The sequence below is a fragment of the Lynx rufus genome, unplaced genomic scaffold (assembly GCF_022079265.1).
Source record: "Lynx rufus isolate CCGP_SWC_20201006 ecotype Redwood Valley unplaced genomic scaffold, mLynRuf1.p SCAF_2, whole genome shotgun sequence".
Lineage (NCBI taxonomy): Eukaryota > Metazoa > Chordata > Mammalia > Carnivora > Felidae > Lynx > Lynx rufus.
The window spans coordinates 146,254,623-146,506,166 of NW_025814834.1; the positions used below are offsets into that span (position 1 = coordinate 146,254,623).

The 251,544-nt window shown below is 41.4% G+C and overlaps 2 protein-coding genes and 3 pseudogenes across 5 annotated transcripts; 2 read left to right on the plus strand and 3 right to left on the minus strand.

The window, feature by feature from the left end:
* Nucleotides 1-26,770: 26,770 nt before the first annotated feature.
* ZNF326 (zinc finger protein 326) lies at nt 26,771-63,554 on the minus strand. Of its 4 annotated transcripts, none has more exons than XM_047083628.1 (12): nt 63,420-63,554; nt 60,866-60,910; nt 52,334-52,369; nt 52,127-52,238; nt 49,578-49,983; nt 47,007-47,205; nt 41,359-41,470; nt 35,382-35,529; nt 33,979-34,078; nt 31,435-31,565; nt 29,553-29,648; nt 26,771-27,671 (listed from the first exon to the last, which is right to left on the minus strand). In XM_047083628.1, exons 1-12 carry the CDS (start codon nt 63,433-63,435, stop codon nt 27,306-27,308), a joined length of 1,767 nt encoding a protein of 588 aa, XP_046939584.1. In that variant the 5' UTR covers nt 63,436-63,554; the 3' UTR covers nt 26,771-27,305. The 4 variants fall into 4 exon arrangements, with proteins under 4 accessions (XP_046939584.1, XP_046939585.1, XP_046939586.1 ...); XM_047083629.1 differs by having other exon boundaries at nt 49,578-49,719; nt 63,420-63,553; XM_047083630.1 differs by lacking the exons at nt 49,578-49,983; nt 52,127-52,238 and having other exon boundaries at nt 52,280-52,369; nt 63,420-63,438.
* Nucleotides 63,555-65,772: 2,218 nt separating this feature from the next.
* On the minus strand, nt 65,773-66,154 carry LOC124514613 (thioredoxin-like; annotated as a pseudogene).
* A 7,619-nt stretch (nt 66,155-73,773) lies between these two features.
* On the plus strand, nt 73,774-74,485 carry LOC124514315 (40S ribosomal protein S2-like; annotated as a pseudogene).
* Nucleotides 74,486-100,306: 25,821 nt separating this feature from the next.
* Nucleotides 100,307-100,538, plus strand: LOC124516662 (uncharacterized; annotated as a pseudogene).
* A 20,841-nt stretch (nt 100,539-121,379) lies between these two features.
* On the minus strand, nt 121,380-242,149 carry LRRC8D (leucine rich repeat containing 8 VRAC subunit D). Its single transcript, XM_047086070.1, has 3 exons — nt 241,901-242,149; nt 219,074-219,225; nt 121,380-124,325 (listed from the first exon to the last, which is right to left on the minus strand). The coding sequence occupies exon 3, from the start codon at nt 124,321-124,323 to the stop codon at nt 121,747-121,749; it is 2,577 nt and encodes an 858-aa protein (XP_046942026.1). The 5' UTR covers nt 124,324-124,325; nt 219,074-219,225; nt 241,901-242,149; the 3' UTR covers nt 121,380-121,746.
* Between the last annotated feature and the right edge of the window lie 9,395 nt (nt 242,150-251,544).

Genomic DNA, 251,544 nt, shown 5'->3' on the forward strand with positions numbered 1-251,544 from the left:
ATGGAAACAACCTAAGGGGTCCATCAATGTATAAGTGAAAAAATGTGAAATAAATATATACAATGGAATATTATCCAGCCATAAAAAAAGAAGGTAATTCTTCTATTTGGGACAAGATGGATGGACCTTGAGGGCATTATGCTAAGTGAAATAACTCAAACAAAGACAAATACTGTATGATTTCACTTACTGTGGAATCTAAAACCAAAAAATAAATAAGTAAATAAATAAATAAAAAAAGCTCACAAGTACAGACAGCAGATTCGTGGTTGTCAGAGATGGGGGGGGTGGGTAGGCAAAATATATAAGGGGGTGAAAAATTACAAGCTTCTAGTTATAAAGTAAATAAGTCATGAGAATGTGATTTAAGCACAGTAACTATAGTTGATAATACTATATTGCATATTTGAAAGTTACTAAAAAAGTTTTACTTTTTTACTGACTTTTACAAGTCAGTTCAGCTCTCTTTGTCTTAATTTCCTCATGGATAAAATGAGGTTTTTAAACTACAATTTCCCTAAATCCTTTACAAGTGTATGATTTCAGTTGTATCATATTTTTTTTTAATGTTTACTTATTTTGAGAGAGAGAGAGAGCATCCAAGGGGCATAGAGAGAGAGGGAGGGAGAAAGAATCCCAAGCAGTCTCTGCTCTGTCAGCAGAAAGCCCGATGCAAGGCTCAATCTCAGGAACTGTGAACTGAAATCAAGAGTCGGACACTTAACTGAGCCAACCAGGTGCCCCTCCAATTGTATCAAATTCTTCATTCTGCATTAAAGGGAATAGACATATATTTTTTAATGTTTATTTATTTATTTTTGAGAGAGAGAGAGAGAGCACACAAGCAGGGGAGGGACAGAGAGAGAGGGAGACATAGAGTCTGAAGCAGGCTCCAGGCTCTGTGCTGACAGCTCAGAGCTCAAACTCACAAACCGTGAGATCATGACCTGAGCTGAAGCTGACCACTTAACTGACTGAGCCACCCAGGTGCCCCTAAAATAGACATATATTTAGTGAGAATCCATTTTTTTGTTCCATGAGCATTTACCAAAGCAGTGCACAAAGACAAATAAAGACACATTTCACCATAGGGGGATTCACAAGACAGACCTAAGTGTTGTGAGTAGCACTGGACCTGGGGTTTACCTCAAAAGAATAAAATTTGGGAACCTATTCTGTGAGCATAGGTTCTGTTCCCAAATTTAATTATAATGCATAGTGTACCACTCTTAGTGAAATCAGACAAATACAAATTGGACAACTAGCCTATATTTACCTTGTCCAGAGGTATGAGAATGTAGATATAATGCACAATTATAACAGAAATAGCACCATTCTTCCAAGCATGGAGAGTAGGGATCAAGGAGGATTTATGACATGTTTTTGGACAGGATCAAATAGTCACCCTGTCCTTGGTACTCAACTCCCACATTTAGAGCTTTCTTCCTTTAGCTACAGCATTAAACACCTATTAAAATGCAATTGATCTTGAGAGGGGCTGCAGTCACTTATGTCTTCATATGAATGAGTTTAGTCAGTTCTTTCTCCTAAAAGAAGGAAGAGAAGAAAGCATGAAGACAAAGGTCCACCCTCCAACTAGAGGGGAAAGGCAAGGCAGGAAGATAACTGTAAAAGTGCTCTACTCTTTTCCCATTCGTAACTCATTTAAATAATGTTTAATTAAGTTAGGTGATTATAATTACAAATAAGCAGAGTTAGGAACAAGCATTGGGACCCACTGTAACCACACACCTTACAAGAGAAGCAGGTGCACATGGGAACGCTGGAGAGCAGCCACATGACAGGAGGGTTCAGCCAGCCACGGTCACCAAATGGCATGCGGTTTGGTCAAGAGCTTCCATTGTACTTCACAGCTTGCTTAGGGTTGGGTCTGTCTACCATTATCAAACTGTACCTCTGCTGATTCAGAATTCAGTGGAGCACTAAACCCAAATAAGTAAAAGTCATCATCCTGTTGAGCCACATGCTATGGCAAGTACGTTCACTGTGTGCTAAGTGGTAGGCACTGTCAGTTGCTTTATATATTTATAATCTTCTTTGGTTTGCAGCACAGCACAATCCTATGATGGAGGGGTTGTTATTCCATTCTATTATGAGGAAACTGGGGCATAGACAGGTTAAGTAATTTTCCCGAAGACCGAACAGCTATGAAGAGACAGAACCAGGATTCAAAACCATGTCCGATGACTCCAAAGCCTAAGCTCCTAGTTATTATATTTTGCTGAATTTTGTATGCGTTACTGTGAAATATTGCCAACGACATTTATGGACCGCTCATCTGGTTAAACTGTTGTGGAGCACAAAAGGTCAGACCCTGTGCTGTGCGTGGGGAATACAGACATGAGCACAGTCCTATTCCTGAGGAAATGTGAATCTAGTAAAGAATACAGTCAGATCACCTGGGTTCAAATGCTCACTCTACTTCTAAGTATGTAAACTTCAGGGAAGTTAGTGAATGTCTCTCAACTTCAGATGTCCTGCATGTGAAATAGGATAAGAGCTCCTACCACACAGGGTTGTTGGGCGGAACTATGAGACAAATACATTAATAGCATAGTGCCAAGAAAACACAGTGGACACACAGTAAACATTAGCTAATATGATGTTGCTGATGCCGTGAACAAGCAGGGCTCATAGGAGGTAATCACAAAGCATGCTAACACTGGTCCTTTAAAATTTATGCAGAAGGGACTCTCTAAAATTAATAATAATAATAATAATAAAGGGCACCTGGTTGGCTCAGTCACTCGAGCATCAAGTCTCAATTTCAGTTCAGGTCACGATCCCAGGGTCACGGGTTCAAGCCCACCTTGGGCTTCACACTGAGCATGGAGCCTGCTTGAGATTCTCTCTCTCTCTCTCTCTCTCTCTCTCTCTCTGCCCCTCCCCTGCTTGCACACACTCTCTCTCTCTCAAAAATAAAAATAAAAAACATTTTTTAAAAAATTCTCTTTTTCTCTGGGCGCCTGGGTGGCTCAGTCGGTTAAGCGTCCAACTTCAGCTCAGGTCACAATCTCACGGTCCGTGAGTTCGAGCCCCGCGTCAGGCTCTGGGCTGATGGCTCAGAGCCTGGAGCCTGCTTCCGATTCTATGTCTCCCTCTCTCTCTGCCCCTCACCCGTTCATGCTCTGTCTCTCTCTGTCTCAAAAATAAATAAAACGGTAAAAAAAAAATTTTTTTTTTTTTTAAATTCTCTTTTTCTCTGTTCCTGCCCCCTGTTCACACACTATCTCTCTAAAATAAAAATAAATACAGGGACGCCTGGAAGGCTCAGTCGGTTTAACATCTGACTTCGGCTCAGGTCATGATCTCATGGTTCACAAGTTCGAGCCCCGCGACGGGCTCTGTGCTGACAGCTCAGAGCCTGCAGCCTGTTTCAGATTCTGTGTGTCCCTCTCTCTGCCCCTCCCCCACTCACACTCTGTCTCTGTCTCTCTCAAAAATAAACATTAAAAGAAATTTTTTTTTAAGATTCCTAGGTAATAAAAAGATTACTCAGATCACTTTATGGCATAAAAACAGTCTGAATTCAGAAATCAGAATGTCCAGTCCTTAAAAGTACGAAGCTGGTTTAATGGTAAGTCAGTAAATCGTCTCTGGGAGGGGGTTGCTGAAGACTGACAGTGTTTATAGAAAGACAGGCCTCATCCTCTGCCTCTTCCCAGACCATGTGCCTCCCAGTGCTCAGGATTCCTCCTCTCCCAGCTGTAATCACTAGGTTTCTCACCCTGCCAGAGGCGGTATGGAGGAGAGGTAAAGAGGGACCAGGAAGTTCTTGTTTTGACGGATTCTCTTTGGGGCCAGTTTCTTGCATTTGGAAAATTCTTTGCTTTGGGTGTTTAAAGATGATGCTTTCCAACAATTTCCTGAATTGTTCAAAGCCTCCTCTGCAAAAGACTTTTTTTAGTAATATTTGACTACATTTCTTCCTTTGTCAAAGGTAATGCATTTTACTCCGGCTGGCCACCTTCTTTGTCTCCAGCTGTCCTGGAGGGGAGCCTTCAGGTAGCAATCATGGGGAGGACTGAAAATGACCCGGCTGGTTCAGTCTCTCACATGATTCACCCAGACTCTGGGGGGGCCTCCTTGCTCCCAGGATCAGAGCAGCCGGCTGACCTGTCTTTGCCTTTTGCCATTTCCAGGCAAGACTCAAAAAGGACTCGTGTTTCCCTCACTGCCAGAGACACACTATCTCCATGTAGTCCCTGTGAGCCCCTTCCTTGGCTCAAGTTGAAGGTAGAACCACCCTCCCTGCCCCTCCTGGTAGGGGTGGGGGACTCCCAGCACAACTCTTTCAAAAGAAATTCTCATCAAACCTTTACTGGTCTCTACTCTCTTGATCCTTCAATGTCCACAATGTAAGTGTTTTTTTGGTGGTGGTGGTTTTTGTTCATTTTTTTCGGAATCAGGAAACTCATGGAAATGTCCATCTTTGGATGATATCTCAGATATTTTGTACTTATTGCATCTTGGCGCCTCCATCAAAACTTCCAATTTAAAATTCTGTTACATTATTTTTTGTTATTGTCATCAAAATATAAAGCAACTATCATACAGTAGGGTAATTGCTATAATACAAATAGAAACAAAGTGCCACAGGAAAATAGAGGACAGATAAACAAATCTTATCCAGGATTGGGAGAAGTCAGACATAGAAGGCTTCACGGAGGCAATGACATAGAAGTCCAGCCTTCGGGGACCCACTTCTTCACTTAACGAATTATTTATTGAGTTCCTATTATATTCTAAACAGTATTCTGGGTGCTGGGGATCTATAAGTGACCAACAAAGATCCCTGCTCTCACAGAGCTTATATGCTACCTAGCAGGATAGGAGAACAGACAACAAATGTAATAGATAAACTACCTAACTTGATAAAAAGAAATGAATTCTATGAGGGGAAAAAGAAAAAGTAGGACAGGAAAAAGAAGCTGATGAAACAGAAAAGAGGAAGGACACGCCAAGGGGGAAAACAGTATGAACAAGGGCCTGGAGGTTTCAGGGGCACGACGCAGTCAAAGAACTGAAGACAGTGTGACGTGACCCAGGTATGGAACCACATTGAAAGCATGAATGCCCGCCAGTCCCTGCTTCAGGCTCATCCCCGAACAGCCACTTGGCACTGAGCTGCACGCTGTCCCTATCTTACCCCGGGACCCCATAAACCTTTTGTACTTATTCCCATGGACAATGTCCGACATCTGGAAAGAGAAGTACAAGTTTAAAAACTGGGGATAACAACCCCGTTTTTTAAGAGAAATTTTATTAAAAATCCCATTATGACATTGAAATGAAAAGGTTGTGGTGCCTATTCAACAAAATGATCAGGTACCTCTTCCGTAGCTCACCTGTGCCAGACACAGCAATATACAGGTAGATGTGGTCCTTGTGTGTGTTAACAAAGCAGACCACAGAGAAGCAAGCCTGGGAGCACAGCCCCGGGGCCCAGAGTGACCTGCACGCTGCAGGTCAGCAGTAGGCCCCACTGTACTGTGACCAGCGATGACATCACCTGCTGGAAGACAGCAGAGCAGAGCCCTAGGAACAGAAATGAGAAGCTTCTGTGCCCCTGCTTCACAGTCTAGACAGTAGGTGGAGGCTGGGAGGTAAAATGACAGAGATTGGAAAGCACCAGGAGGGACAGCAGTGGGAAGATAGGTCAAAAGGCAAAGAAGTATGAGTTACCCTTGTAAATGTGGCTTCATTTCCCACCCGTATCCCAAGTCAACCTGACTTGAGGAAACCCAGACAATAGCAGCAACAAGGACTGTGGACTGTACTCACCATGACTATAACTGTAATAGTAAAGGTATCTCAAGAATGCGGCTCTGGCGGGCCTAATTTCTTTTCTTTAAATACCAACGGTAGTCTCCAGGATAGAGTCAGCCCTCACGCTAAAAATCTGCAATTCCAGTCCAACGCCAAGCCTTCTACTGAGATAGAATCAGGCCATCACCAGTAAATAAGTTCTTAACTCCTTTTCTTTAAAAGAAGTTGATACATTCAGCTTGGAGGTACGCTTGCCCAAAGTTAGCCTTCAGATCCGAATGCTGTACCCAAAGACAGAGATTTTGGAATCAAATTATGTTCTCCAACTTTTAAAAAGGGGATATGGTATCGTTAACAAAAAAGATACAAGTTGCGGGAGGGGGTGGGGAGCAACGTTTCTTCTGAGGTTGTGGCCGGAATCTCCTTTGAAAAGTGGGACTCTGCTGCCCCCTGCCTTCCACTATAAAAACTGCAGAAGATAAAACAGGAAATCACTAACTCATTGAAGGACAGTATCTTTTTGTCACACACACACACACACACACACACGTGCATATACCCCCTAAAAACTTAAGGGCTCCAAAAGCATCCTCTGTGATCTCAACCCCATTATTATCTAAACACTGGTCCCCTAGACACAGTGACAAACACATTGAGACCCCGCATGAATCTGCCCGTCTGTGCTCTTCCTGGAATAATCCTCTGACTTCAGCCATCATGTCCATGCTAAAGGGGAATCGCCAACTCTTACCACCCAAGCTTTACTCATACCTGGATATCCAACAATGCCTTCCAACTCCAAATGACCAAAACCAAACGGCATTTTCCCTCACAAACAAGCCGCTACGAGGACTTCCTTCAGTGAGCTTCATTTCTTTTAACGGCACTATTCGCTAGTCACTCAAGTCAAGAACTCGGATTCCTTCTTTGACTCCCCTCTCACTGGCCCCCTGCTGAATCAAATGAATTGCAGGTACTCCACCCCCCCACCCCCTCCCACCACCCCCCCACCCCCTCCCACCACCCCCTTCCCCCCACCCCCCACCCACCCCGCCACCACGTTAACAGCTTCCAAACCCACTGCCTCCACTCCATTGTCAGCCTGGGTTAGGTGCTCATTGGGTCCCGGCTCCTGGAGTGTTTACCCTTCCAACTGCAATCCCCAGCTCACGCCAGCCTTTCCTCACTCCAGTACATCTTAAAATTGCTGGCAGATTTATCTCCCCGAAGTCCTGCTCTGCTCGTGTCACTCCACCGTCTCCCTCTTGCCTCAGAATAAAACCCATAACCCTTTACCCTGGCAGTCAAGACTTTCCACGATCCGTACCATCTGCCGCCAACCGCCGCTACCATGTCCACGCGCCTTACGCTGCAGCCCCATGGACGCACACGCTGCTCCCTGGAGACAGCCGGTGGCTTTCTTCTGCCTTGCTCCTGATACTTCTTCCTTGCCTGCTTTTCCTCCACCACCTCCACTATCCGTAGTTCTTTCCGTCCAAATCATTTGCATCTTTCAAGCCCTAGGTCGAACGCCACTTTTTCCACAAAGCTTTCCCTAATTCCTTCAACCGGAGCAAATCTTTGTCTAAAGTCCAATCATATTCCATCTGTTCCTTTCTTCGTTTCAAATGAGCAAATATGTATAGAGTTCCTCTCGTATAGGAATATACTAGGCCTTTGCACATTGGGGCAAACAAAAAGACACGACCACACCCCCTTGTGTCTTACAGTCTAGTATTTACCACTTGCCATCTTGTGTTCTCTTTCTGAGAACATGAACACATGAGTAAGGCATCAGTGTTTCAGTGTTCCATCTTTTATGCCTCTCTCACACATAGTCTCTAGCAGAGTGCATTGTGTTTGTTATTCAGTAAGTATTTGAATAAGTTAATAAAAGTATTAAATGGTCCTAGATGGCTGAATTTCAGAGTCATTAGTCACTTCCCAAGTTCAAGTAATTGATTAACCCTAAGTTTGAGAGTCTAACAACTTTTATGGATTCCCTGATTTAAAAATTATTCATCGTGTAGGGGTGCCTGGGTGGCTCGGTTGGTTAAGTGCTGACTTCAGCTCAGGTCATTATCTCACGGTTTGTGAGTTCGAGCCCCGCATCGAGCTCTGTGCTGACAGCTCAGAGCCTGGAGCCTGCTTTGGATTCTGTGTCTCCTTCTCTCTCTGCCCCTCCCCCACTTGTGCTCTGTCTCTATCAAAAATAAATAAATGTAAAAAAAATTTTTTTAAATAAAATAAAAATTATTCATCATGTATACCGTACTCCTAACAGATTTAAGTCACAAGCTTTGGAATCAGAGGGAACTAGACATGAACTACAGATCTGCTCTGTCCCTGTTTAGCTGAGTGAACTGGGGTGTGATGGGCCCAGGGGCATTACTTAACCGCTCTGAGCTTCAGCATCCTTATCTGTGGTTGGGTGAGGGTTGAGTACTAGAATAAATGCAAGGCAACTAGCACAATCTCTGATGTGTCCATGGCTGACAAATTGAGGTTATTACTGTTATTTACCACTACTGCTTTCCTCTAAATCAAAGCATAGCAAAACTGTTCCCCAGAGCTTGTTGGAAAACTGACTCAACCATCTTTGCCAACACTTTTCTTCCTTGCCATCTCCCACTACAGACAGCTAGGGATGGCCGTGACCCAGTTCTGGCCAAAGAGAGATAAGCAGAAGCCTGATGGAGAACTTCCAGGAAAATACTGGCTTTCCCAATAACACAGACAGATATGCTCGGGGACTGCCTGCCCCTCCACCCCTTCTTCCTGCCTTAAATGTAGATATATTACTTGGGGCTGTAGCAGCATCTTGAGATGATGAGGGAAGGCCAGAAGAAGCAAGATGCTGACTCAGATGACACTGAGCAGCTGTACCAACATCAGCAGTTAGATCTGACCCCAAAATCCATGGTAGGTAGTGGATTTCCCTGCCCTTTGACTTTGGTCTTGGCCACATGTCTTGCTTTAATCAATGACATGTTTGAGAACATAACAAAAGCAGAAGTTTGAAATATGCTAGCATGATTGGGCTTGCCTTTTTGCACATCTGCTTTTCATCATGAACATGATTCAGGCAGTCACTGATCTAAAGAAAGTGAGAATTTGGAACAGCCCTGATCAAATCTGCAGTTTGATCTCAAACCTTGCCAAGCCCAACTAAGATCATCAGCCCAATCCCAGCAAAACTGCAGGTGCACGATTGAAAAAAAACAAACAAATATACATATATAGCTATATGCCACTGAGATTATGCAGCATTAATATAAAAATGGCCAAAACTGTATCTCCAAAACTCTGTAAGAAACAGGTGCACAAGTTTCCCTGCTTTGGATCTCTCTAAAAAGTAGTTTCCAACTGGAAGCGATTTTGCCCTTAGGCAAACATGTCTAGAGACACTTCTGGTTGTCTTAAATTGGGGAGGGGAATTACTGGCATCTAGTGGGCAGAGGCCAGGGATGCTGCTAAACATCCTACAGTTCACAGAACTGACCCCAACAACAATGAGTTATCCTGTCCAAAATGACAATGATGTCAAAGTTGAGAAATTTTGTCCTAATACAATATGATATAAATAGGAGTATCTGGGTGGCTATCGGTTGAACGGCTGACTTCAGCTCAGGTTCTGATCTCATGGTTTGAGTTCAAGCCCCACATTGGGCTCACTGCTGTCAGTGCAAAGCCTGCTTGGGATCCTCTATCCCCCACCCCTCCCCCACTCATGCTCTCTCTCAACAAATAAACATTAAAAATGAAAAATAATGTTTTTTAAAAATATAAGATAAATAAGGATATTTTTCCCCTTTTGCCACATACCTCTGCTCAGCCATTTATCACATCGATTGATTGATTAATTAGGTCAGTAAGTATTTACTGAGTGCCCACCACCATTCTATGCACCAAGGATCCAGTGCTGAATTAAAAGAAAATATTCCTGTTCTCACAGGGCTTCTATTCTAGTAAAGGAGACCAGTGATAAACAGATAAATACAATGATTTTAGATGGAGTGGGTAGTAAAAGAGTAATACAGCATAGAGAATGACTACGTGGGAAGTCATGTCTGAGAAAGTTGCACTTTAATGTAGCTGAATGATGGAAGAGACCCAGACACACAGCAGTTTGGGAAAAGAACATTCCGGGCACACAGACAGAAGCAAGTATAATGTATGAGAGGAGCAGAAAGAAGGCTGCTCTACCTGTGGCATAACGAGTAAAGTAGGAGATAAGGTCAAAAGATATTTGCAGGATCACATATGGTAGTCTTGGTATGGTACCAACTGTAGACTCAAGTGAAGTTTTTAGAGATGTCATGCAGAGGGGGACGTCAGCGTCTGGCAGAGACCACATGCAGTGCGAGCAAATATTCATGAACACATGTGAGACACTCCTTAGTGCATGTGGAAAGCTGGAGTGGGGAGGGTGGGAAACTTTACAGGAAAACTAAGAATAAGTTAGTGAGCAGATTTGAACTATTTTTGTTACTATGTCCCATCAGCACCTACAGAGACAGCTGACTGATCCTAATCAAATGTAGGGATACATTTGTAACTAGAGGAGAAAGCTATTCAACACTTTTATTTTTCCCCACTCAAAATCTTGTGCTTTCTTGGAATGTTGCCTCTCTAGGCTCCTGGCAGGAGACCAGGAAAAGGTTTGTTAGGAAGACACCCGTTGAAAACCAGCATTGCCTCATTACTTCCTAATGATAATCCCACCACAGTTGACCCCAAATTTCCCCCTCTGGTGTTCTAGAACATGGGAAAAGCTATAAAGCAGAATTTAGGCTCTCTGAATCAGAAGGGGGAGCCCGGCAGCCTACAGGCCATGATCCCACTGTGCCATGTTATCTACAGGAGGTTTCCAGGCCCCACATAATTTTGACCTGAATGAGCAGGTCATTCCTGGATTGTAACTGTCCCTTAACCATCTGTAAGACTCCAAAGGACAAGGATCCTGTTTTGTTCATAACTGTATCCTCAGCTCCTAGTGTCTGGCACATAGTAAGCCCTCAATAAATATTAGGTGAATAAATAATGATTCATGAAAATAAAGTCTCACAGGCTTGGAACAATCAAAGAGATAACACAAAGCAAAATAAAATAGCTAGACATATCTATTTTTTTCTTAAAGGTCTGTCATTTTATAGATATATACTTCCAAGAGAAAAATAACTATAACATCCATTCATCCACCCAGTTCATTTTTTGGGCATCTAACATGTGCCATCCACTGTGCTAGAAGCTGGAGGTAGGAAAAAAAGAGGAAGATACAGACCTTTCTGGAAGCAAAGGCCTATGGCATAGAGTGGAGAAAGAAACACCTACAGCACATTTTACTGGTGAAGAGAGGGGAAAAAAGTCAAGAAAGCCCAGAAATACTTCCTAAAACAGTTGAATCAAAGGCAGCTTTTTTTTTTTTAATCCTAATATTATCAAGCAGATCATTTAGAGTTCAAATTCCACACCCAACTGCTTTTAATATATGTAGACTAGTGGTTTTCAACTGAGGGAGATTTTGCCTCTCAGGGACATTTGCCAATGTCTAGAAACATTCTAGAAGAATTAGGAAGAGCCATGCAAATAAATACACGAGTACAGCTGACCCTTGAACAACACAGGGATTAGGACTGCCAATCCCGGGGCACCTGGGTGGCTCAGTCAGTTGAGCGTCCGACTTCAGCTCAGGTCACGATCTCGCAGTCCGTGAGTTTGAGCCCCGCGTTGGGCTCTGGGCTGATGGCTCAGAGCCTGGAGCCTGCTTCAGATTCTGTGTCTCCCTCTCTCTCTGCCCCTCCCCTGTTCATGCTCTGTCTCTCTCTGTCTCAAAAATAAATAAATGATTAAAAAAAAAAAAAAAGGACTGCCAATCCCCCATGCAGTCAAAACTCTGCATAACTTTTGATGCCCCCCCAAATTAACTGTGATAGCCTATGGCTGACCAGTCAATTAACACAAATTGACACAGTCAACTAACATGTATGTTGTATGTTATATTATATACTGTATTCTTATAGTAAAGTAAGCTACAGAAAAAAAAATGTTGACAAAGTAATAGGGAAAATACATTCACAATACCGTAAAATGTCTGTAAGTGGACCCGCACAATTCAAACCCGTGTTGTTCAAGTTCAGCTGTGTACCATTTAGGCAAGTTTTTTCTAATGCAATTAAAATCATAATAAGAATCATTTAATTGCTGCCTCAATGGTAGGTCAACAAAGTACAAATAGTAATACGATCAATTTTTGTGATGACTATGAATAAAAACCTTAACTCTGATGCACAAAGGTGTATATTAATCAGTCATATTCTTAGCATTACAGATCAGATGCAGGGTCTCAGCAACACACTGCCTCATTAGAATTCCAAATTGAAGAATGGCGTACTTACCTAGGAATTTGGTTTCTTTTATAGTTTTTAGCTCTAGGATAGAAAAGGCTTAGCCCATTCCCTTTCAGTTTAAAATTATAGTCACATGTTCAGCATCCTTTAGCTGGATACGTTTGTTCCCTATAGGAAGTTTATAACTTGTAAAAGGAGTTTTATGCAGAATACAAATTGGGAGTATTACATGACGACCTCTTGAGGACACTGAGTTCTGCAAACAACATCACTTTATCTGACGTAGCAGCTTGGGATTGGTCTATCTGCCCACCCTTGGGCTGTCTGGAATTATAGATCAGGGACATCACTGTCATACCCCAGCTGCTGCAGAAAGCTACTGGAAGAAAGGAGATTTATGAGTATTTTGGTTGTACTGAACCAAGGATACAGGAGCTATACAACAGGGAGCCTGGTGGCTCTAAATTGTAGGCATTATGCAAAAAGAAAATGCAGACTTTGGTGTCAAGGGAGTCCTCCAGGAGCAATAGGACATCTTTGTAAAATCTCTAAAGAATAAATTTAACAGTTATTAAAGAACACCACCCTGTTGTTGCAGACACTGAACTTTATATGACAAGAAGAGATATGAGGGATTTTCAGGAAAACATCTGTCATTTAACAGTGATAGTGACCTCGGCACTGACAAGCAATTCAAATCCCAGTTGAGGAGAGTTATTTACCTCTTTACAATGGCTGAGTTTGGAGCTCTTATATTAGCAGGTTATTTAATATCCTGGTCAGTTAAGCACCTCTGATGCTGAAGGAGAAAGTTGTTTGGGATAACCCTGATTATTAGTTCTGTATATGAGACACTCATGAATTACTTCCCTTCAATTATATTAAATTATCAAGTGATTTTGTTAATTTTGACCAAAGGCCTGTGCAAACCTAAGGAGAAGCGTAGATGTAATCTTCAAAACACATCATGAAAGATCAAAACTATGTTAAAATGAATGTGGGAAAAAAAAAAAAACCCTAAATTTCTGTATTAATTTTGCCATGGACTTACCCAGCCAGTACTTCCACTTCTCTTTTATCTCTACTTAAAAATAAGTAAGCGTGCAGTGATATTTAGGTTAACAATAAGAAAAATAAAACTTCAATGCTGAGAGCTAAGCGCTCCAGACAATGGTAGGTGTTTTACTTATACTCATTCGATTTTTACAACAGTCATGAAGGTAACAAACATTACCTTCATTTTATAGATGAGAAAACAGAAGCTTTTTTTCATTTAAATGTTTTTCCCTGAAATGGACAAATGGACTGAACTAGAAAATGATACAGTGGGGGTAAGGGGAGGGAAACAGCAGGAGAGGAAGATCTATTGAATTCCAGGGCTAATAAGCTGTGTTACACTATGCTGCCACAAGAAATGACATTTTTATTTGTGTCAGACACATGAATATTAAAACCCATCACTTGAAAGAGAAAGCATTAATACTCTAAGTTGATCATTGAGCTCCCCTGGCCCCCATACCCATATATCCAATTGCTTGCTTGATATCACCGTATCAGTGCCCTACAGGCAATGCCAACTAAACATGCCCCCACATTGATTTACCTAAAACCTGACATTCCTGTTTCTCTTACCTCAAGGAACAGTGTCAACAACTACGGAGTTGCAACGAAAAATGGAATAGAAAGAAATACACAAAAACTGCTAATGGTACTATTACTTGGATGGTCGTATTCTAGGTGTTTTTTATTTTATTCTTTATACTTCCCTGGGTTTTTCAGATTCTTCTTAAACATTTACATTATAAACGTGACACACAATTACATCCTTGTTTAAAAATCAAAGGAAAAAAAAACAGAAATAAGCAGTTAAAAAAACACATCACATTCCCAGTGCAACTTCCCTCCTCACATGTAAACACGATGTATCATTTCCCACTTTTCTTCTATGTAAATATATTAGTTTTATTTTTATGCATTTCTCTACAAATATATAGTTTGGAACTTATATAGTTCCTCCAAGTAAAACTCTAATGCATATAACTCTTTTTTTCTTCTGAGCAATATATCTTGATGTCAAAACATACAGATCTCTCTTACTGTTTCCAATGGCCAGAGTATTCGATTGTCGTAACAATCAACCTTTACCACGTTTTATTCATTCCCTTATTGCTGAATATTTAGGTTCCCAATTTCTCATCATTACAAATAATGCTGCAAAGACCATTCTTTTAGATACACTGTTTCAGCATTTCTTAGACACACTCTCCCCACCCCCCCACCCCCATTTTATCATCTCTCAGGCTAGAATGCATCTTACAGTCGATGGCATCTTACCATTGCTATCAGCCAGGTGGTATTTGTTGTGTTAAAAACCCTTCCTGACACCTTCTGGTAAAAGCAAAAAAGTTATTAGCCTCAATACATTTTAGATAAGGTGAAATGTTATCTTGGAACTCAAGCACATTTCAGGCATTTGTGATTTCAGGCAAATGAAGAGCTATTTATAGGTTGGATGGCTGGATCAAATAGTATGTGCATTTTAAATTTTGCTAGTTACTTCCTAATTGCCCTCCAAATAAGATGAAACAGTTTATGCAGCCATCAATCATATGAAAAAGGGACTTTTTTTTTCCACCAATAGTGGCTATTGTTAGGTCTCTGAATGTCTATTAACATAATGGTTGATAAATTGGATCTCTTTATTGATTGACCTAATCTTTGGTCTCTTGTACATATTGCAAACATTTTCTCCCCTTCAACCACTCTTCTTTCAACTTGAGTGTCTTTCACCCTATGGTAGTTTATGTACCATATTTGTCAATATTTTCCCCTATGTCTGCTGGAAGTTGTAACTTACTGAGAAAAAATTGTGTCCAAAATTACAAATAAGTTTCTTAGATTTTAATACATGTGGAGGGGGTTTTACCTTTATCTCTTTAATCCACTTGAAATTTACTTTTGTGCATAGTGTGACTTAGGTAGGTCTTTTCCCAGTGTAACTATTCTGTCTCCAAATCATTCATAGGCTACTTTATCTTTTACCCATGATTCAAAATTATACCCTTATCTGTACTATATCTACATAATATTCACGGTTTCTTCAATGTTTTACTTATCTACTCATATTTGATATATTGTTTTGTTATGCATTTCTAGTAAGAAACATAAGCTAAATTTTCGTTGTTTTTTAAATATTTTTATTTGCATATGAACTTCTCAATCAGTTTAAATGGCATATACTGCTAGTAGCACCCTAATATCCATTATCCCTTTTCCCCAAATAGAACCCCTGCTTTTTAGCTGGAAAGATGGCCACATAGAATACATACAATTCCCTGCCTTCTTGGCAGGTACGTTCCCATGACTGTTGTAAGCAATGGAAATAATGTAGAAACGTAAGTGCCATCTTCTGGTACCTCTTCCTAATGAGAAGTTGTGTCACTTTCTTCTCTTCTTCCTCTCCACTGACTGAAATATAGACAGGAAGACTGGAGATGAGGTGTTTTGAAGATGGTGGACTATACAGGGAGCCTCAGTTTCTGATACCTGGAAGGGTACCACCAACCCTGCATTACTTACCTGAACTTTTATGTGAAAGACTTCAATCCTAAGTGGCTGTTATTATTTTTTAATTTTTTTTTAATTTTTTATTTTTGAGAGGCAGAGAGAGACAGAGCATGAGCAGGGATGGGAGAGAGAGAGGGAGATACAGTATCCAAAGCAGGCTCCAGGCTCTGAGCTGTCAAGCCCAACGCGGGGCTTGAACCCATGAACGAACTGAAGTTGGCTGCTTAAGCGACTGAGCCACCCAGGCACCCCAATTGCTGTTATTTTTAACTTTCTCTTACAGGTGACATTAATTCTAAGTAACAAAATCCTATTGGAATTTTAATTAATTTGATGAATTTTTTGAGGATAATTAACATCTGGACAATGTAAAGTTTTTACAAACAGGAATATAGAATGCTTACTATTTATTCAGGCATTTTATGCCCTTTATTAAAATGTGTAGTTTTCCTCATATAGATCTTATACTTTTCCCATTAAGGTTTATACCTAGATAATAGTTCAGATTTTTATTGCAAATAAGGGTTTTTTTTAACATCTTATTTTATTTTTGAGAAACAGAAAGAGACAGATCGCAAGCAGGGGAGGGGCAGAGAGAGGAGACACAGAATTTGAAGCAGGCTCCAGACTCTGAGCTGTCAGCACAGAGCCCAACACGGGGCTCAAACCCACAAACGCAAGATGATGAGCTGAGCCGCAGTTGGCAGCTCAACCCACTAAGCCACCCAGGCACCCCACAAATAAGGTTTTTCAAAATTACATTTCAAATTGGCCATACTAGTCTATAGAAAGCTACAGGTTTTTATATGTTGACTATTAAATGAAAGTACATTGTTAGTTTTTCAATTAATCCTCTTCAATTAATCCACTATCTCCACATCACATTGCCTGAAATAATGACTGTGTTCTCTCTCCCTGGTATTTCTATTTCTTGTCAGTAAGTGATTGTACAGCCAGTAGGCTTGATCCTGTCTCAAATGTGGATGTTTGATGAAGGCTTCTGTTGATGTCCTCAGCCAAGTTAAAAACTTTTCTATTCCTAGCCTGACAAGATTTAAATCTGGATTGAGCGTTAAATTTCAGGAAATGTTTTTCCAGCATCTGTTGAGATTATGTGACTTCTTCTCGTTTCATCTGCCTTTTTTTTTTTTAAAAAGTTACAATAATAGACTTCCTAATGTATTGAGTTACATTAATAGATGATGCTCTATGCTTTGGATAAACCCTACTTTGCCATGACACATTTTCTTGGATTTAATTTGCTAATGTTTTTTCAATGATTCTATTTTCTCCTAAGTGAGATTGGTCTATAGTTATCTTTGCTGGACATTATGGAATAAGCGTTCTGCCAGTCTCAGAGACCAAATCGAGAGGTATTTCAGATTTCTGTATAATCTGGAAAGGCTTAAAGAAATTCTTCCTTAAAGTTTTGTATGGTTTTGTTTCATTTTAAATGCAAGCATTTGGAGGACCATGTGTTCTGACTAGATTTTATTAATTGATTGCTATCCATAATTTCTAGCTTATTGCACTGTGATAGCAGGACAGAGCCTGTACATAATTTCTTGTGGCCTGCTTCATGGTCATTTCTCACAGTATTTGAAAAGAAGTTCTCTGTAACTATTGAAGTTTCTGAATTATATAGTTCAAAACCTGTGTCCTCAATTTTAAACTCTTCAGTCAGTAATTTCTAAAAGAGCTGTGTTCAAATACCTCATTCTAATTGCAAATTTGTCAGTTTCTCATCAACAGTTTTTCATTATAATTTGAAATCATGTTGTTGTGCATAGTTTTATGAGTTAATTTCTGAATCCTTCCATGTTCTTGATTTTTTTAAAATGTCTTTATTGTGCCCTCTCTCTTAAAATGACAGTTTAGCTCAAGATAGAATTCTAAATTCAAAGTAATTTTCCCACACAACTTTAATGTTTATTTTTGAGAGGGGGGAGGAGCAGAGAAAGAGGGAGACACAGAATCTGAAGCAGGCTCCAGGCTCCGTACTGTCAGCACAGAGCCCAATGCAGGGCCTGAACTCACAAATTGCAAAATCATGACCTGAGCCAAAGTCGGATGCTTAACCAATTGAGCCACCCAGGACCCCATTCCCACACAATTTTAAAAATTAACAGTTGTCTTCTAGCATGCCAACATACAGATGACAAATCTGAGACCAATGTGATCCTTTCCCTTTATAGGTATATTGTTTCTCTTTAGAAATTTTGAGATTGTTCTCATAATCCTAGGATTACACAAATTTAGTCGGAATATGTTTTAAGTGTTCATCTCCTTTTTAATTATTTTTCCTCAGTACTTAGAACTTTTAATACATGGCCAGTCTTTTATCAGAAAAACATTTTTTTCCTATTATTTCTTTTCTTTACTCTTTCTGTTATCGACTTCTGAAACTCCTATACATATACATATATTCAATCATTCAAAAGTATTTACTGAGCATTTCATGCACCTGGTACTGTGATAACATGCAGGATTTTCAATGCTAAACTTCCTACACATATGGCTCCAGACCTCATGAAGTTTCATTTTATCTTTTTTAAACATTTATTTATTTAGAGAGAGACAGCACACATGCAAGTGGAGGAGGGGCAGAGAGAGGGAGAGAGAATCCCAAGCAGGCTCCTTGATGTCAGCACAAAGCCCAGTGTAGAACTTGACCCCAGGAACTGTGACATCATGGCCTGAGCCGAAATCAAGAGTCAGACACTCAACCGTGTGAGACCCACAGGTGCCCCCATGAAATTTCATTTTAAATGGATGGTGTTTATCTGAATCTTCTACATCTCAACTTTTCTCATAATTTCCACCTATTTGACCTATTCTTATATGAGTCTGGAAGTATCCCTCAGCTTAAAATTCTAGCTCAGTAATTTGATTTTCAGCCATGTTTATTCAACTACTTGGCCTAAAATAGATTTTTATTTCAGCAGTTATTTTTTATTTCCAAGATATTTCTTTCTCATAGCAGTTTGCATTTTTTTAAACTAGTGCAATAACCTCTAAAATTTCTTTGGAGAGTATAATGATATGTAACACTGTATCTAAGAATTATATAGAAAACTTATACTTATTGCTATTTTTACATATAATACTAAATTTGCTTTAGTGTGTACTAAAATATTTTAAAGTTTTGTTTTCCCTGAATTGTATCCTCAGGATTATTTCTGCTTATTAAGTATACTACCTATTTTTCATGTTGCTTTCTTCCTTAAACGTCTGTTGCTTCCGTGTTGTCTATTATTGATAAATGAGAAACAAGGGGTCAGCAAACTTTTCTGTAAAGGGCCAGTTAATAGTATTTTAGGCTTTTAAGGCCGTATTAGATGTCTGTCACATATTGTTGTTTCCACAACCCTTTAAAAATGTAAAATCCACACAACAACAGGCAGTAGGAGGCTTACAGATGGTAGTCTGTGAAACTACTAGATTTTTCAGTTTTAATACCTGGAGTTTATTCTCTCAATTTGAGTGAAATACCCTGGCAGATTTTGATTACAAGTAACCTGGCATTTTAATTGTATGAGAGAGGAGGGAGGGGCAGTCAGTAAGAAAATGGGAAATGGACAGCCACCAGGTTTTTCTGTTTGCCTGTTTTCTAAGTATGAGGAACCAGAGCTCTTTGTGGGATCCACAAAACACCTAGGGCACTACCACACTTTGATGGCTGCTGTATATATGCTCTGGGAGTCTACTACATCAGAAGTTACACTCTGATGGGCAAACAGCAAGCTGTGCTATGACTTTATCTTGGAAGAATATCATAGACTAAGACTTCTGAGCCAGGGACTAGCATAACTATTCAAGTCCTTTAATAACATGGCTTACCATGCTACAGCCAGCCACTCTCACAGCTACCTCTAAAACCTGGAGGCACTTCCTTAACTTTCATCTCGATGTGACTGTGCCTCTCTGTTTCACCAAGATCTGGTTCCTTCTTTTATATCTTGTAGAAATGCTTCACAGCAACCTTGTTGTCTTTCCATTGTGGTTATGAATTTACTGTTATTACTTGCATTTTTAATCACTGTCTGTTCTGTAATTTTAATAGAACTTCAGAAGATAATGACTTGATTCCAGTATGCCATTTTAATCTGGACCTCTCCCCAAACTCATAAATTATATTCCTCTAATAACTAAGCAGCTTATAGTTGTTCCCTTACACACTCTTAGTCACCAAGAAAGCCATCTCTTATCACCATCAACTCTGCCTCACCCCTACCTCTAACACAGTCTTTTAAAAAATTTTTTTCTAAGGCAATCCCTATCAAAATAATGCCAGCATTCTTCACAGAGCTAGAACAAACAATCCTAAATTTATATGGAGTCAAAAAAAAAAAAGAAAAAGAAAAAAACCCCGAATAGCTAAAGCAGTCTTAAAAAAGAAAACCAAAGCAGGAGGCATCACAATCCCAGACTTCAAGCTATACTACAAAGCTGTAATCATCAAGACAGTATGGTACTGGCACAAGAACAGGCACTCAGATCAATGGAACAGAATAGAGAACCCAGAAATGGACCCACAAACGTATGGCCAACTAATCTTTGACAAAGCAGGAAAGAATATCCAATGGAATAAAGACAGTCTCTTCAGCAAGTGGTGCTGGGAAAACTGGACAGTGACATGCAGAAGAATGAACCTGGACCATACACAGGTTCTTATACCATACACAAAAATAAACTCAAAATGGATGAAAGACCTAAATGTAAGACAGGAAGCCATCAAAATCCTAAAGGAGAAAGCAGGCAAAAACCTCTTTCACTGCAGCTGCAACAACTTCTTACTCAACACATCTCCGGAGGCAAGGGAAACAAAAGCAAAACTGAACTATTGGGACCTCATCAAAATAAAAAGTCTGCACAGCAAATGAAACAATCGGAAAAACTAAAAGGCAGCCAACGGAATGGGAAAAGATATTTGCAAATGACAGATAAAGGGTTAGTATCTAAAATTATTATAAAGAACTTATCAAACTCAAGACCCAAAAAATCCAGTGAAGAAATGGGCAAAAGACATGAAGACACTTCTTCAAAGAAGACATCCAGATGGCCAACCAACACATGAAAAAATGCTCAACATCTCTCATCATCAGGAAAATACAAATCAAAACCACAATGAGATACCACCTCACACCTGTCAGAATGGCTAACATTAACAACTCAGGAAACAACAGATGCCGAGGATGTGGAGAGAAAGAGGAACCCTCATGCACTGCCAGTGGGAATGCAAACTGATGCAGCCACGCTGGAAAACAGCATGGAGGTTCCTCAAAAAATTAAAAAGAGAGGGGCGACTGGGTGGCTCAGTCGGTTGAGCATCTGACTTCGGCTCAGGTCATGATCTCACAGTGTGTGAGTTCGAGCCCCGCGTTGAGCTCTGTGCTGACAGCTCAGAGCCTGGAGCCTGCTTCGGACTCTGTGTCCCCCTCTCTCCATCCCACCCCTGCTTGTGCTCTGTCTCTTTCAAAAATGAATAAACATAAAAAAAAAATTAAAAATAGAACTACCCTACAACCCACCAACTGCACTACAAGGTATTTATCCAAAGGATACAGGTGAGCTGTTTGGAAGGGGCACTTGCAGCCCAATGTTTATAGCAGCGCTATTGACAATAGTCAAAAGTATGGAAAGAACCCAAATGTCCATCAATGGATGAATGGATAAAGAAGATGTGGTATATATATGTATGTGGTGTGTGTGTGTGTATATATATATATATATATATATATATATATATACACATACATACACAATGGAGTATTTCTCGGCCAATCAAAAGGAATGAAATCTTGCCATGTGCAACAATGTGGATAGAACCAGAGTGTATTATGCTAAGCAAAATTAGTAAGAGAAAGACAAATATCATATGACTCACTCATATAAGGAATTTAAGATACAAAACAGATGAACATAAGGGAAGGAAAGCAAAAATAATATAAAAACAGGGAGGGGGCAAAACATAAGAGACTCTTAAAATACTGAGAACAAACAGGATTGCTGGAGGGGTTGTGGGAGGGGGAATGAGCTAAATGGGTAGGGGGCATTAAGGAATCTACTCCTGAAATCATTGTTGCACTGTATGCTAATTTGGATGTAAATTAAAAAATAAATTTAAAAAATAAATAATAAACATTTGAAAATAATAATTAAAAAAAATTTTTTTTAATTTAAGAAAAATTAGGAAAATCAGATGGGGAAAGGAAGGCAGAAAGAGACTACCATAACTGCTTCTGAGGAGGTCCAAATTGATGGCAGCAGGGACTGAATTAACCACACCCAAGGGTCTGCCCTCCAGCCTTGCAGTCCCCCTTGATTTTATTTGCATATCAAATAGAGAAGTTATCAGGGTAAGGACTATCTACCAAATAAAGTCACATTGTTAATTTATAATATGAACTATTAACTGTCACGTGAGCTAAAATACTTCTGGCCGGCATGACTACTCCATTTTCTGTCCATCAGCAGAACTACAAGGGATTCCAAATGTCAATCAAAAGTTTGTTGGGGGACCTGGGTAGCTCAGTGGGTTAGGCATCTAGCTCTTGATTGCATGGGATCAAGCCCCGAGTTGGGCTCTGTGCTTACCGTGTGGAGACTGCTTAGGATTCTCTCCCACTCTTTCTGCCCCTTCCCCACTTGTGCGCTCACCCATGCTCTCTCAAAATAAACGTTTCTTTTAAAAAGTTTGTCAATGGGGTGCCTGGGTGGCTCAGTCGGTTAAGTGTCTGACTTCGACTCAGGTCATGATCTCCTGGTCTGTGAGTTCGAGTCCCGCCTGGGGCTCTGTGCTGACAGCTCAGAGCCTGCAGCCTGCTTCCAATTCTGTCTCCTTCTCTGCCTCTCCCCCACTAACACTCAGTCTCTCTCTCAAAAATAATTAAACATTAACAAATATTTTTTTTAAAAATAGTTTGTCATTAAAGCCTCTGAAATGTACACTCAAAAATGGTTGAAAGTGGTAAGTTTTAAGTTTTGTGCATTTTAAATACATATAAAGTTTGTATTCACAGTAAGGACAATTTGGTAGGCAAAGTAAATGTCAAATAGTATAAGCCTGATAATAAGATAACCTGATACTATGTATCTCTAAATAAGAACAACCTTGCCAATAAAAAGTGAATTCTCAGATACTTTTTAACATGCATAACCATTATTTGCCTTTGTAGTTCTTTTTTCTGTATGTCCATGATTTTTGGTACACAAATTTCTGCAGATATTTTATTTTTACCTCATTCTTTGGATTAATGCTTTTTTTTAAGATATATTACATAATATACTATTATAAAATATAATACATATATTTGAAAATATAAGTATATTTTATAATAAGCTATAGTATTATGAAATATAAATATAACATCTAGATGTTATAACACAGATTGTATAGTTAAATCTTGGCAATTCTAGGATCCACTGCCTCCTGATGCAGGATCATAAATTCAAATGTTTACAGGCACAGGCAGTTAATGTAAGTAAGTTAAGACTGACATACAAGGTTGGAGAAGCAGGCAAGGTACAAAACATATAGAACCACAGACATCACACTAAAAGGATCTCTGGATGTTACACTGACATGTATAAAAAGCCACTGAAGGATTTCAAGTAGGGGAATGATGCAACAGAGAGCTGCTTGTTATATGGAAAAACTGTTAGTCCTACTATTAGAATTTTTTTTTTCCTACTATTAGAATTTCATGGGGGCACCTGGGTGGCTCAATTGGTTAAGCATCTGACTTTGGCTTCGTTGGTTCGTGAGTTTGAGCCCCGCATCGGGCTGTCTGCTGTCAGCACAAAGCCCGCTTAGGATCCTGTGTCTCCCTCTGCCTTTCCCTTGCTCACTCATTTTCTCTCTCTCTCAAAAATAAAAAAACATTAAAAAAAAAAAAAAAAAGCCTTCACATACTTGTAAGAATTACATAATCCAATGGGAGAAAAAAACAAAAACAAGAACAAGACCCAGTTTTCTCACTCCTAGAGATTTGAAACAGGCCATTCTAATGCTTTTGTAAAATATTATAGAGAGAGGTGCCTGCGTGGCTCAGTCCATTGAGTGCTGGACTCTTGGTTTTGGTTCAGGTCATGATCTCACGGTTCGTGGGGTCAAGCCCCACATTCAGCTCCACCTGACAGCACTGAGCCTGCTTAGGATTCTCTCTCTCCCCCTCCCTGTGCCCCTCCCCCACTTATGCTCTCTCGTTCAAAATAAATTTTTAAAAATGAATTTTTTTAAACAGAAGACAACCGTGGCTGGAGAGAAGAATAGCATGATATAAAGCAGGAATGCTAGGCCAGGCCTGATTGCTATAAGGAGTTTAAATTGCACAGATACAAAAAGAAGCAGGAGACTAGTATTACCTGAATTCTATTTTTAGAAAATTACACTTGTGTGTGGAAAACTGAATCTAGCAGGGCAAGAGTAGAAAGGAGATTAGTTAATAAACTATTTTAATAATCCAGGTAAGAGATGATGGGGACTTGAACTGGGAATGGTAGTAGCAGATGTGGAAGCAGACAGATAAAATTTGGAAGTAGAAAACTCAGACTTTCCAGTAGCCTGGAGGTAGGAGGTGATAAAAAGGGAAGAATATAGGCCAATCCCTAGGCATCTGGCTTAACCAACTGTGTAAATCATATATAAATTTCTTTGGCTATTGTAATTACATGCTTTCTTTTTCTTTAATGTTTATTTTCAGAGAGAGCATGTGCATTCACATGAGTGGGGGAGGGCATCTCACATACTATGAGATCATGACCTGAGCTAAAATCAAGAGTCCAACACTTAAACAACTGAGCCACCCAGGTGCCCCACGTTTTGTTTTTTAATAAACACACAAGTAACACTTGGATAACAGAAGTTGAAAGTTAAAAGATATCATACAAATCCTTATCAGAAAAGTATTGAAAATATAAACTTTAAGGATCACAAAAATTAATCTGCCAGCAAATTAAATTGCCTAACTACAGGGGTGCCTGAGTGGCTCAGTTGGTTAAGGTCCCACTTCAGCTCAGGTCATGATCTTGCGATCCAGGAGTTCGAGCCCCACATTGGGCTCTGTGCTAACAGCTCAGAGCCTGGAGCCTGCTTCAGATTCTGTGTCCCCCCCCCCCCCCCGCCCTCTGCCCTTCTCCCACTCACACTCTGTCTCTGTCTCAAAAATAAACATTAAAAACATTTAAAAAATGAAATAAATTGCCTAACTACAAATTACCTAACAGGATATACATAAATTTGAATTTCTAAATTAAGTACAATTAACAAAATATACTTTATTAATAATACTTTCAAATAAGCTAGTCTGAATGAAGGTTTTTGTATGTTTCCCACAAGTATTGCTACCCACATGGTCTTTCCCTCTTGCTCTACAACATTTATAGGTGACCTGGCTGGCTCAGTAGGTGGAGCAGGCTACTCTTGACCTCAGGGATCGAGCCCTACACTGGGTGTAGAGATTACTTTAAAATCTTTAAAAAACAAATAAAACTGGGGCACCTGGGTAGCTCAGTTGGTTAAGTGTCTAACTGTTGATTTTGGCACAGGTCCTGATGTCGTGGTTTGTGGGATTGAGCCCCGAGTCGGATTCTTCACTGACAGTATGGTATATGCTTGAGATTCTCTCTCCCTTTATGCCCTTCCTGCACACACATGCACACTCTCTAAATAAATATTTTTAAAAATTAATAAAATTAAATTTAAATTAAAATAAAAGAAAACATTTACTTAGAAGTTGTTATACAGATTCTTGTTATTCAGGATTCTTTCCAAATGTTTAAAACCTCAAATTGCTAGGGACATTCTTTTTTTAAAAAAACACCCACTTAGTGCCAAGAGAACCCACTAATTATACCTCAAAGGGATCTGTTCTCTTTTTACCTTACCCTTCCACAAGTACTTTTAAATAAAGTAGAAACTAAATAAATGAGAAACAGAAGGTCGATCAAGTCCTATTATCCTTAAAATTTTAACTCCTGAGCGCAAAAGCTTTCTTAAGCCTATTTAGGTAAACACAGACTCTTAGATAGGATCCCAATTTTCTCCAGTCGTATTTGGCTCTAAATCCCTGTAAATGGATACAAATGACTTAAAGCTTAAAGATAAGCAAATCTAGCCCACAACACAGCCTCCAAAAATGTAATTTTAAAAGTTCTGTTGTATGCAAAAAAGTGAAATTCTACAAATGCCTATATATTCACACACTCAATGCATTAAGATTACTTAATATTCCTATATATTCATCCATTCAATGCCTCAGTATTTTGAGAAGCTATTTTATTTCATTGAGTCCCCCTCCAGAGTAAAGATTCAAAGAAATAAGCACTATTTTTCAGTGACATAGATGGTCATTTGAAAATAGGCCATCTGGGGGCAGCTGGGTGGCTCAGTCGGTTGAGCTTCCAACTTCGGCTCAGGTTATGAGTTCGAGCCCCACGTGGGCTCTGTGCTGACAGCTCAGAGCCTGGAACCTGATTCAGATTCTGTGTCTCCCTCTCTCTTTGCTCCTCCCCTGCCCTCACTCTGTCTCTCAAAATAAATAAACATTAAAAAAAAAAAAAAGTTAAAGAAAATAGACCATCTGTCAGTCTCATCTCTTTTTCAGTATGTAAGCTGAAAGAAGTTTTTTTAAGCTATAAAAAGTTTTTTTTAAAAAGGAGAGAAATATTCAGGAAAGAAATACTTGTTTTTTAGAAAAGTGATTACTTTTGCTTCTTGGTTCTTCAGCTACAAACAGACATGACAAAAGAACTAACACAACTATAAAAAATTATTTGTATTCAAATGTATTTTCAAGATTTCAAGATCTGACATAGGCACAAAGGAAAGAAAGAAATTAAAACAAGTATAAACAAGTCAGTTATGGACTGACCTCAACTTAAAATATGTTAAAAAATATTTTAGTAGTACTTTTAAAATGATGGAAGTAAATTTCTTCAACTCTTCTCAATCATCTCGAAATATCCGTGAGCTAAACTCCTACATTAAGGCAAAATCTCATTTTAAATACTAATTTAATTGATGAATCATTTCATTTAAAATTGCTAATCCAGGGAAAGAGTTTTTGTAAAAAACGTTTTATTGCTACAAAGGGAAACATGGTCACAAAAAGCCTTTAAGCGTATCTTAACGCAAATTACTATTCAATGTCCAATGCAGTAAAAAAATACACAGTCAGAGCACAAAATACTTGCCCAATTTATCTCTTCTAGGGTAAGTATTGAAAACATTAATGCACACTTGAATATATACTCCCAACAGCAGCATTTAAGTTCAAATGATTAGAATAGATATACTAACAATACACATCTGTTATCCTTAACACCAATTAAAGTAATAAAAATTAAGCTTAAAAATTATACAAACAATTTATCTAATCTAAGTTGGTAACTATAAAAACTAAACTAAAATAGTCTCACCCTCATTTTATTAAACAAATGCCAAACATTTAGAAATTATATAAAACAAATCTGAATGTGTGGAATGCATGCAACATGGGTGTTAACTCTCATATTTTAAACTATTAAAATTCTTACCCTTTTCCACATTACGAGAGAAATTTAAAGCTTCTTTTAAATCTGACTAATACCCTCTATTTAATTTTCTTCAGGTTGGTCAACAGGGAAGTCAACAGGCTTTTCCTTTGCTGCTTCTTCCTCTACTTCCTCTCCTTCCCCCACTCCTCCCTCCCCCACTGCTTCTCCCTCCCCGGCTGCCTCTCCTTCCCCCACTGCCTCCTGGTCCCCTGCTTCCTCTGTGTCTCCCACTCCCTCCACTCCTCCTCCTTCTCCCACTTCCTCTGCTTCCTCCACTTCTTCTACTTCCTCTACTTCCCCCACTTCCTCCACTTCCTCCTCCTCCTCCTCCTCCTCTTCAATAGGTTCATCAATCTTTTCTTCCTCCTCCTCATCTCCTATTTGTTGATCTTGAGAATGATCTTGAATTTCAAAAGGATTCTCACCCTAAAAACATGAGGAAAAACAGCTTTTAAAATCAGCATATTCATTTTTGTTACCAGTGCAATTTTTATTTGCTGTAACATCAAAAATAAATACAATCTGAAGCTTTTTAATTTACGACAAATCATGACATATTTGTTCAGTACCTATTTCATACCAAAGTGGATAAATTACTGAAGTCATTTATTTATATTCCATAAACTGGAACGCTTAAAGGCCACATTTTCCTAACCTAATTTCTAAAATCATATGCATATGACAAAAGCAAATATGTGGGTTCTGGTAGAAACAGATAGAGATTTATGTCCTACTTAATTACACCAGGATTCAATGTACTTCTGTGGTAGGATCTCTGAAAACAGGTTAAGAGTGGAAAAGCTTCAGGGCGTCTGGGTGGCTCAGTCGCTTAAGCGTCTGACTTCGGCTCAGGTCATGATCTCACAGTTCATGGGTTCGAGCCCCCACGTCAGGCTCTGTGCTGACAGCTCAGAGCCTGGAACCTGCTTCGGATTCTGTGTCTCCCTCTCTCTCTGCCCCTCCCCTGCTCATGCTCTCTCTCTGTATCAAAAATAAGTAAACATTCAAAAAAATTTTTAAAGAAAAAAGTGGAAAAGCTTTGAAACAGTCACTGTAGGAAGCACATTACATCGGTTGGTAATGCGCAAAATTACTGTGAACTGCAGCGAAAATCTGGCAAACACAGCAATGGTACAATTCCATGATACTTGCAGTGAGACAGTCTAACCACAGAAGGCATAGTGCTGGGAATTGGTAAGTGGTGGAAGAATGAGTGAGGACTTTTGGAATGGCAGCACTGCATTGTTGGAAGGACTGACCATGAGTCTCCAGGCAAGGGGGTGAAGGTAGAAACAGTTGAAGAAATGTGATAAATTGATGAACTGATTATATCTTCATAGGACAAAGATTTAAAAAGATATTGTCAGACTGAGAGCACTTAAAAGTTGAAACAGTTTTTAAGACATGACCAGAGCTGACCGTGGGCAGAGGATGTTCTGGGGAATAACATCAGGGAACACAGCAGACAGGAAAGCTGAACAAAGGGATACCATTGAGTAACGCGACACCAGTGCTTCTTGAATTTTAATATGTTTCTGAATCAACTGGGATCTTGCTCAAATGCAACTCTCCATTTCTAATGAACTCCCAGGAAATACCAATACTGCTGGTCCATGGATCACATTCATAGTAAAAAATTCTAGAAGAGTTCTCCTTAGTTTAGGTACTTTCTACATAATATGCACATGTGGTAAGCTAAGGAAGCCTACTGCTGTCTAGCTCAACCAGTTAACAGAAGCTGGGGAGATAAAAGTTTCTCTAATTTGGAAGTGAAATACAGGGAGCACCTGGGTGACTGAGTCAGTTAAGCGTCTGATTCTTGGTTTCGGCTCAGGTCATGATCTCACAGTTCGTGGATTTGAGCCCCATTATCAGGCTCCACAGCTGGCAACTCGGAGCCTGCTTGGGATGCTCCCTCTCTGCCCCTCCCCCACTCACACCAGCTCTCTCTCTCTCTCAAAATAAAATAAACTTAAGGTCCACAGTAACTACACATGTTAAGACATATCCCTCAAGTCCTCCTTTGTTTAAAAATCAAGAATAAAGCTAACATTATGATCTGCTATCAGACTCCTGAATCTCTCTCAAATGATCCACGGTGAGAAAGAAATGAGAGAGGAATGACTTATTGTTCCCTCTCCCAACAAATCCCAACAATTAGGAAAAACAATGTTTTTACCTATATGCAAGATATTAAGTAAAAGGCTTCCTAATGTTGCACTATATTTAAATATCAGTTACTATGTCACCATTTGATTATAAAGATACTACAATGTAACCTAAAAAGGTTTTGCCCTAAAGTCTTACCTTAACGAAACGTTCATATCGCGCCTTCACTATTGGATTATTTAAAATGCTTGTAGCAGTCAAGACACTCTCTCTTTTTATTTGTTCTTTATAAGCCTATGAAAAATAGAACACAGTGAGGTACCTGAAAACCATGCCATGAAAATATTTCTATAATTAAAACAACATTGTATGCTCAAATTGCTACATTTAAATTATTTCTCTCCTGGCAAATTAAGCTATAAAGCAACAACTACTGTGACCACAATCTAAACCATCCATGATTAACATAATGAAGATTCAATAAGCCAATCAGACTCATTCACTCAGTTACTACATATGACACATCTAGGTCTACTAAACAGTTGCTCTCCTTTCTACTATACATGCACTTTCCCCCACCCTAACTATTCTAACTACTAATTTTCATGCTATCAAAAGAGAAAGAACAATTTTTCATACTGCTAGAATAGTCTTCCTCTGGGCTGTAGTTAGTCTAAGACTGTATTATACAAAGGAGGACAGGTTAATATGAAATGTCTAGTTGCCAGGGCGCCTGGGTGGCTCAGTCAGTTAAGCATCCGACTTCAGCTCAGGTCATGCATGATCTTGTGTTCCATGAGTTCAAGCCCCGCGTCGGGCTCTGAAGCTGACACTTCAGAGCCTGGAGCCTGCTTCAGATTCTGTGTCTTCCTCCCTCTCTGCCCCTCCCCCACTCATGCTCTGTCTCTGTCTCTCAAAAATGAATAAATGTTAAAAAAAAAAAAAATGTCTGGGGGCGCCTGGGTGGCTCAGTCGGTTAAGCGGCCGACTTCGGCTCAGGTCTTGATCTCGTGGTTCGTGAGTTCAAGCCCCGCGTCAGGCTCTGTGCTGACAGCTCAGAGCCTGGAGCCTGTTTTAGATTCTGTGTCTCCCTCTCTCTGACCCTCCCCTGTTCATGCTCTGTCTCTCCCTGTCTCAAAAATAAATAAAACGTTAAAAAAAAAAAATGTCTAGTTGCCAAAAAAGTGTCAAAGGAATGCCAAAAGAGAAGAGAAAGGACGAAGATTTTTAAAAGATTATATGTGCTCAAAGTGACTAACCAAGTCGAAGTTAAATGAAAATCACATCAATATGAATTTAAGACTCAGGTGTGCTCTATTTAAAACTTAAGCCTTTAATATTTGAATTTTTAAGTTTGCTTCTCAAACAAGCTAGTTTCTCACAATATAAACATTTGAAATAAACTGGACTAAATAAAACCAACCAATTTAGAAGCAGAAATATGCCAATTAAAAAGAAAACAGTACATTTTTCCTAGAATATTTTAGTAAATTCTACTCAAAAATGTAACAATAGATAGTAACTGGTAATGCTAGTTTTTTTTTTATTTTTCCCAGCCATCAGAAAAATGTAGGTTATGATTAAATCTTTCCGTTTTGTTCTAAAACACACTCTCTCTCTCATAAAACTGTTTTGAACCAACTTAAAAAAGTGTTAATGAAAAAAACAGTTCAATAGCTATGATTTCCTGAATGCTTACACTATGTGTCAGGCACTATTTTAAGTGTCTTTTCTATTGTAACTAACTTAATCTTTAAACAGTCATGCAAGAGTAGAATGATTATCTATCCCCATTTTACAAGTAAGGAAACTTGGACAAAGAAAAGCTAATTTACTTGCTTAACACATCATGTACTGGACCAGGATTCAACCCAGGACTTCTTGCTCCAGAGCCCAATCTTAACCACCATGCTTAACTTAACTACTAGGCTACACTGCCTCTCTAGTTATCTTTACAGTTTTTCACACATAAGATTAATAGGACTGTATGTAAGCAGGTAGGTGTGAAACAACAGCCTTAAAGGACAATAAAGGATTAATGAACACTTCAATGACTTCATCAAGACAGGTCAAAACTTACCTGCTTCCCTTTGATATGATCAGGAGATTTTAAGTGCTGCTGCACTGAACTATGCAAAGCAGGGATATACACACTGCATGCACTGCAGTGAACAGTCTCCACTTTCATCATGTGATCATCTGCAGTAACACCTACAAAAGAAAGCCAGTTATTAATAAGTAATGATTCATATATTCTTATTTTTGACAAAATGAGTTTTTATTATTTCGTTTCTATGGTTATTCATACCCCCTTCTTCCAAAAAGAAGATCAAGATATGTAGGTTATGTTGAGTTTTTCTACTACGTTTCATAAATCTGCATATATAGATTAAAACTATGGATAACAGATTAAAATTATAAAGTAGAATTACATTATATTTCCTTGCATATTCTACAATCCTGCTCTGAGTCCCAGGGGTCTGTCCCCCAAATATATAATATAAAAGAAGACAAATGTTGATTTTTGTACTAAAAAAAAGAATTTCCATAATAATGAATATGGGTAGGCAAGGATAGGGAAAAAGAGGTCAAAATTGGGATTCACAAAAAACAAAATATATGTTGGACCTTGAAAACTGTGATCAAGATTTATTACAAGTGAAGTTATAATGTACACAAGGGAAAGGTGAGAGAAAATGGCACTTTGTGGGAGTCCCAAGTAATTCAATACAGCCGGGGCACTGAGAATAAAGAAGGGACAAAAGAGACAAAAAGAGCAGGGCCTATATCATGGAGAACTTTGGATGCCAGGCATAGGAATTTGAAGTTTATCCTATAGAGGATGGAGACCCAGTTAAACTTCTTGAAGTACTACAATCAGGTAGTAGACTTAAGAGATAAGACTGAAAGTAAGGGCACTAGTTAGGAAAATAATATAACTGCCAAGAGAACGATAAAGACTTGAACAGATGCAATATTCAAAGAGGTAAAGAAGCAGACTTGGAAGATATTTAAAAGACAGAACCAATAAGATACAATGTTATAGATATAATAAAAGTAAAATTACTTAGGACTAACTTTATACTTGTGGCTTAGATGGTGGGGCTACCTTCCAAGGAAAATGAAAGACCAGTCTTCTGAGTTTTTGTTTTCTTAATGGGGTGGAATAAGCCCAAAGAGCACACAAAATTTTTTTGATACATTCCTTTTGTAAGACTGCTGAAGAGAAAGGCCAATAAGCATCTCAATGTTCAAGAGAAGAGTTCAGAAGATAGATCTGTGTTAGAGACAGAAGTATGTAAGTAATCAACACAGAGGAGATAGTTTAAGCTCTGAGATTAGATGAATCATAAGGAAGGAATATAAAAAGAGAAGATCATGGAACTGAAAACAGAATACTGGGAAATATCAACTTCTAAAAGCTTCACAGAGAGGGGCACCTGGGTGCCTCAGTTGGTTGAGCATCTGATTTTTGATTTCAGCTCAGTTCATGATCTCAGTTCAAGCCAAGACAGACTCGGTGTGAAAAGCACAGAGCCTGCTGGGGATTCTCTCTTCGCCCCTCCGCTGCTTGCTCTCTCTCTCTCTCAAAAATAAATAAATTCTTAAAAAAATAATAAAAATAAAATAGAATAGAATAAAATAAAATAAAATAAAATAAAATAAAATAAAATAAAATAAAATAAAAACACAATAAGAAAAAGAATAAAGAACCTCAGGACAGTGAGATACCACAGAAACCAGGGGTGGAAACAGATTCACAAAAAATAGTGGAAAATGTTAGAGAAGTAAAATAATGATTCAGAAGAACCTACTGAATCACCCTACTGGTATCGGGAATCTCTGTCACAGCAGTTTTGGTAGACCACTGGTAACATAAAGTGGTCTACTGTGGCGAAGTAGTAATGGGTAGTGAAGACACAGATCAGTATGGACTATGTTTTAAAGAAGAATGGTTGTTTAATAGGAAAGCAAGTTTTAGGGGAACTAGTATCTGTTTTTCTTTTCTTTTTTAAAGATGGAGATTTTGGGGGGCACCTGGGTGGCTCAGTCAGTTGAGCGTCTGACTTCAGCTCAGATCATGATCTTGCAGTTGATGAGCCTTGTGTCTGGCTCAGTGCTGACAGCTGGGAGCCTGGAGCCTGCTTCGGACTCTGTGTGTGTCTCTCTCTACCCCACCCCCACTCGTGCTCTGTCTCTGTCTCAAAAATAAAATAAAATATATTTTTTTAAAAGATGTAGTTTTTTTTTTTTTTCTTTTTTAAAGATGAAAGCATAGGCTTCAGGGACAGAATCACGAGGAATAAAAAGACAGAAAAACAGAAGAGTTCACTATTTGAGCAAAAGTCCTTAAGGAGATGAGAAGTGAGAAGACAGAATGTAAGAATTCACTTCCACCTAGAGGAAAAGCTGATTTTTCTTGTAAAACTGAAGTGAGAAACATAATGGTAGGTAGTGATAAATTTGTAAACATGAGAAGAGGAAAAGGAGGTCACCTCTGATGACCTACTCACGGCTACCACATATGACTCGATCACACTAGTGGGCAGCATCTACACTGAAATAGATTATGGTAAGTAAAATATATGTGTTAATTTCTGATACACTTTGTTTAAATACTTACCTTCCATAACATCTTTTTCAATTATTTTAACTACTTCTGTTTGATTATTTGTCTGCTGTTTACGAATAGATGTTTTCTTGAATTTGTTCACCATACATTCCTATAAAACAAAATAGGAAGAAACACAAAAAGTTTTCACTGAGCTTAGCATCAAACTCAGCCTATGGAAGATAACATCTGTTATATAAGAAGTAATATCTGTCCTCAAGGAGTTTATAGTTCAGTTGAAAAAGACTATCATTAAATACAAATACAAATAAATTACTGGGATACTTACAAAAAATATTCACTTTCAAAGTGTATTTTAGGCATAAAGAACAAGAGAAATCAAACAGAGCTGGAAGAGTTAAGAGAGATCTTCTAAGGGCATGTGGTACATTAAAGTCCGAAATGACAGGAACCAGTTAAGGAATGAAATGAACAGAAAGAAATTTCTGTAAAGGTACACAATTCTGCATGGATGGGGAAGAATGAATGATCACTGTATTTCTAACCTCCTAACAATTCCATGTCTTTTGCCCAAAGTAACTATATGTACAATCAGCAGTCCAGCTCTAGCCTCTTCCTTAAACATCCCTGGCCTCAACTATCCTCACCTTTTCCAAACCCCCCTGCCTACACCCTCAATCCTGGCCCTCCGATTTAACTGTGTCATCTGTGTATAAATGAGTGTGTTCTTTCCAATTACTGTGAGTTCACTAAGGGTGGTATCTGTGTCTTCAGTCCTTGCATAACACCTTTTGTTAAATAGTCAAGAAAAACTGTTGAACTAGTGACCACACACTGATAATAGAAAGGACACTAAACAGACATCAGCTCTCTAGCTCTGAATTCAGACTGCCACTTAACTGGAAGAGTCACTACACTGCTCTGAGCATGATCTTTCATGATAAAAAAGAACAGTGATGACGCTCAAATGAAATAATGAATGAAAGTACCCAGCACAACGCTAGGTACACAGCAGACTCTCAACTTATGATAGCTGATTCTGCATCAATAATCAGGTGTTAAAGGAATTCTTTTTCCTGACACCTCTGCCATAAACTACTGTAAAAACATAAAATATTCTCTCAAATTACAAATCTAAAATCTTTACAGAGGAATTCACATCTAGTTTTTAAAAAAAAAAACTCTCTAAGTGACTCTTAAAAACTGAGAACTGAGGGTTGATGGGGTGGGAAGGAGGGTAGGGTAGGTGATGGGCATTGAAGAGGGCATCTTTTGGGATGAGCACTGGGTGTTGTTTGGAAACCAATTTGACAATAAATTTCATATATTAAAAAAAACTCTCTAAGTAAGTAGTCAATTAAATTTTTAGAAACTTGGAAGAGAGGTGGGAAACTGAAAAACTAAGAAATTAAAATACAAATAAAGTGCCTCTTGATTTAAAAACAGCTACTTACATGCAAAAACTCCATAACTACTTTATCAAATTTGGTTTGTTTCTGAATATGATCCAATGTTTCCTGGTGTGAAGAACTTTCCAGATGTAGCTCAATATCTTTTTCTTCAAACGTTCGGAATTTACAAAACGAACATGTGAATGCCATTCTATAAAGAAAAAAAAGTTTTCCTTAAATATTGCCTTATTTACTGAGAGTTCATAAGACCATGCCAATAAAACTAATTTTACCAAAATATATGATTTCCTTTATACCATCTTATGGTTGATCTAAATTTAGCTGAAGTCAGAAAAAACAGTATTTCTTTAAATATTTGGCCAACACTGCTATTATATACCACTTTGCAAATAATGCAATCAGTGGATCTATTTAATCTAGTCCTAAGCTATCCACTTCAAGTTTAGAATTATAAAGCCAAAGCAAACTTCCAAAAATACCAAGTTCTGAAGTTCCACTACTTATCTTTATACTCTGTTCCACTCTCAAGCTTGCAGTCCACCGAGGTAATAACCAACAAAGCCAGGTGAACATCAGACAACCATAATTCACTCCTTTGGAGCTGTTGGGTGACCAAAAACCCTACCTTCTAAGGACCACTTCAGGATGAGTGACAAGACTAGATAAATTTAGAAGCTCAGAAGCCACTCCAATATGAATTTCCCTCTTTTCTCCTATAAAGTGTTCCTATCTTATGTATTCTTTTTATTTCCTTTTCATTGAATTATAACAATAGTTTCTTCATTGGTTTGTCTCTAGTCTCCATTTTCCAATTAATTCTTTTTTTTCTTAATGTTTATTTTTGAGAGAGAGAGAGCGAGTGCACACAAAAGCCAGGGAGGGGCAGACAGACGGAGACACAGAATCTGAAGCAAGCTCCAGGCTCTGAACTGTCAGCACAGAGCCCAATGCGGGGCTCAAACTCACCGACCGTGAGATCATGACCTGAGCTGAAGTCAGATGCTTAACCAACTGAGCCACCCAGGTGCCCCTGTAATTAATTCCTTATATCACTATTATATTAATTTTCCTAGTTAAAACTTTGGGATCTGGAGCCTACTGCTGGGTTTATATCAGAGCCCCCTTGTGAGACACTGGGCAAATTACTTGACTTCTCTGGATCACAGTTTTCTTATCTTAATGCAATGAGAACCCTTATAGAAGTATCATTGAGGATGGAAAAAAAAAAAAAGTATATAAAGCCCTTAGAACAGTTCCCGCCACACAGTAATAATTCAATTAATTAGTCACTTTCTAAAAGAGACAACAGCACTTTACTGGCTTCACTGACTTAAGCATCATAAAACAAAGTCAAAACACTTTTAGCTGCCCTTAAAAAAAGTTTTTAATCTCTCCTATATCTTGTTGGCTTTACCCACTGAATACTTTTATTTTTTTTTAAGTTATTTATTTTGAGAGAGAGCGAGAACACAAGCGAGCACAAGAAAGGAAGGGCAGAGAGAGAGGGAAGGAAAATCCCAAGCAGGCTCCACACTGTCAACACAGAGCCTAAAGTGGGACTCAATCTCACAAACCGTGAGATCATGACCTGAGCCAAAATCAAGAGTCAGATATTTAACCAACTGAGCCACCCAGGTGCCCCCCTACTAAATATTTATAAAGAAAATTTTTTTAAGGTTTATTTACCTTTGAGAGAGATGGAGAGACAGAGGGGCAGACAAAGAGGGACACACAGAATCCGAAGCAGACTCCAGGCTCTGAGCTGCCAGCACAGAGACCGATGCGGGGCTCCAACTCACAAACCAAGAGATCACAACCTAAGCCGAGGTTGGACACTCAACCAACTGGGCCACCCAGGCGCCCCATCCCCCTACTGAATGCTTTTAACAGTATCTGGCACACAGTATGTCTTCATTAAATGTTCAAATTAAATCACACTTGCCAACCCCCACCAGAGCCCTGTTCAATCTACACAGCTTTCCATATCCAGAATATGAATGAAAGGTCCCTGTTTCCTTGCTGTAACCTCGAGCCATGCCCTCTACCAGGGCTGCCTAACAGCTCCTACCATTTATTTTATTTATCCTACCGTTCCCAAGTCAGTTCAAATACTGCCTCCATCCATTTCCCTGATTTTCCTGCACTCCTACTGAGAAGTCACCTCCTGTAAGATCACTTTGTACTTCCCTTCTGGCACTCTTCCCTTTATACTATTGTTTGTTTATAGCTCTCACACCCCTGTCCCCTCCCCCCGGCTCCCTCTACTCTATTATACTGAAAGCATTCAAATATCCAAAAAGAATGTATCGCAAGAATAGTTATTTATTGGGGCGCCTGGGTGGCGCAGTCGGTTAAGCGTCCGACTTCAGCCAGGTCACAATCTCGCGGTCCGTGGGTTCGAGCCCCGCGTCGGGCTCTGGGCGGATGGCTCGGAGCCTGGAGCCTGTTTCTGATTCTGTGTCTCCCTCTCTCTCTGCCCCTCCCCCGTTCATGCTCTGTCTCTCTCTGTCCCCAAAATAAATAAACGTTGAAAAAAAAAAATTTAAAAAAAAAAAGAATATTTATTGTCAGTCTCTTACCTTCCTAACTCAAAGCAAAACTGCTCTGATAAATTATAATAATTTTAGACTATTGTATTCTTATTCTAAAATGACAACTTAATTGAACTGACATACTTTACCTTATATGAGATTTATATTTACAGCTAAATGAAAGTTCAGTTCTTTCATTTTCTCCAATTCACACATGTATATTAACACAGATATATCATATCCAAAGCTTTAGTTTTTTTAAACTTTTTTTAATGTTTATTTTTGACAGAGAGAGGGAGCACATGCGCGTGTGCGCGTGTGCGCATGTGCAGCGGAGGGTCAGAAAGAAGGGAAACAGAGGATCTGAGGCGGGCTGTGCACTGACAGCACAGAAGCCTAATTAATGTGGGGCTCAAACCCACAGCGAGATCAAGACCTGAGCCAAGGTCAGACATTTAACCAACTGAGGCACCCAGGCGCCCCCAAAGCTATAATTTTTAAAGGGGAAAGTATTCAGGGGTAAATAGCAAAATTAATCTCATAATGTAAAATCAGCTTCAGATTCCTATACACTTGAAACAAAGAGTTCATTTCACTGTTTTCACTAATCCCGTCACCCGTCAAAAGAAGGAATTCTATCCACAGTGGCAGGGATACTGTCAAGGAACAAAACTACCTGCCTCTTAACACTAGAACTTCTTTTCATGGGTTAATTCTTAAGAAGCTTAATCCTATTGTTTCTCAGGTGGCAACAAATTAGGAGTAACATATCAGAAAGAGCACAGGAAAAGGTTATTAAAGCTGGACAGAGATTACAGAAGTACAGCTTAAACAAAAGGGGTTTGAACTGCACAGGTGCCTTATACACAGATTTTTTATAGTATAGTTCTGTAAATGTATTTTCTCTTCGTTAGGAAAACCAAGTGGCTCGGTTGGTTAGGCGTCTTGACTCTTGATTCTGGCTCAGGTCATGATCTCACAGTTCTTGAGCTCCAGCCCCAGGTCTGGCTCTACACTGACAGCACAGAGACTGCTTGGGATTCTCTCTCTCTCTCTCTCTCTCTCTCTCTCTCTCTCTGCCCCTTCCCCGCTCACGTGTGCTCTCTCTCTCTCAAAATAAATAAACTTTAAAATATATATATTTTTTCTTTTCCCTAGCTTACTTTATTATAAGAATACAGTATATAATACAAATAACATACAGAATATGTTTATCAACTGTTTAAGTTCTCAGTAAGGCTTCCAGTCATCAGGTGGCTATAAGAAGTGTTGGAGGAATCCAAAGTTACAGATTTGTAACTCTGGAGAATTAGCACCCTGAACCCCCATGTGGTTTATGGGCCAAATGCAATACCTATCTCACTAAAATCAAAGACAGTCTAAGCAAACAAAAAAATCTGGGAATTCAGATGCAACTGAATTTTCTTTTACCACATTTTACATAAATAAAATCAATGTATATGTTAAAACCAAATAGTAACAAAGAATATCCTGTTTAATATGAAAGAAAACGGACAACGTAAACATATCTCCATGGAAAGGTCTGCAGATGCTGCTCTTAAAATATTATTTTCTGAACTAAGATAAAGTTTTAGACATATAGAAAATTCACTTACATGTAATATTTCATTCCCCTCATGCTACACAAATTAACTTTTCAAGAGCAAAACTATGTTCTAAGCAAAACATACACTGAATTTACTTTTTAAATTTTATAATCTTTATTTTCCTAGCATAAGCAGCAATTTCAGAGAAAGATGATGAAAGAAGTATCAAATACTGTCCTTTTGAGAAATTTTCTTAGACGTTTTCATGCACAACTTTACACGTTATATATATTTTTTTTCTATTTTGCCTGCATTTTCTCCATGTTACTACAGGCTTTATAGCCTTCATTTTCTTTTTTTTTTAATTTTTTTAATTTTTTTTTTCAACGTTTATTTATTTTTGGGACAGAGAGAGACAGAGCATGAACGGGGGAGGGGCAGAGAGAGAGGGAGACACAGAAATGGAAACAGGCTCCAGGCTCTGAGCCATCAGCCCAGAGCCTGACGCGGGGCTTGAACTCCCAGACCGCGAGATCGTGACCTGGCTGAAGTCGGATGCTTAACCGACTGCGCCACCCAGGCGCCCCTTATAGCCTTCATTTTCAACAATGGCCTAAGACCCCATAGAGGGATGTGTCAAAATTTACACATACTTGACTACTCTCTGTCACTGATACTTGTTTCATGTCTGGAGCTATTATAAATAATGCTGTAAAGGGCAGCTTTTTAGATTAAACTCTTCTACTTTTACATTATCTTCCTGGAGAGATCATGGACTATAAAAAAATTCAAGACATTTTTAAGGACTGTTAAACTGCTTCCCAGTAGTTAAAACCATATTATTTGGTTACCAGCAATTATAAGTGTATGCTTTGATTGTATCCATGTTAGTAAATCAATGTTTCTTTTCTCCTAATAAAATGCCATGCTATTATTTAAATTCCCAGTTTATCTTACAATGAGTTTCAGCGTTTCCCCTAAAACTATGAACTAGCTATTGTTCCTTCACCCAATCATATATTAGGCATCTTGTTTTTACTTTTTAAAAAATACTGGTTGGGTGATATTTACCTTAGATATTAATCATTCTTGTGTTTATAATATTTTCCAAGTCTGTCTGTTTTCAAGGCGTAAAGTTTTATTGAAACTAATGTGGTCATTATTTCCTTTGTAATTTAATCTACCACTTTTAAGCCTAGAAAAAAGACTTCCGCAGCAATTAAAATATTCTATTTTATTTTCCTGTTATTTTCCATTTTGTAGGTTCTTTAATCCAATGGATTCATCTTCACTGGTGTAAGAAGAGGATCTAAACTATTTTTCTTATTGTTCAGTTGTTCAAGCAACCCCCCCCCCCTTTTAAGCAATTCTCCTTTTGTTTGCAACATTTGTATTATATACTATATTCTTACATATAACACATGTATTTAGAGGTTAATAATCCTATTATACTAATAGCCTTTTTTTAGTGCCACATATTTTTAACTATTACAGCTTTCAAATGTTTCGATTATCTAGAAAAGCTAGTACCTACTCATCTACTCTTCTTTTACAGAATCTTCTTTGGAATCAAGATTGATGACACTTGTTACATTTCTACTATTTAGTTTTTCTATCCAAGAATATCAGTATGTCTCCATGTAGTCAAATCTCAAGACTTTGTGGTTTTCTTCATGTCATGACACGTATTTCTTTTTTAAGAATACTGTATTTCTAGGTATTTTTTATTTTCAAATTACCATTAGGGATGGAACTCTTTTTTCTTATTTTTCTCAGTGTGACTGCACATAAATACCAAGAATTAAAAATATTCCTATATATCTTTGATCAAGCCTTTTCATTTGACCCCATGAATTTTCTCACATTCCAACTGATGTATTTGCATTTCCTAGGAAACTGTTTTTTAATAAGACCAATTTTCAGACTCTACTAAGCACAAACCTGTATCCATCTCCATATTTCTCACTGTTTTTTTCTCTTCTGCGCCTTTGTTTTTCTCGCCGAGCCTCAATACGTCGCTTTTCTTCTTCTTCATTTTTAGGATCAGTTTTTGCTAGGATATCAACAAGAGTCAAAATTAAATATCATTTTTCCATCCTCCCTTTTCAGTTCCCACTTCATAAAGCATTAAACATGCAAGGTATATTTGGTGATCACAATCTAAATTGAACTCACCAGAAAAATCAGTTTGAGATTAACCAGTATTTCTTAAACTTCATTCATTTGAATATCATTACCATGGCTTCAGTGTTTTTTTTTTAAATTTTTTTAATGTTTATTTTTGAGAGAGAGAGAGAAACAGAGACAGAGACAGAGACAGAGCCGAAGCTGGGAGGGGCAGAGAGAGAAAGATGAAGACACAGAATCTGAAGCAGGTTCCAGGCTCTGAGCTGTCAGCACAGAGCCCAACGTGGGGCTTGAACCCAAGAGCCATTAGACCATGACCTGAGCCGAAGTCGGACGCTTAACCGACTGAGCCACCCAGGCACCCCTATGGCTTCAGTGCTTTTAAATAAGTTTCTCATGTTCATGACAAACTGCATAGTAATTACAACTGTAGAAATTAGATCCTTTGAATCACCTAGTGTAGTCACTAATCACTCATACACATCAAAATTACCCAGAGACACTTTTTAAAAATGCACATGCCCTGGTCTACCCCTCTTCCCTAAATCCTTATTTAGGATGGAGTCAGATCATCTGTATGTTTTAAAAGGCTTCTCATATGATTTTGATTCAAAGTTTTGCTTTGGATATTACATTTATTTTTGGAAGGTACTGTTGAGGATGTAGTATTATCATATTACACAGAATCCCCTTTATGAGGACAAAGGGAAGAAATTTTTCATGGTTTTTGGTACCAGGAAAAGGTGTATTTCTTCTGGAAATTTAATTTGCTTTTAATCTGGTGGACTGACAATTAGAGACAGTCACATTTTCCATCTGTACATTGTTAAAAAATTGAGAGGCAAACTGAAAATGAAATTAAGAAAACCATTTCATTCATATTAGCATCAACAAAACTAAATAGGAACAAATTTAACAAAGGAAATGTAAAACTTACACAGTACTTAAAAACTACAAAACAGGGGTCCCCGGCTGACTCAGTTGGAAGAACATGAGACTCTTGATCTCAGAGTTGTGAGTTTGAGCCCCATGTTGTGTGTAGAGATTATATAAATAAGAAGATAGGTAGGTAGACATATAGGATGAATTTACAAAAAAAAAAACAACACCACAAAACATTGTTGAAAAGAGGTTAAAGAAGATGGAAATAAATGGTTCAGAGATTAGAAGACTTAACGTTGTTAAGATGGTTGTACTCCCCAAACTGATCTACAGATTTAATGCAATCCCTCAGAATTCTAACTGATTTCATTACAAACATTGACAAGTTGATTCTAAAGCTCATAAGGAAGGGATCTAAAGTAGTGACAACAATCCTAAAAAGAAAAACAAAATAGAAAGACTCACCCTTCATGATTTCCAAACTTACTACAAAGCTACGATAATCAAGATACTGTGTTACTGGCACAAGGACAGACCTATAGATTAGCAGAACAGAATTGGGAGTCCAGAAATAAACTCATAAAACTTTGGTCAACTGGTTTTTAGCAAGGATGCCAAAATTATTCTGTTGGGAGAGAACAGTCTTTGCAACAAATGGTGCTGGGCAACTGGACAGCCACATGCAAATGCTAAAATACAAGACCCAAATGCAAGAACTATAGCTAGAAAACTCTTCCAAGAAAACATAGGAGTATATCTTTATGACTTTGGAATTTGGCAAGGAATTCTTAGATATACACCCAAAAGAACTGGGCAGCCAAAGAAAAATAGATAAATTAGACTTTATCAAAATTAAAAGCTTTTGTGCTTCCACACCCCTCCTCCCCCAACCTTTCTTTTAATGGAGGAAAGATGAAGAATATGGCAGATCTTACTCTAGACTCTCAATGTCTTCTATAACTTACCTGGACCTAATATTCAGCAAAATAGTGACTGTTGAGAATGAATTTGGGAAAATACAAAGACAGAATTAGATGGTCAGAGTTTAGATTGTCTAAGCAGAATTAGGGACTTAGAAACTATTTCTGGTCTTCCAGAGAACACACATTCCTAGTTATTCAGTATTTTTATCTTAAGGACATGTCTATGTCTAGTTCTTTTTCTCTTAAGTAAATAATGCACTGCACCATCAGCGCAGAGCCTGACGCAGGGCTTGAACTCACAAACCATGAGATCATGACCTGAACCGAAATTAAGAGATGCTTAACCAACTGAGCCACACAGGTGCCCCACATAATATTTATTATTTGAATTTGCTTTTGTTGTCACATGTACAATAAAACAAGGTGTTATTCTGTCATTGAAACTTTTTGAAATTAAATTGTATACTATTTTACCTTGTAAATTTTTACTTTTGATGTGTCATGTCTGTGATTTATATTGTTTATATCTGTCACTGAAGTTGGCATTTCCTGATTTTAAACTTTTATAGAAATATTTTGAAGTAGCTTTGGCAGTTTGACCTCTTGTTTCTAAAGTGCTTTCAGGGGCGACTGGGTGGCTCAGTCGGTTAAGCGTCCGACTTCAGCTCAGGTCACGATCTCACGGTCTGTGAGTTCGAGCCCCGCGTCGGGCTCTGGGCTGATGGCTCAGAGCCTGGAGCCTGTTTCCATTTCTGTGTCTCCCTCTCTCTCTGCCCCTCCCCCGTTCATGCTCTGTCTCTCCCTGTCTCAAAAATAAATAAACGTTAAAAAAAAATTAAAAAAAAAAATAATAAAGTGCTTTCAAAGAGATCATTTTTAATAAATACTAGTTAAGGGGCATCTGGGTGGCTCAGTCAAATGAGCATCTGACCCTTGGTTTTGGCCCAGGGCATGGTCCCAGGGTCGTGGGATCAAGCCGCACATCAGGCTCTGAGCTGAGCATGGAGCCTGCTTGGGGTATTCATTTTTTCTTTCCTTTCTTTTTCCTTCCTTCTTCCTATCTATCGATATTTTTTCCCTCTCTCTCTCTCTGCCTCGCCCTCCCTCTCCCATTGCCCCTCTCCCCCACACACATGCTCTCTCTCACAAGAAAACAACAAAAACTAGGTGAGTAAATGAGCTAAATCCTTTTTTCAACATTGCATATATTATAATTTTCTTAAAGCAAAAGTTTATTAAAATTCATCATCAATGATCAAAACAAACAGAATTAAATCAGAGTACCTACCATAGCCTGACAGTATTTAATTTTATCCTTTTTGTTCTTATTGTCTAAGTTTTAAATTTGTGTTTCATGTAAAGGTTGACTGGGTTTTTTTGTTTTGTTTTTTTTTTTGAAATATGAAATTTATTGTCAAATTGGTTTGCAAACAACACCCAGTGATCATCCCAACAGGTGCCCTCCTCAATGCCCATCACCCACTTTCCCCTCCCTCCCACTCCCCCATCAATAAAGGTTGAATGTTTAAGTCTGTGTTTTTATCTCTATAAGTAAGATAGAGATGGCTAGAATATATAAAGAATATTTTCAACTCAATAAAAAGACAAATAGCCCAACTAATAAGTGAGCAGAATATCTAAACGTGCATTTTTCCAAGAAAGGTATATGAAGAGCCAATAAGCACGAGAAAAAAATGCCCACCCATTACTTATTAGGGAAATGTAAATCAAGACCACAATGAGATACCATTGCATACTACCTGGATGGTTTGAATCAAATAGATAACAAGCCATAGCAAGGATATAGAAAAATCAGAACTCTCATCTACTGCTAGTGGGAATGTAAAATGGTGCAGATGCTTTGGAAAACAGGTAGTTCCTCAAATGATTATACTATATGATCCAGCACTTCTCCTAGATATATATCTAAGAGAAATGAAAACATATGCTCACACAAAAACTTATACACAGATGTTTACAGCACTATTCATAGTCCCCAAAAGGTAGATACAACCCAAATACCCATCAGTGAATGAATAAAGAAAATTTGATTTGTTCATACAGTGGAATATTTCCAGCCATAAAATGGAACGAAGTACTAATACCTGCTGTAACTTGAATGAACCCTGAAAAGATTATGCTAAGTGAAAGAAGCCCATTACAGAAGTCCACATTTTATACAATTTTTTTTTTTCATATGTAAGTTTAGAATACAGGTATCTACAAAGATAGAAAGTAAGTTAGTAGTTGCTCTGGTCTGTGGGGTTTGTTGGGGGTAATGCCTAAAGGGTACCAGGTCTCTGAGAGGAGATGAAAATGTTCGCAAATAGATTAGTGATATTTGCATGTATCTGTGAATACACTAAAAACCAATGATTGGAACACTTTAAATGGATGAATTATAAGGTGTGTGAATTATATCTCAATAAAGCTTTTTTTATTAAAAAAAAAGTTCAGAGTCAAATTACTGTTACTTATCTATGCTGTTTTATTTTATTTTTTAACTTTGTAACATATCTCTACACAAAATCAAGTACACTTGACTAAACTAGATGACAGTCAAGGATGTACCTAAATAAAAGCTAACAAAAGGTCTTCTTCAGACTTCTTTATGAAAACACATAATAGCAAAATAATATATACCAAATATTTTGTCTATTTTTACATGTACACTGAATTACTTTTTGTTTTTTTATATTTATTTTTGCCTTGATGACTGAGAAGTGTTGAGTCTTTCCAAGTAAGGTGAAGTGTAAGTCTTTCTATTTTGTTTCACTTTTTTAGGACTGTTTTCACTATTTTAGATCCCTTGCAACTCCTTATGAGCTTTAGAATCAACTTGTCAATTTTTGCAAAGAAGTCAGGTGGAATTCTAACAGGGATTGTGCTAATAAATCTGTAGATCAGTTTGGGGAATATAACCATCTCAACATTAAATCTTATGATCTTTGAACCATTTATTTAGTTTTTCCATTTATTTAGATCTTCTTAAACTTCTTTCAACAATGTTTTGTAGGTTTTGAATACTGTTTTAAGTTTTATACTACTTTTGCTAAATTTACCTGAGTATTTAGTCTTCTTGATGCTAATATGAATGAAATGGTTTTCTTCATTTCATTTTCAGATTGGCTCTCAATTTTTTAACAATGTACAGATGGAAAATGTGACTGTCTCTAAGAGTCGTCAGTCCACAAAATTAAAAGCAAATTAAATTTCCAGAAGAAACACACCTTTTCCTGGTACCAAGAACCATGAAAAATTTCTTCCCTTTGTCCTCATAAAGGGGATTCTGTATAATGTGAGAATACTACATCCTCAGCAGTACCTTCCAACAACAAATATAACACCCAAGACAAAACTTTGAATCAAAATCATGTGAGAAGCCTTTTAACACATATAGATGATCTGACTCCATCCTAAATAAGGACTCAGGGAAGAGGGGTGGACCAGGGCATGTGCATTTTTAAAAAGTGTCTCTGGGTAATTTTGATGTGTATGAGTGATTAGTGACTACACTAGGTGATTCAATGGATCTAATTTCTACAGTTGAAACTACTATGCAGTTTGTCATATGAACATGAAAAAATTATCTAAAGCATTAAATTTTTTAAAAACTAGAAGTACCATAAGCCATAGCAATTATGTTTTCTCACTTACTGGGTGATTTGCTGAGGCTCATCTTCTCCACAGGCTTTGCTAGCTTGGGTTTCTTGATAAAGGTTCCACCAGGCTTATTAAATGGTTGCATCATTTTTCTCTTTATTCCTCTTGCAGCAGCAACTGTCACATTGGTGGGTTTGTTTTGATAGTCAACAACAATTCCAGGTCTATGAATGCTTCCAAAATCACTCATATGCTGCAAATTTGTGAAATCAAGAAATATTAGCATAATATCTAAAGATAAAGTATGAATTCACACAAATTTTACCTGTTATCTATCTAATAATTTTCACCTGAAAATTACCCAGAACTGAACTAAATTTTACATGTCCGCTCTGAATAAACACATGGAAAACCTTTGTAAATTATTACATGAACTCAAATCCAGTGAATTAGTATTTTTATTTCCAATAAAACAAATATGGATATTTCCTACCTATTTTTTTAATTTTTACAATTCAAAATTGAGATCATAAACAGCAAATGTGCCTGTCAGAATATTACCACTTGTACAACTCTCTGACAACTCCTCTTCAGAGTTCCTAATTGATGTTTTCCCATGAAAAGACCTAAAAAGACATCTTTATTTCACTAAAACCTGGCTTAAAACTAAGATGCATAAAGAAGACCATATATGAAGTTTGAAGTAAAAAAGATCCAGAAATCATTTAGGATTTCTCCCTGTTGAAAAAGGGAATGAGAAGGCGAGATGGAACATTAGTATGAAATAGGAGAGTTAAAGCATAACCATGCATCAACTTCCAGGACACACTTCAGATAAAGAATTACATCTGACGTTCCATTCACATTCTTACCTAGAGAAACATATTCTGACCCAGAAGCCCAAGAAGCAAAAGTTTACAGACGAAGAGTCATGCAACCAAACGACTCTTGTGTCCCTTTCTCTTCTCTTATCGTTAACAAAATCCACTACACCAAGAGGCTACATGTCCATAGAAATTTATTCTGCTAACCTTACTTTTAGAAGATAAAGACTGAGGAGTAATCTGAAGAGAAGGATCCAATGGGAATTGTACAAGTGAAGATTAAAAAAGAAAAGTCCTGTTGGTTCATCTACTTCATTAACAGGAGGAAAGAAAGAAAAGTCCATTCAGACTAGAATGGTGAACACAAAGTACAGGAATACCTGTTTTTCTATTGTGAAAACAAAATTGATATTTGAAGTCTCATTAAGAAAAAAATCATTTGCCTAAAGTAATATACAGCATGAAAAATGTTAAGTGTTTTCCAAATTTTCAAACTGGAATCGATTTTCAATTTCAAAACCCAAAGCCTACTAACCCCAACAATTTTCAATTAACCTATAGTCATTAATTATGGTGGAAGAGCAACGTATCAGTTGCTTACATTTATATATATGCTTAGGAATCCCTATCTAACCTAGTAAACTTGAATAGTTTAGTGTTTCCAGGTAACTTATAGAGTCACATTAGAAATATCTTCATTAATTATCCATTAAAGGTGCAATGCATTTTACATCAGTAAAGGGTAACTGTTATCAATGCAAAATTTCTACACAAAAAGGACAAACTACACTGATGTACCAAAAGCCAATGAAGAGACAAAAACATGTGCCCTACTACATTTTTTATCAGAAGTACTTTCCTCTGCAAAGAGAATATTAAGAGTAACTGACTTAATTAAACCATTTCTTACATTAAGGCAAAAATACAATATCTTTCATATGACCAAACTATATAACTCCACAATCTACATACACTTACTAGTAAAATTTCATGTCAGTCAAGTTACCTAAGAACATAAGTCATTCTCTTTATACTATGTCCTGAAATAAAACACTTGAAGACTGGTATAATTACTCATGTAAGCAATAATTTACAAAAGATTACTTCCTAGGAAGGAGCCAGAGACATATCTGTACAAGTAGGAGCTTATTTCTCAATAGTAAAAACTAGTGACACAAGGGAAAACGAAACACCCAGCAACAGGACATATTGCAAGAGAGTAAGTTAGTAATTATATTGACCACAAATCATTCTACAACCTATTAAACATATCAACTTCTTCACCATGTAAACATAGCTAAGCTACCCTCATCTATTATTACCGACTTTTAGTCCCTTGTGTTATATGTGAAATATGGAGCTCTGAAGAAATTCTATGTGCTAGAGTTAGCAGCAAAGTATAAACATTTTATCATACATTGCACCTTTAACCTACTCAAAAACTCCAAAGGGTTGGTTACCTTTTACAATAATCCAAGAACTGTCCCACCAGCAAAACTGCTAGTGTTTTACAAGGAAAAATGCAACTCCTTTTAACCCCTTTTAGACCAAAACCTAATATCCTCACCTTTTTAATAAAGGGAGATTTGGCAAAACTATGAACAATCATCTCACACTGCCACTTGTTTTCTGAAGTGCTGGAAAAACTTTTACAGGCAACCTAAAAATTATGCTTATGATTCAGCTTTGCTTCAAAATACACTGGGATGAACAGTGTTTATTCTAGTGGAAAACCGTGGTCTTGAAAGGGTTTAAAAGAGTGACTAGTGAAAAGAATCTGAAAAGATTCTGTTGTACTTACTCCTCGGCCTCGGCCTCTGCCTGTTGATGGTCCTCCAAAAGCATCATAGTTTCTGCTTCCAAACGTACTTTCAGGATAAGCAGGCGTTCCTCTCCCCCGAGAGCCTACAGGTGCAGGCTTCATATGGGGTGAAGAAAAACTGCTGTAGGAAGAGTAATTCTCTCTTCCTCTGTCCTCCATAAACCCAGGCCTCAATTTTGAACGGGAGTAAGGTGCTTCCCAGCTAGACCCGCCCTGGTTTCTACCTCCGAAAGAGTCAAGGCTATTCCGGTAGGAGCTCTCAAATCGACCACCATAACTACCTCCGAAGCGGCTTTGTTCGGGTTCATTAAAACCATAGCCAGATCTGTACAGATCTCGCCCACCCAGAGAAGACCTGGAGTCGTAAGACTCATAAGGTCCAAACCTGGAAAAGTTGCACAGTGAGGGAAAAAACAAAAGTAAGCTTACTAATGTTAGACAATTCAAAAGACAAATTATCAGATGACATTTATCAACTAAAATTCATTTATACCATACTGGTTTGCACAGTTCTACTTTTATTCACACCCTGATTAGGGCTGGGCAGTTCAACATGAGACCAGATAGAAAGCTATCTGAGTCAGTTTTTAAATATGAATTGAGTTAAGTAAACCTTAGCTTAAAAATCTGCTTTGTGGCAGCTTTTCTATTTTATTAAAAAGATTTGTCTGTCAGTATTTAAGCCCAGCCCTAGTCTTGGAAAAAGTCATTTGCTAAAAGTTCACAAACTACTCAAAATTTCTTTGAATCCATCCCTAGTACTGGAAAATACCAAATATTTACAATATTTTGGCTTTCAATAGGGACATAAATTGAAGACTATACCAATATAGGCTATTTGTGACACAGAAGAGATCCTTTTTGCACCCCTAATAATCTATGTAACAAAACTGCTTGTGTCTGTAGCAGTCAAAATTTGGAGAATTATCTCTGCTTACAAAATTTGATATCCTGCCCAACTTTGGGTAAGGTCAATAATCAATCCTCAGTCACTTTCTACTTGTAGACTAGCAAATCTAACAAATCTAGAAGAATAAGCACATAAAATAGAACATAAAAGTAAAAGACCACGAACATATATCCTCTGCATATGAATTTTGAAGGCAGATGAGAAAGAGTACATTTTATATCTTCAATTATTTAAAAAATTATTTCCTGGTAGGAAATTAGCACATAAAACTACTCTAAAAAAGGGAGCACACCGTCTCCTCAAGGTTTTAATTGAATCAACAGAAGAAACAAATCATCTTACTTCTCACAAATCCAAAGCATGGATTACAAAAGTTGCTTCATAGCTTACAACATAGTTTTATAAAGGCCCACAATTACACATGAGATAAACGATAACATCTACATAGTTTATCCACATCACATTTACAATGCAATAGGGCAGTAACGGATATATTAAAACAGTTAAATGTGTTACATTACTTCAATTATTTACAGATCACTAAATAGAATGTACTATTTATTTCTGAATCCTGGTAACCGTATAAAAATTATTCCTCTTTCCAGCTCTTTTTAAAACATCTATCACATAAGCAAAATTGTTGTATCTGTTCATTTTCTTGATTTTTCCTCTACTATTAAACCATAGTGGCACACTTGAAGCAGAAAGAAGGAAAGTAAAGCATCATTCAGTCCATCCTTAAGGAATCCGGATCCTTCATTTTATGAAGAAGGAGGATAGTTTCAAATGTTACCTAACTAGTTATACTTAGTAGAAATATCTGTGCCTTAAAAGGTATACGCTCTTTGCCTGAAATGTGGTCAACCCTATGGCCTGAGTAGTTCAACTAGTGTTAAGCTTTACACAGTATGAACAGTAAAATATAAAAACAATCTAAACTCTAGTGCATTAAAATAAGCAAAGGTATAGTATTCATGGCTTTAATACAATGCTCCTAGCTTAGAGCACAAGTGTTTTTGGTCTAAGTAGTATCTGCCAATAAATAACCTAGATATGGACTTAAAGAACATTTTATTATTACAATTTGCTCCTACAACTTACTCTAAAATTAAAAGAACAACTACCTTAAATGTTTCTCAGAAAACTGAATGTTGCTAGACTGGTTCAGTTAAACCCATTCCAGTCAAAGACTGCTTTGCTGCTTTATAGAACACCCCACATCAGAAAAGACACTTTTAAAAATCATAAAGAAAAAGGTTCACAGATAATATTTCCAATAACATTTTTATATCATTTGTTCAGAACATTCTGACTGATGAGGAGTTAAAAGTAAAGGAAGTAAAAAAAAAAAAAAAAAGTTCACTACTAAAAGACAGAAAAGCTTACTCTATTATAGTGAAATGAAAATAGCTACTTGAAGTTTTCCTAAAATAATGTCTGCCAGTAATCCTGAGGTAATTTTTATAACCATTAATTAACACCTCTAAACATTTAAAGTGATTATTCAATACCAAATAGTGAAATTCAAGCATCATAACATGCCTAAGGAATACTTAAATTAAAATATCCAGAATCTTATAGTCATCTAATCATTTGGCCAAGTGATTAAGCAATTTACCTGCTACCCCCACCACCACCACTGTGATTGTCCATGCCATATGACTGGTTTAGGTAGGAGTCCATGGATCTTTGACCCCCATAGGATCCATGGCCATAGTCACGGTCCATCCCTATAAAGAGTTTAAAAAGAAAAAAATTAAATGATGCTCACCTTTACTGGCACTCAAAAGAAGAATTTTTAGATAAATATCCTTGAATGTCAGACCTCCATAAGATCCGGGGCCATAATCACGATCCATTCCTAAAACAGAGTCAGTAACAAAAGGTCAGTAAGATATACTATCCTCTTCAGGAATCTTTGCATAAAACACAAGATATTCCTATCAATGATCTGAGATAATAATTCATCATTAACATTTAAGCTAAACTCACAGTAGACGTGGAAGGAAAAAACCTCACAAATGATAATCTACTGAATAATCAGATTTGCTAATAAAACCTATTTTTCAAAAAAACATTATCAACTAAGAAAGTTCTATATTAGAATTATTTTTAATTTAATCAACATCTATTTGACTAGGGTGCTACTTTAAGGTTCTGTATTAGCTTATTCCATAGTACATAATTAATAATAATTCCTACTCTCAAAAAAAATCATTTATTAATGTCAAGAAGAAAAACTTTGTTCTAAGTATACTTTTTTGCCATCTAGCTGCTCTCAAAAGATCTAAAAACTCAGAAGCGGCCACATTTTCAATTAGCCTAATTTAAATTTGTTCATATACTAACCGAAATAGACATTTTTAAAAAGTAAAAATCATGGAGTACGGGAACAACCTGTGGTATTACACCTATAAATAACAACTCAACAAATATTTAAATCCTCAAATACTCTGAATAGGGAACGAATGTGAATTCTAGCAATACAAAACACACACAAAACAAATTCTAATACATTAAGGGTACTAAGTATGTCTTATTACACTGCAATTCCATCTATATCCCAACCTCTGATGTAAAAAATACAACGAAAGAGGTAATAAAATAAATTTACTATGATTATAAAGATGGTATTTTTAAATCATTTAGAATGTGTCTTATAAAGTCCTTTAAAATCCTTTATTGTCACCCTCCTCAAATTTTATACACTAATAAATACAACAATATACAAAGAGCAAATACCTTAATTTACATTTTTTAAAACACTAAATTTTAATTACAACCACTTAAATATTTCTGGTCCTAATAATAATGACAACAGCAACAACTTCACAAAAATATCACTCAGAATCTTGCGACTTTAAAGCTGGAAGCAACCTAAATGATAAAATTGAATCTTCTTGCTTTATAGATTAGGGAACTACAGTCCAAAGAGATGACATTATTTTCTCAAAGTCCAATATGTATCCACCCTTCTAGCTTTATGCTGTTGCTTCTATGTGAAACACTCCCAGCTAACACCCCAAATATCTGCTTCTTAAAATATTCTCACTTTTAAGGGTGCCTGGGTGGCTCAGTCAGTTAAGTGACCGACTTCGGCTCAGGTTATGATCTCACGGTTTGTGGGTTCGAGCCCAGTGTCGAGCTCTGTGCTAAACACTTGCTCTGAGCCTGGGACCTGCTTCAGATTCTGTGTCTCCTTCTCTCTCTGCCCCTCCCCCGCTTGTGCTCTGTCTCACTCTGTCTCTCAAATATAAATAAATATAATAAAAAACAATTTTTTTTAAATCTTCTCATCTTTTAAAAGTCCATTTCAAATACTAACCCTTTTAAGATCAAATTTAATGATACCATCTCAGTTGATTATCATCTCTTCTAAATACCTAAAAGTCTATAGCTCTTATACAGTGCTTAGGATACTCTGCCTTATGTTCTGCTATTTGTGGCCTCATCCTAAATGTACACTCATCTTGTGGGCAGGGTCTGATTTCTACTAATTTTGTACATGCCCCAGAACCATTGTTCTCAAAGAATAGTCTCTTCACCACTGCGAGTTGCTAGGACCTTTTCAGGGATCCACAAGATCAAACTATTTTCATAAATAACACTGCAACATTATTTGCCTTTTTCACAGTGCTGACATTTGCACTGAAGATGCAAAAGCACTGGTGGGTAAAACTGCAGGTCCCTCACCACAAATCAAGGCAATGGCACCAAAGGATATTAGCAGTCATTGTAGTCCTTAATACTGCACACTTGCAGTAAAAAAATAATAAAAAGAGCCATCTCTACTTAAAAATGTCCTTGATGAAACAGTTAAGAATGATCAATTTTATTAAACCATGACTTTTCAGTACAATTTCTTTCTGGTAGTGTCTGTAGCACAAAAAGCAATTTTGCTGCATACCAAAGTATCACGGTTTTTGCCAGGAAAAGCCATTGTGCAAGTGCTTGGTTGTGAAATGAAATTAGCCACTTTTACAAATACTATTTTTACTAGACAGACTGAGCATTTGGCATGTTCTCAAAAATGAACAAAGTAAAACTGTCACTTAAAGGAAAACAACTAACAGCATTTGCTGCCAATGATAAAACTTGAGCTTTTCAGTGAAATTTAGAATTATATAAAACTTGTAAGTACCAATAAGCATAACAGAACACAATAAGTTTATTAATACATTTTTCATACTAAGACTTCAAATGGGGCGCATTATTTACATTTATAGCTCATCTAAATTCCAACTGTCCACATTCAAGTGTGCGGTCACATGCAGCTCATGGCTACCATATTAGACAACACAATTCTAGATTAATAAAATAGTCATTTATCGTTTTTTTTTTTTTTTTTTTTTTGAGAGAGAGAGAGAGCACAAGTGGGGGAGAAGGGTATTGGGGTGGGGGGAGAATTTTAAGTGGGCTCCACGCTCAGCAGAGAGCCCGATGTCAATTATCTGTCTTTAGAGTTGGTAATTTATTCTTATATTATCTCAGATAGAGGGCAATTTTGAAATTAAAATAAAAATTTCAAAATAAAAAGCCTTCCTCTAAACCTCATATTAAAAAATACTCTTAGAGCTAAGTTCAGTTAGATAAACAAAGCAAAAAGTTTCATATTGTTATTTCTGCGAGTTTCAATTTTGAGCTCGCAGAGGCTGCCTTCAGATACTAAATCTTTTAGTTTTTTATTCTGTGTTTTTATTTCACTATGGGGCCATAAATTACTACTATTTATTGAACACCCACCTTATGCCAGGCACTGTAGAGTACACAAAAATTAAGAAAACTACATAGCAATGATTTTGGCTTATTATTCATAGTATGGTTACTATTCAGTTAATTAAAAAGGAAAAAAGGAAAAGTCTTTATACTGTATGTAATCAGTATGATTATAGGGATATAGATTCTATAAGATGACTGCTTCTGTATAAACAACATTCTTCCAGGTTACCAAATGAACTTAGAAATCACTTTAAAAATAAAACTGGAACAGGGCGCCTGGGTGGTTCAGTCAGTTGAGCCTCCGACTTCAGCTCAGGTCATGATCTCGCGGTCCATGAATTCAATCCCCACGTCAGGCTCTGTGCTGACAGCTCAAAGCCTGGAGTCTGCTTCAGATTCTACGTCTCCCTCTCTCTCTGCACCTCCCCCGCTCGCACTCTGTCTCTCTCTCTCTCTCAAAAATAAACATCAAAATATTTTTTAAATAAATAAATAAAACTAGAAGAACATGTCTTTATTATTATTATAAAATGAAAGTAATTCACTCAAAAACCGACCTCATGTTTTAAATCAAATCTATTCTATTGCTTTAATCACTCTATAAGTTCAACAAATGTTAAAACTCAGTTACAATTAAATCATAAGGAAGGAGCTGAGGAGTAACAGGAAAAAACAACTGACTTATCAAAATAATTAACAAGCTGTGTCACACCAACTCTTGAAATAGGACCTCTGTTCACCACCTCCACACTACTAGCATTTTGATACAGGCCACCAGCATCTCAAATCTACGTTACTACAACAGCCTCCTAACTAGTTTTCCTGCTTTCACTTTTGCTTCCTTTCTGTTTATTCTGAAGAAAACAGCCAGAATAAATCTGTTAAAATGTGAATTTAAATCATGTTCAGGGTACTTGGCTGGCTCAGCTGGAAGAGCATGCCAACTTTCGATCTCAGGGTCGTGAGTTCAAGCCCCACACTGGCTGTGGAGATTACTTAAATAAATAAACTTAAATAAATAAAGTTCAATGCTCAGTAACTTCCAATGGCTTCCCATTTTGCCTGAAGTAAAAGCCAAACCCTTAAATAATCCGTAAGGCCCTATACCAGTGGCTTTGAACCAAGGACAATTTTGCCTTCCAGAGGACATCTGACAATCTCTGAAAGCACTTTTGGTTTTCACAACCAAAGGGCAGGTGCTGTTCACATCTAGTGCACAGAGGCCAAAGATGTCGCTGAACAGTCTACAATGCACAAGACATCCCCCCACAAAGAATTATCTAGTCCAAAATGTCAATACTTGTAGGGCACCTGGGTGGCTCACTTGGTTCAGTGTCTGACTCTTGATTTTGGCTCAGGTCATGATCTCACGGTTTGTGGGACTGAGCCCCACATCAGGCTCTGTGCTGACAGCGTGGAGCCTGCTTGGGATTCTCTCCCTCTTTCTCTGCCCCTTTCCCAGCTCATGCTCGCTCACTCGCTTGCTCTCAAAATAAATAAATAAACATTAAAAAAGAAGGCAACTGCTATATCTGACAAATTCTGCCCTGTATGATTTACCTATCACTTCTTAACTTCATCATCTACCATTCCTCCCGTTATCGCTCCACTCTAGGTATACTAGAGTGTTCCTAGAACACTCAGCTGTTCCTAGAACACAGTATGCACACACCCATTTTTGCACCTGCTGTTCCCTCTGCCTGGAATGCTCTTTCTCTGTATCTGCACTGCTCAATCCCTCCACTCTTTCAGGTCTTTATTTTCTATTGTCTCTTAGATATAAACAAGTTATCTTTGATTTTCAATGCCTCTGGCTACACCTCACCACTCTAACTCTGTCTTAAGACTGCTCAGCAAAAATCATCAGCTCTAGTCAAAACATTCTTAAGTCTCTCTGAAGCACAATGTACTCAGCTGTACCTTTATTCCTGCTTTCGTCTATCTCGAATGCTCTCCTTTTTTTCTCTGCTGTTTATATAAAAAGAGTTATTGTGAGGCAGGAAGGAAACATGGAATCATTGAAAATACAACTTCCTTCCAAGAAATGGTGTGGAGGAAATTTGGTACTTGACATATTTTCCAGTACCTTCTACTTCATTTCAGTCGCTGGAAAAGACAATGCTAACAATGAATTGTATTGTTGGCTTCATTTGGCTTCGTATTTGCTAAAGCCTACAGCATTCTCCCTTTAGATAGCCATGGCTTGCATCTGCACCTTCTCAAATCTGTGCTCAAAGGTCACCTTAGCAAGTCCTTCCCCAACAGACAGACAGACACACACACACACACACACACACCACCACTACCACCACCACGGCCAACATCCTCTGTGGCCTTTTTCTTCTAAGCAATTGTTACCATCTAATATACAATATGTGTTACTTCCTTATCTTGCGTATTCTCCAATTCATCCCACTAGATTGTACTCCCTACAAGGGCAAGAATATTTTCCATTTTGCTCATTGCTATATTGCCAGTTCCTAGAATAGTATCTAATACACAGCAGTCACTCAAGAAATATTTGTTAAATGAATAAAGTCAAATTACATCTCTGAAATTAAGTTCCTCATTTATGAAGTGTAGATAACCTAGACCTCAAAGTGTGTCAAATAATGATCTTTAACCAGCAATGCATTCCAAAGTCATTCACAGCACTTTTTCATCACATGCACAACCAGGGATCCCTTATTTAAAACTAAGATTCAAGAGGACTAGAGTATGACCTAAACAGATAAACTTTGGAAAAGCTCCCCAGGGGAATCTAACAATCACCCTCAGATGAAAACCACTGTTGGAACTAAAATTAAGAGAAAAAATAAAGTTCACAACATTGGTAAAACATTAATCCAAAAGGATATATGCACCCCATGTTCGCTGCAGCTTTATTTATATAATAGGAGAGGTATGGAAACAACTTAAGTGTCCACTAAAGGATGAACGGATAAAAAAGATGGGGTACACATATACGAGGAACAGGACTCAGCCATAAAAAGGAATGAAATCTTGCCATTTGCAACAACATGGATGGACCCTGAGGGCATTATGCTAAGTGAAATAAGTTACAAAGCAAGACAAATACTGTTACATGGAATCTAAACAAAACAAAACAAAACAAAACAAAACAAAACAAAACAAAACAAAACAAAACAGCCAAGCTCATAGATACAGAGAACAGGTTAGTGGTTTCTAGAGGGGAGAGAGTGCAGGTGGGCAAAGGGAATCAAAAGGTACAAAAGTCCAGTTATAAAAAAATAAGTCATGAGGGGAAAAAATAAGTCACAGGATATAATGTATAGCATGATGACTTAACTGTTAAGAGATTAAATCTTAAAAGTTCTCATTATAAGAAAAAAATTTAATTATATATGGTGATGGATGGTAACTAGAATTATTGCAGTAATCATTTTCCCAATGTCTACAGTGAATCATCATGCTGTACCCCTGAAATTAATGTAATGTTGTATGTCAATTATACTTCAATAAAAAATAAAGTGCATCTCTTAAACAAAAAGTCATCACTGTGATAGAAATTGCTAAAGTTCTTTTTGCATCACTGTACATTAAGAAAATAAACTTCTGGCCTGGTATGACTCTACATGTCAAAGTCCTACATTTAGACATTAAATCCAAATCTCTGGTAAACACTACTAGAAATTGAAGCCTTTTATCATTCCAAATGTCTCTCTTTGGTGAACGTATTAGTCCTACTCACTCCAGTTTAAAATCTTGGACTCGTTTTTATTCATCCTTCTCAATTTTCTACTCATTACTAGTCAGTCAGCCTGCAAGTTCTGTTAATTTTCTCTAGAAACATCTTACTATTTTCAAAATTACTACTGTCTTCTCCCAAGTTCAGGATCTTTAAATCCTAACACCTAAATTTATTAAATGGCTTTTTAGCTTATTTTCCAGTTTTTTCTTTTCTTTTCCTTTTTTAAGATTTTATTTTTAAGAAATCTCTACATCCAGCATGGGGCTTGAACTTACAACCCCAAGAGCAAGAGTCACATACTCTTCCAACTGAGCCAGCCAGGCACTCCTAAGTTTCCAGTTTTCAATCTACCTAAATGTGGATACAAATTAAAGTTCCTCTGGTAGTTTTATTATGACATTCTCCTGTTCAAAACTGTGTTCTTCAAGGGCAACTAGCTGGATCAGTTAGTAGAGCATGCAACTCTTGATCCTGGGGTTGTAAGTTTGAGCCCCAGGTTGGGTATAGTGATTACTCAAAAATACATTAAGAAAACAACAACAACAATCACAACAACAACCAGAGGCACGTGGATAGCTCAGTCAGTGAAGCATCCAACTCTTGATTTCAGCTCAGGTCACAATCTCAGTTTGTGAGATCAAGCCCTGCATCCAGCTCTGGGCTGACAATTCAGAGCCTGCTTGGGATTCTCTCTCTCCCTCTCTCTCTCTGCCCTTCTCCTGCTCATGCTCTCTCTCTCAAAATAAATAAACTTTAAAAAAAGGTATTCTTCAGCACTCAATATATACTACTTCCTACACACTGAGCTTTTTTAGCCCACATCAAATACAAAGTTTCTCTAAATTCTTAAAGATGATACACAGAAATTAATTGGACAGCAATTATTCTCATAAAATGGCACATAGTTTTATTTAGTACACTTGCTTCAGTTTTATTTTGTGAATATATTATATTCTGTACACAGCTGAATTTTCCTTTTCTCTGGCCATCAATATGTGTACTTCCACTCTATGGGGGTCCTTTTTTACCTCACTGAATTCTTCCACGTTCTTTTTTGGGTTATCATCCTGTCTGGCAGAACTTTAATAACTATCAAAATAACATCCAACTGTACTCTGCCTACCTCTTATGATTTTATCTAGCTCTATAGTCATAACTCTAACGTCATGCTTAAGTCAATGAACAATCAGGCTTAGGGACTCCTGGGTGGCTCAGTCGGTTGGGTGTCCAACTTCAGCTCAGGTCAAGATATCACAGTTCATGGGTTTGAGTCCCACAATGGGCTCTGTGCTGACAGCTCGGAGCCTGGAGCCTGCTTCATATTCCGTGTCTCCCTCTCTCTCTGCCCCTCCCCTGCTCATGCTCTGTCTCCCTCTCTCAAAAAGTACACATTAAAAAAAACATTTAAAAAAATAAAATAAACAATCAGGCTTCTTCATGTGCTCCTCTAGACAGCTCTTTATATACAAACACATTTAGACACTAAAACAAATGACCTCAAAAACAAGGTCAAAATGTATTACAATAAAAGCGATATAAAACCAAGACAATAATCCACTTAATCTACATTATTCAATACCAAAGCTTCTCAGTCAGCAAAAAGAACTCGACTAGTTTCTTGTAACTCATCACTCGGAATGTAGTCAAGGCCTTTTGGCATAAATTAAAGGAATCATAATTCAAACAAAACAAAAGAGTCAAACTATACTGAATAGCCCTGACTTTTTCTGATTCCCAAATTCCTTAATTAAAAAACTATACATAGTGTGACAACATTAACACTGAGCAGTGATACATTAAGAGACAAAACAATGACTGAAACAAGGTAGAACTGGCTTTTTACATTGTTACTTTATGTGCATGTAGAGAAAATCTGAAATGCATTTCTTTAACATTATTTAAGAGAAAACAAAAGAGGATACTCACCATTAAAGCCCTGATAAGTATTTCTGCAAGCAGAGTGTGTATAATCTATGAAGACACATTTAACAGAAAGAAATTAGTGCAATATTAGCAAAAATCTGAAATTACATACTCATCTATTCAAATCAAACACAATTTCTTAAAATGTCATTAACTCTATTATCTACAAAAATGGAGTGTAAATAATTACAAACATTTAATATGGAAAAACATGTATCTCTCTTCATTATCTCCCCAAGAGGCAAATCATCCAAATTACTAAAATGTAAAAATTCGCTTTAACACCTGATATACAATAATTGCCAAAAAAGGGAATCCACTACTGATTTATACAGGGAAACAAAAGGAAGGCAGATAGATTAAATTATGTATCAAAAATTGCAAAAAGGGCCATGTGAGAACTGATTGTATGTAATATGTAATTGTTTCAAAGTTAATATATTTCTTTTACCTACTCGCTCTCTAAAGTTTTCAAGATCTTATTTGAGAATGCATATACACATACATATATGTTTGCCTTCACTGTATCTATCCAGGATGTGACATCACCAAAAACCATATTGGTAATTTCCGTTAAAACGGATTTGGCAATTAAGTCCTTTAATTAATTTTACTAATAAATACTAAAAGAAAGAAAGCTGATACAGTGATCCCTTGAATGCCACAGAGTCCAGCTACACTGCATAGGATTAGATTCAGATGTATTGTTAGTCAAATTCCACTCCCAAATATAGCAGTAAAGGAGAAAAGGAAGCAAGAGAGAGGAGGAGTGTTTACTCACTGACACTGTTTATAATTTTATTACTAACGCTGGAATTGTAGGCACATGGTGACAATAAAAAGTAAGCAAACTAAGTTTTATTGTTTTTCAACTCTCTACAGAAAATGGATTCCCTTGGGGGGGGGGTGGAACCACTCCCATTGTTCCCTCCCCCCACCTGGGTAGCTTCTGCTGTACCCTGAGTGTTGGTACTATCATCAAACTTTGGTTTGAAACCACAGCAATATATTTTTAACTTTCATTCCCAGCTTCGCTACTTCAAATAAACATAGTTTTAAGGTATCTGTATCAAAATGAGTCAAAGTCCAACCAAAACAAACAAAAACACCAGAGTGTGCTACTCTTAACAGCTGGACTTCCTATTTCAAACTAATTGAAAAGGCTCCACCAAAGCGTTATCCCAGGGGCGCCTGGGTGGCTTAGCTGGTTAAGAGCCCTACTCTTGATTTCCGCTCAGGTCACGATGTCAGGCTTCGTGAGATCAAGCCCCACATCTGGCGCTGCACCGACAGCTTGGGATTTTCTCTCTCTCTCTCTCAAAATAAATAAATAAACTTTTTAAAACATGGGTTCTTTCAGCCCCCTTTCATATACTTAGATTTGGCAGCTTTAATTCTTTTTGGCATGAAATCAAATCAAAGATCAAAAGATCGTTTAGTCAGACTCATGCTGAGATCACAGTACGTTCAATGTTTCATATAATTGTTTCGGTTGGGTGAGGGGCTTACAACTAGTTAGCGAGCCGGTTTTAATTAGACACGTCTGGTTACTCAGGATTAAGACCACTTTAACCACTGAAACCCTTTTCCACGTCTCCCTAACGCTGTCGTTAACCCACTCATTTTATCTTGACACCAATTCCTATAAAAGTTGGGCAAGATTTGAAGACAAGGTGAAAACCAAATTAATTTTACTCTGGGAGCCTGTGAAAATGGTTTCAAGAACTAGCGTGAGAGACAGCTGAAAGGTATTGCTGGAATACGGTTTACTTAAACGTTAAGTCCAACGCAGGCGGCTGGGCACGGAGCTGAATTTGAAGGGCATGTGATGCCGTGCCAGAATTCTAACTTAAGTCCCATCCATACACAATCCAGAGGAAAAAAATGCTTAGGTTCACGCAGCTATTTGAAATTAGGGATTAACGACCAGGTTAATTTTGGTGGATAAACAGCTCAGTTTGCTAACCAGTAATAGCTTAGGTTTCCATTCGGCACAGAGATCTACCTATACTTGTCACTTACGGACGCCCTTTAAACTCGTCTTCAAACTAAGACGAGAAACATCACCGTGAACAAGCCTTTGGAAATTGTATCTGTTAAGAAGCAACCTGGTTGGGGATCTACTACACGGACGAGCTGGGTCGCCGCCCTGTGAGGCGAACGCGACGCGAGGCCGGGGAGGCCCCACCCGCCCCTCTGCCGGAGACCGGGGAGTTGGGAGGCGTCGGGGCAATTTCCACGCACCGGGGCCGGGGCGAGTCCGGAGCGCGAGTCCGGGGCCCGAGACCGGAGGCCGTGGCGCTCTGGGCGCGCCCTTCCCCTCACCGAGGCCGGCACGGAACTCCCAGGTCCCCGGCGGCAGCGGGCGCCGGGCGGGCGCGACAAGGCGCGCGGGTTCCCACACAGGCCGATTCCGGGCACTGGGCCCGCGGCGGGCGGGCGGCCTCCGGGCCCGCAGAACAAAGCCCACACGGCCATCTTGAGACCGTAAACAGACCCCCGGGGCGGCCACCCCGCCTCCCGCCCGCCGTGGCGACCAGCCAGAGGCGCCGCTTACCGTCTTCGAAGTCCATGGCGGAGGCTCGGGGCTCACAGCCTCGGCGACGCTGGGCTGAGCTGTGGCAGGCGGCGAGCGCCCGCGACCCGCGGTTCCACACCACCCGTCCTCGCGACCGACAGCGGCGCTACCGGCCCGGGAGCCGCAGGCCACAGCGAGGCTGAGGGGCGGGGCCGGCCGGCGCTGCCAGCCGCCGCAGCGCGGCCTGCGATTGGCTGGCGCGGGCTGGTGGGCGGGCCCTCGAGTGGGGGCGGGAAGGAGGCCCGCTGTCGCGCTCCCGAGTGCTGACCCTCTGGGAGGGGCTGAGGAGGAAGGAAGGTAGAAAGAGGAGCGTCGAAGACTGACTAGGGTCACGGGAAAGCGAACTGGGTGTTCGGGAAATTCTGGCTGCAGCCCGCCATGTTTGATCCTGGCAAGAGCGAAAGGATCTCGTTGGAATACCTCCCTCCTGCCCAAACTAATAAACCACGTGCCGACCTTTTGCTTTTTATTGGCTGGGGATGACTGTACCGAAAATGTTAACGTGTTTTTGGACTTTTTGCTGTGGAGACGCTGAAGTCCCAGACGATTTTTACTCTGTGAGCAGAGAACAGATTGCAAAATAGGAAATAATTGTGGAAATGATCCAAAACAAGCTATTACCAGTTTCTGAATTTTAAGGTCCAAAATGAAAGTGCTGTAAAAGTTCAAAACCAGGGATGATTTGTGGCAGAAGTCCTCCAGAACCTGACGAATGACCATGCACAAATATCCACACACCTTGGCGTTGTATTATCACTACTTGGGAAGTAGTGTTGAGGAAGTGGGCAAAATTATTCATCCCACAGGTCAATATGGAAAAAGACAACTATTCATTCTGACCTGGAGGAGTTTGAACTCCAGGTTTAATTTTTTTTTTTTCTGTTAGTAGAGGAAATAGTGTCAACAACGAGTTGATCGCAGGATAGGAAACCATGAATCAAAACCATTTGCTCTTCTTTGAGGTCCAACCAGTTTCTGGAACCAGTTCCAAGAAGGCAGCTTGTGGAAATAGGGCTGGGGGAAAAACTCACAGATATACTATGTGTATTACCATAGCCCCAAACCTGGACAGGGCATTGTTTCTTCTTCATCACTTTCCTTCTCCACCCTGATTGATTCACCCATTCTCCACCCTTGTTTTCTTTTTTTCCCCCATCCTATACATGTTTCCTAGTCACCTGAGCTGAACATGTTGAAAACTGAACTCATAATTTCCCTCCCCAAACCTGCTCATCCTCCTTTATTCTTTCATCTCTGTTAGTGGTGTCGTGAGCAACCACCCACTAATCCTAGCCGGAAGCCTGCCGGATTCATCTAGTCAAGGCACAGCCCTCTCCCATTCTCTCACGCCAGTTCATACTGAAGTCTTTCATCTGCTTATTACCTCTTAAAGTTTCTTAAACTTGTTCCCTTCTCTCCATTCCCACCGCACTACCTGCAGTACCTAACTACTCTCATTCTCTCTCTCCCAAACTGTTGCTGTATCTTCCTAAATAATTTCTCTGCCCTTTGGCCTTGATTTCTCAGGCTTCTCCGGGCTGCGGTGTTCTAAACACTAATCCAAACATCTCATCATGCGTCTCTATCATGGATTAGATCAAGGCAAAGCTACGTAACCTAGAGCACGTGCGTCCGGATCTGGCCACTGCCTGACCTGCCATCTTCCTACATTTCTCCTTCCTCCTCTCTCCTACACTCTCTCCCTTTTGTGGATCAGTTTTAAGCCGCTTCCCCAATCATCCCTATGCTTCTTCATGCCACTAAACTTTTACTTATGCTTTTGTCTCTGCTTGTGATACCACCCAGTTAACCCTACCCATTCTCAAAACATAGCTCAGGATTTACTTCCTCTAAGAAACACACCCACATCCCATCCCGGCACCCTAGGCCAGTACTTCTCAAATATTAACGTGTATATGATTCGCCTAGCAATCTCATTAAAACTCACATGCACACTCAGTCAGACTGGGTTGGAGCCAGAGTCTGCATTCCTCACAGGTTTCCAGAAGATGCTGCTGCTGCTGCTGCTGCTGCTGCTGCTGCTGCTGCTGAAACCATACTTGGAGTAGCAAGGCCCTGAGCTAACCTGTTACCGCACTATCTCCCCTGCAGTAAATACTCTGTTTGGCTTTATGTCTACCCACATTCGAAGCCCTTTGAGATTAGAATCAAGACTTCTTTGTATCCTAAGTGCTGAGCACATATATTTGCTAAGTAAAACTGAACTCTCTTGACTTTTTTTTTTTTTAAGGGTAGACTTAATATTTTATTGCCACTTATATAATCAGATGGCAATTGGGTATACACTCTTCATACTTGATCTTTCCTTTTGGTAAATAAAAAAATTTACAAGTTTTCAACAGCCAATGGCTGGTTATGTTTTCAGAAAACATAATTAGATTAATTCATTAATGGTAGCTTCAAGTTTTTCCTTACTAGCTCCAGAAAGTTCACCCACCTTTTGTCCTTTTTTAAAAAACTGGAAGGTTGGCATGCATTTTGACTTCAAGCTCTGAAGCAACATCCCAACAGTCATCCACATCTGCTTCAAGGAACGCCATGTTGGAATACTTGTCAGAGAAGGAATGAAAGAAAGGCTTAATCGTTTTGCAAGGCCCACACCACATGGCTGAAAAGTCAACTACTACAAGTTTTTCCCCTGCACTGTTCAAGGCTTCCTGAAAAGCATACTTGCTCTCAATCTGCTTCACCATTTTGGTGGTTAGGGTCTGACAAGCGGCTGTGAGGACCATGTAAGTGGATCCTAAGTGCTGGACAGAGCTCTCTCTTGACATTTTTAACTTTTTATTTTTCTTGGTATCATGGCAAAGGAGTGGTTTGTAACCCGTGGTACTCAGGCATGAGTGTAAGGAAATACGTATTGGGTCACACACACACACACACACACACGCCCTTCTTTCTCTCCTAAAAGAGAAAATTACCAATCATGGAACTCCTAACTCAAGAAGAAAACTGGCCTCAGCACAAATGCCTGGAGAGCCAGAATACATAGATATCTTCTCCCTTTCCTTCCTCTTTCCCAAGGCAGAAGCAGGTGGCCATACCTAGATACCCCACAATACCTGAGAGGCCTTGCAATACCTGAGAGTCCCTCAAGCCATCCCTTAATTCCTTTACCAAACAAATATTGATTGAGCACCAACTATGTGCCAAACATGGTTTTCTTCCTTCACTGTCATCTCTTTCCAGTCCCCCAGAAACTGGCCAGGCAACCGGGCCTGTTCCCACTTGTTTAGGCTTAGATTTTTACCCTGAGGGGCCAAGGTTTTGTACAAAGTCTTAGACTATTTCATTCTCCATTTATTTTGCAGTAGGTGGCAGGTTAGTAAATGCCAGAACAGCTAAGCCTATTGGAAAACAGAAGAGAATATGTTTTATTAAGTGCAGAGGTTAAAAGGATGATGTGCTGATGCCAAGAGAAGTCTGCAGGGAGAAGGAGGAAATGGGGAGCTACATCTAAGACCTGATCCTGAGGGAGCCGTCAAAGAAGCCCTACCATTGCCCTCCCCAGAACCTGAGAAGAGCGAGGTGCATGGGCTCCCTGAGGACCCAGGGACCTCTGTTCCTCATCTCCTGACCCTCCACATACATACCTTCTGCTCCAACAACACAGGACCATCTGCTGTTCCCCAAACAAGCTGTGTATTTTCACAAGCTTTTGCTCACCCTGTTCTCTCTGCTTCTATTGTGTTTCCTTTCCTCCTCTGCCATTCTTCAAGGTTCAATATTCATGTCGCCTCTTTTTAAACCTCTCCCTAAGCTCTTAGTCAGAATCCCCTTCCCTCTGTGTCACCTTAATAGTGGTTAGCACAGTTGGAATCTTGTTGTAGTAAGTTATTTAGTTGTATTCCTTGTCTAGCTCTTTGTTCATACTCTTTGGGAATGGAGACCCTTCTCTGTACCCCTTTTATATGGCCTATAGGTAGCACAGTGGTGCTGTATGTTAAGGAGGAAAAGCAAAATCACCACTGAAGAAAAGACTGCATCTGACTGAAAGTGAGTGCCCAGAGCTTCCTCTGCACAAAACCACAGCATCCGACAATTATTTTGGAGAATAAGTGACAGTAGGGTTACGAAGGGGAGTTCTGATTTCACAATGCCTTCCCAATTGGCTCCAAATAATTCTTCTTCTCCATGTTCTTTAGGGAATTCATAAATACTTAGAGAGGGAGGTCAAGTACTAAAAATGACTGTCTTAAGGCAGAGCAGCCAAACTTAACATAAGCAAAGGAATTCCTACTGAGGGTTCTGAGGACTTATCAAAGGAGAGCTTGTTACAGAACCACAGCAATAGAAATCGGCTGAAAACAGCTGGTGTTAACAGCACTGAATGGATGTATTTTATACATATGAGAAGATGTCTCTCTCCAATTTTAATTTACAACTTGAAAAAGACACAGGTGTCTCTAAAAGCTAAAAGAAATAGCAATTAAAATAATAATTAGCTTTTATTAAGCCCTATATATTAATAAATGTTCCAAAGAACTTTACATGTATTAACTCCTTTTATCTGCTTAAGAGTCCTATGATGTAGGGGCACCTGGGTGGCTCAGTTGGTTGAGCATCCGACTTTGGTTCAGGTCATGATCTTGAGGCTCGTGGATTTAAGCCTACATCAGACTCTACGCTGACACCTTGGAGCCTGGAGCCTGCTTCAGATTCTGTGTCTCCCTCTCTCTCTGCTCCTCCCCACTTGCACACACATGTTCTCTCTCTCCCACGCATGTGCATGCACATGTTCTCTCTCTCTCCCTCTCTCTCTCTCTCTCTCGAAAATAAATAAACATTTTTTAAATTAAAAAAAAAATCCTATGATGTAGGTAGTACTATTGCCCCTACTTTACTGCTAAGGAAACTGAGACCCATAAAGGTAAAGTTACTTGCCCAAGGACACACTGTTAAAAAAAAAAAAAAAAAAAAGAATAGAGCCAAGATTCAAACCCAAGCAGCCTGGCTCCAGAGCCCATATGTGCATCTCTATCATTCTGAAGTGCCTACTGTGCTCTACTGAGCAGCTCCTGCCTGCCAAGGATTTTGATGGACTCTTTATATGCCTTACGTGTATCCTCACAATAAGATAGGTTATATCATTTCCGCATGAGGTAAATTAAAGAGAAAGTTAGGTTACTTGTCCAAGACTGCACAATGAGAAATTACTGGTTCCATATACATGACAAATATTATATAATCATGGTCTATTGCTGTTTGGAGCCAACCTTGGAGACTCAATATCATCACCAAAGTTCTCAGGTTAAAAAAAAAAAAAAGAAAAAAAAAGGAGAGGGGCGCCTGGGTAGCTCAGTCGGTTGAGCATCCAACTTCGGCTCAGGTCATGATCTCGAGGTCTGTGAGCTCAAGCCCCGCGTCAGGCTCTGTGCTGACAGCTCAAAGCCTCGAGCCTGCTTTGAATTCTGTGTCTCCCTGTCTCTCTGCCCCTCCCCCACTCATGCTCTGTCTGTCTCTCTCTCTGTCAAAAATAAACATTAAAAAAAAAGGAGAGAGATTTTGCCAATCTCCCAATCTTGCATAATTGTACTAATGCAGTCAAAGAGAGTTATGTAGGAAAAGAAGTGATCATGAATGCTTTGGAGATTCCCCACCTCATCCTGTGCTTTTAGGCCTTCCTCAGATTAGAAAAACTCAATTAGTTTCATGTGCATTCCCTTCCCCAAAAAGCAAGGTGAAATTCCAAATGCAGAAGTGCTTTCCTTAGGTATAAATTATATAAAGTATACATTTCTAGAAAATGAGGTTTATTCCCTATTAGGGTCTCAGTTAAACCTCTGAATTATCGCCTCTCATTTCATCTTCTTAATGTGTTTAGTCCATCATAAATTTTAATCTTCTAAGTAAATTGAGAGCAAGCTGTCTGTGACATCTGTCAACCCCACTGATTGCCAGAATTGATTTGGTAGATCTGCCCTGCTGGAAAGGTGTCCCCTTTCTTCCTGGCTCTGCCACATGTGTCTCTCCCAAAGCTGCACACTTCATTGAAGAGGATGGTTTTCCTAGAGAGGGGAGGACAAGGATCCACAAGGAGTCAAGTTCTCCTGTGGGACTATCCAGGCCTTGGATAGTAGGGTCTCTGCCACTAAACAATGCGCCACTTGAAGGTGGAGATCTCATCTTTGTGTCTCCAGCCTGCTAGAACCATGCCTGGCACATGGTAGACTCTAAAGTGTCTGTTGAATGAATAAGAAGGAAACAGACCCATAGTCAGCTTCTGTATCTAAATAGCTTCAATTCTACGTTAGGGAAACAAATGTAAATAAAAATACAAACATACAAAATTCAAACATGCACACATACAATCTAACCCCCATCTTGAGAGTCAACCCAACACATAGAGTTTACAAACAGAAAAAGGGCACAGTCCTAGGAGACCCAGTAGAGGGCACCACACACCAAATATAGTCAAGGTTTGGCTACGGAAATGGAGCACGTGTCTATCTAGTTCCGGCTGGTCTAAGGTGTTGTGAAAGGACACAGAGCAGAAAATATTCCTATGGGCCTGTGCTCTAAAAGTACCTGAATTTCTATTTTGGTTCAATTGTGGATATAAATTTCCCTGTTTGCCTCATTTCAGTAGATTTTGTTTTTAGAGATGATCTTTTAAAGCACGGAACAATGGAAAACACTGTAGTGGTAAATTTGAAAAACAAGATACAAAATTGTATGTGAAATCTGATAATAGCAATACCAATAATTTTTTTAAAAGACAAAGCATAAAGATAAGATGGAAAGAAAAATTGTAAAACATGAACTGTGATTCTTTTTCGTGATGACTTTTTATGTACTCACAGGCATTCATACTTAGTCTTCTATATTCTCCAAATTTCTTTCGCACTTTTATAATGTAATACATATATAATATGTATATATATATACAATATATATGTTATATGTATATATATATACAATATATATGTTATATATATATATATATATATATATTTGATACAAAACAAAATGTAACATGTATTAACAATTAGTTCTCCTTAGCCAAATGTTTTATTTCATTCTCTTTGTAGATATTGTTGGGAACAGAGGAAGGAGCCTCTCTCTATTGGTCATTTAAGTCAGTGGTTCTCAAGTCTGGCTCTACTCTAGAATCATTCAGGCACTTTTAATAAATGCCAGTATTTAGGCTTCACTTTGGAGATTCTTATTTAATGATAAACCTAAAACTGTTACCAGTGCTGATTTTCGAGACACTTGCAAGACAAGGTATTGGAATAAGTTCTCTTCTGTTTCAGTAACTTGTACTTATTGAGAAAATGTCAAGTCTAAAAAAGGAACTTTAGAGATTGAATAACCACACATTAACCAATCGATCCATGTGTGGGAAATGGTGTAACAACTACACTCTGAATTGGGGCTAGTATAGACACTTGTACATCTTACAGCTCTAAAAGCTGGCTTGGTTCCAGTATTCCCCATAACTACCCTGCAGCCCTTGGGAGGTAATTAACTAATGACAGTAAAGGGCTTTTAAACTGAAACATGCTGTATAAATGCTAAACACAGGAAACACACAGAGGATTTCCACTGACTGCCAATACTTTTGAACCAGAGAGTTGATGCATCTTTCAGCCAATTTCCCCTTTGCAACTAAAATCTTCCTAATCCTAAATAAATAAATAAATAAATAAAAATAAAATCTCCCTAATCCTTATTTCAAGGGAAACAAAAGGAGTTTTTTCTTAAATGTCTTTCCCACCAATCAAAGACCTAAGATTACCCCTTTACTTTCTCAGAAGTAAGTGTCTGCCTCAACAAAACGTTGCATGGTAGTGTGGTTTGTGTGAATGGCTGGTTGGATTGGATCACTGAAGGTAGGTTCTACACAAAAGGGGTCATATTAAGTGGTCTAATATGAGTCCTGGCACCACCCTTCACATCATCTTTGTTTTTAAAGCAAAAGATTTGTGCAAATGGTAATAAATGAAATACTATAAAAGGACTTCCGGTGAAAAGCAACAGTATTTCCTCTTCTCCTAGTTTAACTCTGTTCCTCTCTAGAGATGAAAACTCTGGTTTCATCTTGTGGTAGGTTCCCCTCCCTAAGGAGAGAGAAAAAAAAGGGAGAGAAAACTTCAAGGTAACCTGGCTATGCACCTACATGATCCATCCCTCATGACCTTGTAAACTGAGACTGCTTAATCAAACTACATGTTTGTGTGTGTTACCATATATGGGAGACAAAGAAATAGAAAATAGATTTAAAAAACTATGCCATGTGACGTTCAGTGCTCAATTTTTCAAGTACAAACTCAACTGAGCAGTACCGGCAGGAATAAAGTTGCTTCCTGGAAATTAAAAAGCCTCAGTGTCATGACTGTGTAAGAATCCTGCTACAATCTGAGGTGAGATCATTTGGTGTTTCCTTTCACTGCACTCTGTATCTCTCTTCTTAGATTACCAACGTCAGTCAATATCAATTGATTCCACAGTATGAAAATGAGCATGTATCTCATAGTACCCTTCTCTTCCTAATATTTAATGGCAATGACGGTTTTTTATTTCCTCTATTAGAACTAATCACTTATGTTTCCAAATAAGGACTCAAATTGCTATTTCTTTTTAATAGAGTGTCTGTGCATTTCTTCCTCTATAAAATGAAGGCATTGGCCCCTTCCCATTGCTCTACTTCTCTCCCTTTCATTTTCATCAGCAGCCCTGTACCACCAACAGAATTCTTACTGTTTACATTCTTCGCTGCAACCATAAAAAAGTCTTTTCTACTTTGCCTATAGGTTGACTTTAGAAGTTAAAAAGACTATATACTTTTTTCCAAAGAGTACAGTGTGAGTGAGAGAGCAGGTAACTTTACATTAGAGAAAACCTGGCCAACGCAACCTCAGCCAGGTTATCAAGTTCAACAAGAGTGTTAATTCGATATGTCATGTTGATAGCATGTGCCCTTGGTTTGATGTGACAAAATGGCACTTGACCTTTGTGGTCTTCCCTGAAAAACCCATAACCCCAATCTAATCATAAGAAAAACATTAGACAAATCTCAAATGATGGACATTCTAGACCTGTGCTCCTCAAACCTATCAAGGTCTTCAAAAACAAGGAAAGTATGAGAAACTATTACAGCCAAGAGGAGCCAAACGAGACAGGATGACTAAATGTAATGGAAATAGAAGACATTAGGGAAAAACTAAAGAAATCTGATAAAGTATGAACTTTAGTTAATGACAATGTATCAATATTCATTCATTCATTATAGCAAATGGCTAATACTTGCATAAGATGTTAATAATAGTTGATCTGTCTACTGTATTTACATTTTTCTATAAATCAAAAACTTGTTAAAAATAAAGTTTATTAAAATACAAAATAATGGGAGTGCCTGGGTGGCGCAGTCGGTTAAGCGTCCGACTTCAGCCAGGTCACGATCTCGTGGTCCATGAGCTCGAGCCCCGCGTCAGGCTCTGGGCTGATGGCTCAGAGCCTGGAGCCTGCTTCCGATTCTGTGTCTCTCTCTCTCTCTGCCCCTCCCCCGTTCATGCTCTGTCTCTCTCTGTCCCAAAAATAAATAAATGTTGAAAAAAAAAATTTTTTTTAAATAAAATACAAAATAATGGAAACAAGTCAATATGCCACATATACTTTATTATTGATATAGACATTATTCAATATCAATATGCTAGGATGACATTTTCCATGAACCCAGTGTTATAACCCCTGGGTCTCTCAAATGAGGCTATTTCTAGCATCAAGGTCAAATTGATTGCCTTTTCTCTGCACTCTTTTCACTGCTTATATTCATGCCTGAATGTAGTTTGCTTCATGTGTGGTCTGTGACTCTGTTGTTCAGAATTTGCTTTTTCTCAAATTTCTAATTGTCATTTTATCTTGTATATTCTAGCCTGTGGCACTTTCTCCTTAATTCAACCATTAATCCTTCCCTTTCACTTTTTATCTTTCAGACATTTTTTGAAATCTCCACTCCATTGGCTTCCACCCTTTCCCCTCACACACTTTTTTCCCCATGTTTGTTTACTTTTATTCCAGTGGAGTCTTAGCAAGGAGGTTAAGTGCACATAGGCTCATGCTCCTGTCTTGAAAAAGAAGCTTACTTTGCCTTTCATAAGGCAAAGTACGGTTTCATACTCAGTCCTGATGCAGAGTGAGCCAGCTAAGATCCGGCTCAAAGAAAGGAAAGTAGTTTCTTCTCTGAGAAAACACCCAATGGCAGATGTTGCCCGTGCTGTGGAAGGGTCCAGGAGGGCCCTGGGGCCCTGGCTGCAGTGGCTTCCACAGAGGCTTGGGCAGCTGCAGCTGTCACCTTGGTCAAGGCCAGGCCAAAGACAGAGAGTAGAATCTGGTCACCAAGATGGGGTCACCTGATCAAGGACATGAAGATCAAATCCCTGGAAGAGTTCTGTCCCTCTCCTTGCCCATCAAGGAAACTGAGATCATTGACTTTTTCCTCGGGGCATCCCTCAAGGATAAGGTTTTGAAGATTATGCCTGTGCAAAAGCAGATCCATGCTGGCCAGGGGATCAAGTTCAAGGCATTTGTTGCCAACAGAGTTTACAATAGAGATGTTGGTCTGGGTGTTAAGTGCTCCAAGGAGGTAGCCTCTACCATCCATGGAGTCATCATCCTGGCCAAGCTTTCCATCATTTCCACGTAGCAAGGCTACTGGGGGAAACACTCAGCAAGCCCCACAGTGTCCCATGCAAGCTGGCCGGACGCTGTGGCTCTGTGGCGATGTGCCTTATCTCTGCCCCCAGAGGCACTAGCATTGTCTCAGCCAAGAAACTACTGATGACGGGCAGTACTGATGACTGCTACACTTTGGCTGCACTGGGCAACTTCGCCAAGGCCCCTTTTGATGCCATTTCCAAGACCTACAGCTAACTCACCACTGACCTCCAGAAAGAGACCGTGTTCACCCAGTCTCCCTATCAGGATTCACTATCTATAAAGGCCCACACCAGAGTTTCATGGAGAGGACCCAGGCTCCAGTTCTGGCCACCACATGGTTTTATACAAGAAAAATGAAGTGAATTAAAGGCTGTGAAAGAAAGAAAGAAAGAAAGAAAGAAAGAAAGAAAGAAAGAAAGAAAAGAAAGAAAGGGAAAGAGAGGAAGGAAGGAAGGGAAAGAAAGAGAAAGAAAGAAAGAAAAGAAAGAAGGAAAGAAAGAAAGGGAAAGAGAGGAAGGAAGGAAGGAAGGAAGGGAAAGAGAAAGAAAGAAAGAAAGAAAAAGTATATGGAGTAGTACTCTGACCAATATGTAGTCCTTAAGGGGAAACAAGTAGTGCATTTGATCAATCAGTGGCCTTCCTATTACCAGATACTTCTGGAAGCACATTCTAACCAATCAGTCCTCGTACTTGTTTTCAAAGAAACACATGAGTATAGGAAAATGAGTTGTTTATTTTTTTTTATTTTTTTAATGTTTATTTATTTTTGAGAGAGAGAGAGAGTACAAGGAGGGAAGGGGCAGAGAGAGAGAGAGGGACAGAGGATCTGAAGCAGTGTCCGTGTGGACAGCACAGAGCCCAATATGGGGCTCGAATATGCAAACTGCATGATTGTGACCTGAGCCAAAGTCCACCATTTAACCAACTGAGCTACCCAAGTGTCCCAGAAAATGAGACGTTTTAAAAAGAAGGTGACTGGGCACACCTGGGAGGTACAGACAGCTGAATGTTCACCTCCAGCTCAGGTCATGATCTCACAGTTTGTGGGTTCAAGCCCCGCATTGGGCTCTCTGCTGTCAGTGTGGAGCCCGCTTCAGATTCTCTGTCTCCCTCTCTCTCTGCCCCTCCCCTGTGAGCTCTCTCTCCCTCAAAAATAAACTTTTTTTTTTCTAAAGGCAGGTGCCTGGACCTTTTTACACAGACCCCTACAAAAAGCACATGCTGTTTCGCCTTGTCTTGGATGAAGCAAGTGTAAACAGTACCAAAGAATTACAGAAGAGAGTCCTAGCGGTCAAGTCTTAAAAGGCATTTGAAGATCATCTAGCTCTAATCCAAATGTTTGACTTTTCAGATGAGGTCAAGGGGGTACTTCTCCAAGGTCACTTAACTAACAGGTGGAACCAATAAGACTAGAAAATGAGTAAGGTTAACCCAAGGAGCTTTCTGACACACACCTCATGCTGAGTCTTGAAGAGCTGTTTTCCACTTGCTTCTCTACAATTTCCTTCCCTCCAACCACATCCTTTCAGGAACTCTAAAAAGAGGTCTGGAGAGAAGGGCAGGATGGAGTAGGAGGATAAGAGGGCTATAGCTGAGAAGGGGTCTGTCTCATTTTTTTTTTCCAGGGATCTATTTGCCCTGGCTGGGATCGGTGGACAAAATTAGTAACTCTGGGGATTCACCCTTCTTCCTTCTCTCCTTCTCTTACTCCAAACCTGCCTGGGAGAGGTAGAACGCAGATGGCATGGTTTGGCTCTACCTGTTTGACAAAATAAGTGTTCTGGCCCTAGAAATTGATGATGCTCTTACAGAAGGTAGCAATGTCCTATGTACATAGTACACCATTCTCCCAAAAGTTGTTTTACGACCTAAATATTCCCACTGATACGAATCATTAAAGGAAGAAAGGTCATAATTTTATGACATTGAGTTCAGTAATTAATACAAGCAAGACAAAGGCATTTTTCCCCCAGACTGTTTAATTTCTTTATTGTTTTTTGCTTCAGGAAACTGAAGAAGAGAAAAAAAAAATGTTCACAGTACACTTTACTTAATTTCTAAAGCTCAGAGTAACAAGGAAGAGGTCCTACCACATGTCCTACAATTGTCCTCTGTAACCCTACTCAGACATTTCCCCCCAGGACAACCATTAGAATACCTGTGAAGGATATAACTACAGAATCTAATAACAAAGCCACATTCAATCACCAAAAATCATGGTGCTAATGTGCCCATGTGCGATACCATGTTGAAAACGTAGCACCCCTTCCTAGATGTCAGCTCTGTGATGCACGGAGATCTCACCTCTGCATGCCTCCACTAATTCTCATTAATTTTTCTGGAAATGAAGAAGGATAGTTGTGACTCAGCAACTTTTCTTATTTATGAGGGACAACCTTCGTCTCCCTTAGCAACTTCTCTCTAGCCTTCCAGATTCATGTCTTTTGAGCTGTACCTTGCCAGAGAGTGAGAAGGTTCGATAATAGAATTTTCTAATTTTTTTACTTAAGAATATTGGCAAGTGTGGGTTCAGTTTTGTTAATGTTTATCTACTTTTGAGAGAAAGAGAGACAGAGCGTGAGTAGGGGAGGGGCAGAGAGACAGGGAGACACAGAATCTGAAGCAGGCTCCAGGCTCTGAGCTGTCAGCACAGAGCCCAACATGGGGCTTGAACCCAAGAACCGCGAGATCATGACCTGAGCTGAAAGAAGTTGGACGCTCAACAATCTGAGCCACCCAGGCACCCCTGCAAGTGTGCGTTTTAAAAATGAAGTGTCTACATTGAAAAAATGTATTGTGAGGCTGAAATTAAATATTCAAAAATCTCAAAAAGATCCACCCTCAAACCCAACAAATGCCTATTTAAGGATGATAAGACAGCCATATAAAAGCTATTTGAAAACAAAAATATATGGTTGAGATATAATAGCTGGTTATTATAGGTCTATTAATGGTATAAAACATGCTATTTAATATGCGTTAAATATTGGTGTTGAGAAATATGGGGAGGTATGTTGGGAAATCAGAGTACAGATTGGATGGTAAATAATCTTAGGGTGCAACAATTTAGTTACATTGCTAAGTTAACTGTATGATTGACATATAATACATATCTTTTAATGCACCAAAGAAAACTCACAGAATGAGTGAAGTGTGGCTGGCAGTTGAAGCATATAGGCACTTTTATAGCTGGGGTTTGATCCTAGCTCTGCTTTCAGTTCAGTGAACTTGAAAAGTTTCTTTATCTATAAAGCAGAAATAACAATGGCAACCAATTCATAGAGTCATTATTGTAAGGATTAAGTGAAAGAATCCATTTAGCACAGTGCCTGACACATAGTAAGCACTCGATATTTGCTTTTATTATTACTCTTGGCAGACTTTTACAGATTACTCATTTAGGGAAAAAGTATTCTGGTATAAATGATCAGCAGAGATCTGATGTATTCCTTTTTCTCTACATTGCCCAATTAAGTTACTTTAAAAGGGAAAAGAAGCTTAAGATGACATATAAATTTCAGAGTCACTGCATGAGGGTACATATAGATAGCAAATTCTGTTATCCAAGGCAATAAGAAAAAGGGGTGTTTTGATTAATCCAATATTCTAATTAACACACAGTTGACAATTTCCAAGGAATTGAAATATTGTATGCACTCAGAGCAAAAACTACTCTAACCACTATTTAATCTCCCTCTCTCTCTCTCTCTCTCTCTCTCAATCTCTCTTTGATGTTGCAAAAGAATAAATCATGGACTTTATTAAAATTTAAATATTTTGCTCTTTGGAAAACACCATTAGAAAAGAAAAAGGCAAGCCACCGATTGGGAAAAAAATACTTGCAATGCCCACATCTGACAAAGGAGTTGTATCTAGAATAAATAAGAAGTAATAAGCAATAAGAAAATAACCTAATTTTTGCAAATGGGCAACATATTTCAACAGGTGCCTCATAAAGATATACAAATGGCCAAAAGCTTATGAAAAGATGCTCAACACTATTTGTCAGCAGGAAAATACAAATTAAAGTGATGAAGATGATGTGCTATTGTGTATCGAATACAATGGCTCTAATTAGAAAGACTAAGTCAAATATTGAAAAAATACAGAGTAGCTGGAACTTTGCCACACTGCCGGTAGGAATGTAAACAACTCCTTTGGAAAACAGTTTGGCAGTTTCTTATAAAGTTCATACTCAATAGAAACAAAAACATATGTCTACATAATGACTTCTGCACAGATTTTCATAGCAACTTTATTCATAATAGCTACAAATTGGAAACAGTCCACGTTTTCGTCAGCAATTGAATGGATACAGTGTGGCATACCCATACAATGGAATAGTACTTGGCAATACAAAGAAAGGACCTACTGACGCAGTCGATTATGTGGACGAATTTCAAAAACATTATGTCAAGTAGAAGAAGCCAGACTCAAAAAAGCACATACTATATAATTCCAGTTATGTGAAATTATAGAAAATGTAAACTAATCTATAGTGATAGAAAAGAAAACAACAGTTACTTGGGGCCAGGAGGGGGTGACTGTTAATAAGCACGAGGAAATTGTCGAGGTGAGGGAACTGTAGACCTTAAGTGTGGTATCGGTTACATGGGTGTGTACTTTTGTCAGAACTCATGGAACTATATACACTTTTAATGGGTTCAGTTTATTTGTTTAAACAATATTTCAATTAAGTTAATTTTTTAAAAGGAATAATACAGTTAATCTTTTTTAATAATACAGTCTAGCTTTAAAAAATAGTCAGAGAACTGCTAAAATGTCATTGCAGAAGTAGTTTCAATAGCAAAGAAAAGGAACCAATCTAAGTATTCACTAATAGATACACAGTAATCAATTATGATGAGTCTATATTACTAAATACGGTGCAACCATTAAAAAGACTGAAGTAGTTCTATATGTTTGATATAGATGTTTATGACCTATAAAGTGGAAAGCTAGGATACACAACACTATGTATAGTATGATAAATACTCATTTGCATAAATATATTCTATGTACGTGTGTATATTTATATACATGAAAACTTCCAAAGGATCTATACTAGTTTTACAGACTTTATTTACCTTGAGGGCTAATCATGGGATGAGACATTTACAAAAGGATTTTTCATTTTCCCATTTTTCAACATTGAATCTTTACAGTAAGCCAATTTTACATGTATAATGGGCAGAAACAGTAGTGATATTTCCAAACAGGAAAAACGAAAGGCAGTTGGAACCTTCCAGGAACCTTCCAGGTATCATTATGAACACCAATCTTTTTGTCCTCTCCAAGTGGGGAAATGTTGAATAACAGAGATTTCTAATTAACTAGATACCAATAAGGATGGATTTACTGTATGTTGCGAAGGAAAACATTCCGCTCCATTCTTCCACCAATAGGCTGAAGAGTCATTGAATTCGTGGAAGGGAAAATATGAGATCAAACCTGGCAAGGTGGGAGTTTTCCATCCTAATCACTTGACCTATCTCTCCAAGAGAATCAGTCAATGTCTTCTAGTCTGGGCAACAAACTGAGAGCACCTGCCTATACCACACCTTATGATGACACTCTCTGAGGGTAAAACTGATAAAGGTCAGAGTACTACAGCACAGCTTTTTCTGCAGATCCTTGGAATCTTCCTGAGAAAATGAAAATTTTGGTAACCCTAAATGCTCAGACAGAACATTCAAGAGTCCCCTTTTAAAAAAAAATTCTTTTTAATCTTTATTTATTTTTGAGAGAGAGGGAGAGACAGAGCTCAAGCAGGGGAGGGGCAGAGAAAGAGGGAGACACAGAATCTGAAGCAGGCTCCAGGCTCTGAGCTGTCAGCACAGAGGTCAACGCAAGGCTCGAACTCATGAACCGCAAGATCATGACCTGAGCTGAAGTCGGACATTTAACCCACTGAGCCACCCAGGCGCCCCCAAGAGTCCCCTTATGTAACCGGCAATGTCAGAACAATCCCAAGAAATACAGATCAGAGTAGCATTGTTCTCAGAAGAGACTTTCAAAATACTGTCGTCTACATGTGTCTTCTCAACTCTGCAATTAAATATTCACTTACTGCTTCCCATAGTTCCCCAAGTCTAGACACTATAATTATCATGACAATTTCTCCAATGTCCTAATTAACAGAGAACGAAAAGCCTGGGAGAAGAAAACAAGGACCCCAGGACTTCGATTCAGCAGTCAGATCTGCCAATGCCAATGAGCGAATTAGCCAAATATAGAGGAGAATGATTCATCTCTTTCTTCACTTCCCTATCTCCCCTTGTTTGCCCTTCCTGTATGCTTCTCAAAGGAACATATCAAAACTTTGCTTCTACTTTTCCTGGTCCCCTAGTTAATCTTCCTGCCCCATGAGGCCCTGCACAGGCCCATCTCAGTCAGCAGAATTAATTCAGTAGGTAGTCTGCTGGACCAAGACATTAGAGCTTGCAGTGTGTTTGGAGAGCTTTGTTTCTATGAATACATTTTGAATGTTGCCTATACGCTTCAGTATATTTTTGCATGACAATTCGAATGTGAGCAACCTGAGCCTCCTCAAGCAGGGCCCAGGGTTCCCATCCAGGAGACCTGCTGAGAAGGACCTCAGTAGGCTGTTCTCCCTACCTTTTCTCCTGTGCTTTAAGGAGGGTCCCAGTGAGTTCACCCGCAAGGCCACTGCACTTATCAGTACCACACCCTCATTCAGCTACCTCAGCAGTGAGTCAAGGAGTTCCAGGGGTGCCCAGATGCTGCTCTGCCCAAGGTCAGGGCCACTTTTCATACAACGGGCCTGATACTTACGGCATCTACAGGATGTTTACTTATGAGCCAGAATTCCCCCACAGTTTAGTTCTGTGGGCTGAACCTCCCAGCCCTTCTGGGGAACTCACACTCGGTATCATGTGACTTCTGCCTATTCACTGTCACCTCTCTCTTTTCAACTCTGAAATTTTAATTTCCTGTTTGCTTTTCTGCTGGTCTTTAAAGAAATTTGGAGAGGTTAATGGCAAAAAGGGAAGCATTGAGGGGGGCCCGGCTAGCTCAGTTGGTGGAGCGTGTGACTCTTGATTTTGGAATTGGGAGCTTGAGCCCCACATTGGGTGTAGAGATTACTTAAAAATAAAATATCTTGGGGCACCTGGGTGGCTCAGTCGGTTGAGTGTCCGACTTCGGCTCAGGTTGCCATCTCTTGGTTAGTGAGTTTGAGCCACACATCAGCTCGCTGCTGTCAGCATGGAGCCTGCTTCGGATCCTCTGTCCCCCTCCCTCTCTACCCCTCCCCTGCTCATGCTCTCTGTCTCAAAATTAAATTAAATTAAAATATTTTTTAAAAGAGAGGGGGAACTTCAGTAAAGGGGAAGAGAGGCTCTGAAGATATAGAAGAAGGTTCTCTGTTCTCTGCCACTCGTTTTACAGATACACACACACACACACACACACACACACACACACCTGCTCACAAGCACACGTATACCAAGCACCCAGAGCCTTGTGAGACCCCGAGGACCAGGACTGTGGCTAGCTAACACTGGACACCCCTTAACTCACAGTGGCAGAGGATTTCTGCCCACCTGCCCCCAGCACTCCCCACTCCTTATTTCCTGTCAACTGTTCTCTTTCTACAAGAACCATTAACCTTTCTGAGAAGCCAAAATGGCTCACAATGTCTTCAGGTTATCTCTTTCTGGTAACAATGCCATGAGTATAATATTTAACAATTTACAAAGCCCTTTCACCTATATACACTATCCTGTTTAAGTTTCACCACAATCCTGTGAAATAGGTTAAATTATTACCCCCTATTTACAGAAAAGGAAATCTGAGTGTCAATCTGGTCGAGCAAAGCAGGTATATGACGGCACTGGGTCTTGGTCTAAATGTAAGTCCCAGAAACTGTGTTATCTGACACCTGCTTCTAGCGTCCCGTCCGCAGCCCCCTGGATCAGGAAAGTCAGATCAGGTTGATGTCTGTGCATCAGTGATCACTGAGTGGACTAGAGGTGGACACCTGGCCTGAGGCAGCCTGTCCATCAGCTGGCTAATGGCTCACGAGGATGCCTGGGGCAAAGAGCTCTACCCCAAAGGAACAATGTGATTAAGCCCAGTCATTTGGACTAGCTCTTTTTGGCATTTAGATTGAAGAATTGGCCCATTAATAAGTAGAGGAAAATAGGGCATACATATCTTAGAAGAAAGGCAGAGAGATCACAAGAGGGAGAAGGCACGTACCATGGGAGAGACAAAGGGGGAAGCCAGTCCCTCACGCTGCCTTGACCCCTGATCAGCTTTCTGGTTCCAGTTTTATTACTGTGATAAATCTTTCCTAGGCGGGCTCAATGTTTCTCTGCTCCTTGAAACCAAGGGAGACTTTCCACTTTCCACCTTGCAGCGTTCTTTGCTGACTTAGCCCAAAGCACTAGCCCCTGTCAGGTACCTGAAAGGAAAAGTGGGGCAAATGGTTCTCTCAAACCTCGGTAGGAGAGGTGGATGGTCCTATTTCCAGATTTTCTGCTACTCTCCTTTCCCTCTGCCCACAAGGCAACCAGCTAGTCAGGTCAATAAACACAGTTCATTGCAGTCTCCCCAGTTCAACTGGTGAGACCAACAACACACAGAATACACCCCTGAGTCCAGGTGGCTAGTCTGGTTCTTTGAAGATCAACTTCACAAAGATCAAAACTTCTGAATCAGAGAAAGTCAACTACGATAAGGTAAACATGTAGTTTTGATTTACAACTCTGAGGCTGTGTTCCAAGGGGAAAGATTCTTATAAACAAAAGGGCAGGGGGTTTTTTCATTAAGAAAAATGCTTTTGAAATTATACTGCAGAGCAGTGTGATTGCTTTAGAAAATCTGTTCTGTAAATACTTCCCTATAACTAAAAGATGTAGCATTTGGAGGAAGGGAGGTGTCCAGAGGAATTTTCTACCCCAGGGAAAGACTTTCTTTGGGAGAATATATTTCCACTCATCTAGATCTCACAAAAGGGAAGATAATCTGATCTACTATCCAACACTAGTCTTTATACTCTTGACTTTTTTTCCTCTCTCTTCAATTTTTCCTTTTCTATTTTTCCTTCAGCTATAACTTTTTGCACAGCTAATGTGCATCATTTTTATTGTGTTCAGACTTTGGAGAGGAGCCACTCCCTAAATACTTCTTACCTGTTTTAACACGAAGCACTCAAATACAAGTGCCCAGGTGTTTAAAATCAGTGAATTTCAGAAGGCAGCTGGCTCTGCCATCCAGAATCCAGGTGTCAAAACACCATGTGATCAGCTTGAATTTCAAGTACCTAGAACTTGCCAACCAGGTATATCCTGACATGAAGCAGAATGTAGAAAATATCTACAAGCCTTCAAAGCTAAGGTAGAAATGTCCAAGCCCCTATTTTTTGTTACCAGGGAGAAAGGGCAGTGGGTAAATCAGTTAGGGATGTGTTTACGCAGCAAATAAGAACAACAGGGGGGGAAACCACTAAAACACTGAAGAAGGGAAGATTCAGTAGCCTCTCAAACAGTCAAGTCAGGGCATAAATAGGGCCTTTCTTTACAATTCAACATCCTTAGCAAGTGTCTTTCCTGCTCTGATCACAAGGTGGCTATTGCACTTCTAGTTCAGGTGAATCTGTCCCTTTAAAAAAGTTCTTTCCTGGGGTGCCTGGGTGGCTCAGTCAGTTAAGCCTCTGACTTGGCTCAGGATCTGATCTCACGGGGTTCCTGGGCGTTCCTGGGTTTGAGCCCCACATCCGGCTCTGTGCTGGCAGCTCAGAGCCTGGAATCTGCTTCAGATTCTGTGTCTCTGTCTCTCAGCCCCTCCCCCACTCATGCTCGCGCGCTCGCTCTCTCTCTCTCTCTCAAAAATAAACATTAAAAAAAATTTCTTCCCTTAGGGAACCTGACTAGATCATGTGACTCTTGATCTTGGGGTTGTAAATTTGAGCCCATGTGGGGGAGATTACTTAAAAGTAAAGATTACTTAAACATAAAATCTTGAAGGAAAGAAAAGAAAAGAAAAGAAAGAAAGAAAGAAAGAAAGAAAGAAAGAAAGAAAAGAAAGAAAAGAAAGAAAAAAGGAATTAAAAAGTTCTTCCCAAAAGCTTACCCAGTAATTTCTGCTTATTGGCTAGAACTGGCCCACATAACCAAACATTCCAGCAAGGGAGTCTGGGTAAATAAATATATTCATTTTCTGGCTTGTATAGCAGAGGGCAACAGGAAAAAGGCTTTCAGTAAGCCAACCACCAGTGTCTGCCACAGAAGGAATAGTAGAGGAAAGGAAGTGCCCTAAAGTTACCCACTGAGATGGGAAGTTCTTAGAGTTACTCCCACAGGTGAATGTCCCTTTCTAGACAAGACTGTGTAAATAGCTCTTGGTTACTGCCCAATGTTCTATCTGAACAACTTGTATATGATCAGGCAGAGAAAAGATGCCTTCTGAGAAAGTCTATGGGGAGAAAAGTACTATCTGAACTGGAGATGGTCTGACTGGAAAAAGTTTTGCATGCCTCTGCTTGGCTAACTGCTACCTGATTCTTCGTTCCAGTAAGTATAGCAATTCCTCCAGAAAGCCCACCTTGATTTCTTATACTGAATGACATGCTTTCGCTATGCCCCAGGTAACCTTGAAGTCATCTCTCATAACATCTCTCTCTCTCTCTCTCTCTCTCTCTCTCATTTGTAAGGCTGGTTTAATGTCTTCTTTTCCCACTAGACGTGGAAGTTCTAAGAGGTTAGAATCCATAGCTGTCATTTTCACTGATACTCCCCAAGCACTTAGCACAACATCTGGCATATGATAGATGCTCAGTAAATTTTTATTAAATGGAATTAAACTGATCTGGCTCTCCTACTGTGTTGTGCTCCTTTGTAAGTTGTCGCATTTATAATGACATAGTTGTTTGTGTGATTATCTTTTTAAGTAAACTCTATCTCCAACTCATAACTGAGGGCTTGAACTCATAACCCTGAGATCAATGCTCTACCAACTGAGCCAGCCAGCCCCCCACCCCATGTGATTATTTGTTTAAAATCTGTTTCCCCACTAACCTATTAGCCCTTTGAGAACAAGGAGTAAGTCAATTTGATTCACTGATGTATCTCCAGCCTCTTTCATATTGCCTGGTATACAGGTAGGGGTATATATATATTCCATGAATACCTGTTGAATGAATGAATGAATGAATGATTACTTTAGTAAAGATGTGCACCCTCTCTGACCCTCAGTTTCCTAATCTGTAATAACGACTTGCAAGTTATCATGATTAAGTACCTGGCATGTGCAGAACTCAAAAATATTAATTCCTTCCCTCCCCATTGTGACCACAGACTGAATCTCCAGGGTTTGCCATAAGGATGAAAGAAAAGAGAACAGGGAATTCAAGGAATTTATCTGGGATTTGGAACAAGGAACTTTAATCTGTGACAGGAGGAAGGGGGTGTGACAGTCTGCTAGGGCTGTCTACCATGGACTGGGTTGGCTTAAAGACAGAAATTTATTCCCTTACAGTTCTAGAGGCTAGAAGTCTAAGATCAAGGTGTCAGCAGCACTGATTTCGTTTGAGGCTTCTCTCCTTGGCTTGTAGATGGCTAAAAGTCTTCTCTCTGTGTCTTCACATGGTCTTCTCTCTGTGCACGTCGTGTCCTAACCCCCCCTTCTTATAAGGACACCAGTCACATGGGATTAAGGTCCATCCCTGTGACCTCATTTAACCCAAATTACCACTTCAAAGACCCTACCTACACATAACAGTCCCATTCAGAGGTACTAGGGTTGGGGCTTCAACATATGAATTTGGACACAATTCAGCCCATAACAGGGAGCACTGGAAAATCTGTTGCTACTTCTCTCTCATTTCTAAAAATAGCTCATACACAATCCTCCAGTGGTGGTAAATAAGCTTTAAAATGCAGGCAACCTTCACCTTAATATGAATCGCTTCATTAAGTGGAATGCTCTCCAACTAACCGTGTGCAATCAGTGACACAGGTGGGAGACGAGGTGCAAGAATGAGAAATAAGTAAATTGGCTCACAGGTTGCTACTGGGAAGGGCAGAGGTAGGTAGCCCTAGGGATAATAATAAATAGAACTTATTAGACATTTACTATGTGTCATGCTAAGAATGAATGACATTAGTCATTTAACTCGATCCAGCAGATATATTACCATCATCCTCATTTTACAGTGGAGGAAGCTGAAACACAGAGTGATCGGGTCAGAGCAGAGATCTAAATCAAAGTTTGTCTGAGGCCAGAGCCCTCGGTGCTGCTGTCTGGGGACAGTTTTCAACATGAGGACATAGACAGCACAAGAACAGGAGTGTCAAAAAGAGGTACGAGGGCCGGAAAAAACAAACTTCTGCTTTACGATTTTCCAAAAATAAAAATTATAATTGTGTGCATTAATTTCGACATGCATGCTGGAGGCTGCCGTGCAAGGAATAGAGCTGCCAAATGCCCTGGGATGTACCACCCCACCCCAACACACTAGCCCCGCTGTGTGGGTGCAACTCTTATCTACGCAGGAAGGGCTGGACTCAGCCCTGGGTGTTCCCCATTCTGGACAGCCTGTGGAAACAGATCCTTTCCTTAAACTCCGCCATGACTCAGGGCTTTCTCTAGGGCCTGGTTCTCCACCCCGCCAGACCTAATACTCCTTTCTTACAACAGATATTTTGTAACACTTCCTTTGCCATCATGGAATTAAATCCTTAGATAATAGAACCTACCCACACATAATTTCAGGGAAAAAAAATAACACTACCTAGGGTGACCAACAGTCCTGGTTTACCTGGGACTGGAGAACTTTCAGGGACAGTGGATTTTCAGCACTAATTCTTTATTATAATATACGGAAGAAATAAAGTAATCTAAAATCACATGTATTAGAAGCCTTTGCTTGGGGCACATTACATTAGAATACCCACTGAAGTAGTCAGTTGACTTATCATGAATAAGTTAAGAAATAAGAATGCATTTTATGCCTCTCTGCTAACGAAAAAGTTGGATTTTAAGTCTTAGAAAGGTTCAATTTTTTTTTTAATTTTTTTTCAACGTTTATTTATTTTTGGGACAGAGAGAGACAGAGCATGAACGGGGGAGGGGCAGAGAGAGAGGGAGACACAGAATCGGAAACAGGCTCCAGGCTCCGAGCCATCAGCCCAGAGCCTGACACGGGGCTCGAACTCCCGGACCGCGAGATCGTGACCTGGCTGAAGTCAGACGCTTAACCGACTGCGCCACCCAGGCACCCCGAAAGGTTCAATTTTAACTTAATTGCAAGAAGCATCAGGTCTCCTGTGTTACATATTTGCACATGACAGTTACAAATGCAGGCTGATACAGTTGTGTCATTCTGGTGACTCAAATGCCATGACCAGCACTGCAGCAGGCAGTGTGATTTTCTGCAATGGTGAACATTTCTTGATAAAGTTCCGAATAAAATAAGTATGATCTTCCCTTCATTTAGTTGGTGACTGAATTCCTAAACACTTGTCTGACGCCAATCAGTTCTCCAAATGAGACCTGGTTATCCTGCAATTCTGACACTGACTGAAGTTAGCACAGACCTCACAGGTTAAGGGCTCAGTCCCACAACACCCACCCACCCCCCCCCCACCGCCACCCTGAGATGCCAGTCACAAGCTGTAGGTCCCCAGGTTACCTGTACTTCTGTCTGAGTTGACAGCAAATCAGAGGTGCACCAGGAACCCCTCCTTGAATTAAATCATTTTCCAGAACAGCTCACAGAACTCAGAGAAACACTTACTTATGTTTACTAGTTTATTATATAGTTAAGGACATGATAAAGCATATCAATGAATAGCCAGTTGAAGAGATACACAAGGTAATGTATGTGGGAAGGGGTGTGGAGTTTCAGTGTCTTCTCATGGCACATCACTCTACATGGCGCCTCCATGGGTTCACCTGGAAGCTCCCCAAACCTTGTACTTCTGGAATTTTTATGGCGGCATCATCACATAGGCATGATCAATCATTAACTCAATCTCTAGGCCCTCTTCCTTTACCAGAAGACAAGGAATGTAGCTGAAAGTTCCAAGCTCCTAGTCATGTGTGATCAGCCCCCATCCTAAAGCTATCCAGGAACCCACCAAGAATCACCTCATTAGAACAAAAGACACTCCTATCACCTAAGAAATCCCACGGAATTTGGGAGTTCTGTGTGAGAAACCAAGGTCAAAGACCAAATATTAGAACAAAAGATGTTCCTAGTGCTTTTCCCAGTTAAGAGATTGCCTTGATCTGTTGGTATATTTGAGAATCAGGTGTAAAGAGGGACAATTCTTTGTTGTGTGAGACGTCTTACTTATTGAAACAGGTGTCTTCCTCCCCGGTCACCGCCTACTAAATGCTAGCTAAATTCAAGAGCCCAGTCTTGAATTTTCAAATAGCCCCAATTGAGATCCACTTCTCTAGGGTGCCATCATGGAGGTGAGGAAACCCCTGGTGCCAACAGAACTAAGGATTCACCTAGACTGGAGATAACAGCTACCTTGTGGGGTATTGTGATGAATTAAAATGAGATACTACGGAAATGCATAGCACAGTGCCTGGGCCATAGTAACCACTCAATGAATGGTAATCATCCCAGCTTTACTCTATTTCTTAAACATCCCAAACTTACTGCAGTCTGAGAGCCTTAGAATTTCTACTCCCTCTACTTGAAATATTCTTTCCCAGTCCGGCTCCTAATCATTTACATCTTAGCTCAGAAGGTCCTTTATCAGAGAACTTTTCATAGCCATCTTAAAAAATAAACTTAAAAAAAAAATAAATAAATAAAGTAACAAACTTTATCCCTTCATATACCCGATCACATTACCTTGTTTATTTCATTCACAGCAATGGTCACAATCTGAAATTACCAGGTTCACTTGTCTACTTGTTTATTGTCTCTTTCTTCCCAGGCACCTTGTCTGTCTCACTCACTGGTCGTCACCAGCCTCTAGAGGAGAACCAGGCACTGAGTAAGGTCCTCAGTAAACACTGACTCAACGAGTGACTAGTGTGATTGTTAAACCAACGCATATGTGGCTTCAACTTAAAACTGATCTAGTTTATATGGACCTTAGAACTAGAAGGTCAACCATGAGATATTCCAGTCCAGCCTCTGGCATCTCCCCTTGCTACAGCTAAGGCAGGGAAAGGAGAACCTTTCATAGCATGGACAAGTTAAGACCAGCTCAGTCGGTTAAGCGTCTGACTTCAGCTTAGGTCATGCTCTCATGGTTTATGAGTTCAAGCCCTGCATCAGGCTCTGTGCTTGTAGCACAGAGCCCGCTTCAGACCTTCTGTCACCCTCTCTCTTTGCCCCTCCCCTGTGCAAGTACATGCTCTTTCAAAAATAAATAAACATTAAAAAAAAGATGTGGGGGTAAATAACTCCTCACATACTTAGCCTCAAATACCAGGAAGCTATGTCTTTTCATTCCCCAAAGGGACCTGAACAATTAATTTTTGAAGCAGTGAAACAGGAGGAGAGCTGGAGCCAAAGGCCAAGAAGTTGGTTACCTAGTCCGTGGCAGTCCAAGAAGTGTTATTAAAAAGGTTAAAAAGGAAAATGCAGAGGCCAAAAATGCCCATCTGGAGGACCAGCCAAGTACCCATGCCTGCCTTGAAGCTAGAAGCTATGGAGGCTGTGTTTGTCTACCATGGGCATTGAGAAGCCCCTAGAGAATTCAAGTTTATAAATAAATAGACACTGGGCACTTGCTACATGCAAATCAAAGAATGGAAATTAAATGACCATTTCCAGGGGTGCCTGGTTGGCTTAGTCAGATAAGCGTCCGACTTTGGCTCATGTCATGGTCTCTTGGTTCATGAGTTCAAGCCCCGCGTCGGGCTCTGTGCTGACAGCTCAGAGCCTGGAGCCTGCTTTGGATTCTGTGTCTCCCTCTCTCTCTGCCCCTCCCCCACTTGCACTGTGTGTGCCTCTCTCAAGAATAAATAAACATTAAAACAATTTTGAGAAATGCCCATTTCCAGCTGCTCTTGTTCCTGAACTTTTCTCCGAGGAGATCGGAGGGTCCTGTTTTCTCATGATGATTGGATCTCTGGATCTTTGTAGACTCTGGGCGACCAAAGGCCTAATTCTTGAGAGAAAAGCCCAAAGAGGCTGCAGGGTGTCTTAATCCAACTTTGTTTTTATCTTTCCCCCATAAGGATTTAGATGCAGGGAATATCATTGTGGGAACAGACACTGGAAACAGCAAGAGGTTTGGAGTCAGATGGACACAGGCTTGAAATCCACCCACCAATGATTATTAACTAAGACCTTATATGATTTACATAACTTGCCTGTGCTTCAGTTTCCTGTTTTTAAAATAAAGTCAATAATACTTTTGCTACAGGGTTCCTATATGGACAAAGTAAAATTGCAATATGCACAAAATGTTTGGTATACCTTTGGGGGGCTGCATGCCGAGTATTTATTTCCTCACCACTAAGGGGGAGGGGGACAATGATCTCAAACTGGGGGAGCATGATGAGGATTTGTGTAGAAAATAGAAAAGCAGAGACAAGAAGGAGGAGGCAAAAGTGACTAATGCAGGAAGAGGTCACAGCTGAGTTATCATGTAGGTAGGCTAAAATTACTTTAGTTCATAATCAGTAATAGGAGGCCCCAGTACACTTCAGTGATTCTGCTTAGGTTTTAGCTTCAGAAAACCTGGCTTCTTGTCCCAGCTCTGCTGCTTGCCAGGGAGCTGGGGCAAGCCATGTCACTTCTCAGGCTCCTTACAGGTAAAATGGGGTTATTAATACCTGGCTTATTGTGAAAATATATTGAGACACAGGATGGAAGGCACCTGACTCCCAGCAAGACTCACACTCTTAGTGGCTCTCCTTAACCAGTGAAGAGCTGCTGAGCCAGCACCTGACGATACAAGAACAATGAACGCGAGCTTCACTTACCAGCATTTCAGCGGGCATAGTCTAGATTATGCTGTGGTTATAAGTAACCCTAAAATTTCAGTGACCTAAATATGAAGATTTCTTTTTTTTTTTCCTTTAGTTTTTAAGTAGGCTCCCACCATGGGGCTTGAACTCATGACCCTGAGATCAAGAGTCACATGCTCTACAGACTGAGCCAGCAGGCACCCTGAAGATCTGTTTCTGATTCACCCTGCTTTCTAGCATGGTCAGCCGGGGGCTCTATGCCACACCAGTGTCATCCTCACTCCAGGCCCCAGGTTGACAGAGCAGCCATTAGCAGGAACAGTGCTGGTTGCCATGACAAGGAAAAGATAAGACGGTGAAGCATCCTGACTTTCAAAGCTTCCACTCACATTTCACTGGCCAAAGCAAGGCACATACCTTCGAGTGGGTGAGAAAGTACAACCCACCATATGTCAGGAAGGAAAGAGAATGAGAATATTTGTGAGCAGCCTTAATGACTACTGTAGTTAGGGAGCAGAGACTTCAGAGCGATTTAATTATCTCTTTTCCCAGAGAAAGACTTGCCATGGATTAGCTTGTTGAGAACTGGCACGTTACCAAGGATATGTTTCTCTTTTCTTGATGAAAATAAATTATTAGCAAATAATCTTGCTGAGCTGTTGCACTTTTTGCAATATTTTTGTGTTGCTATGCCCACCGCTGGGTTTCAGTACACTAAATTAATTTCTGTAGGCTTCTTTATTGTAGTCGAGAAGATCTTCCTTTCTCCCGTGTCGTAAATGTGGACCTCCTTTATATGCTGCCTAATCACATTTTGAAACCCCAATTTCTGACGGCATCAGACGCATTGAACATTCTATCAAAAACCATGGATTTGAAATGGCCTGTGTTTGTATGTGTGTTTCCCACTAGAAGTTGGTTCCCTCGACCCAGAAATGCGGGAAAATAATGCTTCCTTCTCACTTCGTAAAATGCATGTGTTTTCCAGATCCTTCTTTTGTAGGAAGCCTTCCTAAAACTCAGGAGGTGTATTGGTTATCTACTGCTGCATAACAAATTAGCCCAATACTTAGTGGGGTAAAAGAACAATAAACATTCGTATTTCCCACAATTTCTGTGGGTCATAAACTCCAGCAGAGCTGGAAGTTTTGAGTCAAAGCCTGCTGTGAAGTTGCAGTTAAGATACCAGCCAGGGCTGCAGTCACCTGAAGACTTCTCAGAGGCTAAAGGTCTGCTTCCAAGACACAGCCAAAGACCCACTTCCAAGTGACCTTCCAAGAATCACTCACATGGCTGAGAAGTAAGTGTTCGCTGTTGACAGGAGGTCTCATTCCTCCCTACACGCGGCTTCTCCACAGAACTGTTTGGGGTCCTTTCCCCTGTGCAAGTGAGCCGAGAGAGGCAAAGACAGAGGCTGCAATGTTTTTCATGACTGAAACTCAAAGTCACACACTGTCACTTCCACAGTGTTCTAGCACACATTCAGCATAGGATACCACAGGAGGGCATTATACATGGTGTGAATACCAGGAGGCAAGGATTATTGGAGGCTGGCTTTCACAGGAAGTAATGCAAGAATTCTTTCAACTGACTCGAAGTCCACTCCAAATATAAAAAATAAAAACTACAAGATAAATTCTGTGAAGGCAAAGACTTTTTTCTTCTGTTTGTTGTGCTTACCTTTGGACATGACCTAACATAATCAATTCTCAATAAATATTGGTGTAATGAATAGATAAGATGAAAAATCAGGAAAGCTTTTTTTGAAAAGCTCTCAATAAAACATTATAAGTACTATATATTTTTAAGTTCCAAGTAGATACCAAATAAACATTGAGAATATAAGACAAAGTCCACTCCAAGTTGGTCCAAACTCATCAACTTTTAGTAGTAGCAGGATTTCATCAGGAAGGCAATGTAGCACAGTTTGTAGATTCTGGGTTAAAATCAGGAGAACTCAGCGATGCCTGGGTGGCTCCGTCAGTCAAGCCTCCGACTTCAGCTCAGGTCATGATCTCACGATTCGTGGGTTTGAGCCCCACATTGGGCTCTGTGTTGACAGCTCAGAGCCTGGAGCCTGCTTTAGATTCTGTGTCTCCCTCTCTCTCTGCCCCTCCCCTGCTCATGCTCTGTCTCTCTCTGTCTCTCAAAAATAAATAAATGTTAAAAATAAAAATTTAAAGAAATCAGGAGAACTCAGATGAGAACAAGCCATGTAACGTCTCTGGGCCTCAATCCCCCTACCTACAACAGTAGAGATTTGGACTACATGATATCAAAGGTACTTCCAGCAAGAACATTCTAACATTATTTGAATGTCACCATACATTTGAAACTAAACTTATGAGAAAATATTTCTGATCAACTTTATTGATTAGACAGTTCTTCCATATGTGCTAGGTTTGAGGCTAATATGTGTACATAGGTCTGGGTTTGTTTAAGGTTTGCAGGGTGGATTATTAAGTCTATTTGAATAAAAATTCTAGAATTTCTTTCTGGGAAAGAATTTACTTTAATGGAAGTGAGAGTTTCGTTCAAAAACAATTTCTTAAAAATTATATGTATGGGGCATGTGGGTGGCTCAGTCGGTTGAGTGTCCAACTCTTGCTTTCAGCTCAGGTCATGATCTCACAGCTTGTGGGTTTGAGCCCAGCATCGGGCTCTGTGCTGATAGAGCAGAGTCTGCTTGGGATTCTTTCTGTCTCCTTCTCTCTCTGTTCCTCCCCCACTTGTGCTCTCTCTCTCTCTCAAAATAAAAAAAAAAATAGACTTAAAAAAAATTGGGACAGGTGATTTTAGAAACAGCCCATGTCTACCTATCGAATTATCTAATTTCATAGCACCCATTTGCTCATGTCTGCTACCCAAGAGATGGGCTGAAAATAAAATGGATGCATTAAAATTTGGGGCATCTGGGTGGCTCAGTCAGTTAGGTGCCCGACTCTTGATTTCAGCTCTGGTTAAGATCTCGTAGTTCGTGAGTCCACACTGACAGTGCAGAGTCTGATTGGGATTCTCTCTCTGTCTCCCTAGCTCTCTCTCTCAAAGTAAATAAACTTGAAACAATTTAAAAAACAACAACAACAACAAAAACAATGGATGCTTTAAACGCTGCAGCAGTTTCTTCACACGTCACCTAGAGCTGAACACAGTACTTCCAAGCGTGCTCTGACCAGAAAGGAAGAGAATGCAAACATCCCCTTATCTGGAGCTTCAGAATGTTACAATTTTATTTAGGGGGTGTGCATTTCATGAACTCCTGATTCACAGTGAGTTGGCAATAATGAAAACTTCACCTGGACTTTTATTAAACCACATCTTCACCTGGACTTTGTATTAAACATTCTCTTGTTGGAACCACCCCGTTGTTCTTAGTTCTAGGTGTCCTCGGATCCTGCTTTATGCCACATATGCATCGGTGGTGTTTTGGTTAACATCCCCAAATTCCTCCTTCCCCTCCCTTCCATTCCATCTCCTGCTGGATCAACCATGAGCCACAGGAGCCCACCGGCCTAGTTCACACAAATCAGCCTCCACGGAGAGCCGGGTGGACGGTGGAGACTGGATCTGGAGGAACAAGGGCAAGATATTCAGCACAGGTGGTCTTTTCTGGGTCATTAATGAAAATGTGGGACATTCAGGACCATGAATGGAAGTCTTCTGCATAGCCGCTAGAAATTTTTCATTTGATAGTCATCTATTACACACAGACTCTCTGGTATAATAGAACAAGGAATATTCTTTTTTGTATATGTTAAAATTTTCATTTTAAGTAGACTCCACACCCAACGTGGGGCTTGAACTCACGACCCAGAGATCAAGAGTCACATGCTCCACCCACTGTGCCAGCCAGGCGCCCCTGACAAGGAACATTCTTAACATACTAATACCTCCTTCTAGTACTGTCCTTTTTTTTTTTCTTTAGTTTTATTAAGATATAATTCACATCATACAATCGATGGATTTTGGTATATTCACAGAGTTACGCAGCCATCACAACAATTGATTTTAGAACATTTTCATCTCCTCAAAAGAAACTCCATATCCATTCTCGTTCACCCTTCATTCCTCCTCAAACACCCCGAGCCCCTGGCAACCACTAATCTACTTTCTGTCTCTACAGATTTTGCCTATTCTGGAGATTTCACATAAATAGAATTATACAAAATATGGTCTTTTTGTGTTTGGCTTCCTTCACTAAGCATAATGTTCTCAAGGCTCATGCACATTACAGTGTATACCAGTGCTTCATTTATTTTTATTTTAATATTTATTTATTTTTGAGAGAGAGAGTGCAAGTGAGCAGGGGCAGAGAGAGAGAGGGGAGAAGGGGACGGAGGATCCAAAGCAGGCTCTGCTCTGACAGCAGAGAGCCCGCTTCAGGGCTCAAACTCACGAACTGTGAGATCATGACCTGAGCTGAAGCTGGACACTTAACCAACTGAGCCACCCAGGCGCCCCCATTTCATTTTATTGCCAAGTGATACTTCACTGTATAGATAGACCACATTTCCTTTACCCACTCATCAGTTGATGGACATTTGGGTTGTTTGGGGCTTTTTGGCTGTGCTGTATAATACAGCTATGAATGTCCATGTGCAAGTTTTTGTGTGCACACAATTTTCATTTTTCTCGGGTATATGTTCAGAAGAAGAATTGCTCTACTCACACAGGCCATATGGTAACTCTATGTTTAACCTTGTCAGGAACTGCCAGACTGTTTTCCAAGGGGGCCACACCATTTTACATTTCTACAAGCAGTGGGCGGTGTTTCCATTTCTCCACTCCCTTGCCAACACTTGGTACTTGTCATTTTCGTGACAGCCATAGGGTAAGTGAAGTAGTGTCTCCTTGTACTTGTGGTTTGCATTTCTCTGATTGGTAAAGATGCCAAGCATTTCCATGTGCTCATGTGCCACGGGCATGTCCTCTTTATTTTTTTTTTTTTATTTTTTTTTTAATATTTTTTTTTTTTCAACGTTTATTTATTTTTGGGACAGAGAGAGACAGAGCATGAACGGGGGAGGGGCAGAGAGAGAGGGAGACACAGAATCGGAAACAGGCTCCAGGCTCTGAGCCATCAGCCCAGAGCCTGACGCGGGGCTCAAACTCACAGACCGCGAGATCGTGACCTGGCTGAAGTCGGACGCTTAACCGACTGCGCCACCCAGGCGCCCCGGGCATGTCCTCTTTAAAGAAATGTCCATTCAGGTCTGCTGCCCGTTTTGGAAAATTAGGTTGTGTGATTTTTATTATTGAATTGTAGGGGTTCTTTATATATTTTAGATATGTCTCTTATTATATATACAGTTTGCAAAACTTATCTCCCGTGGTGTGTGGGGGGTGTCATTTTACTTTGTTGATGATGTCCTTTGAAGCACAAGGCTTTTGGGGCGCCTGGGTGGCTCAGTCGGTTAGGCGTCCAACTTCAGCCCAGGTCACGATCTCGCGGTCCGTGAGTTCAAGCCCTGCGTCGGGATCTGGGCTGATGGCTCAGAGCCTGGAGCCTGCTTCAGATTTCTGTGTCTCCCTCTCTCTGCCCCTTCCCCGTTCATGCTCTGTCTCAAAAATAAATAAACGTTAAAAAATAAAAAAAGATTTATGAAGCACAAAGCTTTAATTTTGGTGACGTCCAATTTATCTATTTTTTTCTTTTGTTGCGTGTGCTTTTGGAGTTATACTCTAGTGCTGTTTTGAGAGCTACTTTTTCTTAGCTTCCTGTTCAGGTTTAGAAAAATAGTTCTGATTTCCCTTTCCTGCTCCAAATGACTTAGAATAGTAGAAGCTAATATTTACTAAGCACTTACTATGTGCCAGGTTTTTAGCTAAGAGTTGAGACAGCTTGGGTAAACCAGCCCAGGGCCCCAGGGTTAGGGGGATTAATCCAATCCGATTCTGGAGCCCATACTTCACTGTCCTACTGAACGTGTATCTTCCTCATCTTGACATTTGTTTCATTTTTGCAGGAGGAAAACAGTGTATCTGCTGTTAGTGTTGGACAAGTTACTCTGTCCATGTTCTTTGTTTCCTTCCCTTCCCTGAGGTGAGTCCTCCGCCCCACCCTTTCTAGAACTGCCAGAATCTACACAGTCTCCAACACACACACACACTTGTCCAAAAGGGCAAAACAACAGCCTCGTTCATGACACAGAATAAATACCAAGTCCCTGATGCCACAACTGAAGCTGCCCTATCCCAGAGGTGCTGAGTCTTCGGTCATGACAGTCTAGGGACTGACAGGCAGGAGCAGCTCTGACACCCCTCGAAAGGGAATTCCGAGCTGGGGTTGCCCTGGAACTCACACCGAAAGCCCCAAATTTAAAACACTTTGCCTGTCAATTCAGTCAAGTCGAATCATGTGGGGCGATAAATGCCAGAAGCTGGTCAGAGGAGTTTCTCAGTTCTTCCTTTGACTTCGACAATATTGACGTTTAAATTTCAACTTTAGTTTCTCTAAGTACACGAGGTCAGAATTATGTAACAGGAGCCCACAAGCTTCTTCCCCCCACCCTCTGCCCCCTTTCCCACTGTGTCCAGCTGCCTAACGCAGCCATTTGGGATTCCTTCAGAATGTCTCTCAGACTCAGCTTCCCTCTCTAGTTCATCCTTCTTGCCGCTGCACCTGCTCAGGTCCTTCTCATCTCTTGGGTGAACCAACTGGACTTATTTCATAGTCTCCTCTTCAATCCAATTGAGTTGAAACAAATGATCCCATCATGGTTATCTTCCTCAATCGATTATGAGATCTTTAAGGTCAGAGACCAAAAAGAATTAATTTCCCCAGAACTAAGCTTGGATTCTGCCATCTCTAGGCATTTAATTAGCATTTGTGGAAGGATTGCTCAGTGCCAGAATGTGCCCACCACCTGCAATAACAACTAAATGTCACGTGAACCGGGTGTTCCAGGAACCCCTCTCCTGTCCTGCTGTCGTGTGCATGGACTTGGCTAGCATTCGAAGGGGAGGTCAAGGCAAAGTAGGTATCTTGTCTCATACAACTCGGGAGGGGGGAGGTCATCTGTTGGCCTGTAAATTCCTCTTTATCTTAGTGATGGGAAAGAGTCTGGCCTGTGTCCCTCCTAGAACCCTGTCTACCCAGGCCCACCAAGTGACCAGGAAGTTTGTTGTGTTTCCTAGATACAACCACACCTAATTTCCTGAGCCTAAACACCCCTGAACACCGACGAAGGAGTAACCCCAAAAGTTAGGTAAGCATTGAAAATCATTCCTAGTAGCACAGATAGTGATATCTCGTCTTAGTAACCTGCTCCCTGTGACCTTGTGGGGAAAGGTGGAGGTGAGCAGAGAGGACAAGGGATCACATCGAGCTTTCAGGAGCTACACCAAATGGATGTTCCAGTTGCTCTCTACTTCTCTCTCCCCAGGCCTCTGTCACCCTCCTCACATCCTGTCTCTAAGTTTCCTAGGTAGCATCCCCATCCCTTAGCCACAGAAAGCTACCCCATTCCTCACAAGAGGAAGCCGTCCTAAGTTGTCGCTGTCTCTTCTTAAGTGCAAAAATTAATGCCTTGGACTTCAGCTGGATGTTAATGGAAGATTTCCTCTGCCCAGCCTGCTGCTTGCTCTCAAGTAGGAGGAATGTGGGCTGGTCCTGTAGTGGAACACAGTGTGCACGTTCAGTGCCTTTCCCTCTCAGGCCGTGAGGGCGGCCAGCAGAGGCCAGTTTCCTCCTGAATTACCTAAGGACAGATGTCCCCCACCCCCCCACCCCGCGGTCAGTATTACTCATCTGCCAAAGAGAATGCAGGCCAGTAACACAGAGGCAAAGTACTTTTCAGCCATTAGCGTGTTTTTCACCTAGCCCTATGATGAAAACTTTGGCATTATTGTGGTAAAGTCGTTTTTGTTTCCTTGTGAGTTGAGAATGTTTGTTTACTTCCTATGATAGAATTTGTTGATCCCCACATCTCTCCCCAGATGGAGCGGGGGTGGGGAGGATCTTTGCTTATCCTACCACAGCAGTAAAGAAAAAACTTAGAAGTTTGCCTGTAGAAAGAATTAGCAAGATAATTGCAAAGGGGATGTTTATGGATTCAGGGCCTTGATCTATAAAGTGTCCTTAAGAAACTGGCATCTTCAATTTCAAAGGAAATGGTGAGATTCCTAACCCACATGTGTCCTTTTGCCCAGGGGCCAGACTCTCAACTTGTCCTCCTTGGCTTCCTGCTCACTATCTGTAAGATGAAAGGAACTGATCTAAGATTTCTAGCAGATTCTTAGAATTCAATGTAATTCAATTAACATCTACTGAGTATCTGCTATGTGCGGTTTTGGGTGGTGAAAATGCAACTTTGTATCATTCAGATAGAAATTCCCAGGAATCCTATAACCTGCTTTGAGAAATTGTTCTAGAACAAAGGTCGACACAAACAGTATTATTTCTTTTGCCTCGTCAACCTAACAGCAAAGGAAGAAAACATTTTCCCAAAATGATTTACCATAAAAACCCTGAGATCTACTGGGGATTCTTGAGATAGGTCACTGGGGTTTATGGTTTTCCAAATTCCTTCTGCTTTTTCCTTCAGGAGTGACTTCACTTAACCTTGACAGTGACAAAGAAACTTCTTCAAGGAAAAATAACTTTGAAAGGAAAAAAAAAGGATTTGAATAATCATTCAGATCTTAACCATTCTTCCAACAGGAAATATGAGCATATTAATGGTACCAGAAAAATGTGTCAAAAGAGGCTCAACTGGAAAAAGGTAACTTTTTCTTAAACTCTTTCCAGTGATGGAAATTATTCATGGGAATCCAACAGGGAGAAATCTCTGAGGGTAAAACACTGCTATTTTACTGGTGGGTCTTTAGAAATACCCTAACTTTCCATCCATCCCCATTCTAAGAAATCAACTTCCATTGGAAAATTCCAGGCTCAGGCAAAAAAAGTCTACTTAATTTACATTATAATGTAAAACACTGTTTGCCAGACAACTTCCATCACTCATCAGGGTAGCACTGCTTCTCCCTCTTTTTTGTAATGATACATTACCGAATGATTCTAAAAAAATTTTTTTTTTCAACGTTTATTTATTTTTGGGACAGAGAGAGACAGAGCATGAACGGGGGAGGGGCAGAGAGAGAGGGAGACACAGAATCGGAAACAGGCTCCAGGCTCCCAGCCATCAGCCCAGAGCCCGATGCGGGGCTCGAACTCACGGACCGCGAGATCGTGACCTGGCTGAAGTCGGACGCTTAACCGACTGCGCCACCCAGGCGCCCCGATTACCGAATGATTCTAAACTCGCAGACGCAAGACTATACTTTCAGGCATCATTTTTATAGTTCGTTACTAGAGAAGTTTCTATGAACATGTAGAGCACTGGAAACCATGAGGGAGAGAGGCAGTGTTGTCTCCTGGAGTGAAACTGGCCCTAAGTTTGCTTCTGCAAAGGCCATTTGTCACTGACGATCTATCTCTTTCTTCTCTTTCTTTGTGACCGGGAGAGGGAGGGTGGATTTGTGAGAGAGAGCCCCCTGAATGGCTTTCTAATCAATTAATTAATCAAGGAATTCTCAGATGCCTTTGCCTTCCTACCTTGATTCTAATGTCAGATTCTAAATGAAATTTGCACCAGCACACATCCAAACAGAGGCTTTAGATGTAAGAGTCACTCTGGATGATATTCCCTTCCCACTTACCAAAAAAGGTAAGTTTTTTGTTTTATTCACTTATTTACTTACTTATTTACTTTTGGTTTTTGCTTTGGTTTTACATCTCAGGACACGGTGTCACCTGCTATTTGCTGATCAAAACGTAAATCCAGTTGACATCCTTAATGTCTCTTTCCTACCTCCTCTATATCTCATCCATGCACTTGTCCTGCTGGTTCTGCTCCCAGCTCACCATCCAAGCCTTCCGCTGCTCTCGCTCTCCCCGGCTGCCATCCGGGTCCGAGCCGCCGACATCTCACATAAGGAGTGCCACTCTGGTTTCCTAAACTCTCTTCTCCTCCTACTCTTGCTCCCCTAAAATTCATTTTATCCCTTGGTTTTCAGGTTGATCTTCAAGAGCTTCAATCTGACCGTGTTCCTCTTTGTCCCCTTGACATCTTCCAATGTCTTCCACTACCCTGAAATAAAAGGAAACCTTCTGGCCTTGAAGGCTCTTCTGTGATTTGGCCCACTTGGAACTTGCTGCGTAGTCCTCATCTCCTACTCACCACTCCTAGCCTCTCTCTACAAAACGGTATTTCTCAAACCCAAACATCAACCTCCTTCTCACCTCAGCATCTATGCAATTGCTGTTTTCTCTCTCTGGAGTTCTCTTTAGATTCTTCTCACTGGCCCTTCTTCCCCACAAGTGCTCCACGAACAAGCACCATAGGGATCACATGGGACCTTGTAAGAAATGCAGAAACTGGCACACAACCCCTCACCTACTAAATCATAACAGGCCTTATACAAGATCACCACGTGATTCATAGGCAAATTGTAGGTTGAGAAGGTCTAGCTTAGGTCTCAGTGCAATTGTCACCTCCTCTGAAAGGCTTAACTGACCCTCAATCCAAATTAGCTTCCCAAATCAAAAAACCATGCATTTGATTTTTTTCCGATGGCCGTTAACTTTAGATGAAAGTACCTTATTTGTTAACTTATATATTTATTTTTTTCCCCACTAGAGTGTAAGCTCTATGAAAGCAGGAGGCATGTTTACATTGCCCACTACTGTTTTACCACCTAGCCTATGTCATCAATACATATTTGACAGATAAATGAATAATCACATATGACTTTAATCTTAATGATCAGAGAGACGGTGAAATAGAATAAGTTTTTGACCTGTATTTATCTGGCTTTATCTGACCTAATAACCAACCGGAAAAAAATATGAATCGAATCAATTGTTTTGGCATAAATCACCTGCTATACTCCAGTGGAATTTAAGGAAGGAAGGAAGGAAGGAAGGAAGGAAGGAAGGAAGGAAGGGGGGAGGGAGTGGGTAGAGAAAGGTGGTTGGCCTTGGAAGATGTCAGGGTAATAAATGAAGTGACATTGCAAAGGATTCACAGGATAGGACTACAGAGATAAGTAAGAGATTATGGCAGGCTCCCCAACATGGTGTAAATTATGCTATTATTGGTATTTCTCACCTAGAGCTTGTAAAACATTGAAGATTGAAGCTTTATATTTTGTATTGTATTCCCAGGAATATGTCACTAACTAGCAGCCCTTAAGAAGGAGAAAGTATGTTAGCAATATGTGTGGGGTGAAAACCCTCAGTACTGTGTCTCTCCTTTATTCTCACAGAACTACCACACTCATAACACGTCTGACACCAGATGTGCAAAAATTTTTTTTTCCCACATCAAGCAATTCTGTGACACCAGCTTGGCGTCCTGCAAATGAACTCAATTCTGACATCTACCTGGAGATGGGATCAGATCAGGTTAAGGGCTCAGTCCCAAGAGACTGTCTCCCATTTCAGATGCCAATTTTAAGTAGTAGGTCTCCAGGTAACCCACAACTTCTGTTCAACTTGGCTAAAATCAGAGGTTCTCGGGGTACCTGGCTGGCTTAGTCAGTGAAGCATGTGACTCTTGATCTCAGGTTGTGAGTTCAAGCCCCACACTGGATGTAGAGATTACTTAAAAAAAAAGTATTTTTTTAAAAAAAATCAGAGGTTCCCATGACCTCCTCTACTGTGGATTTGATTATTTGCTAGAACAGCTTATAGAACTCAAGGAAACACGGAGAGTTCCAGTTTATGAAAACATGATAAAGGATACCCATGAACAGCCAGATGAAGGTCTACATAGGATAAGGTTGGGAGGGTTCCAAAGGCTTCGTCCTCCCAATACGCAGAGGTGTTCACCAACATGGAAACTTTCCAAACCCCATACTGTTGAGATTTTGTGGACACTTCCTCATGATCAATTGTTAACTCCATTTCTATTGAGATCAAATTGGATAATTAAACATCAGGAGTTTGTGCTTTGCAAACAGGAGGGAATCAATACCTATGTGCTGAATGAATTAAGAAAAGAACGGTTCCCTTTCCTGATCTTTCGGGATGGGTAACTCCATAAACAAATATTAACCCTCTCCTCACCAAAGGTGGAGATTGTATGGTGAGAACAACAGCACAGTCCGAAGGGTGTGTGTTACAGCTCCTCGAGCAGACCGTCCTTCCCCATGGTGTACACAGAGCAAGGAGCGAGGCCTGCTTTAAGAGCGTAAGAGATGAGGGGCCTGGCTGGCTCAGTCGGCAGAGCGTATGCCTCTTGGTCTTAGGGTTGTAAGTCTGAGCCTCATGTTGAGTGTAGGGATCACTTAAAAATAAAGTCTTTAAAAAACAAAAAGAATGCAAGAGCCGTATACTCACACCACACCTGTTTGAACGCTCTATTGCCGAGATTTTTAATAATTTTATCTTTGTGTTGGATTTTTACACTACATTGATGGGAGCATGTGTGCAAGTAAAGACAGGTATGATATGAATATCTACTCTTCCTTGTTGTTCCATTTGCATGTGACATTCTTGATGTCCCATGAGCGCAGAATTACCATGGATCCCCATGATGTCGGGGAGTTCCGTGTTACTCAAGGCAGACACAAGGTAAGTGAGTTCCATCTATAACAGAGGGCGGCAGGCACACAGAACCCTGAGAGGACTTGCTTTCTGCTTGACCCAGAACTTGATTTGAATGCAGAAAGAAAGTAATGGTGCTCTAAATATAAATAATGTTGGGGCGCCTCGGTGGCTCAGTCGGTTGAGCGTCCGACTTCGGCTCAGGTCACATGATCTCACAGTTCGTGAATTCGAGCCCCATATCAGACTCTGTGCTGACAGCTCAGATCCTGCAGCCTGCTTGGGATTCTGTGTCTCCCTCTCTCTGCCCCTCCCCAGCTTGCGTTCTATTTCTGTCTCTCTCAAAAATAAATAAACATTGGGGCGCCTGGGTGGCGCAGTCGGTTAAGCGTCCGACTTCAGCCAGGTCATGATCTCGCGGTCCGTGAGTTCGAGCCCCGCGTCGGGCTCTGGGCTGATGGCTCAGAGCCTGGAGCCTGTTTCCGATTCTGTGTCTCCCTCTCTCTCTGCCCCTCCCCTGTTCATGCTCTGTCTCTCTCTGTCCCAAAAATAAATAAACGTTGAAAAAAAATTTTTTTTTAATTAAAAAAATAAATAAATAAATAAATAAATAAACATTAAAAAATTTTTTTAATATAAATAATGTTAGTTATTTAACAAATGACGAAAGAATCCCATCATATCCTTATTCATGTACTTCCCTGAATTAGCCAACCATGTTTGCAAAATATGATAACATACAAAGAAAGGGAAAGATGGAAACTCAAAGTTCCTCCTCTTTTCAAGTTTTTACTTATTCCTCAGTAAACCAGAGGTAGAGTGTTGGTAGAATGTCATCATGTGGTGAAATAAAAACAGTTGAATTGGTTTTGTCTGGCACTTCCACTGTCCTGGTAGGAACCAAATCCACACGCATGTGTGAGAAACAAAATATAGATTGTGTAATTTTACTATTCTGCACATAGGTTTAATAGTACTCTTATACTGGCATTTAAAACACACGTTGAGAGGGGCGCCTGGGTGGCTCAGTCGGTTGAGCGGCCAACTTCGGCTCAGCTCATGATCTCGAGGTCCATGAGTTCTACCCCCGCGTTGGACTCTGTGCTGACAGCTCAGAGCCTGGAGCCTGCTTCTGCTTCCGATTCTGTGTCTCCCTCTCTCTCTGGCCCTCCCCCGTTCATGCTCTGTCTCTCTCCGTCTCAAAAATAAATAAACATAAAAAAAAAAAATTAAAAAAAAACAACACACGTTGAAGGGGTGGGGGGTAGGCAAAATGGGTGAAGCGGAGTGAGAGACATAGGTTGCCAGTTATGGGATGAATAAGTCACAGCACAGGGAAGAGAGTCGGTGGTAGTGTAACAGCATTGCAAGGTGACAGATGGTAGCTACACTCGTGGTGAGCACAGCATAATGTATGGAGGAGCTGAATCACTGTGTTTTACACCTGAAACTAAGGTAACGTGTGTCGACTACACTTCAATTTTAAAAAGTGGAAAAAAGGACATTACATAATATAAAGATGAATGCTAAATGTTATACCAATCTAAAATTTTAATTTTTACTTAGAATGACATTAAGTCGCAAATGAAAAATACCATCACAAATCAACAGAATGAGGCAGAAAAGAGCAAACTTTCTACTTTATTTATTTGTTTATTAAATATTTATTTTTGAGAGGGAGAGAGCACAAGAGCAGGGTAGGGGCAGACTGAGAAGGAGACAGAGGATCCAAAGTGGGCTCTGTGGGGCTTGAACTCACAAACTGTGAGATCATAATCTGAGCTGAAGTCTATGGCTTAACTGACTGAGACACCCAGGTGCCCCTATCTAGCTAGCTAGCTATGTTTTAAGTAGGCTTTACTGCTAGCACAGAGCCCAACCCAGGGCTTGAAGTCACAACCTTGAAATCAAGACACTGAGATCAAGACCTGAGCTGACATCAAGAGTTAGATGCTTAACCAACTGAGCCAGGTGCCCCGAAAACTTTCTTTCTTTCTTTTTTTAAAAATTTAACATTTATTTTTGAGAGACAGAGACAGAGTGTGAGCAGGGGAGGGGTAGAAAGAGGGGAAGACACAGAATCCAAAGCAGGCTCCAGGCTCTGAGCTGTCAGCACAGAGCCCCATGTGGGGCTTGAATTCACTAATGGTGAGATCATGACCTGAGCTGAAATCAGACGCTTAATCGACTGAGCCACCCAGACACCCCGTCAAAAACTTTCTATTTTAAAAATGACTGCTTTTAGAGTGCCTGGGTGGTTCGGTTGGTTGAGCAAGTGGCTCTTGATCTTGGCCCAGGCCACAAGCTCGCAGTGATGAGACTGGCCTCACGTCCGGCTCCACACTGAGCTGAGTGCAGAGCCTGTTTGAGATCCTCTCTCTATTTTTGCCCCTCTCCCCTGCTCACTCACCATCTCTCTCTCTAAAATAAAATAAGCATGAAAATGACTGCTTTTACAATAACTTCAAACTTGCTTCTAGCTAACAATCTGCAAGCTATCTCTCAAGGGGCTTTTCTTAAAGGAGACAAACCTTCCTCTCCACCCCCTAAAAGCACCACAAAACATTTCAAATGTACCGACTTGAGTACTTTCTCCATCTGGTGCCACTTCCCTTTGATATGAACATACACTCATTCACTAGACATTCTCTGAGTGGAATAGCAGCTCAAAGCTTGAGAGGAGTGTGTGTTCTGTTCCCTCTGGGCTAAAGCAAGGCTCATCCAGACCAGAATGACCTGGCAACCACCGGTTAGACACGCGGATTTAAAGTTTAACTTTACACCAACAGTGCAGTGCAGTCCAGGGCAAGGTCCACAGAGATAGATCCCGACACCCTTACCTTTTAGTGTCTTCATGTCTCTGGGTCATTGAGACCTTTAGGTTTTGGCCTCCACAGGAAGACTTCAAAGAGATAATGCTGCTTCTGGCCTGTAGACCCCATGGCCTGTAGCCAGTTGGAAAACTGAAACTATTTACCCAACAGAGCTTCTCAAGCCCAAAGCCCTGGGAAGGGAAATACAAGAGGCAGAGGGTGCATTTCTGAATGCCCCCAGGAAGGTTGCACCATAGCTGGTAGAAAGCCTGGCCTGCCAAGTCAGAAGCTCTCTTCTTATCAGCCATGTGACCTCAGGCAAGCAACTCTCCATTGTCTAGGCCTCTCTCTCCTCATCTATAAAGTGGGAGCAATGAGGGGCACCTGGGTGGCTCAGTTGGTTGAGCATCCGACTTCGGCTCAGGTCCTGATCTCACGGTTTGTGGTTTGAGCCCAATGTTGGGCTCGGTGCTGACAGCTCAGAGCCTGGAGCCTACTTCAGATTCTCTGTCTCTCTCTCTCTGCCCCTCCCCAACTCATACTCTCTCTCTCTCTCAAAAATAAATAAACACTAAAAAAAAATTATAAAGTGGGAGCAATGATACTTTCACTGTCTGCTTCAGGAGGTTGTTGTGAAAAGTCAAATGGGATACTTTTATGGGAAAGTTCATTTTCAAATTAATGTTTTCAAATTAATATTTATTAAGCATTCACCATTGGTCAGGTTCTATTCTGGGTGACAGAGATATATCCGGGAACAAAACCAGGCAAATACCGTGTAAAGTTTGTCATTTGTTCATCAGGGATAACAACTATGAAAAAAGTACAAGTAGGTGCATCTGGGTGGCTCAGTCGGTTAAGTGTCCGACTTTGGCTCAGGTCATGATCTCAAGGCTAGTGAGTTCAAGCCCTGAGTCGGGCTCTGTGCTGACAGCTTGGAGCCTGGAGCCTGCTTCAGATTCTGTGTCTCCCTCTCTCTGCTCCTCCCTTGCTTGCACTCTGTCTCTCTCTCAAAAAAAAGGAAAAAGAAAAAAGAAAAGAAAAAAGAAAAAAGTATGAGTGGAGTAGCAACTTAAAGTAGGATCACGTGGCAGATCGTTACAGGCATGGCACCTGACAAGTCATACTGTTGAGTGTCCACATCCCCGTGTGATGGACTCTGCTATTCCTGACTTGTTCATCAGGAACCCAGGCCCTTAGGAGCCCTGAAGCCTCCATTCTTGACTTTTTGAAGCATTCATGCTGGACTAGACTGTAAAAGAATGAGATCTCTCTGAAGAGATAGACTCTCTAACAGCAGCACTGAGGTCCAGGCAGGTGGGTAAGGCAACCCCCACACACTTTGGTCTCAGTCAGATGACTGCAGCTCTTGGATGACCCCAGTGACCCCAGCTGACTCATGGAATTGTGAGAAATAATCAATCTGTGTGTTGTTTTTTTCTAAATATCTATCTATCTATCTATCTATCTATCTATCTATTTAGAGATAGAGAACATATGAGTGAGGGAAGAGTGGAGAGAAAAATCCCAAGCAGGCTCTGCACTGCCAGCACAGAGCCCGTCGTGGGGCTCCATCCCACGAACCGTGAGATCAGGACCCCAGCTGAAATCAAGAGTTGGACACTTAACCAACTGAGCCACCCAGGTGCCCCTAAATCTGTTTTTTTAAGAGCAGGTCACAGAAGGCCTCTCTGATAAGGTGATGTGTAAACAGGAATGGAAGAAGGAAGTGGTTATGGATTGAATGTTTGTGTCTTCCCAAAATACATGTGGGGAAGCCCTCTCCCCCACCGTGGCTGTGTGTGAAGATGGGACTTCTAAGGAAGTAGCTAAAGTTAAATGAGGTTGTGAGCATGTGCCGAGGAAAGGCCAGGTAAGGACATAGCAAGCCAGGAAGACAATTCTCACTAGAAACCACATCGGCTGCAACCTTGATCTTGTACTTAAATCCTCCAGGACTGTGAGAAAATCCATTTCTGTTGTTGAAGCCACCCAGTCTGTGGTATTTTGTTATGGTAGCCCAAGCTGATAAGACAGAGCCATGTAGGTATGTTGGGGAGAGCACTGCAGCAAAAGGAGGGGCTGGTGCAAAGGTCCTGGAGTGCAGGCAAGCTGAATGCGGTAATGCTGGAGCACAGTAAAGAGGGCCAGATGAAGGATAAAGGGTCAGAGAGGGGAAGACGCATGCAAATCAGAGGGCTATTGAAAGACTTTGACTATTACTTGAAGTTTAAGGGAAGGTCTGCAGTTTGGAGGGACGGAGTGATATGTCTTCAGAGCACATGCATTTCTGTCATATTTGACTTTTATGTAACAATGAACATGTGCTAACTTTTGTAATCAGAAAAAAAGACTTCAGGACATTTAGAAGACTACATAAGAAAGAGCTAACAAGTACAAGCTGCGTCCTTTAATGCCAACATGTGGGTACAGGGGAAAGCAGGGAGGGGCAGCAAGAAATGAAAGGGTGGGGGAGACTGCAGCTGATGAGAAGGCCTTGGCTTCTTTGAGGACTTGTCCTGTTCTTTGGGAGCTGCACCTCTGTGGGACGGTGCAGGGCAAACATGGGGGCAGACGGTGGGGCAAGAACAGAGAATAAAGTGTGGGCTGAATTCTTTTTTTTAATTTATTAGTTTTTTAAATGCTTATTTATTTTTGAGAGAGATCGAGCGTGAGAGGGAGAGGGGCACAGAGGGAGACAGAGGATCTGAAGTGGCTTCTGTGCCAACAGCAGAGAGCCTAACGTGACACTCGGACTCAAACTGTGAGCCCATGGCCTGAGCGAAAGTCAGACACTAAACTGACTGAGCCACCCAGGCGGCCTTTTTTTTTTTTTTTTAATGTTTATTTTTGAAAGAGAGAGAGAGAGGAGGGGCAGAGAGAAGCAGGGGACAAAGGATCCAAAGTGGGCTCTGTGCTGACAGTATTGGTCCTGAGCCCACTTCAGGGCTCCAACAGGGCTCGAACGGGGCTCAAACTCAGGAACCGTAAGATCATGACCTGAGCTGAAGTCAGGTGCTCAACCAACTGAGCCACTCAGGTGCCCCTGAATTCTTTCTTGATAGGGATCAACTACATCTGATTTGCCCCAGAACTTAACACATTGCCCAGCTTCTATAGGGCAAGAGCTGGATTATTTCTTACAGAAACAGATGACCTGGCCTAAGCAGTTATTGTGTACCCCGCCCCCCATTCTCACCCCTATTCTTTGTTAGTATAGCCGAAGTTTAAAGGGGATCTTTAAATCCCTTTAGTGTAGTAGAGGGCGGATCTTTGGCATAATGAAAGGGTTAAAAGTCCACTGGATTAAGCCCTGCATACCTTGTGATTGGTTCCTAGTCTTTCAAATGTAAGAAATTGGGGCACCTGGGTGGCTCAGTCGGTTGAGCTTCTGACTCTCGGTTTTGGCTCAGGCCATGAACTCTTGGTTCATGAGTTCAAGCCTGTGATGGGCTCTGCACTGACAGCCTGGAGCCTTCTCTCTCTCTGCCCCTCTCCCATGCTCTCTCTCAAAAACAAATAAATGTAACAAATTGAGCTGAATCTTCAAGTAAGGCTGAGATCTCACAGGTTCTCAGATAACACTTTACACCTCATCATCATGGGCTGGGACTAGCAGAGTTAAAAAAGCAACGGAAACACTGCCTTTTGTGTTTTCTTGTAAAACCTCCATTCACTTCGTTTTATTCTTTAGTTGGCAGAGGAGTCGATGAATAGACAAAGATGCTCAATGCAAGCCTGGACAGAGAGTACTTTTTAAATGAGCATTCTGTTTAAAGTGCAAATGTGCTTTGCTATCAGCAACAGATGCATTTTCTAAACATTACGTATAACCCATTTCTTTTTCTGAGTTCCAGAGGCGCTAACTCTGATGAACAGAAGGAAAGATTCTTTGTGTTTTGTGAATGATCACCCCCTTAGTCATCTGTTCTGTAAATCTGGCATTTCATGGATCAGGTATTTTAAAAATCCTTTGAAGGAAGCATCGGCCAACTATTTCTGATGATAATTTTTTTAAATGTTTATTTATTTTTGAGAGAGAGAGAGAGAGAGAGAGAGAGGGAAAGAGAGAGAGAGTGTGTGAATGGGGGAGGAGCAGACAGAGAGGGAGACAGAGAACTCAAAGTGGGCTCCAGGCTCTACGCTTTTAGCACAGAGCCTGACATAGGGCTTGAACCCACAAACTATGAGATATTGACCTGAGCCAAAGTTGGACGCATAACCAACTGAGCCACCCAGGAACCCCTGTGATCATAATTTTTTATCTTCTTGAATAGATTATAAAAATTTGAACATGTTTAGCCCCAATGACCAGTCTTAATGAAAGTTTCAAGTTAATGAAAAAGAAATACAGAATGATGATCAGCACAGTGAAGGGTACTAGAATATGCCATCCTCAAATATGCCACTTTGGCATAAGGATAATTTTGAGCTGAAGGCAACTGAGAAGAAAAAGATACAAAAAAAGCTCTCTGCCCACCCCTATTTGCCTAAAAGTAGGATGTAAATTTGCAAAGGTGTCCCGTCTCTTTTCTCTACCAGGAGGACAGAAGTTCACCACTGGAGATGACCCTAGACCTTAATCAGCTCAGAGACAGCACCAGAGAAATCTACAAAACAATTTTTGCTAAAACTAGCCTTTATCTACCATTAATTTCCCCATATATTTGCCTTCCTACAATTTGTCACTCCTAGAAACTCGAAGCCCTTTTTTTCTTAAGATTTCACTAAACATGTATTGTTCTTTTGCTAAAATGCTATGCAACCAACAAAACAAAGACAACCTACTGAATGGGAGATGATATTTGCAAATGACAGACATATCCAATAAGGGGTTAATATTCCAAAATATATAAAGAGCTCATACAACACACACCAAAGAAACCCAAATAATATAATTTAAAAATGAGCAGAAGACATGAGCATACATTTCTCTAAAGAAGACACACAGATGGCCAATAGACACATGAAAAGATGCTCTATATCACTCATTATCAGGGAAATGCAAATCAAAACCACAGTGAGATATCACCTCATACCTGTCAGAATGGCTAAAATAAAAAACTCAAGAAATGATAAGTATTGGAGAGGATGTGGAAAAAAGGAATACTTGTGCACTCTTGGTGGGAGCCAACTGTGGAAAACAATATGGAAGTTTCTCAAAAAATTAAAAATTACTGTATGATCCAGTAATTCCACTACTGGGTATTTACCCAAAGAATACGAAAACACTAATTTGAAAAGATATATGCACTCCTATGTTTATTGCAGCATTATTTACAACAGCCAAACTATGGAAGCAACCCATGTGTACATCAATAGATGAATGGATAAAGAAGTTGTGCCATGTGTGTGTGTGTGTGTGTGTGTGTGTGTGTGTGTGTGTATATATGGAATATTACTCAGCCATAAAAAAGAATGAAATCTTACCATTTACAACAATGTGGATAGACCTAGAGGATATAATGCTAAGTGAAATAAGTCAGAGAGAAATAAGTACCATGTGATTTCAGTCATATGTGGAATTTAAGAAACAAAACAAATGAACAAAAGAGACACAGTGGGGCAGTTGATTGAGTGTCCAACTCTTGATCTCAACTAGGGTCTTGATCTTAGGGTTGTGGGTTCAAGCCCTGCGTTGGGTGCCATGCTGGGCATGGAGCCTACTTAAAAAAATAATAAAAAAACAAGGCTTTATATATAAAAGGAAAAAGAGAGACAAAGGGGCAGCTGGCTGGCTCAGTTGATAGAACATGCAACTCTTGATCTCTGGGTCATGAGTTCAAACACCACATTGGGTGTATAGCTTATGTTAAAACAACAACAACAAGAACAACAACAAACCCACAAAAGATTCTAAAGTATAGAGAACTGATGGTTACCAGATGGGAGGGGAGTGGGGGGATGGGTGAAATAGGTGATGGGGATTAAGAGTATGCATATCATGATGAGTACTGAGCAACATATGGAATTGCTGAATCACTATATTGTACACCTGAAACTAACCTAACACTGCAGGTAGAATTGTAAAAAATGCTATACCACACGTTTGAATGACTCCTCTCTGGGTGCTCCCTTGTATATGCATCACGCACTTGTTAATAAACTTCTGTTTGATTTCCTCTTGCTAATGTCTTTTGTCAGTCTAATTTACAGGGCTGGGTCTGTGAACCTAAGATGGGTAGAGGGAAAACAATTTTTTTTCCTCCCTTATATCAGCAACCAATTCCTTATCCTTATGTAACTAAAATAGTCAGCATTCCTTATTGAGGACCCAAAAAACTAGCTCAAGACACAGTCCTTTATTGCCGTTCTTCAGAAATTTGTCTTCCGGCCTTTGGCCAGATGGGTCACAGAGTCTGACCCAAGTTTAGAGAACTACTTAGAAACATTCATAACCAACCAAAGAGGGTTCCTAATGATACAGAGTCTGGTTACTTTGATTTGCTGAGCAAAATAAACAAGTGAATAAATGTATGAAAAGCTGCTTGTAAGACATTAAGTACCCTGTGACTTGTCTTTGCTGGCTTTTGAAAGGAGAGAAAGACACAATTCATTCATAATTGGTCAGTGTCCATTTTCCTAGCTCTACTATAATATTACATTATAGCTTTATTTTCCAGATTTTTTTTTTTTTTTTTTTTGCTTATGGATATATCCTCCAAATGTTTTAGAAACTTTATTAATGAAAACCATTAAAATGTATGAAGCCCTCAACATGCTTAATCCTGTTCTGGGTGCTTCATACGTGTTAACTTACTGAATCCACACAATGCCACGAAGGAAATACTATCATTAACCCCATTTCACAGATGAGAAAGCAAAAGCACACCCATGTTAAGTGACTTGTCTGTTAGGTTGCAGGTTGGAACCCTGGCCACCACACTGCATTCCCTCAGTTCCAGTGACAAAGAGCAAGTGGCTGAACTATTGGCAGAAGGCTCTATTTACAAACAGGGACTTACGTCTGAGGCCACGAATTAATTTAATTTCATACAACCAGGAAAGCAACTAAGTTCTAGCAACTAAGAACTCAGTACGAGTAGTTAATTTACTACCTCTTGCAATCTTCCCCAAAGTGACTACACGGGGCCTGATTCATGGCAACCGAGCACACATGTTATTTACCCCGTCTTCAGCTCCGGCTGGTGGAAGAACTGAGGCCATACTTAGAATGTGTCATTGGGCTAATTTTATTCTGCAAATAATAGAATAACTGTTGACAATATTTTAAAACATCCCCACCTATTTCCGCCTCCTCTGACCTCCTTCTTATTGCTCCATCTACATACTTTCTTGGTCACTCCCGACCAAGAAAATTTTAGTCTAATGGAGATTAATTTTAGTCGTGGTGAATGACAAGATTTTTCTGCTTATATTGTCTGTGTATTACTTGTGTTATATTGTAGAAGTTCTACTCACTTTTACAAGGAGTCAGAGATACACGACACACATAAGTGTTTTTCAAATGACAATTCACGTTTTGGTTAAAATTAACTCCGGGGGCACCTGGGTGGCTCAGTCCGTTAAGCGTCCCACTTAGGTTCAGGTCACGATCTCATGGTTGGTGAGTTCGAGCCTGCATGGGGCTCTGTGTTGACAGCACAGAGCCTGCTTGGGATTCTCTCTCTCTCTCTCTCTCTCTCTCTCTCTCTCTCTGCCCCTACCCTGCTTATTTTGTCTCTCTCAAAGTACCTAAGTCAACTTAAAAAAAAAAAAAAACTTACTCCCAGGAAACTGAGCTCACTTTAGGTAAGATATTAGAACAAATTACAATGGATAAGGACCAATCACAAAGGATAAGAAATGCCAAAAACAAAAAACAAAAAAAAAAAAACAAAAAAAACCCCAAATCAAAACATTCTGGAGGCTTTGAAATGTAAATCTGAAGCGGGGTGGGTTACAAAGGTACCAGCAGGGGTGGGAATGTTAGTTTCCTCAACTTTATACATTCTTTCTTTCTTCTAAGCAGTTTCTTCCAGTAAAACTGGTTCTTTCTCCCCAGGGACCACAAATATCTGATTCTTGTCCTAGCCCAGATGGTGGAGTGCAGGGACCGTCAACAGAAGAAGAAAGAGATCCAGTAAAAATAAAGGTCAGGACAACGCAGGCGCCGGTGCCGCCCGCGTTGGTAACAGCTTGAGAATCTGTCTCAAATGCCATGCTGGAAAGAAAAGTCACATCTGCCTGGAGGGCCCAGCAAATGTTACAGTGTTTTCCTGCACCCACCTTTCTGGACCTGTTGAATGTCACTCTTCACCACATTTACTCTGCATCAAATAGTCCAGACAGAGCTTTCTCATTTCGGAGTAAACGACCATGAGTAAAGACGGTCATGCCTTGAACATTTAGTGAGGGGAAAATAATTACATTACCTTGGGTGGATTGCCTTTTCATGACTGTCAGACAGCCTACCAGAGGAAACAAGTCGTAACGCTAAGGACAGATGCTGAGACACATCAAAAACTCCTATTGCTAAAGAATGAAGAAAAGCCTTGGCTTGGGGCGGATTTATACAACCAGATGTCAACACAGCTTTCACAACCTCTTTCTGAATTGCTGACAGAGCACCAGACATCTGCCGTGTCGTTTGGTGGGAGAGCGTGACTCTGGTTGTAGACACACTTGAGTCTGCGGCTAGTGTCTGCTACCTACAATGTGGAACCAGAGACAGGTTAGCTTGCCTGAATCTGTTTTCTCATCACTGGGGACAATGCTTTTCTCTTCCTGGTCTGGTGAGGATTGAACGAGATAAGCTAGGCGCATCCTCTGATTTAACAGTGCCCTGGTCTCCTGTTGGCTAGGTGGCCTCAGGCAGATTGTCTAACTCACAGTTCCCTCATCTGTCAAATGGGGATAATTCACACCACCCAGGTTTGCTGGAACAAGTCAGTCAGTCAAGTGCCCATCTAGTATACAGTCTGAGCTGCTATTGCTACTTATATTGCTCAATCCACGTTCAAAGGCGTTCTTTCACCTTCAGAAATGGAAACCTGAAACACATAATCCCCTAGATAATAGCGGTTACATAGAAATGATAAGTGGAAGGCGTCATCTTGAATATGCATCAGCTACTTCTTGGGCAGGAATGAAAAAATGGGCTTGGGCTAAATTGTTTGCCTAGTGTGATGATAAATTAATAGCAGGCTGTGTTTGCTCACCGTTTATCTCCAGGGAGCTCTGAGCACCATGCTGACATAATCTTCAAAACATCCTGGCGAAAAGGAGCTGATGAGTGATTGAATCGCCATCTTCAAGACGATGAAGGATTGTCGTCTGGATGGTGACCAGCTGTTCCCACCACAACCAAAGCAGATAAAGAGCCGGCAGGCCTAAGTCATAGGAAAGATTGGGGTTAAACCCTGGGAGATACATCTTGAAGAGGTTTCCATCCAGGCAGTATTTCATTTCAAAGTACTGAATTATGTGGCTACTATTGAATTATAGCTTCCCACTGGCAAATTGAAAACACAGATTTCTCTACCGTATACACACAACTTGGCTTAACACCTGGGTGATTCCTTTGGGCGGGTCTTCCCCTGAAATGACTCCAGCCAATTTCCATGCCAGGCTATTTGGCAGTTTCCCAGGGACATTCTGGAAAGGCTCAAATGAGCAGGTTATCCCACGGTTGAGTGAGCTTTAAGCAGCTAACCCAGACGCAGTCTGAAGGTGAAACAATGGAATGGGGTTGTTTAGCCACCTGGGCTTCTGAAAAGTGTCCATGGCCTGAACATGGACACATAGGTCATTAGAGCAGTTATAGGACCTTCAAAACTTCAGACTCCTCCACCATCTCTTCAAGCAGTCAACAACAGTAGGACTACACACTGCCTTCCTATGGTTGTCATAGTGATAGGAATGGTATGGTTGCCAGCAGGAGCAAAGGGGAAGCATGGAAGTTGGCATAAGCCACAAGTAGCAGCCCAACTCTGGTTTCCTCCCCAGTGAGAGCCCAGCGACGGGCTGAAGGGAGAGGCAGAGCCCAATGGTGGAAAAAACACTAGTCACCGGCACCAACCTCTTCCCAGCTCCTGATGATGGCCAGCCAACTTGTTTTTGATAGGTGTGCTACTTCGGACAATGCTTCTCAAGTTTTGACATGCCTATAAATCACCTGGATATTACTTTGTTAAAATATAGATTTTGATTCCATTGGTCTGGGTAAGGATCTGAGATTTAGCATTTCTGAGAAGCTCCCTGCACAGCAGCTTGAGCAGCAAAGTCTCTGGGACTTGCATGTATGAGAGCCCCCTAATGCACAGAGGCCTCCACAAGACAGAATTTACTCCTCCTTTATGTAATCCTGCTCTCTGAATTTGTCAGGCCCACCCAGTCTTCTGTTGCAGGTCCATGCCTGCTTTGTTTCCCTGGGTCTGCAGTCTACACTGGACTCCCTTCTAAAATCTGCAGTTTAACCAGAAGCAATGGGGAAAGGGATGGCAGGCCCTTCCCTTAAAGGGTTCAATCCAGAAAGTGCACATTCCCTTTCCACTCCTACTCTTTTGGCTAGAATTTAGTCACATGGCCACAGCCAGCCCCAAGTAAGGTTGGGAAATATTTTATTTTGTGCATATTTTATGCTGTGTTCCTGGTGTCCACTGAAAATTCCACACCAAGGAAGGGAAGGAGAGAATGCGTATTAGGGGACACTAACAGTCTTTTGTGATGGTTGGGGATAAAAATAATGGTAATGATGCAGTTTTGGGGGTGACGGCGGGGTTCGTAGCTGATGGCCAAGAAAGAATTCTTGAAGACGTCTTTGGTGCAAAAGGTGATTTTATTAAAGCACAGGGACAGGACCCGAGGGCAGGAAGAGCTGTAAGGCAAGGGTGGGGGTGGGGTGGGGGCTGGTGACCAGTTTAAGAAGTTGGGAGAGATAAAGTCTAGAGGGAGTTTCCAAAGAGGCTTTCACATGCTAAAGACTTACTGGAGGCCTAGCTATTGTCAAGCTAAGGTTGTTTTTCCCTCTAGCAAAGAATTAAGACAGTAGGGAGTTCCTGGACTTTAGGCCATTGACGGGATTGTCTTGTTCTTGTAAACTGGTAGAGACTCCTATTTTTTGTTCTTTCCTGTTTTTGGGTAGTGGGAGTGTATGTATGGAGTATCATACAAGGTAGGGGGGGTTCTGTTAGCCTGTACTTTGCCCTCAGCTTGCCCCATGCTCCTCCATCAGTAACAGTAATCGTTATTGAGTACTTACTATCTGGCAGGCACAGCACCTTAAACGAATCACCTCATTCAGTCTTTACAAAAAGCACCGTTGGGAGGCAGTGTTATTATTCCCATTTACAGATAAAGAAATTGAGGCTTAGAGAGGTTAAGTAGCCTGCTGCGGTCATACAGCTGAGGCAGAGTCAGGATTCAAATCCAGCCACTGTCAATCCAGAGCCTGGAATCTTAGTAGTAGGGAAAGGACTGATTATAGGAACAGCAGGTGGGGCTAGGCCATTTCAACCCTCAGAGGTGCGGGTGTGGGTCCTGAGTCTGAGACGAAACCCTGCAAAAAATTGACTGCAAAAAATTTGTGCATTCCATGAGAAAGACTATGCTTACCTGCGACAATGTATACGTTGCTATTCTTTGGAGTTTGAAGATTTGTGAACCAAGGAGCTTATTATTCCCCTGATAGCTGCGACATGGTGGTCACCTCAGGTTATACCAGACTTGAAACGCAATGGTCTGTGGCCCTGCTGTTGTCTCCCCGCCCACCAAGCCCCGCAAGCAGACACTACTCCGAATACCTGGTAGGGTTGTCCTGGGAGAGCCACAGCTGGCCAGGACCAGATGGGACCACTTCTTGTGTCAGTCACAAGTTAGAGGACATTTGAAAACTGTTTTCCAAAGTTCACCCCCTCCTTCTTCTTTCCATGAAAAGGGCTTTTTGTTAGTTCAGGCTTTGTTTGGGGATTCAGTCGATAAAGAGACCATTTTATTGTAATGAATTACTGGCCAAGTGGTGCCAGAAATCCTAGTGAGAGGCCAGCACTCTGGCTTTTATTCAGCAAGGTGAATGGAAACAGCTACTGGGCGTGGGTATCAAGGGCACTTTGGAGTTCACTGCCATCAGCAACTTCGGGTTTAGTTGCTGGTTGCCTCTGAGTTCAGAGGGGGCAGTCAGAGAAAGTGCTAGCAATAAAATGTAAGACTTTTCCCTTTATCTATGAAAAATGTCAAATGGGCAGGAACTGTGGGCCAGGACTTTTACAGAATGAACTCTTTCTACCTATTATTAAATTGCTAAATCTCCACTACAAAGACTGAGGTCCCTGTAACAATTTCAGCTCATTCTGAATGCCCAAAAAAGCCAGTTTTCTCCGTTGAGCCAACTGAAAGTGGGGGGAGGGGGGTCAAACAGGCACTAGTAAACCTCAGACTTTGTGGGACTCACACAGACATGGAATATTTAAAGTTTCTTTAAATGAATTCTCTCCAAATGGTGCTCAAGGGGCTTTGGAAAAAGAAATGAAAATACTGGTAAGCCAAAAGTCGTACATTCTAACTTGTTTTTCTCCCATGTCTGGTACATGCGGTGGCAACGTAAATTTGTGAAGACACATGGACTGACAGTATATTTCATCATCTCATTTGTTGTTTTGTTGAGACTCCAAGACCCTGTATATTTAAAGTTTGCAAGATGAATCAGCATTTCTTGGGAAACCTCTCTTAAAATATTGCTATGTGCAAACAGTGGCAAGGAATGAGGCACTTAAATCAATGGACCATGAACTCTTCAGAGTTCAAGGAAATCATTAAGGGCTGATAAAGTCAATAGAAGTTTGGGTATGTTTGAAGGCATGTAACACCAATCAGTTCTAAGTGACTGAACCTCAAGTATTGATTAGGAAACGGGTACCCACGGGCCAGGGCCAGCTGTCAAGCTTGGGAGTGTCACAGACTGGTTCCTACAGAAGACCTCTCTGCAGAGCACGGTGACCAGGGGGTGTCTTGCCATTTATGCCCTTCAAAATAACATACACTTGTTTTAAGAAAGGAAAGCAAGTTTCCTAGTCCATAAAGCAAGGATCGTTGAGATCTGGCCTATTCACCTCACAAGCAAGATTATGAGGCATCCTTCTAAAAATGCTGTGCCCATAGTCTGCTGGTGGCATTACTATGCAGGGAGAATAGTGCCCTATGTGGCCGGTGGGAAGGAAACGTCTATTTACAGGCAGAGTTGATGGGTACAAAACCTCCCTGAAGCTCCTCTTTAAGTGTTACCTCTCCCAGCCGTAATTCATTCACGTAGATTCTGGACACCTTCTAGATTACAATTATAATTAATCATTTGTATAACTGGCATTATTAGTATTCTCTTCCTTTGCTAAAAAGCTGCAGTAGCCAGGGACTTTGACTCGTTCCAGCAGTGAATTCCCAGTTCCCTGGACTGGCTAGGCGCATAGTAGAGAAATCAAAGGTGCGTATATGGAAGACAAATGGCTTATATATCCCAAATTTGCCCTTGTCCTTTGATTTTCTGAACCTGGGATTTTATACACTTGTCTTTTAGGAAGAGAGAGAGTGGCTGGGATGCTGGAGATAGGGTCAGTTCCTAAGGCAGCCAGGGAGGACAAGGCTTTCTCTATTAGTGGTAACACTTCCCAGAGTATTTATAAGTCTACAGCCAACAAAGATTCATCACCACTTGCAACGGGCCAGTACTCTGAGACCAGTTTGGGGAGGAAAAGCAAGGATGTGAGCCCATATTTTCACATTCTCTGCAAAATCCTTCAATTCATGCTAAAGTGTGACAAGAGAATGTCCAGTTTCTTTTTAAGTTCATTTATTTTTAGTAATCTCTATATCCAAAGTGGGGCTTGAACTCACGACCTCGAGATCAAGAGTCACATGCTCTTCTGTCTGAGCCAGCCAGGCCCCTCCAGTATCTTACTAGATGAGTCCAGTCTTGTCTAGAGAGGACATTATTTTGTCATCAGGAATGTCAAACAGTCCTCTTCTCTTGAAAAAACACCCCTGTAGAAAGGCTAAGAAACACCTGCTGACCAATACCTAAACAGATGGCAGCGAATTTCTGTACACTTTGTAGGTTAAAGAAGGAAAACCATCATCCAAAAAGTACATTCTGCCAGCATTTCCTTGGAAATGACCCCTCCTAGGTGCAGACAAACACAGGAAATACAGCTTGTCACTGAAATCAATAGCGAAAGTCAGTTTTCCAATTTAATGAACTTTAAGTCCCGTTTTCCCCCGTAACAGTGAAAAGGGCAAGAAATTAATGATCCTTGATTTTGTGTTATCGTCCAAATATTCATACATTGCAAAGTTTTTTTTTTCAAGATTAAAAATAATGTTTATTTATTTTGAGATTCAGGGGAGAGGGACAAAGAGAGAGAGAGGGAGAGAGAATCCTAAACAGCCTCTGTGCTGTCAGTGTGGAGCCCAATGTGGGCTTGACTCTAAGAACCGTGAGATCATGACCTGAGCTAAAATCAAGAGTCTGACGTTCAACCAACTGTGCCACCCAGGTGCTCCTGATATACTGAAAAGTATTAATCATTAAGCCATTATAATTTTTGTCCCGGTTGTAATTAATTTTTACAAAAATCATTTTCTATTCATTGGCAACCTTATAGTATTGGTAGAAAAATGTATCTCATAATCCAAACTCCAGACTATAGAAAAATAGCCATTAGTAAGGGGGATGTTATTTACTTTTCCTTGTTATTTTTTTTTTTAAATAATCCCCCCCCGCCCCGCAAACTGAAAGTCTACACACCTTTATCGTGTTCCAGGCCCCCAAGAGTATAAAATCTATAAAATGGGATTCTCAGAAGCAGTAGCCCTAGCCCAGTATTATAAGAAGTGCTTATCTGAGGCACTTTAAATTAAAACAGGAGGGAAATCAATATTTCAGCAAAGCTACATTTACAAGTTGGGACCCGATGTGTCTTTAAGTGGTCTGAGTTAAAGCAATATTGCACCGGTCAAGCAAAGTAAATCAAGACACCTCCCAAAAGGTGGTAGAGTAAGAAAAATGCCAATTTAATCATTTACTTTAGCAGGCAAGCAATTTGTAAACATTCAGTAGCGGCAGCATCCAAGTTACAAACAATTTAAAAAGAAACCAAGATTAGTGATTATAATCGTTCCTTCCCTTTCCCCAAAAGAAAAAAAGAAAAGAGAAAAGATCTGGAAAGGAATGCCTGAAAACACTACAAACATGGAACATTCAGTTATGTCTTCTATCAGCCTTCTATGCGTCCTCTCTGTGTTTTATTTTTAAAGATGTATCTACTCCTAAAATGCATTATCTTGCAATAACTTGTACGTGAGTGTTTGCAATCTAGGAAGTGGTTCCTGCACATGGATGTGCACGTATCACCTCAGTTCAGATCCCATTCGCGAAGGGAATATTTATGTCTTGATTCAATGCTTCTTTGACTTCGAGTGGCAGGGTGTCAAAAAGATGGTCTTCCACAACAAGCCCGCTTTTCTTGAGCAGGCGACACTGGCCCAGCTGGGCTGGCAGGCGGTCCAAGCAGTTGCCCTTCAGCTCCAGCTGAGTGAGCTGGGAGAGCTGACCAATCTTCTCGGGGAGGAAGGTGATGCAGTTTTGCCCCAGATTCAAAGTCCTCAACTTCACGCATTTGAACAACTGTTTTGGCAGAATGTCCACTTTGTTCCCGGTGATATGCAAATGCTGCAGGTTCTGAAGCAATCCTATTTCTATGGGAATCGCCGAAATGTTGTTGTAGCTCACGTCTAAGCATCTGAGTTTCTGTAAACTGAACACTGCCACCGGTAAGGATTCGAGCTTGTTGTTAGAGAAATAAAGTGACTCCAAGTTTTTGACGTGGGTGATGGAGGGAGGAATGGTGGCAATCTTATTATGCCATAATTTTAAACACGTCAGTCGTTTTAAATGCTGGAAACTGATGATCTCCTCAATTGTGCGTATGTTATTTGATTTTAAATCCAGTTCCTGCAAATTTGAGAGGCTGAAAATAGCATGGGGAATTCTCTCCAGCTCACAGTTCTGAAGTTCAAGCTCGGCAACATTCATCATTTTCTTAAGGCTGTTCAGTACCAAGAGTTTAGTGCCGTCATTGTGAATGACTAACTTTGTAAGATGCGGAGCCACATCTGTAATGTTGGAGGGAACTTTGGTCAAGTTACTCTTCACGTGGAGAATCTTAAGGTGCCGCAACTCTCGGAGAGATTCAAGTCCGATCATCTTATTGTTTTCAGAGTTCAAATTGCCTATCAAGTACAACTCTCGAAGGTTTTTGAGCAAATATACCCAGGCAGGAATTTCTGCCACATCGGTGAACTTCACGTGAAGGCATCTCAAGTGATCTCGGAGAAAGCTAAAAGCAGTCTGTTCCACTTTTGCAGGGCAGTGGCAGAGGTGAAGCTCTTGGAGGTTAGTCATCTGAGAAATCTTAGCGGGAATTTTAGCTTCCGGAATCAGTTCAAGTTTGAGCACATCCAGGTCTGTGAGGTCAAAGACAGCATCGGGCACGCCTGACAGCATAAACAGATGCAGCTCCTGCTTGTCCTGGGCGTTGCGGGACACGTGCTGCCTGAGTTTTTCAAACGTCCACTCGTGGTTCAAACTGATTTCCCTAAGTTTATTTTCACTGACTTCCGACAAGAACACACCAAAGCGCTTCGAATAGAGCTGGTCATATTGGTCTACCATGTGTAGAAGGAACGCAAAATCATTCTTGACATCTGGAATGTCACTGAAGCTGCTCTCTTCTCTGACTTTTTCAAAAGAATATTCCTTTAAAGGTATCCTGAATAACCAGAAGAGAGTGTAGAGGCAGATAAAACCATAAACACAAATAATGGATATGTAACTGATGAGAAGCTTTTTCAGCATGTAAGCCATATTGTGGGTGCACTCAAATACCTCGTAACCAGTCAGGTGCTCCACTTTGGGCTTGCAGACGTGTTCAAAGCTGATTGCGTTGACAAAGTTTGCGGTATAGCAGAGGATAAAAATGAATTTGGCTGTTTTGATAAATGTTTGGACCACGTAGAGCTTATAGATCAAGTCACTGTCTTCCACGTGAGCACGGAACTTCCTTACTTTCTCAAACAGGGCTTTGGCCTGCTCCCCATCTTTTTTATCAAGGATGGTCATGCTGGGGACTTCGATCACAGGCTTCTCGGCTGAAAATTTGAAGCCTGTTTTGTTGATCATCGGGGTACTGGCACTGGGGCTCCCTTCATCACTGCTGGTAGACACATGCTTTGGTAGAGTCTGGGCACCTGTTATTCTCTGCTTGTTTTCCTCCGAGTCTTCGCACGCTGTCTCAGACAACGCTTTAGTAGTCCACGGAGACTCAAAGCACTTTCCTAATATTGAAACAAAATGTTCTACTTTTGAGCATGTTTTTGGATATTTGAACCAAAAGTTGCTACTGACCATGAGAATAATAGTATGTATAAGAGCAAGGTATGGAAAGTATTTAGAATACCACGGAAGGGCCAGATGGTAACACATCTGATTAATAAATACGTATTGCTGAAAATCCAAGTTTGTTTTTCGGCCTGTTGGATCTTTCTTCTCTTTCTTTGTCTCCTGATTTGAAACTGTCGAATCTGTGTGAGGGTATGTGGCTCTGAGAGGTATGTCAGGTGTCACAGCAGATGTGCCAAAGGAAATGTCACTTGTCGTCCGCCCATCTTGGTCTTGGTCAGTGGCTGCTTCCATCTTGGGGATATTGGTGGTAACGTCGGCATTTCCCGGTGGGGTGTGTGCCTTTGAATTTACAGGAGATGGCAATACCGGCAAGCAGACCACCTGATCTTTGGTAAGTTGCATGGTTCCCGCAAAGATGGCTACCATCAACATAACGACAGCCAGGTAATCCATAAACACGTCCCACCATGGTTTCAGGATTCGGTAAGTTGGTTGAATGTCATTAAGTGAAGCAACTTCCGCAAGGGTAAACATTCCTAGAAAACAAGGAAACGAAAGACTTTATTACAAAGATACAAGTGAAAACATTAAGTAGAAAACAAAACAAGACAAAACCCAACACTTTACTTGCACCAAAGTAAAGTTTTCTCATCCACATCCTAGCTTTTTATCCAAGATAGGTATAGTAGTAAATAAACTAAAAGGAACGAACACACATGAGAAAAATCGCGGTCTGTTGTAGCTTTTCTCTCCTAGCCCAAGAGAAGAGAAAAAAATGGGAGAGGAATAATAAGAATGCCTACTAGGTAAGAAATTACAACACTTTGCTGAAGGTCTACAAGGGTTAGAGTAGAAATGGAGGCAGGAGCGGGGGCAGTTTGAGAACTATTTTAGGGACAGAACTGAAACGTCTTGTAACTTCCTGGACCATGAAGAAGGATATGAGAACAAGATGGTATTTGCTGTGGACTGGACTGATTTAAGGTTAAGACTGGAGTTAAAAAAATTTTTTTTTTTCCACGTTTATTTATTTTTGGGACAGAGAGAGACAGAGCATGAATGGGGGAGGGGCAGAGAGAGAGGGAGACACAGAATCGGAAACAGGCTCCAGGCTCTGAGCCATCAGCCCAGAGCCCGATGCGGGGCTCGAACTCACGGACCGCGAGATCGTGACCTGGCTGAAGTTGGACGCTTAACTGACTGCACCACCCAGGCGCCCCAAGACTGGAGTTTTAGGGAGAGGAGTGAGATGACTTCTATTTTGTTCAAGCCAAAATGGAATGGTCCGTGTACACTATTAAATTCTAGATAGCCTGTGTACCAGACTCAGGCTTACTGTTTATGAATGGTGAATGGTGTGCTTCTCCAAGCCTGGGGATGTTTACTTCTAAGGGTTATTCGGAAAGCTTAGATTAAGTAAGGACTATAAAGCTCTTATCACTCTGGTGGAAATGTGCCACAGACAGTTGAAATTAAGGGTCCAGAGTTTAAGAGGAGTCTTACTATGCATACTTGGGATTTATCAATATATGTAAACTGAAACTATGGCCTTGGATACAGCACCTGTGGAAAGCATGTGGAAGGAGAAGAGGGTCAAAGACACAGGTGGAATGATCAGTGACATGACACCAAATAGGTCAGGCCCTGTAAGACCTTTGATCTCTACCAATGTGGGTGAGCCCAGAAGCAATGAAGGGAATTCCAGCACCAGGACACCTGAAAATGTGGTCACCATTCACTGACAGCTGGCAGCTTTACAGTCTTGAAACTATACAAAGAGTCAAAGTACCAAGGACAATCATCCTAGAAATAACCAAGAAAAACACAATGTTTATAGGGCAAGTAGTGGGAATGGGTTTCTGTAATCATATATGTGAAACAGGTGTTTATCTTCTTGAATTTGAAGTTTCAACTTCTTTATTTTATTTCTTATTATTTTAGAGAGAGGGAGGGAGGGGCAAAGACAGAGGGAGAGAGAGAATCTTAAAAGCAGGCTCCACGCTCAGTTCAGAGCTCAACTTGGAGCTTGAGCTCATGACCCTGAGCCGATGACCTGAGCCGAAATCAAGAGTCAGACACTCAATCGACTGAGCCACCCAGGCACCGCTGGAAGTTGAAACTTCTTGAAAAGGAACTTTACTATATTCTACTTTCTCGAGATGCTCTCAGGTTAACGTTCATATATAAAATGACTTATTTCTTTGAAAAGCTAGTAAAAAACAAAAAGATAAAAGGCCAGGTGAATATCTAAAGTTCTGGGAATACATTATACATTATTTTTTTAAATAAAGGAAGAAAAATTTTTATCTTACAAAAGTTGCCTGGTATGCTGTGTTGAAAAGGATTCTGACGCTGACTCTGACTGTGGCAGGAAATACTGTTACATGACAGGTTACTAGTGTCTCCCTTGGATGATATCAGTACTTTGATTCTGCTTGTTCTCTCTGTTGTAGAGTAAATCTCTGAGAGTTGGGATGGACCATACCTTATTTTTTCTCTCCACATATCTGGTACTGTACAGAGGAGTCACATAATTTTTCTCAATAAAATACAATGAATATCTATTCAATTCTAACAGCAATTCTCATATTTGGAGTTGTTGCGGTTTTTTGGTTTGTTTTAAAATTATTTTTTAACATTTATTTTTGAGAGACAGAGCATGAGTGGGACAGGAGCAGAGGGTGAGGGAGACACCGAATTGGAAGCAGGTTCCAGGCTCTGAGCTGTCAGCACAAAGCCTGATGTGGGGCTTGATCCCACGAACTGCGAGATCGTGACCTGAGCCAAAGTCAGATGCTTAACCAACTGAACCACTCAGGTGCCCCTTGTTTGTTTAAAAGTACATGCACACAAGCAAGAATGGGGCAGGGGGAGGGGAGAGAGAGAGAGAGAGAGAATCTCTTAATAAGGCTCCAAGCTCAGTGCAGAACCTGATTCGGAGCTCGATTCCACGACCCTGGGACCACAACCTGAACAGTAATTGACAGTCAGATGCTCAACTGACTGAGCCACCCAGACACCCCTGCAGTTTTGTTTTGTTTTTTTAAAGTGAAATGTCTTTTATTTAATCAGGTAAACATAAGCCCAAGAACTCCAAATACAGCCAGACTATTTACTTTTATTTTGTGAAAATTGGTAGAAATCACATTTCTAGATTTCAAGGGCTTAAGTGTGAAATGTCTGGCACCCAGTCTTTATTAAAAAAATGATCAAGTAAGTGGGAGACAACATCCCCACTGGAATCCTTTTATTCTGAGCTCTTGTATCTTGTGTGTGTCTACGGTTTTGTGAGTGGCTGGGAATTTAAGCAAAAAGCAAGATTATTGCAATGCACAGTGGGCCACACTAAATGAGAAACTGTTCACCCACGTGTCACATTGAGCTCTCTGGTCCCTGTAGAGGACGCACAAAACACAGCACCGAGCCACAGGCTACAGAGCAGCTCTTACTTCACATACAGAGACTGCAGAACACAGCTCACAAAGTTTCTTCCTGGCAAAGAACATCATATGGTCACACCCAGGGACGATGGTTTTAAAGGGCCATCAGTATAACTAATAGAAAAAAATATATATATTTTTTGCACAAAACACTTCTTTCTAGTAAGATTTTTCTTTACTCTTCAAATAGCTGTATTGGGCTCTAAAAGAGTCAGGATGTTTGGGTTGGAGGACGGAGGGGAGAAGGGAATTTTGAAAGTCACCCTGCTGAGACTACTGGTTACTTCTCTGCCTCCAGTCTTTTATCTACTTATTATTTAATTATTGTTACAGAAATAGAGTTGACACTAAATGCTCTATTAGTTTCAGGTGTATAAGATAGGGAGTCAACAATTACATACATTATGAAATGTTCACCATGGTTAAGTGTAGTTAGTATCTGTCACCAGACAATGCTATTACAATATTATTGTGGGTTTTTTTTAATGTTTATTTATTTTGAGAGAGAGAGAGAGCGTGAGCAGGGGACAGGCGGAGAGAGATGGAGAGGAAGAACATCCCAAACAGACTCTGTGCCATCAGCATGGAGCCCAACGTGGGGCTCAATCCCATGAAACATGAGATCATGACCTGAGCCCAAATCAAGAGTTGGACACTTAACCGACTGAGCAACCCAGGTGCCCCAGCTATTACAATATTATTGACTATATTTCCTACATTGTATTTTTCATCCCTGTGACTTATTTTATAAGTTGAAGTTATACTCCCTAATCTCCTTCACCTATTTCAGTCATCCCTGCCCAGCCACTCCCCTCTGGCAATCATCTATTTGTTCTTGCATTTCTGAGTCTATTTTTCTGTTTTTCATTTTGTTTTTTAGTTTCCACATATAAATGAAATCATACGATGTTTGTCTTTTTCTATCTGCCTCCATTATTTTTTTTTTAATTTGAGAGAGACAGAGAGACAGAGAGAGAGAGAGAGAGAGCAGGGAACAGGGCCAAAGGGAGAGGGAGACAGGAAATCCAAAGCAGGACCCATGTTCAGAGCAGAGTCTGACATGGCATAATCCTACGACCCCAGGATCATGATCTGGGCTGAGTGAGCCACCCAGGCGCCCCCGTGTGCCTCCATTCTTGACTTCCTTCAATCCACCTCCCACCTGCTGCTCGCCCTTCAGTTAAAACTCCTCTTCTCCCAACATTCTCTATGCCCTAGGTTGGTAACGTCTTCCAGTTTCTCCAAACAGCCGTTCTTCCCTGTATGTAGGCCCTCCCACGCATTATTTCCTCTACTTCCTTCCCACTTCCCTTCATGAGGCTATCAGGTTTCTGTTACCTTTTCTAGGAAGCCCTCCCTGACCTCTAGTCTTCTCTGATGTGTCCCACAGGACTCTGTACCTCTATCCATAATAGCCCTTATCACACTGTGGTGGGCTGATTACTTGTTTGATCTCATACTAGATTTAAAATTCAGCGGGGCCAGGTACCATGTCCAGCCTCCTTATTCCCATACAGCCAATTCCTGCCACATAGTAGGTGCTTAATCAAGGAAAGACTGTATGGCTCTTGATGGTCATATTCAGCATCCTCCTCCTCCTCCTCAAAATTCCTCAAGGACATTTATTAACTATCTACACATGGTATTGGCAGAAGAGCATTTTATTAAACTTAACTGCCACATTGCAACTTAGGCCTACAAGAATAAAAACTACAAGTCAGGCTTCCACATAAAAATAAATAGCTAAAAACACAAAGTAAAGAAACTATGGGATCCTTGTAACCAGTGATATTCTGTAGCTGTTAAAGCTTCATCCGTGGTTTTAAAGCACCTGGGGCTCAGACTCAGGACAGGAGTCCCTAGAGAGAAGAGGAAGTCGATCACTTTCTCAAGAGGAGGAAGAAAAAGGTAAAAGGAGAAGACAGAGCATTAGAGTACTATAACTTCACAATGACCCCGAATGGTCACTAGCTCAGCCCCCACATCACCCCAGGGTGATGACATCAGAACAACTGAGATTGGGCATGCAAGGGTGGGCTCTCCTCCTCCAGCATGCTGTCTTCTCTGCCACTGCCCACCAAGGGTTCTGGGGCTCTGCCATTTCCTCCAGCCCACCTCCCTTTTTCCTGTCTGTTGAACTCCTATTCTTCAAGTTCCAACTCAAACTTTCCCCAAACTCCTGTCACATGGTCTAATAATAATCTGTTTCTAATGTTTGTCTCTTCATCCAGATGTTGAGCTCCTTATGGGTACAGACTGTGCCTTATTATTCACCCTTGATCCACTGTGACCTGTTCTCTCCCCTCTAAAGAACAGAGAAGGCATTTGGTGATGACAATGATGAGGATGAGAGTAATAATGGCAGCTGTCATGTTGCCATCTTCCTTCCACACACCAAACACTGTACTGGGGGCTGTGTATCTGGTATAATTCCCTGCTTTTGTGCAGGATGCATTCCTGAAAATGAATGTATAAAAGTTTAGAGTTTTAAGTTCTGGAGGATGAGGGAACAGTTCTACTTCCAAAATGCTACCTAGTATCATAAAATCCACCAGAATTTCTAAAATTAAACTGACAGATAATACCAAATGCTGGTGAGGATGTGGAACACTCAGAACCCTTCAACACTGCTGTCAGGGGTGTAAATGGGCATAACCACACCGGGAAACTTTTGAGTGAATATCTACAAAAATGGGACATATGCATACTCTACGACCCAGCAATTCCACTGTGAATTACATACCTATGAGAAACACAGATCTTCATCATAAGGCATGTACAAGGCCATTCCCAGCGGCACTCTCTGCAATAGCCCTAAAGTGGATGCCAGCTAAATGTCCACCACCGGTAGAACGAAAAAGTGAAATGTGGTAGAGTCACAAAGTGAAGTATCAGGCATCAATGCGAATGAATGGTCTGGTTACATGGGTCCAGCCAGTTTATAAAATGCGATCTGCACACTTAGGCCATATGCCTTTTCAGGTATGTATGTTTTAACGTCAATAAAAAGTTTTTTTTTTTTTTTCAACGTTTATTTATTTTTGGGACAGAGAGAGACAGAACATGAATGGGGGAGGGGCAGAGAGAGAGGGAGATACAGAATCGGAAACAGGCTCCAGGCTCTGAGCCATCAGCCCAGAGCCTGACGCGGGGCTCGAACTCCCGGAACGCGAGATCGTGACCTGGCTGAAGTCAGACGCTTAACCGACTGCGCCACCCAGGCGCCCCAATAAAAAGTTTCAAGAAGAAACAGGAAAAGAAGCTGCAGCACAAACCCCTGCCCCACGGATGTGCAGTGACAGCGGACGGAGGCTTCGCCTTATTCCCACCCCAAGGCACACACCTGCTGGCTGGCGTCACAGGCCAGGGAAGCCCGTAACCTTCTGGCAGCCTCCCCTCACTGACTATCCTGCCTGGCCTGGGAGAAGTACTCCTCTCCCTGGAGTACAAAAGACCGAATCTGCTACGGAAAAGAGGGTGCGCAAAATGCGCGAAATGTGCGAAAGCTGGGGCTGGGAACAGTCGAACGCGCACAGATGGAACACGAGTGGAACACTGCCTGAATTCCATCTAACCTTCACAACGTTACTCTCATCTGCTCAAGTGTTGTTATTTTCCCCTGACAGACAAAGGAATAGGCTTGCAGGAGTGACGCTGTGGAAGTCAAATAATTAGCGGTGGAGTCTGGATTGAAAAATCTCATCTAGGGCCAAACCGCATGTTCCTTCTAGTAGACTATCCTGCCTCTCTTCCTTACTTCGCGTGTTTGCAGTTTGCAAACTACTTCTCTATAAAGTTCCTTGGCTGATTTTCACAGTAACTCCCAGTGAATTAGGCACTGCTATTGCCCAACAGTATGTGGAAACCTGAGGCACAAAAAGCTTAAATGACCTCCCTGGGCTGATTAAGTGACAGAGCTAACAGAATCTTTCATCTCCAAATCTCATTCTCCATCACCCAGTCCTCCAATGGCTGTGCTATTGGCTAACGGCTGGCTGCTGAAGGAGGGAGCCAACCACTGTCTTTGGCTTTGAGGAGACAGAGGAATGAAATTATGTAATCATAACCTTCCTTAAGGTAACCTTTCATGACATTCACTCAGAATTCAAGAAAACCATGAGCCAGGCACAGCGAAGGGGAATACAGAGATAACGTATGTAACTCAGTCTGTGCCCCCAAGGAGTTCCCAGTCAAATGGGGATGAGAAGCATTAAGTGTGCTATTACCACACTGTAAGAAAACTGCTCTGACTGGGTTAATACAAAATACAGGAGGAACAGCACAGGACAAACCCATGTCTGCATCTGATAACTGGGATAACTGGGAGGGCTCCACAGAGAGGTGGTTTCTAACTTGAGATCAGAAGGAGGGGGACCATCACGCGGTGGTGGGGAGGGGAGGAAATATAAATTTGACAGAAGAAACAGTGCAAAGGTGTGGAGATATTGGGAATTATCTGTTACAGAAACTACAAAGTAACTACAAATAATTCTAATGTTATCCCATTATTAGTCTAGTATGCTCCTGTACAGATATCACATTTTACGGGTAAGTCACGAGATAGAAACAAACCAAGGCATGGATGGTTTAAATGCAGTCTTAAGGAAGTGCCTGGACCATAGGGCAGGAAACCAGTACTTTCCTGCAATGTCAGCCTCTTGATAGCTCTTATCTCAAGCACAGGGCTTCAATAAATGCATCTGTTATCCTATTTTACCCATCAAAAACTTAGTAAAAACTTCCTACCTCCCAGGGAGTGTTTCAACCATTAACTGCCCCAGAATGCAGTTAGCACTTTGAAAACAGAAGTTGCTTTTCATATACACGAGTGCACACAAAGTATATGAAATACATACTCATATAATACAGCGTATTAAGTACATGATGATCTTCAAGGACTTTCTCATGTGAAAGTCAAGTCAATGAGAGAGAAGATCGGTACATAACTTCTGTATCTTTGATCTCTTTAGTGAATCAAGACTCAAAATGGATATACACAGGGGTGTCTGGGTGGCTCAGTCACTTAAGCATCTGACTCTTGATTTTGGCTCAGGTCATGGTCTCAAGGTTCACGAGACTGAGCCCCGCATTGCGCTCTGTGCTGACAGAGCCCACCTGGGATTCTCTCTCATCCTCTCTGCCCCTCCTCACCTCGTGTGCACTCTCTATCTCTCAAAATAAATAAATAAATTTTAAAATAAAGAATGGGTATACATGGTTATCAGCAGATATTTTTTTAACCCAAGGAAGGCACATTTAGTAAGTAAGTACATTCTTTGGGCTCTCCTTTATAATATGTCTTGTAAAGGACTTAAAGAATTACATTACGAGGATGAGGATTTCACATTCCAAGGCTTCTCTGTTTATGGTACATGTGAAAATCAGCTTAACATTCCTGTAAGCACACATTTCTCATGGAAATTGAGAAAGCTCTAGTACTAGAAGTGAAAGAGGGAAGTTAATGGACTTTGGCTGAACAAAGACGAATCAGAAAAGATTCAGTCTAAATTCTTTTCCGATACAAGATTCTATTTTCTTACCTGAAAGTATGACCAATAATAATGGAATAAACCAATGACCAATAGCCAGGTTCAAAAATTAGAAGCTATGATGATTGGACAACCCTGTAAATATACTAACACTGAACTGTATACTTAACTGGGTGAATGGTATGGTATATGAATTATATCTCAGTAGAGTTGTTAAAACTGAGAAGCCAGACCTCAATCTTTGTTTATTTTACTGCCTCAACTGCCTTTCAACAGAAACAGGATAGTGAAAGTAGATAGGGTTGTAGCCTCACTGTAGGTATTCAAGCTAGGCTGCATTCTAGGTTCAAATATGTTCTAAAATGATTGCTATTCCATTTGATTACATTGAACTGGTTCTGGAGAAAAATCTTTAGGACTTTCCTTATCCTCACTGAGCATCCACGCCACATCTATTAAATATTGGCAACAATACCTATCTCTTAGGGGCATGTATTGGAAACAACTCAGTTTTTAGGGTCTGACACAAAGGAAGCCCCAAAGATGTCTGCTGAATCTGAGTGCAGAAAAAGGATCACACAGGGGAAAAGCAAGTCCATTTTACTTAGTCTTTAAGTGAAGATGATCAGGTAAATTTCTTGAATTTTGAATAAGCATATAGCACTATGTACAAAGAAATAATCCTGAAATAAATGACAATACAACTTTGTACTCAATTTCACTTCTTTCAAAAACATTTCAATTAAAATTACTTATTTTTTCTTAAGATTTTATTTCTAAGTAATCCCTACACCCAACGTGGGGCTCAAACTTACAGCCCTGAGATCAAGAGTCACATGCTTCACCGACCGTGCCAGTCAGGTGCCCTACAATGGAAATTACTTGTATTAGGCAGTGGCAAATTATACTAGAAAGAGCGTAACTTTGATGTCAAAGACAGCGGGATTCAAATGTTGCTTTTTGTTCATGTTTATTACCAGTATAAACATGGGTAACTTAGGGTCTATTGGAAAACTTACATTAATGGGATTATTATTAACATACAGCAAAATTCCAGCATCAAAACAGAAAAAAAAAGGTCACCTAATTTAAAACTTTAAAAATTAATCCCATTTGCACCAGGAGGAGGCCTTCAACACCCCTATTAAAAGGAATACAAATGGTTCTCAAATGTTATTTAATGTAGAGTGTAGAGTAGGAAGAAGCATAAGAGCTTAATTAATTAACCTAATATATATATTTTTCACAGAGGAAGGAGTTTCCTGTCCAATCAGATACTAATTTTCATTTTCTTTCTACTGTGTTCTATGAAAACCCAGTCAGTTTTCTTGGCCAAACTGGGCAAATGGGAGAACACTCAGACTGTTGAGGATCAAATTCTCAAATCCTTCAGTGAAATAACTCAAAGCAGAACAAATTAAAGTTCATAAAAAGGTGATAAACTATCATCACTACAAGTAACCCTTCCTCAATATCTAGTGTGCATGTAAACACAGAAGTGTATGTATACACGCATGCACACGCATGCCACACCCAATTCAGACATCAAAATTCATATGATCAAAGAAAATAAATGGTTCAGATGCATAACAAGAGAGTAAGAATGTTTTAGTTTTTTCAGAGGTCTGTATCCCTGGTATTATGTAAGTATTAACTGTTACAGATGTTACATGGTATTAACAAATATTAAGGGTTTGGTATTATAATTATGCAAGACACTCTATAGCTGATGTAATTCCATATACAAATACGACTTACTTAATGTTACTTCCTCTTAAAAGATTATGATAAGAAGTTTTCTTTTAAAAATAGTTTTCTTTTGGGGTGCCTGGCTGGTTCAGTTGGTAGAGCATGGGATCCTTGATTTTGGGGGTTGTGAATTCGAGCCCCATGTCGGGTGTAGCAATTACTTAAAAATAAAATCTTTAGGGGCACCTGGGTGGCTTAGTGGGTTGAGGGTGCCTGACTCTTGATTTTGGCTCAGGATCAAGCCCCATGTTGGGCTGAGCATGGAGCCTGTTTAAGGTTCTTTCTCTCTCCTTCTGCCCCTTCCCGGCTTGTGCACGCTCTCAAAAAAGAGAGACAGAGAGAGAAATTTAAAAAAAAAAAAATTTTTTTTAAACATTTATTTATTTTTGAGAGGCAGAGTGAGACAGAGCACAAGTGCGGGAGGGGCAGAAAGAGAGGGGGGCGGGACACAGAATCCTAAGCAGGCTCCAGGCTCTGATCTGTCAGCACAGAGCCCAACACGGGGCTCGAACTCACGTACCTTGAGATCCTGACCTGAGCTGAAGTCGGATGCTTAACTGACTAAGCCACCCAGGCACCCCGGGAGAGAGAAATTTTTAAGAAAAGAATTAAAAAAAGAGTTTTCTTCTAACATGACTTTGGTCTAGATACCTCAAAAATAATTGAAAGAAAAAAAATGTTTAGGGACCCCATCCCTTGATTTTACAAACCTCTTGCCATATGAAACTTACTAAAATCAAATTTCACATGGGGCAAAATTCACCCATTTTGCTAATCTCCAAAGACTTTTAATAAATCCATTTAACACCCGAAAGAAGAGGCCTTTAGAAAATTCAGAACTTCTGAGCTACAAATACAAACTTACACAAAAGTATATTTTAGTACTTATTTGGAGTTTCTCTCTACAGTACTGCTATTCACAGAGAAAATCTACTTCAAAGGTAAGGAATATAACTCTAAATACATTTTAGTAGACCCAAGGCAAAATATCTTAGGAATTAACAAAAAATGTGCCAATACACTGTTGTGTATTTTCTTGCTTTTTCTTTTAGCTCTTAATAATAAAAGTCATGGCCCATGTTTTAAAGCTAGAAAATGAGATCTTATTTGTGGAACAAAAGAATCTTGAAATCAAAGGTTCCCACACTTCATTTTAGGCAACATCAGAGTTTCTTTCACAATTTATCACTAGCATTGCTTGACCAGGAACTCAGGCCACCAGAATTTCACAAATCCTTTAGTACCTACATACCTCGCTTAGTGTACCCTCTACTAGAAACTTCATTTCATTCAACAAATATTTACAAGGTATCTATATGCTAGGTACAGGTGCTGGGGATAAAAAGGGAAATAAAAGTAAGGAAAAATTAGTAGCTGTCCTTACTGAAAAAGCAGCTGAGAGGAAAACACCAACAGAGAAAGAGGTATGGTAATGGCTTGATTAGCCCCTAAAAAGAGAGCCCACAGCTAATGGACCTCAATAAAGGCTCCACAGAAAGCCAACCCACTGACATCCCAACGACAAGTGTTTGGTCAAATGCTTTTAATACTAACTTCATCCAGTTTGTGAGGCAGCCAGTGGGATTTCTGAGGGGAGTTCTGTTTGCATTTCTAAATTCTTCCCACCTGTAAGATAGTCATCTTAGCCCAAACTGACCATTTTCTTTTTTCTTTTTTTTAATTTTCATTTTTTAATGTTTATTTATTTTGAGAGAGAGGGAGACAGAGTGCAAGCAGCAGAGGGGCAGAGACAGAGGGAGACAGAGTCTGAAGCAGGCTTCAGGCTCTGAGCTGTGTCAGCACAGAGCCGGATGTGAGTCTTGAGCCCAATGTGGGTCTTGAACCCATGAACCGTGAGAGCATGATCTGAGCCGAAATCAGATGCTTAACTGACTGAGCCACCTAGGTGCCCCTGACCATTTTCTTTTTAAGTTTACTCACCTTTAATATTGCCTCTCCAGAGTTATGACTGGCACATGCCTGGGACTGGCTGAAGGAGAGTGAACTATCAAGGAGTTCCCTGATCCCCTTAGTACCTTTCCATGGTCCTGGGAAGTCTTGCCACATTCTGTTCCAGTTACCTTTAGGACAGAAAGCCCTTCTCACCACAAACCCACGGACATCTGCTCTGGATATAGACAGCTGGGAGCCTACCAGTCCTTATTCCTGATTTAGTCACGACTGCTAGAAAGCACCTGAGTACCTTGCCTAGTGCTCATCTTACTAACCCTGAGAGAACTTCTCAAAGTTAGTAACAGATACTCAGGTATAGCTACACTATTAAAAGGCTACTTGGCAGTTTATTAGGAGACCCCAGCCATCAGGACTAAAAATGAACACAGAGTTAGACAATTGTTGCTCATGATCGTGGCTGAACTGTAAGTTTCATCTGTCTCTCTCCTTTTCTTCCTCCACTTGCATCTGAAGTCCTAACCTAAAGAGGAGAATTTCTTTTACCTGCATGTCCCCAGGCATGACACGGGAAAAAATTTAATAAAAGACGGAATCCTGGTGACCTATAACAGCATTCTAGGAGCGAGCACAGAAGGCACCGAACCCATGAGCCAAATACTGTTAATGACAGTGACATATAATCATGCCGAAGTCAACATAATCAGCTTTGACAGGAGTTCTTCAAAGTCCAAATGGACAACACTATACAACTCTTTTCAACGGGTTATTCTGAAGGTAACTCATTTTGATAGACCATGCAGTTTGGCTCATGATTAAACATTCTGCAGAAAAACAAGAAGACAAAGGTAGGTTTGGGCACGCCCTCACCAGGAGATAAGACCAAGGTCTGATTCTTGAGGGAGGGCAGGTGATAAGCCAGTGTGAACTCTGGGACAGAGGCAAAGAGGCACCATTTTAGCACATAGCTAGGTGATATAAAGGCCACGCGGGAATGGGCCTGAGAGAGGCAGACTCCCTGAGACAATGAAGCTGCCAAAACCTGACTGTCCTCCCTGTCCTCCTGAGGTTTTCTGCCCTTCCGACCATGTACTGGATGCAGATGTTCTGCCCATATTTAACTGTGTGCGCAGTTTGCCGGAGTCAAGAAACACTTCAGTCAGAATACACGTCAAAGTGCTGAATAAGTACCTAGCACATGGTAAGTGCTCAGTGAGAGCTGCTGCTGTTATTCACCATGTTGAATAAGGCATTTTGGATAAAGGACCCTATAAACATTCTTTACTACTAGGTAATAAGAGAAGTTTGTCTTTCATGATGTGCCCATGTAAAAGCAATGGAATCCAGACGTTCTCCACTTAGCTGTGGCTTCCAAGAAATTCAGCTAAATTTTATACAGGCGTTATAACCATTAACCCTTGGCCTGAATCTTTGTTTACGTATTCACTCCCTCATCCCTCCATCCATGAAAGAGGTCTGTGTACTCAAGCGTTAACACGATGTAAGTTCCTGGAGAAACTCTGGTGAGCACATCCGGACAGATTTCCTTTCTCATAGAGCGCACAGTGTAGGAGAGACAACTATTCATGGAATTGAAGATACAAAATGGTCAACCGAGAGGAGCTACCCAGCAGAGGACCAAACAGGCAGATCTGCCCTGCAGGGAGAGAAGAGTAAGCTTTGTGACCCCTTGCTTTAACAGGCCCCTTTCAAGGTCCTGCACCTACTTTTCCATCTCTAACTCTGTGTTCTTTTCCTTAAAGACAGCTCCCCAGTGTCAGATAACAGAAGATCCTGACCTTCCCCTGCTTGCATGGCATCATGAAGATGGATAATAGGGGCTTTTCCTCCAGCTGGCAAGGTCAAGGAAGAAGTCCTGAGTGGAGCCAGGTGTGGACAGAGTGCAGGGGTGCTAGGCCAGATGAGGAAAGAGCCTCTGAGGAACTGAGGTGTCGGCAGCCAGCAGGCAGCCTGCAGTAAGCCATAGGGAAGTTTCTGATGTTATCAAACTAAGGGCAGCAGGGAGCCACTGATGTGTTCCGAGCTGGAGATGGGAGGTGGGTGAAAATCGGGATTGTGTCTTTTCAAAGATTGCTGTGGGCCTCAGGGAAAGGCTAGTGATGGAAGACGTGAGATTAGGAATGCAGCTACTGATTACTCTGGGCAACAGATGACGGTGAAGACTGGACTGTGGGTGGACAAGGGGCGGAGACGGTAGCCTGGATGACTTATGAGCCAACAAGCTGAAGAAGTAACAATCGGACTTAATGGACTGGGTGAGGAAGGCAAAGGAGAGAAAGATGTCAGGGATGACCCCCAGATTTCTTTCAATTCTCTGCTTCATTGTTTCATAAGCTTGTTCTTTTAGATCATTTACAGGATTTCATGTTTTCCTAAACCCTTCAAATCTTCTTTTTCCCCTTCACGCATCTTCCAGAATCCTTTATTTCTTTTTTTTTTTTCCAAATCCTTTTTAAAAGTAAGCAGATTATATATAAGTGAAAAGAAATATAAGCCCTCACATGCTAGGGCATGAAATCTATAAGCAATGTTTGAAAAACACTGCTTTAGTGCTATCAACATACAGATGATTGGGAACTATGTTTTTACTGTACTTCTGGGTTGAAGCACAATTTCAAAACCAAAAATAGTTCTGCCTTCATCTATATTTAGAGAACACATACATATAATGCACTGCACTCTACAACACTATATGCAATATAATCAAGAGACAGCCAGTATATAATACTGTAAGAATCCTACAAAGCTTGTGATTTTTTGTGCTAATAAAACCTGTTTTCTGTAATAAACTAAAATAGGAACTAGTAAGAAAAACTAACAGGGGCACCTAGGTGGCTCAGTCAGTTGAGCGTCCAACTCTTTTTTTTTTTTTAATTTTTAAAAATTTTAATGTTTATTTACTTTTGAGAGAGACAGAGACAGAATGCGAATGGGTTAGGGGCAGAGAGAGAGTGAGACACAGATCCGAAGCAGGCTCCAATCTCCGAGCTGTCAGCACAGAGCCTGACGCAGGGCTCAAACTCATAAACTGTGAGATCATGACCTGAGCTGAAGTCGGCTGCTCAACCAACTGAGCCACCCAGGCACCCCGAGTGTCCAACTCTTAAAAAATTTTTTTTAAATGTTTTTAGTTATTTTTGAAGGAGAGAGAGAGAGAGAGAGAGAGAGAGAGAGAGAGAGAGAGAGAGAGAGACAGAGCATGAGTGGGGGTGGAGTAGATCATGAGATCATGACTTGAGCTGAAGTCGGATGCTCAACCAGCTGAGCCACCCAGGTGCCCTATCCCAAGCGTCCAACTCTTGATGTCAGCTCTGGTCATGATCTCAGAGGTGTGGGATCAAGCCCCATGTTGGGCTCTGAGCAGAGTGTGGAGTCTGCTTAGGATTCTCTCTCTCCCTCTGCCCCTCCCCAACTCACACACATGTGTGCGCTCTCCTTCCATCTCTAAAAAACAAACAACCCCCCCCCCCCCCAAATACCTTCATTAGACCTTTCACAGGAGATACAGAAAGGCAGCAGAGTTTCATTCTGTACTGTTTTCTTTAGGTTAATATTAAAATGAGTTTATATCTCATAAGTAAACAATAGCCAGGGAGTGCAATGGCTGTGAAGATGGGGCAAAGATATAAGGGGGAACAGTATGAGAACACAACCAAATACTTTAAACCTATACAAAAATATTCAAATGGCATAATTTATGCACAAATAATCTAGAGTCTCTTTTTACTGAACTAATAATTAAAAAAAAAATTTCAATTCCTGTAAGGTGGTAAGCATAATGGAGAAGAATGTGGCTTCAGGAGGTAGCCTGCCTGAGTTTTCATCCCAACTCTACCTCTCACCGCTTCATCTGTAAAACAGACACACAATTAATGTCTCACCCATCATTAGTGGTGTAAACCTGGGCCTTCATTTTCTTTTTCAATGAAGTGGGGATAAAATACCACTGTGGCAAGAGAGACAAAACATCCAGTATAATCTTGAACACACAGTAGGCATGCTAACTGAATGTTCCCACACACACCACTCTCCAAACCTGGCTCTAGATGTCCAGAAAAAAATTAAGGAAGGTTGGAGCCCCTGAAGAAAGCCCTGAGAGAAAAAAGGACCATGAAAGATTTGAGGGAGAAGAAAAAAACAAATGAAGAAAAAAGAATAGGGGAAAAAAAATCAACAACAACCCAAGATAAGAAGGAGGGGACTTCAAGATAATAATAAAGGTGTAAATCAAATACCGTAAAGGTTAAAAACTATCAAAATTCCTGGGGCGCCTTAAGTAGTTCAGTTGGTTGAGTGTCCGACTTCGGCTCAGGACATGATCTCATGGTTCGTGAGTTTGAGCCCTGCATCTGGCTCTCTGCTGTCAGAGCAGAGCCCGCTTTGGATCCTCTGTCACCCTCTCTCTGCCCCTGCTTTTGTTCATGAGCTCTCTCTCTCTCTCAAAAATAATAAACATTAAAAAAAAAAACTATCAAAACTCTTAAGAATCATTAATGACCTTTGACAATCTCTATTACAGTGGAATTCATTACTGACATTCAAAACCATCTTATTAGGTTTAACAAAAAAAAATTCTCCCAAAGGTCAGCCTTCTAAAGTAATAAATATAAAACTTTATTTCCGAATTAGTGATAAACTGGTAAACTTGGCTGAATATAACTTTTGTCCTATTTCAAAGGGTTTGATAAAACAATGTTTTATTCAGATTCAATTTACTTAATCTTATTTCTAAGTGCTTAACATCTATTTGTGTAGCTCTTGTAAAAATTACAAATCATCTCTAGAAAAGCAGATCTGATAGGATACTTAACTGGTAGCCCTTCACTTGCTATGGTGTGTATGGAATTAATGGTCTTTTCCTTTTCCCAAATTATGATGAATTAGTGGAGTTTTCACAGAAAGCCACAATCATGATGATATAATTTATAACATTCCCCCTAGTTATAAAGAATTAGTGAAGCTGTAAAGCCAAATCACAATTGAATAGTCCATAGTTTCTAAAAAGTCCTGAAACTTTTCATATTGGGAAGGTACAATGACCTTACCTATACGTACAGTTACCTTAAGTATAAACAAGCATAATTTTTAATTTAGTACACTGCTACTTATCTTAGATGAGTTGCTTCTTTAAAGATTACATGAAATTACGGACCTTAAAAAATTTGGGGTATTTACTTTCTGAAAAAGCATGACATCTATTCAACTCTGAAAAAATGGCTCAAGATAACATTTTTGAAAAAAAGTGTTACATACTCAAGTACCAACGTATTTATTGAAGCATCTGCTGTTTTAATTGTAGAGATCATAAACAGTGTTCCTCAATCGATTTCATGCCATGGCCCACAGAGAAAAGGACATTTTTGCACGCCCTTGGGTAAACTGAAGAGGGTAAACACAATCAAGGCCGTGGGCTTCGGGCTCAACCCAAATGAGCGGATATTTCAACCATCTGGTACCCATTCCTGGCACAGATTGGGAACTGCAGACTAAAGTATATATAAGATATTTGATGTAAATTAAGGTCTAAAATCTTCCAAGTGATAGAATTTACCCATCTGAGGTGTGATAATTTTTGGAATGATTAAATGTTATTTTCCATTCTTCCTCATAAGAGCCAAACCCCAGTAAAAACAGATCATTATAACCAAGAAACAATTTGCTCATTTATCTAATTTTACATGCGACACTTTAGAACTACAACAATGTGTAGTGTCTTAATGGACAAATATCATTAGGTAGAGGCCTGCTAATGCTAAAATGGAGGATGGCTGTTCAATCGCTCATGGACTCAGCATCAAGCACTGTATGTTGCGTGAAAGTATTAAGGATTTGTAGTTGATGTTAACTTACCTGGCCTATCACAGACTTCAGGAAACCTTTGTTGTCATTAAGCCCTCGAGCTCCCATCACTACATGTTATCAACAAATACTTGGCTTAAGTAATGTGATAGGTGCTGAGAATATGTATATACTAGAGCAAGACACATACAGTCCTTGACCTCCCAGAGCTTAAAGATCTACCCATGCTTACTTTAAGTATGTATACTGGAAAACAGGAAGCATGAACCACTACCACCATTCTGCCCAGAATTATTTAGGGTCAACGGTCCTAACACATCCTGATCTAAAACGGCAACAAAGTAAGTGTATGGCTGTTAAGAAACCTGTCAGACCTGAGACCAGTACTATGCAATGAAAGTGAAAATATAGTTTGCTTTCTGAAATGGAAAATGTTTGAGTGACAAATGCTAAACACAAGAGGATGCCAGGAGAAGGTATAACTGGGAATACCTCAGGAAAACCGTGAGTTGTCACCTTTACAGGCCACCTGAGCTAGAAATATCTGAGGCTGTTATGCGAGGCTGATGTATAAACACGAGTTCAGATTTTCGTTAGGCAAATAATCTGTAGACACATCGTATCTTAAATATTTCATCCTATAGCAGTTGATTGAAAGTAGTTGGTATGTCAAGACAGTCTTTACAACTTTATGAATGGGGACTGACCTTCTATCATGGTAGTATGTTGCGTATTATAATTATTTTCCAGCAAGAAATCTAAAATGTTTACAAAGATGAAATAGATATAAACCATCTAAACAGTATCTCCTATCCATTAGGAAATGTGCAGAGAATGTACAGAATATTTGTCCTATACGAAGCAGAAGGCCGCTGAAGCTGCTCGTAGCTTGGAGTGCCCTGCAAGGTGGGCTGAGAGCATCCGTATTTTGGCAAACACGTATGTAATTGTGCTATTAGTGTGCCACACCACACCAGCTGAGAAACTGACCCAAATTATGCAACACATTGATGGATGATGTTTGTTTAGTCATTTGACAGTGAAGAATACAGGAGGGCAGGATGAATGATAATTTCTCTTAGGAAGAGAATATATCAATATTATCTTTCAGAAAATGCTCTGTAGACAGTGATGAAAGGCTACCTGGAGTTGTACTGAGTGTGAAAATATAAGTGCCGAGACAAAAAGCCTGGAGGGAAGTTCCATGCTGTGTATGCTTATGTGTCTGGTGTCACCAATTTTTACCACAAATCCATTAGTTGAGGATAAGAGCTATAAACTGCCCTTTCCATGTTTATGCTCTTAACCGTGGATGGGACACCTTCTGGAAAGGGAAGGAAAAAAGTAAGAGGTGTTGAATCCCATTATTACCTACATATGGCAACTGCTAGATCTTCCAGAGTAGGTCCAGATGGGGGAGAAAAAAAATCCCAAACACTCATTTTCTCCCAGTTTGACTCCCCTCCCCCACAGTTTGACTTTTAATCGACATAGTTCTTTGTTCCTGTGGTAGAGACAACTGACCATCCTCCAGAAACCATTCTCCCTTCCTACTTTTTGGTAACAGACACCTGCTACCGTCACCACTCAGTTGAGCCACATGTACTGTCCAGGTAGAGATCATATTTTCTAGTCTTATTTGCAACCGGGTATGGCCATGTAACTGAGCTGGGGAAACAGAATGTGAGAGGTGCCCGTTCACTTCCTGGTAAGCTCCATAAAGACAAGGCTACTTGATTCAGCCTTCCTTTTTCCTTTTTCCTGCTGGCTGGAAAAGGGAAGCAGGCACAACCTTAGAAGCCATGGGTAAGGCACAGCAGAGCTGTGCGCCAGCCGCAGGCTGCTCGCATCTGGACGGAGCCATTCTATTTAAGATGCAGCTGTTACAGCAGTTTAACTGGTACCATAATTAATAAAATTTCAAACTACTCCAAAATGCCTCTTAAATACGAGGGTCCAGAAACAGAAAGATTTGGATGGACTCATTTTGAGTACTTCTTTGTGGTTTCCCAGAACACTGAAGAGTGGAGGCTTTCCCAAAAGTAGGGTTCAGGGAAAGCATGACACTGTCAGATCCAAATTATTAAAAGGGCAATAAGGAACCCCTGAAGAGCCTGAACGAGGAGGAGGGCGATGAGATCACTGCCCTGATTTAGAAAGAATTCTGCCCAGAGTATGGAAGTAGGACTTGAGGTAGGAAAGACTGGAAGGGGGGAAGTGAGTGTGAAAGTCATACTAAGTTGAGGTGACTTCCAGGTAAATTTAGTTTTTCAGCTTGAATAGCTAGGACTGGTGTAATACACTAAGTAGAGATTACTAGAAGTCACTTGACTTAAATCTCAGGGGAAGGATCCAGGATGGAATTATTCATTTGTGACTAATCAGTATATGAAAGATGAGAGGACACACGGGGAGTACAAATGGAGAAAAAGATCAAAGAATCCTGGGGATCACTACCATTTAGGGAACAGGTGGGAGAAAAGGATTCCGTGAAGGAGGAGAAGGGGGTCAGAGAAAGAGAAAGAGAACTGTGTTCTGGAAGCCCAAGGGGGCAAGTCAAGGATGTTAAGGAGTAAAGAGTGACTGGTGGGTCGGCAGTCAAGGTCACTTGAGACCTGAGCCCAAGCACTGTTGGCAAACAAGTCCAGCTCACTGAGTGTAAGGATATTAGTGGAAATGGGAATGTTTGCTTCTGGAACGTGGGCTGGGAAGAAAAACAAAAGGCTGGGACAATAGCAAGAAAGGGAAGCAGGTTTGATGGAAGGGTGTACTTTTTAGGATGGGAAAGGAGTGGGGAGTTGGAAGTTAAAAATAACAGGGTGCGAAAGAACAGAGATGTTTTTATATGGCTGTTTGTTACCTGGAACATAAAGTTAAAAGATAGTGCAGTAAACCCATTTCTACAAGAAGCTTCAGCTCAAGGATGTAACATGTGTTCTAAGTTAAGGTAAAGAGATTATAGAATTCATAGTTCTACAGAAATTCTTTAACCGAGTTTGGATATATATTGTTTGCTTTTTCTCTTCAGTAAGTCGGTAAACATTAATTTCGCTATCCACTATCTTACTTACCCAGTTGTAAAACTTGAAAGGGTCCTTTGTGGGGAACATTGAAAGAAAAAGAGTTCCACAACTCCTCTCACTTTGAAAAGAAAACACCACACACAGACCTGTGAGTGAACAGCTCTGTGTACGTTCAAGTAATCTAAACAGCATCAGGAGCTCTCACCCCCTGAAACTGTTAAGGTCGAGCATTAAAAGAACTCAAGTCAGATTACACCGAAAGGAAGAAGGTGGTCAAAGAACTATCTATCATTGCTAAGGAGAGTGTTAGTGACCTAAAGCAGCTTAATTTACTTCTCGTTTCCTCGGCCACAGCATGGAGGGGAAGACGGGGTGAGGAGGAGGTAGTGTATGATGCTGGCATCTGTCAGTGACAATCTTTCTGTTTTTACTTGAGAGAGAGAGGGAGGGTGAGACAGAGAGAGACTCCACTGATGTGTAACCTTAACTGACTGAGCCACCCAGATGCCCCTGTGAGTGACTATCTTGGCTGTGAGATACCATCACATAACAAGGAGACCGCTGAACATTCACAGGAGACAGGAGGAAAACTGCCCCCACCGAGGAATCAACACACACCCAAGCTCATGAAACTGTCACATCCCCCTGAGCAGTTTTAATGCCTGTTCTAGTTTTTTTTTTTTTTTTTTTTTTTTTAAATTTTTTTTTCAACGTTTATTTATTTTTGGGACAGAGAGAGACAGAGCATGAACAGGGGAGGGGCAGAGAGAGAGGGAGACACAGAATCGGAAACAGACTCCAGGCTCCGAGCCATCAGCCCAGAGCCCGACGCGGGGCTCGAACTCCCGGACCGCGAGATCGTGACCTGGCTGAAGTCGGACGCTTAACCGACTGCGCCACCCAGGCGCCCCAATGCCTGTTCTAGTTTTATTGAGAAAAAAAAATGAGGTTTAGAAAGCGTGAATTACCAAGATCACACAGCTAACAAACAAACAAACAAACAAACAAACAAACAAACCAGGATTCAAAGCCCCATCTGACTCTACCAAGCCCATTCCTATCCCCTTGAGTTTGTTTTAAATTGGAAATCTGGGGTGTCTGGGTGGCTCAGTGGGTTAAGTGTTCGACTTTGCCTCAGGTCATGATCTCACAGTTGGTGGGTTCGAGCTCTGCATTGGGCTCTGTGCTGACAGCTCGGAGCCTGGAGCCTGCTTCAGAGTCTGTGTTTCTCTCTCTGCCCCTCCCCCAGATTGTGCTCTCTCTCTCTCTCTCTCTCAAAAATAAAATAAACATTAAAGAAAGTGTTTTTTTTTAAATTGGAGATTGGCTCCAATTAAATTAAAAAATTTCCCCCTATTTATGAATTATTAGAAGGAATGCTTAAGTAAAGGAGACATAACCCTGGTGTTCAAAGGCTGCCTCAGGACACAAGGAGCAAAGTCTAAAAAGTGAAATGACCATTTACAATCCCACTGCCATTTCATAACAGGATTACCTAACACCTTTATCATCATCTCAGCTTTTAAAAGCACTTACGTGGATTCCAACTAATCTGATCCTTACAAACCCCTGGGAGACAAAGAAATAGTGTCAACGTCATTTTTTTAGCCAAGAAATTGTTGCAACAAGGCAGTGGCCCAGCTGATACTGGAAGCCGAGAGCTCTGTAATGTCAAACAGTGTACTTACTAGAATAGATGGTCTCACAATTTTACCTAATCTTCAGGAGTAGTTAGTGAAGTCAGACCAAATACTCACTAGAAACTCTTCTTGCACTGCAGTTTATGAAGCTTTCCTTTTTATTCTGAGTTCATTTACTATAAACTGTAACTGTACTTCTTAAAGAGTAAATAACTCACTTGGGCCTGCCAGCTCTTGGTGCAAAATATGTACTGACTGCCCAGGGTGAACAGAGTACTGCTGTAGCTATGACTGTAGGAATCCTACAGGAAGGTTAAGAGACTTCAATCAGTGCTAAGAATGTTAGTCAATGGTGGGACTGCCTGCATTTACTACATTCTTATAATTCTACCTTGACAAATCAATTTCCTTCAGTGCTTCTGAAAAGATGCACCTTTGGCATGCCTATAACATTCTCAGTCTCTGAGAATGAAAAATACTGGTATTAGGGAAAATATTTCTACCTATTATTTTTAATTCAATGGTTACACAATCAAGCCCATCAAGTTACATCCTAATAATCTATACCTAATGGCTACTTTCCATAAAGTATAGTATGTGAGCAGGTAGTGTGTTTCTCAAGTAACTTGGGTCTTTATTCACTAATAACATAATCACAAGGAGAAGAAAACCAGACCTGAATTGCAAAAGCGTCGCTGAAAGATGGTAATACCACCAATACAAATTACAGTCCTCCTATAAATCAGAGACCATCCTCAATCTCACAGAGAGCTTCCTGCCCAGTAAAATCTGCCTTGATTGGTTTTCTTTCTGTTGTTGCTGTTGAAAAACCGACAGAGACAGGTGCCTGGGTGGCTCAGTTGGTTAAGCGTCAGGACTTCAGCCTAGGTCATGATGTCGCCATTCCTGAGTTTGAGCCCCGCGTCAGGCTTTGTGCTGACAGCTCAGAGCCTGGAGCCTGTTTCAGATTCTGTGTCTCCGTCTGTCTCTCTCTGTCTCTCTCTCTGCCCTAGCCCCACTTAGGCTCTGTCTCTCAAAAATAAACACTTAAAAAAGAAAAAAAAAAGAAAGAGTGAGCCAGCCCAGGCAGCATCATGAGAATTTCACACACACACACACACACACACACACACACACACCCCAAGCAGCAACATGGGAATTTCAGGCACACACACACATACCGTTTAAAGCCCAAGTGAGTGCATCTAGTTTTTAAGGAAATACTAACAACAAGAAACAGGTTGAGGGTATTTTCCACTGGTTTAAAAATAAAGCGTTCTACCCTTAAAAAAAAAAAAAAAGAACCTTAGAATTATAGCAACAGGAAGCAGCAGCTGGATTTATCATCCTTCATTTCCTCTGAGAGTTGTAGTAAGGAACTCCCCATTGAGACAAAAGCAATGGAGGGGTAGCCTACTCCTGCTTGGACCCAGAGCCACAAGCTGCTGTGCACTGGCTGGCCACTTCAAAATCAGCCCGCTCACTTTGTCTTCCAAAGCTTTCTGTGCCCAGGTCCTAGGCTTTGACAGAATGAGAAATCTGACCAGAAGTTAAACACACATAATGTAATAGCCCAGGGTCTAGGAAAGCCCAGGAACAACCCCCCTGCCCTAGGTCTCTCTCCGGGGCTCCAGCAGGAGAGCTGGGCTTGGCTTCCTTCAGCCACTTGTGCATAGCACAAGTTCTTTATTTCTCTTGGCCTCGGTTCCCTCATCTGTGAAGTGGCAACGGGACCGCCTATTTCACAAGGTTGTACATGGGCAACGAGACAATGAATGTCAAAATACCCTGCAAGTCCCCCGTCAATAATAACACCCCAGAGTAACAGCAATACATACCCTTGTAGAAGGGGTTTTACCAGTTCCAAAGCTTGCACAAATATTATCTTTCCCTTTGACCCTCAAAATGATTCAGTAGCTTAGGTGGTGGCGGCTGCATCATCATCACCACCAACACTGTTACTAGTAGTGTTTTATAAATGAGCTGGTCTAGAAGAACATCATAGGAAAACTGCGTCTTCACTCCCTAGCAAGCATCCAAATCATTGGAATATACTTCTGGCAGCACATGAGAGGTAAGTACGAGGCTGGGAGTTATGAAAGCTGTGCACAATTCAGGTCTGCTACTCTGGGCAAGTCCCTTTAACCTCTGCAGGCGATATGATTCATCCATCTGTCATCGGGCTGGTGGGAGACAAAAATAAAATTAGACCTGGTTCCAGCTCTTGAAGAGCTCACTTGCAGGCGAGAGTGGGGGATGGAAAGAAGTGACATATAAACAGGATTAATTACAAAATGGTATTTGCTTAAAAGATGGAGTTGAACAAAATGCCTTGGGATCACAAAGCAGGAAATGACTAACTTTGGGGAACTCATGGAAGAATTCCTTTCATTTGTCAACTGGGAAAAGAAGGAAATCAGACCACACATTTATCAATGTCTCTCCGAGCTAAAGCTCTGAGAAAACTAGGCTTAGAGAGGCTGTCAGCAATATTGATACACAGTACAAGTCTTCCTGGACACCTGTGCACAGCTGATACTGCATTTAAAACGATGCAGGTGGGGCACCTGGGTGGCTCAGTTGGTTAAGCGTCTGACTTTGGCTCAGGTCATGATCTCACTGTCCGTGAGTTCGAGCCCCATGTCAGGCTCTGTGCTGACTGCTCAGAGCCTGGAGCCTGTTTCAGATTCTGTGTCTCCCTCTCTCTCTGCTCCTCTCCCGTTCATGCTCTGTCTCTCTCTGTCTCAAAAATAAATAAACATTTAAAAAAATAATAAAAAAAAATAAAAAATAAAAAAATAAAATGATGCAGGTATCTTAAGCAGTAGAAAAGCGTGCTTTAGAAACCTCTGAGGGGCATCTGGGTGGCTCAGTGGGTTGAGCATCCGACTTCGGCCCAGGTCATGATCTCGCAGTCCGTGAGTTCGAGCCCCGCGTCGGGCTCTGTGCTGACAGCTCAGAGCCTGGAGCCTGTTTCAGATTCTGTGTCTCCCTCTCTCTGACCCTCCCCCGTTCATGCTCTGTCTCTCTCTGTCTCAAAAATAAATAAACGTTAAAAAAATTAAAAAAAAAATAAATCTCTGAGCAACAAGATTTTTCAGACTATTACTCAAATACAAATCATACTTGCAAGTCTGTAGAAGTCTGTGGGAGCTGGGTCTATAGTTAGCCCTATTTGTAGTAGTCATAAGACTTAGATCCTAGAGCCAGACTGTCTGGGTTAAACTCTGGACTCTACCTGTTCTCTAGCTGTGTAACTAGCTAAGCTACTTGACCTCTCTGTGCTTCAGATGAAATGCTGGTGGTGGTGGCAGGAGCAGGGGAGGAGGAAGAGGAGTAGTAACACCACCACCTACACCTACCTCACAAGTTTGTTGTGAGGACTGAAAGAACTACTATAGGGCTGCCTGGGTGGCTCAGTTGGTTAAGTGTCTGGCTCTTGATTTCGGCTCAGGTCACGATTTCAAGGTTCATGGCATTGAGCCCTGTGTGGGCTTTGTGATGGCAGTGTGGAGCCCGCTTGGGATTCTCTCTCTCCCCATCTCTCTGCTCCTCCCCCTGTCGTGTGTGTGTGTGTGTGTGTGTGTGTGTGTGTGTGTGCGCGCGCACATGCATGCACTCTCTCTCAAAATAAATAAACATAAAAAAAAGAACTACTATATACACATACTTGGAGCAATTCTTGGCACACGATAAAGGCTGAGTTAGCTACTATCATGATTTTCAGAAGTATAAGAATTGGCATTTTTTGGACTGCACTTCTACAGATACTTTCTTAAGCCTGAAAGTTTCCAATTTGGTCTCGATCCACAATTTTCATTTTTCAGAAACTTATCAAAAGTTCAATTAATCAAGAATGAAATAGGGGTGCCTGGATGACTCGGTTAAGCGTCTGACTGCCTTAGGTCATGATCTCACAGTTTGTGAGTTCAAGCCCCACATCGGGCTCTGTGCTGACAGCTCAGAGCCTGGAGCCTGCTTCAGATTCTGTGTCTCCCTCTCTCTCTGCCCCTTCCCTGCTTGCACTCTGTCTCTGACTCTTTCTCTCTCTCTCAAAAATAAACAAAGATTTAAAAAAATTTAAAAAAAAAAAATGAAATATAGGTTATCTGCTTCAGAAATACATACCCCCAAATTCTGCTTAAGTGAAACACACTAAGTATGATTTAAAAAACTGATTTCCAGGGACAGATCTGAAACTAACATAGGCAATACAGGTTTATGGTGATAGAAATGCTTGCACTTTAGAAAACCAGATGCCTTTAAAGGGACTATACCAGAGTTTTGAATGATACTTTGGAATTATAAAAAAGCTGAAAATGAAAGAGGGAGAACGCCCATATTCTCACAAAAAATTTTTTTAATTTAGTTTTATGTTTAAAACATTTTAATACTTTAAAATAAATATTCAAGGAATATTAAATATGCAAATGTAGCTACCCACTGAAAAATATAAGCGTTTAAACAACAAAGCTATTTTCACTTTTCTCACTGAATTCACGCAGAATTTCAGGAAATTACTTGGGCTGCTAACAGTATTCATCATTTTTATGTAGTAGCCATCACATGAAATGGATTGTATCCAGATAAAATTAAACTTCTGTAAATCAAACTGCCATATTTTAATTGGTAGCATTAGCAACACTCACCAAACCAGAAGATTCTGCATTTAATATTTAATATATTGAACATCATCATCCCATTGGCTCTCAACCAACATCAATACTTGCAGACTCTTGGGGCCTGTGGTTTTCATCTTAGTCAATAACGCTTAGCTTCAGGCCTCAAAATTAATCATTAAAATCTGCTGCTGCAAAAAATGTTCACTAGAACCCCACAAAAATAAAGAGAGGCAGCAGGATATTTATCAGTCTTATGTTCTAGAAAGAATGGGATACTTTTTCTCAATACAAAACAGGTTTGTTTTGTGATTCTACTTAATGCTTTATAATGTATCCATAGGAAATGAAGCAAAATAATTCAAGCTATAATTTACTTAGATTCAAGTACATGCTAGGCACATTTGAGGAGGGGTTTTACAAAAGTCCGTTTAATTGGCACAACACTTTGAGACAAATTATTTCCCTAATTTTACAGGTGAAAAAAAAAAAAAAAGCTTACAAATGTTAGGTAATATCCTCATAAAGTCACAGAGCTAAAAACTGCAAGACTGGGAAGCAAAACTAACCCTAAACACACACACACACACACACACACACACACACACACACACACACACACACTTGCTTGTAGGTTATCCAGGTAATCATTTCAGAGACAGATAAAGAAGACTAAAAATGTTTCTTAATGAGGGAATTAGATGAGTCTATTTCATTTTGCTAATTAAGAATTACGAATGATATAAAACGAACCTAAAAGTGCTCTGTGGACATACGGTCAAAAATTTAGGAATAAACCTTATGAGAACAGAAATTTTAGGTGCCCCTGTAAGGTCAAAAGGCCATTTTCTCAACTAACCAATCCTTATAATCAAAGTTAATTAAAACCAAAAAGTATAGTGATATTTTAATAATTTTATAGAAAAGGTTTACTTAAAATAGGGCTCAACATTCAAACAATTCAGTGCCATTAAGTTTCATTGATGTACATTGAGTATGTTCATTGAGTTCATTGAGTCATTGATGTTCATTGAGTATGCTCAGAAAATAGAGGAGTAAGATTCTTTCACGCTTTTATCTGCTTAATTATATTGTGTGACGTTCTGCTATATTTGGTGCAATGATTTATAACTCCTAGAGTACCTGAGGGCCATAAACTCTTTCTATTAGCAGGTTTCCAGACTGTCCTGCCTTTTACTGTTTTATAATAAAATACTAAAATAATGTAACTAGTTTATGCATCAGAACAGCTGTTACTTTAGGCTCATACAAAAGAGAATTTAATAGTTAATCAACCCACCTAGGACAGCTTTATGATAAACGTGACTCTAAAAACACTAGGTTGTTCTAGGAGAAACTATGCAAAGTTGATCGCATATTCCCAGAATAATGCATTCTTTGGGTACCCCAAGTTCTACTTCTAGAAGCAACAGCAAAGTGCTAGTAGAACTCTAGTTCTCGCCCTGACTAGCTATTGGATCCTAGCAATCTCTAGGTCTTAGGTTCTCTATCTGTAAAACAGATAAGACTGTATTAGATTATCTCTTCCTTCCTGACATTAAATTTTAAGATTCAGTTCACACTTAAAATCCAAACTCTAATATATCCTTCAAAGAGAGCCATCTGCCTCCCTTCCTCACCCGGAGGCACAGTCAGCTGCTCAGAGTAGCTGAGTCCCCACACTGCTTTATTCACAGTTCATTAGGGTAATCATTAGGATATAATTATTTGTTTACCCAACAGAGTATAAGTGTTTCCAGAGGAGAAACTGTGCCTTGCTGATCTTCGTGTATGTCATATAAGACTGAGATTCCAATTGCTTGGTATATAAAAATATGCAACAGATGTTTTAAAAATAAATTCTTTGAACTACCCTATGAAGCAGGCATTCATTTGGTACCTCCTTTGTATGGGCTCTAGACCACATTCTGGAGATGAACCAAAGTTCCTGCCCATAAAGCACTTGCAATTTAGAAACAGGGCAATCATGTGTGATGATGAATAATAATACAAGTTTAGTACGTTTTAAGTCATAAGTTTTAAGTGAGTTTTATAGAAAAAAACATGCTCTTGGAGTTTAATATATCTAAGACCTTTTGATGCTTTAACATTGTGTGAGTGACCTTGCAAAGGCTTACCATTTCCCCTCTTCCAACCATTCTCCATATTATGGGTATGACTCTGTAGCATGCTCTTTTTTTAAAAAAAATTTGTTAATGTTTATTTATTTTTGAGAAAGAGACAGAGCGCAAGCGGGGTAGGGTCAGAGAGAAAGGGAGACACAGAATCCAAAGCAGGCTCCAGGCTCTGAGCTGTCAGCAGAAAGCCCCAAGTGGGCCTCGAACTCACAAACCACGAGATCATGACCTGAGCTGAAGTCAAACGCTTAACTGCCTGAGCCACCCAGGCGCCCCTGTATCATGCTCATTTTTATTATTTTTTAATTTAAAAAAAATGTTTAATGTTTATTTTTGAGAGAGAGAGAGAGAGAGCAGGGAAGGGGCAGAGAAAGAGGGAGACGCAGAATCTGAAGCAGGCTCCAGGCTCAGAGCTGTCAGCACAGAGCTCAACGCAGGGCTCAAACTCACGGACTACAAGATCATGACCTGAGCCAAAGTCAGACACTCTACCCACTGAGCCACCCAGGCACCCTTCATACTCATTTTTTAATGATTCAATTGTTCAGAAGACAAAGTGATCTTGATCTCAAAAGAGCAGAGACTGATTCAGAGTGGACAAAGACTTAGATACTTGAAGATAAAAGAAAAAACATTTAGGGAAGACTAATACAAATTTGTAATGGGAGGTGTAAGTTAAATGTGAAGTTACCTCACGCTGGAGCACGGAAAAGAAAAGGAGTAAAAAGGTATGTTTTTTAGTCTGGAAGTGTTTAGCTTTCAAGTTCCAAAACATCATTTTGTGTAGTACTCGTCTGTTTTCTGGTATTTATTTCTCTTGTTCATGCACATCCCCGGCGGTTAGCAACAAAAGGGAGTAAAGGCTACTAGCACTGGTACATAAAGGCACCGTGGAAGACAGGAAGCCCAGCACCTGAAGGATGGCCAAGAAGCCCTTCAGACCCTTTGCTGACAACTCATAATAGGCTCTCTGCATGAATACATGCTGACACATTTGCATGGAGGAGACTGAGGGGAACCGCTCTTTGCATTTCTTCTTAAGTAGCACCTGAATTGAGATGAGCCGGGGTGCACATTGCAAACCCAGATTTCTGGGCTCTGCTCAGACGTCTCCCTTTCTACATGAGCCGCACCACGCAGTAAAGCAAACTAAATGTAGCTTGGGAACTCTGGCCAGCAAGGCTGAGGTGAGATGACTCAGCAGGTTAGAGCTGTGACCCTTTACTTCTGGACTCATTATTCTGGTTCTTATCCCATGGCTACTACAAATGCACAAGCACGGACTAGTCTTACTCCAGAGCCCATCTGAGAACATGGAGTGGCTAACACAGCTTGGCACGACACGTGGGCAGGTTTTCCCGAAGAAAGCCCCAGTTCCTGGTTGACAACCAGCTCCCAAGAGTTTGGCCGAGAACACTAACAAAAAGGTCACTGTCCTCCTTAAACTCTGTACAATTCTATTATTTAGAAAAGGCACAGAAGTTAGGGAAAGTAAAAAAGTTGGGTGGGAGGTGGGATTGTGGGGTTCTGTCAGCTAAGTACTACAAATCAATTTCCAAAGCTATGAAATTTATCATGGTAATAATAATGATAAAATTTCTTTCAATGAGACTACTTTTTTCTATTATTCAGGAACCGCAATGCACTTGCTTCTGTCTGAGCTGAGTGTTGCCACACAGGGTTGCTTATTCACCTGGGCTAAGTTATATATGCCACCAGATCACCAGGAAAAAAATGTGGCAGCCACATAAATCATGTGTTTCTACTCTACATCTGAAGCTTTAGCTAAAGGGCAGAGAAGGGCAAAGAAGGGCAATCTCAGGTTCAATCACACTGACAGATGCCGTATCTCCCTTCCATATCTCCCTTCCTCGCTAAATGTCCCTGGTGAGCAGGGCCAGGGTTGGCCTACTTTTGAATACAAGAACAGGTGTTGCAAGAGGACTTTCATTTACCCTCCCCATGTTATCACCCAGACAAAATTCCCCATAATAATAGACCTGGTCTCTCTCTCCGCCTTCCCCTTCCTCTTTCTTCTCTTTGGGACCTGCCTGCCTGCAGAGATGGTGCATTCCGGACTCCTCTCTTGTTGGGTGTTAGAAGGCTTTACCTGCTGGCTGCCAGCTTCCACTGTCCTGTTATGCTGGGGAAAAAGTGGGTAGTCTATCTAATTCAAGGATGAAATTTCAGAAGACCCACTTGGCTGCAGACCCAAAGCCACGTTCTCCAAAAAGTACTTTCAGTAATAAAGATGGCATTTTGCTGCCCATCAGCCTGACTCCGTTATCTTTCTCAGTGGCTTTTTAATTTGGGCAATGGAGGAGTTATTTCTGGCCCCCCTCAAACCTCAAGAGTGGGTAGGCCACTTGGCCTTACAGTTTGTGGCAATTATTTACTGAAGATATATGTACACTACACAATGTGGCGAGAAAGAAATGAAAATAATCTGTCTGGTCTAATCTGTTCATGGGTGGCTGTGACCATATCCCATCCCACCAGCTTCTCGGGAAGGTAGTCCAAAACATGGTATCCAATTTGTGTGAAATTTAGAGGGAAACAATTCATTTAAAATATATTCGAAAGAGAAACAACTCTATCAAAAATATTATCGATGACTTAGCCCACGGAAATAGGTTTTTGGCCTATGAGAAGCATGAACCACCTGGAAACTTTCTTCCAAATACTTTACAAGCCAAATGATACAAGTAAAAAGTTTATTACCCTTAGTATGATTTGTATGTTCTGAAGGGCACCACGAAATGTCTTCAAGTTCTTCCTTGTTTCTAACAGGTGAATATTTTACACTCTCAATCCTTTATAAAAGCATTATTTAAAAAAAAATTTTTTTTTTCAACGTTTATTTATTTTTGGGACAGAGAGAGACAGAGCATGAACGGGGGAGGGGCAGAGAGAGAGGGAGACACAGAATCGGAAATAGGCTCCAGGCTCTGAGCCATCAGCCCAGAGCCTGACGCGGGGCTCGAACTCCCAGACCACGAGATCGTGACCTGGCTGAAGTTGGACGCTTAACCGACTGTGCCACCCAGGCGCCCCTATAAAAGCATTATTAAAAGCCTTCAAAATGAAGTGTTTCTGTGTAAAAGTTCTACAGCTAGCCATTTGCTTGCAACTGAAAAAGCCAGTCATGGGTAGAATCGTAACAAGCAGAGACACTAGACAGCTAACAAAGTGACTTCAATATGTGTCATTATTATAATTCATCTCCACAAGTACTCTGTGAACTAAGTACTACTATCAACCTCAAGTGAGGGGAGAAAATGGTGTTCAAGTGGTTTACCACTCCGCCCAAGATTACTCAGGTAATTAACATTGGCAGCAGGGAGACTCAAACCCAGGTCTTCTGATGGTAAAACGTAAGTGCTTTCTATGAAGTCATGATGCTGGAATTAGGATGCTAAGGTGCCTACACCCTCCCTCCAGTTTTCCAGAGACCTGGGCAGCAACAACCAAAAGAAGTAATCTGAAGCAGACAGAAGAGCAAGCTAGCTCACTGAGTTCAGATTCCCCTGACCTTCTGTATTCTTTCTCAGCCCTTTTAAGGAAGAAAAGTGAGTGAACTCATTTCATTTAATTTCCTTCCTTCCCTTCCCCATGCCTGACCCACAAAGACACAGCCCGGGAACCAGACCAGTGGGGAGCTGAGATCTCTAAAAACAGTTTCACATCTGTTAAACTATAGGATGCTCTGCTAACTCCAAAGGGAAGCTGAGGGTCCAGCTTTCTTGAATTCCCCAGTGGTCAGATGGTCAGTACAGCTGTGATGAAAACCGCAGCTGAGCCTGGGGGCTCTTGAAGGAGCCAAGCTAAGGGTGAAAAGCCTTTGGCTTTGAAGGGAGGGGGTGGGGGGAGGCTAAGAGAGCTCCTCCAGAATGCTCCCAATGACATCTCTATTATAAAGTTTTCATCCTATCCCCTCACTTATTTTCTAGACCCCACCTTCTCTGGTTTGTCCTTGGAAAAACAGCAACAGGCTTGAGTCCTGAGAAGGGGGAAGTTGGGTGGTCTCAGGCTAATTCCATGGGAATTCCATGATCACAGTTCTTCCTGGGGGCAAAAACAATGACGGACTGGAGCCACTCAAGCCACTAAATAAATAAATGACTAGTGAATGTTAAAATACCAGAGTTATTAAGATAATCTTAAAAGTATACTTATAGAAGGCACCTGGGTAGCTCAGTCGGTTAAGCATCCGACTTCAGCTCAGGTCATGATCATGTGCTTTGTGGGTTCGAGCCCAGCGTCGGGCTCTGTGCTAACAACTCAGAGCCCGGAGCCTGCTTCAGATTCTGTCTCCCTCTCGCTCTGCCCCTCCCCCGCTTGCGCTCCCCAAAATAAATAAACGTTAAAAAAAATTTAAAAAAAGTATACTTGTATTTTGGAAGAAATCAATTCAAAGCCAACTATAAAATTTCTGGGCTCAATTTGAGGCATCAAATTAGTCTTAAGAACTCCATTCAAGGGAAGGAGCAGACTGAAATATTCATAAAATAAGAGACTCCTTTTTATGAGTCATGGTTATCACCACTATTACGAATGCCAGCAAATAACCTCAAAAGTCAATGGTGGTAAAGCACCAGAGAAAACAGTGAACTTTTAGAAGGTAACCCTCCTTTTTATTTCTTTCTTTTCTTTTCCTCTTTTTTAAATAGGCTTCACGCCCAGTGCAAAGCCCGATGCAGGGCTTGAACTCACAACCCTGAGATCGAGACCTGAGCTGAGATCAAGAGTCCGATGCTTAACTAACTGAGCCCCCCAGGTGGCCCGGAAACCCTCCTATTTAGAACAAATCAATCAACAACACCAGAATGCTAAAAAAGCACATTTCAATGTGTGTAATTGTGCTCACTTGAAGAGTGAGAGGTAAGATACCTAAAACCAGCCTTTCTGGCTAATCCTGCCATTTCTCTCAGCGGTGAGAACAGTGTCACCTGAGTGGAAATTACACTTGGCAATGTGATACTGTGTACCTCACTGAAAAGGCATCCCCATCAGACAACTTTTATTTTGATCAAATACAGGGTAGAAAAACAGGAGGAGGAGAATGAAAAAAAGATGGCACTGCAGAGAAAAGACATTACCTAATATATTTAAGAGGAAGCACTTCCTGGAACTTCTTGTCAACAATTCACACCACCTTCATCTCGATGAGAATAAATCCAAAATCAGTTCTTCCTCTCCTCAAACAGAAAGCACTGCCACTTTCCCTGTGCTGTTCCCAGCCCACCAAACCTCCCCAACTCCTCTTCCTTTGAACACATAGTAAGCGGAATGGTTAAGAGCAGGGTTCGGAAATCCCATCACTAGAGTAAAAATACTGGCTCTGCCATGTATTAGCTGTTTGACCTTCAGGTTGGTTACTTAACATCTCCGTCCCTCCCTTTCCTTATCAGTAAGATGGAAAAAAATAGCACTCATCTGAGGCTGTGGCGGGAACTGAATGAATCCGTACATGTACTGCGCTTACACAGTGCCTGGCACACGATAAGCACTCTATACATTTAACTTTGATGATGGTGGTGATGATGGCAATGACAAGGACAGGGGCTTAACCAGACTGTGGTGCAAACAAGGACCTGGGGATCACATAGTTCCCCCAAGTAAGCACACAACCCACTAGAAAAAAGCCTTCTTATTCTGTGGACCCAGGGGACTCAAAGTGATTCTTCTCAGTGGCTACAGCAGCTTATCAGAAGGGTCAGGCTCAAAGGACCAAAGCCAGGGCAGGAGAGATATGGAGGAACAGAGACAGAGTGCTTGAGTCTGGGAGAAACTCGTTTGGGGCAGTTCCGAGAAGTGGTAGCAGCCAACAGTTCACAATCATGGGATTTAGAACTTAGAAAGAAAGTAATAGGCCAGTCAGATATGCACGTTTTGTTAATATGGCCAAACTCTCCACCACCCTTCCCTCAAGGTCCATCTTCCAGAAACTGCTCGAAGTTCCTAGAGCACTTTTTCACGTTTTCATGGTTACCTTTGGCATGTAATCATTCTGGGAAATAACTGGTGTCTCAATTCAATTATAAATTCTGAAAGGAGGTATGTGTGTGCCTTATACTCTCACATCTCTCTTCCTGGCCTATCCCAGCACCTAACTCCCACGATGGACATATTCAAATGGGAAGTACACAATGTAAAGGCTCTGAGTGAGCCAGTGCTATAGAGATACATGGTATTATATTAAAATAAGCACACACATGGCTAGTACAGAGAAAAAGACACAGAGCAGCATGCCTGCCCCTTCCTTTTTGAGGCTTCAGTGAAAACGCTGAGTCCCTAAAGTTTAGAGGTAGAACATTAAGCTGTCAGTAAAACTACTGAAAAGATTCAGTTCCAAGGAGAATTTGAATTAAATAACAAACCATAAAGTAATAAGGAAGTCCAGCAAAACTCTGCTCTCCACCACCCCACCCCACCCTGCCGCCATGATGGCCACTTTGATTGTTTTTAAAACAGTGAACATCAAATTCTTTTAAAAATTTTCTAGTGGTACCTTTGATTTGCAGGTGCCCTAAATGCACATTTAACCTATCTGGTAATCCAGCCCTACTTGGGCACCAAAGGATTCCCTGCGGACACTGAGAGGCAGGCGTGGAAGGATGGAGTCGGGCAAGAGTCGGCAGGTGGAGAGGGAGGAGTGAAGACAGCAGGAACCAAAGCAGAGGGGCAGAGATGGCAGCTAGAAATCGGGCAACGATGCAGTCAGAGTGAGGTTCGTGAGTTCAATTCCTGCCAGCTTCAATCTAGAGAGAACTGCAATCTTCTCCTTTTACTGGCCAGAAGTGACAACCCACTGATGATGACTTACTCAACGCCAAAGCTGCCAGTGTGGGGTGGAGCAGGAACTGGAATCTGGGTCTCCCAATGCCTCCTTGGAGCCCTACCTCCTGGGCACGTGCCCCTTCTGGACACTCACAGGGCACGAGGGATCAGGGCTCAGAACTCAAGCAGCCACAAAAAAGCTCCCCAGTCTCCCCTGCCTCAGTGCCACATGTTGAAAGAGCCAAGAGAAGAGGCAAGAGAGATTAGGCTCCTGGTTATCCACTGTTTTGATGAAGCCATCTGCCCTTTGATCAGATTTGCTGGACGAGAGATGCATGGGCACAATGTTTCCCAGCCAGGAGGACGTCTGGCTGGATCAGGCCCAGGCTTGACAACTGATGGCGTGAAAGCACACGGCACAAGAAGTACGCACCATTTTCATTCCCAGTGCCCCTACTGCCTCCACTGGCAGAAGAAATGAAATCACCACTGGATGCATGGCTTTGTGGTTTCTTGATTCCTAAGAGTACAACTGTGAAGAACACAGGGTGAGTATAGGACATGTAAACCAACAGAGGAAGCTGCTTTACGAACAGTCTTGAAAGGGATACTGTTGTGGTTTTACTGGCTATAAAATTAGGGCAGACACAGAAAATGACTGTGAGGCTCAACAGATGCTCCTGCTAAGTGCTCTGCGTGGCTTGTGGACCATCTCTCAGTTTAATTACAATCCGGACCTCCTGAGCTATAAAAGCCATCTTTATAAGATCCAGCCTCCTTCCTCTGAGAGCAACTTTCTGCAAGTATCACTATGCTTCAATGCCCACTGCCAAGTGTTAAACACATATATGGTACCTGACCTGGACACAGTGTTCTTTTTAATCTTGGGATTTTGACGATGTACATAAATCACTCAGTCGCATTCCTGTTCCCTATTCCAAACACCTACACAAAATCAGGCAAATGAAGAGGAAAATAGATGACTCCATCTCTTGCCTTCTTTCTCCTTTGACAGCTCTCAAAGGCACCCTACTTAATAAAAAGGTCATTTCTCCGAAGGGAAAGCAAGTGAGACTTGAATAAAAAGCTTGTCATCATTAGCATCACAATGTCCCCCTTCTTGGTCCTCACCTACAAGCCTCTGCCACTCCTTCCCTCTGTCAAGTATATCCAGAGAACATCCAGCTTTCCTGCCCTCACCTTGACTTCCCCTTTGTCACCCATCAGTGCCTGTGGGAAGCCTTCCCCCAAATCTCTATGCCAGTAACCTACTCCTTCTAATTCCTTCTGTGAGGCTCTCAGAGTATCCTGTGCATTTTGGCACCTCCACACCCTTTTACAATTACCTGGCTTTGAGTCTGTCTTCCTCACTGAATTGTAGGCTTCTCCAGGGCAGGGATCACTACTTATTCATGTTTGTTTTCCCGAGGATGAGTAATGGCACCTGGCACACAGCAAGAGCGCAACACTTACATGGTTGTAAGCCAGTGTCACACACATTCTTTTTTTTTTTTTTTAAGTTTATTCATTTATTTTGTGTGTGTGTGAGAGAGACAGAATCCCAAGCAGACTCTGCACCATCAGCGTGGAGCCTGACGTGGGGCTTGAACTCATAAACTGAGAGATCATAACATGAGCCAAAGCCGGATGCTTAACTGACTGAGCCACCCAGCCCTCCTGCCCCCATTCTTTAACTGGATTCTTCTTCTTTTTTTTAATGTTTATTTTGAGAGAGAGAGAGCAAGTGGGAGAGGGGCAGAGAGAGAGGGAGACAGAATTCAAAGGCTCCCGACGCGGGGCTCCAACCCACGAACCGTGAGATCATGACCTGAGCTGAAGTTGGACACTTTTAACCGACTGAGCCAACCAGGCGCCCCTCTTTAACTGGATTCTTAAAGTGACACTTAGGAATTGTTGGTCTCACTTTACAAAGAAACTGAGGTTCAGAAAGGTTTTATAGGCTCCCAAGGCCACCAGTTCTGGCACCTTCTGGCTCCAGGCTTGATTTTCACTGGACCCCATTACCATCAGTTACCTATACAAGTTCTATATAGAGGATGAAAGAGAAAGCTCAGATCCTCTGATGTAAGCATATATGCAGTGACCTGCTTATCTGAAGAAATAACACAGAACCTTCAAATGTGGATAAAATCATTGCTCTGAAGGGAGGAACACTGATCCGATCTGGAGATGGAATTTACACTCATTCTTTTCTCAAGCACCTTTCCATCCTAAAGCTCTGCAGAAATGTCTGGTGGATGTGAGTTAAAGACAAACAAAAGTTCATCTGATTAAAAGGTCACGAGACAAACTGTCTCTGGTTAAACTGCCAACACTGCCTCAGACTTCTTGAACGAGCTGGACGTAGGGCCGCAGCAGCTGCCAAGCCAGAAGTCACCTGGGTGTGGCTGATTCACCATTAATGCTCTGAGAAGCAACAACCTGTAGGAACTGTGGCTGCTTGGCAGGACGGGGCTGGTTTGGTCTTTGACCCTTCATGACTCTCTTAAGTGCAGCTGAACTTCTCCTCAGCTGAGGAAAGCAGTTTTCAGCACAGCTGTACCCTAGAATAATGTGAGGGAGCCTCTGAAGTGTGGCCAAGCCAGGCCCCAGCCACAGAGGTGCTGACTTAGCCGCGCCTGGGGTGTGGCTTTCATATCTGCATCGGAGGTGTTTAAAAGCTCCTCTGTGGGGCACCTGGGTGGCTCAGCTGGCAGAGCGTCTGACTCTTGCTTTCGGCCCAGGTCATGATCTCGTGGTTTGTAGATAGAGCCTCATGTCGGGCACCGTGCTCACAGTGCAGAGCCTGCATGGGATTCCCTCTCTCCCTCTCTCTCTGCCCCACACTCCCACGCCCCCTTCCCACCATATGTACTCGCTCTGTCTCTCTCTCTCTCAAAATAAAAATAAACATTAAAAACAAATAAAAGCTCCTCTACAATTCTAGCGCACAGCCAAAGTTAAGATGATAAACACAACCGAAACGTCTTCTGGGCCCTTCCTTTCTCATGTGTCCATCAAAGTTTAAAACACTGAAGCGAATGGCTGCCAGCACTCTGGAGGTGTTGAAACCACTCTTTCATTACTTAAACTTTTCTAGAGATGGAAGCAGAACATTCCTCTACGATATCCTTGACTGGGAGATTTTCCAGCCTCTTCTAGTCAAACATTTCCAATGACAGGGAACTCGCTACCTTTTGAAAAGGCACTTTGGAATTGTATGCTTGTAACAGGTGACCGTTACAGCATGTAAATTACAGGTCTTCCTCAATCCAGGATGGTGTTGAGTTCCAACACACCCACCATTAAGTTGAAAATATCATCCGTCAAAAATGCATTTAATATACCTAACACACCAAACATCATAGCTTAGCCTAGCCTACCTTACATGTGCTCAGAGCACTTACATTAGCTTGTATCTGAGCAAAATCACCTAACACAAAGCCTACCTTATAACGAAGTGTTGAATGTCACATGTAATTTATTCAACACTGTACTGAAAGTGAATGGCTGTGTGGCACAGCACAGTAGTCAGTGTATTAGTTGTGTGCCCTCGTGATCCTGTGGCTGACCAAGAGCTGCGGCCAGCTGTCTGGCATCATTAGAGACTACTGAACCAAGTACTGCTAGCCCGGGAAAAGATCTAAATTCACAATCTGAAGCACGTTTTCTACTGAATGTGTATCACTTCATACCACTGTAAAGTCAAAAAATCATTAAGTTGAACCATCATAAATCAGGGGTTGTCTGTATATCTCAGTAAAGCTGTGTGTGTGTGTATGTGTGTGTGTGTGTGTGTGTGTGTGTAAGTAGTCCACAGTAAATGATCTCTCTCTAAGCATCAATTTCCTGATCCATATGGAGTGACAGTATTTCCTTTGTAGGACTTGTGAGGATTGGAAAGCACCTAGTAGCTGGAACATTGTAAGATGCTCAACGAATAAAGCTTCCCTTCCTCTCGCCATAAAGGTGGAATGGAAGTCTTCCCCCAAAGTCCTTTTTCAGGCTAAACACTGCTCATGTTTACAATCCACAGATAGTTAATGACTCATCAGGCTGTGGTTTTTCCATTCCTCATCCTCTCAGTTCTCCTGCTCTGAATCCTTAGATTTGGTTTTGTTTTTTTAAGTGAGCTCTACACCCAACGTGGGGCTTGAATTCATGATCCCAAGATCTGAATTCTCACGATCTACGGTCTGAGCTCAGCCAGACCCCTGTGAAATGCTAAGCTGTGACAACTGTTTGTGGTGGCATCGCTTCCAGAGCATCAGTGGGTTCCAGTACAGTGATGGTGGCATAACATCAACTGCGGACTGGTTCACGCTAAGTATTTTACAAGTTTTAGGAGCTCTAGATTCCCCCCCACCTCCCACCCATATACTTGGTATCAGTTGCCAATGGGCACTAAACCATATGTGCAGGTTCAGTGACATTTTGGAGGGATGATGAGTCCTCTTTATTTAGCTCCTCAGGAGTAAGTACAGGGATTAGGTGGGAATTCTTCCCATTGTCTGCTGTGCCTTTCTTATCTATAATTCTGGCTTGGCAACATAAAACTGCAGAAACCAAACAGATATGGCTAAGACAGACAAGTTCAAATCATGGCACTCTCTCTCAAAGCAAGCCATGTAACTCTGAATATCAGCACACTTCTCTGAAAATGGAAACACAGCACCTTTCTACCAGGGTTACTATGGAAATTAAATGATATGTTACAATAAAACACACAGCACAGTGCCTAGTACTTAACAGGTATCCAAAAAACTAGAAGAGTAATTATTATCAACACTGTGGTATGGCAATTTCCCATTTTTACACTAGACTGTGCTGAATGTTAATCTGTTTGGCTAGGGTCCTGACCTCTCTGCTTAGTTCTTGCCATCTCTGTCCTCTGGGGCAGGTAAAATCTGGTCCTCACACGGGAGCTTCCCCTGCCCTCTGCCCTTCTTCACAGCCTCTCTCCCCACAAGCCCCAGAATGTGGACTTCTTGGCTCCTATCAGCACCTGCTGGTGTATAAATTGAACTGGAGTCGGGAGACCTGGATCCTAGGTCCTGCTCAGCCACTAGCTTGGGCCAGCCACACGGACTCTTGGATCTCTGTTTCCCCTTCTGTAAGACGATGGCATCACACAACATGATCTCCAAGGCCTCTTCCTGATCCAAAGTTTTATGACCCCCTTCCTCTCCCCCCACACCCCTACCTCCGGGCCCCCTCCCAGCTATCCTTGATCATTCCCAATGCACTCCTCTGCCTTCCCGCCCACCAAAGGGAAGTTCATGAGTACTGACCCTCTCCCCACACTCTGACTTCTGCCCAAGCCCTGGAAACACACTATTAGTGGCAAAGAATTTATAATAAGCCACTTAAGACATAGATTTCTGGAGGCTGGTCTGGAAACTAAAACTCACGTATTGCATTATGTTTATTAGAGAATGTATTCATAAACCATTTTGAGATTGTATTAAGATGATAATCTCCACTAATGATTCCAACTACTGCCTGTTAGAATAATATATACACACACACACACATACACATACACACACACACATACATACATACTGTGGAAATGTTTCATAAACATTTTCTGGCACACCTTTTTTTTCCTTGTGTTTCCCATGCAAACACTGCCCCTCCCAGGGCTGGAGAGGACACTGAGGAGTTTCAAACTCAGACATTCTATCCTCGTGTCACAGATTGTACACAGAGATGTAAAGTGCTTTTAAAAATATGATAAAGACATCACTAAGATCACAGAAACATTTAGAGATGATTATTCTTTTTAAAGAGCTCTTGGAGTGCCTAGGGGGCTCAGTGGTTAAGTGTCAAACTCATGATCTTGGCTCAGGTCTTGATCTCACAGTCATGAGTTTGAGCCCCATGTTGGGCTCTGGGCTGGGTGTGAAGCCTACTTTAAAAAAGAAAAAAAAAAGAGCTCTTTTAGGACATCTAAAAAGAATTTCCCTTAAAATTTTTTTAATGTTTATTTATTTTTCAGAGAGAGAGACAGAGAGAGAGGCTGAATGTGAGTAGGGAAGGGGCAGAGAGAAAGGGAGACACAGAATCCAAAGCAGGTCCAAGCTCTGAGCTGTTGGCTCAGAGCCCAACACCGGGCTTGAACTCAGCAACCACAAGATCATGACCTGAGCTGAAGTCGGATGCTTAACCGACTGAGCCACCCAGGCGCCCCAAAAGAATTTCCCTTTTAAAAGTTCAAAGCCTCAACAACTTTTAAGAAGCTCAACTGAATTGCTATATAAAATGAAACAGATCATGTATGAATAGAAACCTGCGGATACAAAGACATTTTACATAATTTAAAAAATTACATAAGTCAAACCTGTTCACACAGAAAATTAGAAATGAAGATAAACCAGAAAAAGAATGAACAGATACACCTTTATATATGAGTTTTTAAAATCAACATATATGTCACCTAGAAGATACATGTACTACATGGAAAATTTCACTACACACATATTTATATAGTTTTCTGACTCAAGTGGCCTTTGAAATTTCAGCAGATATTTCAGATACAACTATCTCGCTGTGAATTTCTCTAAGCTATTTGCTTATTTACAATGATAGCTGAAAAAAAATACCAAGTCTGCCAAATCTGTAAATACACAGAGATTTAAAACGTTCATCAAATAAGAGAAACAAACACATTTAAATGCCATCTAACAGATGTTTAAAATATATTCCATGAATATGGCAGGCTTATCTTTTTGGGGAAGTAACGTAAAAGCCCTGCATATGTTCCTAGTACACTCAGTTATATATTTAGGAACACGTAACAATTGTGCTTCTCAAAAATTTTCACTATATTATCATACATGTTGTTACTCATCATCCAGCATACCTATCTGTTCTCAGACAAGCAAATAGAGGAGTTAGTCAATACTGCTCACTGGAGCACCCGCCTGTTTCCTGAGTGATGGAGGGGAGGGTGGAGGACACGCCCCGGTCCTGAGGAGAACAATGAAAGAACATGAGCAGGTTGCAGGGAACACAGCTTTTCCCTTTGGCAACTGCATGGTTCTTTCTGAACTTGACAGAACTTTCCATAACATGTAAGCCAAGAGCTTCCTCACCTATATGGGAGAGCTTGCATCCTGACGAAAGCAAGGAGACAATTCTTTAAGTGGTTATTTATCTCGTCTTTATGTGTTTTTGTTTTTAAGTAGACTTTATACCAGTGAGGAGCCGATCTTCAGGCTTGAACTCACAATCCTGAGATCAAGACCTGAGCTGAGATTAAGTATCGGACACTCAACCCACTGAACCACCCAGGCGCCCCTATCTTGCCTTTATGAAAATATACTTATGTCACTCACATACAAATAAGGATAAGTACAGATTATTTTCCTACACTTCAGCTTACTTAATATTGTGCTCCTTTTGCACACAAACTCTGTTAGCATTATACATAAAATAAGAATAAGCAGGTCGTAAAAAAGACCCTGAGGTATTCTCCTATGGCAACCTATGAAAAGACCTTGAATGCCAGTGCACAGGGCTCTCTGTCCTGTTCCTGTCTGGTCCCACGTTTTATTTTTTAAAAATGTTTATTTATTGTGTGTGTGAGAGAGAGATAGAGTACAAGCAGGGGATGGGAAAGAGAGAGAGAGGGAGACAGAGAATACCAAGCAGGCTCCATGCTATCAGTGCAGAGCCCAATGCTGGGCTCGAACTCATGAACCTTGAGATCATGATCTGAGATGAAATCAAGAGTTGGACACTTAATTGACTGAGCCACCCAGGTGCTTCCAGTCCCACATTTTAAATTGGTGATATTGCTGCAAAAAAAGTTTTGATTGCACAAAGCTTAAGAGGAGAGCAAAAGAGGGGCGCCTGGGTGGCTCAGTCAGTAAGGCATCTGACTCTTGAATTTGGTTTGCTCAGGTCATGATCCCAGGGTTGTGGTTTAGAGTCCATGTTGGGTTCTGCACTGGATATGGAGCCTGTTTAAGATTCTCTCTCTCAAAAAAAAAAAAAAAAAAAAAAAGAGAGAGAGAGAGAGAGAATTAAAAAAAAAGAGAATTAGCAATTAAAACACCTCAAAAACAAAAAGGCTGAAAGATGGGCCAACTCAAAACAGATTATAGTTAGAAGGAATCAAGTTAAATAATTTAATCCAAAAGATTTCAAGAGCACAGATCAGGGTGAAAGAAAGAACTGGCTTACCAGTTAGTATATCTATGAGAAAGATGTTGATGTTTTCACAGATTGGGACCTTAATACGAGCCAAAGAGGAGACCGGCCACCAAACAAACATTACCAGGTAGACAATGGCTGGGACAGGAGAGGAAGTGGTCCCACTAATCTTTCTGCTTCTCAGATCAAGCCTGCCCTTCTGTGTTCAGTTCAGTTCTGGGTATAAGTCCACATGTGACATGTGAACCAGGGTTGTGTAGAGTCTTGAAAAATTAACTTGAAAGCATTTCGGTGCATACTATGATTTGTGCAAGGTACTATAAAGTGTGCTAGTACCCAGGGATGATAATGAATGAAAATGATAACAATGCAAATAACTAGCATATATCCTAAGCATTGCTCAAAGCACTTTCTATGTATTCATTCATTTAACCCAGCAGCTTACTTTGCTTCTTGGTCATCTTCTAGATACCTGAGGTTTCCCCATTTCTGCCCAAGTGAACCATCCCTACATTCAACAGGTTGTATTTAATCACTTATTCTTCCACATTTTGTAACATGTTTCCCCCCACTTTTCTTTTGTTAAAAATAAAACTCTGGGGTGCCTGGGTGGCTCAGTCAGTTGAACGTCCAACTTCAGCTCTGGTCATGATCTCACAGCTCCTGAGTTCGAGCCCTGTGTCAGGCTCTGTGCTGACAGCTCAGAACCTGGAGACTGCTTTGGATTCTGTGTCTCCCTCTCTCTCTGTCCCTCCCCCTCTCGTGCTGTCTCTCTCTCTCAAAATAAACATTAAATTTTAAAAATTAAAAATAAAATAAAATTCTAATAAGCACCAAACTAGGGCATCTGAATGGTTCAGCTGGTTGAGCATCCAACTCTTGATTTCAACTCAGGTCATGATCCCAGAGCTGTGGGATCAAGCCCGGAGTCAGGCTCTGTGCTGAGTGTGGAGCCTGCTTGGGATTCTCTCTAGACTCTCTCCAACTGCCCCTCTCCCTCACTCATGCTCTAAAATAAAAAAAAATTAAAAACAAGCAAACACACACCAAACTGGTATATATCCATCATCATTTGACTTTTTAAAAGTGACTTTATTATAAAGGTGATAAACACTGAAAGAAAAACTGGAGAACACAGACACATGGAGAGAAGTAAGAGAAAAACAAATCAGATGATTTTCTGACCACTGTTACCATTTGTGGAGTTCCCCTCCACTTTTTGCTGTGAATACATTTGTGGCTTTCACTTTACATTGAAGTCATCATACTGCACATGCATATTTGCTATTTGACCTGGTGAAATTGAGTAGCATTTTTCTCTTTTACTAAATAGGCTGTTACCATCAATTTGTGGGGCTGTGAATGTACCATATGTTTTGAGATAAAAACCAAGGAAAATGTTTCCTCCTCCGTGCCCCCCACTTTAAATCGCTCATTACTGAGGGCTTTAAGGCCTCTGAAAAGATGTCCTTGTCCTTGCAAATCAATGCTAATAGAAAAAGAGAAGTAGTCTCTTAATTGCTGCTGTGATTTAATGAGCACTTGTTAGATGAGAAATCTTACTGAGTGAGCTAGACTATAAGAGCTGCTAGATCCTTTTTCCACTACTTAAACTTCTAAGAAACTTGGGTAAAAAAAAAAAAAAGGAAAAAAAAAAAAGAAAATCCTACATGTGACTGCTATCTCTTAGGCAGTTATAAATCACTACTCCTCCTTGTCCTAAGGCAGTCTCTCCTACTCTTAAATGAACTGGCAAAAAGAGAAATCTTTGGATATTGAAGTTCCTGCTACCTGCTGCGGATGAGGTACTATACTTAAGAAAATGGGAGACAGAACTTCAAAGATTGATGAAATTCATCATGGATGAGGTGTGACAGGAAACAGATCCTCTCATTAATATCCCTCTCCCTTCCCTCACCTCTTCTTACGGAGATAAAGGGACAGAAGGAAAAATGCAAGCCAGTCTACATGTCCAAAAAGATACCTGGTTAACACCTAAAGCCAAGTGATGGGAGGGAACCTGGGGAGTGAACTTAAGTGACTTTGTGACTATTCTGCCTCCACAGCTTGAGATCTGAGGCCTGGCACTCTTCCCATGCGGGGCTCCGCACACAAGTTCTTCACTAATGCCTAAGTGTGATGTGCTTATTCCATCTAAGTAAAAGGTTAAGCCATGGCAGTAAATCTAGCAGTAGTAAAATAAGGATTCTCTGGAAGGTTGAGGAAACTGTTTCTTAGTGCCATAAACAGCAAACTTATTACTACCTTCTTGTTCTTTCCAAATCCCCTAAATCAAAAACACCTTCCTCTGGGCAGTTTAATACTCTGGTACTGTCCTCACTAGGATGTACTGATGTCAGTATGAAGGTAACATATCCCAACAGTGTCAGAAAATTAATTATCGAGGCAGAAACAAAATGAAAAGCAGAGGGCTATGTGTCAAGATATTAAGCTCCTCATCATTTTTGAGAAGAAGATAGATGTCTGTGTTGACTGGAGCACAGCATTTGTACTGAGTCATAAGAAATGAAGTCAAAGGGTTAAGGTTTAGCTAGATCCCAGAGTATACTGAAATCCAAGAGAGTTTGGTTTTATTTAGTAGGGCAACAGAGAGACTGTGCAAATTCACAGTAACATGAAACAGCTTTGGAAAGCCTAGTCACGTCATGATATATGAGATACAAGGTAGAGGGTAGCAGCCATGCAGGGGGCATTGAGAGACACTGGAGACTGGCTGGGATTGTTGTCATTATTTAGTTGGAGAGGTCATATATGGTATCAATGGGACTGAGAAAGAAAGAGCAGGTCACAAGAAACACAGGTGAGAACTGTAATCGTGTGGCCACGGGGAACAGAGGGGAGGACAGTTCAGTGACGCAAACATCTGAAAGCATACCGGCAAGCGAGCCACATCCCAGTTAGGGATTATCAGCCACCGCACACTTCTGGTTCAGGTCATGTCCCACAAGGTTTATGGACCTCATTTCTTTCCATCGTCACACCAACTCTGAGAGGAATTATCACCCCACTTTACAACGAGGAAGCTTGGACCCAAAGACATTGAGGCCACTGGCTGGAAGAGTTGGGATGTGAACCCATGTCTGTCTAATGCCGTGGCTCTTATTCACTCTGTTGCTTCCCCACTGTCAAGGCTTCAAGAAATAGAAGCAGCCCGCTCTTCACAAGTCCCGACCTAACGCAGCAGCCTCCTATACACCCAAAAGCTACAATTATTTTGCCTTCACCAGTTCACAGTATAATATCAAATACACGATTTCTGATATTTCGTTGTGAATATATATGGCACCTGGGGGTCTCTAAAGTGCCGAACAGATGTTAGGTATTATTTTTATTATTATGTGGGCGTTTTCCTACGGTGACTAATGTCAGGAAATAGAAAGGGCTCCATTACAGAGTGTGTCTTACCTACAGCCCAGCCCAAAGATGAACTTATTAAGGCTTACTTTGTGAGGTCATTTTCCTTTATACCAAGATAGACAGAACAAATGAAGCATCTGTGTCCACGTGCTTGGGATTCTTACAGAAAGGCCCATCTGCAATTCTGGGTACAGGCTGTAGCACGACCAGATGCTGTGCAAACAACATGCCCTACTTTCTTTAACAACGACAAAGAGAAAAAAGGTTAAAGTGAAACACTCTCAACTAGCTGGTTTGTTTTCCTATAAACTCTACCTACAAAGTATTAGCAATGAGTAAGCACGAAGTGGATCAAAGTAGCCACATTGTGCCAGGTTCAGATGCCCTCCCCCACCCCAGCCTTGCCCGGTGCTGGCAGATGGTGTCTGGCTGGGCTTTCAGAAGGCACCCAGCTTTTCTAAAGTCCCTTATGTCTCCAATGACAGACTCATAGGCTGCTGGGGCTGAACAGGATCTGAAGAGTTATTTGACAAAGAAGGTAATTAAGGTCCCAAGAGATGAATGCACAACGTTCTGCATTTGCTGCCCAATGGTCAATCTCCCAATTACACCCACTGAACAACATGCTGGAGGCTACAGAACATGGAAGGGGTGGAGAATTCACCTCTTCCTTCTTCCTTCCTTCCTTGTTCCCCTGCCCAGCTGAAACCCCATGGTCAGACATCTTACGAGGACCTCAGAGGCTCAGAGTCTGCAGCCTGGGCCAGCCCCTCTAAGAGCATCTCCTTCCAGTGGGGCTTTGCCAAGCGGTCTCGCACAGGCCTTCCAAAGGCATGCTGCTCATCTTACCCTCTCTCAGCATGTCAGAGGCATCCTGCACCTTAGAAAACCCGCCTCGGTCTCCCCCGACCCTAAAAAATAAGACCCTATTTTGATTCTGCAACTCCTCCAATTTACCCATCGAACTGCCACCAATGGTAGTTTCTGGAAGTACTCTCTGGAGCAACCCTTTAAAAACGCTGTAGGCTATTAAAGCCTAAACTCACTTGCCGGGCAGTCGATGTCCCACCATTACCTGCCCCCATCCTTTCTCGTCTCTCCACATTTTCCCATATGCCCTGTGCTCATCACCAAACAGAACCCCTGTTGTTTCCTGGGCGTAATGAGTGGCTCATGCCACTTCTGATGTCCGGAATATGCCTCGGGGCACCTCCTCTCTTCTCATGTGGAGCTGCCCACCTATTTTCCTAGGCCTGGCTCAAATGTCACTCTTCCTAAAAGAATGGCTCTCTATTACAGCAACAAGCTAATTTCTGTCTTGCAAAGAATACTCATTTATTCTTTATACATTAATTCAACCAATGCTTATTAGTAAAGCACTTGGGCACCAGGTACCCTGCTGGGCATACAAAGACACTTGGAGTCAGAAATACACATGATCAACTAGTGGTATGTGCTTCTGGAGGTACTGTGGCTTCCCTTCTTCCAAGCAGACCATACACTCCCTGATGACAGGGAATGAGCCCTCTTCTTCAGTATCTCCCACAGCACTTAATGCCATCTGTGGACCCGTAAAAACTCTCAAGCTCTCTCAGTCACAGAGTGTAAATGTACCGTAACTTATGTGCTTATCCTTGAGCAGACTGACATTACTTTTTTTAATATTCCCAATAGCCATTCTGATGCATGCCATGTAGCAGTCTCTCAGTAATTCTGAGGAATGAATGAAGAGAAGGAGGCAAGAAGCAAGCCACCGTGACAACAGGGATGTCTGTCTTGTTCACATCTCTGTCCCTGGGGTCCAGTACAGGGTTTGGCCCATATGGGAAATAACAAACATTTAGCAAATAACCATAGCCGCTGCCCTGGAAGAACTTGTCTCTTTACCTACGGTCACGTTTCCAGTCTCCTCTCTCAGCACATGGCCAGAGGAAGCTCTTAGGCAAGATTATAAGGAGAAACAGAAGTCCTGGGCCCAATTCCCAGGGGAGCAAGGTCTTAGCTTCATGACTCCTTCCCTGGCAGCTGCTCTGTTGGGCAAGCCTTTAGCACTCGATCTTCCAGAGACATCACCTATGCAGAGGCACGGATGAACTGCTTCCAGACTGAGACCCATGAGCAGCTCACAGAAAGGCATAAAGTGACCAGCGCCAACTCCATCTCTTAGCTCCTGGCCAGTGGTACCCACCCCCCCCCCCCCACCCATGGCCTTGCCACTCTGGGCCAATGCTTCTGCATTCAGTTATCAATTTGGAAATGAAAAGCAGAAGCTAAAAATAAAGTTCAGTGAAACTGTTCAAGGTTAATGGGATGGAAACCACAAAAGAATTCATGCCTGAGGGCAAGGCCCATGGTTCTGGGAGATAGCACATAATCAGCACCACACTGGCCAGCGCTTTGTAACCTCTCATGGGCCCCTTCTCAGAACTGCTCTCGCTGTGTGGCCTGGACCACACAGCTCGGCACCCAGTTTGCCTCTACCTCATGTGGCTTCCAATTCTCTCTTTTTTAAAGCTTTTTTTTTTTTTTTTAAACTATTTATTTATTTATTTACTGAGAGAAAAACAGAGAAGGGAAGAAGGGGAGAGTGCCGGGAGGGGTAGAGAGGGAGGGAAATCCCAAGCAGGCTCTGCACTGTCAGCGCAGAGCCCGATGAAGGGCTCGAACTCACATACTGTGAGATCATGACTGAGCTGACATCAGACGCTCAACTGACTGAGCCACCCAGGTACCCCACTTCAAATTCCTTCTTAAGGTGAAGTATAGATGCAGTTTCATGTATATAATAAATCTTTCTTTACTGGACAGACTGTTCTCAAGGGAAAAGGGGTCTGGGATCTAAATATAATTTACCATTGTATAGTTAAGAAAAAAAAATGTAGTCAGCATTTATAAATTGAGAGATTGCACATTAAAAATCTGACTCTTGCTTTTAAAACTGGAAGATCTAGCAGTCTGGGATCCACTTACTCCACGGCAACAACCACCCCAGCTGAGCTGTCCCCTCTCAGAAGGACCACGTGTCTGCCAGTTGACAACAGTTCTAGATCACTCCTGTTTTCTGATACTCATATCTGCTTGGCCTGGTGAACACCTGAGTTTGGAAACCATATTTAATGTAGTCAACCCAAGCAAGCGCCTGAATATCATCTCTGACTTCACTCTTTTCCTCACTGTTAGAGCTAAATGATAGAAAGCTCTACTCATCTTTTAAACATTTCTGAAACTCTTAATTTTCCAATTCGTTCCCTCTAGTACTCAGTCTAATAATCTGTTAATGCCACTGGGACTAAATCCCACGGATCCTATACTTCCTAGCTGTCACTCAGCCTCCTCTCTTTCCTGCCATTTTCAACCCTTCCTTCCACCTACCCCCCACCCCCCCAACTCTCTCTCCTTCTTCATCCCAGTGATCTGTCAGACCGTAATGTAGTCTTGTTCTAAATGCAAGTCTCTGCTTGCTCTGCACATGTTCCAAAGCTGCTGACTGTGGCTGGAGAAAAACACATAATCATGGTAACTGACAAGTTCCATTTTTTTAAAAAATGTTTATTTGTGTGTGTGTGTGTGTGTGTGTGTGTGTGTGAGAGAGAGAGAGAGAGAGAGAGAGAGAGAGAGTGAGAGAGAGAGAGACAGAGAGAGAGAGAGCGAGAGCTCAAGGAGAGACAGAGAGAGAGGGAGACAGATAATCCCAAGCAGGCTCTGCACTGTCAGTGCAGAGCCCGACTCAGGGCTCAAGCTCACAATCCATGAGATCATGACCTGAGCCACCCAGGCGCCACTCGACAAGTTCTATTTTAAATTCATGACCACTGATCTCTGCAGGGTCCTTAGTTTAGCCTCTGCAACCCGACCACCTTTTCCTCATTCCATGACTCTTCCTCTGTCCTAGGTGACTATTTTGCCATTTCTCCTCTCTTTATAGAAATGTCCTCCCTACCCATGGCTGCAAAACTGTGCACTCTGTGTTCCACTGAGCAAAGAAGAAGCAACAGAAGGATAATATCTCCACACTCCCGTTTCCACCTTTACCAACTTTCCTGCATTTAGACATACATTCCATAGTCTGCCATATCTAAAGCAAGTCCTGCCCTTGTAGATACCCCAACAACTTCTCTGACTTCATCAGTCTTCCAGCAACATTCTCTCTCTTAAGTCACCCGATTTTCCCCTCGCCACTGGGTCGGACCTGTCTGGAAACCTCATGCGGCCATTTTCTCCATCTTTAAAACCTCCCCCCATCACCTCATATCCTCTTCCAGGTTCTCTTTTACTCGTCTGCTCCCCTTTAAAGGGAAACTCCTCAAGAGATGCCCACACTCATTCTCTTTAAAAGACACAGAACAAGGCTTTCGTCCCTCACTCTGCCAGAACACTCTACACCAGCTACCCAGGCTCCTCACTGAGCCTCAGACGGGCCAAGCATTGTTCTGTCTTGGAGCCTCTGCCCAGGATGCCCTTCTGCCTGACACACTCTTCCCGGAGATATCTCCACACGGTTCCTACCATCACCTCCCCCAGGCTTCCCTGCCTGCCACCTTCTCACACACATGCCTTCACAGTGCCTAGTCCCCTTCCTGTGTTTTATTTTTCCCCACTGTCCTTACTGCCACATGGCATATTCTAAACAAATTTGGTTCTTACTCATCTCTCTCCCCTCTCATTGGCTGTCTCATTATTAAAGTTTTAAATATGATAACGTGTGTGGCTTCTGTTCTGTACGACCTGTGGATGTTTCCAAGATCACAGAATGCTCCCTGGATTATCATTTGAAGCATATAATTTGCACTCTCTAGCAGTTTCCCTTCTGTGGGGAGACCCGTCTGCAACTCTTGGATGAGTGTCTGGGAAGGCTGCTAGGAAGCACTCAAGGGGTGTCATTTGACATGGTCGACACCCGCAGTTGGGTGCAAGTCTTCAGACACCTTACAGTGACGGATTACACATAAACTTGCCACTTACTAAGTCACATGAATAACAAAACTCTATTCAATCAGATGCTTGCCAACAATGTCTTCAAGGTTATTTCCTTTTAAATATTTTTTAAAATGTTTTTATTCTTGAGAGACAGAGCACAAGTGGGGGAGGGGCAGAGAGAGAGGGAGACACAGAATCTGAAGCAGGCTCCAGGTTTGAGCAGTCAGCATAGAGCCCGACATGGGACTCGAACTCATGGACCACGAGATCACGACCTGAGCCAAAGTGGGACACTTAACCGACTGAGCCATCCAGGTGCACCAGTCTTCAAAGTTATCTCTTAATCACTCAAATGCTAAAGTCACTTGGCAGACACAGACATAAAATTTCTTTTTACCAAATCACTCAAAGCTGTGGTGAATTGTAATACATTCAAAATACTGTTTGGGTAAAATGGTGCCACCATTTCTTCATCAATTGTCCAGGGAGGGGATAAGTAAAACAAGTCCTGTGTTTTGGGGGGAAAAATGATTCTATCAAATGGTTCTGCTGTTATTTTTAACATTAGAAAGAGAAGAATAGTCATTTTGTAAACCTCACCTAAGGAAATATGCCCAAATCTAGGAAAAACTACAAGCACAAGATACCCAGCATCACAGGTTAGAGCATTTTGCATGACAGTGAAGCACATGATCTTCCCACCACAGTAAAATGATGTGTGCCACTAAATGGAATATTGTATAACAATGATGGTTAAATATTGATATGGGGGGCACCGGGGTGGCTCAGTCAGTTAAGCATCCAACTTCAGCTCAGGTCATGATCTCATAGTTCGCGAGTTTGAGCCCCACATTGGGCTCTGAGCTGACAGTGAGGAGCCTGCTTAGGATATTCATTCTCTCTCTCTCTCTCTCTCCCTCCCTCCCTCCCTCCCCCTCTCTCTCTCTCCCCCCCCCCACTCCCCAACTCACACTGTCTCTATCTCTCTCAAAATAAATAAAGAAACTTTAAAATGATATATCACTATGGAAAAATGTAGTATCCCAAATGTTCTGCATACTACAGAACAACTTTACATTTTTAGAGACACAGAAAGAGGTCAAGATTTATTGTAATAATTAGGTGAGGCTATTTTTTTCTTTTCTCTACGTGCCAAAATTTAGCATATTGCTTTTATAATTTAAATGTAGGGGCACCTGGGTGGCTCAGTCAGTCAAGCATCCAACTTCAGCTCAGGTCATAATCTCGTGCTTTGTGAGTTCGAGCCCCACGTTGGGCTCTGTGTCGACAGCTCAGAGTCTGGAGCCTGCTTCAGATTCTGTGTCTCCCTCTCTGTCTCTGCCCCTCCCCTGCTCGTGCTCTGTCTCTCTCTCTGTCTCTCTCCCTCTCAAAAATAAATAACGTTAAAAACATTTTTTAAGAAAGTATATCTAAATTTTAAAATTAAGAAAAGGCAATTTTGACACACACACGAAAAGGCTCAACTGCACGTGCTGTTTTGTGAACTAGTGGGTCTTGAGACTTGACTCCACATCCTGTACCAAGTCCCCACTCATTGCTGACTTCCTCTTTCCATAGTTTCAGATAATCTTCTCTACATGGTAACGTGGTTTTAATTCCCAACTAGTTTAGATTTCTATAAAAGTTACAACTTAAAAATATATACCGAAAAACACAGATACCGAAGGTACAGACACCTGAATCTGTTGCCTCTTTCAGCAGACTGAATTACGTACAAATACCTACCAAAATCGCTTTCTGTGTGAAGAGTCCAAAGAATAGCTATTTCTTTTACTGGCCCATCATGTTTTTAATTATAAAGGAATGATGTATCATTTTGTAAATGCAAAGACTGACAGTGAGTGTTCACTGTTTCACTAAAAATCCCTCAGTGTATCCAGAGTTATACAAGAAATTGGAATATTTTTGTTAAACTAACTTAAATTCAACCATTTATTCAACAAAATTTACACATCACTAATGAAGATGCCTAGTGCTATATGGAAATGTGTAATAAATACAGAGTTCTAGTCCTCAGGGAGCTTGCGGTCTGGAGGAGGGGTAAGATGTTTACACCTGCAAATATCACTCACAGATTCAAATGGGGATGTGACTCTTATCTTATTTACCTGTGTGTCTTCACCACCAGAGTTTGTGACTCATATCAGATACTCAATAAATGTTGGCTGAATAGATAATTGAGGGGAAAATGTCACAGGCTATAAAGTGCAACAAAGGAAGCAGAAATTAGTTTGGACTTGGGGCTTCAGAAATAGAAATGGAGATGGAAATGAGAAAAGGCCAAAGACAGGTGGGCGAGAAGGAGAGATTAATGCTGGAATAGTTGGAACCAGTCGGTAAGAACCTGTTTTTCATTCTGTAGGAGATGAAACGCCATTGCAGATCTTTGAACAGGGCAATAAAGTGATACAGGTTATACCTGAAAAAATTAGTCTGACAGTCTACATTTAGGAGAGCAAGTGTGGAAATTGGTTCAGAGACTTTTGCCAATAGTCTGTTGAAGAGGAAATCAGGTGCTAAACCCAAGAGGTTGAAAGGGGATAGAAAGGAAAATATATTCAGGGTATCTGGGTGACTGGGCAAGAGTTGCTGCTTTATTTTTAATTTTTTTTTAACGTTTTTATTTATTTTTGAGACAGGGAGAGACAGAACATGAACAGGGGAGGGTCAGAGAGAGGGAGGCACAGAATCTGAAACAGGCTCCAGGCTCTGAGCTGTCAGCACAGAGCCCGACACGGGGCTCGAACTCACGGACCGCGAGATCATGACCTGAGCCGAAGTCGGCCGCCTAACCAACTGAGCCACCCAGGCACCCCAAGAGCTGCTGCTTTAAATCCCATTTTCTGATTTAGATTCAACCGATATTCTATTAACTCCTTCAGAGATACGCATATATGACACCAAGCTTAGACCCGTCACATGCTCATGGAGCAGTATTATTGCCCCTCACATTATGTATGGAGACAAAGTTTCTGCAGTACGCTCAGCAAGAAATTGGGGGGGTGGGTGGGAATCAAGCCCTGGTCTCCCGGGTATTCTTTCCGGTCATGACACATGTTCAACCTAATGAGATTTCTCTGCATTCCAGGCTAGAACTGGAATCTAAAGTTCATCATTCCAATGTCAATATATTCTGCAGGAAACACTTTGCTTGTGATGGTCCTAGAAGTCGACTCTGGAAAGTCAACTTTTTCATTTGGATTAGATAATATGCCTCCAATACACCTCTTTCCCTTGTCTTACCCAGTTCTGTGTCTCTACAAACCCTGTGTTCAGCCACGCTAGACTCTTAACATTCCTTGCCTCACATATCCGGACCACATTTTCCTTTACACAACTGCTTTTCTGATCTGTAGAATGAAGAAGACAGTAACAAACATCACAGAGACATACAAAACACACAAAAAGTCTCACACGCAGTAGATACCAAACCAATGTGAATTATTACATCTGCCCCCCGCCCCAACATATTTGTTTTTATTTATTTTTGAGAGGGTGAAAGAGAGAGAACAGACACACACACAAGTGAGGGAGAGGGGCTGGGGGAGAGGGAGGGGGAGAGAATCTCAAGCAGGCTCCATGCTCAGTGTGGAGCCCGATCGATGTGAGGCCCAATCCCACGACCCTGGGATCATGACCCAAGCTGAAATGAAGAGTAGGACGCTCAACTGAGCCACCTCAGTGGAGCCTCCTCTTATTTGTCTTTTAAAGTTCAGTCCGCATCGACTCCATGGATTGATCCAGGAAGAATTAAATGGCTCCCTCTGTTTGCAATTGGATTTTAGTATTTTGTTTTTTTTTTTATAGTCTCCTTTATGTTCTGGCTAAAATGCTCATGTCTACTTCTCCAATTAGAAAACTAAGGCACTATCTCATTTACATTTTTATCCTCAATGAGGCTGGTATAGTGTGAAGGATACAGTAGGTCCCAAATAAATAGGTGCTGAATCCATCCATGTATACTTTCATTAGTAAACTGCTGATTAATCTTAAAATGGATTTGTTGGGAAGATGATTAGACAACACACATCACTGGAACAAATGTACCTACTAATGCGTCACATTTAGTAAGTCAGTCTCATTCACATACAATTTATCTAAAAAGAAATAATTCCTTCTACAAGACACTCTAAGGTAACATCACAGATTTCACAGGAAAATATTCGTTTGTGTTCTAGTATCTTTGAAGTGTGCAGTATCACAGCAAACACCACCATCTCGTCCAGCTTCCTATCCATTCCCTCATCCCTAACAGAATGGTCTGATTGAGCTCATCCAAGGTCTATGAATAGCAGATTGCTGGCCAGCACTGGTGCTTAACAAATGTTTCCTTATACTGAGCTTACGTCTGTAACTTCTACACGTTAATTCTAGCTCTGCAATTTATATTACTAAGGTTTCCACCCCAAGAAAACTTATAATTGGAACCACAGTCTTCTAAGCTGCATCCTCACTCCACAGTTCACACAAAAAGAGAGGGGAAGTACTGAATTTAGAGCAGGAGAAAAGTTTTTATTGCTTACTCTCTTTCAATTCAAGTGATGCAAATGGGTGTCAATGGGCTGTAGATAAATTTGCTGGAAAAGCAGTAGATAGAGTTGAACAGGCACGTGCAATGGGGTGATACGGAGCAGGGAGGTGCAGACAAGTGCACGTAAAAACCGAGCAAGTCCAACAGCTGTGCTTATTGTACAGCCTAATCCCTTAAGGGCCACATCGCATCAGAGACTTTGATACTTCCATATCCTCCCTCCCTAAGATGACTAAAGTTTCAGACCACACATGATTTTAAGCTAGAGGGTATTAATAGTTGACTATTTTCTCATTCTTTCTGCTCTATGTCAAATGGGCCATGAAAACTTTCAGCAGGTTCACTGTATTTCAGATATATTCAAACACAATCTACAATTTGAAAACGGAAAACAAACAGCACGCGATGGCCTAAAGATGGGATCACTACTTGCAGAATTAAACAGTGCCTACCATCTGGGCAAGGTTTTCTCCTTATATTGTTTGCTTATCGAGGAGTGTTGCAACATGGTCTTACAGATCAAAAAGGCAGCCTTGGAGAGCAACTGCTGAGCACAGAATATCTGCTGAACACTGATGTTCCAGCCTTGGAGAACAGATCTAAGGGCTAAAAAGTACTGTCATATCATCACCATCTCAGAAAGCCTAAAAGTAGATTTTTTAAGAGGCCACATTCATTGGCTTCTGGGAAGTCTTTAAAAGTGGTATTGTTTAGCCATGGCAAGTATATATATAGCACTGGATTATTTATTAGTAGACACTACTGAAGATGAGAAAGTTACCAAAGAGTTAAAAAAAAAAAAAAAACTCAAAGTGATCTTATTCTGAATTTTTTTTCACTTTTGGATTTCTACTACTATTATCATTTACAAACAATTGCCAACTCCCCCCTCCCAGCAGGTTCCTGCTGGTTCTGCTCACGGTTCTCTAACAGGGAAGACCATGCATGGTAGGAGATTCTGATGTGTCTCAAGATAAAATAGAAACATACCTCCTTTCAAATGTTACGAGGATTTCTTCAACTTAGTCACTAAGAAATGTTCTGCTTCTAATTAAACATACCTAGTTCATTTGCGAAGAGTTTCTGCAAAACAATCTGGCCATCTATCTATCATCAGTGATAGATATATCTATCATCTATCATCTGTCTGCAGTGACCCATCAGTAAAACTCTGACAATACCTTGCTGCCTATGTCACATGCTGGATCCATCTGGGTTAACCGTAATGAACCTACTGAAGCACAGCTGGTCTCCAAATTAGAAACAAACTACATTAGTCACATTAGCGTGCAAGTTATCCTGGAATTCAGAATCCACTTTCCTTTAAAAAAAAAAAAAAAAAAAAAAAAAAGGAGGGGTGCCCGGGTGGTTCAGTCAGTTAAGCATCCAACTTTGGCTCAGGTCAGGATCTCGAGGTTCATGGGTTCGAGCCCCATGTCGGGTTCTGTGCTGACTGCTCAGAGCCTGGAGCCTACTTCCAATTCTGTGTCTCCCTCTCTCTCTGCCCCACCTTTGGTTATGCCCTGTCTCTCGCTCTCAAAAGTGAATGAACATAAAAAAAAAAAAAAAAGGAGAGGGGTAAATAATAAGGATTATTTTCCTAACCTAGGCCACAAAAAACTTATGAAATAATGATAAGGGCAGCAAACACAAAGATTTTACTATGCGCAAGATGCTGTTTAAGCACTTTAACTTCATAACAGTCTTTGAAGGTAGGTACTATCACTATCTCTTTTACAGGTGAGAAAATTGAGGCAAAGAGAAACTAGGTAACCTAACCAAGGTCAAAAAGCTGATTAAGTGGTACAGAGGTAGATCCTGACACAAGTAACTCCTTAAAAATCACAATGGAAAAAATGAAAAGGAAAAAATGCATCCTTTCTAGACTTCTTTCCCTGGTCTCCCTCTTCCCAGTGGCCTGAAGGAAACTCTTGCCAGTATTTAATTGACACCTCAAAGCCAATCCCAATCTGAAACCTTTGCTCTAGTCCTGCACAGTCTGATACTGTTGCCACCAGTGAAAGGTGGCTATTTAAATTTAAATTAACTTTTTAAAATCAAATTAATTAAAACCAGATAAAACAAAAATTCCAGTTACTCGATCATATCGCTCACTCTTCAAGTGCTCAGTGCCCAAAAGGCAAGTGTTGCTGGCTAGCAGAGCAAATATTTCCACCTTGACAGAAAGTGCTACTGGAGAGCTCAGCTGTCTGACAAAGTTTCCATTATAGTAAATATTTTACTATTTACAAATAGTAAATATTTTAGGCTTTGCAGGCTGTACGGTCTTTGCAGCAATTACTCAACTCTGCCATTGTAGTGCAAAGCAGCTGTAGACAATACATGAAGAATGAACGTGGCTATGTTCCAGAAATGCAGCCAGCTGTGCCACAGGCCACAGTTTACTATGGTTACTACAGGTCACTTTGCCACAGGTTTGCCCTCAAGGTTTGATTTTCTACCATCCTGCAACTTCTCTTAATTAGCAGAGAAAAAACTGCAGCAAGATTCCCCTGCACTCCGTGGAGGGAAGCTTGGGTCACATAACTCGCTTTTCTTATCTCTCTCCCCTCACAAGAGCAAGGGGGCACATCTTCTAACACAGTAGCTCTTAAGAAGCCTAAAATACAGATTTTGGGGCCCCATCTGCAAAGCAGGCTTTAGTGGGTCTGAGGTGGAGCCCAGGAAGGTGCATGTTAAATGAGCCCCACGGATGGGGGCGGGGGGGGGGGGAGGGAGTTACTCTGTGCAACACAGCATGAAAAATGCTAAGCCTTTGAAACACCAGGTGGGAGAAGGGAGGGAGGGTTAGGAGGTAAATTCCCCTCTAGAAGGTGTAATCCCCAAGCCAAGCAGAGAGAAGCTAGCACTTGTACCCAACAGCCCCAGTAAAGTGCAAATGTCAACTGAGGAGATGAGGCACCAAACAGGCCAGCAGGAAAGAGCTCTGGGCAGGAGCAAGCGGGGAGAGTGCAGTTGGTCTGGCAGGGACGGCAGGGGACAAAGCAGCCTTCCTAAAGGACCTCAGGAGTGGACATACTCCCCAGCACGTGGACTCCCACCCTGTCTGCTGTTCCTGGAACCCAGCAGCAGCACAAAGAATTTTCAACTCTTTCTTTACATTATTTTTTTCCTTTATAAATGGATTCATTCAATATTAGCTGTGACCTTGTGCGAATCCCTCAGCTTCCCCCTAAAATGAAACAAAGTATACAGAGGGTTCTTGTGAAAATGAAATCAGTGAGTATGTGCAATGCACTTAGAGCACGCGCTCAGAGTTAAGTGCTCTAGAGGCGTTTGTTAAATGAAAAAATGCCATTTAACATTTAATGATCGCCTCCTGCCCGTCAGGTACAGTGCTAGATGCAAAACACAGAAACAAAGAGAACCTCAAATGGAACACTGCTGGATATGCTATCTGTATAAATAAGGGAGTGCTGTGGGAACACAAGAGATACAATTCTAGAAGTGTGTCACACCACAATGTGCATATAAACACAACTGCACTGTTCACTGAAAAATGGTTAAGATGGGAAGTTTTAAATTACCTGTTTTTTTTTTTTTTAAACCACCATAAAAAAAGATCACAAATGAAAATTAAAAGGAGGGCGTGAGGAGAAAGGGGAAGAAAGTTGATGGGGGTAATTTGGGACTGGACAAAAGCAGGAGGGATGCAGAGAGGATGTAAGGGTAGACCCAGTTCCTAAATGGAAGACTGCATTCCTGGATACATTGGGGATGCGGCTCAGAGGTGTCACATGGGAAGCACAGGGGTTAGGCTAGTTGTTTGAAATGGCATCTTAGTTTGTTCATCATTAAATCTCCAGCAATTACAAGAAACCAAAATACAAAAAAAAAAACAAAACAAAACAAAACCCAAACCCCTGAATGTTATTTATTGGGACTTAATATTATCAATCAGAAAATGGGGGCTTTTTTTTTTTTTTTTAAAGGACATCAAGTACCTGACTCTCCTGTTACAAACTAGTCATTTTGCTTCCAAGAGACTACATTCCACAAAGACTCTTTAGTCACGACTTCCACTGTGGATTTCTGTGGTGGTGTTTTATGACATGTGGTATTATCTTCCTAGGTAAGAATATGTCACCTTATTGAAAAATAAACACTGTATCATTACTCCAAAAAACAAAGATACAACAACAAAAGCTCAAATGGTGAGTGTGTATGGTAGCCCAGAAGACCCCGGCAGATACGCTCACCTCCTGAATCCTCCTCAGAACGGTCTCCTCTGCTCCGCCCCCATCGCTAGCCCTGCTCTGCCAGGGTGCTGTCCTCCACCCCACAGTTGCCAGAGGCTTCCGTACTTGGGTTTCCTCTGCCTGGAACGTTCGTTCTCCTGATACCCTATCTGGCACATACCTTCACTTCCTCCAGGTCTCTGCTCATGTCTACTGACTAACACCCCCTTCTCCCATTGCTCTGTCTCTTATCCTGCTCTATTTTTCTTATTAGCACTTGCTATAGGATAGATAACTCTTATCGGCTCCATCCACTACATGGTCTCCTTGAGGATAAAAACTCTGTGATGTTCCCTACTGTATCTCTAGCTCCTAAAACAGTGCCTGCTGTAGAGTAAATGATCAAAAACTATTTATGACCTGAATTGGAGTGTGTATGAAGAACACTTGACAAATCCTTATTGTATTACGGTATTTTGTAAGGGCCAAGTAGTCAAATATTTTGGAGTGTCTCACCTTTAATCACATGCATATTTTTAAACTTTTTTTTAAACTTAAAAAAATTTTGAACATAAAGACTTATTTAAAAAATTTTTTTAAATAGTAAAGCCGGGGGCGCCTGGGTGGCTCAGTCAGTGAAGCGTCTGACTTCGACTCAGGTCATGATCTCACAGTCCGTGAGTTCGAGCCCCACGTCAGGCTCTGTGTTGACAGCTCGGAGCCTGGAGCCTGCTTCAGATTCTGTGTCTCCCTCACTCTCTGCCCCTACTCTGCTCACGCTCTTTCTCGCTCTCAAAAATAAATAAACATTAAAAATTTAAAAAAAATGGTAAACTCTCCGATATTAAAAAAAATCAAATTGCAAGATCTATCAAAAGGATGTTTGTATTTTGCACAAGTCCAAAGATTCTACTTTTCTATTTAACATATAAATCAACATTGTTTATACCTTTATTCAGGTCTCTTGTTTATCCTCATAATGTTCTCGAGGGGTAGGGATGGGACAGATATTTCCCCCTACTTAACAATGAGAAAATAGTCCAGAGAAATTTCCTTGTCCACACACACCCAGATCAGCAACAAAGTTGGCAACATGGACACCCTTCCTCTCTCACAAGTTCTACTGAATCATTAGGGCCAACTGATTCCAGTTCCACTTATGAGATATTCCTGTTATAGCAACTGCTGAAATGACAGACAAAGCAGTCTTGGAGCTAAGAATTAAATGGATCTATGAATAAACATGATCACCAACCAGTTCAGCCCCAGCCTCCTCTTCTACCAACCTCCTCACATCTTTGAACTACTACTTAAGGCACTGTCCTTACCTTTATCTAGGAATGGCAATTATACTCTTCAAATGCCACCTTTTGACTACTAAATTAAACATCTATAATTCAGATTATTGCATACTTTGTCACTACTAGATCCTATGGACACCCCATTGTCAATATATACTGAGTGGAGAAGAAAGCAGGATCCACTGACAAATGGCTACAATGTGACCCCAGTCCTTAGTGAATTTTTTGTCAGGTGATAAAGTCATTGCAGTATAACAATGATCCTTATTACTCTGAAATAATGAGAAACATCCAGGTATAATATCTCTCATTAAAAAAAATAGTTTATAGGAAAACAGATTCATTACTCAGGAGTCACAGAGTCCAATTCTATCTTGTTACAGATGAGAAAACGGAGACAAATAGTTTCAAAGACTTGTCCAAAGCCACACTACTAGTTTTGGCAAGAGCCAGAGCTAAAACCCTTGTCTCCCGCCTCCCACTTCAGAGTTCTGCATTTACAAGCTTGACAATCCACATACACTGGGATCTTTTCCTCCTAGTTTTTCCTTTTAATGATCTTTTCAGTTTTGTGTAGAGGAAAATTAGTCATTAAACAAAGTACCCACAGACCTTTTGATTGTTAAATGCCCCATAAATATTTGAGTGAACTGAACCGAATCTGGATATGACTTATCCCCGTAAGAAGCAGAATGCTTAATGCTTAAGACCATCCATTTGTGATTTTTGGTTTCCATAGAGATACATAACATTTACTGCTACATGTGGTCTGGCTTACATCTATGAACAAGCATTTCCTGATGAATGGCAACTCCCACAAGATATAATTTCCCAAATATTTTAGACAGCTGATGAAGAAAAAGCATTCCCCATAGAAAAGATTAACAACCTATTACGTCATTCAGCACTGAAAGGCACTCCAAGTTTGCTATGATATAGCTGAAGCCCTTAGAGATTTGTTTTAGGCACATAAGGGTAGACATCTAGGCTTTATTAACCAGTTTAACAGATGGGATTATAAAATTCAGGACTGAAAAACCATACCATCGATTTGATTCAACAGTCTAAATCAAGATAGTTTCCAATCCTACATAATGACAAGGAGGTCTTTGGTATTTTCATTCTTCAATGATTAGTGTTAGCTTTACAGAAGGGCCCTATTTTATATGATGGGGAGTCCCCTCCTCTACTGTATCCAGCATATCTGCAACATAACAATGCTGTCAGTTCATTCTGGGCATAAACATGAGAAGCCATGGGAAAGAGCCATGAGCTTCAATAACCGCCTGGCTCTTCATTGCTTCCAGCTGCTTGCCGTGGGGCAGGGTGGTGGGGGTGGGGGGTGGGTGTTGGAGTTCAGTGTTTCTGTTAAGAACTAAACTTATCAAAAATGTTCCAGGTTAGGTCATTAAAAATACAAGAGCAACCTAAGAATGGCTTATATGAAACGATACATTTAGAAATACATATATTTTCTCCTAGCATCCTCTTCCCAGAAAGCTGTAACACAGAAACTGGTTTTGATCTCTTTCCTATTTTGGAACTTTGTATCAACAACTTTGAGGGGTTGTTGAGTTAGAGCAAAGGGGTCAAATATTTTTCAAAAAGGACAGGTTGAGTCAGTATCTTGATGTTCCCTAGATCTCTCTCTCTCTCCCCTGTATGATTACAGAAGCCTGCACACATTGTTTCTAAGAACATTTCAACAAAATTGCCTTTAGTGAGAACAAGACAACTGTTCACAGTCTGGACAGAATAACTAAATCGTTTGTACTAGATGCCTGGTTGTAATGTGGCTTACAAAAGCCATCTTTATTCCTCTTAGGTTATTAACTATTCCCACCTAAATTCCCAAGACTTTATCCTGATTTCAACTCTAACCCTCTCCCAAACTTACGGAAATTAGGCAAAATAATTAAGAGTTAAATCTCTTAAAAGTAGTCATTCATACAAGTTTGAACAAACACCATAAGCACTTATTATATACCTGGCACCGTGCAGGAGGCAGAGTAGGGCACACTGTAAAGTCACTTCCTGAAAGGGAAAGGGCTGAGTTGGGGAAGGGAACAAAAAACACACCAATACCAACTTCAGGGAAATGCAGTTGTATTGAGTAAGCAGACAGAACACACAGCAAAGTTAAAACAGTGAAATACAGACACTGCTTGGTTTCTCCAAAGGACCGCATAGAGGTAGCCCTTCGCCATCAATAGGATGGACTTTTCATGACAGCTATCATGGTAATTCTCTCAGAGATGCGGAATGAAGAAACAGAAGCTGGGGGAAGCAGAAAAGACTGCGAAAGTCTTTGTACAGAATATGACTGGGTTGGTTCACGTCTTGCTTCCTCTGTGACAAACAGGAGAATTAAGTCCTGGTCACCAGAGTAGAAGAACCCCCATAGAGACTAAGGAATGCATCGACAGCCACCTGCCTGCCTCCACTCCCCCGCCCACCCCCCACTGGGCAGGTTCAGAACTCGTGTCTTGGCAATGAAGTGTTGCGACCTGGAATGGATATGCAACATCTCTGAAAGCTGCTAGAACACTCTCTACATTGCATGCAGATAATAAGGCTGCCCTTCACGCACGCAGGGCAACTCAACTCAACGGGCACTTACCATGGCAGTTCCATGTCGTTAACGCCATGCTAGTTTCTGTCAGTGGACAATTTACATTTATTATTATTATTATTATTATTATTATTATTATAAATAATCTTTTTTTAACGTTTATTTATTTTTGAGACAGAGGGAGACAGAGCATGAACGGGGGAGGGGCAGAGAGAGAGGGAGACACAGAATCGGAAGCAGGCTCCAGGCTCTGAGCCATCAGCCCAGAGCCCGACGCAGGGCTCGAACTCACGGACTGCGAGATCGTGACCTGAGCTGAAGTCGGATGCTTAACCGACTGAGCCACCCAGGCGCCCCGACAATTTACATTTAAACTATAGTACTTGTCCCCAAAGAACTTACACTTAAGTTGCAGACAGAATATACTCTCGGGAAAGCAAATATGTATAGACCTAAGCCATATTCAAATTTATAAATTCTAAGTTTGAAATTCTGCAGAATATTCCTAGGTGGTGAGGAAGAAATCATTCAAGGGACTGAGCTATATAAACCGGGTCAAGAGAAAATAGAATGACCCCAATGATGAATGTAGGTAAAAGCCATAGGTGCCCAAAAGGAAAACTGGAGAAACATAAGATAGCATTTAAAAGCAAACAATCCGAAATGAAGACAAAACATAAAAACAACCCCACAATATTTTCAGTGAAGCTTTACTGTGGAAAAGAGTCACCAAAGGTACTGAAATAAATGTCTGCCACCTGTACCAAACCAAACCAGATAGGATAAGTCACCAACATCTTCCAACTGCAAATCACCAGAGCACTTTATAATGAAGGTGATTGACATAAATCATTAACTCTTGAGATGATACTTAAGGTATCTTGTTAGTGGTCCTCTAAGTAGCAGAAAGAAACAAGTGTTAATGAAAAAACAAAAACAAAAACAAAAAACGGAACCCTACTGCTATCAGAGACCTAAGAGTAATTATGCCCTATGTAAATTAATGTAAATGCAAGCAGTCTAAAAACTCTTAAGCGTTGAATTCTGTTCAAATGTATTTTAAGTCTAAGAGTAAATATATTTCTTATGAGGTGTAAGAGGATATCTTCTGAATATTTGAACCCTCAAAGACCATTAGGTACAGGTACTTAGAAAAAAAGCACTTCTGTATGTTTTAATTAATCATTAATGAGGCTCCAAATACCAATTCAACCTCAGGTAATCATCTACCCACTTTCTTTAACAAAGTACAAAACAGAAGCTATGCTACACTGTATTACCCATGAGACTACGACCTTTAACCCTAGATATGGGTAAGATAACTCGACCCTGTAAATATAAGACAGCTGCAAGAAAAGGCCAAAGATACTCATCATGCTAACTGCTTGGGGCTCGTACCTTCTAGCAGTGGCAAATGAACTTTCCTTCACTAGCGTTTTATCTGTAAACAACTTACATAACTTTGCAACCTTGAGGCATGAATGAACCAACACAGGAAGTAACTTCACCATCCATTGCTTCAATGCTGTGTTTATGAAATATCTCATCTCAGGAACAGATTTTGAAGCAGAATTGTTAAAGCGCGGTTCTATGCCCAAATGGAAGGTATGGAGTGTCCTACGGAAATTATCTAGATTTAATTCTTCCCAGAAGAACAGAATAGTTCCGTTGAGAATACTACTCGTTTACTTCCAGATTATCAAACTAGACCAATGTTCATCAAGCTGAACTGGGAGGGGTACCCGGTCCCAGGCGGTCACTGCTCTCTGTCAGCTGTTCTTCCATTATAGCTTAGTCCTGAAGAATCGTACAGCCAAGGAGGGGGCGGATGCTGGGAGCTACAACCATGAAAGCACCTATGACATCAGACTGGATTCCTCTGGGGAGTGGCAGAATGCAAAATGCTTCTCATTTCCTGACAAAATGGTGTTTCTTGAGTTTCCCTTCTAAATGTCCATACCTAAAAGGAAGGTTTTTTTTTTTTAATGTTTTTATTTATTTTTGAGAGAGAGACAGAGCATGAGCAGGGGAGGGGCAGAGAAAGAGAGAGACACAGAATCCGAAGCAGGCTCCAGGCTCCGAGCTGTCACACAGAGCCCGACGCGGGGCTCGAACTCATGAACCGTGGGATCATGACCTGAGCCGAAGTCAGATGCTTAACCAGCTGAACCACCCAGGTGCCCCTGAGGGGTGTCTGGGTAGCTTGGCTGGTTAAGCATCTGACTCTTGATCTCAGCTCAGGTATTGATCTCAGGTTGTGAGTTCAAGCCCTACGTTGGGCTCCATGCTAGGAGTGGCGCTTACTAAAAAAAAAAAACTTCAGTGTACATCAATTTTCTAGAAAAACTAAAAGGCAAGCAAACACAATTTAACTGCTTTTATCTTCTAATTAAGTAGACTTAAGCACCCAACCAAGCTTAAGAGAACCACTACGGTTCTCAGACCATCAGAGCAGAGCTTGAACCTAAGTCTACCACCGGCTTTGGTATCCTTCACCCCGCTTCCTTCCCAATCCTTTAACTCTGCACTGATATGGCACCTACCCTATGTCCCCCAGCTAGAATTGTTGGAGTCCTCTTCAAGTCATCTGCCAACTCTCATATCCAGAAGGTTGCTGAGTCCTAACGGTTTTAGCTTAGAAACTGTTCACCCGGCCTTCTTCTCCCCACTGCCCAAATCCAGGCTTTAACCACAACCGAACTCCCTGCCACCTATTTCTATCTACTGCAGCCTACTGTCTTTAGAAAAGAAAATGGAAATCTAATCGTACTTTTCCCCTGCTGGTTCTGGGATCAAGTTCAACCTTCACAAGTGTGCACAAAGCTGCAACGACTACTTCAGGTGCACCATGATCACATACCCTGTGAGGTTCCTGCCACCCTCAACTGTACCTACAGTGAGCAGGCCAAGAGAGCAATGACAAAATCCCCATCAAAATAATACGGTGGTGATATTTGCACCAGGTTCTTCTTCTACACCTTTCCCCAATTCCTGTTGCAAAGGCTCCGACGGGGGAGGAGGACTTTTTTTGTACTGAGTACAGTGGCTGAGAGTACGGGCTGGAAGCCTGGACTCCTCCTGGCATGCCCCTTGAGAGCTGGTGTGATCCTGGACAAGTTACTTATTCGTGCTGAGCCTAAACTTCCTTTTCTGTAACACGGGACTAAGGAGGGCTGACCTCACCTCAAGCGTTGTGTCAATTAAGTGACACAGTGAGTGCTTATATCGATGTGCTTTATATGGGGAGGAATGAAGTGAGGTATGTTTACATAAATAAACCTCACGGGCATCACAGAATTCACAAATACTCTTCAAGCACGTGTGATGGGGTGTGCAGCAGTTGTGGGCGAGATGACGCGGATGTTTTTAAAGACACCCGTGTGATCTAAGGAGGCCTGTCAGCTTTTAAGGACTTGATCTAGGGACGCTTTACTTTGCAACCCCTTTTTATTTTTATTTTTTTATTTTATTTTTAATGTTTATTTATTTTTGAGACAGAGAGAGACAGCATGAACAGGGGAGGGTCAGAGAGAGAGGGAGACACAGAATCCGAAACAGGCTCCAGGCTCTGAGCCGTCAGCCCAGAGCCCGACCTGGGGCTCAAACTCACAGACCGTGAGATCATGACCTGAGCCGAAGTCGGACGCTCCACTGACTGAGCCACCCAGGCGCCCCACTGCAACCCCTTTTTAAATGATGTAAAGTTCCCTGGAAGAGATCAGTAGTTTCTGATTCTGACATTTTAGGATCTTAAACTCTTCTGATTTGTTTGCTTCATTACATCTTCTTCAAAACCAGGAATAAAAACTCTGTGCCAGACACCAAGTAGAGTACTGGGGAATATAAAGTTGACTCTTATATTAGCCCACCATTAGAAGGCCATTCTTTGGCTTGGTTGTGCTGGTAAATTTAGTACCTTTAAAAGAAATCTCTTACATTTGGGTCCATTTTCCACCTTTTCGTGTTTCCTTTGCTTGTCACAGACAAGCATTCTACTTAACAGGTCTCTGAAAATGAGAGACTGCTCAACCCCTTCCACTTAAATTCTAACCTGTCAACAGGCAGTCCTTCCAGTCAGGGCAGCGATTTTCTCTCAACCTTCCAATCCCTGAAGTCACAGGGTCAAAATGTGGGTCATAATTTGTACCTTTTAAGAATTCCCAAAGCATGTATTTCTTAAATGTATTAGAATTCCCAAGAACTCCCAAGGAAATATTCATTTTAAGGGAAAAAATTTTAGTTAAGTATCTTTACATGAAAAGATGTTCTATATCACTAGTCACTAGAGAAACATAAATCACAATGAGATACCACTACACCCCTACTGAGATGGCTATAATCAGGAAGACAGATAATAACAAGCGTTGGCCAGAATGTGGAGAAACCGAGACCTTCATGCACTGCTGCTGGCAATGCAAAATGATGCAGTTTATTTTATTTTTAATATTTATTTATTTTTGAGACAGAGACAGAGCGTGAGTGGGGGAGGGGCACAGAAAGAGGGGGAGACACAGAATCGGAAGCAAGCTCCAGGCTCGGAGCTGTCAGCACAGACCCTGACATGGGGCTCGAATCCACAAACCGTGAGATCATGACCTGAGCTGAAGTTGGACGCTTAACCAACTGAGCTACCCAGGCGCCCCTAAATGCAAATGATGCAGTTTAAATGATTAAAGTCTGGCAGTTCCTCCGTATGTTAAATACAGAATTACTACAGGACCTATCAATTCTACTCCCAGGTATATACTAAGAGAAAGGAAAATATAGGCCCCCACAAAAATGTGTACACAAATGTTCATAGCAACATTACACACAACAGCCCAAACGTGGGAAACAACCCAAATGTCTGTCAACCAAGAAGAATGGATAAAATTTGGTATATCATATCTAGTTTCAGTTTTGCAAGATGAGAAAGTTCTGAAAATCTGTTTCACCACAATGTGAACATAATACGGCTGAACTGACACTTAAGGATTTTTTTTTTTTTTTTTTTTGCCATAGGGGAGCCTGGGTGGGTTCGGTCAGTTAAGCATCCAAGTCTTGATTTTGGATCAGGTCGTGATCCCAGGGTCATGGGATCAAGCCTCACACTGAGTGTGGAGCCTGCTTAAGATTCTCTCTCTCCCCTTATGCCCCTTCTCCCCTGCTCTCTCTCTCTAAATAAAAAATTTTTTTGGCAAATCTAGACAATGGAACATTATTTGACAAAAAAAAAAAAAAAGAAATACTGACACTACAACATGGATGAACCTTGAAAACATTATGCTCAGGGAAAGAAACTAGTCACAAAGGTAACATACTATATGATTCTACTCATATTAAATGTTCAGAACAGGCAAATCTACAGAGACAGAAAGTAGATTAGTGGTTGCCAGGGGCTCGGGGAGAATGGAGAATGACTTGTAATGAATTTCTTTTCTTTTTTTTTTTAGTTTTATTTATTTAAATAATCTCCACATTCAACATGGAGCCTGAACTCACAACCTGAGATCAAGACTCACATGCTCTTCTGACTGAGCCAGCCAGGTGTTCCAAGTCTTTTTTAGGTGATGAAATATTATAAAGTTGATTGTGGTGATGGTTGCACAATTCTGTGAAAGTACTAAACACCATTGTACACTTTAAATAGGCCAATCGTATGTCATGTGAACTATATCTTAATCAAGCTATCAAAAATATGTAAGCAAAAAAACAAAAACAAAAACAAAGGACAATTAAGTGAATTACTTGGTCCTTAGGCTAAAGCCATGACATTCTGTTTAGCTTAATAAAAGGCCTTCAGCTATGCAGTCTATATCAGTAATATTTTTACCAATTTTTCTTTTCAGTGTTAAGTATAAGGATCTGATACACTTCAAGTCCTCACGGCCTTTCCTAGCTGCTTTGCTGTGTTCTTACTACACTCCCTCCTCAACAGGTGCTCCTGAGTGACAGGGCTTCAGGGTTACCTGGGTAACCACAAATCACCTACAGACAACAATAGAGAGCCTTGAGCCCTTCGTGAGACAAGAAAACAAGGTTTCTCGGGCGCCTGGGTGGCTCAGTCGATTAAGCATCTGACTCTTGGAGTTGGTTCAGGTCATGATCTCACGGTTTTGTGGGTTCGAGTCCTATTTCAGGCTCAGAATCTGCTTGGGATTCTCTGTCTCCCTCTCTCTATGCCCCTCCCCCACTTGTGCTGTCTCTCTCAAAATAAATAGAAACTTAAAAAACAAAAACAAAAAACAAGCCTCTCCATTCCTCTCACCAAGCAGAGGCTTTGTAAGATACAGATATAGTTTAGGAGGCTAGAGAGGTAGAGACCCAAGAGGATGACCCACCGGAGCCAAAACACCTTTGGAAATCCAATGATATGTTTGTGCTTGGTCTGCAGTATGTTATGCGTGCCATAAGCAAGTGTTCTGACATGGGGCTCTAAGGAGCTCTAGAGGACCAGAGACATTCAAGAGTCTGTGACTGCTCCAAAATAATCTATTTTGTTTTCATTTCACTGTTAATCTAAAAGAAACTGATATAAATACACAACGGGCCATCTGAATTATTCCCCTTACCAATACAGTGCCCAGGTTTGCATTTATGATCACAGTGGTTCCGAGCGATCCCCATCACTAACAGCACTTATAAATGTGGTAGCAAGCACACAGGGCAACGATAAAGGCCATTGTTAAGACACTGAACAAGACTTTAATTTCATGACACCATGAAATAACAAACAGTAGAGTATGGTAGTATATTAACTGCTATAGACTAATAAGGAAAGGACAGAGGTAGACTTGATACGTCAACGATGCAGTCACACTAAGTGAAAGCCAAATGATATTACATTAATGCTTTCATAATAATGCCTTCAAAATAGCATGAAAGTATTGTAAAACAAAGAGTTTGTTTTTAGTGGTTCAAAAATTACAAAGTGGAGGCAATTATAAGAAAAAGAGTTATGTTCAAGTTGTTTTCAAAATAGTGTGAATGAGTCATTTCTATTATCTATTGACTTCCTTCAACAGTCTGACGCTTAGCCACATGCTAAAACTTTAAAAATTTTCCACATCTATAAGAACTAAAATCGACAAACATATCCCTGTTCCTGGTTTTAGTAACAGTTGAAGTAGGTATATGCTTGATGTTGATTTCAGTAATTCTACAATGCTAACCTTATCTTTAAATGTACAAGAAATTTACAGCACTAGCAAGAAAATGAGAAATCGTTAAAATCATCAAAATTGCAATTCAAGGACTGCTCACTGACAGATGTGTTCTGATAAGGTCTCACAGTTCTGAGATAGTAAGCAAGGCCTTCAAGTCCATAATGGGCTTCTGAATAACAGATTATGCTACAAACAAGTATTCCCTGCATTACTATTATCAAAATCAAAAGACTTATATGCACTAATTATTAGGACCTAAGGAAAACAAGTTTATATTATTTTTTTTAAAAAATCAACATAGGTGATTCAGTTTCAGAAAAAAAAGCACTCATCATATGAATATTTTTCATTTAAATTTTAATGGTTTTAAAATATTGTTTGCATTTGTTTGTGACTTTTCAAGTGTTTCAATAGTTGCCTGAGTGCTATCAGCATAAGGAGTATATATTTTGTGACTATACGCATTTAGTGTAAGGAAAGAGAATTTAAATCATTAAGAGGAATTTACTAAAATCTCCTTGAAAGAAATTCACGCGTAAGCAATACTGTATGTAATAACGTGAGCGTGATTTGGAACATGTTCATTCATTCAAAGAACATAGCAGATCCTACTGTGTGCAAAGCACAAAGATACAGAGGGGAAAAAAGACAGATCTATCTATGCTCACACGGAGCTTGGAATCTATCAGAAAAGGTAAATAAATGTAGTAAGCGAAATGTTAGGGAGGTACAAGGTACTGCAGAAACAAACATCAGAGGGACCTAATTTAGTGTAGGGGTTAAAGAGGACTTCTTGAAGCATATGACATTTAAGGTGAGACGAAAGGAAGAAACAGGAATTAGCTAGATAAAAGTGAAGTAGCAAAGGGAGAAGAGCATTCTAGGCATCAGACACATAGAGAAGGCTCACTGTCATGGAAGTGTAGCAGATTCAAGGCACAGAAAGACATTCTCGGGGCTGTGAACAGTGTGTCTGGAGTACAGTCAGGGGGAAGGGAAGGCAATACCATGAAATGGAGACTTTCTCATGCAAGGTCTTAAAGTCTTCTTAAGGACTCTGGCTTTTAACTTCTTATGAAGAAGTTCTGAGGGCACTGAGAAGTCACTGGAAGATTTTATGCAAACCACTTACATATTGTGTTTGGTCATGTAAAAGCCCCTAAGACAGCGAGTAGAGAGCACTAGAGGTCAGACACAGGGAGGGGGCTGGAGGTAGCTTCAGCAGTCCCAGCAAGACTGGGCAGTGGCCACTCTGGAGCTGTGTGTTGAAGAAGTATATGGGAGTTTCAAGGGACAGCAGGAAAAGATTAAGAATTTAAGTTTAAGATTGAATTGAGACTACTTGGCAACTCATCGCAAGTGGCAGGGAAGGAAGAAGGTTATACTAAGAGAAAGGGCCAAGTGGTAACTGGTGGACAGAGGTGTCTTTCCCAAGATGGAGGAAGAATTGCAAATTCTTAGGAGTTGAGGACCACCTGCATTCAAAGACTGCTTTGTACAAGTTGTCTTAAAAAAAGTATTTTGTTTTTCTTGCAATTTCATACCTCTAAATCTATTATGAATAGTTTTTCTTTTTTTAAACAAAAATACTACTGACTTGCATAATCACTCACACCCAGGGGCGGCAATATTCAAAACAACTCTGTGTTCTTTTTGGGAAGTCTTGGTTCAAAGACAAAAATCAGAGAACAGACAAATCTTTTGATCCTTCCTACTGACACGGTGCTTCAATGCAAACCCCAAGCACTACTAAGACCTTTCTTTGATGGGACAAAGGGCAACAGCTCAACATAGGCACTTAGGTTTAAGAGGTTCACTCTACATTTTAAGCCACAGAAAAGGGATTTAAATATCAAAAGAGCTGGGAACTCAAGTTCAAATGACCAATGCACCTGGCAGAATTTAACCCAGCATTAAACCTCTCCATGCAAATTCACAATTTTCTAGGAACAAACAACTCTGGGAAAATTTTCCCATGACCCACCTCCTCATGAACATTTTTAATATTTCAAAAATGCTTAAAAGCCGGAACGAAGCAATTTTTAAATCTCAAAGGGTCAGAGCAACTGGAATTAGTTTAAGAATGCATTACACATGAAAGACACCAAGGCTCTATAAACAGGGCATCTTCTTCACACCAAAGCACAAGAAAACAAAGGAAGAATGAAACTAACACAGACCGCAGAAAATATCACATGAAAGGAAATCATGTCTGGCCGAGCCTACACCAGAAAAATCTCAAATAAACAGGTTTGGTTTTCATTGGCTTCCTAAAAGCAAGGAGTACAAAAAGAAGAATCACAACCATTTTGAACACCTCGCAAGTAGAATTTTATTAATATTCCCGGTTATTAGGATTACTAAGGAGACAAACAGAAGCAGAGGATCCAGGGCCACCCACCCTGCCTGGTTGTGCACAGGTTAGCCCCATTACCACTCACTGTAGTGCACAATCTTTTGGGTCTGTCTCTACCTCTTCCTCCAGGGGCCAGAAGTGGGAAGACTACAGATCCCCTTGAACAACATGGGTTTGAACTTTGTAGATACAGTTACACCCAATTGTTTTTCAGTAAGTACAGTACTATAAATGTACGTTCTCTTCTTTATGATTTTAATACTTTTTTCCTCTAGCTTACTTTATTGTAAGAATGCAGTGTACAATACATCCATAACACAGAGAATATGTGTTAATTGACTATGTTGTCAGTAAGGCTTCCGGTCAAGAGTAGGCTATTAGTAGCTAAGTTGTGGGAAAGTCAACAGTTACACATGGATTTTTTTAACGTTTATTTATTTATTTATTTAATATTTATTTATTTTTGAGAGAGAGAGACAGACAGACAGAATCGGAAGCAGGCTCCAGACTGTCAGCACAGAGCCCAATGTAGGGCTCGAACTCACAAACCATGAGATCATGACCTAAACAGAAGTCGGATTCTTAACTGACTGAACCAAGCAGGCACCCCATCAGTTACACATGGATCTTTGACCACATAGGGGCTTGTTAAGCCCTTAACCTCCATGTTATTCAACGATCAACTGTATTTTCATGGGTGATCATTTATTTTATTTAATCAACACTTGTGTATTTACTACGTGCCACACACTGTTCTAAATGCTTCACAAATAAGAACCTAGTTAGTCCTCATTAGAACCATATGAGAGAGGCACTATGATTATTCCTGTTTTCCATGCAGAGAAATGAAGCAGGGAAAGGTGATAAAATTTGCCAAAAGTCAAAGTGCTAGTAAGTGATACCTCTGAGATATGAACCCAGTCTTAATCATCAGACTGTAGAGCTACAAAGGTTATTTAAATTTTCTCCTATAGTTCCTATATTTTCTTTAAATGAGGATTTACTGCTTTTATAATAAGGAAAAGCTAAAAGATCATTTCTACTTTGAAATACAAAACAAAAAATAAATAAATAAGTAAATAAATACATACATACATACATACATACATACATACATACATACAAACAAGGCCTCAAATACCTCTTCTATGAAATCACAGGAATAAACACCTCATCTGCTGGAAACCAAGGGGTTGGGCCAGATGATCTTCTTTGGATTACCTGCCACAGATCTTCAATTCGACACTCTGCTCCCCCATTACACAGGCAGCACAGGGAACAGAGAGTGTAAAGAAGAGTACCAATTAAGAACATGTTGTCTGGAAAACTGACCTGGATCTAGTTCCAGCCTACAAGCTGTATAAACCTAGAACAAGTGGCTTAAGCCCTGTAAGCCTCAATTTTCTGACCTGTACAGCTACACTTGTCTCCTAGAATTAACTCACATAAAACACTTAAAAACAGAAGAGTGCCTAGTATAGAGTAAGAGGTCAAAAAACTATTGAACATAGAGCTAAACTCTCATATTTGCCTATTTAGATCATTCCTGGGCCAGGGCAATCAAATCAACCAAAGATCTCATGAAATAATTAAACACGGGCACAAGAAAGAATCTGAGTAGGAACCAGAAAGGTTTTCATTCATGCCTTACTTAGCTGTCAGCAACAGGACTAACAGGGTAGAGATCATCTCTGAGCCACAAAGAAATGACTTCTAGGTCTACAGGCTACGGTTATGGTGCTGCGCTGGAATGTATGAAATAACTACAACGTTAGGTACCAGGTCTCCAATTTGCCTTTTTCTAATACGAAGAGATAAGTTTCAAGGAACAAGTTACTTCACCTGATTCTCCATTTCATTGCTTATAAAAGGAAACTGAATTGAGTGGCCCCAAAGATTCCTTCCAGCTCTAACAATCTGTATTTCTTTGATGGTATAAACCTGATATCACTCTTTTAGTCATGAAGTCTGTACTGATGAGATCTATCAAATTTCTAAGTGATACCACTCTGTCAAGCAAGTAGATCTTCAAATAGCTTGTAATGAATAAATTTTTTATGTTGCCGGTTTAGTTATCTACAGAGATTCCCCAGTTATCTTGAAAATGTTCTCTTAAAATAATGCTTCTGGCCCTTCTGGACCTATTCTTCTTCTCTCTCAAATACAATATCTGCAATTAGGAGCCTGGCTCCAAAAAAAGAAACTTAGAGGAAAAATTAAATGTTACCAATACAGATTTCTACATTCATAAGCCTTTGTATAGTGAGATTTTTCTCTATCCATATCTAACTGCCATTTAGTGCTTTCGTGACCTTAATGATGAAGCAGAAAAAGCTCACAGGAAAGCTAAAGTAGTAATGGATCTTGGCTTCATCAAGGGTTTTATGACTGTCCCTTGTGCCAAATCCAAAGGACACAGAGGATCCGTAGCTGTTCACTCACTGACTTGCCCAGGTATCAGACATTGATGGCAATGTTACCCAAGGAGCTCAGGGCATCCCTTGGCACACTGGTGGACCCCAAGGCATAGGTATAGAAAGTAGGATGAGAAAGGAAGAGAAAAGAATTAAAAGCTCTACAAAATTTAACAGGAGGCCAGAAATGGAAGAGAGAGAAAGGAAAAGGGACACAGAATGAAAAGCTATAGAATCATATTCATTTGGAAGGAATAACTACACCAAAGTACTTTAGGTACATTAAATTCACATGACAAGCCTCACATCATCTTATCCTCATTTTATCCTCATTCTAAAGACAAGAAAACGGAAGCTTAGAGATTTTAATTTAAGACTGAATGGTATGTGTGCACGTTGTGACCTCAGAGAACTCACTTTGTGCCCATGGGAGGCGTTGGTCTCTCTGCAGCCATCACTGAGGATGGACAGCCTCTCTGAGGTGCCCTCAGCGCTGGGACCCTGGATAGAACAGGGCAGCTCAGTCCAGCTCGGCACAGCTTTGGAGATTTGTTTTTCATATGAAGCCAAAGTCTGTTGCCCTGCAACTTCGACCTGCCTTTATCCCAGGAAATCAACACATTAGCAGCTATAAGGTTTCCTGTCAAAGCCCCCATCAGTAACTAAAATTTTCTAAATGTCAGAAATTTTTCAAGGAAAATCTCAAAAAACCATATATATATATATATATATTTTTTTTTTTTTTTTTTTTTTTTTTAAATAAGACCTGTAAGGTAAGAGTTAAGAGCCTTGGGATTTGCAAACTTACTATAGGAAGGTTGAACATGGGTCTATCTTTGATTAGGTACTTCATAGAGGATGATATACATCTATTTCTATTAAGAAAGGAATCAGAGTTGCCTTAAGTTTTAATGTAAAAGATTTAGTTTAAAATATTACTGACTTGAGATCAGAGAGTACAGAGATTTTATCTCTTCCAGAAAAGCTTACATCATACATTTCCTTTATCCTGGAATGGTTCAGATAAAAGCCTCCCTTAAGTATGAGATTTGTAAGCTTTCTTTCCCAGTACTGATGAAAGGTTACTTAAAAATGAAAAGCTCATCTAATGTGTGACCTTCAACTTAAACTGCCTGGCATTTAAGTTCCATCCATAAAGTGGGAATACTACTTGGTACACTGTATTTTAGGACTGTTGTAAAAATGTTGCCTTTTGGTCTTACTGTTACTGCCCCCTAAAATATACAAATTACTCATCTAGAATTAAATGCTAAAACAAGCAGGGAAACTTAAACAAATATAGAAAAGATTTCATGTATTTATATATTATATGTATATATATATATATTAATTTGGCAACTATATATTTTAATGCTCAGTATTTGTAAAAGGTTCTGACAAAATCATTGTTTCAATTTTTGAATTTTCAGTTTGCCGTTTGTAACCACCTCCTGAAGGCACAAAGTGGGAGTTCGCCTCTTTGTGAGAACACTGCTCTAACGTCTCCATCTCATACTGGGCATTTGTGGCACCACGGATCACAAGCTCACACTTCCTTCAAAGAGCAAGTGATCAGGAAACACATAGGGGAATCGTCATGAAATAAATGGGTGGTAAGGCAGACCAAAATTAGCGCCTACTGACTCTTCCCTGAGGGTACTTATTAAAGCATTATGGTTTACATTTAGAAAGGCAAAGATAACCTATTATGCTATCAGTTCTTTTGGGGGTAAAAGCTCAGGGTTGCAGATAATCCTCTTTCCCCATATTTAAAATAATGAGGGGATTATTTCTTTCTTCCATTCAGTTCTTAGCCCCAAACCACTTCTCACTTAAGTAATTTTCACAGCGGTACCTGAGAAGCAAAAAAGGCAGATAGAATGTCACAGTGCAGACAGTGACAAGTTAAAAGCTGAAGAAACCAATGGCAACTCAGGTCAAAGGCAGCAAAGCCAACACAGGTAAGGTTTAAATAAATGGGCAACATAGAAACAAACACTAGAATTCTCACCATTGTTTCTCCATTAACATTTCCATGTATCAAGTCTCTCACTCAGAAATAAGTTTAAAAAAAGAATCAAATTACTTACCCTTAATCCCACACCTAACTGAAGGGTTTACTAATATGGTTTATACTGCAAATGTCAATTCATTTCAAGCTTATCTTAATAAGCATCACAAATCAGAAACTTGACTTCTGACCTCTCTACTTCTTATAAAATACCAAACATCAAAATAATATACAGGAAATGTATTCAATTCTACCCAGAATCCCTTCAACAGCGATATTTATATTTTTGTATTTCCTTCGAAATCTGTATGTATTTCAGCACAGCTGCAATAATCAATGTGCTCTGAATGAATTCTTTTTTACACTTATTTCATAATTTTTCCAACTGTCTTTGTTGGATTCTATTAGCTTTAAACAGAATATGACAACTAGTTCATTTCTTACCTTAAGTGAAATTTCCCAACTCTATTAATAGACTATATTAGAATGGAGACCTATAATTTTCACCTGGAAATACAGACAAAACTGGTTTGCTTTTTTAAAATTCTCTTCTTTCAGAAGACACAAAAAGCCTTGCTGGTCTTTTGCTTACTTGGATGCAGCAGACAAGCAGCAAGAGATAATGATTCCAATTTTAGAGGCTAATGAACTACTACAGTACTTATAAAATTTATGGCTTTCTTGAAAACACCTGGCAGATTAGTTGGTACTAAAACCATTTTTTATTTTATACATATATATTTTTAAGTTTATTTATTTATTGGGGGGGGGGGGCAGAGAGAGAGGGACAGAGAGAATTCCAAGCAGGCTCTGCATTGTCAGTGCAGAACCCGACACAGGGCTCAATCTCATGAACCCTAAGATCATGACCTGAGCCAAAACCAAGAGTCGGATGCTTCACCAAATGAGCCACCCTAAAACCATTTTTTTTAAACAAATCTACATTTTATCTGTTTACACTGAGCCATGTAATTTTTAAGTTTTAATGCGGGTTTGATTTACATGCAAATCCAAATAGATTGAGAAGATATAATCAACATCGAAAAAACAATGGTTATTTTCTCTACTATGGCAATGAGGGGGAGTTTTCTGAAAGAGACAGCAATAGCCTCACATTAGTTACAAGCTCTTCACCTACTACTAGAGGTACTACCTCTAACAGTCTCTCCCCACCCTGCCCAACACAGGTTTCATACCAGGAAACCAAAGAAAGATTACAAGTTTTACAAGGAAAGCTCCACTTCAAACTGCTTTTCAAGTGTTCTTACACTGCTCATTATTTTGTGAAAGACACTTAAGAGGCATAAGGACATTCCATGCAGAGGAAAACTTAATTATGCAGAAACAGAGAAGTATGCTTAACTCTGTATTAAGTGAAAACCTTTTTTTACATCAAACCACATGGTGGATTGATCCCTAAGTCATTCTCACTGTGTAGGCAGAGAAGGTACAGGGCAGGAGTGACAACCTTCCCAGCGCAAGGGGAGCAGCAGCAGACCCCTTCCCTTGTTCCTACCAGTGCAGTGATGGGGCTGTGAGGCAGTGTGGTGGTCTCAAGCTGGAAGACAAGAGAGCGTAAAGCATAGAATAGGAAATTTTCAGCTTATTTTGCTGTCATTTGCCCTCTCCTCTCCCTTCGAAAGGAAAGGAGCCTTTTTTCTTTCTGATTATAAAAGCAATACCTACTTGCCATGAAAAGAATCAGATAATACAGAAAACTATAGAAAAGAAAATAAAGGGGGACCTGATTGGTTCAGTCAGTTGAGCATCCAACTCTCGATTTCAGCTTGGGTCATGATCCCAGGGTGCTGAGATCAAGACCTAAGTCAGGCTCCACACTGAGTGTGGTGCCTGCTTGAGATTCTCCTTCTGTCCCTCTGCCGCTCTCTCCTGCTTGCATACACTCTCTCTCTCTCTCAAATAAAAAAAAAGAGGGACATCTGGGTGGCTCAGGTGACTAAGTGACTCCTGATTTTGGTTCAGGTCATCATCTCACAGATTGTAAGTTCGAGCCTCACGTTGGGCTCTGTGCTAACAGCAACGAGCCTGCTTGGGATTCTCTCTCACCCTCTCTCTCCCCGCCCCTCCCTCATTCATGCTCTCTGTGTCTCTCAAATAAATAAGTAAATAAATAAACATCAAAAAATACTTTAAAAAAGTAAATACTACCTATAATTCTTCTACCCAAAGATTAACTACTCTTAATGTCTTAGTATATGTAATCTTCCAATTTTTTTCTATGCATATGCACACAAACATGTTTTTGCTTTTAAAAAAAAATTTAGAAAGTGAAATCAATTGTAAACTCTACAGTGATCACCAAAAAAAAAAAAAAAAATTCGTAAAGTATAATTGACATGAGAGGAGATAAAATAGAATCATATAAAATGTTTGCTTAAAAACCACAGAAGAAAATGGAGAAAAAGGAAACAAATAGCCACTGCAACAAATAGAAAACAGTTACCAACATGGTAGACATTAAGTCCGCTAGATCAATAATCACCTTAAATGTGAATCATGTAAATACACCAATTAAATGATACAACTTGGGGTGCCTGGGTGGCTCAGCCAGTTAAATGTCTGACTTCAGCTCAGGTCATGATCTCGCGGTTCATTAGTTAGAGCCCCGTGTTGGTCCGTGCTGACAGCTCGGAGCCTGGAGCCCACTTCGGATTCTGTGTCTCCCTCTCTCTCTGCCCTCCCCCACTCGCACTTTGTCTCTCTCTCAAAAATAAATGAACATTAAAAATTTTTTTACAAAGATACAACTTAACAGATTTTATTTTTAAGAAATAAACCCAAATATATACGGTCTATAAGACACCCAGTGTCAACACAGACCTAGGTTAAAAACAGAGCAAGAGGGGCGCCTGGGTGGCTTGGTTGGTTGTGTCTGACTTCGGCTCAGGTCATGATCTCGCGGTCCGTGAGTTCGAGCCCTGCGTCGGGCTCTGGGCTGACAGCTCAGAGCCTGGAGCCTGTTTCAGATTCTGTGTCTCCCTCTCTTTCTCTGCTCCTCCCCTGTTCATGCTCTCTCTCTCTCTGTCTCAAAAATAAATAAACGTTAAAAAAAAAAAATTAAAAAAAAAAGAGCAAGAAAGAGATCAAAGCTGTATGGAGCTTTGAGATCTGTTCTATCTTTTCTTGAAAGACAAGTGCAGAAAAAACTGGTCTATCGAGAAATTCTGTAAAGTTCTCAATGTTTAAGTCATTTTCCTAGTATACATAAGTATTATCCAATATTTCAATTTATTGACCTATTTTATAGGTCTGACCAAATATTGACCTATTTTATAGGATCTGAGGAATACAGAATTGCATATTATTTGAACCCACAAATTAATGGTAAATAAATACTTAACATACTTATTTCTCCCTAATCTTGCTTGTATCTAACAAAAATCTGCCAACCATAACACAACTGATGCCCTTCCTTAAAGATGAGCTCTCATTCCTTGTTTCTGGAAGTAGAGAAATATTAACAAATGTTCTTACTGCTACTTGAGAATGTGTGTGTGTATAATAATTCTGTAGATTCCTTCTTCCATGCAGTTTCATGACCAATGTGAGCTGCTAAGCTTTTATTACTAGCTGAGCTCTGAAATAATTCACTGATCTAGCATGTTTAACTTCAAGTTTAGACGCTATATGTTTGCAGAAACTCAGTGGGTTTTTCTCTGATCTTCCTGAATTGAATGCCCAAAAAAGGACATTTTCATTGCTGCATCTCTAGCATGGCCCACACTGACCAAACACACGTTGGAAGTGGACTCCACTAAACTAGGAAGTGGTCTGTTGATGACAATTTCACATATGCCAATGGAAGTTTCTGAATTCCACATACATATCCTGGTTCCGCATGTTAAAAGGGGAAAAAAGGCAGCATTCAATTTGATTTTCTGAGGTTGGAAAAAAATAACTGAAACTTTCCCATTGTGTGATGATGCTGGAATCTTTGATCTCCACTACTCTAAGTTCACAGTCAGGCTACTTAGTTTATTTTGAGAAAGCAAACCTTTCCTGTTGTTTCTCAGGAAATGGAAGAACACATTTATAGACTATGTTTTAACTTCACGTTTAGACGGTTTTAATTTTTTTTAACTATGTTTCACTTAGATGAATATTTAATTATGTGGCGAAATTAAGACTTTCAGAAAGAAACTAGAACAGTTGCCTGGAGGGAGAATAGTATTCTCAGACTTAAGCTAAAAGGGTGAATTAAAAAAAAAAAAAAAAAAAAGTCTCATGCAAACTGTTACACCCTGTTTCTTCCTGTGAAGAATTTTCCAAGCATTAAGTTGTGTAATAGCTTAATGAAGAAAAAAGGAAATGCCCAAGTTTCTCTCAAATATGTAATAGCATAGAGAAAGATTAGAGAATTAATTTTAAAAAGAGTGTCCCATTACCTGTTTAGGCTTGTTAAATTATTACAATAAGCTCTGGAGGTACTCACCTGATCTGGATTCACTTTTCTTTTTTTATTTTTATTTTTTTAAAGTCTATTTGTTTTTGAGAGAGACAGAGACAGTGTGCAAGCTGGGGAGGGGCAGAGAGAGAGGGAAACACAGACTCCAAGCAGGCTCCAGGCTCTGAGCTGTCAGCACAGAGCTGGATGTAAGGCTCGAACTCACAAACCATGAGATCATGACCCACGCTGAAGTTGGACGCTCAACCAACTGAGCCATCCAGGCACCCTGATCTCGATTCACTTTTTAATGTTAGCTGAACTCTAGGGCTTTAAGATGTCATCCCTGTTTGTTTGTTTAAGATTTTATTTTTAAGTAATCTCTATGACCCAATGTAGGGCTTGAACTTACCACCCCAAGATCAAGAGTCACATACTCCCCTGAATGAGCCAGCCAGGCACCCTGTCATCCCTGTGCTTAACAGGAATCAGACAGTTTAAACAGCTTTGAAGAGTAAATGTTCATCCAGGGGAAGAACATTCCCAACTGAGCCTTCAGTGATGAAATGCTTCAAACTATTTCTGGTTTCTCTACTAGCAAAAAAATCAAGGTGTAGTGAAGGAGATGGGAAGGAGAAAAGTCTTTTGAGGCAAGATGCTGGAAATAATGCTCACCCTTCTTCGACTGTTGAATTCTCTTCCACAATGCTATCTTTTTGATGAGGAGGGAGAAATACACCCAGTGAAAATAAAATGCAATCATACAAGGGAAAGAAATACCACAGATGACTAATGCAAAGACCTCCTACTGCCTTTACAAAGCGCCCTGTGAGGTCTTGGGGAGCCGAGGCACACACACGCAGCAAACCTACCCTGTCATCGCCCTGCACCACTCACAGCCCCATGCCTCTCTCCTTTCCTGCTGAGCTCCTGGGTGCAGGCCGGCAGTGGATCCAGGACATGCTATCCAACAGCTGGCCTGGCCTCTTGCTGTCAACTCCCCAAAGGCACTGGCGAGGGCTGATATCAGAGGGACTCCTGAATGATAAATGACAGGAACCTAGCTTCTCTTACTCTTCTGGCCACTCATTTTTGTCTAATAACGAACAGGTCTTGCAGATGTTCTGGGACCTACGGGAGACTCGAGGGGACGTGAATTGTAATTTTCTCCCCTGAAAGGTGAGGACGGCGAGGCTCAGTGAGATTAGTGGACTTCCCCAAGGCCGTTGCCTGTTGATGGGAGAACTCAGACCCCAACTCGGGTTCCCTAACGTTCAATCTCTTAGCTCCTTCTGTGCTCCTTTTCCTTCCTTCCCCCTCATCCTTAGGTTCCTTAAATCACCATCTAAACCTAATGTTTCAGGCAAGGCTTTTGGGTTTTATTTTAAAAGGTCAATCATGGTATTTATCTTACTGTATGAACCAGAAGAAAACCCCACCATCAGCACCTAATGCCAGCTGACAAAACACCAACTGATACACTTACTCATCCTAAATCCGTGAGCTCCTTTCTCCAAGTTTATTATTACCAAGTCTCAACTATTATCCCCAGGCCCCCTCACTCCCAGATTTCATCGGCTCCTACTTTACTAAGAAAACCCAAGCCATCAGGAACGAACTTTCTCAGCTTCCTCCTCTTCCACTAGCACTCATCTATAGTTACACGTATCTTCTTCTTTTTTTTTTATGTTTATTTATTTTTGAGAGAGAGAGAATGTGTGCATGAGTCGGGGAGGAGCAGAGAGGAAGAGAGAGAATCTCAAGCAGGCTCCATGCTGACAGAAACCTCCCTCCCGACGTAGGGCTTGATCTCATGAACTGAGATCATGATCTGAGCTGAAATCAAGAGTCAAGTCACTTAACTGAGCCACCCAGGTGCCCCCACAGTCAGATGTATCTTCTCTTCCTCTCCCGTCCCAAAGGAATGACTGTCCCTGTTCCCTCTCACGATACCTCCTTTGATCGTGCATACACTCCAGATCATATCTTTTCTGAAGCCTTACTCCACCACTCATTCTCTCTTCTTCTACTTTTGGTTACTCTCTCCGCCTATTCTCAAACAAAATACAAGCTCTGGTCACAATTACACCTGAAAAATATTCCTTCATGGACAAATGTGTGCACACACGCTCCAATTGGTGCCTCCCCCTCAGTCCTTCCTCACCCTTGACTTAAGAACTCTTCCGACTACCGAATACCAACTGAATTTCTCATGGCCAAATCCAGGCTCCCACTTTCAGTCTTTGCTGTACCTGGCCTTCCCGGGGCCTCCCACAGACCTGAGAGCTTTTCCCTATTTACTACCCGGTGCTTTGGCCAGTTCCTTACCAGAGCTTCAGAGAACTTATCTCTAAAAGCCAGTAACGGGGCCACCCGGGGGGCTCAGTCGGTTGAGTATCTGACTTCAGCTCAGGTCATGATCTCATGGTTGGTGAGTTCGAGCCCCGCGTCGGGCTTTGTGCTAACAGTTCAGAGCCTGGAGGCTGCTTCGGATTCTGTGTCTCCTTCTCTCTCTGCCCCTCCCCTGCTCGCACTCTGTCTCTCTCTCCCCAAAATAAATAAACATTAAAAAATATATTTTTTAAATAAGGTAAATAAAAGCCAATAACATTAATGATTTCAGGGGGTTTTATTCAAAGGACCATATGACAATAGACAGAAACAAGACAAAAACCCTAGTGCTCAAGCTTCCCATCGGTTTTGTTTGTACCATTTCCTGATCTTGTTTCGTTCTCCCCTTTTGTCTGTTGGTCTCTGGTCATAGGGCCATCCATCAGTGATCTCAGCTTCATTCACAGCTACAGTCATCAGTTCCAGTCACTCCCCAAAGCACATCTCTGGCTGTGACTTCTCTCTAGGGCAAGGCCTCTCAAGATCAACTGAACGTCCCAGGGGCACCCCAACTTGACTCCAAACTGAAGTCACTACTCTCTCTCCAAACTTGCTCCTCTCATACTTCCCATTCTGACTAATGACACCATCAGTGAATTTTCCCAACCAGAAACATCAGGGGCCATCTTTCTTTTCCCTTCCCTCCCACTTTCCATTCAATCAGTAACCAATTCTCTCTCCTAAATGAGTTTCAAACCCATCCTCTCCTTTCCTTTCCCACCATGCTCAACGTAATTCTGGTCCTCACTACTTCCACCTGGGTTGTTTTAATAGTCACTGGACTTCTCCCTGCTTCCTTTTCATGTACCTTAAGACTGTGACTTAAGCATTTATTTCATCTCTGGTCAGGAAAAAACACCACTACCAGAAATAGCATGTGTAGCCCTGGACATGGCTGGATCAAGAATCGAGGCCAAGATGTACCTCCAGCCCCCTTTCCCCTGCACCATGACCTCTCTGCTCCAGTCACTCATACTCTATGTTCCTCGCACACTGAGCTCATCAGGGCTCCGAACCTGGACTATTTCTTTCGTTTTTTCCCTTCTCTACAGCCTGGTAAGTAATCCTATCCCTCTAATAATCGGCACCAAAATCACCTCCTTCATGAATTCTTCCCTCACAAATAAGAAAGAATAAATCACTGCCTCCTTTGTGCCCGATTCTATTATTATTTATCACAACGTACTGTGGTAAAGTGCCTCACTTTCTAAGTTCCAGTTAATGATTTATGTGTCTATCTTCTGAGGTCAGGCACTGTGTCATATTCACACTATATCTTCAACACTTAGCACAATGACTGGCACACAGCAGGTAGGAGGAAGAGAGAGAAGGGAAACTAAGATCTAGTAGTCTGGAGCTCAGCAAATGTCTGCTGAATGGATGAAGTAGCTTTGCTGTCAGTTATATTAGAATAATTGAATAAGAGAGGAGGCTGGTAAGACAGGTGGATCTGACAGCTGGTGAGGTGAGCATAAAGGAACCTGAATGAGAAATGGGAAATGTCAGCACAGATGAAGACCTCTCCTGAGTATGTAAGTTCAATCAGGTCAGTAGCTGGGGTTGTTATCATCAAACTTAGGTGAATACCTAATGAATCCTGTTTAAAGCACACTGGGAGAACAACTCCAACAGCCCAAGGGCATGGTCTTATCTGTCTAAGCAGGTTTTAGACTCTAGAACATTCTATATTATAACTTTATTGGACTTTGTGCAAGCTTAGTAAATTTCAGTAGACTGCAGCCCTACATCCACAAAGCACCTATAAATAACTCCAAACAAAAGAAGAATAAAACATAGCCTATCACCCATATAATGCTAGACCTGATGGCCAAGAAGAATATCTTTGGTCCAGGCAACCATGCTATGCAGTATCTATTCTGAGACCAAAATTTGTCCCCCACAGTAATTTCACATTTACTTACAATAATATAAGCCATGTTATATACAACATGGTTTCATGCCATTTCATCAACTAAGGAAAAAGGACACTATTCTGCACAGGCATGCAAATGCTTGTTTATCAAATCAAGTGATCCAGCATTCAGGGTGACATGTATTAGAGCCTGGAAGAGGGATGAGACCAAGTGATCTGAGAAGAGTGTGGAGCAAAGTAAACTTGGGGAAAACCAAGTCAACACTGGCAATGTTTTCCCAATAATAAGCAGACATCTATAATCAACAGGTTTTCAAGAGTTTTCAGCCATGTATTACAGCATCACAAACGTTCACTCAAAAGCCATACTAGGAATGCACATCCCAGATCTATAAGTACATGCAAAGCACTAAAGAGGAAAGAGAAGGCTTTGAAGTGAGACCCCCCCTGCCCTACATAGATAACCAAGTGTGGAAGGGAGCCATGTTGCTAAAAAAATAAAACTGAGAAAGAAATGTAACGTAAGGAATGTTAAATTACATTACTAAATAATGCTCCCAGTGAAGTAAACACATTTCTAGAAGACGTCTGCAGGTGTTAAGAGTTAACACACACAGAAATAACAGCAAGAAATCTACCTAAAATAATGTATTTTTGAACTTTATTTTTTTAATGTTTGAGAGAGACAGAGAGAGAGAGCGTGTGCATGCGTGTGCACAAACATGAGCAGAGGGGCAGAGAGAGAGGGGGAGAGAGCAGGCTCTGTGATGTCAGTGCAGAGCCCAATGCAGGGCTCAACCCCACAAACCATGAGATCATGACCTGAGCCACCCAGGTGCTGCTATTTTTGAACTTTTAAATTTATATCAATCTTGGTAATATAAATGTACATGTAACAAGACATATTTGAAAGCCATAATAATTTTAAAAGGGTATCAATGACCCAGGAACACACAATTAAGTCACCTAAACAAATGAGAGATCTCAGAAAGAGATCTCTATCAATATACACTTATATGCTAGAGGCAGCACCAACTGTAGAGAAAGAGTAGATTATTTCGGAAACAGTGTTGGTCAAATTGACTCACAACATGACCAGTTTTTAAAAAATAAAAATGCGCATGCTGGTGTGACTCAGTCGGTTCAGTGTCCGACTCTTGATTTTAGCTCAGGTCATGATCCCAGAGTCGTGAGATTGAGCCCTGAATCTGACTCTACGCTGGGCTTAAGATTCTCTCTCTTCTGGGGTGCCTGGGTGGCTCAGTCGGGTAAGTGTCCGGCTTCGGCTGAGCTCATGATCTCACGGTTTCTGAGTCTGAGCCCCACGCCGGGCTCTGTGCTGACAGCTCAGAGCCTGGAGCCTGTTTCAGATTCTGTGTCTCCCACTCTCTCTGTCCCTCCCCCACTCATGCTCTGTCTCTCTCTCAAAAATAAATAAACATTAAAAAAAAATTTTTTTAAGATTCTCTCTCTTCTTCTCCTTCTGCCCCTTCCCCACTTATGCTCTCTCTCATTCACAAATAAATAGTTTCTACCTCATATATTAAATTCCATATAGTTTAAAAACTCAAGAGTAAACCTATAAAACTTGAATAAAGTGAGGGAAGACTAAACCATGGTATGATCCTAGAACAGGGAAGGATTCCTGAAATGACTCAATCACAGACCACAATAACATTAAAAACGGATGGGTTCACCTACATTAAAATTAAAGATTTTTGTTGTTGCTAATGAAAGTCACCCTACACAGTTATCAGGCGAGTGACATACTGGAAGAAAGTGTTCACAATACCCAAAGCAGAGAAGGGATTCGTTTCTAGAATATACAGGAATGCTAGAAGAATTCTTTCAAAGAACTTATCAGAAAAGGGCAAGAGACCTGATTCACAGAAAAGGGAAATTAAATCAAGCAAAAGGAAGGGATGCTCAACCTCACTTGTAGTCATAAAAAGGCAAAATTAAACTATGAGGTACAAATAACATCTATCAGATTGGCCAACATCAGGAAATTTGTTAATAAAAAAAGAAATCATCATGCAGTATTGGTGGCGATACAAACCTGCCAACAAACTGCAGAGTTTCCGGTAAAACCAATACGCTTAACATCCAGCTGGGCTGCTTGTGGCCAATATTGCCTCAAGACACTCTCACCAACAGAGTCAATATATCTAGGCTTTTTAGGGAAAAAAATGAATACATACTGTGCGAAAGCCAAAAATATTCATAAAAACCTTAACTCTTCCACGTCCCTAATTTCCTAATGCCTTTATATGCTCTGTGGCTGTAACTTAACCCCTGCTGAGAGGGCAAAGTTAAACTTAAGACTAAACGAAGTGTGATCATTTCTCTACACTAGGGAGGTTAAGGACAGAAAGAAGCAGATATAAAGGAGGGACGGTTTTAGCATGGGGAATCAGAAATCTGGATCCCAGTCCAGGGCTTCACTTGTGTCTGTGAATGGGTAAGCTATAATTTCTGCCTGCCTCAGTTTCCTCACCTATAAAACAGGGAGATTATCCACCGTGCACAACACCAGGAGGATTAGAGACAATCCATGTAAAGGTCTAGCACACATGAAGTGTTCATTAAGTAGGAAGTGATTTTTTTTGTTGTTGTTTAATCAGAAAAAAAGACATTATGCACTAACCTTAATAAGTTTTGGTGCTCGGCCTCTCCTGTCTTTAACAGAACACCAAAACCACAGAAACAGGCATGGAAACCAAAGAGACCGATTCAGTAGGAACTTATGCGTCCATTTTTTCCACCAGGAAATAAGGATAAATAATATCTCTTTCCACGTACTTATCAAAAACTGTAAAGGTTAAGGTTGAGAGGAAGCTTCTTTTAGCTTCTGGGAAATGAAAATAAGGCTGCTGCTGGTGGTACTTAAGCCAGTGGCGATTATGCAACTGGTGTCAGAGTCCTAACTATATTAACGTAAGGAAAGGATATTCACAGAAGTAATGCAGGGAAAATGGTCTTACAAGAATTCCAGTTATCCATAACTGAGTACTTCTAAGACCTCAAAGCTGACCATGAAAAACAATTAACCTGGAAACAAAATCAGATTCAAAGTCAGGACTTTACACACCATCTATTTAATGTACAAGAAAGACAGAGATCGGTATCTTGATAATCTGACGGCTAACAGACTATACATTTAAATCACCATTTCGCCATCCCTAGCCCGGAGCAGTTGTTTTACTTTGGTCCTGATTTTCCAGCCCATGGACTTCAAGGTGCTGGCAGATTTCAGTGCACTGAACCCACGTCTCACATAGATATACACTCCTACTGTGTAAGTACAAGAAGATGTTATAGGCATTATTTACACTATATATTCAGCTGAGTGATACATAGTACCTCTGTCACTCAATATTAGCAATCATCAGAAATAAGAAGTAAAACTCTAAGCAAATCAAAATCTTTGAAATCTTTAAGTATTAATAAAAGCTTCCCAATTTGCGTGAAGGGTTGAGAACCACTGCTTTAAAGCTTGCAATTTCCAATAGAAGACAATTTTTACTATATAATGGACATGAAAAAACCAGAGGGTTTTGAAAAAATGAAAATGCTAACACAATCAATCTCTACTCTAGCCCTCTCTTGGTCATAAACTTCTCCTTGGCATTTAACATCAAAGCTAATATGCTTTCATTCCTATTCACAAGCTATTGGAACTGTCCCAGACAGACAGAAATGGCAGTACATTGTTTATTAAGAAAAAATACATATTTCATTCCTCATTTATAAAAGAAAGACCACTTACTTTATCTCTTTCCTCTCCCACCTTCTCCCCTTCTGATACTTGGTACAATTCTAAGGAACAGAAGTTATAGATCACTACAGATACTCTGTTGAAGACAAAATAAATATTGCATGCAGCATTTCCCAGTAAAAACGTACTCTCAATTTTATGTTCTTCTTAATGCCACATAAAATACTAGCTAAAGAAAACCTTAACTTTAAGCATCACAAAGATAAGAAGAAATAAACTTATTTCCATCTGGAGAACACTACAAAATTACTTAACATAGAATTTAAAGCATACATGGATTTGCTATTGTTGTTCTGTAATATGACCTTTTCTTTCTTTTTTATAATCTCTATGCTCAACATAAGGCTCAAACTCACAACCCCAAGATCACGCTCTACTGACTGAGCCAGCCAGTCACCCCTGTGATATGATACCTTTACTGTGGGTATCCTGAACTGGGGTGGGGAGTTGCAGGGCCATATATGGTGGTAGTATGTTATGTATGGCAGTGGGCTGTAGAGACAGTCCCACACATCATTTCATAATTTATTATTTCTTTTCTGGGACATAAAGTGTTCTAGGGTTAAACCAGAAGTACTGCTTTTCTGTTCTAAAAAACAATCTGACCCTTCAAAAAGAGACAGTTTACTAAGACTTGACATAAAATATCTGTAAATTAAAATATGCCATTAGAATTCTGGCAGCAGAAAACAGATCAGATTGATACAAACACAGCTAAATCTAGTGACTAACACAGAGGAAGTGTAAATGTCAGATGTGGGAACAAAACAAAACACAACAAAAACCCCTCAGCTCTGGGTAGAGGTTATGGGAAAAGATCCAAAGACGTAGGTAAGGCTAGTCTGGAGTCGGTCATTACCAGCTTGCTGGGAATAGCGAAAGACCACCTGAATCAGCATGGACATCCCTTTCTCAGGCAGCAACTTTCCAGATTACAAATGTGCCAAGGACGTGTTCATCAAAAGATGTCCCGGCATCTCCATTTACGTAGTCCCATTTTACAAGTCCCATTTCCACAGCCTCAGTTTCCTCTCTCCACAAAACAGGGTGAACAAGACCTGTTTCACCAGACTATGAAAGGGAGTAACAAATTATAAATGCGATCTAGAAAATGTGCTTGTCAACAGAAAATGAAGAGCTCTTAAGATCAATTATCATTATTTCTGGGTTATTACTTAATATTATTAAATTTTCCTAGGGTGGGAGCAAATCCTGTCTCTAAACAGGGTATGAGTTTGGAGAGTCACAAAGGCTGTTCTATTTTATCTTGAAGCAGAGCACCTGAAGCTGAAGATACTCCTCAAATAAATTAACGAACTGGAAAGCCAGGAGTATACTTGGGTACAAAAAGAGAGACAAAACACTATGGTTGTACAGGTCTTTCAAGAGTCCCTCTCACTGACTTGTTTTAATCATGTCATGTATCTGGCAAAGAGAAGAGGCCTAAACACGGACATATCACAATGAGATTCAAATTTAAGACATCCAAGTCCATCTATCTAGAAAAAGATGAAATTAATTGCTCAGTTCTCACAGTGTATCTTGGCTATTTACTGCTAACGCAATTATGCCAATTACTGATACTATCGCAACACTCAAAGCAGCTGCTTTCTAAAAGGGATTAAAGTTCTGAGGGACTATTGGAATAATGGGATCACAGAATTAAAATCACTGATGACAGGCGTTAAAAAAGGGAGAGAGAGGGTGGTACAAATTTACCAGGCTACCTGACCACAAAAGATTTTCCTTTCAAAGCAAAATTAGTTATGTAGGGGAATATATTTTATTACAAAAGGTACAAATTAGAATAGTATAGCCAGCATATGACATCACGAATTTAAATCCACAGTGAACGCTACTCCCTGATGAAGCTTAGCCTCCCCATAAGGTGAAGGAGTTAATAAGTGCACCTGGTAGTGGGATTCTACACACTCCCTCCAACGCTGTAGAAAGAGACCCTTCTTGACTTGCCTCCCCTCTAGTCCTCTGCTCACGTCCCTTCCTCTAAGAGTAGGAAGACGCTACTGGCTTTAACACTGTTCAAACATTGCATTTGAGGCCAATCTCGCCATTAAACTGATTCTTCTCAACTATCCAACCTCCGTTAGTGGCTCTCCACCAGACTGGAGTTTCACCAGGTAGATAAATATAGGCGGAGAAACAAGGCCAGGCTTTCATTAGGGGAGAAGTCAATTTGACTTAGTCTGCAGAGACTGGAGCTGCCAGGGAAATGAAGAAGCACTAAGCCTGCGCATGAAACCACCCTCTTCTCGAGCAGTTTGTGCTCTCCGCCTGGGAACATCCGAGATGCAGCAAGACACAGATGTGAAATTATAAACTACTTGGTGAATGCGAGAAGTCATTCTCCATTTTCCTCTGATGGAAAATGGAATATAATGAATAAAGACGTCTGGCTCATACCTTTAAGAGTACCTTCTGTCTGAGCGAGGGAGCCTGGCTGAGAGAAACCACAACTGGAGTTAAGCAGCCAGAAACCAGACTAAACACCTCAGAAGTAGCTGTCCCTCATTCCTGGTCGCTACCTTTCCAGTGCATGTCTACATCACTAATTCCCTCTGTTCTGAAAGCCTGGCTCCAACCACCCCCCCCAACCCCCCCCAAAAAACAGAAACAAAACAAAACAAACAAACCCACCAAGAGACAGCAAGGCTCCGCTGAGGAGGTGGGCTTTCGGAAGCCGCGCACCAAGACTCTTGCTCCCCTTTCCACCTTACACCTCGCTCACCCTCTCTCTCTCCCTAGGTCCCCACTTCTCACACGCTACCCTTCCTAACATCCAAGCCTCCCAGAGACTTCAGAGCAACAGAGCGCCCCGCTTCGGGCAGCAGTGGCGGGAGGAGGCGGCGGTGAGGGCGGAGAGGGCAGCTGGGGACTCGGGGAAGCCTCCCGGGCAAAGGCAGCCCCGCCTGGAAAGCGCCTGCCTAGGCTAAGTAAGCCCGGGCAGGTCCCGCAGGCGTCAGGCAGCCCAAAGCCCTCCCGCCCTCCAGGGGCGGGGGACCAACACGCCCGGGGCAGCAGGCCACAGTTGGGCAGAGACCCCTGGGGACGAAGGCGGGCAGGGGGGTGCCACCAGGCTACCGCGGCACGCACGCGAGTGAGGCTGCGGCGCGGACCTGGAGAGCAGGCTCGGCGGCACCCAGGGGCGGCGGCCAGTGACAGCCCAGCGCCCGGCCCGCAGGCTCCCCGACCCGGCCCCACGCACCTGGACCAGGCGGCCACCCTGCTCCCTCAGGGCGCTCTCCGGGGACTTGGCTTCCGGGGGGAGGGGGGCGCTCCGCAGGCTGGCACCAGCGGCGACAGAGACTTCACTCCTCCATCCTGGGACCCGGCACGTTACAGACAGCCGTGCACTTCCTGTTTGAAAACACAGGGGAGAGAAAGAGCGAGAGATCCGAGTGTTGGCAGAGTGGAGGGAGGGGCGCAGACCCGCGCGAGGGAGGACACAGGGGGGCTGCGGGTTGCATAACTACCGCCGCCCCCGCCCGCCTCGCCATGGTCCCTCCGGGCGCTGTCCTCTGACCCGCTACACCGGCTTCTGGCGAGGTGGCTCCCCGAGGCCCGGGCCTCCCCCTGCCGGAGGCCTCGCGGCCGGAGCGCTCGCAGCCCTTCCGTTTCCAGCCCCTGCCTCGGTTCTCCCCTCCCCACAAGTACCGAGTCAATGGACTGCACGCTTCCTCCCGAGCGCGCAGAGCGCGGTGCCGCGTGTAGTCTGCCTCCGTTTTCCTCCTTTCCTTTCCTCTCCTCCCCGCCCCCGCCCATGGAACAAAATCGCCTAGGGGAAGGTGTAAAGACGGGACCCAGCCTTTCCAGGGAGTGGAGGATGGATTTATGCAAAATTGTAAAGCGCATAGCCACATCCCAGTATATTCACTCCAGCTCAGCAACTGAAAGACCCGAGGATGGGAGGAAATTACTTGTCTTGCGCCTGGCTGAGTCAAGAGACCGTGCACACCGCCGCGAACTTGGGGTGGAGGGGCGGGGAGAGCGTTCCAGGGGGGCTACGGTCTCTAGGCGCACCAACCTCAAGCTCACAGTCCCCTAACATGACAGATACCAATCCCACACAGAAGATAGTGGTATAGTGCGTTCTTTCAATGAACAACTAAGGATTTCTCTGTGATTATGAAATCAGAAAGCAGTTCCAAAATTCTGAGTTTGGGTTGATTGTGCTACCCTCTGACTTTGGTGAACTTCGGGGTAATGTTTAAAAATTAATAAACAGATGGTTTAAGAATCTGCTATATACAGAGCATGCCAGCCCTAGGAGTTTGTATGTGCGTTTAGTGCCTGGTTTCTGGACTTCCAGATGTGGATGGCTTCATCTGTACCCTCTCTGTCCTTGCAGACAAATCTCTTGGGTTACAAGGTACTTACAGGCCTGTCTTGGATAAACAGCTCCTTTTGTCACAAGCTGATGGCTTAAATAAAATTTATTCATGTTTCAAAACTCAACATGGAGAGTAGGACAATTATTCTATATAAAAAGCCAAATTTTGACTGAAGTAGAAATTGATGGACATTAAGTTCCTACTCTTGGCTAGACAGCATCTCATTTTAATCAGCTCTTAGTTTCAACATTTCCCAACAGATCTATGAATGTCCTATTCTCCTATTCCCAACTGAGGAAATAGGGTCAGAGAAGTTAAGTAACTGTCCTGATGTCTCAGCTAGAAAGTGGTCAAATGGAGAGCTGAATAACAGGTCTTTCCTAAGTATAAAATCTGGGCCATTTCCTCTACACTCTGCTAATTCTCAAAACAATAGTGAATCCTGGGAGACAAATCAAGCCCAGTGACCATCTGTGATCCATTTCTTCATCTCTAAATGATTCTGCAATTTACATGCTATAACCCTGTTCGACTACCTAGGGTCCTTACCCACCTCAATAATATGTACCTTTATTACCCAAGCAGAGGACACGGTGCTCTTCCCCAGTGCCTACGACTGGCTCTTTCAGCCTTTTCAGAATTACTCAATGGCAAAAGTTCAAAAGGTTCTAGAATAGCCACTCTTATGCCAAGGTACAAAGTCTGTGCAAGTTCAGAACCTAATCAGCTGACTAATATTTGTTCCCTGAATTCTTTTTCTCTAACTGGGATTTTTTAAGAGGGAAAATAAAACAACATACACATGACCTCAGCTTTGAGTGAAACTGTTGAAATTCTCTCCTTTTCTATTCCTCTCTGCTTCAGCGCTTAGCTCACACTCACCTGTAATAGTATGCTATTGCCCTCCTGACAAGCCAAGAAATAGAGCACATATAGAAAGGCGATTAAGAATCTTGGCAATGGCAAGACCCCAGGCACCTGCAGAGAGTGAAGGAGAAAGTTTATCCTGTCTCCAGATGAACTGCATCTCACCTGCCCTTGCCTGCCCCCTCCCTAAGGAGCACACTCGGCAGTAGGAGCGTGCGCAGGTGCACGGCAAGAGCAGTTCAAGAGGGGCAGCGGGGGCCGGGTGGGGGCAGAGATACATCCCCATCCTTCAGGCATGCCCAGTCTAATGAGGGCTTGTCACTACCAACTTCTGAGGGGTCTCAGCATCCTTTTAGGGTCCCGCTGGGCCCTGGCTGCCACCTTTTCCTTCTCCCAGTCCTTTGCCTCCCTAGACTTGTCAATTCTTCATCTCTTTTCAGATCTCTTCATGTCTTTCATCCTTTTTCCCAAAGCACTACCATATCCCCCCCTCCATAAAGTACACGGTGGGAAGGCAACAGAAAGGAAGGCACGTAGCTCAGAACTGTTCTCACTTCTCTCTCATTTTAAAAAAAAAACTGTCAATGTTACCATGTTTTTGAGGACACAATTCTATTTTAAAATACATTTTTGGGGGCTCCTGGGTGGCTCAGTCAGTTAAGCACAACTTTGACCGAGGTCATGATCTCAGGGTTCATGATTTCGAGCCCCATGAGGGTGTCTCTGCTGTCAGTGCAGAGCCTGCTTCAAATCTTCTGTCTCTTCTCTGTCCCTCTCCCACTCATGTGTGTGTATTCTCTCTCAAAAATAAACATTAAAATAAAATAGATACAATACAATACAATACAATACAATACAATACAATACAATACAATACAATACAATACAATACAATACATTTTGGTAACCCTGCCTTCATTTGTTACTCATTAGGACTCCAAGAGCCTAGAAGGAAAACCTCTGAAGAAAAAGTGAATTCCTAAGAAAATCCAAAGGAAACATGCTTAAATTAACTTGCATGGATCCCAAATTTACAGTTTGGATAATACATACAACACTCCTATGACTGCATCAGTCCCACACATGCTTCCTAAGAGCCACAAGGTCTAAGTACCATATCATACTTTCCCATTGTTCAGCTATTCTCCTGCACCTTCTGTGTTTCTGTGTTTCATGGAGAAGTGTTTCTACCTTATACCTGTTGAGAAATAAATACACACACACACACACATACATTATGTATATCACAACCTCCTAGGAAGAGAAAAAATATGCTCCCCGGTAGGTACAAATCATGCCACAAGAGATAAAATTGATTTTGGAAGGATATCGGAAGTTCATTTTGAGAGTCTCCACTCCCTAGGTATGATAGTCCATGGATGAAGATGGCAACATTGTGAAAGCCATTTTGGAAGCTCCAAAGTAAGTGACGAGAGACAGCTTCTCTGAGGACTAAGAGGTGTGGAGGAGGAGATGATAAACTCATGTCTCAAATGATGCTGCTTATCTTCCTTCATCATAAAAAAGAAAGACAAAGACCTTACTTTGGTGGTTAAAAATGTTTGCCACACGGGGCGCCTGGATGGCGCAGTCGGTTAAGCGTCCGACTTCAGCCAGGTCACGATCTCGCGGTCCGTGAGTTCGAGCCCCGCGTCGGGCTCTGGGCTGATGGCTCGGAGCCTGGAGCCTGTTTCCGATTCTGTGTCTCCCTCTCTCTCTGCCCCTCCCCCGTTCATGCTCTGTCTCTCTCTGTCCCAAAAATAAAATAAACGTTGAAGAAAAAAAAAAAATTAAAAAAAAAATGTTTGCCACAGATCTCTTTGTACGAGGACTCTTGGTCATTATTACGGCTGGATTTTGCAAACAAGAAAAAGAAAACTGACAAGTTGTCTGGTCACCTAAGAGACGGTCTCTCTCTGTACTCGCAGCCTTCAGTCAGTGTCCTTGTCTGTCTGCACTTCCAGGATGGCACCTGGAACAGGCTTTTCGGTGAAGGAGGTCTCTGGCACTCACACTCACCTCCCAGCCTTTGCAGAACCTGGGCCATGGCTTTCAAGGAAGACGTCCTCAGAGCCAACTGGCTGGCTAGACTGGCATCTACCCACAGAGGGGTATGAGCCATTTTCCAGGAGCCAGAGTGTCATTTCCCACGGCAGAAATGTAGTAAAGGGGTACACACCATTTAAAAAAATTCTGCCTGCACGATGGTTTAGGGTCCCAAAGCCAGGGGTTTCCTGGCTTTGAAGGAGCTGAGAAGGAAAGCACTGCTTGGAGCACCCCATGGCAGGACTTCGAAAAGCCAGCCACAGAGGAGAAACACAGGGCCAGGGTGACTATAGACCTGGGCTGGTAGACCTCTCTGCCCAGTGCCCCAGGGTCACAGGCTTCCAATCACACATAGGAACTCACCCAGGCTGCACAGAATTAGGAACTTGACCTGGGGGCCCTCACATGCCCTGCCTCACTGAATTTGCAGAACTGCCTTTACAGGGAAGGGTCGCTAACCCTATGTGAGAAGAAGCAGTGGGGCTCACAGATGTTAAGTCATTTTCTCAAAGCAGCAGGTAATGGAGCTAAAACTCAGCCTGGGTCTGAACTTCCTCCTTTTAATTAAAGAGAAACGAGTGGGTGCCTTTTTGGCTGTGGAGTTATAGTTCTGTGCTACACAACTTTTACTCAGAAGACTCTTACTTACTTTTCAAACCCAACTTGTAATGTTCCCTTAGCTGCATCATGTGGCTTCATCACCTTGCCAAATTTTTGTAAAGTGTAAATTGTAAATGTGTATTTTGCAACAGGCCAACTCATTTTAAACCCTGGCAATGCAAGTCCATACAAATTAGGTTACATATGCTCTTGGGCTGTGGCTGAATATTACTTCATGAAATAATAAAGAAGACAGATCTACAGGTCAAACTGTGATGATCAAAATTTCAATACATTTTTTCCTAGTCTCTCTCTCATTCTTCAGTTAGTATGGAAATATATAATAAAGTAGGCCATCCTGGCTGATGGGCAGTCACTTAAAGAGCATAAGTATGAAAGAATAGCAAGAAACGACATAAGTTTGACTAAATGCAAATACCTGTACACAAGTTAAGAGTATTCAAAATGGTTCTGGCACAAACTGTTAGCCGTGGACAGCCGTGGGTTATTTACTGACTGCTGACTGTGATGTGTATTGTGTAGACTAAACACTGCCCTATAAGACATTTTTCTTTGGAAGGCACGTTTTATCTATTCATCTTCTGTAGTGAGTATTTCTACTTCCTTATTAAAAAAAATATTTAGGGGCGCCTGGCTGGCTCAGCCAGGCCAGCATGTGACTCTTGATCTTGAGGTTGTAAGTCTGAGCCCCACGTTGAGTGTAGAGCTTAGTTAAAAACAAAGTCTTAAAAAAATTTAATTCTCTTTGTGCATCCATTTAAAAAATAATATATGAAAAATCCAACAACTTAAAAGGATTGCTCCTAACAAGTCAAATAAATAAAACTTATACTACCAACAAAATCGTGTTCTTAAAAAGGATTTAAAAAATACATAAACATCATAAACATCTGTACACATCTGAAGGTACCAAATTATAGGAGCTGAGAGGGAATAATTCACACACATCACTGTTCTAGTGAATATATCAATTCTCAATTATCTATTATAAAGAAATCCTTTTTAATGGGGCACCTGGGTGGCTCAGTCGGTTACGCTTTAGACTTCAGCTCAGGTCATGATCTCACAGTCCATGAGTTTGAGCCCTGAATTGGGTTCTGTGCTGACAGCTCAGAGCCTGGAGTCTGCTTCAGATTCTGTGTCTCTCTCTCTGCCCCTCCCCTGCTCAGGCTCTGTCTCTCTCTCAAAAATAAAAACATAAAAAAAATTTTTTTTAATGTTTTTAATGTTTATTTTTGAGAGAGACAGAGCACCAGCAGGGGAGGGGCAAAGAGAGAGGAAGACACAGAATCTGAAGCAGGCTCCAGGCTCTGAGCTGTCAGCATTGAGCCTGATGTGGCTCATGACCTGAGCTGAAGTCGGAAGCTTAACTGAGCCACCAGGTGCCCCTATTATAATGGAATCTTAAAGGAAAAAAAGCAATTTATGGATAACCCTAAGGTGGCAAAATCGGATAGTTTGATTTAATTTTCTTTCCTTTACTTGTAATGGAATGGCTAAGGCAAACAGCACAAAAGAGTAACAAAATACCTAGAAAACCCAGAAACGTTATTATAAACTTCTGAAAGATTATTCACCAATGTTTAAACTAAACCTAACTAAACAAATTTTAGCCACTTTACATACACTGACTCAATTATTCCTGATAACAACCCTATGAGGTAGGAATTACCACTACCTCTGTATTACAGATCAGGAAACAGACAAAAAGATAACAATTTGTCCGAAGTAACACCGTTAGCAAATAGCAGAACTCGGGCAGCCTGGCTGGCCACAGTGTCTACTTTTAACCAACACATTTTACTACCAATAAGGTACAATTAGATGGGGCTTGTTGTTTCCAGCATGAAAGTTCGTGGGGAGAATAGTCCCATGGGTATGGCACATGAAAGGCTCAGAGTTTTTCCTTTCTGCAGCAAAAAGTGGTTGAAGGGGCTCAGAGATACACAGCCCACTACATGTTGCTAAATAAATGAATGCAGGAAAGGAAAGGATATCTGCAGAATGGAAAAGGCAGGGAGAAGAGCTGCTTCCTCGCCTTGAGCAGAATCCTGGACTGCGAGGCTCCAGGACTGCCTGGCTACAGCACAAGTGAGTTAGCAACGGAAGGGAATCCAAGGATCCCCGTGTACTTTGATCTTTCTGAAGCATTTGATACAGTGTGCCATGAAATCAGGATCACTAAATCAACTGAAACTTATGTGGCAACAAGAACCACCCAGGAGTTAAGCAGCTAGAAAGAAAAACACTGGCCGGATCTACTGGTATGGTGAAGAAAAGAACCGTAAGGAACAGTTTTCAAAAGCAACTCAGAAATTACTCACACCGTTATAATCGAATGCGCACATGACATTAATTTGGGAGGTGTAAAAAGGGCAAATGAGGGCGAGCCAATGGAGTCCGTTAAATTAACCGAGGGGTGAAGAAAAACAAGGAATTCAGTTTCATTTTTGTGCTCCTTTTAATTTTCAGGGAGGGGCTGGGATGTCCGATGGGCGCTAACCACCTCTAGACCTGAAATGCCAACACTGAGCTAAGTATAAAGTAAGCAACAGCGAATTGGAGAGGTTTAGGATTTGGGGGCCTTAGGTCTGAACTTTAAAAAGCATGCTCCTATTATTCCACACACCATCAATACAGTTCCATGAGAAATAATATTCCTTTCAACAAGAAGACTTTGTTAGCAAAATTCAAAGAAACGAAGGGGCTTGAAAGCTGAATTTGGAGGTCGGATGAAAAAGTCAGTCAGTGGTGTATGTATAATCTGGCCCCACTACAAATATGCCACACAGGCAGGAGGTCATGAGAATGGTTTGCAGACACCCGGCAGGATAAAGAACAGTAGAGAAGGAAGAGAGAGGAGAGCTAAAACTTGGACTAACATTATTTTTTTAAGCATAAATTATAATTTCAAATTTCTTTAATCTTGAGAAATCGCTTCTCCCTTGGTAGAACTGTTTGCGTTCCCAGCAGAAACTAAACTTTAAACGTCAATAGTTGATTTAGAACTCAAGAAAGGGGAGTAAGGGAGATCTGCAACATTTGGAAAAAAAGGCTTCGGTTCAGGCTGGGTCCCAGGAAATGGACAAGTGAGCAGCATTTCGGCCAACTCCTAAGAGACTGAAGTGAACTGTGAGCACTGAGCCACCCTGCCTGAGGCAGTGGACTCCAGAACTCACATCCTGAGAGACTGCACTGATGAACAGTCACCGAGAAAATCCTACATATTCCATTTCCCTCTAAATAAAAGAAAAAGGGCAAACAGAACACACAGGCATAAAGATTAGAGCCATACTACATTCTAGACATGAATGGGAAAATTTATGTGGAAATGACCCTGTTCTGAGATTATTATTTAAGATTTATAGAGCATATAAGACAGATCTTCTCCAAGGTTTGATTACTGGCCCCCTCGCGTCGTTTCAAAATTATCCACACAATGACTGTTGGGCTCAGTCCAGCCCCAGTCGCCGATGTTCTAATGCCCACAGGACCTATTCCTGGATCTGGCTGCACTCAGAAGCACCTTTCGAATATAATCCTCCAGGCCAGGCCTCACCCCAGATTTACACCATCAGCATCACTGCTGGGGGTGAGTGCGCCATTCTGTTCATTTAAGGAACTCACAGTGACCTAAGGTGCAGCCCAGTTGGGGAATCCCTGCTGCAGACATTTACTCCTCTCTTCACGCTACCATCGATGAAGTCAGAGACTAGAGCAAATAAAGTCCCTTCTCGTGAACCTTTAGTGGAATAACCTTCAAAGGCAATGGAATGAAGTCCAAATTCTGTAGCAGGACACTCCAGGCCCTCAGTAACCTGTCCCAAACTGCTTTTCTGCTCTCCTTTTCTCCCACATCTCTCACTCTGTCACAGCATCAATTCCCCCAAACACACTGCATACTTCCTTTTTCATTTCCATACTTCACCACACCCACCCTGACGGTCCCAGTCTATTGCATCATTCAAGGTCCTTTCTGAAACCATTCTTCTGTGTGTATGAAATCTTCGCTGGTCTTTACAGTCTCGGGGCACCTGGGTGGCCCACTCAGTTAAGCGTCTGACTCTTGGTTTTGACTCAAGTCATGATCTCACAGTTAGTGAGTTCGAGCCCCACATCAGGCTCTGTGCTGACAGGGCGGAGCCTGCTTGGGATTCTCTCTCTCTCTCTCTCTCTCTCTCAAAATAAGTAAATAAATAAACTTAAAAAAAAAAATCAGTCTCTCTTTCCTCCAAGCAAATGTCCAAAAACTTTAGCTCATGCAGGGGTTACGGTATATACTGCATGCACACTGTGCTCAATTATACTACACTGTTCACACACCGGTCTCCTCCCTGAAAGCAGGAGGGAAATGTAACTCGTTTCATTCTGTGGATGAGAGACAGATCCAGGTTCAAAGTTTAGTTCCTCCAGGTACTTACTAGCACTGTAACCCTTGGTATGTTATTTAATCTTTATTTATTTTTGAGAGACAGACAGAGAGACAGAGCATGAGCAGGGAGGGGCAGAGACACGGAGACACAGAATCCGAAGCAGGTTTCAGGCTCTGAGCTGTCAGCATGGAGCCCAAAGTGGGGCTTGAACTCACAGACTGTGAGATCATAACCTGAGCCAAAATCAGACGCTTAACTGACTGAGCCACCCAGGTGCCCAGACCCTTGCTAGGTTATTTAAACAGAGTGAGCCTCAATTTTGTAATCTTTGAAATGGAACAGCAACAACAAATGATACCTATCTCCATGACTGAAGTGAGGATAAAACATGAAAAATGTTTGGCTCAATATGGACCACCTAAAAATTCACCAAAATGACACCTGTTTTTATTATTTTTTATTATTGATTTTTGTTTGTATCCTACTAGAATGTACCACAAGAAACACTGCTCAAAAAGCATTTGCTTTCACCAAAAAAACAAACAAAAAAAAAAGCATTTGCTTTCAGAGTAATAGGCAGTGATTTCCTAAAGGCCTCTTTTCCTCACCCAATTCTGTTCCGTTAGGAAGGGCATTTCGTAACGTTCCTAGTGACAAGTCATGTCTTATCCCCCTTTCTTTCCTTCAAAAACCAATGTACGAAATTCTAATGCACAAGCCCCGTCAGTGTCCCTCCTACTCCAGCCTGGCTTTTTGCTTTGAACTACAGTAACTGCCTGCAGCCACAGTGTCGCTGCCCAGAATCGCCCGCTTCACCCTCACAACAAACAGTACTTTGTAGGCAAACTGGAGGCGAGCCCAAAGTAGGAGGGGGAAAAGCCAAGGAAATGGAGTTTGGGCCAGAAACTGAGTCCACACCCACACTATCGTCCACACTAGAACACAGGTAAGGGAAGAACAGGAAAGGGAAGAAGTTCAGATCAACACAAACCTTCCCAAGTACTCCCAAGCATCCACCTCACCGCTCACCCATGGAAAATGACTTCCACGGCTCACAAAGGACACACTGGTCCAGTCACTGCCTAACACACACAACTACTGTTGTTGATAAACTACCGTCCTGTATAATAGCACCTTACCCTCACGAAACCAGTCATATTGCCACTATTCACCCCCATCACTCCCAAGGGGATGAAATCCAAGCCCTGTGAAATCCAAGGTCACATGGTCAGTAGAAGAAAGGGCGAGGACCAGAACTCAAGTCCCTAAGCTCCAGACTCATGGACCTCCCACTGCCTTACATTAAGTGTGAAAAACAATTTTTTTTTTTTTTAGGGTTCTCAGAAGCATTCCAAACCCACTAGTTGTAAAGGTAAACGTAAAACAGCTTTCGTGCTCTTAAAAACGATTCTGGTGCCAAGAGTGAGGGTTGTGACAGCAGCAAGGCCCCAACGGCAGCCCCGAGGATGAGCGGTCCAAGATGCTAGCACATGGTTCCAGGAAGATCTTCAGCTTTCTGTTCCTGGATGGAAACAGCTCCTGACAACTCTGTTCATTCTGTTTGTGGAGGAGCAATTACGGAAGGAGTATAATACTCATTCTTTTTTAAAATCCCACCTTGATCCTGAGTTTAAAGCTGAGGTAATGTGGAAAGCAAAAGAGTTTCTAACGCCAATCTGAGGTCCTTGCCGGGAGAGAGAGCAAGAGGCAATAATGCAATCCTTGAAAGGACGGATCCTGAAGCAGCAAGGGCTTCGGTTCCCATCACTGCCCTGCTACTACCGCAATACACGCCCGAGCTCCTTGACTGCTGCCCACGGTCACGGGGAAGTGCGTCCACACTGGGGCACTCTGCCTGTCGTGAGGGGCAAATGAGCTACTACATGCAAAGTGCTCCAAACAGTGCCAGGTGCATGAGTACTTCATAGATGTTTCCTATTATTATTTCCAGAAGAGAATCGCTAAGATTGTGTTCTTTTCAAAGTGTATTTCATAAGAAGTTTCAAGAAGACTTCTTGTCCCATTTGTTGATCCATGATGCCCCACACCAGCACAAAGATTATTTACGAGTTTCACTTCCTGATAGGATCTTTCTGGGTTCCCATCTGTGGACTGGAGCCACTGGAAGAACAAACGGTGGAATTTGAAGAACTGTTCTTTCTCCCAGCAATAGTGCAAAGAAATCTGCACCCATTCTCTCAATACTACAAACTGGCTTCCATAAGGAGAAAAAACCCCGAAGACCTTCACTGCATTACCCTGATGCGAGGGCACATTTTTAAAATGGGTCTTCTATTCTGAAAGCAACCAAAGTGTTAAAAATTTAAAGTTTCACCAGCTGAGAAGGACATGGTTCAGCTCACCCAGGGATGACAGTCCTAAGGACTGGAATAGAACCTGCTGATGAATCAAAAGAGTTCTTTCCCAGAAAATGCTGAAATTCCAGGAACAATGTGCTATGGGATGATTAAGAGAACAATGCTTTTAAAAATCCCCCTCTCAGGCTAGGAGTCTAGCCTCCGCTACCAACAGAGATCGGCTAAAGTGTCACCTATCTGAACCTCTCCACTTTCAGAGAGGGCATTTGTTCGACCTATTCTAGGTGAACGACTGAAGGCTTCTCCCCAGAAGAGCAGATAAACCAGGCGGCAGCGTTAGTGGGGGTCACAGTGCAGGTCTGAGGTCGTGTCCTGCATGGAGGCACCCAGCCGGGGAGAAGGGGCGGCAAGTCAGCCTCCATTGTTCCCCAGCAGCAAGCCCCGACTGGACAGATGCGGTCGTGTCGTGCTGTCGCTAACTTCACACGCGGGGGCGTGGGGGCTGCCGCAAGCCACGCTGAGCATGCGAGCCCTCCACAAGCAAAACAAGCTGGAGCCCCGGGGAGCCGTGTGCGAGCTGGGGGGCCACCTCGCTCTGGATCCCAACACAGCCAACTTTCTGCAATGCAAACGCTTTCCCGGTTTCCTTTTTGGTACTGGCTGCTGTGCAGTGTCCTCTTCTGCTTCTACATTCTCCCTTCTCACATGAACCCTTCACCTTCCTCTCACTCCGGTTCTCCTTTTGCAGAAGCCACAACACAAATTAATGCGCACACACTAGCAATGGCGAAAGAATGGCACTCTGCCCACCCACAGAGATCCCACACTACTTCTCAGTATGTATCAGGTCATGATTTTCCCTTTCTTGGGTAAGGACTCTCCTAACCCTGTCTTCCCTATCACCCCCAAATCAATTTTGAGATATAAATAAATATTCCTCTTCCCTTACCTTTGGGGGGTAGATGATCTCTTTCTTCACTTCCCAAGTGGTACTCACCCCTCATTCTCTGCTCTTCGGCCCACCTGCCCCCTCAGCCCCCAGCTCTGAATCACTTTTGCCTAGCTCCTTCCCTCCCAAACTACACCGTTCTCCCTGAATCTGTTACTCCTCAAGCAAGACAACCCTTCAAATGCATTCACTTCAAACATACCAAATTTAAAGGGCAGAAACTGTTACCATCATTGAAAGTATGCGGCTTTTGAGTTTTTCTGCTTTATGTGTACATGGCCAGGAAGGGGGGTGGCGGTGGGGGGGGGGTGCGAAGCACAAAGCAATGAAATCAAGTTTTGATTTGTTTCCACTTAAACTGATTTGCCAAGTGTGCTGTGGTTTTATTCACATCCTATGCTTCTGTTTACCTGGCCCCTTAGGGCTATCCATCTCTAAGGGCCTAAGGTTGCAGGCTGTATCTCAGCCCACAAAGCCATTTTGTTTGGTCGGCAGGAAGTTCTTATTTAAAACGTTGAGTTAGCTGATCTTTTAAAATCAGGAGATTTTAAAGTAATAATCCAGATTTTCTGGCTTACGGTGAAAAATCAGAAGATCTGGCAAGACTTGCCCACATTCCCATATGGCCAACAATTGGCTGCTGAACAGATCAGCTAAACAGAGCCCCTTCAGGCAGACCTGCATTTTCTAGTTCAGCCCAGGTCCAGCCCCCTCCCTCCTGACCACCCTACCCTGAGGCTGAAGACCAGCTGCTGCACATCATCTTCCCTGAGGCCTGCTGCAGGCAGTGCTTAGTATTTGCCTGAGACCCGAGGCAGAGCTACCATCCACTCTAATGCTCCCTCTAGTTAGTGAAGAAACTACAGATGCAATTACCCAGTTTTGGCTCCATACAGATTTTGCCAGGTACAAATAACTTATAAGGAAAAGAACTTAGAACCAAGAGAAATGGGAAATGCCCCATAATAGAAAAATATTTGAAAAGAACTAGGCTAGAGAGAAAAGTGTCCCTCCCTCTGCCTTTCCCTCCCTCTCTGTACCTGTGTGTATAGGAACGGGTGCATTTGTGAAATCTGTGTTAACGCTGCAGACCATTTCCTAATTTGTACTTTATTAGTGGTCAAATGCTAGTATGAAAAACCGTGAAAGGAGAGATTCTAGCAGGATGAATTCACTCCGCTGAAATACTTATACTTGATCATAATAAATCTATATTAAGATAATATAAATACAGGATATAGGTATTTGGATATTGATTCATGGTCTATTTAGAGGAATACAGATATGATTATTTTTTTAATTGCATATATTTGTGATAGCAGTTGTTCAGCGAGCACTTGGGTATAACACCTTAATAAATATCAGCTACATCTTGACATATTTGTGTCCAGCTGTTACTGTAAGGCTGATCTCTTTAGGAGAAGGGCGCTTCATGTGTATGTACTATTACAAGTGGCATTCCATCACCAACACTGGTGACAAAACAGAATAGGGCTAGAGAAGTCACCAAAACAAGTGCTTTTAAATTACCCTCTCAATTCTAGGGTAAAGTTTCACTCAAATGGTATTATTTTGGTTGCTATTTTCTAAAACCCTGTGTGCTGGCGAGAACACTGTCCTAGAAACCAGAAGATGCAGGTGTCACTGGGGCTCAACTCTCTACGGCCTTTGTCCCCACGTTTCAGATCTGACCCCAGATCTGTCCATGACCTGGACAAGCTGCGAGGTCCCTCTAGACCTCAAAATCCCATTCACTTTCTTGGCGTTTTTTGTTTTTTGTTTTTGGCAGGAATATGAATAGGTATTATAAAATGAATACAAAGAATACAAGAGTAATGAGAACAGTAGATAAGAGAATGGGCTTTGAAATAACAAGGCTAATTTCAAATTCCACTTCCACCATTTCTGTGTGATTTTTTTTACAAATCACATAACCTCTGAAGCCCCAGTTACCTCATCTGTAAGGTAGGATGTAAGTCTACCTTCCACTCAGGGTTGCTTCGAGGATGGCATGAGAATGCATGTAAATTTCAGGGCATACATTTGGACAATCAGAAAATGCCTAATTAACAGTTGTTAGTATTAATTTGGGGTAGTCCACACATCGTCCAATTACTTCTTGACCAGTTAAGTTAAAAAAACAAAACAAAACTAGTTACATCTGATAATAAATTGATTTTAAAAGCTTATTTAGTGGGGTGCATCATGGAGACCATTTTCCAAACAATTTCAATTTTTAAATATCTCTTAAGGGGCGCCTGGGTGGCGCAGTCGGTTAAGCGTCCGACTTCAGCCAGGTCACGATCTCGCGGTCCGTGAGTTCGAGCCCCGCGTCAGGCTCTGGGCTGATGGCTCGGAGCCTGGAGCCTGTTTCTGATTCTGTGTCTCCCTCTCTCTCTGCCCCTCCCCCGTTCATGCTCTGTCTCTCTCTGTCCCCAAAATAAATAAACGTTGAAAAAAAAAAAAATTTAAATATCTCTTAGAACTAAGCTTGGAACAATCAGTAAAGAGGATTTTGACTGATGGACTGATGGTATTTCATACACAGTGGGATGGCATGAATGTGTCCTGTCTCTACTGCATGAGATCTGGAGATCTGGTGCTTTCTGGTGATCAACATCCTTCAGAGGGGAGGGTGGTCTTGCGCTTCCTTTCTTCTCCCTCCTTTGTAGCATTTATTGCAGTGTTGGTGATCTGTTGACGCTAAGATTTAGCAATGGAATTTATGGGTTGCTGGGGAAGTGAAGCCTTCCTTGGCAGTGTTCCTAACTATTACCAGCAAGCAGAAGAGGAAAGTAAAAAAGGGTTTTAAGAAATGTTCATAATGGCATCTAACATGGATATCTGTGAGCCTTCACAACAGCAGGTGTCAACAGGAGGATAGGGACATCTTGAAAACCTCAGCAGTAGTAGTTCCCACACTTGATTTCATAGACCAGTAGAATCTTACAGGAAGGCTGTCATAAAACTGCCAGGGTTTGGGTGACCAAGAGATGACCTCAAAAAAGCGATCATCGCCATCCTTCACAAGAGGAAACAAAATTAACGCCTCAAAGTAGGAAGTACCCAAGATTTTTTAAAAAGACCTTTGAAATTGAATAAACTTAGCATTAAAATCAAAACTCAAAAGCTTGCCGCATTGCTTTTACTCTTTTACCCCACAGGCTGGTGCAACTGTCACCATGGAACCTGGAAACAACTGCTCAGGAACAGACTTCAAGTTGGTTCATTATGCCATCCAGTCTGGGGATGCAGCACCTCATGAAAACACCACGGGCCACCCTGTGAACCATCCACTGCCTTGGTCATCACCTTCCAAGGACACAGATGTATCCTTAAAGTTCTTTGTCTTAGTAACTAACTGTGAGCCTGTCAGCCACGAATGTTTCAAAACCTTTTGTCTTCAGTGGGGACCCAGACTTCTGTGTACAAAAGACAGTGAGTGGTTCTGTCTTGGCTCTACACATGGAATCACTTGGGGGGGTGGAGGAGAGCTCGTTTCAACACGAAACTCCCCCCGCCCCCACTCCCCGGAGATTTTGATTCGATAGATGGGGCTTGAGTAACTTTAAAAATATTCCCCAGACTGACTCTGATGATAGCCAGGGTTGAGAAAAACTGGTGCCATAATTTTTGGCTTCATCCTGAACTTGCGTATTATAAAGCTTTAACGTATACCTCTTCATGCATTCCTTCTGGCAACAGATATGAAAAGAGGACCTGCCATGCATGAGGCACTAGGAAATCAGTGCAGAACAATACAGATATCTCCCCGCCCTTGCCACACTGACAAGTACTGGACCATGGAGACAAGGAAGCAGGCAACTGAAATACCACATTCAGGTTTGCTGGGATTAGGGGAACAATCAGGTTCTTCTATCTTTATCCTAACGGTTTCATGGGTTTCAATAATATCTCCTTGCAGTCTTCTTTCCAGATACTAAAAATCCCATTATTTTTTATTTTATTTTATTAAATCCCAATATTTTTATCAAAAAACAGACGGGGAAGGCCCTGTCCTCCTGGAGCTTCCATTCTAGCAGGAATGTCTACATTTTTTAGGTACCATTACATTGGTCGTTCCAGCTCCAGGGTCTTTCCTAAAGACTGGTGCCCATGCTTTGAACAAAGCACAGTGGAAAATCAAATAAGATTTTCTGTTTCGTTTCCAAAATCTTTTGTATGAAGCTTAGCATTTCCTGCCTTTTTTAACCTGCAAGAGCAAGTTGGGACAACACTGTGAAAGTGTTTTTGAAGTCCTTTCCTGGGTTTTGCCAGCAAAACACTCACCCTATGACAGTTCCATAATTTCTAAGTACCTGACCTCATACTGCCCACAGAGAAACTCACCTGCAAATCTGCTGATGACTCATATATCCTAATACGGTTTCCCTGGAGTAAATCCCCATTGGTTACTTATTTCATAATTCAGAAGAACTTGCTGTCATCTGTAAACTTAGAAATTCCACCGTGTGCTCCTTCTTCTGGATCAATTATGTAAATAAGGCCTGAGGGACCCACTGTTTACACACCTTCAAGCAGAGGAGAAATCTTTATCCTTAGCCTTTATTTGTGGTCTTTAAGGCAGATGAATTCTAATGCCTGCTCTGTCACCTCCTGGGTAAGCTACAGCTAATCACATCACCTCCCTGGGCCTGGATTTCCTCCATTTTACGGATACAAAATTCAAGTGTTGATACCTTCCATCTACAAAATTCTACCTTTCTACTCAAAATGATACTTCACATCTTTAATTCCAAGGTGGCTTCAAGTTCGGTATAGCCTTTGAAAGTCTACAAGGACAATACCTAAGGGCTTTCAAATATTTTCCCTCTCAAGAAATCTCATACCTTCACAAAACATCCCTTCTGCTCTCAGGAATATCTCTCACCTCCAGAGGACATGGAGAGGTTTCCCATGTGGACCAGAACAGAAGTGAGAGTGAACAGACCATCTGGACAGACAACACACCAGCAGGGGATCAGGGCATGATGGATATTCATAACAAAGAGGCTGTACTTGTTAGCTACAAGATCTGGAATTTTGTTCTAACACTCTCAAAACTGTTGGATGGCTACCATCCCAACCAAATCATTTGTTTAAATCTAGTTTATTGGATAGATCTAGAACATTTGAAGAACTTGGCACTAAGTTACTTACGCTTTCTGAACTGCCTGCTTCAAAAGACATCTGAGCGTGGTAATTTCCTAATGTCATTTCAGTGAAGACACGTGAAATCTGGTAAGTATGAAATTACACCAATGACAAGCTAAACCCTAATTCTGGGAAAAGGGTTTGTTTCTAAGCCCTAATCCTCTCTCCTGCCCCAAATGTAAACCTGTCACTAATTAAGTATTTTGAGCATACTAGCAAAAAGAAAAGGAAAAAAAGCTTAGCCCGAGTGGGAACCACGTTCATACGTGGTTTTTTCAATACCAGTTATCCTATTTATGTCCACACAAATTTCAAAAGCAACTCTGATCTGGTAAGCTTCAGATTTGCACAGAACATTAGAAATTCTCTTCCAGATGTCTAAACAGAATTACAAAGACCCTAGAGGATGGAGTACAGATTTCAGAAGCTTGCAACTGACTCAAATAATTTCGAAAGGGCACCTCAGGTGCAAACATCTGCAAAAGCTAAATGCAATGTAGTCTGACCACAAACATAGATTCCTTAGAAGCCCCTGACCTAAGGGCCAATCAACCCCTAGAATTTACCTCCATCACTAAACACCTCAGCTCTCAAATAGGACCAGCAGTGCCAAACTACTGGGTTTCGTGCAGTATTAATACAAGTGACTATAAAGCTTTTGGCAAAGTCATCCTCTACTCCTCTCTCATAGGATTAGAAGGCAGAATCAAGACTTTAAAATCTCAAAAGGCCTGAGATTGGACCAAAATAAATAGGATACCACTGAACAGGGACAAAAATTAAAAACCGTCCACTCAATCTCACCTACACATACAAAAATCTGCCCAATGAATAGGGTCGCAGCAGCTCAACACCATATCTGGATGTTTTGACAGTTTGACTGGACAGAACCTACAGGTGAATCTGTGCTAGGTGCTGTTTTTTAAAAAAGGCAGTTTTGGGGATGCCTGGGTGGCTCAGTCGGTTGAGCGTCCAACTATGGCTCATGTCATGATCCCACGGTTCGTGAGTTCAAGCCCCACATCAGGCTCTATGCTGACAGCTCAGAGCCTGGAGCCTGCTTCAGATTCTGTGTCTCCCTCTCTCTCTCCCCCTCCCCCGCTCACACTCTGTCTCTCAAAAATAAATAAACATTAAAAAAAAAAAAAGGCAGTTTTGTGGGGCACGTGGGTAGCTCAGTCAGTTAAGCATTCCACTCTTGATTTTGGCTCAGGTCATAATCTCACGGCTCATGAGATCAAGATCGAGCCCCACGTTGGGCTCTGGGCTGACAGGGCAGAGACTGCTTGGGATTCTCTTCCTTACTCTCTCTCTCTCTCTGCTCCTCCTCTGTGTGTGCACTCTCTGTCTCTCTCAAAATAAAATAAAAACTTTAAAAAAAAAAGACAGTTGTTTAAATTGCAGTAAGTAGATGTTTATGCCTTGGTCTTAGGAAAAAGCTGTCCTACTATACTCTCTGTTGACCAGGCACACCTCAATTACCGTATTTAATTCCAGATACCATTACTCTCCATAAGAGACGCTGACAAACTAAAAAGACATCTAGAAACCATGTCCCACACAGGATTGTGAGAAGACGTTGACTATTTTGCATTGAGAAATGGGGAGAGAGACATCATACCGTCTTTGTGAATTCAAGGGGCTGTCCTCTGGATGTGGGAAGTTCCAGAGGCACAGAATCAACGGAACAGTTTCGAGGAGGCAGCCTTCAGCTCAAATAAAAATCACACATGGAATCCAAAGATATAATGACATGTCTTCCTAACTACAGGGTTCCCTGTACTTTCTAGGGGTTATTTAAAAAAAAAATTTTTTTTAATGTTTATTTATTTTTGAGAGAGAGCTAGTGTGAGCAGGGGAGGGGCAGGGGAGGGGCAGAGAGAGAGAGAGAGAGAGAGAGAGAGAGAGGGAGGGAGGGAGGGAGGGAGAGGGAGGGAGACACAGAAGCTGAAGCAGGCTCCAGGCTCTGAGCTATCAGCACAGAGCCTGACAAGGGGCTCCAACTCACAAACCATGAGATCATGACCTGAGCGGAAGTCGGTTGCTTAACCGACTGGCTTTCCTCTAGGGGTGTTTAAACAGAGGCTGTCTAGCAAGTGTAAGAATTTACTAAAGAAGTTAGACCAGGACCTCTCTAAAATTCCAGTTCTGACTCCAAGATTCCCCACCTACCCAGTATTATACTGCCCTGCTAACTGATCTGCCATGATTTCTCAAAAATGCCCTTTTCTTCTGATTAGGCTTTGCCCAGATCCTACTCACTTCAGGCCGAGGAGAGCACAGGTCTCCTAGATTGGCTTCCCAAACTTGACGTCCTCGCTCACCGGTCAAGAACCACCTCCTTCAAGGCCCATTCTGAGATGTAACTTTCCTTCACGGTGACCTTAACGTTTGCTGTCTCGAGCAGGGTTTCTCAACCCTGGCACTACTGACATTTCAGCCAGGATAGTTCTTTGTTGTGGGGGCTGTCCTGAGCATTGCAGGATGGATGTGCAGCAGGATCCCTGGCCTCTTTCCACTAGATGTCAGTAGCACCTGCCTCCCGGCTATGACAAAAAAAAAAAAAAAGTTTCCAGACATTGCCAAATGTTTGCTGGGAGGCAAAGTCACCCCTTGTTGAGAACCACTCTTCTTGAGGCAAATGATTAGCATCACTGACCTGTGTTTCACGTTTTCCACTAACTAGATCTCCCCTAACTCCATCAGTCTTGTTCTCTGCTCCAGCCAGGCAAACCTATTTACTATATTTGACTTGGGACAAAGCTCACTGCTTCCCCTAAAACATGCTCCTTCCCCCTTCCCCAAAGCACACAATACTTTTATCTGGCTCCAAACACCCTTTCCATTTCAGTATTCCTTGACCTCCTAAAAAATGCAATCCTTTGCTTCTGGTGGTGTCCTCACTTGTATCTGTCTTACCTGCCCTCTATTTGTGCAAGAATCTTCTCCTTCCTTGTTAGGGAACCACAACATCCACTCTGGTTTTCCGCTTGCTGCTGGCACTCAATTAAGTGACTGGTGTTTCTTAGAATGTCAAGTATCAGCTCCAATTATGTATGAAAAGTACGTGAAATCCCTTACCAACTACCACTTCAAGAGCATGTGTGATCATGAGTACACAGCTTGAACAAAACTTTTGACTTCTTCACAGATAGTGCCAATTTACCTGTGTTACTGAGATTGAACCAAGTCTAACTTCCATCATACAGCTACCAAAACAGTTTAGCTACCAGGACATGACAAACACATCAACATTTTGTGAAATTAATTTTAAAAAGCTCATCACAGTATAAAAGCGAAGGGAAAACGGCAAAGTGTTGATCAAGTTTTTGAATTCTGTAAACCTTGGCAAGGAGAAAAAGATATGAATATGGCACAATACTTTAACTGTTGCATCATACACTACTCAACATGGTAACAGAAGAGACTGGGGGACTGGGTCACCTAAGGACACTTTCCTCTGCAAACTTCTAACGTGTTGAGTTTTAATCAACAAAGTACACACTCACACACCGTCAATAAAAACGAGACAAACCTAAGATAAAATGTTCAAATATGTAAGTAAACCATGCCAATTCAAGATTTGCATTTTCTTTCAGCTCCGTGGATTACCTAATCATTTTACAGGAGACTCCTTAAATAACCTACGGAGACCAAACACTCCAAATCAACTGTGCTGGATCCTTATTTTAACTCATCTCAGGATCTTTCCTCTCTTGCTTTTGCACTTTAACAGGATTTTAATCAACTGATGTGGAATACAAGAGAAGTGACAACTCTAACCCTTTCCTAGCTGATGGCAGGGGTTTGGCCAGTATTTATGGACAGTAAAATGAAATGCTGTCTACGGACCTCCTTTACTAGCCATGGATTCTTCCCACAGGTCTGTAAAGAGCGGCCGGGGGGGGGGGGGGTCCCAGAAGCTTTGGTGGGGAAGGTCTGAATCACTGTCATTCTTGGCACTTGGAAGTGCCCTTTGGTTGTTTATGAGGCAAACAGCCGTCACCATTACTGCAGACAGTAACTCCTCGCCTGTCCAGACTCTTCCAAAGTCCAGCACAGAACACAAAATAGGTGCTCAATAAGAGCGGCCTGAATGGAATTTTATTTTCAAAGCTCAGGAAAGTTTCCAGAAGCCTGCTCTCTTTTTACTCAGTTATCTTTCAAAATATATCCTCACAGATTTGCCCAAGAAGAAATATTTTTGAAATTCAAGGAAGAAAAAAGGAGGAAATTTGCAAAGCAGAAGGAGCCATGTATGAGCCCAAGTAGCTCAAGTTGGGCCCCACAATTGGCTAGGACTCCCCAGTACTATTCCCCATCTCTCGGCCTACCTCTTGAGCGCTCGCTCCCTCACACCTTTGCGTTGTTTCTGTACTGAAGCCTCACCTCCCCACCTTCTGCCACACAACCCCCAGCTGCGTACCCACTGGGACCGCAAATCCCACCTCTTCCTCTCCAGCAGGGACCTACCTCTCCTCCCTCGACCTGCGGCAGCTCTCCTTCACTGCGGCTGGCTTTTTAAGAAACACAACACAGAAAACAAAACAAAACAAACAAAAAAAAAACCAGCCCTCCAAAAAAACCAAAAGCCTAATTTGTTTATCCCCACGGGAGACCCCAAATGAGGGGGGACATTAGGAGGAAGGCCTCTATCAACCCTCCAGTAAGCAACTTCCCCCAATCTTCCTTCCCAAGCCCCTGGCCAGGATTCGAGCAGAAGTCCAGTTCCCAAGTGCCCACGCCTTCAAACAAGCTAGAAGCGGATTATACCGGTACCCAACCCGGAGATGGCCCGCGGCGGGCAGGGTGCACCTGCGGGCCCCCGGCTCCCTCCCTCCGGCGCGGGGGGCGGGGCGCGGCCCTCATTCCCCGCCCAGCCCACCCGGCGCGGGAAGCAGGCGAGGGGGAGGCGTTTCACGAGAAGTTAAAGGGCTCACCTTCTGGGCTCCCGGCCAGCAAGGCCAGACACCAAACACCCACCTCCGGGAGGAATCAGCGGAGCCGAAACCGGGACTCCCCGCCCTCCCGACTGCGCGGACGGGGGCGAGGGGAGGGAGCGCGCGCGAGGGGGAGCTGGAGGGAGGCAGTCCACACTCTCCTCTCTCAGGGCCCACCGCCGGCGGCCGAGGCTTCGGCGGCGCCCGCCGCTCCAGTTGCCCAGAGCGGCGCAATCTTCCGGGCCCGGGCGGTCGCAGACGGGAACCCAGCGCGGCCCCGCGCGCCGCCCGCGCCCCCTCCCCCCTCCACCGCCCCTGCCCCTCGCTGCCAGTTCCCGGCCGTGGGGCAGGACGCCTGCGCCGGGGGCGCGCGCTTCGGCTCCGGGGCGGCTCCCACCTGCGCGGCCCCGGCCCCGGCGAGGCTAGCACTAACCTTAGGGGGCAGTCGGGGCAGCTTGGCCGCCGAGCCACGGCTTATGCTGAGGCGGGAGGTGGCGGCATCACCTGCGGCGGGCGGCGGCTGCACCGGGACGCGCCGGGGCGGCGAAGGCGCGCGGCGCCCTGGACCCTGCTCCCGAGGCCCCGCCCGCGGCTGCCACCTCGAAGCGCGGCGCAGGAGCCGGGGCACCACGGGCGGCGGCAGCGGCGACGACGGGAGCAGCAGCACATGACTCTGTAACGGGGGGAATTAGACAAAGCGTAACATGGACTCCGGGCCCGTGCAGGCGCTGCAGCTCCGGGACCAACCGCAGCCAGCGAGCGCCGCGACTGGCTCGGCCACAGCCAATGGGGCGGGCCGGGGCCTCCATGTGACGGCGAGCACTTTCCCCTGGCCGCCCTGCCGCGCCCGCGGAGGGTCGGGGCGCTTCCGCAGCGGGCCGAGCTCACCGGAGGGGGCTAGCGGCCAGTTAGGTGGCCAGGGTCGGGGATTGGTGGCGGGAGGCTGCTGGCCGCCGAACAGGTGCATGGGGCGGGGAAGATCGCTGTCGCCTGAAGACTTACCTGTCAAACGCCTACCTGAGCAGGGCGCGGAGCCAGGCAGACGCTGTCGCCTGGAGGGAGCGGGGCAAGGTCAGCAACCTTCGCCCTTCCTGGGTCTGTCCTTTTGACTAAAACTCTGATATTAAGACATGGGGAGAAATGCAGTGACATGGTAAGGGGGAATTGGCGTAAAAGTCGTTTAAGCAGGCTCTAGTCTAAGGAGCTAAGTACTTGCCTCGGATTCGGGGCATTCACAACTTTATCTTGGCACGAATAGCTTCTCGACTTTATTTGTTCCGTCTCTGCTATTAAAGATCTATTGGAGAGTCGGTTCTTGTTTTAATCCGAGTCTACTCTCTTTTCCCCATTCCTTTTTACCAAACTTATCTTGTGCCTGAAGCAGGCAGGTGAACGGCTGCCCTCTGCTAAGGACTGTCCTGCTAAGGCTGTCCTCTGTTCCCCAGCCTGATAGTTTTCCGTCTTGTTTTTGTTGTAAGATTGAAATGTGTTTCCCCTGTTTCTCGTGGGGAGAAGCAGGGATAAACAAGTAAAGCCAGGAGGGATGTTTGGAATTGGTGCTTCATAACAAGTCAAGTGGCTTCAGCCCAGTACTTCAATATCTCCTTTTATCTGAATCCACCCATTTCTGTGAACAACGGAAAGTCTCATCTCTGTTAAGGTCTCTCCATGTCAGTGAATGTTCAGTCAACATTAACTCCGTGTTCCCATGTTTTTTGTAAACATGTGGCACAAAATGTGACAGGTACTCGGGTGGGTGTATGTTTAGATATAGGATATAGGCAGGCCTTAGAAAGAGTGGTTTTCTAGGTTTCAGGAAAGGCTTCCGAGAGAAGAGGGTGATTAGAACCGACCCTGGAAAGGGAGCCCTTGTTGATCAGGCCCTGGAAGCGAAGACCAGCCGTGGCAGGGAGGAGCATGAACAGAGGTCCAGAGCACACTCAAGGGACTGTCCTAGATGAATTACCACATGACACTAGATTTTGAACCCTTCTGACCTTCTCTTGCTTTCTCACTTTCCTTGCCCTGTCCCTCATACCAGCAGCCTCTCCTATTCCACACACCCAGCTGAGAAGGAGGTATGTGGGCAGGGGCTGTGCACTAAGCGATTTAATCACAGAACCAGATTTGCTCTTCTGGACATTAGAACAGTTTTAAAACTGTTAACATCTAGTGGTGTAATAGTTTGATTGAAAACACCCCACTATTGTAACTGGTTTGGAATGTTTTGCTGTTTGTAAAAACACTTTGTTCCATGTTTTGATCTTCCTGGGGCTTCAAACCATGGTTTGAGATTTGAGAGAAATAGGATTTCAAGATTGATATAAACTAAGAAAAAAAAAAGTAATACTTAGAACACAGTTAAATGTGGAGAAGCAGGCATTCACATACACTTATGAGTACAAATTGGGTAAATCCTTTTGGAGGGCAATTTGGCAATTTTGGAAAAAATACGTATGTGTGTTCTTTTTGACCAGATAAGTCCACCTCTAGGAGTTTATACTTCAGGCTTATATATGCAAAAAATATATATTTCAGAAATATTTATACATGTGTCTAAAAATACATGTACAGGTGTTTATTGCATTGTCTGTAATAACAAAAACATGTAATGGTGTACAAGTCTAACAAGGCAGTAGGAAACTTTAAGCAAACTATACTAGATCTGTAAAAGGAAACCAAGTAGCCACTGATATAAAAAAGATAGATCTGGGGCGCCTGGGTGGCGCAGTCGGTTAAGCGTCGGACTTCAGCCAGGTCACGATCTCGCGGTCCGTGAGTTCGAGCCCCGCGTCGGGCTCTGGGCTGACGGCTCAGAGCCTGGAGCCTGTTTCCGATTCTGTGTCTCCCTCTCTCTCTGCCCCTCCCCCGTTCATGCTCTGTCTCTCTCTGTCCCAAAAATAAAAAAAAAAAATAAAAACGTTGAAAAAAAATTTTTTTAAAAAAATAAAAAAAAGATAGATCTATTTGTACATGGAAGAACATTCAAAATCTATAAGTGAAAAAAGCAAACTGCAGAACAATATGGATGCTATGATCTCATTTTTATTTGCATTTTTTCTTGTCTCTAACCATACATGCTATTTTTTTTTTAAATAATGCTTAGGTTAGCTAGCTTTTTTTTATATTATTATTTTTTAACGTTTATTTATTTTTAAGACACAGAGAAACAAAGTATGAACAGGGGAGGGGCAGAGAGAGAGAGGGAGACACAGAATCTGAAATGGGCTCCAGGCTCTGAGTTGTCAGCACAGAGCCCGACACGGGGCTCGAACTCATGGACCGTGAGATCATGACCTGAGCAGAAGTCGGACACTCAACCGACTGAGCCACCCAGGCGCCCCATAACCATACATGCTATTAAATGTATGCTTAGTGGAAATCTGGAAGCATGTGTAACAAGCAGTTAGCAGTGGTTATCTCTGGCTGTGGGATCATGACGGCCACTCGCTTTCTCTTACAAAGTTCTGTGCATTTGCATTGTTTTTATGTTGAGCACATATTACTTAGATAACAAGAAAAATAATAAAAACATTTTTAAAGGTAAAATTGGTAAGAACTCTCCCAATAACAAACAATGAAAATTCACTGTGATGGTCCGGGATGTGAAAGGATGTCAGCTTCCTTTATTCCCCAAGGAAAACAAATGGGAAGGAGACGAAGGACAATAATTGGTGTAACATTGGATTCAAAGTTAAGGAATATGACAGAAAAGGAACCTGGGGCTACTCTAGGCATGTCTACAGGGATGAGGTGGGGGAAACAGACTTCAAGAAGTTCTGTTCAACAAGAACTTACAGAGCCGTTACTATCCTTTGCTGAGTTGTTACAGTCAGGAATCCGGTAGCCGTTCAGGCACACGGTAAATCTGTATCTCGCTAATAACAACAAGTGCAGTGCTTATGATGGGCCAGGCACTGCCCTAAGTACTGTACATATGTTTGCTTAGTCCTCACAGCAACCCTAGAAGATAGATACTATTCCTAGCCTCTTTTTTTAAGACTGGAAGCAAAGGCCTGAGGAGGTTATGAAATTAGCTCAAGTTTACGCAGCCTTTAAGTGGCTCTAGAGGTAAGCACTTACCATATTGTCTAAAAGGACCTTTTAAGATAAAGGCCATTATACATTATTACCTGAGCATCTGTTTTTAGCAAGTATTATAATTCTAGGTTGATTTGTGCTTACCTAAACTATAGTGTTTGGCATGGCCCTGAGGCACTCAGTAATACCGAATGAATGAATGAATAATTGACTTTCCTATGGAGAAGCCTCTGAGCTCCTGGGAGGAGCGAGTTTGCATTGTTCCCCTTTTTATCACCTAGTAGAATGCCCAACATGTGGTAAGCAATATGAATTCCGATAATCTGTAAACATGTTTTTGAAATATTGTACGGGAGTCAAGTTTTATAAATTGATCCTAAATACACTGGGGTAGCTTATGAATATAATAGCATGATGAATTCCTTGTAACATGAAGAAGAGCCGTGGGGCACAGGGCTAAATCTGGATACACCTGCATAACCACACATAAATAAATATAGACTGTATTTGCTTGGAAAGTGGCAGTAATGCCAAAGAGCGGAAGGGATACAAAATTGCACATTATTTGAGCCTCTTTTTCTCTCATCTCTCTTGGTTTCTGAAATGGGGAGGAAGATACATACCTCAAGTTATTGTGAGGCCCAGGACTAAATGACATGTGGAAAGGGCTTAGCTAAGTGCCTTAGAACATAGGCATTGCTCAGTAAATGTTACCTATTATAAGTGTGTCCATTTATTATAAATGTGACCCGATTTCCAAATCTATTGTGACTATAAACTCTACAGCTAACACAGTGGGCAATGTGGGGGAGCTCATATGCATATCGTGCTTTGAAATGGTAGAGTAGGGGCTCAGTCAAAGCAAATGGACACTCAGTAGTCTCCTCTTCTTCTGTCCCACTTCCACTTTTCCTCTTCTTTTTATTATTTTACATGGGTTAAACCAATTTCACGTAGACTTATTTAAACTCTCAACCTAGGAGGTAGAAAGCAAATTGTCCTCTTTCCTCACAGCTGAGGAAATTGAAATACTGGAGACTCGATTAGAAATGAACAGGTCAAGGAAGGAGAACAGTGAGGGGTGGAGGAACAGAACTGGGTGGGTGTGTGGGGTAACTCTCCGTAAGAATTGACATAATACGAGGTCCAAAGAGGAAGGGAATTTGCCAGGCTGTTATAATTAGAAATAAGACCGTGAAATCGAAACTAGAAAAACTAAGGGTACATGTCTTACCCACAATGAGGAGAAGTGGACCTATCCCTTCTAAGATAGATTCATAGAGTGAAAAAAAATTAGGGTTGCCTATCTAGGCACGCCACTGCTCTTTGGTAGCCCTAGACTGTGTTTTCTTCACTGGGGAAAATTTTTTTTTGAAGCATTAAAAAAAACCACCAAATTTAACTAGGTGAGGATTGGTACCCATATCTTCTGCTTTCCTGCCAGCCACCACTAGGGATGGACTCTTCGTGTTCTTAGCGAAAGCCAGTTTTTCCGCTCTTGAACCCCATCTCAAATGATAATTCCAGCAAGTCTCCTATATTACTAATTTACCCCTCTCTGCTGGACTATTGCCATCAACATTTTTTAATTTTAATTGTATTTTTTTAATGTTTATTTATTTTTGAGAGAGAGATCAGGGGAGGGACAGAGAAGGGGACAGAAGATCGGAAGCCTGCTCCACGCTGACAGTAGAGAGCCCGATGCGATGCTTGAACCCACGAACCTTCAAACTATGACCTGAGCTGAAGTTGGAGGCTTAGCCGACTGAGCCACCCAGGTGTCTGACATTTTTTAAAAATATTATTTCTTCCATCTTAAGGAATAAACTGTCTCTTGACCCTACTATCCCTGCTCCATTTCTTATCTCTCCATTGCATCTAAACATATTGTTTCCAATTCCTTTCTTCCCATTATCTTTTCCACTCAATCTAATTAGGGTTTTACTCCCAAAGCATCACAGAAACTGATCTGACCAAGATAACCGACAACTTCTACTCCACTAAATATAGCAGCGAATCCTTAACTGACCTCTCAGCTGCATTAGACTGCTCCCTCCTCTTTGGTAAACTACCTTGTCTGGACTTCCAGGACACCACACTCACTCCCTCCAAGGAGATCATCCACTCTTATGGCTTTGAGTTCCCTTTCTATGGCCAACAATCCCACATATGTGTCTCCAGCATATTTCTCTCTCCTGAGATCCAATTTGCATTTCTTAAAAATTTTTAAATGTTTATTTGTTTTGAGAGAGAGTGCGTTAGTGTGAGTGGGGGAGGGGCAGAGAGAGAAAGAGAGAGAGAATCTCAAACAGCCTCCAAGCTGAGTACAGAGCCCAACACTGAACCAACTGAGCTACCCAGGTGCCCCCCCCATTTGCATTTCGAGCTACTTTTTTGGTTTTCGCACTTAGATTTCTAACAGATATCCCAACCTTAACAATTTCCAAACCAAACTCCTGATCTCCCCCCAAAACCTGTGCAACCCACACAGCTTTCTCCCTTTCAGTAAATGGCAGCTCTGTCCTTCCAATTGCCTGGGTTAAAAGCCTTGGAGTCGGTCATCCTTGGCTCTTCTGTCTTTCTCTCATAACTTATGTTGAAACTGTCTGGAAATCCTTCCAAACATGCACCATATTGTTATGCCTTGGTTCCATCCACCATCATCTCTCTCCTGTATTAACTCATAAGCCACTTAACTAGTCTATGTGCTTCCACTCATGCCCCATCCCTCCCCACAGTTGGTTCTCAACAGCAGCCAAAGTGAGCCTTTTAACACGTAAGACTAATCAACTCATTCCTTTGCCCAAACCCTGTGATAGCTCCGTTTTTCATCCAGAGTAAAGGCTTAGTCCTTACAGTGGCTTACAAGGTCCTTGCACAATCTGTATCCCTCCCTCCCAACATCACTTACTCAGGGAAGCATACCCTGACAACCGTATCTAGACTGAAATTTCATGCCTACCCATTCCTCTCACCTTTATTATTTTTCTCTGAGCACTTATCATTGACTTATTATTTTTTTTCATTTAGTATCTATCTCCCCCTGCTAGAATATAAGCCCTTTTTTTTCTCTTTTTAAAAAAAAATTTTTTTTAATGTTTATTTATTTTTGAGAGAGACAGAGACAGAATGCAAGTGGGTTAGGGGCAGAGAGAGAGGGAGACACAGAATCCGAAGCAGGCTCCGAGCTGCCAGCACAGAGCCCAATGCAGGGCTTGAACTCATGAGCTGTGAGATCATGACCTGAGCCGAAGTCAGACGCTCAACCGACTGAGCCACCCAGGCGCCCCTAGAATATAAGCCCTTTAAAGACAGGAAATTTTATCTGTCTTGATTACAGATGTATTCCATGCATTTAGAATAGTGTCTGGCACATAGTAGGTTGTCAATAATTATGTTTTAATGAATGAATGAATGTAGTCCAGATTTCTAATCAGTATAAAGTCAGGAAAACTTTTCCTAGGGAGAGATTTTATTTGTATCGTGCCGTTCTCGAAGTATTTGTTAACGAGAAAAGGCATTCATATTCAGTCTCCAAATATGGACCTTTTACTAAAATAGCACCTGGCACCTAGGAGCTTGTGTGGCAAAAGAAAAACTTAATGGAAAATATTACCTTTTTTTCTAGTCTCCTAGCAAAAAGGGAAAAGGAAAACAATCTGCCCTGAGTTGACAAACAAAATTGCGAAATAAGAATTCCAAAGTTGTCAATCATATTCTTATTAATGAAAATATGTAAGCAACATAACACAACAATGAAAAGAATAAGTAAGGACGAATGATACATTCACTTCCTCGTAACTTACTACTTAACCTTAAGACTATCTTACTGTGTAGTAAAGTTGTTATGAACTCCAATCTGGCTAAAAGAAAAGGTTTAAATGAAGTGGAGGAACCTAGATGGGACATAAAATAGCAAGCGGGACTCTTAATTATAACTTTGCCATTTGAAAGTTGAAATGACACAAAAATCCGGAGGAAAAGCACCGTAAAAAGGAATTGGGCAACACTTTAAAACAAAACAAAACAAAACCGGCTCCCAAAGCAAACTGATTTGTGTGGCCCTTTGAAAAGAGGAAGGAGGAGTAATGGCTGTTTCCAAATGGTGAGTTGAATGTTTAAAAATCCACACGGAACTCACTCTGTTAGGTTGTCTCCTGAAAGCTGTCTTCCTTGGGAAGAGAAGACGAGCACAACCAGAAACCTTAAATGTCAAGCTGAGGCTGAGCAGTGCTTGAGCCGAGGAGAGGAATGCCGAGGACAGGGAGACAAGCCAGCTGTGGGGTTTTCTTACTCATGGGTGAAATCCTAGCATTCTGGGGTTGAAAGAGTAATATGTCTGGGTACTGTCTGAAACTTCATCCAACAGTTCTCCAAAACAGTGTGGTCTAGAGATGATTGGAAAGTAAAGGTGAGCCCGAGAGGTTGGAATCATGGAAATAAAAGGCAGTGTTGCCCTAATGCAAGCCACTTCTTGGGCGCTGCAGACGCACGGAGGAGACAGCAGCCCTGTTTCCTGTTCCTGGGCCTTTGCCCAGCCTAGACATAGCTCCCCGGCCAAAGGGGAGCCCAGGCCATGTGTCTGGATTTATATCTAAATCTAAATACATGAGACTAGGAGATCTTAGACGTCTCAGATTCTGTGATATCCCCTGGAAGTTTATCTCCAGTGCACTAATGAATAGTTCCTCTTGCCACTTTCCTCATTAATGTTTGCCTCCTCTCCCTGAATCTCTATTCTTTTCTCACTTTCGAAATGAGTAATGTTTTCTGCATTAACTGTGTGAGTCTCTTCTCTTTTTGTGCAACAATTGGGTGACAACCTGTAAACCCAAAGCCTACGGATGTGTTGTAACTGCATAGAGTTTTCTTGAAAAAATTTTAATTAGATGCCAATATTCAATAACTGGGAAATGTCACAAAACTACCCAGATTTCCAGCAGTTTGAACAAACAGACTATCTGGCAAACCTGGAGTAATTCCTGTGTAGCAAAATCCCGCAAGGGCTGAGAAGTTGCTGCTTCAGCTGGTTCTCATTCTGCAGGTCACAAGTGGCCCAGCCACTCCTATGGTTCCGGGTTCTGAGGCAAAGAGGAGCAATTGTCCTTTGTCGTTTTGTGTACACTATTGTGTTTTCTATAACAGAGACATACTTCTTTCCACCATGTTTTAATATTTCCTACAAATGTGCTTCACATTTTCCAGACCCAACCCACATTTTAACTGCCTGTCTGGTGACTTTACGCATTTGAGTCTGTGATCCATGGTTTGTATTATCGGGCTGGCCTCCGTGGTTTTCAACAACAGCAACAACAAAACTTCTAAACAGTGTTCAAAATGAAGTGGTAAGAGCCCTGAACAACCCAAGACATTATATAATTAATATAATTATCAGGTGGTTAAGACTGAGGAGAAACTTCTAACCAAGACTCTGATAATCATACTTCATAAATCATCGTAAATAATTTTCATGGAAATTTAGTCCTCAAGCAATTCTGCTAGGTATGTATCATTACCTCCATTTTACAAATGCAAAAACTGAGGTGCAGAGAGAAGTGAAGGAATTTGCCCACAGCCACCCAGCTAATAAATGCCTAGCCTAGGAACAAGCCCAGAGTTTTCAGGCCAACCGCAATGCTCCTTATGGCACATTGTAGCTGTTGCATATTGTCCTTGAAAGCCAATGTGCTGTGATTCTGAGAAATCTTTAGAAAGTCCTCTGCCGTCAACTCAATAACATGTTTCAATGCTTTACAGCCCAGTTATTTAGGAGAAATATTGAAATCATCTTTGACTTCTATTCCTCCAACCCCAACTCTAATTGGGTGGATGGTCTTGTCTGTTTTTCCTTTAAAACAACTATTCTACCGAAATGTTTGTCTCCATTCCCTGTACACAATCTTCACCCCAAATCCACTGACTCACTCTTGGATTAAGGTAATGGGCTCCAGCTGAGGCCCTTACACAGCACTCTGTGTCCCTCCAGACCGTATTTACAGGCAAAGAAAGTGGCTTTGTAATAGAGCTTCCCGGTTA

Bases quoted from the DNA above. Each gene is read 5' to 3' on its own strand.
- ZNF326 (XM_047083628.1), bottom strand. The intron at 52,370-60,865 runs GTGAGTATCCTC...ACTCTGTTTTAG, and splicing joins TACTTATCAGGGCTTTAATG to GAATGGATCGTGATTATGGC. The intron at 27,672-29,552 runs GTAAGACTTTAG...TCATGTTTTTAG, and splicing joins GATATGAACGTTTCGTTAAG to GGTGAGAATCCTTTTGAAAT.
- LRRC8D (XM_047086070.1), bottom strand. From the start codon at position 124,323: ATGTTTACCCTTGCGGAAGTTGCTTCACTTAATGACATTCAACCAACT.